Raw genomic sequence first — 246,246 nt, forward strand, 5'->3', positions numbered from 1 at the left:
CTTTTAACTCTTCAGTAGTTTTTTTTTTAAAAGTAAACTAAAATTTTCTCCACAAAAAAATTTGCTTTAACTCTTGACACTATGACTTGTTTATTGATTATTACTTATTTTTACTTGAAATGACCTTTTAAAGGACACATTCTTTGCAATTATGAAAATATGTAATGTAAATATTTATAAAAATTGTAAAAAATCAAAATTTTAATCACCCACAAATCCACCACCCAGATGTAATTGTTATGCCTATACTTTTTCTTATTACTTTCATACATACCCATACACTCATTTTTTTAAAGTTGTTTTTTTTTTTACTATTAAAAACAACGATGATTTTAAAATCTGGTACATAAAATTCCTGATTCACGTGCTTCAGGATGTTAAGAAATTCTCCTCCACATGGTCATTTAGGGTCTCAGATTCTTTCTTTTAAATTTTTTATTTTATATTGTAAGCCAGGCAATTAACAAGGTTGTAATGGTTTCAGGTGGACTGCAAAGGGCCTCAGCCATACATATCCATGTATCCACTCTCCCCAAACTCCCCTCCCATCCGGGCTGCACATAACACTGAACAGAGTTCCCTGTGCTGCACACTATTCCTTGTGGGTTATCCACTTATACACACTCATTTTGAAAAACAACTCAGATCACACTCTATATACAGTCTAGTATCTGGCTTTTTGGCTTCAAATTTTGTTATGAGCATCTTTCTATGTCCTTAAATATCCTTTGGGAAAAAACTTTCAAGGTCATATAGTATTTCATACAGAGTCACACCACATTTTATTTAAAAATTCTATTTATTTTTGATCTCTAATGTTTCTAATGTTCTGTTTCTCTAATCAAAACGTGTCAGGGAAGTCTTGAGTGGACTGTAACTGGGGCTCAGATGCTTCCAGATTGTTGGCAGGCAGAAAGAATCCTGGCCCCATACGGCTCTGTTGCAATTCCTGCAAATACTTTCATAGAAGCTGATGAACCTACTGAATTTACAAAAATTTGAACTGTGCATGGATACTTGCAAAAGTCTGAAGATTAGGGAGCCTGTGATGATTATCAACCTGCCCCACACATGTATTTAACTCCATCTAAAGAGACAGAGGGAAACTTACTATAGATGAAAATAGGATCAAAACGAAAAGTATATCTTAGCATCAGGGCTTGATGTCAAGGGAGCATGGTGGTTCTGGGCCCAACATTCTATTTTAAAACCTTGCCTGTTCAGAGTTAGCACTCCTTCCATGCTGGTCCAGAGGTTCCCCTTTGGTCCCTAGAAAAAGGGCAGAGCTGCCTGCAATCCACAGAGCGCTCGTTCTCTACATCTGGCATAAAGCAAGGCCAAAGGAGACATTGGTATTTGGCATCAACGACTTTATAAAAATCCTGGAAGTGAGGATGCTATTTCTTTGCAGAACTCCAAACGTAGCTCTCACTTGATCCTACTGGGTATCTAGCCTGCTTCGAGCTGAGACTCGGCTTCCATAGAGATGGGTGCCCTCCTCTACTCAGATCCTCATGGACAGCTGGGGCTTATTAGTGCTGAATAGGATTTTCCTGAGTTTGTAATCATTAGCAATACTACCCTCCTGAGGAAAGAGCTCTTGGCTTCACTCCAAATCAGAAGTTTCAGCTGCCTCAGGAGAAATATAAGAATTCCGGAAAACGTCTTTCAAGTGTTTGATATGTCTCCAAATCTCCTCGGGTCGCTGAAGATCACAGCATTTTCGGAAAGTTCCCAGTGAATATCAAGTTTGGATTTAAAAATTCCAATAGTAGTATTATCTGCAACTAGAATATCTGTGTGATAAAAACTTCTTAAGAAGAGGTTCTCCAGGAGAAGTTTGGTAGCACACAATACAGTTGAGGTCTTGGAGAGATTCTATTCTGTGAAGACACAGAGGGGCAACGTTTATCCAAACGGCCTGTGGTTCACCACAAACACACCAGTATCATACTTGAGGAATTAAGTATATGATCCTGAGTTCACTTATTATTTTCCGTATAATTAATATGACAAATGTAGGAAGTGGATCAATCTCCCCTGAGGCTACTTTTGACATTTCCACACGCTCTGTTGCCATCTTATCGGTCTACTTTTCAGCTCCTTGGTGTTATCCATGTCACTGCTGTGGAACTTCATATTTTCCTCCTCTGGGTCTCCCTTGAATTTCCCAGCCTCTGACATGGTACCTTGTGCATGACCATCAGTGGTTCATATCAGTGTTTTTAACTAAAAGAATAGCTGGTTTCACTTTCTGCCCTAGCTCAGATCAACATAGTCAGCTCTTTCAATGATGTCGTCTCTTCTCTCACTCCCCACTGCCCTCCAACTCTTGCTACTTTGTTCAATTTCTTCTGCCCCACCGGCTGGTGGTTCAGAGAATCAGTGAAACATGGGGGTAGGAGGCAGTTTAAGCATCAGAAAGTGCAGTGTGGCTGACTGGTGTCAACACAGCTTGTGATCCAATAAGCCGGATAGCGACTGGGGCTGGGGGACAAATCAAACGGATTCCTCAGGGAACTATTAGATCAAACCCAAATGTTTACTTATTTATTGAGATTTCTTTCCCTATTTTTATTTCTAGCCTATTCTATGCTAACTTATCCTTATAAATGGAATGGAATTTTTGACTCATTTTTCACCTAATGCTGATTTTATAGCGATGATGAATGGAAGCTGTTTTTGTGAGCCAACCTGGAAATTTCTCTTAGCTTGAGGCTATTTATAGTGTTCAGATTTATATCTTTTTACTCACCAATTTGTGTTTTGGGTGCTTTAAAACAACTATGCTAATATGTAAGGTCCAAAAGACTTATATGCAAAAATTTGTCACTATAAGACACAGAAAAACCCTGAAATCACATAATTCCAAGATTATTATCTCTTTCAGAGTGTATCCCCTCAGAATGGATATAGAATTCCTAGCACTAATGGAATTCTGAGATGGAAGCTACCTTTGAGATTATGTAGGCTGGTGACTTTCTCATTTCATAAATGAGGAGCCCAAAGTCAGAGGCTGAATGGAAACCAGAGAGCTCCTGACACTAATCTTGTTGTTTTTGTAATAAGGAAGAAATTATACCCTGGGTCATATGCAAACATCAGTTTACTGAACTTGTTCTAATTGTTTCCCAGAGTGGGAGGAGGATGAAATGATAAAAGGTATGTGAAGGGGACCTGGAAGTTTAAAAACAGGTGCAACACTGTACTGATTAAGTAAACATTTATTTGGAAGGTTGCAATGCAATGTGCCTAGCATGTACTGGACAAAAAGAGATAAACAATCAATGTCTCTAGCTAAAGAATTTACAAGCCAGATAGAAAGGGAGATGAGTATGAGCTAGAAAAAAAATTGGATAGATATTATTCTAAGAACTATGGACAGTTTTGTGAAATATTAGTTATGGTGAAACTTAACACACAAGTTTGCAAGAAAATAAAGGCGGGAGTGGGGCACATTTCTTCTCTTTGTCTTTTCCAAATTCATAAATGGAAAAAACTAATACCTTGTAATGGATGTGGTGTGTGTGTGTGTGCGTGCATGTGCTCAGGCCTGTCAGATTCTTTGAGACCCTAGGGGACTATATATAACCTGCCTGGCGCCCGTGTCCATGGCATTTTCCAGGCAAGAATACTAAAGTAGGTTGCCATTTCCTTCTCCAGGGGATCTTCCTGATGCAGTGATCCAGCCCGTGTCTCCTGCATCGGCAGCGGGATTCTTCACCACTGAGCCACCTGGGAAGCCCTTATATAATGGAAGCTTTGTGTCTTTCTGGTCCTTTAGAGCTAAGTGAGGATGCCAAATGAGAACCCAGTTCAGTGCCAGGGGAGAGCGTCACTTCCAACAGTGAAGTCACAGGTTGATGTGAGATGCCTGACTTAACAGTGCGTTCTAGGGCGCAAACACTGTTGCTACATTTCCAGCCTCGTCCCTAGCGCCTTGCCGGCTGTGCTGAAACAGTCAGAGCCCACCAGGCCACACTGCATCTGGCGTGCTCGTGGCAGCCTTTTTTCCAGGCCCACCCTGAAGTCCCACCTATGCCGGGACGCTCTGGAAGGAAGCCGATGGGCGGTGTGGAGCAGCGCCTGGCCCCTTCTGTCCTCCAAGAGGCCACACCCGACACAAGGCCCCCATTGTGTCTCGGGGAACAGTGACCCCCACAGTCCTGCGCCGGCTGGCCTTCTTCAGGGGAAGCCAGCGGCGCTGGCTCCCGCTACCCCAGCCCGGCCAGGGGCGCGGCGGCGGCTGGGGGCGCAGGTGGCCGAAGCGCAGAGCCGCGCGCTCTAGGGCCGCGCGGGCGCCCGGGGCCCCGCACGCCGGCCTCGCGCGGGCGCCGCCGCACCTGGGGGCGGAGCCAGGCCCGCGGCCCGCCCCCTCCCGGGCGCGAAGCCCCCTCCCCGCGCCCCTCCCGCCGCGCTGTGGACGCGCGCAGGTGCCGGAGGCCGCGCCAGCCCGGGACCTGCGGACTCGGGCCTGCCATGGAGCACATCCGCACGCCCAAGGTGGGTGCCACGGGTGCGGGCGGACTAGGGATGCTGAGCGGGCGGGAGGCCCGGCTTCCCCGCCCCGGCGCAGGCCGAACCCGCACCGCGAGCGAGCGAGCGAGGCAGGAGGCAGCGCCCGAGCATCTCCCGCTTCGCCGGGAGGCTGGGCTTCCTGGAGCTGCCGCCCAGGCCAGGCCCTGGCTGCTGCTGGATCTAACCTCTTGTCCTTGGGGGGTGCGCGGTGGACTGAGGGCTGGATGGAGGGAACCCTAGTTGTCTGTTGAGTAATGGGGCTGCGCTCCCTTCTGGTCTAGCACTAGGTTGCTGCTTTAAAAAAAAACCTTTTATTTTTTCCCCCCCCTGTTGGTTGCTCTGAGCAGTGGAAAGAGAAACAAGCCTTCCTAATGACAGGTGCAGGGAAGCGAGTTAGGTGCAGGTGCGTTGAAGGCACTCGGGAAGCTTGTTGAATCTAAGGCTTGAGACCCGCCCTTCTGCTTCTGCGTCTTCAGGCTATCTATCAACTGCAGTGGACCTTGGGCCGAGTAGATGATCCGTGTTCGCTCTAGTCTAAATGTATTATCTGTCCTTCCGCCTTCTTGCGTTTTCCAGTGGGTTGCAACTTACAGATCGTCTGCTGGTGTGTTTTGAACAACAGCAGCTCTTACCAACTCAACAAAAGCGACTGGTTCCAGGTCATTCCAGTTAAATAACACTGGCAACACTGACTCCTGCACCAAACCTTCCTACCCATAGTTGTACTAGTGATACAATTTAGAGCGGAAAAGGTGATCGACGTTCCCGATAAAAACCCTAAACTAGTGACAAAACCTGTTTCAGCAGCCAACTGCCTACCTGTCTCCTGTTACTGCCTCTACAGCACCTTGCCTTGGCTGGTTGATCTTTTCCAAACCTAGGCCCTTGACCGCGAAGTCAAAGCTGAGTGGGCGGGACGTAAGAGGCCCCAGGGCTCCTATTGATGACACGGGGCCATTGCTTTGCAGTAAGTCCAGGAGGAAAAATTTATTCGTAAATTCTGGAGTGGTTCCTAAGTGCCTCTTTGTAAAAGCAATTTTTACAATTGTCTCATATCAGTGGAAGAATAAAATCTTTTAGTTCACTACGTAATGTCAGTTCCAACAGTAAAATTCAATTGTATTGATTTTGCACTGTGCAATTAAATTGTTGCATCACAGTCAGGAAATTGTAAACTTAAAGGAGAGTGCCATAAACCACAAAATAGATGGCTCAAAGCTTTCAGGGTTTAAGTGGTGCTAAATAATTTATCCTGGAGTGAGGAATTTAGCTCATGCACTCTCTGCCCTTTCCAAGGGCATCCTTTTTTTGTTGTTGTTTTTTCCTGATGAAGGGAGCTCTTGATAAAAATGTCTGATGTGAATGTCAATAGTAATAGGGTGAAATGATATCAGGCGCTTTTTTTTTTTTCCTATGAAATGTGAATTTTGGGAGTCAAGGCCTTTTCTAATCTATTCAAACCCGTTGTTTATAAAACCATGTGTGCAAACCTGAACAGCAAGCGATATTGTCACTTGTTTCTCAAACTAGTTTTCATAAACACGCCGTAAGCAGTGTAGTACTTCAAACCAGAAATCACCTGTCAGGAAACAGAAAGAAATAGCGGTTGGGGAGGGGGTGGTTGGAATGGGAAGTTGTCTGAAATGTCATTGAGTTGAGAGTTATTAACATTTAGGAGAGTGCAGGTGGAAAAAATTAAAAGTTACAGAGGTTGGGTGGATCCAGTCTGTTTATTCATTCAAGTCATTCCACAAGTATTTGACAACCTTTCCTGTGAAAGGTTCTGTGTTATGTCCTGGGAGGCCCTGGTCTGAAGAGTTGCTGTTCATTCACTCAGTCGTATCCTACTCTTGGCGACCCCATGGACTCTAGGACGCCAGGCTCCCCTGTCCTTCACCATCTCCCGGAGATTGCTCAAACTCATGTCCATTGAGTTGGTGATGCCATTCAACCATCTTGTCCTCTGTCGTCCCCTTTTCCTCCTGCCTTCAATTGTTCCTAGCATCAGGGTCATTTCTAATGAACTGGCACATCAGGTGGCCAAAGTATTGGAGTTTCAGCTTCAGGATCAGTCCTTCCAATGAATATTCAGGGCTAATTTCCTTTAGGATTGACTGGTTTGATCTCCTTGCCGTCCAAGGGACTCTCAAGAGTCTTCTCTAATGCCACAGTTTGAAAGCTTCAATTCTTCGGTGCTCAGCTTTCTTTATGGTCCAACTCTCTGGAAAAATCATAGCCTTGATTAGATGGACCTTTGTTGGCAAAGTAATGTCTCTACTTTTTAATATGCTGTCTAGGTTGATCATAGCTCTTCTTCCAAGGAGCAAGCGTCTTTTAATTTCATGGCTGCAGTCACCATCTGCAGTGATTTTGGAGCCCAAGAAAATAAAGTCTGTTGCTACTGCTGCTGCTGAGTCGCTTCAGTCGTGTCTGACTCTGTGCGACCCCATAGACGGCAGCCCACCAGGCTCCCCGGTCCCTTGGATTCTCCAGGCAAGAACACTGGAGTGGGTTGCCATTTCCTTCTCCAATGCATGAAAGTGAAAAGTGAAAGTGAAGACACTCAGTCATGTCCGACTCTTAGTGACCCCATGGACTGCAGCCTACCAGGCTCCTCCGTCCATGGGATTTTCCAGGCAAGAGTACTGGAGTGCGGTGCCATTGCCTTCTCTGAAAGTCTGTTGAGGCACCTGTAAATCTAGAGAGGAATGTGTACACAGGACAGTGGGCAGAGAGGTCAGTGGATAGAGGGTCCACTCTACCATGAAGGGTCAGGGAAGGCTTCTTCAAAGAGCTGAGTCTTATCACGCAAGATGCCAAAGAAGATCAGGAGCATTGGAGATGCTGGCAGGCAGTTGTGTATGTGTGATGTGTTGTAACACGCCATTACAACTTCAAAGATGCCAAAGGTCTTAACAGCGATAAAGATAGAAATGATGACACCATTCCTTGAGGTTAAACAATATCATTTTACTTTATATTTTAAAAACACTTAAAAATTTTTGTCTTTAGTTTTTTTTCTTCTAGTTTTATTGAGATAGAATGTACACATGGTGTTGTATAAGGTGTATGGTGTAATGATTCGACTTGCATACATCATAAAATGATTACCACAATAAGTTAATGACCACCCATCATCTTATAGAACATTAAAGAAATAGAAAAAAACTTTTTCTTGTGATAAGAACTCTTAGAATTTATCATCTCAACTTTCATGTATAACATATAGCAGTATAAATTATATTTATCATGTGATACTTTCCATCCCTAGTAGTTACTTATCTTATAACTGGAAGTTTGTACTTTTTGACCATCTTCCCCCAGCCACCCCCGTTCCCATAGCCACAGATTGGATCTCTTTTTCTATGAGATTGTTTGTTTTGAGGTGCAGGTAACAACATCACTGTGTTAGTTCCTGTTACACAACATAGTGATTGCATATTTTTGAAAATTTCATTTTACATTTAAAAAATATTTATTTATTTTGGCTGTGCTGGGTCTTCAGTGCTGCATGGGCTTTTCTCCAGTTGCAGTGAGCAGGAACTACTCTCTGGTTGCAGTGTGTGGGCTTCTCATTGCGGTGACTTGTTGCAAAGCACGGGCTCTAGGGCACACGGGCATGAGTAGTTACAACTCCCAGACTCTATAGCACAGGCTCAATAGTTATGGGGCATGGGCTTAGTTACTCCGTGGCATGTGGGTTCTCCCAGGACCAGGGATCGAACCCATGACTCCTGCATTGGCAGGCACACTCTTCACCACTGAGCCATCAGGAAAGCCCCGATTTCCCATTTTTAGGTACAAAACTGGTTTTCACAGTATAAATGAAAAAGGGGAGAATACTACTGAAGAGCTTGTGTTGTAGAATGCATAATTACTGATGGTCATATTCATCTTTGGTTTTGGCTTCCATTATATGCTGGGGGTGTTGAATAGGTGTCTTGCCTTATATTGTATGATTTCATGTGTTAGATGAACAGTGAGGCGTATACACGAAGTTTATCTGTAGGTTTGACGTGGGTTTACCATGTGGGTAGCAGGGACTTATTTTAAGAGGAGAGGAAATGCGTGTATAATGTGCAGTTGTTTTCCTATTATAATGAAAGTCATTCATTTACTCTGTAAACTGCATGATATCCATCACACTGTGTGTTCCACTTTAGTCTCTGGAGTGCAGTGTAAAGAGACAGATGCCCATGAATAATCTGGAATGCTTTGCGCATTTTTCTCTCTTGATGTGTGTGTGTTTAACTGAAGCCTTTAATAGAGCATATGCTAAACAGGGTGTTCTTCTCCCAGAATGGTTCCTGTATCAGAAAGAAAAAATGTTCCAAGATTGAGCTAGTTTGCAGTTGGGTTGAAGTGAGGACATCAAGGATTACCTGTATTCATCACAGTGAACTTTTTGTTTCTACTTCACTGTCAGGCTTTCTTTGACACTCTGAAAACTTGCTGGTAAGAAAAAAAAACCTTGCAAGAAGCTTAGGGATAATTTGGGTTCAAGTGTTAGTCCTACAGAAAACCTTCAGGGCTTTCAGAAGCAGCTTGAAGTGTTTTGTAGGGTGTGGGTTTGTATTGGATAGGTGCTAATGAGTCTAGCTGGGATTCTGGCAAAGCAGTCTCTACTTTTTGTGCTTTGGCCTTTCCAGAAGACATTTTTCCCCCACATGTGTACATTTGAGTTGTGAAATAGAATACGCGATGACCTTCAAAGCTCCAAATTGACCTTGAAAATGCCTTCTCTTCCTTTCCACCCCCACCCCCCTGTTCTGAGCTGTTACCCTCACAGCCTCCTAGCTGGCCTCCCAAGTTCCTCTTTGCTCTTCTCCAGTCCCACCTCCATGGAGGGAGTTGGGTGATGCTTTTATGACACAAATTGGTTATGTTACTTCCCTGCTGGAATTCTCAGATGGCTTCGCTTTGTACCCAGGATAGGGAGGGAGAATCCCTGGAAAGGCCTGCCTGGACAGACTGCTGCTTGCTTCCCATCCTGGTCCTGTGACAGTCGTCCTCTTGCTCACCTCCCTCTGATTCCAGCCAGCCTTCGTGGGTTCCTCCTCGCCTGTGACAGGGCTTTTCTGCCTGAGGACTTTCGCACTGCTGTTCCTCCCGGGGGATCTTATCCCCGCTGTTCACCTGCCTAAGTCTCCAATCTTCCTACTTTCAGATTCAGTGTAATTTCCTCAAGGAGGTTGTTACCCCATTCTTCATCTAAATCAGGGCTGCCTGTTATGTTCTATCATGGAACCCAGTTTTCCACCTTATGCCCCAAGTTACATGCAAGTTTTATATTTATGCAAGTGATTATTTGTCTCATCTCAAGCTCTTCTGTTAGACCAGGAGCCCTGTGGAGGCGAGGATCACATCTCATTCACCCCTGTATCCACAGCACCGAATATAGTTTCTGGGACCAAGCAAGTACACAGTAAATAAATTAGTAATTGGATAATAGAAAGAATGAGTAATTCCTTTTTTAAAGATGTTTTCTATTGTGTTAAAAGTCACATAATGTAAAACATATTATTTTAACCATATTTAACTGTACGTTTTAGTGGCTCTAAGCACAGGAATGAGTAATTCTTAATTTCAGCACTTTTGTTTTTAGTTTTTTCTTTAGTAATTCAGGCCTCTTGTACATTGTACCCATGACTAGGTACAATATCGTCAGTCTTCTAATAGTATAAAGTACCTGTGGATGTCAATATAGTTTATAAAATTGATAGCATATATATAACGATATGTATTTTGTCATTAAATACAGTTTTAATGAGACAGAATTAAAATAACGTAAGATTCCCCATTCAGTCTTTTTAAAGTGTAAATTTCAGTGTTTTTAGTGTATTTCCATTGTTGAGCTTCTCTCACCACTATCTAATAGGGAACATTTTCATCAGCCCCTAAAGAAACCCATTACCTATTAGTAGTCAGTCCTCATTCCCTGCAGCTGGAACGATAAAGAATCTGCCTGCCATGCCGGGGACTGGGTTCAATCCTTGGGTCAGTAAGATCCCCTGGAGAAGGAAATGGCAACCCACTCCAGCATGCTTGCCTGAAGAATTCCGTGGACAGAGAAGATTGGCGGGCTTTTAAAGTTCATGGGATGGCAAAGAGTCAGACATGACTGAGTGACCAACACTGTCTAGGTCCATCCAACTCATAGCAGATACTGGTGCTTCATTCCTTTTTATTACAGAATAATATTCCATTCTGTGGACTTACCACACTGCTTATGCTTTCATCAGTGGAAGGTTATTTAGGTTGTTTCTACGTTTTTTATTATTATGAATAGCACTGCTGTGAACACTCTGGGAGAACATAACTTTTTATTGTTTTTACTATTATTGATTTTTATTGTTACACATTTAAACAGTTTCTTAGAGAAACAACATAATGAGATGAAGTTATGTCATTCCAAAATTCACTTCTAATTTGTGATAATATGCCTTTTTATAATCATAGGTAGTATGCTTTTTCTCTTAATGACCTTTGTACCCACCATTATTTTGTATATGCCTATTTTATATTTGAATGTCATCTGCCTACGTATTGTTTTAATAACTGTGTAGTATTCATTTGAGTGTGGTTTGCTGGAACTCTATCCACTCACAGGGATTTGGGTTTTGTGTCCCTAGGAAATTCCCTGGTATGGGTTTCTCAGTGTGTTATTTGCCCAGAGTGGAATGGGGAGGGTAGGAACAGTCTTCCTAAGGATTCTAATGATGTGGTATCTTTCAGTATTGGAGGGCTTCTCATATGGCCCAGGGTTTAGAGAACTTCTTTATAGTCCCAGAGAGCAGCAATGGAGGGACTGCAGAGAAGAAGATCTTGGCTCCATGTAGAGAAGTTCTTTCCCACCATTATCCCTGTTGTGGGGCTTCCCGGATGGCGCCAGTGGTGAAAAACCCGCCTGCCAATGCAGGAGACATAAGAGATGCGGGTTCGATCCCTGGGTCGGGAAGATCCGCTGGAGGAGGGCATGGCCACCCACTCCAGTATTCTTGCCTGGAGAGTCCCATGGACGGAGGAGCCTGGCGGGCTACAGTCCATGGGGCTGCAAAGAATCGGACACGACTGAAGTGACTTAGGGCACACACATCCCTGTTACAGAAATCAGTGGATGACAGGTGTTTTATGCAGAGTCAGGGTGATGCTTGTCAGTGGAGACGTGAAGGTGTTTCAGGCATCTGAGGGGAGAATAGACTAGAATCGTGCTTGGATTTCTTCTGAGCCCGATACCCAGCTACCCCAAGCTTCCTGCTTCTGATGCTGAGAGCTCACTGTGTCCCTTGGCAATCCACGATGACCATGGACAGCTCTAGACATTAGGAAGTTTGCTTTATATTTAGTCAAAATCTGGCTCACTGTAGTTTCTAGAAATTGCATCTAGCTCTGTCCTGTGGGATGTTCTCCACTGCATCAACCCTCCTTCCAGAAAACGGCCCTTCGGCCGCCTCTGTAACCTCTTCCTGCCACCTAAGTGTTTGGCTTATCACTGCCTGTTCTGGCAGCCAATCAGTGGCTTGCTTGGTCTTAAGTTCTTTTATATCCTGGTTACTTTTCTCAATGAGTTAAAACAAACTAACAAACATGTGATTACTCTAGGTTTTGTTGAACTCAAGGGGAGTAAAGTTTGCTAACTGTTTTTAAAATTTAAATATCATCCAGCCACAGCTCAGTGGCCTTCTGGTGAGCTGACTGTGGAAGGGAACCCTGAGGTTGTTTCCACACATTGAGCTGCAAAGTCAGGTCTCCCCCGCCTTTTCCTTGACTGATAGTATCGTACACTTTGCTTTGTTAAGTCTTATCTCATTGGATTTAGGGCTTCCCAGAGACCCTGATGCTGGGAGGGATTGGGGGCAGGAGGAGAAGGGGACGACAGAGGATGAGATGGCTGGATGGCATCATCGACTCAATGGACATGAGTTTGAGTAAACTTCGGGAGTTGGTGATGGACAGGGAGGCCTGGTGTGCTGCGATTCATGGGGTCGCAGAGAGTCAGACGTGACTGAGTGACTGAACTGACGTGGCTCAGTGGTGAAGAATCTGCCTGCCAATGTAGGAGATTCAAGAGATGCGGGTTCCCTGGGTCAGGAAGATCCCTTGGAGAAAAGCATGGCAACCCATTCTAATTTTCTTGCCTGGAGAATCCTATGGACAGAGGAGCCTGGCTGGCTACAGTCCGTGGTTTTAGCTTCTTGCCCACTGCCCCGCCTCCCCCCGAATTTAACTTCTTACACACACTCACCCACCCCTTAGTGGATTTAGCTTCTTGCTTAATCCCTAGCTCTGTTCTTTGGGGTTCTGATGCACGTCTGCTGTTCCTCTCAGCCAGGTACCATCCACAGCCTTGCCTTCTGCTATTACCTCATCCGTGATCTCATCCAAGAAAGAAACTGAATTAGGCAGATTTGACTTCTTCATAGCTTAAGTCACTTTGCCTTCATCTCACAAGCTTTCCATCCTGATAACAGATATACTAGGTCCCTCAGCTTGGTGCCAGCTACCATTTGATAAACTTGCCCTCTGTCATCTCTCCAGCTAGCTCATCAAAGACAAAAATGAAGTAGTCTGTGAGTGATTGAGTGAATCCTCGTGCTGACTGATGATTTCCTTTTCTAAGTTCATACAAAATTCAATTTTAGAATCTTGCCTGGAATGAATGTCAGACCCACTGGCTTATAATTCAAAATTCCACACCCCCATTTGAAAATAGTGACCTCATTTGCGAGATCTGTCATAGAGATTCATAGAATCATGAGAAGCCTGGCTTTGTGTCAGTCACTATCATCATACTGTCAGCACTAAGTGTTATATCTTCTTTCATCTTTATTAAAAAAAAAAAAACATTTTCAGTGATAATAGTGTATTGCCTTTTGATTCCATAATAGGAAAAATATAGAAGTTAGCCACTGTTAATATTTATTTCCTTCTGACTTTTTTTCTTTGCATGAATGTTCAAACTTTTTCTTTGCTTGTTTGGAAATTAAGGATCGATCCTTGCCTGGAGAATCCCATGGACGGAGGAGCCTGGTAGGCTACAGTCCACGGGGTCACAAAGAGTCAGACACGACTGAGCGACTGCACTTTCACTTTCAATTCCATTTCGTACTATGCCTGTTTTCATTTACCCTATTGTGGTCTTTGAAAACATGCTTTTAGAAGACTATGTGATTTTTTTTTTTTTTATCCTATGGTTATGTCATTATCACATTAAGCATTTCCCCATAAGGCTGTTCCAATAATATAATGATGAATATCTTGTTTATTATTTGCATATGTGATTACTCCCTCAGGATAGAGCCCTAGATGAAATTACTGTGTCTCAGAAGATGAACAATTTTATGGCTGATATGTGTTGCCTAATGATTTTCCAAAAACATTATATTAAGTTTCAGAAATGGAGTATAATGTCTTTCTCACTGTACCATTGCTTTATTATTTAAAAAAACATTTGTTAAAGGGGGATAGTGCTTCATTAATTCATTGTATGTAGTTTTTTTTTAATTTCTAGTGAGATTGAAATATTTTTCCAAATTAAGTTTATTGACCATTTTGTTACTTTTCTGAATTGTCTATTTGTATCTTCTACCATTTCAATAATTCTTGTTTTTGTGTGTATGTATAGTCTGTGTGTATAATGTTTATATTTATTTAAAAATAGCTTTACCGAGATGGAATTTACATACTATGAAATTTACTCTTTTGAAGTATGCAGTTCTGTGCCTTTTTGTTTGTATTCACAGTTATATAACCATTACAGTTGTCTAATTCCACAGCACGTCATCACTCTAAGAGGAAACTTCTTACACTGGAGTCACTCTGCATTTCTCTCTTGGCCCTGCTATCCCCGGCAATCATTAATGTACTTTCTGTCTGTATGTATTTCGCTTTTCTGAACATTTCATGTAAATTGAATCATGCAATATGTGGTCCTTTGTGGCTTGCTGTTTTTACTTAGCATAATGTGTTAAGGTTTATTCAAGTTTGTAGCATGAACTGGTACTTCATTTCTTTTTCTCCATTCTGTGGCTATATCACGTTTTATTTTTCAGGTGTTAGACATTTATGCTGTTCCAGTTTTTTGCTATTACAAGTAATGCTGCTATGAACTCCTATGTGGAAATTTTTGTGTGGGCATATGTTTTTATTTCTTTTAGGTGGAATTTCACTCCTTTGAGTGAAATTACTCTCATATGGCAATCCTTTGTTTAACGTCTTGAGGAACTGCCAAACTGTTTTCTGGAAGTGACTGCACCATTTTAAGATCCCAGCAACGATGTGTGAAGATTCCCATTTTTTCACATCTCTGCCAGCACTTGTTATTGTCAGTCTCTTTTATTCATCCCAGGGGATGTGAAGTGGTATTCATCATGGCTTTGGTTTGATTTCCCTAATGACTAATTATGTTGAGCATCTTTTCATGTGTTTAATGACCATTTGTGTATCTTTGAAGAGCTGTCTATTCAAATCCTTTGTTCATTCTTAATTGGGTTATTTGTCTTTTTAATTATTGAGTTGCAAAAGTTCTTTATACATTATGGATATAAATCCGTAATCCATATAATAAGTAATCCGATATAAGTCCGTAAGAGGTATGACTTGCATGTGTCTTTTCCCAGTCTATCGGTTTTTTTTTCATTGTCTTGATGATGTCCTTTGAACACAAGGGCTTTCCTGGTGGTTCAGATGGTAAAGAATCTGCCTGCTAATGCAGGAGACCCAGGTTCAATCCCTGGGTCAGGGAGATCCCCTAGAGAAGGGAATGGCTACCCACTGCAGTATTCTTTCCTGAAGAATTCCATGGGCAGAGGGGCCTGATGGGCTGCAGTCCATGCGGTCACAAAGAGTCGGACAAGACTGAGTGACTTACACACTTTTTTTTAATGCAAAAGTTTTGAATTTTGATGAAGTCAACCTTACCCAGTTTTTCTTTTGTCACTTGTGCTTTTGGTGTCATATCCATGGGTGTTTTTTTAAAAGCTCCCCTTTTTTTCTGATTAAAAACGTAATACAGAAAATTTAGTTCAAAAAAACCTAAAGAAAATGAAAGCCGGGCATCATCTCAACACCCAAGAACCGCTGTTAACTTTGTATCTATTGTAAGCCCTTTTCTCTGATAGCTCAGTTGGTAAAAAAAAAAAAAAAAAAAAAAACCCTCCTGCAATGCAGGAGACCCTGATTCAATTCCTGGGTCAGGAATATCCCCTGGAGAAGGCTACCCACTCCAGTATTCTTGGGATTCCCTTGCAGCTCAGCTGGTAAAGAATCTGCCTGCAAAGTGGGAGACCTGGGTTTGATCCCTGGGTTGGGAAGATCCCCTGGAGAAGGGAAAGACTACCCACTCCAGTGTTCTGGCCTAGAGAATTCCATGGACTGTGTAGTCCATGGGGTTTGCGAAGAGTTGGACATGACTGAACGACTTATCTTTATATTAACTTTATATATATATATATATGTAACTTTTCTTTGTATAAAAATAGGAAAACAACATAAAACAAAATTAGGTCTCTTTTATTTCTGTGTGTGTGTGTAATTTTGGAAAGTGAGAACCTGTGTTTTGTATCTAATAGTATACCATAAATATATTTCTTACTTTATTAAACTTTCTTCTGAAAACTGATCTGTCGTCAGTACACAGTCTCACATTGTGTGGAGGCGTTATAAGTTGTTTAGGGTTGGAAGGCAACCACTTCTCCATGGGTCTTAAACATTTCTGCATTTTTGCTCTGAGGTTATCTTTATCAAGGGTGATTTTGTAGTGAACTGCCTTGGAAGAAAGACACCGTTCCTCCCCTGGGCAAAGGGCAGATTCGTTTGCTATCCGGGATAAGAAAGACGATATTTCCCTCGGGACAGAGGTTGCTCAGGCTTGTTAGCAGCCCTCTCACAAGGTTGGTGTGTGGACTGCTCTGGGCTCCGAGTTCCTCATCCGGGAGCCGCTGTGTGCAGGGCCTGCGCTGGGCACTCTGTTCCCGTAGACTGGGGAGGAGGCGGGGGAGGGGGTAGGTGCTTGGCGCAGGCCTGGGGCCCCGCGTCCTGGGTTGCAGAGTCACGGAGGCCACGTTCCTGACCCCGGAGTCTTGTGTCTTCTGTCAGCATCCTTGATACCACGGATGACACTAATTTTCGAGGTTGCAAGCAGATTAACATTTCAGACATTTTACAGCTTTTAACTAAGTTTATTCCTTAATATCTGATATTTATTTGCTTCTGTTTTGTCACTAGAACAAATAACTGTGATAAGCATCAGTGAATTTAAATTGTTGGGCAGATCTCTCTGTCACCTCAGCTTAAACTTCTGAAGTGTGTTTGCGGGTTCTGTTTTTATATATATCGTAAAGATTTTTTTGCGTTATCTGCTACATCTGCCGTTGGAGTTGTGTCTGCTTTACCACTGTAAGCAGAGGGACTTTTTTTCTTCCTTCTTATGAGAATGATAAATGAAGTGGTGTTGTTCAGTCGCTGAGTCGTGTCCGGCTCTTTGCGACCCCGTGGACTGCGGCATGCCAGACTTCCCTGTCCTTCACCATCTCCAAACTTGTGTCCCTTGAGTCAATGATGCCATCCAACCATCTCATCCTCTGTGACCCCCTTCTCCTCCTGCCTTCAATCTTTCCCAGCATCAGGGTCTTTTCCAAGGAGTCAGCTCTTCACATCAGGTGGCCAAAGTATTGGAGCTTCAGCAAGTGTGGTTTCTCATTAACTTATATAGCTTTGCTTATCGGTGAGATTGAATATACTTTTGGTGGCTGGCTGTAACAGTAGCAATATAGTAACAGTACTGGTGAAAGAAAATCCTTCAGTAGTACTGTCTGTGTGCTAGGCACTTGATTCATTAGTCCTTAAAATAACTGTTAGGTAAGTATTATTATTATCCCCATTTCACAGATGAGGAAACTGAGGTGAAATAAGTTAGCTGCAAGGAGCAGAGTGAGGATTCAGAAGCAGACAGTATATCTACGATTGCATTCTCAACAACTCCGCTGTCTTGCATTTAGATGTTGAGAGCAGGAGAGAAGGTGGTCTGGGTTCCCAGTGCTTCACACTCCCAGCCCTCCTCACATTCTTGCCCTGAGGGAAGGTATCAGACATTCCTCTCCTTTTTTCTTATTATTGCTATTTGGTTTTGTCAAAAGAACCAAGGTCAGCCTTTTGTTTTGATTTGAATCTGTGTAAAGACTGTCAATCCTAAATAAAATCAACCATCAGTATTCACTGGAAGGAGTGATGCTGAAGCTCCAATACTTTGGCCACCTGATGTGAAGAGCCGACTCATTGAAAAAGACCCTGAAGCTGGGATAGATTGAGGGCAGGAGGAGAAGAAGGTGACAGAGGATGAGATGTTTGGATGGCATCATTGACTCAATGGACGTAAGTTTGAGCAAACTCTGGGAGATAATGAAGGACGGGGAGGTCTGGCGTGCTGCAGTTTATGGGGTTGCAAAGAGTCAGATAGGACTTAGTGACTGAACAACGAAGACAGATTATTGCCCAATTGTTAAGGGCTGTTCCATTGTCCAATATTTGACAATATTGAGGAGGTAGCCTGTGTAATCAAGTACATGATCTCACTTCAGAAACAAGGCTGATAAGTTTGTTACAGTGAAACACACCACTTAAGGGATGTGTGTATGGTTATGACTTATTTGTATTGTTGTATGGCAGAAACCAACAGAACATTGTAAAAAATTCAAAAAAATAGGAAAAAAAAAGTATAGCTGTAGCAGTTACATTTTCTTTAGTTTTCTGAGTTGTGGCTCAGTGGGAGTTGTGGTCAAGCATTCCTTGATACCACCTACCTGTGTTGAAATCCTCACTTCTAGTAGGTTTAGCAAAAGTGTAGCTGAAGTCTGGGTTGTCTGGGTGTGGGTACAGAACACATAATGTGTCATAGACCATAAGAATCCCTATTCATATTATACTGTGTAAGAAAGCAGGTGAAAGTTAAAGTCGCTCAGTTGTGTCTGACTTTTTGTGACCCCATAGACTATACAGTCCATGGAATTCTCAGGCCAAAATACTGACGTGGGTAGCCTTTCTCTTCTCCAGGGGATCTTCCCAACCCAGGGATCAAACCCAGGTCTCCCGCATTGCAGGGGGATTCTTTACCAGCTGAGCCACAAGGGAATCCCAAGAATACTGGAGTGGGTAGCCGATCCCTTCTCCAGCAGAATGCAGGCAGACTCTTTACCAACTGAGCTATCAGAGAAGCCCTTTCTAATTAGGGGGATGTACACTGTATGTGTGTGTGATGGTGAAAATTCTGTGACGAGAAATAACACAATATAAGGAGGAGAGGGATGTCGGTGCGAGTGAGTTAGGATGGGTCTGTTTGATATAGGCTGATAATACAGCCTTCCTGATAAAATGACATTTGAGCAGAGGCCTGCAAGTGAGGGAGCCACTCACCCACTCACCTGAGGACAGCAGAGGGTCTGCAAGTGGGCGCGCGCTTGGAGTCTTCAAGCAGGAAGCCCGGTGGGTGAGGGGCAGGGATGGGGAGCAAGCTTTAAGGCGGGGCAGGGACTCTCACTCTGCCTGTGGGGAGATGCACAGAAGGGATTCGAGCTCTGGCTTACCTTTTACAGGATCTTGGGCAAAAATAAACTGGATGCAGGTGGGAGGGTAGGCAAAGATAGAAAAAAGGGAGGAGAGTAGCAGTGGGGATGGAAATACATGGTGTGTGTGTGTGTGTGTGTGTGTGTGTGTGTGTGTGTGTGTGTGTGTGTGTGTGTGTGTGTGTGTGTGTGTGTGTGTGTGTGTGTGTGTGTGTGTGTGTGTGTGTGTGTGTGTGTGTGTGTGTGTGTGTGTGTGTGTGTGTATCTCCTGGGTCAGAAAGATCCACTGGAGAAGGGAAATACATATGTAAACCAAATATATTTAAAAGTAGAGTGGTAAGGATTTACCGATAGAGTAGATAAGAGAGGAGACAAAAAGAGGAGTCAAGGAGAGCACCTAGGTTATTTGCCCCAGCCTGGAAGGGGGCGTTGTTGAGATGGGAGGAGCCACAGGAGGAGATCAGAAGTGAGGGGAGAGGGAGCCTGGGGCTCAGTTTTGGACACGCTGAATTTGAGATGCCTATTAGGCACACAGGTGATTTCCTTAGTAGGATGGAGGCATCCCCTTGAGGAACTGCAGGACAATATGAGAGTGGCATACTTTTTTTTTTTTTTTAAAGAAATAGGGCTATTTCTTCTTTATCACTTTATAAAGATCTCAAATCCTTTAGAAAGTAGTCTGATGTAAATAAAGTCAGTCATTAAATACAAATTCTGGAAAACTTTCTCATAAACCATATATGCTTGTATGTTAGGTCAGAGTTCCCTATAGATTTCATTGCGTCTAAGGACTAATTAATAACATCAAATTATTTTCAGTTGAATATTGAATTATGTGTCTTGCACATAAATAATATATGTAATTTTGTTGTTTAGTTGCTAAGTCATGTCTGACTCTTTTGTAACTCCATGTACTGTAGCCTGTCAGGCTTATTCCCAATAGCTTAATTTTTGTTTTTCCCCACCTTCACCTATCATTTACCAAGATTTACCAAGATGAACTGTAAACAGATACATTTTCCAGCATGAGAGGAGTGTAAGATTTAAAGGTGTGCTACATGATTCCTTTGTAATATAAAAGATTCTGCTATGCTTTCTCTGGTTCAGGTATTTGCATCTGTTTTCAAAAAACAAACAAGTACCTTTCTAATTCAACAATAATAACAAAATCCAAACAGCCCAATTAAAAACTTGGCAGAGACTTGAATAGATATTTCTCCAAAGAAGATATCCAGATGGCCAATGCGCACCTTAAAAGATGTCCAGCATCACTAACTGTTAGGGAAATGCAGATCAAAACCACAGTGGAATACCACTTCATACCCATTAGATGGTTACTGATAACAAACAAACAAAAATGAGTTTTGGCAAGGATGTAAAGAAGTTGGAACTCTTGAGCATGACTGGTGGGAATGTAAAATGGAGCAGCTGCTGTGGATGACAGTTTGGCGGTCCCTCAAAAACTTAAACATAGATCCAGCAATTCTGTTCCTACAAATACTCCCCAAAGAATTAAAAACAGGAATGCAAATAGACACTTGTATGCCTATGTTCATAGCTGTATTAAGTGAAAGTGAAGTCGCTCAGTCGTGTCCAACTCTTTGCGACCCCATGGACTATAGCCCGCCAGGCTCCTCTGTCCATGGGATTCTCCAGGCAAGAATACTGGAGTGGGTTGTCATTTCCTTCTCCAGTCATAGCTGCATTAGTCACAATCAATTATTATAGTATTATACAGAGTAGCTTCACTACCCTGAAAACCCTGTGTTCCACTTACTCATCCCTCCCGTCCCAGCCGTTGGCAATCTCTGTTATCTGTGTGTCTTCACAGTTTTATCTTTCTCAGAATGTCATACAGTTGGAATCATACATTAGGTAGCCTTTTCAGTTTGATTTCTTTCACCTAATAATATGCATCTAAAGTTCCTCCATATCTTTTCATGACTTGATAATTCACTTCTCTTTAGTGCTGAATACTATTTCATTGTGTGGATGTATCACAGTTTACTCACTCACTTAACTGAAGAACATCTTAGTGGCTTCCAAGTTTTGGCAATTATGAATAAAGCTGTTATAGACTTCTGTGTACAGGTTTTTGTGTGAATGTAAGTTTTCATCTCCTTAGAGTAAATCCCAAAGAAGGTAATTGCTTGATTACCTAATAAGAGCATGTTTGGTTTTATAAATAAACCACCAAACTTTCTTCCAAAGTGACTATACCATTTTGCATTTCTATCAGGAATGAATGAGAGTTCTAGTTGCTTCACATCCTTGTCAACATTTGATGTTGTCAGTGTTTGTATTCTAATCAGTGTGTAGTGGTAGCTCATTGTTGTTTTAATTTGCATTTCCCTAATGATGTATGATATAGGAGGTATGCTTATTTGCCATCTGTACGTTTTTGGTGAGATGTCTGTTAAGGTGTTTGACTCATTTTTTAATCAGAAATGCCTTTTGCAAATATTTTCTCCCAATCTATGGCTTGACTTTTCAGGTTTTTAATTTTTTTGGCCATGTCTCTTTTTAAAAAATTTTTAATTGGAGGCTAATTGCTTTACAATATTGTGGTGGTTTTTGCCATACATCCACATGAATCAGCCATGGGTGTACATGTGTTCCCCATCCTGACCCCTCCCTCTCACCTCCTTCCCCATCCCATCCCTTAGGGTCTTTTACAAAGCAGAAGTTTTCAATTTTAATTAGCTCTTGCTTATCAATTCTTTCTTTTGTAGATCATGCCTTTGCTGTTGTGTTTAAAAAGCACTGCCAAACCATCAAGATTTTCTTCTGTGTTATATTCTAGCCAGTTGTTCGTTTTTTATTGTGTCATCTATATTCATATTGTTGAGTTGTAAGTCTTTGTATATTCTTGCAGATATTTTCTTCCATTTTGTGGGTCATTTTTTTCACTTTCTTATTGTTGTCCTTAGAAGCGCAAAGGTTTTTGATTTTGATAAAGTCCAATTTACCTATTTTTTCTTTGGTTGTTCATGTTATATGCCATATCTAAGAAACCATTGCCTACTCCAGGGTCATAAAGATTTACACTGTGTAGTTCCTTGATCCATTTTGAGTTAATTTTTGTATATGATATGAGATAGAGGTCTACATTCACTCTTTTGCACATGGGATTCCAGTTGTTCCAGCATCCTTTACTGACTTTCCTTATTCCCTTTGTCTGCACAACCTGTGAAAAATTGTTTCCCTATAGTTGCTCAGACCACAGATGCTTGGGTTTCTTACTGGACTCTTGGTTCTATTCCTTTGATCTTTATCCTTCACTAGTACCACACAGTCTTGATTACTATAGCAATGTATATGATCTTGAATGAGTCACTTGAGGTCTCCCAAAGCCTTAATTTCTCCATCTGTAACTCATTAGGACACTATACAAGAGGATACATAGGATACATTGAAATACTTAATATGACATGTAGTAAATACTAGCTATTTTTATTATATTCATTATCATCATCATTGCAAAAGGAGGTGGTCACAGGTTAGTATGCTGGAAGAACTTTGACAAAATTTGAGAATAAAATTTTTTTTTCTTAATCCAAACATTTCATTTGACTTACACATTCACTTCATTTCCTCACTGTACGATGTGGTTGAGTACTTTTTCCTCTGAAGGCACTCTGCAAAGAGTCCCTTCCCATCACCCAACTCTAGTTCATACCCATATTGGAGAGCATATTTTTCTTTTATAAAAACATTGATTTCATCAAACACATGGATTTTGGGAAAAGTGTCGAGTTTTGCTCAGGAAGCCCCTGTCGTGGCTTCTGTTCCCTGGAGAAGAAGCGTCCATGACATCATCAAGGACTTCTGAGAGAGAGTTCTCTTTGGAGTGGATGTGTGGTGGGGAAACAGAAATACACTGATTTTCCTTTGTTTTAGTGGGTGAAAATAACATGGTTACATTGACGCCTGCATTAAAGCTTTCAGAAGCTCAATGTCTTACAATGAACACATTATACACCTTGAAATATTTGAATGCTTATGAGAAATGATCAAGACATGAACACATAACTTCCTACGTTTGCCCATTGGACATTCATTTATTTATTCGTGAATTTCAACATTTGTCACTTGACCTCACAGTATTGACTGATTTGCCTTGGTTATCACCTCTGTCACATCTCCACAGGCAAACAGTGTCTGAAGTGCTTGTTTTCACAGAACACATGTATGTATATTTTCTCATCCTTATTTAAAGGTTATTTTTATTGGTTTTTCCATTGTGAATGGGACACGCTGTGAAGTATGCATGAAAGTAAACTTCTTGACTGAACATCCAGGATTTCGTGACTCTGTCCCGTGTGATGGTTCTGTTTTATATTCTTCTATTGCACTCAGAGGGAGGCCAAGAAACTCATTTTGTACCATACTTCTTAGGCCAGGAACAGTCAAACTATTTTTTTCTAGTGGCCTTTCCCCTAGTGGACAGCGAGTTGAAGCCTTTGGGAGTTAAAGTTACTTCCCAGGACACAAGTCCAACCCTTCCTCCCACAGCCATTTAAAATAGGTTAAAAATAACCCCCACTTAACGTTTTGTGGCAGGCTATGACAACTTTATAAAAATTGTATGTTTACTTTTCTCCTCTTTTTCGTGTATTAAAGCACTGCTTATCACAGATTCCCGGAGATAGAAATTTATTGCCAAGCTCTGAAAGAAAGTCTTGTTCCTCAGGGCATGTAGCAAAGCACAGATGATTTTGAACGTTTGCGGCATCATTGACTTCCACATGGGAGTGAGCTGTTCAGCCTGTGGGAGTAGTGGTGGTTTATCAAAGGGATTCTACCTTCTTGAGCTGAGCGAGTCAGTCCAAGGACACTATTCATGTCTTTATTCTTCACTTGGACCTTCAACAGCTATTCGTTGAGTGCTCTCTGTAGGTGAGCTGCTGTTTTAGGCCTTGGGGATCCATCTGGTGGTGAATAAGACAAGCTCCCTAGTTCTATGGTACTTACACTGTAGGAAAGACTTAGGCAAACAAAAAAAAATTGCAATATATATATAAAATCACTGTAAGCCAAGACCTTGGAAAATCTTCCACTTTTAGATTTATTTGCCAAATCCTGTTGCCGTTCTCTTGTAAACCTTAACAGTTCCTTCTCACCCTCCTCAGCATGCAAACCAATGTCCTAGGATCCTCCTGGAACACCCGACAGATGATTGGGTATTTGTGTTCATTGTAAATTCATTACACTAAGTCTAGCTAACATCTGTCTTATTTTTTAACATGAGCTAGTGCTCCCTGGTTGCCTAGTGGTTAGGGTTCAGTGCTCTCATATTTATGCCAGTATTTTATTAAAAGTATTTCGCAAGAAAATAGAAATATGGCTTCCAATAAAAATATTATACCTGGGCTTAATACCAAGTTCACAGATTTTAGTTTTGCAAGGAAAATCAGGCTTTAAAAAGTGAAGCAACGTTGTAACCAAAACTTTAATCCCAGGGATTTTCACAAAACACTGCAAATGACTGCATGAAAACTGGTCTGCCAGAAACTGGCAGGACATGGTGTGTTGAATAGTCTCAACTTTTCAAATAAAGAATTTCATGAAGAGCTATGTAATTACATGTGTGCTTGTGCTCACTCATGTCTATCAGTTTGCGACCCCATAGATAACCTGCCATCTGTTCATGGAATTTTCCAGCAAGAATACCTGTGAGAATACAAGTGAGTTGCTAGTTTCCACTCCAGCAGATCTTCCTGACCCAGGGATTGAACCTGTGTCTTCTGCATTGCAGGCTGAGTCTTTACCACTGAGCCACCTGAGAAGCCTGTAACTACATATAGCAGTTGCATAAAGAGCTTATGACCTAAAGCAAAGTGACCTAAAGTTTCTTGAAACCTGTCAGATTCTATACCACCTGGGTAACGTCTTTTCAGTGTGAAGACTGTTGGATTTAAAAAAGAAAACCTCTAATCAAGTTGTAGAGTGCAGCTTTTATTTTTACCTGCTGACTTGTGTTCACAGCAGCTTTTAAAAACTGCTTGTTTCAACCATAGCTGCATCCTATACCCCAGCTATGGGGAAGACAGTCAAAAGTCTTAGTTCCATGGAGTTTCATTTTAGTCTTCACTTTTGCAGGGAGAGCTCTTTCTTTGTTTTTTTTTTCATTTGTCCTTATTCCTCATTTCTTGTACTTGCAACATCTTCCAACATTGAGAATTCCTTGCCTTCTTGACTGAAAATTCGAATTCAGTAATAGAGCATTCTTGGTTGATCATATCTGATTCTATCCCTCACATACTTTGTCTTTACCATGGTGCTGTTATTTTTTAGTCACTAGACATATTTTAGCACACGTGTGTGCTAAGCATTAGGGTACAAAGATGAAAAAAAAAAATACTACCCGTCCTTAAGGAACCTCATGCTGAAGGCTGCTGTGTTGCTCTGATATCACCGAGATGTGCATTGTTTCAGGAAGCCAGGGACTGTATCTTTATCCTTTCCACATTTCTAGTGCGAGTGTGGGTCTGCATGGTTCATGGTGTTGCAGGGAAGGTTAGAAATAAAAGAACCTCCTTGAGAACACACGTTCTCAGAAACAGAGTTGGTCAGTGATAATAGCATGTAATAAGGCAGTGTAGAATAAATGGGAAATAAATATTTAATAGTAAAGACCAGTGGTGTCACAGCAGTTTGGAGGAAAGTGGGTGATCTCTGTGGTCTGGAATGGCCAAGGAGAGGCAGGATTCAGGAGGCGGGGCACGGGTAGCAGGCTGGAGGGGACAGACCGTGCTGGGTGCGTGGTGTCCTCAAGCTCTTGGAGACCTCAGAGCTCCCTGTCACGGGGAAGTCATGTAGCCTTAGAAGAGGTCTTCGCATCTTTGTGTCTGCACAACATCCTGCTGTATGCTCATTTCCCAGAATGCGAATGAGGGGCTCCCAAGGGCTGACCCGTAAGACGAGAAGGGGGAAAATATGGTGCCGATTATGGAGTCTGTCCCTGGGGGTTGCAGCCCAGGGGTGAGGCATGGGAATGTGTAAATGAGCTGGAACCTGGCCTTGCCCGGCCGACCAAGGGCTCTCTGCCTTGGTCCTCTGGCGCCGAATCTTGCCAGGAGATGGCGGGAGGGGCCGGGGTGTATACGACTTGGTTCTCTCTGCCCGGCTGTCTCTCCGCTCTTTGGACCAGGAGTAAGTTCCATTTGGCCCAAGTTGCCCTTGGAAAAATGTTTTCCCATAGTTCCCAAAGAACTATGTAAGTAGACGGCTTAGACCTTTGCTAGCGCTGCCTTTGTCAAAAACACATCAACTTCAGAAGCATTTTGGAAATCTTTTTTAGAGAAAAATCATGAAAAGAAGCCTTTGCTTTCTATTGCTTCCTGACTAGGTCTTATTCTCCCAAGTACTATCTTAGTTTTCAAAATCACTAATGTGTTAAGGCCAACTATCTTCAATAGGTTACTCCATAAGCTTATTCTTTGAGTCACAGAGGGCCCAGCATCTGTTCTTCATTTATTTTCCTCTTAACTCTTCTTTCTTCCTCTTTTTTTCTTTTCTTTTTTTTATTTCTTATTTAGGCTTGTTGAAAATGGTATTTTTGGTTGAGGTTATTTTAAGGTGGTGTTGAAATAAATCCCGAGTCCATCCTCTTGTTCAACAGTGCATGTTCTTTTAAGCCTACACATCCAGGGTCATCCTACCAAAATAAATTATATGGGCTCTGTGCAGATCTCTCAAGTGCCTGGCTTTATTTATGAGTTTGGCTGCTGGCATAGCATTTATAGTTTCTCTTGAGCAAAAAATGGGCTCACTTTTCTTTTCTCTGTCTTTTCCAAGAATTGCTAGCAGTCTCATTTCTTAAGTAGCTATGGGTCTGTGTCACTAACTATTTTAGTTTTATTATCTCCCCTCAGGGAATTTTTAAAATTTAGTTGCATGTCCATCAAATCAACTGTTGTAACAATCGTATAGGTAGATGGAACCCAACATCCTGCCCATTTATAGGCATTCAGGGCTATCCGAAATTGCCAAGATATTTCCTTCACCTTGACCTAAGCTGGATGAAAACATACTTTTCTTTTTTTAATTAAAATTTTAAAAATTAAAAAAAAATTTTAGGCTGTGCCCCCATGGCTTGCAGGATCTTAGTCCCCTGACTAGGGATTGAATCCAGGCCATGGTAGTGAAACCACTGCATCCTAACCCCTAGACCACCAGAGGAGTTCCCAAAACATCCTTTTCTATATAGGAAATAGACTGACTTTTTTTCTTCTTTTAATAGCAAATTTTGCACAACTTACGTCTTTTCAAAATATAGCCTTATTTATTGGAATTATTTGATGATTTGTAGGTGGCTTAAAAAATCTGCATGTGTGTCAAGTACCCTATTTCTTGTGTGAATAAAGGTCTTACATTTTTCCAGCAAATTGAGGAAATCTGTAGATTCTTCATTTTGAAAGTTGACACATTAAACATCCTTCTAACATGCATATGATTCGGCATCTTTATATTCAGTGTCCTTCTGTGCAGCTAGCATAACAGAATATTCTGGATAAACCCATTCATTCTTTTCACTCTTACTTTTGAAAATGAGATCAAGATTACTGGGATGAACTTCACTACCCATATCTACCCGTGGGCCTGTCTAAAGGCCTTGGATTTTGAGTCTGTTTGAAATTGGGTTTTAGTCTTTCCGAATCTGAACCCTTCTGCTTCAGTAACCTGCCTGAAACTGACTCTGTCCAGGGAGACGTTGGTGCTTGAGGAGGTAAGATTGAAGAGGCGGGCTCCACAGTCTAGGAGATGCTGACGGAGGTAGAAGCATGGGGATTTTGTTCCCAAGTGCGGATTCTGGTAGCTCAGGATCTCTTTGGAGAAGAGTCAGTGGCACCTGTTATATGATACTGGAGGTGGCTTGGGGCATTAAAAAAGGAGCCTGCTGAAAAGATAAGCTGGGGCCAGTCTGTGGAAGGCCCTAATTTGTCACACTGGGAACTGGGGAAGCTTTAAATAGGGAGTGATGCGCAGAGGCGTGAGAAAGATGACAGGCTGGGAGATAGCGTGCGGCAGCCGCGCTCCGGTCTCTGGCTGTTCCCCATGCATTCTCCCAGGCTCACCGAGGGCCCGGCCAGCTCTGCGGACCGTCCCTGTGTTTTGTGACTCAAGTCCAGCCACTCACCTGTCATTCTGGTGACCACTCTGACTGGCTTAAGGAGAAGCCTGGAGACTTGGGCTGCGGGGGAAGCGTGCAGTGAGCTTGGGCTTCTGAGCCCAGAGCCAGCAGAGAGGGAGGGGGCCCTGCTGAGAGATGTGGGGTGGGGGGTGCTGGGGGCTCTGCAGCCCTGGCCAGCCTGATGGGTATGGATCAATGCTTCCGTAAAAATCCCTTTTGGCTGAAGCCATATGAAGTTGAGATTTCTGTCTCTTGCTCTATAGAAAGTCCTGGCAGACAGAGGTGGAATCAGATAATCTGTGGGCAGTGTTGCTAATTAAGAGCCTCTGGATAACTCATTGGTCTGGGTCCCTGGCACAGACTAGATACTCAACAAATTAATAACATGAATTAATAAATTAATGAAATTAACAGGGCTTCAACTGATGGGTGGCAGCCCGTTTCATGGATTTTTAACAAAGGCCTTACTTTGTATTTTATCTTGACTGTATTGATGTTTTAGCAAATAACTTGGCTTCATAGCAGGAGACATTTTTAAGAGACTTAATTTTTCAGACAGCCTGAAAATAAGATTATTTTCACGCATTCTGAATATGTGTCTCCCACCAGCATCTCAGTGTTATGTCAAGGATATTTTATAAGTTTTATGAAGGGCAGAACATCTAAGTATTTCTTCTGGTTACATGCCATGTATTTTCTTGGATTGGACTTTGTGATTTTTGCCTTTCCCTCAGTTCTTCTCCAATATCTGACCTCTGAATAAAATGGTCCTGGGAAAAGACTTTCATTGGTTTTATAGTTTTAAATAGATTAAATCAGACTTTTGGGAGAAGGTTTGGTGTTTCTGATTTTTCTATCAAACAGCTGGATTAGAAAACTCCTGAAGCTTTGTGACTACCCCCTTTTATGTATTCAAGCAACTTTATATAACTTAGGAGAAATGTGTATCTCTTAAGTTTTTCAATTAAAAAATTTTTTGCAAGCAAGTTTATTATGCAACACTTTACCATGTGATTTTTCCAGTTTTATTGAGATATAATTGACACAGAACATTGTATTAGTTTAAGGCCTGTAGTATAATGATTTGATAGATATATATATATTACAGAAGACTTCCTAGGCAGCTCAGTGGTAAAGAATCTGCCTGCCAATGCATGAGACACAAGAGACACGGATGATCCCTGGGTTGCAAAGATCCTTTGCAGAAGGAAATAACAACCCACTCCAATGTTCTTGCCTGGAAAATTCCATGGACAGAGAAGCCTGACTGGCTACAGTCCATGGGGTTGCAAAGAGTCAGACACAACTGAGCACACATACACACACATATATATTACAAAATGATTACCATAGTGTTCATTAACACTCATCATCTCAAAAGAGTTAATTTATTTCTTGTGATGAGAACTTTTAAGATCTGTTCTCTTAGCAACTTTCAAATATACAATATTGAAAGTACTTCTTTTTAAATGAGAGAAATCAAATACTTTCCCCCTCCTTATAAGAGATTATAACAATTCCAAATAGTCTGCAGACTTTTGTGTCTCTTTACTTTTTCTTTTTCTGTGTCAAAATGTTTTGCAACTACCACTGAGTAGCCCATCTTTCTTGCTCTGTTATCACTGCTGTTAAAAGGGAGAATGGGATCACAGACACAAGGTGAGCATTCAGTGGGAGCGAGAATGAAATCTCTAAGTCTCTGTTATGGGTTTGTTTGCCAGTAGTTACTGTTCGTTCCTAACTATAGCGATGGATGCTTCTTCTCTTTCTTTCCCACGCATGCAGTTCCTCACTGGTGGAATCATTCAGGATTGAACCCAGGAGCTCTGGGTTCAAGCTTTAACCATCCTACTTAGCACCACAAGGATACCTACCATCATTGAAACCTTTCTAGAGTTAACACGTGGTTGGTGAGCAGAAGTGCAACTTGACTCCTGACGTGATTCTCCTGCTTTTGCAGGAGGTCTTGACACCTTCTGATGTGAAAGATGCCAGTATTCCTGTCATGACTCTGGCCGGCTGGTTCTGGGACCCCCTGGGAGCCAGGCTCTCCAGGCTGCCTTGATACCATGTGGGATGCATCCCTCCAGGCCAGTGAAATGGACAGACAGGGGGTTAACAGGGCCATTGTAATGTGAAGCTCTACACTGAATGATCATTGCTTTAGCTTTGGTCAGAACTTTTTACTTGTTCGCTGTATCAATGCTCTCATGGCAAATGGAGGCTGGGCCATTGAGCCATTAATTTACAATGTTAGGCCTGGACTGAAACAGTAAAGTGTGGGAGAGACCTAGGGAAGCGGATGTGGGAGTCAGACACTTCTGGTCTGAAATCTGTCTCTCCCACTTTCTAGCTGCAAGGCCTTGGGCAGTGGATTCACAGGCTACACTGGGATCACCACTTCTCCCTTTCAGCCAGGGTTAGGAACACTGTGCGGAGAACACTTAGTACATACCTGACACTCAGCAGCTGTTCACGAAACGGTTGTCAGTGCTTCTGTTCTCATTCTCCTTTCTTCTTCTGCCCCTGCTGCTCAAGGGAGGGGTTGAGGGGGACCTTCCTCAATTGTGCTTCTTTCTTGACCTTCAGCATTTCTGGAAACAGTCCTGGATCATCCGGTTGTGAGTCTCAGCAGTTTGTGAGTGAGGGGTGGTATCTGCCTGAAGCCAGAATAGCCTCCGCACCCAAGACTGTGAATGCCCAGGGCGGGCTCCATCCTTGGGGGCTTCTGTCCCAGCCATGGGACCCTTGCCACCCTCTCCTAATTCCGGTGTAAAAGAGCATACAGTGGGATGGACCTGTAGAGGCTATGGGGCACTTTATTTTAAATTTTTAAAAAATTTTAGTTGGAGGGTAATTGCTTTACAATGTCGTATTCTTTCTGCTGTACAACAGCATGAATCAGCTACATGGATACATATACCCCCTCCGTCTCGAGCCTCCCTCCCACATCCCCCCAGCCCACTCCTCTCAGTCATCAGAGCACCGAGCTGAGCTCCCTGTGTGATCCAGCAGCTCCCGACTGGCTGTCTATGGTGGTGTGTCTATGGTAGTGCTGCCCTGTCAATCCGTCCCACCCTCTCCTTCAGCCATGGGGCACTTTAAACAGCAGTATTGAGGCACATTTTTATGTCACACATCCCCACATTTTGTGGCTCACATGACATGTTGTGCTCCAAAAGAAGAGCGTTTTAGAAAACATGGATTCCATGCGCCCTTCTAGGTTCTCATCATTGCAGTGGTCTTGAGTTTGGTTTCTGCATAAGCACTGAGCCATGTCCTGGCCAGCAGAGTGGGAAGTTGATGGATGGGTTTCAAGAAGCCAGGTTGGTCTATGTGCTGTGTAGCTCGAGTATCACCATGAAAGATTGTTTAAAAAAAAAATTCGATGGCTAGATAGATTGCAAAATATCATGTTTCAAAAATCAGGTTGGCATTCTAATGTAAACATACTTTTTACAGAATTGTTTCATTTTTATCTGAAAGAATTTTATGAGCACTAAGATCATGTATCATACTTAAAATAAAAAAAAAAAAGATGTATTTGTTCACGCAAGGCAACCAGGAGACTTTCTTTTAAACACTGTAGCAAGAGACTTCATGAATTCAAACAACACTTAATTATCAAAGGTAGAAGTCACCCGGGAAGACTTACCAAGTACTCGGGGGTCTCAGGCAGCTGTGTCCAGACTCCAAAGACTTTAGGAGGAAAGAGGAGAAGACATCAGGTCTGATGGGAGCCTGGAGATGAGAACAGCGGGGTGTGGCCGGTGGCCCCACCCCTGGGCTAACGGGGAGGATGCTCATCTCTCTCCTCTGGGCCTCAAACACTCGGCTTCAGTGTAGCCTCTGGTCCAGTTTCAGAGACTATTGTGGCATCTGTCATGGCTGAGGCTGGTGCTTCCCTTCTGGGGCAATCTCAAGAGTTTTATTGGCCAGCCACAGTCCTGAGGGGCTGAATTTCTTGGGATGTAATACTGAGTCATTATCGTGTGAATCCAACCATCTCATCCTCTGTCATCCCCTTCTCCTCCTGCCCTCAGTCTTTTCCAGCATCAGGGTCTCTTCCAATGAGTCAGTTCTTGGTTGGATGGCATCACCGACTCCACGGACATGAGTTTGAGCAAACCCTGGGAGATGGTGAAGGACAGGGAAGCCTGGCGTGCTGCACATGGGGTCACAAAGAGTCAGACACGACTGAGAGACTTAACACCCGCAACCTCGTGTGTGTTTGCACAGCTGCTGTTTCGTGCGCTTTCTAGCATCTCTCTGCAGCACCTCAGACAGAGTTAAGAGAGCAGCCTGAGTGGGGAAAGGCATTAAACAGCCGTAGGTCCTTCGCAGGAGTCAGAACCCAGAGGGAGCCGCTCAGCCGCCTAAGCCCAGCGGAGCCCTTTCAGAACCAAAACCAGAGCCCAGGCCTCCACGACTTCCAAATACTTCACTTTCCACATTGCCGGAGTTAGAAAATGTCATGATACCAAATTTAGCACGACAAAGTATTTCTCTAGTTGCTTTTCTTAGATTAGAACATAAACTTGTCTTCGGTTTTGGCTGCTGCAGACGCGTTGGTTTCTCCCGGGTCGGCAGCGTCTGGATCTCTTCCCCCCAGTGACTGGCAGAGGCCCTCAGCCTGCTTTATACGGTATTGAGCACTGGGGCTTTGGCCCAAGCCAGACCTGCGGCCGGTGCCTTTCGTTTTCCTTGGTTTCAACAAAAGGTAGCCCTGCTCTGCACTTCAGACTCCCTGGCCTCTAGGGAAGTCTTCCTTTCTCAGATAGAGATGATTCTAGAAGCTCAAAATGTTCAGTAGTCGAGTATTTGACCTATAGGTTAGAAAGTAAGGACTTCCATTTAGATTGAAATTATTAGGTGGTGTGATGGAGCTTGGTTGAGGAGAGGCTCTGTCTGCCCGTGATTGATGGGGAAGGACCAGCGGTGCTGTGGTGGGACCTGGTGTTCTCACTGAGGTTTTTCAGCCTTCGCCTAGAAAAGCTGATGAAACCATTCCCCCTGCCCCCATCTAAATCCAACAGGGCAGGGATGGGAATGAAAAGGCTGTTAAACTGGGGCACAGCCTTTTCCGTTGAGGCGGTAAGAGTCTTCAGCACAAAGACTCCATCCTATTCAGTCTCTGTTCTTCTTTCCAGAACCTAACACCATCCCACACAAAGGCATTCTGTTGAGTGGAATCGGATGTTTGCTGTTCTTTCTTTTGGTTGTGAGAACCCTAAACATCTGCCTATGCCAACATTTGGGTTCCCGTATCCCATTTTCAGCCTTCCTTTGGGTTTATCTCGAAGAGGATGAGGTGGTTGGATGGCATCACTGACTCAGTGGACATGCGTTTGAGCAAACTCTAGGAGATAGTGAAGGACAGAGAAGCCTAGTGTACTGCAGTCCATGGAGTCACAAAGGTTCGGACACGACTTAGTGACTGAACCAGCCACACCACAAAGGAGAAGGTTCTGGTGGTGGTTTGTGAATATAGCTTTGCAGTATCATTTTGTCTTAAGGTGTTCTATTTTCAAATACCAATTTCAAGCAGAAAGTTACTTAAAATAATTGTTAGCCGATTATCCTAAACATATTAATATTGAGTGGTCAGGCTCCCCTCTCTGGCTACTGCCCGCACTTCCATAAAGAGTTGAGTCTCCACTTTCTCAGCTCTGGTGCATTCACTCCTGCAGACATTGCGTGATGTCTTCTGATCCCAGGGCTCCCACCACCCCTCCTGCATCTTCTGTGTTGCTGAATCCAGTGGGCAGTTTCCAGTTCTGGCTTTACTTGATCTGGCGGCAGCATTCCACATATACACTCTCTGTCTCAAACCATTCCCTCTGCACACTCCCCCCCAGTGGCATGCCCTCCGATTTTCCTCCTCACTGGCCGTTCCTCCCTGGTTCGCTTCTCCAATTCCCCCTCTTCCATCAGACCTTTCACTCTTGCATGTCCTCACATCTTCTCACTCTACACGCTCTCCTGAGGTAACCTTTCAGTCCCGTGGTTTCAAATATCATTTGTACGCCAGTGACCGAAAACTAAACTGCATTTCAGCAAATCTAAGGCACACGTGATGTCAGAGGCACCGAGATTTTATGTAAAGGAAAAAAAAAATGCTGCCAATGAAATGCCACAGTGTCTTCTTACCATATTAATCTTAAGATGCATTCCGCTTTCAGAAATGTCAGAATGTGAAAAATGTACACCCAATAGTACACCCAATAATGATGTAATGGGATATATCACATTGATATACTGATATAATGTGATATTACATAATGATGTAATATCTTTTGTGTAGATGAACTGCCATTTGCAGAGCACAGCTACCTAGTGTATCTTGAGCATGATGTTCCCAGGAATGTGCAAATGAATGGTGATAACTTTGTCTTAAGGAAAGCTGGTAGTTTCTTAAAGGTCATCATTTCTCCAAGTATGAAAGAGGCCTTTTTACCATACAGTTTACTTATATGCATAGAGGAGGTAGACTTGAGCCACTGGGTCTTCATGATGGCATCAGCACAATTGAGGTATATATTTCACTTGGTCTAGAATTGACCGACTCTAGCATCATGGTCAAGACTCTTCTGGCTGTCTTAGTGTAAACCATGCAGTGATCCCTGAGCAGTGCTGTCCGTCTTCACAGAATTTCTCAGGCAACGGAATTTTAATTTTTATTACTCATTTCTTCTTATTACATCATTGGGAAATCATGCTGATGGTGTTTCCCTCATCTTTTTTTTTTTTTTTTATTTCCTCCCTCTACTTCAGAATTACTTTTGACAGCTGTGAGACCTGTGAGAACGATGGCTATATCTTGAAATGTAATTTTCCTGCAGCAGCATCCAAAATTAACAAAAAGACATGGAAAAATCTCATTGAGTGTTCTAATCTACCACCATCTGTGAACCTTGTTCTGTTCCACTGAGAGTTTTCTAAAAATAATTTAAGTGGTATATCTTTACTTCTATAGGGAGAATAATTCATACTAGATGCTTTGACTTTAAAATATTATCTTATGGTCAGTATGGTTACCCTAATAAAGTTTTGCTTCATGAGTTCTAAGTGCAGAGAAAATTACTTATGTTCCATTTTTTGATATTGTTAATTGGTATAACACCCTCTGATTTGTTGTTTGTTTTAGTTGCTCAGTCCGGTCTTTTGACTCTTTTGAGATCCCATGGACTGTAGCCCACTAGGCTCCTCTGTCCATGAGATTTCCCAGGCAAGAATACTGGAGTGGGTTGCCATTTCCTTCTCCAGGGATCTTCCCAGTCCAGGGATCCAACCCATGTCTCCTGCACTGGCAGGCGGATTCTTTACCTCTGAGCCACCAGGAAAGCTCATGTCACCCCTGGACCTCTGGTTCATTTAGCGAGGCACATATCAGTGAGCAGCTGAGGTTTTTCCCCCATGGATGTGTGCTACTATATCTCCTTGCTCTTCTCCTCCCACTGTCTCTTCCATGATATCTTTCTCATAGGCAGTTCAAAGTAGAATATTTAAGGACAAAAGTTTAAATACCATAATCCAATCACTTGGGAATTGAAAAATATTCTCTTTAAAAACTCTTGGGTCACAATCAAAAAATGGGCCAAAGAACAAAACAGACATTTCTCCAAAGAAGACATACAGATGGCTAACAAACACATGAAAAGATGCTCCACATCACTCATCATCAGAGAAATGCAAATCAAAACCACAATGAGGTACCATTACACGCCTGTCAGGATGGCTGCTATCCAAAAGTCTACAAGCAATAAATGCTGGAGAGGGTGTGGAGAAAAGGGAACCCTCTTACACTGTTGGTGGGAATGCAAACTAGTACAGCCACTATGGAAAACAGTGTGGAGATTTCTTAAAAAACTGGAAATAGAACTGCCATATGACCCAGCAATCCCACTTCTGGGCATACACACTGAGGAATCCAGATCTGAAAGAGACACGTGCACCCCAATGTTCATCGCAGCACTGTTTATAATAGCCAGGACATGGAAGCAACCTAGATGCCCATCAGCAGATGAATGGATAAGGAAGCTGTGGTACATGTACACCATGGAATATTACTCAGCCGTTAAAAAGAATTCATTTGAATCAGTTCTAATGAGATGGATGAAACTGGAGCCCATTATACAGAGTGAAGTAAGCCAGAAAGATAAAGATCATTACAGCATACTAACACATATATATGGGATTTAGAAAGATGGTAGCGATAACCCTATATGCAAAACAGAAAAAGAGACACAGAAGTACAGAACAGACTTTTGAACTCTGGGGGAGAACGTGAGGGTGGCATGTTTTGAAAGAACAGCATGTATATTATCTATGGTGAAACAGACCACCAACCCAGATGGGATGCATGAGTCAAGTGCTCGGGCCTGGTGCACTGGGAGGACCCTGAGGAGTCGGGTGGAGAGGGAGGTGGGAGGGGGGATCGGGATGGGGAATACGTGTAATTCTATGGCTGATTCATGTCAATGTATGACAAAACCCACTGAAATGTTGTGAAGTGATTGGCCTCCAACTAATAAAAAATAATATTTAAAAAAAAATAAAAATAAAAAAATAAAAACTCTTGGGTCAGAGAAGAAATAAAGACTATAGTTATAAACTACCTATTTGATACTATTACAAACAAAACCCATAAGATGCTTGCCAAAGATTTGCTTGAAGGAAAATGACTGGACTTGAGGCTTGTTATTAACCAAAAAGAATGAAAATTAATGAGCTTATCAAATCTGAGGATTTAAAAATGAACAAAGGAGAACCATATAATATACTCAAAAAAGCATGTTAAAACATTTATTAGCAAACACAAGCATAAATGAATGATTGGAAAAGAGAAAACTTAACTTCATAAATCCAAGACCTGTTAACTTCATAAATCCAAGACTTGGAAGAAAAACTTTGCATATCTAATTACAAAAATGTAAGAACCTAGTTTACAATATTAGGAATCGGAAAAAGGTTGAAGAGAGAGGGATTTGCCCATAGACAAGAATGAAAAGATTATAAGAAATTGAAAATTAGCAGTAAGAAGATAATTTGAAAAAAATAGATGTCAAAATGAGATTTAGTAAAAAAAAAAAAAAAATGTAGAAAACATTGAGTGGGTCTATAACTGAATAAAAAATTGGAAGAATTATTAAATAATTCTTTCTGTATAAAGAAGTGCCTGTATTTGTTTCAAATACTAAACAATTTGTATGTTGAAAGCTTCCTAATGTAATCATAATTGATTTCACCTGATAAAAGTGGCACAAATAGGCTAATGTAGACCAATGTTTCTTAAAAGCATAGATGCAAAAAACCAAAAAGGAAATTATAGCAGATAAAATATAAGGAATATTAAAACATTAATACATGAATTCCAAGTTGGCCGTATACCAAGAATCCAAGACTTAAGGGTTAAGAAAATCCATTACTATTATTGATAGCATCAGACTAAACAAAGCAAATATTCCTCCAAGGCATTGATGTTCATTTCTAAATTTTAAAAATCAGCATTCATTAAACTAGGAACAGGTCACTTCCATGATGTGCTATTTTTTTAAAAAAAATCAACATCAAATTCAATGGTGAAATATAGGAAGTGTTTTCATTAAAAACAGGTGTGCACATGAAAAGATGTTAGCATCATTAACCACTAGGGAAATGCAAGTAAAAAATCACAAAATACCATCTTATACCTACTCAGATGGCTATGATCAAAAAAGATTGTAACAAGTGTTGGCAAAGACATGGAGAAGTCAGAACCCTCATGGAGTGGTGGTGGGACTGTAAAGTGTTACAGTCACTTTGTATTTGGAAAATAGTCTGGGAATTCTGCAAAAGGTTAAATAAAGAGTTACCATATGACCTGGCACAATTCCATTCCTAGGTATATATACACCCAAGAAAAATGAAAACTTGTCCTCATAAAAACTTGTATGTGAAAAAAAACTTGTGTAAGAATGTTCATAGCGGCATTATTAATGATAACCAAAACGTAGAAACAACCCTAATGTCCATCAGCTGACAAATAAAATGTGGTATATACATGTAATGGAACATGTGTGGGGCAGTAAAAATAAATGAAGTACTGACATATTCTACAAATGGATGAACTTTGATTGAAACATGGATTGAAAACATGATGCTAAGTGAAATGAACCAGTCACGGAGTACAGCATACTGATTTGAGAGGTGAGGATTGAGCCAGTGTCTGTTTGTAGATGGTTAATCCTTGGCAGTAGTAAGTAGCGTTGCTCAGCCCTGCCGTCATCGCTGGAATGTTCTCCGGGTGTTTGAGGTGGCTGCCTTACTGGGGTTGTCGTTGCCCTGTAGGTTTTCACTTGCCCTGTAGACACTCTCGTCATTTCCTGTATGTTTCATATTGGAATGATCCTGTTGCACGTATTCTTGAAATTGCCCTATCTTTCAGAGGTGTATGCTTGGTAAAAATTGTTTGCAGAAGTCTTATCTGACAGTTTGAACTGTAGTTCAGGGGTAAGAATTCTATTTAGTAGAAAGATTTTATTATAGATACTAGCATCTTCATTTGGTAAATTTTCTTGGGGAGCGTACAGAACATTCCTGTGATACCTCTTGCTACTGTATATATGTTTGTATTCCTGCTGGTTTATATGGGAGCAGACAATCTTGGGGCCACTTCCACAACAGAGAAATGCATGGGAAAATACACTGTTTTCTTTTTAATAGAATGCAATTCATATATAGTTAACATGTAAACAAAGAACTTTCATGTGTTACTTCCTGCCTTAAATGAGAATTATATAATTAAAGTAAAAACATTGATCTCTTTAAAACTCAGGGTATTCTTAAAAAATAGGGTGTGTGAATCTTTTGTGGTATGTTTAAGGTTGCATTTAAGGAGTTGGTGAATGTGTATCTTTTGATATACAGACCTTTGTGAGATCTAATTATCTTAAGGGGGCAAGTTTTTGTCTTTTGTTTTCGGAAGGATCTTATTCAAAGTCATATTTGGATTAAGCACGAGATTACCTGCTGACTATTTTTTGTGACCAGCTCTTTTGCTTTACGATAACCCTGTCAAACTGATCTCCCTAGGTTGAAAACGTCCGCTTGGTAGATCGAATATCTTCTAAAAAAGCAGCCCTCGGTACTTTGTATTTGACTGCCACTCACGTCATATTTGTGGAAACTGCACCTGACGCAAGGAAAGAAACATGGGTATGCAGTCCTTATTTTTGGCTTTTTGTGTTTTCCATTGTTGGAAGTAACAAGTTTTGATTCTGTTTTGTCTGTTCTCAAGGTGAGGAGGGTGGAACTTCTCGGGGTTGGGTGTTCAGAGCACTCTTTTTGGAATGTGAGCACTGCCTTTTTTTGGTAAAGGGTCATGTCCACTTGATCTCTTTACTCACTTTAAATACTGATGATTTGAACATCATGAAAGAGAGACAGAGGAATAGCCAGAGGTGTAAGTGCTTCGTGCATAGCTGACAAGTAGAGATTCAATAATGTCACTGTACCAGATAGAGCGTTTACACAGTGATTTGCAATCTGCTTCCTTCGTAGCATCCTGTGGTGCAGGCCATGTACTCATTATGTAGTCTACAATTTTCTCATAATTTAAAAAAAAGAAAGTCTAGGGAAGAGTCCTATTACCAGGTGTTTCTGCTACATAATAATGAGACCGTTAGAAGGTCCTTATTTTAAGAGAGCTGCCCAACCACGGCATTAGGCCCAGAACCAGAATCTGTGGATGGTAGATTCTGCCTTTTCTGTAGACTTGATCTTTGCAGCAGAAGGTGGCCTGCCCTACTTAGTGGAGAGGAATTTAAAGAATGAAGCGTTGCCACTGAGGACTGAGCAGAGACCCTCCTGAAAGCCAGAGCACTTCAGCATGGTTTCCTTTTAAATAAATCTCTTCTGCAGCCTGCCTGACCACCAACAGCTTAGAAAACAACCATCTCAAGTTGCTGTTGAACTCGAGCATTCCATGTGGAATTAAGGAGCATGGTGGCACCTCCCAGCGGAACCGTCTCTAACTTTTGTTGATTGCAAGGTTTATTTTACTAACTTCTCATGACCTTATTTAATTTTAGCTACCCAGTGCATTTCAACCTTTGACGACCTAAATGTTCCCTTACCTGGAGCTGTGCAGAATTCTAGGCTGAAGGGTTTGCTTCGTATAATGAGCTTGACTATCAGAAAGCTTGGCACTGAAAAATAAAATGATGAATTCAGACAGCTGGTTCTTACCCCCAAACATACCAGTTCTTGTCAACTGAGTGCAAGCCAGCTGAAGGTCAAGGGTGTTTCTACTCTCTATGTGTGGCTGAGAGACTGTTACCAAATCACAAGGCTTTGTGCCCAATGCACAGTGAGTCCCATCAGTAGTAAAACACTAGCTTTTGGAACAGAGAAAGGTTTATTACAGGTTTATACAAGGAGACGGGTGGCTCCTGCCCTAAGAACTCCAAAGTTACTGAAAGCTTTCAGCAAGCCCTTTTAAAAGCAAAAGGTGAGGGTTGGGTGTGGTTAGTTGTTGCAGACTTCTTGGGGTCAGATCCTTTGCTCTTGAGGTCAGGTCATGGTCAGGTAACCATGTTCCTATAAATCTCTACCAAATGAATGTTATTCTCCATCCTGACAAGAAAGGGCAAGGTCCCAGGGCACAACTCTCACCCTCCAAGGTCCCATTCCTGGCTAAGAGAAGGCCAGAGCTCAGCTGGCAGCTCCATCAGGGCCAGGTTCCCACACCCTGCCCAGCTGTCCTCCCTAAGGGAGCCAGGCACCTAATCCAGCTGCCCCTCGGTCTCCTCCAGCCGCCCGAATGGGGGGAGACCAGGTTTCACCGACTATGACCCAGACAGACGGCCACTGGTAGTGGGTCACAGAGACAGGGATGGGGGAGAGGTTCGCCGCTCCTCAAGGCCTGGGCCATGGCTAGTGCAGGGCCTTAGTCAGAGCTCTGGAGCCCCGCAGGACATCGTCCCCAGCCTGTTCCCTGGGCCCCCCGGCTCAGCCACTGGCTCAAGGCTGGGTGAGCTGGAGGGCCTCCAGGAGAAGGCCTGACGCTGCCTCTTAACTCACTCTCCACCTGACGACCACCTCACCACCAACCCTTGAGCTGAGTCCCTTCCTCCTGGGTCCCTCACTGTCAGTTACCAGTGGGCAGGGCCCTCTGCAGCACTGACCAATAGCTGAGCAGGACCACTTGTTGACAACCGACCAATGGCTGAGCCAGACCTGTTGCCTAGTAACAGGATGCGGGAATAATAAGGCCCAGCAATGGCTGCCTGCTAAGAGCTGTGCTGCCTCTGCTCTGTTACAAGACCTGTTGCTTTCTGTCCTCTGTACCTGTTATCTGTGCTTAGTTTACCCACATTAACTTCTGGCGGTAGATTCTCCACAGTCAGATCGCCACCATCGAGAAACAGGCAACGACAGCTACCGGGTGCCCTCTACTGATTCGCTGCAAGAACTTTCAGCTCTTACAGCTCGTCATCCCGCAGGAAAGGGACTGCCACGACGTGTACATCTCTCTCATCCGCCTCGCGAGGCCAGGTAGGGCAGAGCGGCCTGGCATTCAGCGTGGACTCATGCTTAAGAAAGTCACAGGTCGTTTTGAAGAAATGTCGATAATGCTTCTTAATTATAGTGCTTTAGAGATTATACGTTAACCCAGCCTTCAGATGGGGGCTTCCTTGGTGGCTCAGATGGTGAAGAATCCACCTGCCAATGCAGGAGGTGTGGGTTCAATCCCTGGGTCAGGAAGATGTCCTGGAGAAGGAAATGGCAACCCACTTTAGTATTCTTGCTTGGGAAATCCCATGGACAGAGGAGCCTGGCGGGCAACAGTCCGTGTGGTCCCAAAAGAGTTGGACACGACTGTGTGACTAAGCAACATCAAGCCTTCAGATGAGGCCAAGAAATCTGACTGATATAGTTTCTGTCTTTGGGGGCCTCTGTCTGAGTTACTTACTGTGTGAACCTCTTTCATTATTCATAGTATTTATCTTGGAGGGAGGTTATAGTTGCGCTTTACTTTTGGGATGAAATCATCTCGAAGTGTGGTAATTGAGCCACCTTGATTGAAGCCTCCGACAAAACCCACAAATTGTTTTGTGTCGAAAACACATCAATGGTCTAGTGCAGTTTTACCTATGTGGGAGCTTTTAAGTTTTGGTTTCTGTTGCTTTTTGATCCTAATATGTTTTTCCCAAGGTTGGCATCAGTGACTGTTCTAGGCATGTATATGTTGATTCTCCTACACAAAACCTTCTTAGATTTTGTAGGAAGAATGGCTGATTTGAAAGATGTATGCTTTCAGTTACTGTCTGGTAGTGTATCCCTCATCTTAGGGTCTTCAGACTTACAGCTTTTTATGCTATAAACCTAAGACATTTACAGCTTACTATGCTATAAATGTAAGAAACTCTATACAAGTGTTTCTTGTATGTGTGGCTTGTATGAACCCTGGGGTTCTTTTGCTAAGCGTCTTGGAAGTGTACAGTGAAAAGAGATCATTTGTATAAACAGTACCATCCACAGTAGTGTTCACCCAGAAGTCATTAATAAGGGAAATAGGATGTGTGCTTACAGTTATTTTGTTGTTGTTGTTCAATCACTAAGAGTTGTGTCTGATTCTTTGCAACCCTATAAACTACAGCTTGCCATGCTTCCCTGTCCTTCACTGTCTCCTGGAGTTTGCTTGCATTCATGTTCATTGAGTCAGTGATGCCATCCAACCATCTCACCCTCTGTCGCCCTTTCTCCTCCTGCCCTCAGTCTTTCCCAGCATCAGGGCCTTTCCCAATGAATTGGTTCTTTGCATCAGGTGACCAAAGTATTGAAGCTTCAGCATCAGTCCTTCCAATGAATATTCAGTTACTTTACTGAGTAGATACTTTACTAAATGCTTTTTGGTTCGGGGCAAAAAGTTTGATTGTAAACTCTTCAAAGCATTTGGTTGGGTCCTCAGATTCTTATGATACAAAGGGACCACATTGTCTGTTGAGAGCCAGGAGCTGAAGTTATGTGATGGGAGGGTTGCCAGGGAGCTGTCAGAATCTGATCACTTAGACTTGACTTCGCTTCCCTTTCAAGTCAGCCCACTGAGGCTTTTTTATCTCTCTGTGTTGAAAAGAACTGCACAGTTAGCCAGAAAAGCAGTTGAACTTTTTGGAGGGCGCACTATAATTGGAACAGAAGTTCTGGGAAGATGTACGTTAGGCTGTGTGTGGCAGGGAATGCGAGGGGGATTGTGCGCCAGCAGTTTCTGTGTCACTGATTAATGGATGTCCTGGATAATACATGTGCCCTGGCCGGATTAACGGGATTTAGGAATAGCCCAGAGAACTGGGAAAGGCCTGAGTGGAAGAGTCCATCACGGTGGTGATGAGAGCCCTGGCCTCAGATAACAGCGAGCTCCCAGATTTACATTGTGAGGGTCCCCAGGGAGGAAACCCGCTGTGTTTCCCCTCCTTTTAAAAATATACACTTTTTCTTAAAGATGTAGTTTTGGGAGGTCGGTATTAGCCAGAGGCCAAAGAAGGAGACTATAGTAATTAATTGAATTAAAGCCATTAGCTTGGAAGATTTTTTTTAAAAAAGCCACAGCATTGTGAAACATCGGAATTAGAAATGCCAGTTTATGTAAAACATGGTTCTTTAATGTGTGGAAAGAGGAACTAGAACCCAGGCAGCTTCACAGTTTAACGCTAAAGGCAAGGCTAAAATTAGGACATATTATAGCCCGACCTTGGGAGTAGGGATTTGAATCTGGGTGGAGGTGGGGAAAAGTGGAAGTGTTTCCCCTGGAGGTGGGGTGGCTTCTCAGGACACCCCAGTACCTTTCACAAATTACACCTTTGCTCTCCTTGAGGTATGTCAGAAGAGGGCTCTGGGTGTGTGTGGGGGGATGGATGTATGTGAGTGTGTGGATGTGTGTGTGTGGTGGGAAAATGACTTTGAGTTCCAGCAGCACAGTGTTGATCTCCAGGGTTATTGTGGTTAGTCATCAATACAAAGCTCATATTTTCAGCTCTCCTTATGGAAACAGCTAACTCCAAGGTCCTATAGAGGAGACTTTTTCTTTTTTAAACAAAAGAAGAAACGTTTGGGAGTCCATTTAAGTCAAGGCCTATGAAGAGATAGTTTCAAAGCCCTTGCAGTTTCTGGGATAAGAATAAATCAAATGACTAAAAAATTTGTCGAGATTTTATTGCTTTGTCTTTTATGTGAATTCAGCTTGGTAAGGATTTGGTTATGGATTATGAAAGATCCCAGCAAAATATACTGTAGCCAAATCCAGAGAACTCTTTAATTCTTCTTAAAGGAATAAGTAAAAATTGGGCTGTAGCCCAAGTAAGGAAATGAATTGCCTTGGTAGATCTGATGTACTAATAAGGTTATGCATTTTTCTGATTAGAGACCCCTGTTTCTCAGAGGGTTTCATTTCTCCCACATCCTTTCTTTTCTCCTCCCTCTCATTAGCTTCCTGCTGTTTATTTTTGTATCTATCATCTTTCTCTCTTGTAGTATTTGTGGGCCTTTTTAAATATTTAAACCATTTTTGGGGTCTGTTTTCCCATTTTATAATAGCATTTTCTTTCCTGCTCATCTGAGTCTCTAATTCTTCTGCATATTTTCTGTGGTTTTTAGCATCTCAGGATTGACATAGTCTCCTTAGCTTACTTTGACTTTTTGCAGTTCTTATCAGAGTCCGTGCCACTTAAGCAGTTTTTACAGTAACAATTTTCTTTTTATTGATGATATTAATCTCTGGGTCCAGTAGCCCTTTTCTACTAAGTGTCAGTTTCCTGGTGTTTAATTTGAGTACCTGTCTGTTGAAAACAGACAAGAAAGTTCTTGTTATTTTTATTTTAACATGTGCAAAACCCAATAATAACTGTTACCTTCTCACTCTTCTTTAAATTGTTTTTCAATGACATTTATTTTAAGTTGCCTGAATTAAAGTAGAGCATGAAGAGCAATTTAACTTTCATTACTTTGGGTTCTAAAACTCTACATATCAGAGAATGTGTTCATGCTAAGTCTCTTCAGTCATGTCCAACTCATTGTGACCCCATGGACTGTAGCCTACCAGGATCCTCTGTTCATGGGGATTCTCCAGGCAAGAATGCTGGGGTAGTTTTCCATGCCCTCCTCCAGGGGATCTTCCTGACCCAGGGGTCGAACCCATGTCTCCTGCATTGCAGATGGGTGCTTTACCTGAGCCACGGGGGAGGCCCATATAAGAGAATCAGTTCAGTTCAGTTCAGTTCAGTCACTCAGTCGTGTCTGATTCTTTGCAGCCCCATGGACTGCAGCATGCCAGTCCTCCCTGTCCATCACCAACTCTCGGAGTTTACTCAAACTCATGTCCATTGAGTTGGTGATGCCATCCAACCATCTCATCCTCTGTCATCCCCTTCTCTGTCCACCTTCAATCTTTCTCAGCATCAGGGTCTTTTCCAATGAGTCAGCTCTTCGCATCAGGTGGCCAAAGTATTGGAGTTTCAGCTTCAACATCAGTCCTTCCAGTGAATACTCAGGACTGATTTCCTTTAGGATGGACTGGTTGGATCTTCTTGCAGTCCAAGGGACTCTCAAGAGCCTTCTCCAACACCACAGTTCAAAAACATCGCTTTTTCGGTGCTGAGCTTTCTTTATAGTCCAACTCTCACATCCATACATGACCACTGGAAAAACCATAGCCTTGAATGGGTACGTGTATATGTATGGCTGAGTCCCTTTGCTGTCTACCTGAAACTGTTACAATATTGTTACTTGGCTATGCTCCATACAAAATAAAAAATTTTAGTAAAGTAAAACCCCACACACCTGTCCTTCTGATGACTCCTGGTGAATTTTCTGTTTCCTTCCTCATCTTGCCTTACTTAACTGACTTTGTGCTTAGTTGCTCGGTCATATCTGACTCTCTGCAGCCACGTGGACCTTAGCCCGCCACGCTCCTCTGTCCATGGAATTCTCCAGGCAAGAATACTGGAGCCGGTTGCCATTTCCTACTCCAGGCGATCTTCCCAATCCAGGGATTGAACCCATGACTCTTGCATCTTGATTATTAAACATTCTGCTATGTATTTTTCAGGAGATGGAGGTGAGGAGAACAAAACATTGTATTTTAGAAATGTTCAGTAAACCTTGAATCGGTGTTAGTGGTGCATTTTACGTTCTCAGAGTAGGCAGTTTGTAGCTGAAGGCTTCTACTGGGTGGCCTCTGGGTAAGAAGCTTGCCCACATTAACAAAACTGAGCTTTGGCTGACAAAAATGGGGGTTTCTCTGCCCTTGTGAAGAATTTTACATAAATTGGGTCAAAGGTATAGTCGATCACCCTTTTCCTTAAAAATAATTGAAAGAGAAAATTTTGTTATTTTAATGGCAACCCATTCTGATGGCTCCCCATTCAAGAGTAATCTTAATATTGGTTACAAAGTATTCTTGCATGAATTTATATGCGGTTTCCTTGTCTCTTCCTAATGACAGCAGGAATGATCCTGGACACAGAAAATCATCAGTAGTCTTAGAGTGGTTTTTTGCCTCTACCTTTAAACCTATGTGTAGGCATTTAACCAAGGGAACTTAACTTCTGTCATTTCCCCATCTTCCTTAGCACTCCTTTCACTGAGGGAATGGAGGCTTTCTCAAGAGATTCTTTTGGCTTCTTAAACAAATTGCATTTGTGGTTAACATTATGATATCAGAAGCTTGAGTCATGAAAATGGTACTTAGAGATGGAAAACATATGTCGGGGTCAGGCTAACTATTCCCAGAACTGGATGTCAATATTATATGCTGTCTGCTCAATTTGCTAAGATGGCAAGAAACCGTTTTTACTGGAAGTGTCTACATTGTGTATGTGTGTGTGTGTGCATGTATGTGTACATGTGCATCTTCTTCTTTGTTGAAACTGTATGCTCAATTTTCAAATTTGAAATACAATATCAAGAGACACTAAAATACAATATAGCTTATCTCACTGATAAACCCTAGTTCTCTTGCTTCTTTTTTTTTTTTTTGCAAGAAAGCGTACCTGCCTAATGCTAAAGTCTAGTACTTAAAGTATGACCCTTATCTTATCATGCTTGTGTCGTTGCTGTTCAGTCGCTCTGTCACGTCTGATTCTTTGCCACCCCATGGACTGCAGCACACCAGGCCTCCCTGTCCATCACCAACTCCCGGAGTTTACCCAAACTCATGTCATCGAGTCGGTGATGCCATCCAACCATCTCATCCTCTATTGCCCCCTTCCCCTCCTGCCTTCAATCTTTCCCGGCATCAGGGTCTTTTCCAGTGAGTCAGTCTGGTGGTCATACCTACTCACCTACGTGAGTCATTCCAATAGCAATCAAAAGAAGCTGGAGACAGTCTTGACCTTAGGCCGCCTGTGTGTTACTGTGGCCTTTTGCTGGTTCTACTTTGTACTGTTGGACTTACAGACGCATGTTTAGGAGCATTCAGTTGTTCAGGCTGAATTCCACTGACAGATGAAGGACTAAAAATGATCTAAGTACACTGTAAGGAGAAACAGTTCTACTGGAGAAACGAAAAGGAAGTTTAGGGGGATGGTTGGAAAGAAACTATACAAAAGTGGCCCGCGTGGGGGGAAGGGAGAAGGGGCTGCCTCGGAGGGGCAGCAGGCGTGGTGGGGAAGAGCACGCTATATAGCGGACTCCAGCCTGCTCGCTGTGTGACCCTGGGGTCACTGCCGAACCTCCCTGCGTCTCAGGTTTCTCATCTCTGCAAGGAGACCTGTGATGATGCCTACTAGATGCCCGTCGGTATGTTTCATCAGAAGAGAATCTGGAATGAAACAAGGGTTCACTGACTATCAGCCACGGTTTATTATCACCAAAAGTGCTTCGAGTTGCACGGTCTAGAAGGTAACCGCTAGCCACATGGGGCTATCGACGGCTTGAGATGTGGTTGGTCTGAACTCAGATGCGCTGTTCAGTGTGAAACACACACAGAATTTCAAAGACAGTACAACACAATGTGTAAAATATTAATAGGTACTGTATTCCATATATGTTGAATGATGCCTTGGATATACTGGGCTAAATAAAATATATTGCAAAGATTAATTTCACTTTCTTTTTAACAATTTTCGTGTGACTACAAGGACATCTTACATGACAGATGTGGTTTACACTGTATTTCTGTTGGACAGTACTGATTTAGTTGCCTCCCTCGATGTGGCAAGGCCAGAGCAAGAGAACCAAAATCCTCGATCTTGCTGGGAATGGCTGTCAGGCCTGGGCCTTGCAAGCATAAAAGGTGATGCCTAAATTCAGAGATGGTTTGGCAGACCTGAAAGAAGTCTGTCATCACACATCCTTCAACTTACCACTCATGGACAGGGTGCCATGCACTATGAATGGATCTCTTTTAATGAATCCTGGAAATACTGAGAACAGTACAGTTATGACATTTATGTAGTTGTTGAAAGTTCAAGTGTTTTCACTGCAAATATTTAAATATATTCCAGTTTTTTCAACTGTTTTGTCATTTCTTTTTTGACTTTTTTAGGCTGTTTGAGCTTTAGAACATGGCAATGGCCTGGCCTCTCTGTAACCCTGAGAAGCCATCCCAAACTTGAGCTTACCATACATAAACAGATTGAGTTCTGGTTGTCTTAAGGAATATGTATGTCCTTAAAAAAAATTTGATTTACAATATTTGTAATTTGTAATCACTATATTTGATTTACAATATTGTGTTAGTTTCAGATGTATGACAAAGTGATTCAGTTATACCTATATGTTCTTTTTCAGATTCTTTTCCATTGTAGGCTATCATAAGATATTGAATATAGTTCTCTGTGCTATACAGTAACTCCTTTTTTATTTTATATATAGTGGTGCATATCTGTTAATCCCCCATTTCCAATTCCCCCATCCCTTTCCTTTTTGTAACCATAGCTTTGTTTTCTATGTCTGTGATTGTTTCTATTTTGTAAATATGTTAATTTGTACTATTTTTTAGAATCCACGTAAAAGTGATGTCATATAACGTGTGTCTCTCTCTGCTTGACTTAGTGTGATAATCTCTAGGTCCATCTATGTCACTGCAAATGGCAATATTTCATTTTTTATGGCTGAATAATCTATATATATGTGTGGGGGAGTGTATGTATGTGTGTGTGTATGTATATTTTTATATAACATAGTCTATATCCATTCATCTGTTGATGGACACTTAGGTTACTTCCATGTCTTAAATATTGAAAGTACACATATGTTCTTAATTCATTTTTAAGCCATATATTTTATGTGGTCTGAAAATATATTAGTTTTCAAAAGAAACTAAAAAAAAAGAAAACCCCACAAAATGGGGAAGATCACACTCCTGAAAGAAAAGAAGTTCTTTTAAAGTTTCGTTGGGTTGTCCTGAGGTCTTGTCATTGTTGGGAGGAGGTGGGTGGTCCCACCATAGAGATGGGGTCCCGAGGGAGGGTCCCGAGGGTGAGCAGCTGTTGTGGCCTCTCTAGCCCGGACAGAACGTACTTGGCGGGATTTGGTTGTGGCTTTGACTTGGCTTGATTTGATTTGATTCTCCCTTATTTTTTGCAGTGAAATACGAGGAGCTATACTGCTTTTCATTCAACCCCAAGCTGGATAGAGAAGAAAGGGAGCAAGGCTGGATGCTGATCGATCTCAGCGAAGAATACAAGCGAATGGGCCTCCCTAATAATTACTGGCAGCTCAGCGACGTGAATAGAGAGTACAGGGTGAGTGGAGGCGTTTGGTGAAATGAGGGCTTAGTTGCTTAGTCACGTCCAACTCTTTGCGACCCTTTGGACTGTGGCCCGCTAGACTCCCCTGCCCGTGGGGTTTTTCAGGCAAGAATACTGGAGTGGGTTTGCCATTTCCTTTTCCAGGGGATCTTCCCAACCCAGGGATTGAACTCGCATCTCCTGTGTCTCCTGCATTGCAGGCAGATTCTTTTCCCATTGAGCCATGGGGGAAGCCCATTTGGTGAAATGCAGATACTTAATCCAGATGAAGCCCTGATTTCACAGAGCTGAGCATGACTTCTGTTAGCTCTCCTTTCGCTCCGACGGCTCTTTCTGGGTACAGATGTGTGGGTTTCCGAGTCTCCCTTGGGTATTGCCAGCTGTATTCTCCACCTGCATCTGGGATAGGAAAGTTTGCAGAAGCCACCATAGAGACCATCCCCTCCGACGGCTGCAGGAGTGGAACCCCAGAGAGGCCCAGCGGCACCCTCCAGGCAGCGCCTCCCTTCTCCCGCCTGGTCTTTTTATAGCTCAGTGAGGGATGAGTAGGGAGGCGCAGAGGCTCTGATGGCCGTTTGGCACCAGCTCCTTCTGGGCTCCCTGAACTCTCGATTGGTACACAAGGTCACCAAGAGGCTTCCCTGGAGAACCGTGGAGAAACATGTCCGCACTTCCAGAGGGAATGGGAGCTGGAGGGGTGTTGGGGGGAGCAGAGCTGATTCATGTTCTCCCCGAGGGTGGGCTTGCACAGCGGGACTGGTTTCCCTATTAATTTTTAAAGTGTTTCCAGTAATGAAAGTACAGTCAGAACATTGTAGAGAATTTGCAAAAGAGAGAGAAAAAGGAACAAAACAGCCCATATCTCATTGCCCTAATGTTCTTCTCTGCGTATGTGTGCTCAGTCATGTCCAGCTCTTTGCCTGGAGAAAATCGCATGGACTGTAGCCCACCAGGCTCCTCAGTCCATGGGATTTTTCAGGCAAGAAGACTGGAGTGGGTTGCCATTTCCTCCTCCAGGAGATCTTCCCAATCCAGGGATCGTACCCAAGTCTCTTGCATGGGCAGGCAGATTCTTTATACCACTGTGCCACCTGAGAAGCCCATATGCTAGTAGGTTTTAAGCTTTTCACTTTTTTCTCATCTGCGTAGTTTAATATCTTTTTCTTACATGAGTAATGTATTTCATTGTTTACAATTGGAGAATGTGGAGGCAAAGGGATGGTTCAAATACATACAACAAAAATGGAATTATACTAAGTATGTTGCTGTCAGTAAATACGTGGAAGGTCAGGTCCTCCCACATCTTTCTTCTGAATAACTATTATTTTATTTATTTTCGGCTGTGCTGGATCTTTGCGGCTACACAGGCTTTTCTCTCCTTGCGGTGCCAGGGCTTTGCATTCCGGTGGCTTCTCTTGTTGGGAGGCACAGGCTCTAGAGAGCGAGGGCTTCAGGAGTCGCGGCTCCCGGGTTCTAGAGAACAGGCTGGATAGACCTGGCACGCCGGCTTAGATGCTGCGCAGCGTGTGGGATCGTCCCAGATCAAGGATCGAACCTGTGTTTCCTGCACTGGCGGGTGGCTTCTTGACCACTGAGCCACCAGGGAAGCTTTCTTCTGAATATCTTGAATTTATAGATTATGTGGAATAGAATGGCCACTTTCAGGCTACTGACTTCTCTTCCTAATCGCACTTAAATCTAGCAGTCATAATCTTACACCGTGAGCAGACATTTGCGTCCTTTCTGCCTTAACCATCATTATAAACTATCCGGCTAATGTAATGATTTGTTCCGATGCTAAAGCCGACCTTTGCAGTGGATGTTTAGCCTTGAAATGAAGGAAAGGACTTCCCTGGTGGTCCAGTGATTAAGAATCCTCCTGCTAATGCAGGGCACACAGGTCTGATCCCTGGAAGGCGTGGGAGGATTCCACGTGCCTTGGAGCATCTAAGCGCATGCACCACGACTACTGAGCCCCCGAGCCGCAACTGCTGGAGCCGGCGCTAGCAACTGAGAGGAGCTCCAGCTCGCTGCAACTAGAGAAAGCCGGTGAGCAGCCACGGAGACCCAGCTCAGCCAAAAATAAATAAATACATAATTGGTTTAAAAAAAATAAGGCACACAAAGAAATGAAGGAAAATCCAAGTTTAGTATAGAAAATTGGGTAATTAAAAAAAATTTTTTAAAACATGACACATCCTTGGGTGAGGGTGAAAATGAGGCTCAGCTGCATTTGTGGAATAGTATTTCCTTGGAAACACAGGTTCTTCCTATGTCTGATGAGGTTTCCTTCTAGACTTAGCACCACAAACATGACTCACATTTAGTCACTCAAGTCCTACCGTGTAGAGACTGCAAAACATGAGTTACTCAGCTTCTTTTTTCCAAAAGTGATCCATAGCAAAGGCAAACTAACAATCAGCAAATTGTGCTGAAACAGAAAAGGTGAAAACCTAGGGGATTTTTCTGATTTTTACAAATGTTGTTGAAATGAGAGAAAGATGATGAACCCTTATTTGTCACCAGCTTAGAAAATATAATAAAAGTTAATTCTGTCAAACTATTTCTGACTAATAGTCCATTGGGAAGGTTATGTCATCACCCATTACTTTTGCTTTTAACCTCATGGGTGAGAAAAACATCGGCTTTTTCCTTCCTTCTTTTACAAGAGTTACTTCTTTCTTTTCACAAATTCCTTGATGGGGCTAGTGGTGTCATCTGATGGATAAGAAGCTATTGCCTATGGTGGCAACAACTCCATACGTGGAGTACTGAAGCTGAGTTTCCAGAACCAGAACTGCCCTATTCTCTCCAAGCTAATTATCACCAGCATCAGCCCTATCAGCATTGCACTTATCCCTTTTTATAAGACATTTGCTTTGGGTAGTCTCTCTAAGCTAAGATTTCCTTCTATTCCTAACTCGTTTTTTTTAAAGATTTTTTTTTTTAATGTGGACCATCGTTAAAGTCTTTATTGAATTTGTTATAGTATCACTTCTGTTTTACATTTTGTTTTTTTGTCCACAAGGCATGTGGGATCTTAGCGCTATCACCAGGGATCGAACCCTTACCCTCTCCCTGCATTGGAAGGCAAAGTCTTAACCATTGGCCTACCAGGGAAGTCCATGTACCTAACTCTTAAAATGGTCTTTCTTTAAATAAAATAATGGGCATTCATTACCGGGTTAAAATTTTAATCTGCTTCTCTTTGAATAAAGTTGAAAGTATAATCCAAACCAGTAATTTTTAAAATCTTGTTTATGTCAGTTCTCTACAGCTATAGTTTATGTATTATTTTATTTATATATAAATCATTTCATGCTGTTCCTACTTTACATTGTAAATTTCTCCCTATTACATCGTTCCTTGAAGTAAACTTTAAGTCCTAAATGCTTAAGAAGACAGCTCTCTATATAGATACAGCACAGATCCTGACAGCTAACTCATCCCGAAGTGCTCAGCTGTGTGACGGACCCTCAGGAAGTCCAGAGGTCTGATTATTATGCCATGGCTGGCCCCTCAGATGGATACTACCCTGCAGTGGTAAATGCATTTACTGGGAGGTGGTGACCAGGGCAACCAGGATCAGTTTTTCAGGGAATGTGAGCCTTTGGGGCCAGTAACTCTTTTGTTATTCATTATTGCCCTAGCACCTAACCTAATGCCTGGCACATAGTACATCGTGTTCAGTAAAAATTTGTTGATAGACATCAATATTCTGTTATAGTCAGCACACTTTTAAGAGACTGGAACTTAATGATTTCTGCCACTGAAAAGAAAGGATGATCATGTAACATGATAGAGGTGCTAATTGTCACTATGATGGCAATCGTATTATAGCATACAAATTTATCAAATTAATATGTTCTAGACAGGAGATGGCAAGAGTGAACACCAACATTTTAGGAATCAGGGAACTAAAATGGAATGGAATGGGCAAGTTTAATTCAGATGACCGTTATATCTACTTCTGTGGGCAAGAATCCCTTAGAAGAAGTGGAGTAGCCCTTATAGTCAACAAAAAAGTCTGAAATGCAGTACTTGGATGCAATCTCAAAAACGACAGGTTGACCTCTGTTCATTTCCAAGGCAAACCATTCAATATCACAGTAATCCAAGTCTATGCCCCAACCACTAATGCTGAAGAAGCTGAAGTTGAACAGTTCTATGATGACCTACAAGACCTTCTAGAACTAACACCCAAAAAAAGATGTCCTTTTCATCATAGGGGACTGGAATGCAAAAGTAGGAAGTCAAGAAATACCTGGAGTAATAGGCATGTTTGGCCTTGGAGCACAAAATGAAGCAGGGCAAAGGCTAATAGAGTTTTGCCAAGAGAACGCACTGGTCATAGCAAACACCATCTTCCAATAACACAAGAGACACCTCTACACATGGACATCACCAGATGGTCAACACCTAAGTCAGATTGATTATATTATTTGCAGCTGAAGATGGAGAAGCTCTATACAGTCAGCAAACAAGACCAGGAGCTGACTGTGGTTCAGATCATGAACTCCTTATTGCCAAATTCAGACTTAAACTGAAGAAAGTAAGGAAAACCACTACCATTGAGGTATGACCTAAATCAAATCCCTATGATTATACAGTGGAAGTGACAAATAGATTCAAGGGGTTAGATCTGATAGAGTGTTTGAAGAACTATTAATGGAGGTTCACTGTACAAGAGGCGGTGATCAAAACCATCTCCAAGAAAAAGAAGTGCAAAAAGGCAAAATGCTTGTCTGAGGAGGCCTTACAAATAGCTGAGAAAAGAAGCGAAAGGTAAAGGAGAAAAGGAAAGATATACCCATCTGAATGCAGAGTTCCAAAGACTAGCAAGGAGAGATAAGAAAGCCTTCTTAAGTGATCAATGCAAGATCACAAATGGGAAAAGACTAGAGATCTCTTCAAGAAAATTAGAGATACCAAGGGAATATTTCATGAAGAGATGGGTACAATAAAGGAAACAAATGGTATGGACCTAACAGAAGCAGAGATATTAAGAAGAGGTGGCAAGAATACACAGAAGAACTATACAAAAAAGATCTTCATGACCCAGATAACCACAGTGGTATCATCACTCACCTAAAGTCAGACATCTTGGAATGTGAAGTCAAGTGGCCCTTAGGAAACATCACTACGAACAAAGCTAGTAGAGGTGATGAAATTCCAGCTAAGCTATTTCAAATCCTAAAAGATGATACTATTAAAGTGCTGCATTCAGTATGTCAGCAAATCTGGAAAACTCAGCAGTGGCCACAGGACTGGATGTGGTCAGTTTTCATTCCAATCCCAAAGAAAGGCAGTGCCAAAGAATGCTCAGACTACCACACAATTGCACTCATCCCACACGCCAGCAGAGTAATGCTCAAAATTCTCCAAGCCAGGCTTCACCAGAATGTGAACTGTGAACTTCCAGATGTTCAACCTGGATTTTAAAAAAGCAGAGGGACAGAGATAAAATTGCCAACATCCACTGGATCATAGAAAAAGTAAGAGAATTCCAGAAAAACATCTGCTTCATTGACTCGGCTAATGCTTTTGACTGTTTGGATCACAACAAACTGTGGAAAATTATTAAAGAGATGGGAATACCAGACCACCTTACCTGCCTCCTGAGAAATCTGTTTGCAAATCAAGAAACAACAGATAGAACCGGACATGGAACAATGAACTGGTTCAAAATTGGGAAAGGAGTACATCAAGGCTGTATATTGTCACCCTGCTTATTTAACTTATATGCAGAGTATGTCTTGTGAAATGCCAGGCTGGATGAAGCACAAGCTGGAATCCAGATTGCTGGGAGAAACATCAATAGCCTCAGCTATGTAGATGACACCACCCTTATGGCAGAAAGTGAAGAACTAAAGAGCCTCTTAATGAGAGTGAAAAAGCTGGCTGAAAATTCAACATTCATAAAACGAAGATTGTGGTATCTAGTCCCATCACTTCATTGCAAATAGATGGGGAAACAATTGAAACAGTGACAGACTTTATTTTCTTGGGCTTCAAAACCACTGCAGATGGTGAGGTTACTGCAACCATGAAATTAAAAGACACTTGCTCCTTGGAAGAAAAGCTATGACCAACCTAGACAGCATATTAAAAGCAGAGATGTTACTTTGCTGACAAAGGTCCATCTAGTCAAAGCTACGGAGAAGGCAATGGCACCCCACTCCAGTACTCTTGCCTGGAAAATCCCATGGACAGAGGAGCCTGGTGGGCTGCAGTCCATGGGCTCACTAAGAGTCGGACACGACTGAGCGACTTCACTTTCACTTTTCACTTTCATGCATTGGAGAAGGAAATGGCAACCCACTCCAGTGTTCTTGCCTGGAGAATCCCGGGGACGGGGAGCTTGGTGGGCTGCCATCTCTGGGGTCGCACAGAGTCGGACACGACTGAAGTGACTTAGCAGCAGCAGCAGCAGCAGTCAAAGCTAAGACTTTTCCAGAAGTCAGGTGAGTGTGAGAGTTAGACCATAAAGAAAGCTGAGCCCCAAAGAATTGATGCTTTTGAACTGTGATGTTGGAGAAGACTCTTGAGAGTCCCTTGGACTGCAAGAAGATCCAACCAGCCTATCCTAAAGGAAATCAGTCCTGAATGTTCATTGGAAGGACTGATGCTGAAGCTGAAACTCCAACACTTTGGCCGCCTAATGGGAAGAACTGACTCATTGGAAAAGACCCTGATGCTGGAAAGACTGAAGGCGGAGGAGAAAGGGATGACAGAGGATGAGATGGTTGGATGGCATCACTGACTGGATGGACATGAGTTTGAGTAGCTTGAGTAAGCTCTGGGAGTTGGTGATAGACATGGAGGTCTGGTGTGCTGCAGTCTATGAATCACAAAGAGTAGGGCACAAATGAGCTACTTAACCGAACTGAACACCTTAAGTTGTGTTTTCCTGGTGGCTCAGACAGTATAGGACTTCCCTGGTGGCACAGAGGGTAAAGCGTCTGCCTGCAATGTGGGAGACCTGGGTTCGATTCCTGAGCCGGGAAGATTCCCTGGAGATGGAAATGGCAACCCACTCCAGTATTCTTGCCTGGAGAATCCCGTGGACACAGGAGCCTTGGCGGGCTATAGTCCACGGGGTTGCAAAAAGTCAGACACAACTGAGTGACTAAGCATGCACACGCACACCTTGAATTATACAGTGTTATATGTCAAATATATTTCAATTAAAAAAAACTTGTTGAATGAGTGAATGAATTACCCCAAAAGATTCTTCTTGACCAGGCCAAGTAAGACATGTAGGCACCACAGGAGGGTTTATTTAGTGGAAGACAAAGCAAATCACTCCCTTATTAAAATAAAAATATTATGCAAGAATGTTATTAACTTAATCCACTTCAGTTGTCTAAGGCAGAGTAAATATAAAGAAAGTTCAAAAGAGAAGCATTTCCCACTTTTCTGAACTTCTCATTTTCTCTCTGAATTTTCTTACATGATTTTCCAGGCCAGGCAAACTTTCAGGGGGCACATTGAGTAGTCTCACAATCTGGCAGCAGAAGTTGCACTATGCTTTGTCATTCATTGTCATAATTTTAATTTCAGCTGTGTGAGCTTGTTGCAAAAGCGATACCCATCAGCGCTTTCTAGGATTGATGTTTAAATTCTGCTGGAAAGTGCTGTCTGCCTTCATGAGAGCAGGGATGAATTTACTTTTGTCCACCTTGGTGGTGGTGGTTGTTCAGTTGTGAAGTCATGTCCGACTCTTTGTGACCCTATGGACTACAGCATTCCAGGCCTCCCTGTCCTTCACCACCTCGCAGAGCTTGCTCAAACTCATGTCCATTGAGTCGGTGATGCCATCTAAGCTCTCACCCTCTGCTGTCCCCTTCTCCTCCTTCTTTCAGTGTTTCCCAGAATCAGAGTCTTTTCTGGTAAGTCGGTTCTTTGCATCATGTGGCCAAAGTATTGGAGCTTCAGCATCAGTCCTCCCAATGAATATTCAGGGTTGATTTCCCTGGAGGAGGAAGTGGTAACCCACTCCAGTATTCTTGCCTGGCAAATCCAATGGACAGAGGAGCCTGGTGGGCCACCGTCCATGGCATTGCAAGAGTTGAACAAGACTTAGCAACTGAACCACCACCAGCGCCGTTGAAGAAAGTGGGTAATTCCCAACTTCTGAAAACCTACTAGTTTCCTTTTTAAAACTGTTATTTTAAGAAAACGTAGTAAGTCTGATGCAGTGACCACACGTCTCTTGAATTCAGTATAGTCATGTCCTGCTGACTCGAGAGAGGTCCAGACACCAGATTTGCAGGGGAAGCCAGGGCAGTGTCTGGGGGAGTAGTTCCAGTAAACGCTCGGGTTCCAAGTAGGTTGGAAGCATCTGTTCTTGGGACTTTCCTCCCGAGTCTCAGTCCCAGAGCCCACGTTGGTGTCTTTGGTAATCTTTCCTAAAATGCCTTTGGGGAAATGCTTTGGGCCCGAGAGGGTCACTTCAGTGGCCTTTCCGTCTCCTGCTCAGTGTGGTGCCCAGTCTGGTAACAAAGACAAGCGGGGAGGCAGGCGAGGGAGGACCTGAGCACAGGACAGTTGGCGTGAGCTTTGAGGTGCATTTTTGTGCCCTTCTGTCTCGAGGTTCAGAGTGGTCAGGACAGGCGAAATGGACAGAGGACGTGCACATAGCATTTCGCCTGCTGCTACACCTGCCTGAGGACTCGCCTTCAAATGCCCAAGAAGATCCTTGACTTCTAGGAAATAAAGTTTAGGAACTGCCATTCAAATGATCCTCCTGTTGCAAGAAGAGGGATTGTTGTTATTTTAGCCAGTAAATCACATCTAACTCTTTTATGATCCCACAGACTATAGCCCGTCAGACTCCTCTGTCCATGGGATTTCCCAGGCAAGAATACTGGAGTGGGTTGCCATTTCATCCCCCTCCAGGGTGTCTTCCCAGACCAGGGATTGAACCTGTGTCTCCTGCACTAGCAGGCCAATTCTTTACCACGGAGCTATCAGGGAAGCCCCAAAAGATAGGTTGACCAATGTCAAAGCAAATTATGTGTCTAGCAACAAGTCAGCTACCATTACTCTTGCCACCACTTCCACTTTTGTCAGGCCTCATGGGTGAAGAGTCTTGTGGGTGTTACCTGATTTGATCCTTGTATCGGCCCCGGGCAATGTCATTTCTGTTCCCTGTCAGTCTTAAGAGAGTAGGAAGTGCTCAGTAGTTTGATTTCTCGAAAGTCATAAAGTTGGCAAACTGGAACCGGGTTCTAAACACCTGATTTCTTTTTTTTAAGATGGTTTTTAAAAAGTTTAAATCTATTTACTAATTTGGCTGCACTTAGTTGCAGCATGTGAACTCTTAGTTGTGGCCTGTGTGGACCTAGTTTCCTGAGCAGGGATCAAACCCGGGTTCCCCCACCCCGCCGTACTGGAAGGTCGGAGTGGAGTCCTAGCCCCCGGACCACCAGGGCAAGTCCCCTAAACCCCTAAATTCTGATACAATTCCCAAGATCATTCCAAGTCTCCAGAGATTCCACTGGGGGAATCATTGTCAAGGATGCACAGAAAGGGTAACTCATTTCTTACCACTTGTAAAATCGACACATAAAAAGCAGAAGGCGGATATAATGCGTGGTGAGGGGTGGAATGCTAGGAAGTCCAGGGGAGAGGCCCTGAGTTGACCCTGAAGATGAGCTTGGGAGGTTGGAGGGGAGAGGGGTCCAGAGAGCATGCTGGCTCAGCTGTTGCCTCAGATGGGAGTGCACAGGGGACGTGCCGGGGACAGAAGGGGCCCCAAGGAGGACATCGTCTCCCAGGGTGGGGCTCTCTTGAACAGATAGCTGACATTTTCTCTGTTGCCAGGATGCAAAATTGCTTTTCCCTTTTCGATGGACGAAACGCCCATTGGTCCCTGTCTCGCCTCCCACTCCCACGAAGAGCCCTTGGAGATAAGGGGCAGCGCCCAAGGCCGGAGGCCAAAGCGTGTCTGACTCTGGTTCACTGTGGTTTCTTAGCATCAGAGCTTCATTTTCTCTGCAGTGACTCTGCAACTTAAGAAAACTGAAGTATGCCACCCGCAAGCCCGGTGGAAGGGAATTTCTGGTGGCCGTTTGCACAGCACGCCGAGGCCTAAACACCCCCTGTGTTTTCCACGCCAGGTCTGTGACTCCTACCCGACCGAGCTGTACGTTCCCAAGTCGGCCACGGCACACATCATAGTGGGGAGTTCCAAGTTCCGGAGCAGACGGCGATTTCCTGCTCTTTCTTACTACTATAAAGATAACCACGTAAGTCTTAAGGCATGCTTTTGTTTCGGCCTCTGCTTTTCTTCTTTTATCATAAACAGGCCTTTTTCCAGGGGCCTTCTGCCCCTGTGGTGTGTTTGTGTGGGTTTGAATTCCTTTTCAAGTATGTGGATGTTGCTATGTGTGCGGTGCGGCCCAATACAACTTGTGTTAAAGCCTTATCTCCTGTGAACGTTGACCTCCCGTGTTTATTTGACAGTAATGGAACGGGAGTCAGAACACTCCTAAACTTAATCATCTGAGTGAGCACGTCCTCTTCTAACCGGTCACCTTGAAAGGCTCTCTGTGGCTAAGCCATTGCAATGCCTGGTTTAGAAAAGCCCTCAAAGTCATGGCACACTCTTTTTCTTTTTTTAAATGGCATATATATATGTGTGTGTGTGTATATTTATTTCCATCTTCTAGTGCCTTTTATATGTAATATGTGTGAGCTGCTCACATCCTGTTGGTTAGAACTGCTCAGGGCAGGTGAGAAAACCCAGTCTTACAGGTAACCATGGAAACAACCAAAAGCTATGCTTCCATTTCTGTGAAGGACACAGAATCTAATCTGGGAAGACAAGAATGGTGTCCGCTCCCTGCTTTAGACGTCATTTGACTTTAGCCAGGAGACAAAGTCTGGGTGGCACAGTGGTGAAGAACCCGCCTGCCAGTGCAGGAGATGTAAGAGACCGGGTTCGATCCCTGGGTGGGGAAGATCCCCTGGAGGAGGGCATGGCAACCCACTCCAGCATTCTTGCCTGGGGAACCCCATGGACAGAGGAGCCTGGTGGGCCACAGTCCATGGGATCGTAAAGAGTCAGACACGACTGAGCATGCGTGCACACAGGCGCTTGACTTTAACTGGGAACTGTTTGATGGGGACTTCCGAAGTGGCACCCGTGGTAAAGAATCCACTTGTCAGGGCAAGAGGCATGAGAGACAGGAGTTCGATCCCTGGGTTGGGAAGATCTCCTGGAGCAGGAAATGGCAACTGGCTCCCGTATTCGTGCCTGGGAAACACTGTGGACAGAGGAGCCTGACAACTGCAGCAGATGTGTGTAAGCGTGTGTGGCAGGATGGAGGGCAGGGTCTATGTCTGTTCTTTTAACAAAACGATGTTATTTAATTTTTGGCTATGCTGGATCTTTGTCGCTGCATGCAGGGTTTCTGTAGTTGCAGCGAGTGGCGGCTACTCTCTAGTCGCGTTGTGCGGGCTTCTCACTGTGGTGCTTCTCTTGCTGCAAAGCACAGACTCTAGGTGCGTGGACTTCAGTAGTTGTGGTTTGTGGGCTTACTTGTCCCGAGGTATGCGGGATCCTCCTGAACCAACTGCTAGACCGCTCAGGAAGTCCTATGTCTGCTCTTAGAAGGAGGCTTTGAAAAATACTCAGCAATGCCAGCTTGGCCAGAGTAAGCATATGGCCTTCATTGTTGCCCACTTTGAAGGGAAATATTTATTCAGCAGTGTTTTCAGTTGCTCAGTCGTGTCCGACTCTTCGTGACCCCATGGACCACAGGACGGCAGGCCTCCCTCTCCATCACCAACTCCCGGAGTTTACTCAAACTCATCTCCATTGAGCCAGTGATGCCATCCAACCATCTCATCCTCTGTTATCCCCTTCTCCTCCTGCCTTCAATCTTTCCCAGCATCAGGGTCTTTTCAAATGAGTCAGCTCTTCATATCAGGTGGCCAAAGTATTGGAGTTTCAGCTTCAACATCAGTCCATCCCCTGAACACTCAGGACTGATCTCCTTTAGGATGGGCTGGTTGGATCTCCTTGCAGTCCAAGGGACTCTCAAGAGTCTTCTCCAACACCACAGTTCAAAAGCATCAATTCTTTGGCACTCAGCTTTCTTTATAGTCCAACTCTCACATCTATTCAGCAGTGTACATTCTGTTAATTAAAAGGATACAAATGGTGTTATTTTCAGTTACACTCACGGCTCTGAAAGGATCTGAAGAAGGCAAGTAACTTCATTAATGTCCCATATTGAGCTTTGTGCTTTGCTCAGCCATGTCTGACTCTTTGCAACCCCGTGGACTGTAGCCTGCCAGGTTCCTCTGTCCCTGGGATTCTCCAGGGAAGAACACTGGAGTGAGTGCTGGGCCCTCCTCCAAGGGATCTTTCCAATCCAGGGATTGAAGCCACATCTCTTAAGTCTCCTGCATTGGCAGGCGGGCTCTTTACCACTAGCACCACCTGGGAAGCCCAATGTCTTATGTTATTTGATTCCTAATATATTTCAGCCTGCACAGAGCTAGCGCTATTGTGAGAGGGAAAGAAAGATGTGAATCTTTTTTTTTTTAAATGATGGGATGCAAAGGGATGTGGAATTTCATGATATTGTATTCAATATTTGAATTCAGGCTGCCAGTAGCATGTTTCTTTTTTGTAGCATCCACTGGTAAACAAGTAAGAGAGGAGAGGAAGGGAGGATCTTTTACTGTTATTCCAGAGGTGGGGATGTGCTGGGTATTGAAAATGTGAGCATGGTACTCATCCCGCTTCTTTTCCTTCTGTTCGGATTTTCTTGAGAAAAGGGGTTATTTTTTGGTCAGTGTGAGTATCATAAAGGGCAAATATGTCATGTCTGAGAATGGGAGAGAATTTTTAGCAGTTAGACCGCAGAGGCCGGCCTCTCTGCCTGCTGACGTCAGACCCGCATCACCCGGTTCCCGCTCTCCTGTGCTGTCCTCTGCCTGATCTCCAAGCCTGGAAATGAACTCACATAGCTATCAGTTATAGTTCAAGATAATTGATTTCCTGAACTTTAACATTTAAAGCAGACCGTCCTTTAAGTTTTAGCTCCTCTTACAAGATGCAGATTAGAGCTGTTTTCTAAGTGTGGCTAAAGGATCCAGTTGCCCCAGGGAGATACTTCATGTGCAGGTACCCACACGCCAGCTCTCCCAGCTTGGGGACCTAACATCTGTGCTGCAGGTAGAATGCAGTCAAATTTGTGGGTTTATAACAATGCTCAGGGCTTCCCTGGTGGCTCAGACGGTAAAGAATCTGCCTGCAATGCAGGAGACCCGGGTTTGATCCCTGTATCAGGAAGATCCCCTGGAGGAGAGAATGGCAGCCACTCCAGTATTCTTGGCTGGAGAATTCCATGGACAGAGGAGCCTGGCGGGCTGCAGTCAGTGAGGTCACAGAGAGTTAGACATGACTGAGCGACTAAGCACAAGGTCAGTTAAGTAATGCAGGTAAATTAAAACCAACAGCCAAGTTGGGCTAGAGAAACATCCAGTTTTTATAGAATCTGAACTGAGGGGAAATACTTCTGTGCTTTGGGAAGGCTGAGTCCCTGATCTTCCACCCACTCTTAAAACAAACCTGATATAAATACTCCACTGGCTTTTCACTGAGCGACTACCCCATGCTTTAATATCTAGGTTAATTGTGTCATGCTTCCAAGGTGACCAGGGATTTTTATAGCGGGAAGCGTCCTCCTTAATGAAGGTGGATTTCTGTGGTTCTGTGGGAGACACGGGAAGTAACGGTGCAGTTTTTGATGATGGTGCTCAGCCAAAACAAAACCCACATGCCAACCAGGTGGTCTTCGGTGAAAAGTAAAGTTCCTAAGTTTGCTGACCTATGTGTCTTCCTTTTTGTGATTTTATTTTTATTTTTTTAGTAACTTATTTATTTATTTTGGCTGTGCTGAGTCTTCATTGCTGCATGCAGGCTCTCTAGTTGCAGGGAGCAGGGGCTACTGTCTAGTTGGGGTACGCGGGACTTCTGATCGCCGTGGCTTCTCTTGCTGGAGAGTATGGGCTCTAGGAGCACAGGCTTCAGTAGTTGCTGCTTGAGGGTGCTAGAGCTCAGGCTTCAGTAGCTGTGGTGCATGGGCTTAGTTGCCCCCGAGGCACGTGGAATCTTCCAGGATCAGGGGTCAAACCCGTACCCCTGCATTGGCAGATGAATTCTTAACCACTGGACCACCAGGGAGGTCCCTTTTTGTGATTTCAGACATTTTAGACTTGAGTATGTATTCCTACTCCAGTAGAACACCAGTTCAGTTCAGTCGCTCAGTTGTGTCCGACTCTTTTTGACCCCATGGACTGCAGCACGCCAGGCTTCCCTGTCCATCACCAACTCCCAAAGCTTGCTCAAACTCATGTCCATCGAGTCGGTGATGCCAGTAGAACTTAGGCTTGTGAGTAAGTATCACATTTTCTAGTTAAATACCATTCCTCACACAGCACCTTGTTACCAGGGAGTGCCAAAGATTTTATTGGTGAGATGAGTTGGCTAGGGTTGGGAGTGGGAATTGGTGATTAAGAAAAGCTTGCCATGCACCTCGTGTCAGAAACAGGGAATCCTGGTGAGGGTCCTTGGATGTAAATCCCCTTGCTTGTTGTATATAATTCCTTCTGGATCAGCTTTTATCATACATGGTGTTACAATCACTTCCTGTGCACCCATTGGTGAGGTCGGGATTCCTGTTCTAGGATTACTGGGATGTCTAAAACACATGATGCCTGACACTGGGCACATGAGGTTGACAGCAGTTTACTAGTTGCATATGCTCACTGCCCAGGGGAGGAGGGCATTGTCAGGAACAGAGTGAACCAGCAGGGACGGTAGAGCCAGGCTTTGTAGCATCAAGAGGATGAGGGGACCCCTGGTTCTCAGCGGAGGATGTAATTATTTGAGTAATTTCACAGGCCGGCAGGGAATAAAACCCACTACTTGGGAACGAGAAGGAGCTGCACCTGGTCCACTGGGAGAAGGGTTGCTTAGCTGGGGGACTTGTACCCACGGGAGCAGGGTATGGATGGGAACTTGCTGCTGGCCATTCAAGGCCATCCCGATTTACGAGGTGCCGTGGGCAGCCCGTGATGTTACTTTCAGGCCTTGCACCACACTCCAGGAGTTACCTGGAGCCATCCAGAATCATTTTGAATATCAAACGTTAAACAGCTTTGTAGATCACTCTTGGGAGGTTATCTGTGTCACTTGTGTTTGGAACCTGCTGTATCCTTTGTTCTTATTTATTCAGTATCTTAATTATTATTAAGAAAGCAGTTCTGCTTTTAAATTGTTAGTAGCATAGCTCCCCAAATTCACAGTACAGATCTCTCAGAACCCAATTCTGGAACATTTCCAAAGAGGCAGTTTTTTCGTAAGAATAATACAGACCATTTTGCCCTCCTTTTATAAATAATGTTTACTGAAACTAACTGTGTTAGGCATAGTTCTAGGTGCGTTACTACCTTACCCACTCTGTAGTTTTGTTATTATTATGGTATCCATATTAAAGATGGGAAAACCAAGGTTCAGAGATGACAGGTAAATCACCTAAGATTATAAAGGAAGTGAGAACACTGCTTAGTCGCTCAGTCATGTCTGACTCTTTGCGATCCCATGGACTGTATAGCCTGCCAGGCTCCTCTATCCATGGGATTCTCCAGGCAAGAATACTGGAGTGGGTGGCCACACCCTCCTCCAGGGGATCTTCCCAACCCAGGGATCAAACCCAGGTCTCCCACATTGCAGACAGGTTCTTTACTATCTGAGCCACCAGGGAAGCCCAAGAATAGTGGAGTGGGTAGCCTATCCCTTCTCGAGGGGATCTTCGTGACCCAGCAATCGAATCAGGGTCTCCTGCATTGCAGGCAGATTCTTTACCAGCTGAGTTAAAAGCCAGATTTTTTTTGAATCCTGCATCTGAATTCTGTATCATGCTTCCTGACTTATTTACATATATGGATGCTGTATTGTGTTGGTTCAGAATCCAGGATCAGGAAATATTTTGCCTGGATTCAATTCCTGGCTTCCCCAGTTACTAGCTGTGTGACCCTGGGAGAATCACTTCACCTCTCTGTCCCTTAGTTGTCTCATCTATCAAATGGAGCAAATAAATAATAGATCTTAATGTCTGTGGTAGTTGGGAAGATTAAGAATATGCAGACTTCTTGTAATGGTGGCCACCATATAGGAAGCATTCAAAACACATTGGCTGTTGTAATCAGTAGCTCTATGAATGGTGCACACGTGACAGTTTACGATCGAGTTCTATCTCTGCTCTCATGTGGCTGACATCAGTAAGACAGGCCACCAGGCATGGTGAGATTCTGTGAACAGTCTGGCTCTCTGGGGTGTGTGTAGGGTGGACACGGGCACCTTGAGGTTACCGACCACCTTGTACCACGGGTACGACAGCGTGCCAATAGTCACAGAGTCAGTGATGAAGTCTGTTTGAAGCCCATCTGTATATTACTAAGAAAATGTAACTGCAAAATATTAAAATGTAGTCTGTTTAATATATCTGGTTTAACTTATCGACTTGTTCATTTCATAGTAGAACTCTGTTCTGACTTAACCCTTCACTGAAAGCAGCTTTCTCGGCCTGCAGGTAATGAGTAGTGGTTGTTGTCTGACTGGCTTCATTTCACAGTTGGAGACCCAGTAGTTGAGTGAGTTTCGGTGGGCTACGTGCTTGCTTGGACAAACTCTCATTTTAAAGTGTTCTCTTCCCCATCGAGCTCTTCTGATCGGATCTGAGAAGCTGCCTGATGGTAGTGGTCCTTAGTTGGTATTTCTTTAGCCCAGATTAAGCAGCTCAGAACTGCTCTCTGCTCGGTCAGAGGGGGTGGCTGACCCGACCCCTCTAAACATCGGAAGACACGGGAGCCTGTGTGCAGCTCCGTGAAAGCCATCCGTGGCGATTTGCCTTCTGCGCGGGATGCAGCTCGCCTTTTGTCCCCGAGCGCCCCCCACAGCCCCCGCCCCGGTCCCTGCGTCACACGCCTAGCCCCTGGCTCTCCTCTTGCTGGCTGGCTGCCCATCCGTGGTCAGACGCCCCGGGCCCTTCCTCCTCCACCCTGTGGTTGGACATCTGTTGCCAGCAACTCAAGCCCTTTGCCTTGCTTCCCACTCTGCAGGCACCCCCCTCCTGAATTCTGGCTGCAGGCCTAGGGTTCCTGGAGCCCCTCAGTAATTGCCGCTGTGTTACAGAATGTACTGGAACCCTCAGACGGTTGCTGTTAGCAGTTGTTAGAAATGTCTGCAATTCTCCGTCCTGCCAGCAGGTTCTCAGCTGGAGGAGAGTGTGTGTGTGTGTGTGTGTGTGTGTGTGTGTGTGTGTGTGTGTGTGTGTGTGTGTGTGTGTGTGTGTGTGTGTGTGTGTGTGTGTGTGTGTGTGTGTGTGTGTGTGTGTGTGTGTGTGTGTGTACACGTGCACTCACACGCTGAGTTGCCTCTGTCGTATCAGACCCTTTGCAACCCCATGGACTGTAGCACACCAGGCTCCTCTGTCATTGGGATTCTCCAGGCCAGAATACAGAGTGGGCTGCTGTGCCCTTCTCCAGGGGATCTTCCCAACCCAGGGATCAAACCCACGTCTCTTATGTCTCCTGAATTGGCAGGTGGGTTCTTTACCACTAGCGCCACCTGAGGATCATATAGTTAATAAGAAATATCCTGCCTTCTCCAGCGAGGAGTCTCAGAGCTCACCTTTCCCTGGAGAAACCCAAGCCCAGCTGAGTAGCCCTGGGATGAGCCTAAAGGACAGTTAAGCTGCACTTGGACTCAGAGCCGGGGTGCCTTCCAGGAAGGAGTCCGGCATGCGGGCGCCGGAACGGGCTGTGCCGTGGCTCTTTCCAGGGGAGGGTTCCCTCCCAAGCACTGCCCCCTTCCCTGAGCCAGGGGGCACCTCCGCCCTCGTACACGTGGGTACCCAGGCTCAGTGCAGATTCTTCGAAAGAGTCATGCCTAGATTGTATTTGGTGATTTGACTTCAATCTAAGTGTTAAAATAAAATCTAAATTCATAGGAAGTACTTTGCCACAAAAGTGTAAGTTTCACAGCTGTGAGGTTGTGGCTATACTCACCTAACTCAGAGGAATGGTTATGCTATTATATACGTTGTCCCACAGTTCAGGGCAAAAAGTGAAAGTGAAAGTCGCTCAGCTGTGTCCAACTCTTTGCGACCCCATGGACTATACAGTCCATGGAATTCTGTAGGCCAGAATACTGAAGTGGGTAGCCTTTCCCTTCTCCAGGGGATCGTCCCAACCCAGGGATCAAACCCAGGTCTCCCACATTGGAGGCAGATTCTTTACCAGCTGAGCCACAAGGGAAGCCCTGAGCCACAGTTCAGGGTATTCTGTTGGAATCACAGAACAGGGAAATTGCAGAACAGCACACAGGTTGGTTCCCAAGGAAGCCCTTGCTTCTAAGCCACCTGCATCAGCCTAGGTCTGAGCCTCCTGTCCTTAGACACCAGCAGCAGTTCGGGCTCTGTCACCGTGAACACCCCCCTGTTTAGGATGAGAGTCGGTTTGAGGGTTTTGTGATGTTTCTAAGTGAGCTAGTAAATGCTGGAAACACTAAAGAAGCAACTTCTACAATTTTTAGGAGAAGAGTTACTTTATATTTCTACTTTCACAGGAAGATGAAGTGGTGTCAAGCAGAGTAGACTATTTAGATGGTTTTACATTTCATCATTTGTATCCTACCTAAACAACCTTGCATGTGTGCATGCTCAATCATGTCCAACCCTCTGTGACCTCAGGGACTGTAGCCCGCCAGGCTCCTCTGTGGAATTTTCCAGGCAAGAATACTGGAGTGGATTGCCATTTCCTTCTCCAGGGAATCTTCCCGACCCAGGGATCAAACCCAGGTCGCTTATGTCCCCTGCACTGACAGGCAGGTTTTTTTTTTTTTTAAACCACTAGCACCACCTGGGAAGCCCATGGTTATGCATCCTAGTTGTTACTCAGAGAAGCTTTTTGCACTGCTTGCCCATGTAATGGTTTTTTGAGTTAGAAGGATGCCAACTTCAATTTCCTGAAAGCATTGATACTTTCACAAGCCGGTGGCGTAAGTTAACCAGGGGGTGGCGGTGAGTGGCCTTTGTTGCGGTGATGGTCCTGAGAGTCTCGGGGGGGTGCAGTCGACCTGATGCTGCCATGCTGCCGCGGCCTCTCCCCACAGGCCTCCATCTGCCGGAGCAGCCAGCCCCTGTCCGGCTTCAGCGCCCGCTGCCTGGAGGATGAGCAGATGCTGCAGGCCATTAGAAAGGCCAACCCGGGAAGCGACTTCATTTACGTCGTGGACACTCGGCCCAAGGTGAGTGTCGCCACGCCGATGCATGTCTTTGCAGCTCAGACTCATGGAGGAGAGATGAGGCTTCACCTGCCCAGGGAGCGCCGTCTGCAGGGGGCCGTTTCCCTTTGCACAGCGGCTGCCCTCCCTGCCTGCTTCTCGGGCCCCGAGCTTTCCCGGCTCCGAGCCTTGTGCTCGGTACATGGTGCACACGACAAAAGTGTGGTGTGACACTGTAGATCGCTCTCCTAAACATGCCAGATTATTCTTTGGTTTGTTCACAAAAGGACCTTTTCTTCTCTAACAATATGAAATTCACTGTGGAATCCCCGCAGTTCAGTGTTTGTCGGATGGTCACCTCTTCTCTTGCAAATTCAGCTTGTAGTTAATTCCACTATGTCTATGACATGGCAGGATTTCCAAAATGGAATGTTAAGTTTAAAAGAAAAAAGTGACAAATTAATATGTATATTACTGTGTCTATGGAAAAAAGTGAACTATAGGTAGGTAAAAAAATGTCAGTTAAAACTGAAAAAGATTTGGAAGGATAAACACTCACCTAGTAGAATTCCAAGGAGAAGAGGGGCATGGACTATATAGGATAAAATGAGGTGACAGAGCGATATGGCCATTAATTCAACACATTTGGCATTGGAATTTCTTGCCAGTTATGAATAAAATATACCTGGATCTATGAGTGATGAGAGAGAAGGGTCCATGTTCTTTCTCCATGTGGGTGCAGAACAGTGTCTGAGATGTATTGTGAAACAGCAAAAGTGAGCTACAGAAATCTATAACATGATCCCATGTATGTAATAGTAATTATATTATAAAAATTATACATTATTCTATGCACTGAAAAAAGTTTAAGAGTATATATATTAAACTGTTAACAGTGTTTTTTGTTTTTTTTTCCCCTGTGGGGTGAGAGGAGGATTTTAACAAACTTTTATTTTATAAATTATAGTGTGAAAAAAATTTTAATCATGAAAAAGCTGAAAGAACATAAGGGCTTCAAAATGTTACACCTCATTTACCATGGAGTGGGTAATTGCAGACATGAGTCTGTACTCACAGCCGATAAGAGAAATCAAGGAAATTGGATACTATTCATTCTGGGTTGACCCAGACCCCGGCAATTTTGCTGCTTCTCTGAGCCCCATGTCACCAAATACTGTGATGCACGGTCTTGATCACGTAGTTAGATGTCTTCCATCACTGACCTCAGAACAGTCCCGGATGGTCTAACAGGCAGGTGGCCTTGGGGGCCGGGGCGGGGCAGTGAGGAAGAGCTCCTCTTAGATGCCAGTAGGGCAGACCAACCACGCAGATCAAGGACAAACCAGATTCCAGCCGGATCACATTCTAGTAGATGACAGGTAAAGGATTCCCTTCCTTTTAGAAAAATCCTCAAAGCACAACAGGGAAGAGGCTTCGGACTGCGGGAGAAATAGCTTCTCTGCTTGAGGATTTTTTACTCGAAAGATGCTGGAAAGTCTCTTTTACAGCAGCTCTCTTTCAAAGTGTGTTTTTCTCTCTGCTTCATCATCCTTCTCACCTTGACTTTCCCTCGTCTTCATTCTGCCTCTTGTGTCAGGTTAGTGGAGCTGCTCTGAATTTCTGAAGTCAGAGATAACTGCACAAATGCCTGTCTTAGAGACACATGCTAAAGACAAAATCGGAGAAGGATGGGGACTTCCCTGGCAGTCATTGGTTAGGACTCTGCGCTTCCATTGCAGGGAGCATGGGTTTGATCCCTGGTTAGGAAGATTCCCTGGAGAAGGGAACGGCTGCCTTCTCTAGTCTTCTTGCCTGGAGAATTCCATGGACAGAGGAGCCTGGTGTGCTGCAGTCCGTGGGGTTGGCAAAGAGTCAGACACAATTGAGCAACTTTCACTCTGAGGAACTAAGATGCTATATACGGCTTGGCCAAATTATAGCAATAATAATAAAGGGATGGAAAGACAGGGGCTTTAAAGTGAATTAGGTTGCCCTTCTCCGATCCCGTTTTCGCTGGTTTAAATAGAGGCAAACAGATTTGGCTGCTGATTTAAGGGCCAACAATCCAAGTGTGTACTATGTTATGTAAACCTTCTGGGCAATGTGGCAGCTGTTGAGCCAGGCGTAGTCCCGATTTAAAAGAAATTAATCCAAAGGATTTGATTTGAAGGGTATATTTAGCACTCAGTGTGTTTGTTCTCGGCGATAAGAAGTTGGAGGCTGATCCATTAAAGAAAGTTGGTGTCCCATACAAGTCGTGCCGTCTTCCTATTTGCCCAGGCACACACACACCTTCACGGGAGTTTTAAACTGTTTGCTTAGAGCGTTCGCTCTTTTAAAGATCATGTCTGTTGATTTTTGTTTCTCGGTAGCCAGGAGACCTGGTCCATGTTTGCTGTGGGCAGTGGGCATGGCAAATGGGCCCTCGCCAGGTTCGCTTGTAGGTTTAAATGAAATAGAGAAAGGTCAGAAGTCGTTCTTGTCCTTGGAGCAGGGCTCACCTCAGATGCTGCCTGAGTTGCTGGTTGGTATTAGAATCAAGGGAGGCAAAGGCCATGAGGACCTTAGCTCAACTTAGTATCTATTAAGAAAAAGTCATCCCCTAAAGGTCATGTGTTACTGTGAGAATTTAGTGCATTAAGAAGACAGGAGTTCGTGTTGATGCCATAGTTGTTGAATTTTATTTATTGTTATTTTTTAATCTTTTGGCCACACTGCACAGCATGTGGGATTTTAATTCTCCGACCAGGGATTGAACCTGAGTCCCCTGCATCAAAAATGCAGAGTCTTAACCACTGGACCACCAGGGAAGTGTCCCAATAGTTGCTGAATTTTAAAATGAGATCAAACTCCTTTTATCTCAACCTTGCTCATGACTTTACTTTGTTCTGGGATTTTGCCGAGCTTGTAAAAATGCCAGGCACTTTCCCATTTGACTCTTAACAGTACTCCTGCGAATGAGGAGCAGTATTTTTCTTTTTTATGGATAAGGTCTCAGATCTAGAGAGGTTCAGGCATTCGCCCAAGGTCACACCACTCAGGGCAGAGCTCGGGTTCACATCTAGACTTGTCTTGATCTCCAGGGGAGCCTCAGGTCAGGCTCCGTGGGGTGGGGGGAGTCGTCCTGTCTGTACAGGGTTGCAGTGAGGCGGGGAACTCAGAGCTGCAGACCCAGTCGCTGGCTCGTATGCGCTCAGCCGGGGCCAGAGGTGCCCGCAGGCCTGGGAGCTGGGCCCTGACGCGGGCACCTGGGAGGGCAGTAGGGCGAAGAGGCAGGGCAGGCCAGGCACCTGCTCGGCTAACACCCGGCCCGGTCCTGGCTGCTTCTCCAAGGGCAGCGCGGTGGCTCGGTGGCCTGTGATTCACGTGTGAGCGCTTCCTTAGCTGTGTAACAGGAGGGCACGCGGGAAGTCTCTCTGTCCCTCTGGAATCAATGATGAGGTGGTTTCCACCCCGTGAGGGGGGATCTGGGAAGATCTGGGGTAAAGATGGGGGTGCATGACAGAGGGGCCGCGGGGCGGTCACGTCTACGGAGGCTGAGTCCCTGACTTGCCCCACGGCAAGGGCAAGGGGGCAGCCACGGCGTGTGGGGCGGCTATGTGCCTCTGTTTGGCAGGCCAAGGGTGGAGGGCGGGCCGTGGGTCCAGTGGACGCCGAGGAGGGAAGTTGTACACGAGCCAGCCTGCGGGGGTCCAGTACCCCCTCTGCCCTCGGAGGTTCCTGGCTGCGGGGACTGCGGGGTACATGCTAGGGAAGGAAGCCGGGGCCCTGGAATAGGCTCAAGCCAAGGTGGGTCTCCCACGTGAGCGAGCTCTGACGATCCGCACCCCCCAAGAGCCCACAGACCCGCCCTGGGGTTTGGACACTTAACGTCAGAGCAGTTCTGGTCAGGTGTTAACCAGAAAAGCAGGACCAGCAGAGATAAAACAGCCTTCTCCAGCTTTACGAAGAGATGTTTACCCTTTTTATAACCCTCTCCACCACCCCGCGCCCTGGTGGCTCAGATGGTAAAGAATCCGCCCGCAGTGCAGGAGACACAGGTTCAATCCCTGGATCGGGAAGGTCCCCTGGAGGAGGGCATGGCAACCCACTCCAGTCTTCTTGCCTGGGGAATCCTGTGGACAGAGGAGCCTGGTGGGCTACAGTCTGTGGGGCCGCAGAGTCTGACATGACTGAGCGACTGACACTTTGACTTTCTACCTCCCCCATCCCCGATATAAAGACAGAGCCTAGAAGAAAGAGGAAGAGGAGAAAGAACCCCTTACCAGTCCAAATAGCCTTTAAGGAGGGAAAGAGATAATTTTGCATCATATACGGGGTTGGGACTGTAAATTGAGCTGAATGGTGATTGTAATCCGAAAGCTATTAGTTCTTCCCTTGGGGGTAGAGAAGAAGGATTTTGATCAGCAGAGTTGTAGACCGTAGTTGCAAGAAATAAAATCATGTCTTCTTTTCTGGTTGTATCAGCAAGTTCAGATTCTTCATGGCACCGGATACAGATGAAGATAGACGGACCATTAATTGATGCCGCAGGCTAGAGCGTGGCCCGGGCCTCCTGCCGGGGTCACCTTCAGTGCTCATTTCCCATCCATCAGAGCAGGTCCTGTCATTCAGGTACAGCTTGTGCTCGGCTGTAACGTTAGACTTCAAGCCTGAGACGGTGACCGCCAGGCTGACCTTTAATTTGATACGAAGATCATCATCGTTGCCTGAGTTTCCATGGTTTCCATGTGCTTGATTGATGATTTAAGATTGGAGGGAAGGAATCTGATTCTGTTTTTTTTTTTTTTAACATTCTTGGGCTGTTCACCTCTCAGCCTCACTCAGTCATTTCTTTGATCGGTCAGCCCATCAGTAAATCTTCACAGAGTGTCTGCTCTGTGCCAGCCCAAGGTGCAGGGTTCTAGGCCATAAATAGGCATAGGTCGTAAATGAGATGAGCCAGCTCCTTTGTGGAGCTCACGTCCTCTGCCCACTCCAGTGGATCTTCTCTGACATGGATACTAAATCTCTCTAATTTTTTCAATTAAGCCTGCTCAGAGGCTTTCAGTAGCCCTCTGCTGACATGAATGAAGTTCATCTAGAACTAGTTCATCAATTCATCATGAACTTCTTCATCTATTAGCTTGGGGGTGTGTGTGTGAGTAGCTCAGTCATATCCAACTCTTTTTGAACCCAGGGACTGTAGCCCACCAGGCTCCTCCTCTGTCTGTGGAATTCTCCAGGCAAGAATACTGAACGAGTTGCCATTCCCTCCTTCAGGGGCTCTTCCCAACCCAGGAATCGAACATAGGCCTCCTGCATTGCAGGCAGATTCTTTACCAGCTGAGCTGCCAGGGAAGCCCAGCTTGTGTGTCGAGAACCCTAAAACTTCCCAGACTCCTCTCTCACTGCCACCACCAGACTGGAACCTTCCTCTGTGCTCGCAGTGGCTGGCTCACTGACACCCACCTGCTCCCCTCTCTTCTCTTCCTCGGCGCTTCATGTGGGACGCCCTCCCCCTTTCTTTCCATCTTTCCTCATCATTGAAGACCATCTCAAGTCTTCCTTCTATCATGAAACATTACCCCTGATGCCCTAGGCCACATGTGGCTGCACCAGATTCTAATGCCTGCCACCACCTCTACCGGGCTCTCAGCTCCGTCTGGAGTCCTGCCGGCCACCAGCGGTCATCATTTGGTGCTGTGTGCCTGCACGTCTATGCTTGGTATAAGCTGGTGGTGGCTGGAACCACTTCTTACTGACATTTTTATTCCATGCAGTGTCTGGCACACAGTAGGTGTTCATTAAGTGTTTGTTGAAACTTGAGGTTTTTTTGTTTCATGTGTGAGCTTTTCTGCACCCAAAGATGCTAAGATGATCCAATAGCACAGTAGCCCTGGGTTAGAAAACAGGACACTTTTTCCAGTCCCATTTTTCAGTTGTCTGTTATGTTCCTTCAGCACAGATTAGAACTAGAATGCAGTTACTCCGTGGTTTTAGCTCAGAAGTTTTTTTTTAATAGACTTTGTATTTTGAGATAATTGGAGATTCACGTGCAGTTGTAGGAAATAGTAGAGATGCTTGTACATTTTGCCCAGTTTCCCCCAGTGGAAACATCTTGCAAAACTGTGGTACAGTTTTGGTCAATACAGGATATTAACAATGATACATCCACCAATCTTGTTCAGATTTCCTCAGTTTTATGTGTACTTGTGTGTGTGTGTGTTTAGCTCTATAAAATATAATCAAATATGTGTGTTTGTATGTTCAGTAGCATAGTCAAGTACAGAACAATTCAGTTCACTTCAGTTGCTCAGTCTTGACCGACTCTTTGCAACCCCATGAACTGCAGCACGCCAGGCTTCCCTGTCCATCACCAACTCCCAGAGCTTGCTCAAACTCATGTCCAAAGAGTTGGTGATGCCATCCAACCATTTCATCCTCTGTTGTCCCCTTCTCCTCCTGCCTTCAGTCTTTCCCACCATCAGGGTCTTTTCACATGAGTCAGTTATTCCCATCAAGTGGCCAAAGTAATGGAGCTTCAGCTTCAGCATCAGTCCTTCCAATGAATATTCAGGACTGATTTCCTTTAGGATGGACTGGCTTGATCTCCTTGCAGTCCATGGAACTCTCAGGAGTCTTTTCCAACATCACAGTTCAAAAGCATCAATTCTTTGGCACTCAGCTTTCTTTATGTTCCAATTCTCACACTCATGCATGACTACTGGAAAAACCATAGCTTTGACCAGACGGACCTTTGTCAGCAAAGTAATGTCTCTGCTTTTTAATATGCTGTCTAGGTTGACCTTTGTTTTTTTTCTTCCACAGAACAGTTACATCACAAATAACCACGCATCGGTTCTCCACGTCTATACATTTTTTTCAAGAACATTATATAATTAGAAACATAGAGGATGTGACATTTTGAGGGCTTCCCCCACTATTTGAAAAGTTTTAGTAGCTGAAATGAACAGCTGTTTCTTTGGTTGTGAAATGGAATTCTCACCCTAAAGAACAGGGCACCAGATTAGACTTTTTTTTTTCTGTAATATGAGATACTCTCTCTGAATGAATATGCATATAGGTCCAAGATAGTGTCTGACTTTTTATTAATTATACAGCCGTGTTTCCTGCGTTGAGGGGTCAGCTTGTGCCCCATTATCATGAGAGGTTCTGTAAGATGTGTGGAAACCCTGAGCAAGTCCTCTGGATGATAGATTAAATATCGCCACCTTCTGTTCATTGTGAGAAGCACCATTTCAAGGGGCCCTGCTGTGTCTTCCTTTGCTCTTGAAAGAAGACCATCGATAAATTCTCCTGGGTCATAGGCAGTCAGCTATTAAACATGTGAACATAGGGTCCTTATTATAGGTTAAAAATAATAGTATTTTGTTTTTTACTCACTGCACTGTTTAAAAAGTTATCTCTATGGTATGCGATGAGCAGACTGAATTATTCAAGGTGCAGAATAAACATAAGGTTCATGTAGCCTAATAGGATATGCTATTATATATGCTATATGATATTGCCTAGTATCCTATTAACCACTTTATTTATGAAGCTTGTGGTAAAGAATAAGCCAGCAACTTTGGAAAATAATTATACAGAGCAGTGGTATTTTTATAATTGTTCAGTCACTCAGTTGTGTCCGACTCTTTGCGACCCCATGGACTGCCAGACTTCCCTGTCCTTCACCATCTCCTGGAGCTTGTTCAAACTCATGTCTGTTGAGTTGGTGATGCCATCCAACCATCTCAACCTCTGTCATCACCTTCTCCTCCTGTCTTAAACGTTTCCCAGCATCAGGGTCTTTTCTAATGAGTCGGCTCTTCACATCAGGTGGCCAGAGTACCGGAGCTCCAGCTTCAGCATCAGTCCTTCCAATGACTATTCAGACTGATTTCCTTTAGGAATGACTGGTTTGATCTCCTTGCAGTCCATTTATAATAGCACAATTTCAAAAGCAAAACGTCTTTAGGTAATTTTAGAAAAGTTTTCCCCTTAAGATATTTTAAAATATCCTACTATGTTGATGTATGACAGAAAACCACAAAATTCTATAAAGCAATTATCCTTCAATTAAAAAAGTAAAAAATTAAGGCATGAATATAAGTTGTCTTTAAAATAATATTACTTAATATTACTTTTTTTTCCCTTAAGATTAAACCCTTTATTCTCATAGCATGCCTGGGAGAAAAGGGATGCTCTTTTTGTAAATTGGAAACAACACTTCCAGGGAAGTCGTGCCCCAGCCGATGTCACGTGAGCTGAGTCACAGAGCAGCAAAGTGAGGAGCCTGCCAGCCGGAGCCCTTGGTGGCAGGGACTTGCCTCTGCTGTTTTAGTTTTCACTTCTCATACATTTTATTTCTGTTATTTAATTTATAAACTTAGCATGTCTGGTCTGTAACAAAGACCAGAGGAGGGTACACAGTGGTATTGATGGGCGCCCCAGCCACGTGACACCTCTGTCTTTCTGCTGTGATGGTGCTAAATCAGTGTAGCCTTCTATTCATCTGTATCCTGCTTGGTTCAGCATGCATAAACATAACCACACGTCTGTAGCTTGGTTTCTTTTACAAAAAATGGGATACTTGTATGAATGTTATTCCGGAGCTTACTGTTCTCACTTCACGTGTCATGTGACACTTTCAGTCTTCCCTCCTTCACCTCCCCTCTTCTCTCTCTCCTCTCCCTCCCCCCAATACCTCTACATCTCTATGTGTGCCCGCTCAGTCACTTAGCCGTGTCTGACTCCTTGTGACCCCATGGACTGTAGCCCGCCACGTTCCTCTGTCCATGGGATTCTGCAGCCAAGAACACTGGCGCAGGTTTTCATTTCCTCCTCTAGGGGATCTTCAAACCCAGGGATTGAACCTGAGTCTCTTGTGTCTCCTACATCGGTAGGCGGATTCTTTACTGCTAGCGCCACCTGGGATGCCCATACGTCTCTATTTCTGTCTCTATCATTGTTTCTGTATCCCTTGATCCTATTGGTAGTCCAGGGTATGAATATACCATAATTTGTCCAGTGATTGCCCTATGGAGATATTCATAGGCTTTCAGTTTTTTAATATCAATTAATTTTTTAAAAGGTTGCAAACACTTTTGGACATCCATCTTTGTGTGCTGGTATTGTACATAGTGTCAGATTCTCACAAATAGGAGATCTGGGTCAAAGGCTATCTGTGTTTTTAACTTAACTTGGCTTTATAAACTTTGATTTTCGGAAAGTGTTAATATCCTCCCAATACTGCATTGTGGTCCTAAAAACTGATACTTTTCTGGGGCCAAGTTCTCTGCCTGGGCTTTAGCCCTCCTGCCCTTTGTGGGCAGAGGGAGAGAACGGTCAGCGAATATGGATGTCTAGGATGTGATGGCCCGCTTAGTTGACTTGAAAGAATGAAGTGTTAGCAATAATACATTCATTTTAGAAATGTGTCTTTATCAGCTAAGGCAGGACTTGTCCCCTTCTTGACCTTAGTTACACAGGAATACGGCAGATGTTTACATCATGAATTTCTTCAAAGTCCATTACCGTTGAACCCAGTTTGCATTAAGAGCTGCCACTTCTTATGCATGAAGTTGTGGGTAAATGAATGTGATTTTAAAAACCATTCTCAGGAGATTGAAAAAGGGTGGCTGGAGGAAGTGTCTCTGGAGACGTAGCACCCACTGGTCCTCTCTCTCCCTCAAAGGTTGAGTTGGTTGATTCCCCTAGGCAAATTAGAATGACATCGCCCTTCCTCTACACTGATGTGTTCATTGGCATTCTAATACTGGAAGATATAAACATTTCACTTAAGAGCTCTATGTTGCCAACTGTATCTGCTGGTGGTGCTCTTCTGCCAGCCAAGGCTGTCACATTTGGTGTTAAATCGGGACAGCTTGGCTCTACGGATCCCACCCTGGGAGCTGCAGAAGGCATCTCCAGATGGGCTTATCTCTAGGATGCTTCCCAGCTCAGAAAATGTTCCCTCATCGACAAACAGACGTTGTTGAATATAGGCTCAGCCCAGGTATCCGTAGACACCCAGCCCAGCACCGTGGTCCTGGGATCGAACACATGTTTCTGCACGCCGTGTTGAATGTTCTTACGGATAGCCGTGACGTGTTGTGATTGTTCCATGAATATCCTTGGTGACTGTTCTGTTTTGCTGCCCACTGCAGCTTAATGCGATGGCAAATCGTGCTGCAGGGAAAGGCTATGAGAACGAAGACAATTATTCCAATATCAAGTTTCAGTTTATCGGGATAGAGAACATCCATGTCATGAGGAACAGTCTGCAGAAAATGCTGGAAGGTAAACCATTTCCTTATGCACAGCACTGAAAAAAATGCAGTTAAATGTTTTGATGCCAAAGTGGAATAAGAGAGTCTGTTGATGTGAAAATTGTTCTTTACCATGACGTTCGCTGGGGTGGGATCACTTGGGAAGAGTTTAAAAATTCAGGGACTCTTTACACATGTAACAGCCATTCTCTTATTGTTGGTGTCGTGGTGGAGTGGTTTTGTCACGTGGCCATTAGCTGTCAGCCTCTCTCCCGTGGTACACCAGAGAGAAGTGTGCACAGGGATATATTTTCTGTCTCCCTCGTACTAGTTTGGCCCCCATTCAAGACCATGTGGAGATAAAGCAATCCTGCCTTGAAAGCAGTCGTCAACTGTTCGTGTATGGACGTGAGTTTCATAAACAGAATCCCAGTGCTTGAACAGCCATTAGAAGGACGTTGAGGGTGGTGGTTGTCCTTTCCATCAGCAGCAGTCGCTGCAGCGGAGCCCCTCCACCTGCCTCCACCCCCAGCAGCGAGCACCAGGAGACACGTGCAAACGGGCTTCCAGACTCACGGGGAGGCGAAGTCACAGGGCTGGGGGGTGCGATGCAGAGCTGTTATTTGCGTGGCCACACCAGCCATGAGCTCATTGCTAGAAATCATGTATTTCAAGCAAGACCGTCTGCATTGACTGCTTATGCCCTTGTGAGCGTCAAGGCCCAAGGGGGAGTCTGTCGCCATGTCCACCACTTCTAGCTCTTGGGGGAACTGAAGAGAAAGAGGAGGGTGCAGAACCCACAGCTTTGTGCCTGGGGACCAGTGTGTGTGAGTGTTCAGTCGCTTTGTACGTGTCCGACTCTTTGCGACCCCATGGACTGTAGCCCACCAGGCTCCTCTGTCCATGAGATTCTCCAGGCAAGAATACTGGAGTGGGTTGCCTTGCCCTCTTCCAGGGGTTCTTCCCAACCCAGGATCAAGCCCGCGTCTCCTGTGCCTCCTGCATTGCAGGCGGGTTCCTCACCACTGAGCCACCTGAGAAGCCCGCCTGGGGGCCAGGAGGGGCTGTAAATGCTATGCTGCTCCCACGTCTAGGGGGTGATGCCCTGGGGAGCATGATGCCTGTGAGGGAAAGGGGTGGGCAGTCCTCTCTGAAGGGAAATAGGGGGCCTGGAGTGAAAAGGGACAAAGGAAATGCTGAATTACCTTTTTCTCAGAATACCCATGTGCTCTCAGTTCTCTGCTTAATTTCCCTGCTTAGCAAGAGCAGGATGTAGTGAGAACCTAGTGGTGAGGCTGGAGGAACTTGAGTGTCACAGACAAGCCTGATTTCCATTGTCCTTCCTGGGATCCTGAGGTCATCTCGGTCATTATGAAGCTTTTAAATGCATCATGTACGTTCTTTGAGGCTTTGTTACCTGCTATAAAATGAAACTATTGGACTAATAATTTCTGTGGACCCATCTAGCCCTGATGGTTCTGTGAGTCCACAGTTTGATGCCCCTGGTTGCAAATAGTTTAAAATGGAACCTTTGAATGGTTAGGAAAAAACCCTCTTTTTGCATTAGTAAAAAACCAGGGCTTCCCTGGTGGCTTAGCTGGTAATGAATCCTCATGCAATGCAGGGGACCTGGGTTCAATCCCTGGGTTGGGAAGATCCCCTGGAGAAGGGAATGGCTACCCACTCCAGTATTCTGGTCTAGGGAATTCCATGGACTATATAGTCCATGGGGTCACAAAGAGCTGGTCACAGCCGAGTCACCTTCACTTTGCATCTGTAGAATAATCATGGCCCCAGAGCTATCTCCATCTCTTTTCCACGTGAACTTTGTTGTCTTAGGTGACAGGAGGGCTTCCCCGGGGGTTTAGATGGTCTAGAACTGCCTGCAGTGCGGGAGGTGTGGGTTTGATCCCTGGATCAGAAAGATCCCCTGGAGGAGGGCATGGCAACCCACTCCAGTATTCTTGCTTGGGAAGTCCCATGGACAGAGGAGCCTGGTGGGCTACCGTCCATGGAGTCACAAAGAGTCAGACATGACTTAGTGACTAAATAGCAGCAGGTGACGGGAGCATGCTCTGGGCTTCGCGCTTCATCAACTTCTGGAGATTTTTGTGGGTGGTATGCCTGTCCCTGCTTATAAGCTGTGCTTTTTAGAAGTTGGCAAATTGGACCAGCTTGGTACTATTATTGATAGAGTAGCCTGATTTTAGTATGAAGAGTGTTCATGAGCAGAATCTTTAAAAACGTATGCTTTTTAGTAATTTCATAAGCTGACTTTTGAGAATATGTATTTTCTGCTGTATATTCTCAAAAGAAAAAATGTATCTTCTTCAGGGCTTCCTAGGTGGCGCTAGTGGTAAAGAACCCGCCTGCCAGTGCAGGAGACATGAAGAGTTGTGGGGTTGCAGAGTCAGACATGACTGAAACGACTCAGCACGCACGCATTTTCTTACATGTGTAAGGTGACTCCCGAGAGTGCTTGTCACATGGCAGTCTGGCTTTTGTTTTAAAAGGAGCATTTACTTGGTTTCTTATGAGGAACTTGTCTCCTGCCCTCAGACCTGTGGTCTGACTTGCTGTTTCTCGAGGCCCAGTAAACTGATGGAGTTGCAGAGAGAGGGCGGCCTGTGTTCCTCTGGGGACCATGGTTCTTCTGCACCACTTTCCTGGCTCTGCGGTGGCCCCGTAAGCGAGGACAGCTCTCTGGATGCCTTTCAGGGGACTTGACCGATGTCCAGCTATCTGTTTTCGCCAAGTAAATTATAAACCACTCGTGGAGGCTTCAGCTGATGAAGTGATGCAATCAGACCCACCTTTTGAGGCTTTTTCTCCTTCCAATAGTTGTGGCATCAGAGAGACTGGGAGGTTTCTACTGCTGGTCACTTGGTAGAAAGGGGAAGAATGCATTCCCTTGATGATTATTATCTTCTTCTCAGGGTTATTGATATTACCAGAACAGATTCTGAATAACAGAAATGAAACATTGTTTTGCGTTCTGCCCCTGTATAATCCCTGTCTGAGCAAGAGTGGCAGGAGATTTCATCAGAAACTGAACTCCAGGACCAAGTTCACGTCCGGTGTGGGTCCTTTTACAGAGCTCATTGATCGGATGTCCTATTTGTTTGGCTGCGCTGGGGCTTTGCTGCTGTGAGGGCGCTTCTCTAGTTTCAGAGAGCGGAGGCTGCAGTCCAGTTTCACTGCGGTGGCTTCTCTTGCCGTGGAGCGCGGGCCCTAGGACGTGCCGGCTTCGGCGGTCGCGGTTCCCGGGCTCTGGAGCATGGGGTCCTTAGTGGAGGTGCATGGGCTTAGTCCCTGCACAGCATGTGGGAACCGCCCGGATCAGGGATTGAACCTGTGTCCCCTGCACTGGCCGGCAGATTCTCTACCACTGAGTCCCCAGGGAAGCCCTTGAACGTTAACGTTGGTTTCTAAGTTCTTAACACCAAACTGTTTTGTGGCATTCCCACCTCCCAGTGAAAAAACCCCCTCAGTTACGTAGCGGCTATAACTGAGTTAAGTCTGAAGTGCTTTTCACAGAGCCTTTCCTTCCTTCGCTCAGTATGACACTCTGCGGATCCATCCGTGTTGCTGAAAATGGCATGATTTCATTCTTCTTAATGGCTGAGTAATATTCCATTATATATGGAAAATGCTTTTTCACGGAACACACCTGGCCCCAAGATTCCCACTAAATATTTCTCTCTGCCCAGAGTTAATGTTGCAGGTCTCAGCCCCGCTGTCCTTTTCATCTGATACTTTTCCCCCCTCACCTCCTTACTTTATGACATGATGGCTAATTCTTCCTGGAAGTAAAGAAATGTAAGTTAAAACCTCAAAAGACCATTTTGATAGTTTTAAAATTCAAAATTGAAAAGTTAAATTTATTTACATATTTAAATTGGAGAAGGAAATGGCAACCCACTCGCAGGATTCTTGCCTGGAGAATCCCCACCATGGACAGAGGAGCCTGGCGGGCCATAGTCATGAGGTTGCAAAGAGTGGGACACGACTGAAGCGACTTAGCGTGCACGCACTGCTTCCCCGCGGGTGGCTTTTCTTAATTCCTTTATTCAAGAGATGTGAAGTAAGCAGAATTTCAGAGGCAGAGAAGCGCAGGCCCTTGTGGTATGGTCTGTGTCCACTCAGCACAAGTTCATCAAACATAATTTAATAAACTACAGGCCGGGCCGGGTGGGTGTTCTCTCAGCAAGTTGTTTGACAGAGATACAAGCCTCAGCTGATGGCAGTCAGAAGGGAGCCGGGCCAGAGCTCGGGAACAAAGGCCCGATGACCAGTCAGCAGTTGGGACGCTACTGTAGTGAAGGGCTGTTTGTAAGAGTCAGTGGGAACAATGGGGATCTTTATAGCAGGCCCCAAGTGTAACCGCTTTTGTCGTTTGCCCTGGAATTGGGGGCAGTGACGACGGAGAAAATTTTGTGGTGAAATCAGCTGGCCGCAGAGACATCTGATCTGTGCTTCTCTGTGAAGCCCGATTATTCAGAGCCTTTGTTGGGAATGAAGGGACGATTGAAAGCAGGGAACTTGGAGTGCGTCCCAGGGGCACCGCTGCAGTGGGCACTGTGGGCTCATGACCCCTGCTCTGGTGGCCCTGGCCTCAGGGGCTCTGAAATCTAGAAGGGAGCAGCCCCCAACACACCTGGCTCCAAGGTCCCATGAAATATTCCTCTCGGCTCGGGATTAACGTTGCAGCTCTCAGCCCCGCTGTCCTTTTCATCTGGTACTTTCCCCCCTCACCTCCTTACTTTATGAGATGATGGCTAATTCATCCTGGAAGACATGGTAGAGTTTATTCAAATTTTTCATTTTTAAGTATTTTCTGTATTATTGCCTACAAGTTTATGCTATGAAGTTTCTACCATATACGAGCTAATAAAAAACTATAATGGTTGATCTTTTTTTTCAGTTCTCTATCTTCTGACTTTCCCCCAGTATTAATTTCCTGAAATTACCAACGGATTAGATGAGAAGCAGCCAGTAAGACGTGGCTAAAAAACCTGGTCATTGTCCCTCGAGCTTGCCCAGCGAGGTTTGTAGTAAGTGCTCTGTTAGAGCAACCGGGCTCTGTCAGGCTCCACTGGTTACCAACGCATGGTTATTTGGGAGAAAGAAATCCATCAAGAGTGTGACCCTTGCTCTCTGTGTTGTACGAGGATGTATGATGTGGCCGTGAGAGCGCTGGATGGCGGTGCCTGGTGTAGACAGTGAGACCACAAGCACCGAGGCAGAGAGGAAAGAGGACGACCCTCTGGTGGGGTGTGCATGGAGACCAGGATTCTTGCTCAAGGATTCCCTGGCTGAGTGATCAGGGAGGACTTAGTAAACCTCTTTAAGCCACATTTGCCAGTCTGAAAACTGGGAGTGAACATACCCTGTATGGGGGACAGTACCTGTTTATGGTAAACACTTCATCACTAGGAGCTACATTGTTCTCTCAGATACTCATCTGTACATCAGACAGTTACTGAGAATTTTCTTTATGCTGGGTATTGCAGATAAAAATGCTTCATTTAGTGATAAAGTGATTTTTGATGTAGGGCAAAAGTCACAGTGGGAAGAGAAGATAATGCTTGCTTACAAGTGATCTCCCTGAGGGCTATCCTTGGGGGAATCATATGGTGGGATGTTTTAATTGGATGTCAAAGCCAAAGACTTTGCCTCTGGGTGACTTTAGCAAAGGGAAGGACAAGAGAAAACAGACTTAATGAGCGAATGACCATTTTTAATCCTAATTATGCTTTTCCTTGATGTTCCCCAGGACGATTCAGATTAAACATTTTCACCCTCGGAATTATCATTTCTGTTTTGTTCATCTTGACAGCTAGTTGTTTTTGATAACTAAAACATTTACAAAAGGAACACTTGTAGAAGAAAGTGTCTCCCATAAAACTAAAGATAGACATGATTCATGTTAGGGAGTAGGCGAGCAGTTTTTCCATAAGGCTGCAATTGAGATTAGGCAATTCAGTCTCTGCTTGCCAGTGACAATGTGGTTTCAGACTCAGTGAGCGTGTTGGTCCTGGCAGCTTTATGGAAAGATTCTCCACTCGTTATGTCCCCAGCTACACATGCTGCTTTTTTCACCACTTCTGTTATTTGCTGCCAAATCTTAATCTTACGTGATTTGTGGCCATCTCTCCAGCATCTGTCACTAATATCTTATATCCACCCAGCTTCCCTGCTCTCAGGGCCCTTCCTTCTTCCAAACTAGACTTCTCTATTTCCATCTGCCTTACATTTCCTATTTAGTCTTTCTCATTCCTTAAGCCCCACCTGCAGCTGAGTCCCGAATTGAGGCAGCCCATTTACTTTTCAATTCTAGATCTCAGAGACAAGAAAGACCATTCCACAGGGCTGGTCCCCACCCAGCCACTCTGGAGGAAGAAATGAGCTTCATGTAGGAAATAGAAAAGGAAGATCACCAGAGGTTAATTTTATCCCCAATAAATTTCCTATTTCCTCAGGTGCCATAATAATCTATCTTTTCTTTTTAAATGTTGTTTTTATGCTTGTGGGGTATGTATAGTTAACCTGTTCTGTATAAGACCGATTTCACTAGACCTGGACATTAAACTCCCTGTTAGTAAGTCACAGTTCACTGTGATCTGTGGCCGATGCCTGCCTCTGAGGTCAACTGAAATGAACTTTGTTCAGCAAAATGGTTTGTCATTATTGGTTTGGGTTTGGCAACAAAGGTGAACGGGTCAGTATTTCTGCCTATCCTGAGTTTATCCAAACAAACCCACCAGTTTTACATGTGAAAATTCAGGCACTAACTGTTGGGAGTCTCGAGTGTACCCCCATCTGATCTTGTGTATTAATCACCTGCAGACTGACTGCTCTCAACAAGCACCTCTCAGCATCTGAGGGCCAGCACGCTCTCAGTGAAAAAAAAAAAAAACTGCATGAAAGCCGCGGTGGCTGTTTTACTGAACATCCCCAGTTTAGGTGTAACTAAAAGCAGGCGTGTTAAACAGGGAGACGTCCTCAGTGTGGAGGGAAGCAGCAGCCCGTGAGGAGGGCGCCTGGGCATCCTCTCCCGGGGCGTCTTTTAGGGCCTTGTTCTCTGAGCTGGCCGATCCCCTCTTGCCTGTTGGCACAGGCCGCTCCCTTAGCTGGAAAGCCCGGTATGTTTATTTTTAAACTTGTTGTCATTTCCACACCTGGTGGGAAGAGAAGGCGCAAGGGATCATTTGTTCTTGGACTGAGCTTCAGAGTTTGGACACCAGGACATCCCTCCCGCTCCCTGGACTTTTTGAAATGAAAGCGGATGCCAGTTAGCTCTGAGCGCTTTCCTAACACCCCGAAAGTCGAGCTGGTTCAGTGAAACAAATGAACGTTTGCCAGTCAGCGTTATCTGTGGAAGATTTAAAGGCCTCAGTGGGTCCTGAGAATACTTGGTGGAATGTGTGTATTTTAGGATGAAGTTGAACACTCTGGGTCACGGCCAGGGCTGGACAGAAGGACCAAACGGCAGGCACCCGCGGGAGGGGCTGCAGCGCAGAGGGTGTGGGGATGTCTGTGCGCCACGCGGAGGGCGCGCGCGGTACTGCCGCCGGCCCCATCCTCAGCCTCAGGTCAGATTGCTCCCCGCCCGCCTGACTCGATTTCTCACCAGGGCCGCACGCATTTTTCAGTTGCAGCAGTTTCAGTGTCTGTCTTCAAGCTGCGTACATAGTCCCCCAAGGTCACGGGGAAGGTTTTCCCAGGGGTGTGGTGGCTTTATGGCACCAACTTCTGCACGTGTTCCTGTCTTAGAGATGCTCCTCGGCCCAGGTGTGAGCCAGCCGTCCTTTCTCATCTCCCCTAACCGACTGCCCCTTTGCCACCTTGCAAAAGGCCAACACCTTCAGGCTTATTATGGTGCATTATTCCACGGTGCATGAGAAGGTGCCTAAGTCGCTTTAGTCTTATCCAACTCTTTGCGACCCTATGGACTGTATGTAGCCCGCCAGGCTCCTCTGTTCATGAGATTCTCCATGCGGGCATACTGGGGTGGACTGTCATGCCCTCCTCCAGGGGATCTTCCTGACCCAGGGATCAAACCCGTGCCTCTTACATCTCCTGCATCAGAGGGTGGATTCTTTATCACTAGCCCCATCTGGGAGGCTGCTGGTGCATGAGAGAGTACACAGTCTTAAAAATCATTGAAGAAGCATGTGTGCAAAAACTTTTGAAAACTGCAAATCAGGTTAATCTTACTTGAACAACCTGAATCGCTGCTGGTGGAGAAGAGGCAGCACCATGGTGTCAGACAAAGGGACAGTGCCTTGAACCATAGGGAAGCCCATTTCTCCTGCTTGGTGTCTAGCTCAGGGCAGGCTTTTGGAAGGAAGAGTTTGGAATCTTGGCTGAAGATATTCATAATACTGTTTTCTTATGAAGGGTGGTTTTTTTTTTTTTTTTTTGCTGGGAATCTTGGTGTTATTTCATCATTGCTGCCATCTGTGACTAAATTTAACTGTTATACTTGTGCTTTTTGTGTGTGGTTCTTATGAGTGAACCTTCTGTTATCTGGCATATTTGAGGGAAGGACATCTGATAAATGGTTGTTAACAGTTAATATGTATTGCAAATGCACAATACTTTTAAAGACAACAAATTTCAATCTGGGAGTTTAGAGCTGGAAGGGCACTTGGATATAATTTAGTCACTTTCCCTATTTTAAACATGAAGAAACCAAAGCCTAAGAAAATAAACTCAATGCCCATTATTTAATTTTCCTTGATTAACTTATAGGATTCCTCAAAAGAGCTTTATAGCTTTGGAATGTCATATTTATGTTGTAGTCAGAACACCGAGCCCTAAAGTTTTTTCATGCTTCATGTTAACTAAAAGAGCAGCTCTTGAGATGAAACTGCCTGTGATGATATTAGAGTGTTTACATACCCGCCTTAGTTTTGTAAAACACAGGTATCTTTGGAATCCTGGATTATCTTCATTTTCAACCAAAGGTAAAACCCCTAACTTGATGCTTTAGAAGCGTTCAGAAGTCTCATACTTAAGTTTATATCCTTTACTCCCTTTGAGGGAGGGTTGCTAGCAGGAGTTTGATAATTTCCATTTAGGACTTTTAGGACAGTTCTTGGTGATGGACTTCTAGCTGGGAAGGTGCTGGAGTTCACTATTTGAGTCTTTTCCTCCAGAGCACTCCTACTCAAGTGCTCCTTGGTGGTCCACTTTAAATATGTTGGCTGGAAGAATAAATCTCTTACTTTTACAATGGCAACATTCAATGATTTTTATGAATAGTAGAGTTTAAACTTTACAAATATAATACTTCTAAACAGATGCAATGTCCCCTGTGAACAAAGAAGACATAGAAGGCTTACTTGGAACTGGTTCAGTAGAATGACATTTAGCAAGCTTGGGCATTTATCTTGACTCCTCCAGAAAATGGTACAATGAAGGAATCATTAACAAACTACCTGCAAATATGATCACATGTACATTGAAAGACTGCCTGTATTTTGCTTCTATAACACAGTTTATCTTGCAGTGTGTGAACTTAAATCTCCCTCCATGAGTGATTTTCTGTGGGGACTGGAGAACTCTGGCTGGTTGAGGCACATTAAGGCCATCATGGATGCAGGAGTCTTCATCGCAAAGGTATGCGATTGGAGAGAACACAGACTACGCGCAGAGCAGCCAGTGCACTGTGATACCGGATAGAGGTCTGGTTTCCTCCCATGAACTCCCCATTCTAAGCTGGACGATACCTGATTCAGGGAGCTGGCTTTACAGACCTCCGTGAAATCTGCCCTTTGAAGATGGCATTTTATGAAAGATAAGATGATGTTCAGTTGATAGTGTATCATCAAGGCAATCAACTGGTAAAATACTTTCGAGTAATCTGAAAGTAGTCTTCAATTATGCTTGGTTCTAGGTGGAGGAAAGAATTTTTTTTACATTACTAATGATGCTTAATTTCCTTATGATTTTCATTTGAGCAAGAACAATAGTCAATTTGCTTTCAGAAATTAGGAAGTAGAGAAAAGAAAAAGGGAAATAACCATTCATGTTAAAATTAATTACTTACTTCTTGTCCTTTTACATTCTGTAAAAAGAAAAATCAGTATTGGAAAATGAATGAATCATACATTATAAATAATTCAGACACTAAAGAAAACTACAAAAATGAAAGTTTAAGTTATCCCCCCATCAAAAAAAAAGTTATCCCAAAACCTACCACCTAGGGAAAAACCTTAATATGGATTAACATTATTGTAGACATCTTTCTGTATATAGATAAGATAAACATAAATATTTTTATAAAATTGGGACTGTATTAATTTAAAATAACAGCATAAAATTTACTTTGCATTTAACGGAGAAAAAAGAAGCTGACGTAAACTGGGAGGAATTATTGAGTTTTCACTATAAATGTTCTCCACCATAGAAATAATATTTCCTATAAGATTCTTCTAAGGTTAAGAATAGAGATTATTAACAATAAATTAACAGATTAATGTTTTTAAAAACTGGAATATAATTGCTTACAATGTTGTTAGTTTCTGCTGTGCGATGGAGGAAAGAATTTTCTACGAAAGAGTATATCCAGATGTGAGTCACCAGAGTGACCCAGGCTCAAGGCTCGCATTTTAGCAAACAGCTCCCCCTTTTTCAGCAATGGCATAAGCAAACGTCATGTTCCTGAATCTGGCAGGTAGATTCCGTTCTGCCAGAGGAAGATTTTGCTGTAACTTTCATACAAGCTAATTTTGAATGCATTGTCTATTTTGTTTAGTGTTTTGTTTTTTTTTTAATAAATCCCCCTCAGATTTATACCTGAAGACAAGCCTATCTTTTCTGATGACATGGTATGCTTCCCTTTATTAGATAATTCATTATTTAACAAATATTTATTCAGTGCCAGGCATTTTTACTTGGCTCTTATTATCTCTAACTTCACAGTTTCCGTTTACAATTTTTGTCTTTTCCTTTTTGAGAATGATTGTGGCCAGCAGAAGCTCCAGAATTTCAATTGGAAAGGCTTGAGGTGGAAGCCGGGCGGGGCCCCGAAGGGCAGAAAGTAGGCTAGGAGACATTCGTATAGGAAGCCTGCTTGTATGATGTTAAGAAGCTGGGCTCCTGGCTTCTGGATATAAGGGAAGGGAAGTAATGCTTTGGTGACCAGCCCAAACTGCTCCTTGGCTCTGCCCTAACTAGATGGGTATGTGCATACTCAATAAGTGCAGGAACAGGTTTGGGTATTGGGTTTTCTTTTTTGCCTGGAAATCTTTTCTTGATTCTTTGAGTACAAATCTAAACCTAATGCTGATGATTTTTCCTGTTGATTGCCCTCCTTTGTGACTCTGTCGATGCTGTTTTTCAGGCAGTTTCAGAGGAAGGGGCCAGCGTGCTTGTCCACTGTTCCGATGGCTGGGACAGGACCGCTCAGGGGTGCTCGGTGGCCAGCCTCCTCCTGGACCCTCACTACCGGACTCTGAAGGGCTTCATGGTGAGTGCGGCCGCCCGGGCAGGATGGACTTCTGGCAACTATTGGCAACTCTTCTTCCCTCCTCATCAATGTTATTTTTCTGTTAGTAGGTCAGCAGGATTAATTAAAGGGGAAAAGGTGAAATAAGCTTGGAATAAGATGAATTTCTGGGATTTGGGAGCCAATTCAAATCAATGGGCAAATATATACATTCAGCAGTTTGTAAAATAATTTCTCACATCATTTATATTATGTATGTTTCAAGTTTGATATATATTTTCAAGTTTGAGGTAACACAGGACTATAAGGCAGAAAACAGTTTTCAGAAAAAATATCTGGAGGAAAAAAACACTATAGGAAAGTGTTTTCACTTACTGCTTTTGCATTACAAATAATCCTTCCCAACTGTGGATGAGAATATTGAAAATTTCAGTGTTTTGGGGTTCTTTCCTGAAATTGTGGGTACATACTCTCCTAGATCTAGCACCTTTTAGGTGTGCATCAGAACTTGATGTGTTTCTTCAATTGCAAGGTATCTGTGATATTTGTGTAGGTGTCTGGAAGGGTGAAGCTTTGGCTAAGCTGGGACCATTTTCTTAGAATGACCACAAGGACTTATTAGTGGCTGGGAGCTTATCTGGTTCCTGCCTCTTTTTTTTAATTTTCAACTGACATTTAAAATTTTATTTATTTTTGGCCCTTCATTGCTGAGGGGTCGGTCTCCTTTACCCCATCCTTCACCACTGGCTCTTTTTGGTTCCTTCCCATTAAATTTATAGGTTGTCAAGGCAAAACTTCAACCAATTTTTTTTTTTTTTAAGAAAAGAGCTCTGACTGTTTTACAGCATTGGTGACATTGATGGTATTATCCTATATTATTATTTTTTAAATTCCAGGCAATTTGAGTATAAACTTGTGTTACATCTCTGACTCCACAGCAGGGCTGTAACTTTCAATATGCTTCAAACCCTCCTCATTCTAGAATTCTTCTAAAGTATATTAAAGATCACTGGAAAACATTCCTTAGTCTCTTGTAGAGAGGTTGGTGTTTGATATACTGATAGGCAGCATGGAGTGTTGACTGCAAGTTGGACTTGATGGGCTGTGATGGTTTCTGGAGCGAGATCACCAGGTGGCATTGACCCCTTTCTAACAGTGTGATCTTGGATGGGTAACCTCCTTGTTTCCCCTCTGTAAAATGACAGTAACACCTCCCCCCCTCACCCCCATGAATGAGATGGTACATGAAGCAATATGAACAGTGCTCATCAAGAGCACTCTGGGTGATGGATGGCACTACATCTTCCCACATCTACTCCTGCTTATTTCTCCTACAGATGACCTTCAGCTTTGCCCTCTGATGTGCACCTGTATATGGGTAGATAGTGTTCATTCATTTGCAGGTTACCTAGTGAATTATGCTCCAAGAACTTTTGAATCCTTCAGAATTATTGGTCTGGTCTCTTACTTTCCCTCATTTGCTTCTCTCCATGATATTTTATGTTTTCTTATATAGGTATTAATTGAAAAGGACTGGATTTCCTTTGGTCATAAGTTTACTCACAGGTAAGAAGTATTTTTAAAATCCTGTGATTGTAAATTGTGAATTTAAGGTTGAGAATAAAAAAAAAATTGTTTCTGAATTTCTCAATTGAGTGGGGAATAACAGCCTGTTTTCAAAACTGCCTTGGGTATCTTATTCAGAAAGTTAAATTTTTGTTATATATGTTGTATCACAGATAAAGAAGTTCTAACTTGAGAACTCTTGGTATTTACTGAGCAGAACTAACTGATGTTAAATTTTTTCACACTAGACAAAGAGAAGTTGGTTCATTCATTGACCTAGAATAGATGGGCTCTCTCTTCCTTCCACATGTATTTGACTTACTAGATTATTCCATTTTTCCACGTGCAAAATTCCCTGTAAGCTACACACTGAGAAATGCCTGTAGAATGCTTTCTTTGATCTTCTACACTGGGAGTTAAATTAGGCTCATCCTACGGCGTGGGTCACAGGTAGGTCTGTACCAGGCATCTCTGGGGAGCTAGGGTAGGCCAGCAGCCTGGGCTTTTGAGACCAACAGGCCAAGCCTCAAATCCAGGCTGTGGCATTTACTCTGTGGGTGAAGCATCAGTGTTCTCTGAGTGTTGGTCTCCCATCTGTGAAAAGGGGAGCCTTTCCCTATTCCCTGGGGTTATGACAAGGCTTTTATAACCCTGTAAGGGACTAGCCTACTAGCCATCTGAGGGCTTTCAGTAAACAGAAGCTACTGGCCTTCTTTGGTTAGTGTGGACAGTAATGCCTGATGGGTGCTGTGCTGTCTTTAATCCCTAAATGTTAATACAGGTTGTAGCTGGTATGGCCTCATCTTTGGGGCTAAAATTTATATTTTAGGCAGCATGCTGATAATAATTTAGAGGCTTTGATATACACTTTTGATTGGTTGAATGTTTTCTTAAAATTCTAAATTTATGGAGCTGCTCATATTTATTTTTCTTTTTGCATTTAGCATTAGTTTAGAATTTATTGTGGTGGTTTCCTGGATTTCTATTTCTATATTTTTCCAGGAAAGCACAATGATGCCTTAAGATCACATTGTTATTTTCAGTGGGGGGGGGGGGGGTTCTACTGTCTGCTAGGCACCTAAGACCTCTGAGAGAGAGGATCTGGGGCAGGAAGAACAGAGAAGTGGCTAAGTGTGTGTTTTATGAGGAAAGAACCTATTGGGCAGCCCCTTTATAAAGTTAACAAAGGCGAGTAAAACTAAACCCTTTGAAGGTTTCCAGACAGTTTCTAAAGTTTCCACCCCTGGAAAAACTACTAAACCAATCCTTGCTCATTTTTATTCCTCAAGTTGACTATCCATCGCTTGAAAGATGAGGTTCTATATTGTTATTCTGATTTGATGGCACCCAAATCACCCTTCTGGATTCTTTCTAAAATTCATGTTAACAGTGTAGAAGGACTGGGCAGCTGTTTAAAAAATAAACACAAACATAAGGAAGCAGATTCTGATGTACTCTTGAAAACAACAGAAGGGGAGATATAAAGGTATGAGGGAATCTGAGGTCACATGGAAATAAATAATTGACAAGCTTTAACACTGCTTTAAAAATGGAAATACCCCTTAAAACTTGGAGAATCACAGTTTTTTAAAGCTATTTTTCTTCCTTTTAACCATGCAGAAGTGAGAAACTCTAAAGTGGCTTAGGCATTTCTTTCCACTCTCCCATGGGTCACTAATTAAAATAAAGTGGAATAAGTTTTGGATGTTCTTTTAAAATCAGAATGAAAGATTGCTGCTTTTCCCTGTAAAGACTCCTGGAATTTTATCTCCAGCACTAACATTTTTCTTTTGTAATTATAACATAAATATGTCCCTTCTCGGTCCAGACTTTTTAATATAAAGTTTTTCTTGGCATTACAATTTTAAAAAGTTATGTTTTCCCACTTCTTTTGCATTCCAGTTTAAAGATAAGATCTGTTTAGGAATTAGGGTTGCTTTTATGATTGTTTTTGCTCTTATAGCTTTCTAATTAAGGGGGGGGGGGAACCTTGCTGTAAAATCTCTAATACTTTGTTTTACAGATACGGCAACCTAGATGGTGATCCCAGAGAAATCTCTCCAGTTATTGACCAGTTCCTTGAGTGCGTCTGGCAGTTAATGGAACAGTTTCCCTGTGCCTTTGAGTTCAATGAGAGGTTTCTGATTCACATTCAACATCACATCTATTCCTGCCAGTTTGGGAACTTCCTATGTAATAGCCAGAAAGAGAGACAAGAACTCAAGTAAGTGTTTTGGTGTTTAATTTTTATCTAAAGATTTTGTGACTGAGAGTTTCAGATGGTCGTTCACAATTTTGAAGACTGTTTTAGTTACACATCTTCACTGACAGAGTAATGATTTTTTTCCTGACATCACTTTAGAGGTTTAAAGCCATCAGCTGACAAAGACAGGCACAAGTCCATTTTGCCTAGTTCCTGCCTAACGTCCACAGGTAGATAGGTAAACCTCACACACTGATATGGAAAGGAAGCTTCTTGGGAGTCAGGGAAAGTGATTTTTGCATTGAAAAGGAAAAAGTTACACAGCTTTGGTGGATATACTCTCATAATAGTTGCAAATATAGTAGTCCCTCCTTATCCATGGTTCCACTTTCCACAATTTCAGTTATCTGAAGCCAACTGTGGTCCAAGATTAGATGGAAGATTCCAGAAAAAAATGATTCATAAGTTTTAGATTGTGGGCCTTTCTGAGTAGCATGATAAAATCTTGTGCTCTCCCACTCCATCTTGCCTGGGATCACCTGTTACTTAGTCACTGTCTCAGTTATCACAATGCTTGTGTTTCAGTAACCCCTGTTTTACTTAATAATAAAGTTCAAGAGTAGCAATGCTAGCAATTCACATATTTTCTTATTATGCTTAATTTATAAATGAAACTTTATGATAGCCATGTATGTATAGGAAAACACAGTGTATACAGGGTTCACTACTATCCATAATTTCAGGCAACTATTTGGAGTCTTGGAACAAATACCCCATGGATAAGGGTGGACTACTATACTGCTTTAATTGAGAGGGGAAGAAATAGATGAAATGTGGACTTTTGAAAAAGTCAAAAGCTTAACAGCAAAGTGACTTAAAAACTGCAAATGAAAGAACATTTTTGAAATTCTTATAATATTAATATGGGATATATAAATATCAGATTTTTCAAATGATCAGTTCAAATAAAACTGACTCCAGTTTTATCCTGAGTGGAAAGAACATGACTTTTTCTAGTAGATACAATTCCTGATAAATGGTACATCCTGTAAGCTCACCTGTTTTCTTAGGTATTTTGTGATTCGTTGTCATAGATTAGCAAAAGGGACAATGTCATAGGAATACAGTGACGATTAAATGAGAGAAAATATGTGAAGCATTTAAGTAGCACCCAGCAAACAATAACAATCCAGTGACTATTTGGGGGAAAATTTCAACAAAATGCACGTGGTTTTATTTTATACTCAGAGGGATTGGACATCTTAAGGCCAAGATATCCCCAGAGAGCAGGGGAGTTGAGACTCCTACAAATGCTCTTTTGCTGCACCATGAAAACACAAGACTGTTCGTTTCCCTGCTAGAGAACAGGGAACCCTGATATAACAAGTTTTGATTCCTTTCCAGCTTTAACATGTCTATTATTTCTAAGAACCAAAGTAAGGCATTTTCAGGCTTATTTTCTTTATAATAGAATTCAAGAAAGAACATACTCTTTATGGGCTCACCTGTGGAAAAATCGGGCCGACTACTTGAATCCTCTGTTTAGAGCTGATCACAGTCAGACCTGGGGAGTCCTTCATCTCCCCACAGCGCCGTGCAACTTTATGTACAAGTATGTAAACCCCGGGGACCTCACTGGGTGGGGCTGTGCTTTAGATCTGGCACTGTTTACCACATGGGGCTGAGGGGTATGTAACCCTGAGCTCCAGGGCGTTTCTGCCTGTCTCCTGACCCTCTCTTTCCCCTCTGAACATGGTATTCTCTTCAGAAGTTGATGCTTTGTAGTAATGATACCCTAACAATGTAAGTTTCACTTTTATTTAGAAGTGAAAGGAGGAGAGAGGGAAGAAGGACTGAATAAACCAAATGCCTGAGAAGTTAAATGTGGAGTCACAGGTTTAGTTAGCGGTCATAACACAGCTTACCTCTTTTGCTGCTGAATCAAATGGAACTATTGCCCTGTGGAAACAAATTCAAGATTGTCTATACTGGGATGGGAGAGCCTGGTGGTACCCAACAGATGCTACTAGGTCTGTAGGCTCTCTTTTATCCTTGGGTTTTTTCCTCTGGGCTTGTATAATACAGAAGGGTGACTCAGAGGTCAGGAAAAAGACAAAATTACACAGACATCACCAAGAAACCACATTCCTTCTCCCTTCCTATCTCAGTACACCGGTTAGTGGCTTCCTGTCTCTAGAGCTTTCATTCTCACTGGGTTGGCCAAGAGGTTCGTTCTGTATGAATAAACCCAAACGAACTTTTTGGCCAACCCAATAACGACTTCAACCCAGTTATTTCCCCAGAATTCTATAGAATAATATTAATTCCATCACACTGAAAAAAATGCCTCATGATTTGTGTGAACTAGCAGTTTTGAGAGCTGTTGAGATACATAGCCTGCAGTCAACTATATTGCAACTAATTTGTTAGCTCTAGCCACTCAACGGAGAAGGAAAATGGCAACCCACTCCAGTATTCTTGCTTAGAGTATCCCATGGACAGAGGATCCTAGTGGGCTGCTGTCCATAGGGTCGCAGAGTCGGACATGACTGAATCGACTTAGCATGCATGCATGCATTGGAGAAGGAAATGGCAACCCACTCCAGTGTTCTTGCCTGGAGAATCCCAGAGACAGAGGATCCTGGTGGGCTGCCATCTATGGGGTCACACAGAGTCGGACACGACTAAAGTGACTTAGCAGCAGCAGTCACTCAACACATACATTACTGAGGCTCAAGCACTGTTCTAGGCACTGTGGATAAATCAATGAATGACACCAAGTCCCTGCTCTCAAAGTACTTTTCTCAGTAAATCTACAGGTATCCTTATGATACTATTTACAGGCATACTTCTGAAATAATGTGGGTTTGGTTCCTGGCAACCGTGATAGTGAACACTGCAATAAATTGAGTCACAATTTTTTAGTTTCTTAGTGCATACAAAAGTTCTATTCACACTATACTGTAGTCAGTTAAGTGTGCAATAGTATTATGTCTAAAAAACAATCTAACAATATTAGATACCTTAATTTAAAAATACATTGTTTAAAGAAAATACTAACCTAATGCTAGCCTTCAGTGAGTAGTACTAGTAGTAACAAAGATCCCTGATAACCATAAAAAATGAAAAATCTTGACATATTCTGAGAATTAACAAAATGTGACACAGAGACACAAAGTGAGCAAATGCTGTTAGAAAAACTGTGCTGACAGACTTGGTATAGACCTTCACGCTGTAAAAATGCAATCTCTGCAAAGTGCAATAAAACAAGGTACATCTGTATTTTTATTTGCATTCCAGTATGCTTTACTGTATAGTATAAAAAAGGGAGGATTTGTTGCAAATATAACTTATCTTAGTGGCTGTCATTTAAAAAACCACAAATTTAAAAGATTCCTTTGTGGCTGAAAGACTCTAATGGTGATATAAACACTAATTTTCCAAGCTGACTTCCTAAGTCATCTTAAGCCAAAAAAAGAAAGAAAATGGTAACATGTACTACTACAATCTATTTTAGAAAAATATATTTTGTGCCTTTTAATTCAGTCCCATCTATTCAAGTAGATTCTTCATGAATTTACTCTCCCCAAAAGAAGTTGATTGATTCAAGAAAATGAAAACATTAACATGAAATTAATACCTTAGTGGCTTTTTTGACCCTGTACTTCGCATTTGGTTATTACTAGGACTATGGTTTGAAAGATACCTTGGAAGACTCAAGAATGTGATTGTACAGACTGTGACATGGTTTCATGAAGCTCTGCTGTCCTCTGCAGGTTTTGGAATGGAATGTATAATCGCTTTGAGAAGGGACTGCAGCCTCGACAATCAGTCACAGATTACCTCATGGCCGTGAAGGAGGAGACTCAGCAGCTGGAGGAAGAACTCGAGGCCCTGGAAGAAGTAAGACACTTGCTCTTGCTCACCTTATTTGCTGACTGTTGCTGCTCTGGGAAAAGCCTCTCGTGACTCAGGATGTGTGAAATGCAGCAACACAGCCATTTCATATTTTTGTGCTCAGTTGCATCCAACTCTTTGCGACCCCATGGACTGTAGTCTGCCAGGCTCCTCTGTCCATGGGATTTCCCAGGCAAGAATACTGGAGCAGGTTGGCATTTCCTCCAAGGGATCTTCCTGACCTAGGGGTCGAACCTGCATCTTTTTGTGTCTCCTGTATTGGCGGGTGGATTCTTTACCACTGTGCTACCTGGAAAGTTCTTTCATATTTTTAGCCAGAAGGTAACCTGAAACACAATCCTACCAGGTGAGCAGTCAGATCGTCAAAGCCCAGACCTACACCCTTGATGCATTTCAGATATCTGGTTTGGCTCACTTCCATAGTTTGCTTTGGGGATGATGAAGATATTAGGAAACAAGATAGTGGTGAATGGTTGCCTAGCCTTGTGAATATACTTAAAAAAAAAAAAAAACCAACAACAACTGAACTGTATACTTTAAGAGAGTGATCTATTTCTATCTTAATTTTAGAAATTAGATAATAAAAACTTCATTCCTGATTTTTAAAAAAAATGTACTTTCGGTTCACAGGAGGAAAATCATTATGTAAAACCATACAGGTACAGAAAGGAGGATGACTACTCTTTGCCAGGTGCTTTACCTAGGCTGCGTTTTCTGCCATCCTTACAGAGTGCCATCCTTACATTAGGAAGAGAGCCAGCCTCACAGAATCTAATTATTTTGTGCAGAGTCATAAAGTCTAGCTTTGAAACCAAGTCCATCTAAATCCCATTTTCTTAACATTTTACCCAGCCAGGAGATAATGAACACTAAAAGGCAGGCATATACCAAAAAGGATACATTATTTATGACTGTTCTCTGAAACTTTGGTTTCTTTTCTAGAGGCTGGAAAAAATTCAGAAAGTGCAGTTAAGTCGCACTAAGGTGAGGAGTAAGCAGAGTGAGCCCAGCAAACACTCAGGGTTTTCTACCTCGGACAACAGCACAGCCAACACGCCTCAGGATTACAGCGGCAATGTGAAGTCCTTCCCATCCAGGACCCCTTCCCAGGGCGATGAGGATTCTGCTCTGATCCTCACCCAAGACAATCTGAAAAGTTCAGACCCAGACCTGTCCGCCAACAGTGACCAAGAGTCGGGGGTGGAGGATCTGAGCTGCCGCTCCCCTAGTGGTGGGGAGTGTGTGCCGAGCGAGGACAGTGGCAAGGACCGGGATTCCGACGAAGCCGTGTTTCTCACTGCCTGAGGATCCCCCACCATGGAGTTCCCAAGTAAAGGACACACAAGGAACACTTTCCAAAAATAAGGGAACAGTGCAATCTCAAATAAAAACAGCCCAAGAAATGGTACGGGTCGTCGAGAATTATAAAATGTAGCGACGAAAAGGAAAAAAGTCCAACTTTTAGTTCCTTTAGGTGTTGATGAACAGGAAACAGCCATTTCTTTTATCAAGCAAATATAACGAAAATTGTTCTCCATTCTAGACTATGGAGGTTTTATTCACTACAGAGCAATGACCTCTGCCATCACCCGAGGTTATCAGTTCACATCTTCCTTGCCTGCAGCTGCTCAAACTGCCCTGACCACGTTCCTTCACACTTACCATCTTCAATCTTTCATTTCATTTCCAGATGAGTATTTTGTTTCCTCAAATATTTGACACTTCCTTCCTTCTTGACTCTGTTATCCGGATTTTGGTTAATAGATACATTTCTGTAACAGACGAGCTTTGTAATTCTGCTTAAGCTTAGTGTTCAGATTTAATGATCACTTTTAACTTTTCCTTAGAGATAATGTATTTTGAATTGTTAAAATAGTTTTGTTGCTTTTACCTGGAATTTCATATTTCTATTTAAAAAATGCTAAAACTTACACGCACTTTTCTCTAATACCAGTCTAATACCCAATAAAGTAGAAACAACATTTATGCTCTAGTTCTTAAATATGATTTTGGATCACATTAGCTTCTTAAAAACAACCTTTTATTACTGGTTCCGGAGACTACATTACCAAGACAAGGGGGTCGGCGCCAAGCCTGATCCCAGAAGTGTAACTGTATGAAGGTACGGGGTACCACTTCAGTGAAGGAAGCAACTCACCGAAGAACTAGACAACACTGCTGTCAAGTCTGCTTAAGGGGAATATGTTTTGTCATTTGTCACTTCATAAGCTGTGTTAACAGGGTTAACACTGTACCTGTGGAGCCCATGCAGTAGTCTCAACCATCGGCTCTGTTCATCTGCAGGGTCGTGGAGTCTGAGCAGGGAGTCTGAGAGGGAACAGCGCTGCCTCACTGGGGCTCCCACGGGGAAGCTTTGCTGACTCTGGAATCTGGTCTGTCCCCACCCAGGTACAAGAGCTAAGCCTCGGCCTTTCCTGCTGCAGATTGTGGCTTCTGACCCCTCCTGACCAGGGAGGAGAATCCTCCCATTGAGGAGAATTTGGGAGGTGCCTGAAATGGGCCTTCGCAGTCCTTCCCAGGTGGGAGCCAGAGCCCCACTCACTGGGAAGCATGGCCCCCAGCCCCATCAGACAGGAAAGCCTGGCGAGAACACCCAGAAGCTGCGCACCGCAGCAGATCTTGAGTGGAGAACTGGGTGGGCAGAGCTGACTGTCCTGACAGCAAAGCCAACGGCTCTAACTGGCCAGGGAACTTGGGGCGTGGGTCAATGTGAGACCACTGACACAGAATTAGTGACTTTCAAGCTGCTGCTCCTGCTGTGCTTGGGCAGGGAAACCAATCTGTAGCTGCACTTGGTGCTGCAAACAGCCATCAGCCTCTGCCCCGACCAGCGAGCTCTCCCAGAACACGTGGGAAGCAGCACAACCATCCGACAACCCCGCTGACAGCGGCAGCTGAACAGAGAGCACAGCCCACGGCCAAACCTGTCTGCAGAGTGAAACTGGTCGCCAGCACCTTCCGTGGACATTCCTGCCTGACTCAGGTCCCCAAACAATGAGCTGTGCGGGCCCTGCATCCCATCCTGCTGCCCCACTTAATGCTGAGTACAGCATCCAGTCCCAACTGGGACTGGACCCACCATTCCACAGAATCCATCCTACAGCCTCACCTGAGTGGGTGGGAACCAAGCCAGCTGTCCTACCCAGCTGTCTCAGCCAGTGACCCTCCACTCCGCTTCAGGGCTCAAACAGATGCCTCACCCAAAAAGAGACCACCTAGATACACAAAGCAAAATCCAGCAGAGCTAAAAGGAGAAATAATGGGGACTTTAACACTCCATTCTATAGACAATGGATAGATCATCCAAAGAGAATCATAAGGAAACAGGAAATATGAACCAAATGTATACTAATATCTCACTCTGGATGATACATTTTTAAATTGGATTAAAGATAAATAATACCATTAAAAGTGGGCAAAAGACTTAGACATTTTTTCAAAGAAGATATATGAAAAGGTCAACAGGTACATGAAAAGATGCTAAACATCACTATCTTTAGGGAAATGCAAATCGAAACCAAACCTCATGTCTGGCAGGATGGCCAACATCAAAAAGACAAATGATACGAAATGTTGGTGATAATGTGAATTAAAGAGAATGCTTGTGTACTGCTGATGGGATCATAAACAGGTAAAGTCACTACGGAAAACAGTACGGTGGACCCTCAAAAAATTAAAAATAGAACTACTGTATGATCCAGCATACAGATCCACTTCTGGCAATACATACAAAGAAAAGGAAAACATTAACTTGAAAAGATATCTGTACCCCTTCATGTTCACAGCAGCATTGTTTTAAAATAGCCAAGACATGGAAACAGCTGTCTACCAACAGATGAATGAATAAAGAAGCACACACACCACGGAATAGTATCCAGACGTAAAAAAATGAGAAAATGCTGCCTTTTGCAACAATATGAATGGACCTTGAGGGAATTAGACTAAGTGAAATAAATCAGAGAAAAACAAATACTATATGATTTCACTTATATGTGTACTCTTTAAAAAAAAAAAAAAAACAAAACCCAAACCACCAAAGTTACAGAAAAAGATCAGATTTGTGGTTAACCCAGCATGAGGGTTTGGGCAGTGGGTGGCTGGGGAATTGAAAAAAGGTGGTCAAGAGCAACAACTTTCTGCATTAGATAATACCTTATTAATGATTCTTAGGATATAGTCGTAATGGCTTTTATATTTTTATAACTCCATACCACTCTTGCAGTTGAGTATCAACTCTTAGAAACTTCTTTGCCTAGTATTAAGGATGAGAATTTAATTTCTTCCATCTGGCAGTATACATCTACAAAAATAAATAACAAATTTTTACAAAATGACATAGTAACTATACCAAACAGAACTATGCATTTATTTGAAAAGCAAATAATATAAATATTTGATGTTAAAATTTAGTATGTGATATCTTTCATATCAGACACCAACTTTTTTCCAGCCTCCACCATTTTACAAAACAATTTAATTTCAGCATATGTTCATTTAGACTACTTACTAGAAGTTAACCTAACACTGAAATTTATTTTCTTTTTAAAGTTTCTGTTTATTGCTTAATAAGTCGTTACTGTGTGGCATGGAGCCTTAAAAGAGCATGGCCAATCCGACTAGACTAAAATCTCTAACAGTAAATTCTCATTTTAAATCAAACATCAATCAGAAAGTGTTTTCTTTAGAGCAGTTGGTTTAAACCAATGTAAAACTGACTCAAGACAGATTACTTCCCCACTGGTAATATTTAGAGCTCAAGTGATTTATTATATAGTGATTTTCAGGAAAATTTAATGATATGAAGTAGGTAAGCATTTTGATCATGACTCTACAATCAACAAAGGAACTTTTTTAGAATAAAGGAACATAAAAAGAAGGAAAACCCTGGCATGAGGTTTCTATTTAAAAGCACAAGATTAGTTTACTTGCTTTCCCTAAAAATAAATCTGAGCTGTCCTTCAATTTAAACATATATGAATTATGATCAGACTTACCTGTCAGACAATCTCTATTCCAATATAAATTTCCTAGTATAGATTATTCCTAGAAAATCTTTCAACTTTGAAACATTATGTCTGGCATGTATCACATTTGTTTAGAAAACTATTTGAGATATCAGTCTTTAAAGTCCTACCTATGACAAACCCCTAACTCTGCATAATCTAATAACTCCTAAGTTTTTCTCTGCTATTCTGATTTCCATCTAGTCCTCTATTATGTGTTAGAGGAAAATCACTATCTCGGCTTTGACAGGCACTTTTTCTCCTTCTGGCATTACTTCTTCAATATGGCTAATTTTAAGAAAAAAATAATACTAGTACTATAGAAAAGTCACTTGTTTTTATTGTAATAACAAAACCAAAATTCATACATATTCAAATGTAGACTAATTTTCATCCTGGAGGATGTCTATGACCTAATATCTGATCTATTAAAAGCAGAAGATGATGATCAGAGTCCTCTTTTTAATGACTAGGTTGTAAGGAGGTTACCTAATTTTAGAAGCAGCAGCCAAGGTATATTAACTGGTATAGAATGAAACTGGGATAGTTCAAGTTTAAAAAAATAAGATATTGAGATGAATTACTTATGCAATTATGTAGAAGAGATTTACTATGTATGAAAATGACTTTTTTTGGTGGAGAGGAAGGTGGACAAGTACATAAATACCTAGGCCATGTTTGAGTAGTCACTGGATAGTATTTCCACAGTGCTTCACTCTTAGAGGGCTTAATAAAATTAATAAATCAAATGAATTAATGGTTGTGGTCTGCTGGGCTCTTGTTCTGGGTTCTGTCTGGTTCCTAAGAAAGCTCCCTGATTGCTTCCAAAAGACTGGGATAATCATGTCCTCCACTGTGGTGACTGCTGGGAAAACCGAACCTTTGTGGCCAGTGCAATAGGGAAAGGTTTCTCAACACCCAGAAGACTGCAACAAATCTGAAACACTTACCTCAGTTATGTACTATATGTCCGGGATAATAATCATAACTTCCTTGTCAGGTCATTTTGAAGATTAAATGGCATGCTCTTAGCATAGTACCAGAAGACAGGTTAAAAAAGTTAATTTCTTTACTCAAATTATATCTTTATAGTCCATGTGAATACTTGCCCTTCCTTAAACACAGATTAAGTATTAAATATTGTTCAAGTCTCAGAAAATTTTATTTTTCCTAACCTGTGGCCAGAAATATGTATAGAAAGAAGAATGAAGAAAAAAAAACTATACTGTATGCTAGGATTTGGAATGGCAACCATACTGAAGTTTAAATGAAAATAGGCATTAGGAAACTTTACCAAGCCTTGGAAATCTAGTTCAAGATTTTCTACTTAATTGGCTTTCATGGCTCTCCATAAAATATGTTCATTCTGTAACGAACTGTAAAAGCAAACTGTTTAATGTATACAAGTTAAAGTGAAAATCAAATTAAAAACTAGACTGCCTAAAAAGTGAATATTAGTTTTATTTATTATTAAAGCTTTCATAAGAGAAAAGCTAACACAGTAAAGGTCAGAAAATTTCACTGACTTTTTTGTGTTCTTTAGATTTACTATTTATTAACAAAAATATTGTTTTAAATTTCAGAATTCAGACAGCATATCCTCATCTAACCACAAACCCATCAGATGTTTATATTTAAAAAGCCAGCATGAAAGTTTATGTTGGACTAGTTTAAATGAAAGGCAGTTTTTCTATTAGGTAAAATATTTACCTGTATTGCCTTTTAAATGCATCTTTAATTTTAAAAATAAGACAATATATAAAAACTGCTAGCTTATTCTTTTGATTTATTCTGTGTATTAAAAATTACTTGAGACGGCACATTGGCAGGTTTGGCGTTTCCCGACACTGTGAATATTTAAAAACATTATTTTTCAAAGTTTTATCATCCAGAAAGAAAGAGAAAAAATAAGAATCTTTCTACAGTTGAAGTAGTAATTTTTCAAAAAGGGTTGAGAGGAAGAAAAATCTAAGCAAACTATCCTTGATAAAGAAATGAGGCAGTTTCAAATTAAAAATACAAATTTAAATTAAGTAATTTTATAAAATATTGAAAGTAGCTAAAATAACATGCACAGGTATTTAATCAGTAATAAGAGAGGAACAGCAGTGGAACTTAAATATGATAGAATTTATCAACAATAAATAAACATTTTTAGTGCAAATAGTGCAGAAAAAATTTTCAAAGCAAAGATCATAGCAATCATTCTAATCTGTACAAAATCAGTCTCAGTTCTGTATACAACCTATACAATACATCTAGGAATTCAGCCATTGTGATGAAATGCCAATTTGCAAATCATAAATATAAATGTGCTTAGTTTTGTGTCCCATTCCTCTCTTTGCAGTTCATGTTTTCAGGAAAATCTGAAAAGAAAAGAAAATAAAAAACCTAAGATTTACTTTAAGATGATAAATTAAGATTTCATAAGAAGGTAACCTGACAATGAGGGAAAAGAGGTGGGAAAGGATTCTAGCATGCATGTGTCAACAGAGAATAACTCACTGCCCACTTCTCAACCTTGAGATATGTATACTTGATATTAAAAATCAACACTTAACCTCAGGGATTAACAATCTGAGTTATAAAATAAAACAACTCAATGTTGCTACTAATGTTGCTGCTGCTGCTGCTAAGTCGCTTCAGTTGTGTCTGACTCTGTGCGACCCCTTAGACGGCAGCCTACCAGGCTCCGCCGTTCCTGGGATTCTCCAGGCTAGAATACTGAGTGGGCTGCCATTTCCTTCTACTAATGTTAAGGACAGCTAAACTGAGAAAAGGGGCAGATGAGTTTGAGTTGGAGATAAGAAATGCCTGTCACCTCCCTCCCTGTGTAGCCGGCTCCCTTTTAAAGGAAACTCCCACGCGCTCTTCTCAACATCTGCTCCTCCAGTCCAGCAAAGCAGACAGAAGACCACATGGCACCAGTCTCCAGGTAAAACCGTGAGGTCAGGACGGACACCACCTACAGGGGGCCAGTCTCTTTCCTTGATTTGTGGTGAGACCCCAGTCAGTCTCCCCCGGCTGCCTGGACCGTCAGATCAGGCCTGTGGGCAGCAGTGGCTGAACCACGTGCAAGTGCAGCAAAGAAAGGCTCTTTGAAGAGCCAGTGAGAAGGCCCATGAGAGCGAGAGGCAGAAAAGGGGAGGAACGCAGAAATGAGAAGCAGACTGGGGCAGCATCTAAGGAAGAAGAGCTGCTTTGGTTACGGATGGCCTCATGCTTTCACTCCCAGGAGACTAAGGTGTGCTTTCCTACATTTGGGCTGTTTTCCTGCATTAACACAAGCTTTTACTTAAACTTGTTGAGGTGGGGGCTAGTCTTTGCAACCAAATCCAGTCCTAAAACAAGACAGAGAGGAAAATGGAAGAATGTCTTGAGATCAGATGAGAATGTGAACAAAGACATGATGGTAGAAAAAAGAACGTGACGGAGGAGAACACAGGAGAGGAAAATGGAAAATTAGAATGGATGATCTAAAATGTAAGCCAGTTTATAAAAGGCTTAAAACCAGAGAAAGAAACATGGCATTTATCATCCCCAGGGTTCTTTAAAGGTCCTAGAGCAGACATGTTATCACAGAGTGGTATTTTGGGATGATCATTTTGTCAGTGCTCTGCACAAAGGAGAAACCCTGAAGTCAGAGGACTGATCAGAAACTTACTGGAATCAATGGAAAAGAGACAGATTGGAAGTTCATTTTTAGAGAAAAAAAACGACAAAGGAGACTACTGAGAAATACATCAACTTAAGTGTTATGGTATATGCCCCATACCAGCTGAGAGAAAGGAACTTAAACTCTACATGTGTAGCTATCAAATACTGAAAACAAAACTCATTTAAGCAAATATCATACAGAGAAAACATGCAAACAATTTATACTGGTCATATACTTAGGTGTATAACATCATGCTTAATAGATAATGCAAAGTATTCTACATGTTATATAGCATGGTAGCTGTAATGATAGTATTATGCTTAAAGCTGGCTGAACAAGCACTGGTAAGAACACTTCATTAAAAAGAGCCATGCAATAGCTTCAAGACGCAAACCTTCCAGAATACAATTTACCTATAGTGGAGCATGAAACTGGCTGTGCATTGCTATCACTTGTTGAAGTTTCTCTTCCTTGGCTCTTCTACAGTGGCAAATCTAGAAGATAAATTATTTAAATACTAGTCACTTCTCCAATAATCTTCCTACAACTAGCTACATTATGACAGAATTCTAAGTAAGAATCTTTTAACTTGTCGACATTAAATTGTGGATGTCTAAGGTGGCACAGAATTTAAGAATCCAAAAAAAAATTTGTTTGGAAGATAATCTTTGTAAACCACTAAAATGTAAAACACACTCTGATCCATTATACTAGTTCTGATTATATAATTTCAAATATCTGTGTTTTAAAAATACAAAAATAAATCCTACTGTTTTTACCCTGGAAGCTTAACAAATAAAAACCTCAAGATACAGTTATGAAGTACCAAAAAAAAAAAAAAAAGGACTAGAAATGAATGCCTCATTAAAGCTATAGTCATTAATGTCCCTGAACTTCAATTTTCTCTTATGGAAAACAGGAATAATAAAATCTGGCCCACTTTCCTTTACAGTAGCACTTAATTGTATAAAGGTTATAAATAACTGTGATGTTTCAGAGAAATTAGGTAAATACATAGGACTCTCTCAAAGAATAAGATACTGCTAAGCAGACTTCAAAATCTTTTCTTTAAATATAATGGAAATACTAGAACAGAAACTATCCCCAGAATGTTCTCAAGTAATATTAAAACACAAAAATTAAAACAAAAATTCCATAGGGAATTCCCTGCTGATCTAGTGGGAAGGACTTGGCACTTTCATGGCAGTGGCCTGGGTTCAATCCCTGAGTGTGGAATGAAGATCCCACAAGCCATGCAGTGTGGACAATAAATAAATGACAAAAACCTTTTTTTTAAAAGTTATTCTCCTAAATTTTAAACAGCTTATGAAACAGGTTATTCAGGAGTATGTCACAACTACTAAGACTAGACTGGAGATCCACACAAAAGCATTACATAATTAAAAAATAAAATTAAACAAGGAAAAAAATTCTCTAAAGTTCGAAGCAAATGGAAATAAACAAAACCTGTTTTTTTCCCCCTAAGTTATACTGTTATCCAAAAAAGCTTAATTAAAGACTTTCAGAAATATTATTTGACTATTAAGACTAGAGTAGACTTGAGTTATCGTTTCTGAAACAGAACTGTTACATGATTTACATGCTTGTGTACTCACAACAAGCAGGTTTAAAGTGATAGTAGCAAGTTGCTATCATTCTCAGAGGCTCTTCAGTTTCCTCTCATGGCACTCAAAACTCCAGCTCAGTAACATGCTAAGATTTTTTTTTCACTCATGAATATATATAAGTAATTTGATATTACGCTGTCACTTGTCCTCAACCGAAGAATATTACATACTGTTCTCTTTTCCATGAAGCTACTGAGAAAATCATCTATATCCGTTTTTCCCTCCAAGAAATCTTCTGCAATATTATCAGATTCTTCCTCAGCTTCATGTGCAGCTACTTTTAATCTTGCCTGTAGAGCACTTGCACTACAGCTCTGAAAAAGAAAATCAAGAAAGAAAATCATTAATTTCTAATGCTCTGAAAAACTCCTTAGTGGGAAGGGAAAATGGGGTAGAAGTTAAATAGCAGTGATATTGGGGCATCACTGTCTCACTCCTAACATTAAAATGATCCTGGAAATGTTGAGTCATTAACTGTGATGTTTGTTTTTGGTTTTTAGTATTCTTTATTAAATTAAGGAATTAGTTTATTAAGTTTGTCTAAGGAATGACGCTGATTATTGGGAAAAGCCTCTTCATCTAGTAAGCTCTAAAGTGCCTCCAAAAGTATTTCAATTGATTCTCTCAGATCTTCTGGCTAAGAGAGAGGAAGGACTCCTTACGTGCGATTCCTGACTCTGACACTTTCCATTTGTATGACCTCAGGGATGTGATTTAATATCCATGTGCCTCAGTTTCCTCATCTGTAAAATGGAAAAATAGTAACAATACCTACCCTCATAGGTTTTTGTGTGGAATAATGGGCAACATATGCAACGAGCTTAGTGCAATGCAAAAGATATAACAATTGCACAATGTCAGCAACTGGTTGGATCAAGTAATCTTAAAAATCTCTCATATTACCCTCTGATTCCAGTGCTCCTTAAGGCAATGAAATTATACTCCAGGACAAAGATCTAGAGTACCATATGCCTTTTAATAGCCAAACAGGAACATAATAGCCAAAAATACATCAATAAACAGTCAAATCTTCCCTTGGAAAAACTGATAGGCCAGAACGTCCCAAAGACTTTGGTACAAATGGAAGGAGACTACATGGCGAAGAAAGCAAGGAGACAACAGAGCAGACTTAGAGAATGAACTTACAGTTACTAGGCAGGAAGGATGGGGGAAAGGGGCAGGTAGGGAGTTTGAGATCAACATGTGTACACTGCTGCATTTAAAATGGCTAACCAACAAGGACCTGCTGTGTAGCACATGGTAACTCTGCTCAATGTTACACACGGCAGCGGGGATGGGAGGGGAGTTTTCGGGAGAATGGATGTATGTATGTGTAAACCTGAGTCCCTTTGCTGTTCACCAGAAACTATCACAACATTGTTAATTGGCTATACCCCAATACAAAATAAGAAAAAAAGAATAATCATATTATTTGAAATCTTTTATGAATTTATATTCTCTTTTACCATTTTTGTTTTTGCTGTTGTTTTATTTTTATTTTATGTTTTATTACTTTGGCTTCACTTCCTAGAATTCCTGATTTTAAAGGAAACAGAATATTGTTAGTTATGACGTGGGTTGTTGATATATGAAGATTATGTCCTATTTAACTTTTAAAATGATTTCCCCCTTTTAATTAAAAATTTTTTTTTTCAGAAATAAGGGTTGAATTTTAGAAAAAGCTTTCGATTTTTCACATAACTGGATTTCTATTATAAAGTTATTATTTGTGGTGAATTATATTTTATACTATCTGTATGTTATATTTTCCAATTTGCTAACTTCTTGTTTAAGATAGCTGTATACAGGCTTGCAAGTGAGTCTAAAGTTAAAATTTTTCTTTTTAACTTTTATTAGAAGAGTTAAATTGGCTTTATAATAACTCTCCCAGAACAGTTATTTATGGGGCTTTTTATATTTTTCTGTTTTGGAACCAAATGCTCTTACATGAGCACAAATGACTGGTAATGGCTCATAAAACTGAGAGCTGTCCACCTGCATAACTCAAGGCTATTTATCATGCCTTATAAACTCAAATGCCTAATAAATGCTTTCTGATAATAATACATTTAAGAATGTGGCACGTGCATATTAAGAGTAAAAATTGTAGTCCACTTCTGGCTTAGCCATGGCAGCTAACTACCACTAACCCATTGTAGCTGCTTCCTCTAGAGCTTGTGGACAAGTGTATAGGATCAAGAATTCACATTGAGATGAAGAGTGATGAGGAGATTGTTGGTATACTTCTGGGATTTGGTGACTTTGTCAATACGGTACAGGAAGACGTCACTGAATTTGAAATCATACCAGAAGGAAGAATTACGAAATTAGATCAAATTTGCTAAGTGGAAATAACATAACAATGCTGGTTCCTGGAGGACAAGGCCCTGAAATATGAATGGATTTCCTCGACTTATGCTAGATTCTGTTTTGTCTTATAATGACAACAAAAGGTTTTTTTTTAGCCTTTTTTTTTTTTTTAGCCTTTTAATGTTTGTGTTCTGTGAAGTCAAGTTTCCCATTAAAGGGAAATGCTTTGAAGATGCATTGTAAATGCCCATTTTTATAAGTTAAATAAGATTATATTGAGAAAAGAATGGTTTGTTCTTTGAAGACAAAAATAAACATGTTTTTATTAACTATCAAAAGAAAAAAAAAAAGAGTAAAATTCTTATGGTAAAAGAAAACAGCTCAACAATCTTACCTCACTAAGTTCATGCTGCCTTTGCATCTTCTTTTCAAAAGTTGATTTCATTTGTGTAAGTAATTCATACTAAAAGAGAAAATTAAGATGCTGTTTCATACTACTTTAAATTATATGAACTTCTTAAAAATGATAACTAACTCGTACCTTATCTAAAACAGTTTGCCTTTTGGCTTCCAAGCTGGGCTCCAAAAGGAGATTTTTTCCTGTAAGATAAATTCTAGTTTATTTTTAGATAAAGATGACATATTTCTTAGGAAATTTAAAAAGTAAAGACAGACATACTTGCTAGTTCCTCAATACTTTTTACTAGGTCATCCTTGTCAGTAATAATTTGCTTTAGTTGAGGCAAAGTCACAAACTGCTCTAATAATACATCCTCTTGCTCATTCATATCTGTAAGCTGTGACACACTAGAGACACAATGGAAGAAAATATGTTAATGAATAACAGCTATCTAGTTTTTCTCCATGATGATAAATATTCAGTTTTTCAGCTTTTTTCAGCTGACAGAGTTCTACATCATCTTTGACATATATTTTTATATATACACAGAAGAAGGCAAACTGTAACCTTAAAAGCAAATAAAACACCAAACACAATGGAACAAAAAGTAGTCTAAACACAGTATCAAGACGATTTAGCTAATAGGCATGTGGCTATCACAATAAATGATTGAGGTATATGTGTCTAAGTACATGTATTCATAAAAATGTTTTTACAAAACAATGGTGGAAGGGTAATCCCAAAACAAAAATCAATATCCACAGAGTGTAAGAGGGAATTGGAAGGATGGGGTATGGAGCAAGCTAAAGCTTTTGAGTGTCTTTCAGTTTTAACTAGAGATCCACACAAAAGCATTAAATAATTTAAAAATAAAATTAAACGAGGAAAAAAAGTCTCTAAAGTTCAAAGCACGAGGAAATAAATGAACCTGTTTTTTTCCTAAGTTATATTGTCACCCAAAAAAGTTTCATTAAAAAGCCTTTAAAAAATAATATTTGGCTGTACATCTCTGATGAAATATATCCTAAAGACAAATGAAGTGTAAAAAACTAAAGAAATAAAAACTGAATCTGCTTTCAATAACTATTATTGAAACTGCTATCTTATTGGAATTGTTATTTTGAAAAAGAATAAGTTCCCTTCAGAAAAATAGTTGACTTTAGGTCAGGGAAAAATACTGTTCACAATGAACCCATGGCATCTTTGTTTTGCCAAAGTTCCCTACTGACTAAAGATGGAACTGCTTAAATATCAAAAAAGAAAAAAGGAAAGAAAAAAGATAGTAATGGATTGAAATACTTCAAGTATTTTTAAGTTTTATGAGTTTAATTCTGACCTATACCCATACTTTCTGAAAAAAGCTGGAGGAAGGTTAGCAAAGAGGTTTCACCTTTTTGTATTGACATTTTCATAATAATTTTTTTAAAAAGGAAGAAAGGAAAGAGAAAATCCTTTATAACATGGCAACAATAATACCTGTTTTCTGGGGTGGCTGTAAGCATCGCACTCCATGCAACTGCTTTATAACATGTATGTGGTATTTGTAAATTTCATTAATTAACGTTATTAGCACAAAATAATAAGTGACTATTTTGTTAAAATGATTGTAAAACACTGGGTCAAACAAAGTTAAACTTCTTTTAACTACAGGATTTCTCATGAGTATTTGGCTGTACATCCCTGGTGGGATATATACTAAAGACAAGAACAACTGCAAACATTTTAAATAGCATTCAGTAGTCTCATTGGTAACAGCCTCATGACTACTGTAAACCTTCAACAGTGGTATAATGAATGCAACTTCACAAGCTTGAGCGGTCACATTTTTTTCATGGAGCCTCTTAGGGAAACAGTGTCTCATGAAAAATGATACCTTAAACTTGAATATTCAACTTTTCTGCCATAAATCTGAATAAAATATGGCTTTGTAAAAACACTTTTCTATTACTTTATGAGAAGTTTAATCTATTCAGAAATAGTTTTCACAAGAAGGTAAGACACACAAGAGAAAGGACATCGTTATCCTGGTAACTGTTAAAGCATTCCCAGGATCTAAAGAAATTCCTGGATACAGACTAGAAAGTCAGTAAATATGAACTGCAAGACATACCACAGATTCACAAAACTTTCCACTTCCCACTAAGACATAGGAATAGTGACAACATGAAAATGATGTGTGCATTTACAAATTAAATAGACAACAAACACTAATGTTACTGTCCAAGTTTTTTTTACCTTAGTTCTGAGAGTTCTGGAAATGTATCAGGAATATCGGGCATCTTGTAACCAAAACCATTTTGGCTTATCTAAAGAGAGATTTAAATAGTGGTAAGTTTTAGCCATCTTTTTGACTATTCCTATCTGGTTATAAAAGTAACTTTTAATGTACTGCATCCCATAACTATTTTCATTATCACACATCCTCTTGGCACTCCACACTGTCCTTACCCTCCCATTCTTTTTTCACTCTGTCTTTCTCAGTGTATCTTTATACATACAGGGTTACTGGCCTTTTTTTTTTTTTTTATGAGGAAGGATCATGACTACCTGTGGTTATAAAATAAATCTCCAATTGTGAGATATCTGTGACAAATGTGGAGAATTATATGCGTGTTTCATTGGTGTATATGAGTATGTCTGTCTCAAGCCAAAGGCATTACATTTAGAAAAATTACTAACTTGGCGAAAAGTCTAAAGAGTTACCTAAGTAACTTCTTTGAGACAGTAGGGAAGATAAGGAATAGAGTATACATTGTCTGAATAAATAGGTCGCATTTTAAAATCAAGGACCCATGAAAAGTTCTCTTTTACTAAGGGTTAAAAATAAAGGCCTTTAAATCCCCTTAATATGTTTAATGCAGTCTTTCCCTCAGTAATGTCCCTTGTGGCAGCAGTTACCAGCTTAATTTAAGAACACAGTTTTTTAAACCAATGAGACACTGGTTTAAATGTCCTTAGTACCCTAGGGCAGACCTTCCATAACCTGATACGTGCTTCTCCTACATAATCCTTCTTATGTCTCTGCCTGCGTTCTGTATGAAACCTGAGGGTTCTGTAACAGGTGGCTTCACAAATGTGCCAACTGGTTTATGCTTCCACATTTTTGTCAGAGCTGTTGCCTCTTAGAATTACCTTACATGACACCTTATCATCCTGGCAAATTCATTACCATCTATCAAAATGTGGCCTCAAGTATGAGTTCATTCATTCATCCGCCTCATTTTAAATGAGCACCTACTGTATGTATCAGGCATGCTTTGAGGCACCAAAAATAAAGTGATATAAAAAAAAGAATCTCATATAAAGGTTATCTTTCTAGCTCTACAGTGGTCCCTGGGAGCACTGACTATTCCCTCAACTGTGTCTTCATAGTAACTCTAGACTAACATTTCTACTTACAGTTATTTATTTGATGGTTACCTCTTTGACACGGTTCCTTAAGTTGAAAATGTGATTAAATTTTTTAATCTTTTGTGCCATAGTGGTTGGCATGAGGAGGAATATGATGTTTGCTGACTGAGTATTTCAAGGGTGCAAAATACAGATATCTGAAGATACCAACCGGTGTTGAAGTGTCTGTTGTGGGAACGGGCAATGGCAGATTTGAAAGGACACCAAATGAAGGAGCAGCGGGTTTGGCGGTTGTATAACTTGTTGTTGAAGAAGAAACAGTGTCAGCAACAGATAAAGAGCTGATAGTCCTGTTTGCTTCTTGTGGGGGATACGGAGGAAGAAATGGGAAACCCTGAGAAGCATAAGGAGGCATCCCACCTGGGTTACTGTACAGGCTAAAGAGAAAGAGGAAAAACATGCAATTAGATTTTAGAAGTAAATTTGTAAAATTGTTCCTTAACTGTCCTAAATAACAATTGTTATGCAGTATAGATGGAGTTTGTTTATGGCAGGTGCCACTAGTTTTTATAATTATATAAGTAAATTAGATATCATATAAATTGAAACAATAAGAACACCCCTTAAAAAATATTTTGATTTCTTTCAATGAAAAAGAAATATGTTTTAGAAAACGTAAGTTCAACTGATCACAGCTGAAGTGAATAGAAAGGCCATATTTGAGTTTTGAGCATTCTACTGGCATCAATGAATATTTTCAGAGAAGAAAGGCAGAACACTTAATCCATGAAACTTGTTCAAATAGCAATTGTTTAGTAGCTTTCACTATATTTGGCAAAATCTGACTGAAAGTCAAGACTGCTTTTCCAGAAAATTTCAAAGAAAAATTAATTGTATAGATGAGTTGCTAAAAATGCTCAACTATTTAAAAAAGATGCAGAAACACCTCAGATAGGCTGGGACCTCGAATCTGAGACCTTTTATTGGATGGAGTGCCTGCACCTGGACAAATGTCTCCTTGATCAATAGAATACAAACTTTAAGGGACTAAAAACAACCAAATGCATGGCAGTCAGGGTAATTATGAATATTACAAAATTATGAATGTCACAAAAAGGCCACAAACCAACAGCCACTTCTGAGGTACCTGGGGCAAAAACAGAGGACTATGCATGACCCCTGTACACAGCAACACCACGGGGTGGGCAGGCCAGCTGGACCATCCCTTCTGCCCAACCACAAGCCACCCCTACCCTCACTTCATGTGAGGAACCAGTCTGCTCTCCTCAGAGAGCAAGCAAGGGTACCCTGCTTCTTGAGGTCACTCCCTTGTGCTGCAGCACAAGTCCCAGGAAAGCCTTGCCTGAATTTTCTTTTTTTAAAGATGCATGTAAAAACCATGCATATATATTAGAAAAAGTGGCACAGCAGTATGCACTCAAGATAAAATCAGAAAATATATTTTTGCAAGATGATAAATACAGGATTCTGATTTAAGATGGTGACATAGGAAGATCCTGGATTCACCTTCTCCCACAGAAACTTAATCAACAGCAGCTATATATGGAACAATTTCCTCAAAAAAAAAAAAAAACAAAAAACAAAAAACAAAAACCCTCTAAAGTATCTGAGCAGATCAGGCAAACAAGAAGAAAATGACATCTAAGCTGGTAGGAGATACTGAGACACAATCTCACAGTAAACCCCACCCTCAGGAAGAGGACCCACAACCTGGAGAAAACTCAAAACCCAGAGCTTTTCCCTGGAGGGTTAAGGGTTGAGTTTGAACCTGAGAGACAAAAACCCAAAACATCTAGCTCTGAAGACAAAAGAGTTCACATCCCAGAAAGCCACAAGGCACAGCAAACTAAGAACAGCTCTCAAAGGACTCGGAGGCTCAGACTTCCCTGGCTCAGGGCCCAGTGCATTAGAGGACCCCACTTACTGTGACAGAGGCTCATCTGCCCCCTTTTTTTTTTTTCCATTTATTTTTATTAGTTGGAGGCTGATTACTTTACAATATTGTAGTGGTTTTTGCCATACACTGACATGAATCAGCCATGGATTTACATGTGTTCCCCCTCCCGATCCCCCCTCCCGCCTCCCTCCCCATCCCATCCCCCTGGGTCTTCCCAGTGCACCAGCCCTGAGCACTTGTCTCATGCAGCCAACCTGGGCTGGTGATCTGTTTCACCCTTGATAGTATACTTGTTTCAATGCTATTCTCTCAGAACATCCCACCCTCGCCTTCTCCCACAGATCTAAAAGTCTGTTTTGTACATCTGTGTCTCTTTTTCTGTTTTGCATATAGGGTTATCATTACCATCTTTTTAAATTCCACATATATGCATTAGTATACTGTACTGGTGTTTATCTTTCTGGCTTACTTCACTCTGTATAATGGGCTCCAGTTTCATCCATCTCATTAGAACTGATTCAAATGAATTCTTTTTAATGGCCGAGTAATATTCCATTGTGTATATGTACCTCATCTGCCCTCTGCCCATCTTAAAGCATCAACCCGAGGGGGCAGGTGTCTAACTTAACAACATCTAGGCTAATCCCTATACAGTCTGAGGATGGGACTGTTCACCAAAAAGACCAAGTGACAGAAAGTTGGAACTTTTAGCCCCAACCATTGATCTCAGGGAAGAGGGGGGCTGCTGATCAAGCTCTACAAAACCTCTTGAAGAAGACGACTCGACAAGCGCCCTGCTGGTGAATGCATCCGTAGTCTGTGGGGACAGAAGCTGCTGTGCTCAGGGCTCTCCTAGACAGCCCTGCCCTAGGTACCTCTTCATCTGGCTATTCATCTGTATCCTTTATAACCAACCACTACACATATGTAAATTTATTTTTGGAGTTTCATGAGTCATTTGAATTAATCAGAATGGGGGTGGGGAGGGAATCCATGGGAACCTCTGATTTATAGCCAGTCAGTCAGAAGCACAGGAACCATCTATGGATTATCCATTGGTATGTGAAATGGAGCAGTCTGTGAGACTGAGTCCTTCATCTGTGGATATGACCCCATCTCCAGGTGGACAGCATCAGAACTGAGTCCAATTTGTAGGGAACACAGTGTTTGCTGAGAAGTGGAGAATTACTTGGTGGTATTGGAAAAAAATACATATTAGAGTATTGAAATGTTCCAAAATATATCTAGCTTAAACAATTTTTTAAATGGGAGTGCTACTGTTTTTAACATAATTTAATGTCATATTTAATGACAAGTTAACAAAAATTGGAATTGTTTGGAAGAAAACATTTGTCATAAAATTTGAAATTATAATACTGAAGTTTATAAAGAAAAATAAATAAGAATATAAAGAAAAGAACCTGAAAAAAAAAGAGGGTAAAGAGACTTTAACCCTGGCATTTAGCAAAATCCAATAGAAAACCTTAATTTAAAAAAACTCTTTTTTAAAGGAAAACACTGGCAATGGATAGGAAGATCAATGGAACTGAATACAAAATCCAGAAAATTCCCAAGCATATATAGCAATTAGGATATAATAAAACAAGATTTCAAATCAGGTTAAAAAAAAAAGAGAGGTCAATAAATAGCATTTCAACTTCTGGAAAAAATTAAATTGAAGCCAGATCCTCATAATAATAATAAAAGAGAAACCAAATGGAACAAATTAAAATAGAAAACTTTTTTCTTTAAAAAAAAAATCTTAAAGAACTGGAAGATATCACGGAAATTAAAACTTTGGGGGTGGGAAAGGACTTTCTGTGGTCCCAAATTCAAAAGTCATATGAGAAAATGATAAATCCCCTGACATAAAAAAACAAACAAAATAATTCTATATGACAAAGCCTATTATAAATAAAGACAAATAAACTGGGGGAAAACATTTGAAACTCATGTCATAGGAAAATGGTTAATTTTTTTAATATATACATAAAGAACTTCTACACACTGATAAGACTAACAACCCAATAGCAAAATACAGAATCAGATAGAATACACAAGTTCAAAAAAAGAGAAAAAAAAAAATCTGTAAATCATAGGAAAAGATTCAACTTCACTGTAAGATAAAACAAATTAAGTTATATTAACACATCATTTTCCACTTAAAAATTAGCAAAGATCCCTTTTGATAAATTACCATGTCAGCAAAGGGAATAAGTATTGTGTATAGGAGTAGAAACTAGTACAGCTTACTCCTTAGGGCAATTCTGCAGTATTACTCAAACTTACAAACATGTATACCACTTTGAGAATGTATCCAACAAAATACTTACAGCTGGGTAAAATCTTTTTAATGTTATTCATTGCATCACTGAGGGCAAAGAAGGGTTGGCCTTTTATGCAAGATTGGAAACAATAAAAATTCCATTAATAGGAGTCTTAAGTTATGTTGTGTCCATAAAACAAGTACTTTGTGGCCATGAAGAATAATGAGAGAGTGTTTATGTACCAATATGGAAAGCTCTCTGAACCATACCACTACTGAGATGGAAAAAAAAAAAAGGCAAGGGAATAGTATGCTGTCATTTGTGTAAAAAAAGGAGGGAATAAAATACTGCATGTACATATTTCTTTGTATATACATAAAATATCTCAGGAGTTCTACACATATACACTCAAATAACCAACTTTGGATACCAAAGAGAAGAAAAAGTGAATTGCAAGAGAAAAAAATGGAAGGGAACTTTTCACCCCACATCCCTTTATATTTTTAAAATTTTAAGCCAAGTGAATATGATTGAAAAAAATAAGTTACAAAAATTTTCTAATAAGTTTGTTTATTTCAAAGTATGGCTCATCTTAATCTTAGAGCTTTAATTTTATCTAAAGTATATTAATAATATGTATGTAAATATAAAATATTATTTAGAAAGAATATGACCAACATGAGAGTATTTCTACTATTCTTGAAATAAAGTCTTAATAATTCTGAACAAAACTGTATTATAGGTACAACCTATAATGTAATCTAAGAAATGTAGCAAACTTGCTTTTTAAACAACGTGTACTGAATCACAGAACTTATTTGATATGGGAACAAATAAATTTGTTGGCTTATGTTTTCAAATAAGGTGAATGAGATATACTTAGCCCCATCCTGGAAGAAAACAGTAAATTCTGTTTTTAGATAAAGAATATCAGAGAGGCTTCTGACTCAAGGACAAAGACACAGGAGCACAAAGTGACGGCTGAGTCTGATATTCCTATTGAATGGGATAACCTAGCCCAAGATGATTTTCCAGGCAGTGTAAAAATGCGACCCGATTTTTGAACAAGAAGAAGTTCTTGCAAATTAAGTAAAAGAACTGGGCAGATAAGGCAAGAAATATTACAGGAAGAGGAAATGAAGACTGTCAGAAATTACAGCATTATGCAATTTCAGAATATTGAACACAAAAAGTTACAAAGGATCAGAAATCAAAATGGCACTGGACACCTTAGGAATAGAGGAATGCTTTCAAAATTCCCAGTGGAAACCACTTCAACAACTCTACCAACTATGAAGTGTGAAGGTGTATTAAAGATATTTGCAGGTTAAAAAAAAGAAATCTCAAAATTATTCTCCCAGCCATCTTGTGGCATACTGTACTTTCCAAAAATGGTCACAGCACTATTTCTGGTCCCATGTGCTCTCCTGGGGGGGTTCCCAGATGACTCAGTGATAAAAGAATCTGCCTGAAAGGGCAGGAGACACAGGAGACACAGCTTCGACTCCTGGGTCTGGAATATTCCCTGGAGGAGGAAATGGCAACCCCTCCAGTTTTCTTGCCTGGAGAATCCCTTGGACAGAGAAGCTTGGCAGACTACAGTTCATGGGGCCACAGAGCTGGACATGACCGAGTGACTGAGCACGCACACCCACTCTTCTAGAACCTCACCACTCCACCATTAAAAGGAAAAGCCTATTTTCTTCCCCTCAAATTGGATCAGGACTCCATGACTGCCTCAACACACTGAATGAAGCAGAAGTGACACTGGGTGACTTCAGCAGCTAGGCCAGAGGAGATGAATATGACTTTCTCATAACTGTTGCAGGGTATTCACCCCAGAAGCCCAGCCACGGTGGTGTGAGGAAGCCCAGGCTGCATCTAGGTATTCCAACTGACCTCCCCAGGTAAAAGCTTCTGATGAGAGCTTGCTGATGGTGAGTAGAGCAGAGAAGAGCTCTCTGATGAACCCTTCCTAGATTGAAGATTAATGAGCAAATAAATGTGTCTACTGTTTAAAGTTGATGCCAAAGGTGGAGCACAAACAAGCTCTGTTAGTACCTAACCAAACTGCAGATTCACAGGGAAAATAAATTATTTCATTCAAAAATAAATTATTGTCATTATTTCAACCACAAGTTTTAGGATAAACTGTTACTCATCCTTAGTAACTTGAACACACCTTTACTTAGAAAGCCACAGGGATTAAGTAAAGCAAGAAACTAGGAAATAGCCTGAGAAAGAAAAAAACACAGGATGCAGGAAAAGGAGAATCCCATACAGGAGCGTGGGAAAGGGAAATCGCAGGATGGGAGGTGGACAGCAGTAGTACAGTAATTCAGAATGGAGTGGAAAATGGAGCAATGTTTGCAAGGAAAAGATACTGGAACCTCGAGATTAGGTGACAAGCTTCATGATGTGAAAAAATTATTTGAATGATATTTCTCAGAGCTGCTGAAAGAGGTGGGAAATTGAGGTAATTATTAACTCCAGAGACAAGCGAAAAGTTATACCATAAAGGAAATGTAATCATTATAAACTACTTGGCTCAGCAGGAGGGAATATTCTGAGAGTCAATGTAACGAAAGTACTAAACACAAACTTAAGTAAAAGTCATAATTTCACAGAGGATGAGGGGAAAAAAAGCTATATGAAAGATAACTAAAACCTTCATCAATCGTGATAGGAAGTCAACAGACAATATCTAAAATCAAAGAATCAACAGACAGCAGTATCTATAATATTATTCAGAAAGATGAAGGTAAATATTAGACAAGCAGCTAAAAAAGAAAACCCAGTGCCTCTGAAAAGTATGAATGTATCTGCATGTGAAGGTGAGGATGTGGAAAGCAGACTGCCTTTTAACCCTATTTGAATTTTTAAGCTATGTTTTGATTACTTACATCAAAAGTAAATAAATATGTACACAAACTCTTTTGTTACAAACATACTTACTATGGGAATGCTGTTGAAGCAGGAGCTAAAACTGGAGGATTCTTCCAAAACTCATCCAATAGACTCTGAATAATTTTCCCAAGATCTGAATGCATTGTAAACTAAAAGTAACAGTAATACACAGTGATCAAAATCATTTTTGAAAAAAGATTATATTTTCTCATTAGGATAATTTAACTGTAAAACTTAACCTTAAATCCACTTTTGCAAGTCAGGAATTAAATGAGAGGCAAAGGATATTATGTCAATTGAACATATTAGCAATCCACAACTTACTACAGAAGCAATACCATAAATGAGGTTAAAAGTTTATTTAGTCAATAATGAAGCTGAACTATTTCCACACTTCACTACTGACAGTAATCTGAAGGTTCAAAGTAAATACTAAGTACACTGAAGTCATAGTCCTTCATGTTAGTGAATCATACACACATCCTAAAAAATGGAAGGCAAATTTGAATTTTATCCCTTGCTAACTACTATAAAAGATCTACTATGAACCCAAGTTTTAACATCAACAGGTCCTCACCACTGAAAAACAAAAACCCTCCAAATCAGGATTACCCATTAAGTATAGTGAACATTCTGAAATAAATCATACCATATACATACATTGCTTACTAATGGAGAGGTAACATACACTCCTTGTTTATCCACTAAGTGATGCCGTATTGGTGGATAAACACTGATCACTGGTTTTTCCTGAGGAAATTGTGGAGGAAGTAATCTGGCAAAAGTAGAACAGATTCGAAAACAAAAACAAAGACAACAAATGTTATATAATCATAACTCTAAAACAAAGTTACTTAAAAGCAAATTAAATTTTCACACTTTCGTTTAACTATTCAGTAATTAGTGCTCTATTATGGTTATTGAGTTGACTGAACCTATACAGAAAGACACATTTTGTCAACAAGACTATAATTAATTCAATATAGTAAAACCTTCTTAATGTGGAGTAAGGATAATGTGAATTACACACTATTCTTCAAACTGGGCCAATTAATTGCTTTCAAACACATAACATTATACCAAACTATCCAAAATTTCACCTAAAAATTAGACATTTTTATCAGGTGAACCATTTTATGCCAGTCTGGCTTTTTACTGAACCATAGGTCTGGGCATATAATTTTCTGGTGGCTTTCCTTCTTTTGAAATACTGCCAAGAAGTATTTCACTATACACTGAATTCTTAATGAGCAAGTAGATAAAATGAGATGCTCTAGGGCTCAGATACTGGAGCTGACACCATGCCTTGGTGCTATGCTGCTCTCTTCGAAATGTCTCAATTAACACATCTCTCCCAGCTTTGAGGTCAGTCCTATAGTTTCAGGTAACTAAGTTCGATATACCAAAAGGAAAAAGAGTAAAAATCTTAACCCTTTCAGAACTACTGCAAATTTGAAGTTAGGGAGTGAAGTCTTTAACAATGCACTTTTACTGGACAATGGAACCTTCCAACTCTCTAAAATCTAGATGAATATATCCTTTTAAACTGCCACTCTGCTCCCCTCCTGGCTCAGGGAATTATTCGTTGGCAGCATTGTCAAGAGGGAAACTAGGTCTTTGTTGGCTTCTCCTACTTAGCTGTACCAGGGCATATGATGAGAGAAAAAACTACTTCAGGTATATAGTTTACGCTCTTAAACTACTTTGGAAAAGAGGCAATGAACGGCCTTTGGAGTCCAGAAAACCCAGAAACAGTCTGGGTTTCTCTCCTGACTACTGTATTCACTATCTACTTGTGTATATTTTATTTTAGTTTTCAGGGCTGCTGTGACAATTTATAAAGCTCCCATATATCGAGATAACACAGCATAATGGTTGGCACTGCTATATATTCACTCATATATATTCACACTCACTATATATTTCCACTCATTCAACTAAGATTTAATATGGGATCCCACGTGAAGGTACCTCGCTAGGCAATGAGGATCTGACAATGAACAAGCATAGTTTCCATCTTCAAGTTAAGTGCATTTTTACTGTACCTCATTCAAACACTCACTTGAGCAGCCAGCTACCTAATGCAATCTGAGGTAATAATAATTCTTTCATGTTGAAATCTAATAAATGCACTATGGCTAAATGAGTACTAGCAATCACTTTCCCCAAACTTTCCTCTTTATTACTTAATAACATCATGATTATATTTTTTATTTCTAATTCTTTTTTTTTCTTTAAAAATAATCAGTAGATCAAATTCAACTCTGAACTTGCTGGTTGATGTATTATATTGGTTGCTGAAAACTAGAATATTTTAACTTGTTTCTGATGTAAAGGTGATTGTTCCTCTAACGGTTTCTGCACACGATCCCTTCCACTGTTGTTTCATGCTCACTCTTTCAGCCTGCCTCCAGCTAAGAGTTTAGTGCAAATCAATAAAAACAATTACATCTTTGTATTCCATTTCCTCTTTCATAGTTTCTTACCACAATCTCTATTACAATGACATATTTAAACCTTTTTATTCCACAGAATTGTGTAAGTTTAATAAACTTTAGATACTAGAAAATGAAATAAATTCACTTTTAAACAGTTTACTTCTGACAGTAGCTAAGAAACAAAATGATAAAAAGATTTTTCAAAGTCCTATTATATGAAAAAATAGGATACAATTCTACTCACATGTTAATGTTAATTGTCAGGTTATTTACAGTGAAAGGCAACCTGTATTCCACATCTTTCTGTATTTCAGCTATACTGTAGGAAAAAAATTGAGAAAAAAATTTATCCAAAGTTATAAAAACCATTTATGTTAAAAGCAAACATTAAAATTTGTAGAGTCTACTAAAACTACTTCATTTTAATCACAGAATCTAGAGAGAATCTAGAATCACAGAATCTAACTTGTATACTGACAGTAAAATGACCATAGAAAAGATTATCAAATAAGCAGGCAATACTATTCTGAGATATTGTCAGGGGGTTGCTAAGAGATGGAGTTAAGCTGGTGAGGTAAAGAGGCAAAGAAAAACTCCTGTATTAGTGCTGCACTGATTACTATCGCTTTATCTAATTTATCACTGTGCTGTGCGCTGTGCTTAGTAACTCAGTCGTGTCTGACTCTGTGACTCCACGGACTGTAGCCTGCCAGGCTCCTCTGTCCGTGGGGATTCTCCAGGTAAGAGTACTAGAGCAGGTTGTCATGCCCTCTTCCGGGGGATCTTCCCAACGCAAGGATCAAATCCAGTCTCCCGTATTGCAGGTGGATTCTTTACTGTCTGAGCCACCACGGAAGCAATTTATCATTAGTAGAAACAATTGTGGGCATGAGTTTGAGCAAACTCCGGGAGATAGTAAAGAACTGGGAAGCCGGGCATGCTGCAGTCCATGGGGCTGGAAAGAGTTGGACACAACTTGACTTAGCAACTGAACAAGAAGAAGCAATTGCTAAGTCCTCTAGTTAAAACAGGTCAGCAAGAGAAGACCTACAATCCTGCCACTGCCAGCTGTATAGACAGGGCTTTCACAGTTTAAACTGAGAAGTCTGGATGAGATGTCTCCTACAGCCTTATGATAGATAGAGACGGCTAGCTGCCTTTCAAAACCAAATATTCCCCTTCTTCCTAAATAAGAGAAGCCTGGTTTTATTCTGAGCAGCAATGTTGTAGCTTTTCTTGTAGCAAGTTGTTACTACAGGTTTAAGTTCCAGCCAATAAAACGCAGGTAAGTTGTGATGTGGAATTTCCAGAAAAGCATTTTAAAGGGCAACAAAAACTGGTATAGAGTCTATTTGCCCTTCCTGCCTGGCCCTGACAGACAAACTTCGAACAACCATATTGGACCAGGAGTGACCCTGAGAATCAGAGCCAAACACTAGGGAGAGCTCAGCAGACAGAAGTAGCTTGGGTCCTTAATGGCTATGGAATCAACAAACTGAATTTCTTGTATGCAAGAGAAAAAGAAAACTTTTATCATGTTACTTTTATCAGGTTACTATTTGGGGAGTCTTCATTACTAATAGTTGAATATAACTGCCATATAATAAAAGTTTCCTATACTTCAACATTTTACATTCAGAATTTTTATCTTATTAAAAAAAAATTTTTGGCCACGCTCACATAGCTTGTGGCATCTTAAGCTTTCTGACCCAGGACTGAACCCACACCCCTTGTATTGGAAGCCTGGTATCTTAACCACTGGACCACTAGGCAAGTCCCCAGAATTTTATTTTCCATTGCTGGCATGCAATGATTACAAGTATCACCACCAACCAAATCTTTTGGTGACTCACTTGGAATTCCAACCAACATGTATAATCTTTCCAAAGGTAAAAATGCTAAGTAGTATTAATGAGTTATGGTTGAAAGGAAGCCTGATATCCAAATGGACATGAGTCCTTTTTAAGCATGAATACTTTTAAAAGATCTAGCAGTTACATAACTTATTTTTTGTTCTTTTGGTTGCTTAATTAGTATTGGAAGACCTGTCTTATTTTCCTCATTTTTGGGGAGACTCTTGACTTTTTTTGCCTTCTGATAAAAACCTAGCCTCACAAATATGTAAATTTCAGGTTGCCTGAAAGGTTCAAAGTGTTGGGATGGAATTACAGAGAAATCATAGATGTCCCCTCTGACATCCTGTAGACTGAAGTTATGATTGAAGAAATAGTTGAGAAAAGACTCAAGAAGATATTCAACATTAAGACTAACAATTTTTATGAAATTCTCTTTGGGGATCAGGTTCAGACTAGGATACTAAACAGTTTCCCAGTTGTATTGATATAAACACTGTGTAATCAATAAAACGGCTTAAGCTCTTTATTTCTGTTTTCTTAGATGTCAAAGGTGTCAATGCCTCAGGGGAATACTGATCAGGAAAGTATCAAAGCCAAGTAGAGCATTTAAGTGACTAAGAGCATAACCTCTTCAATTAGGCTTCCTGGGGTCAAATCCTTCCTCCACCACTTACTTCTGTGATCACAATCTGCCTAAGCCTTATTTCTCACATGGTAAATGGGGATGTTAAAAATATCCATTGTGCTAAAAGTGTTGTTAGATTAAGTGAGATAATGCAGGTAAAGCCCTTCCCACATAATACCATAATTGTTCAACATATTTTAGCATTATTAAGCAAGCATTTAAAATATATATTCAAGTTGGAGCCTGTCTAAATTTGTAGTACTAAAGTGTTAAGTCATTTTTTTCAGACACTGTCTTTTTACAGAAAACAAAGTGAATTTGATTAAAATAATTTTTGGCTAGAAGTGTTCAAATCATTGTCCCCATAATTATGTTCTTGACATCTATTAAATTTTTTGACAAATTTCCTCCACCAATGAGGTATCAAATAACTAAAGGTGAAAAGTGAAAGTGAAATTCTCTGAGTCGTGTGTCCGACTCTGCAACCCCATGGACTGTAGTCCGCCAGGCTCCTCTGTCCATGGAATTCTCCAGGCAAGAATACTGGAGTGGGGTGCCATGCCCTTCTCCAGGGGTTTTCCTGACCCCGAGCCCAGGTTTCCTACATTGCAGGCAGATTCTTTGCCATTTGAACCACCAGGGAAGTCAAAGGTAGTATTTGTAATATTAATGAGAACTGAATCATCATTAACAAATTCCAAAACAGGTTAGCCATGGCAACTGATGGGTTGAAGACATGCTGCCCCTAAATGTGGCACCTTGGCATCTTGAATATTTTAAACTGAAGGAATATGAGAAAACAGCAGAAACAGGAAGGTTACTCTGACCTTCTCCCTCCTTATCTTTCTTTCTTAAAACAGAAAATAGATCATAAGACCTTATTAAGAGGTGCCCACCCTACACCAAGAGGAAAGGAGCATCTGAATCTCAGAAGACACAGGGACAGTGAAAGAACTTAAGAAGACGGGCTTGCTAAGTCATCATTGTCCCCTGCCCCTCCCACTTACTACAATTATAAGCATGCTTCACTTTATTGTGCTTCATTGATACTACTTTTCTCTTTCTTTTTTCTTTACAAATTGAAGGTCTGTGGCAACTCTGCATAGATAAAGCAAGACTACTGGTATCACTTTTCCAATAGCATTTGCTCACTTCATGTTTCTGTGTTACATACTGATAATTCTCACAATATTTCAAGTCCTCTACCAGCAAAAAGACTGCGACTTACTGAAAGCTCAACTGATGGTTAGTGTTTTTAGCAATAAAGTATTTTTAATTAGAGTACATACACTGGTTTTTAGACATAGTGCTATTGCACACTTAATAAACCACAGTATAATGTAAACCTAACTTTAATATATCCTGGGAAACCCAATAACTCATGTGACATGCTTCACTGCAGCACAGATCTTCCCTGGGGGCTCAGACAGTACAGAATCTGCCTGCATGTGGGAAACCTGGGTTGGATCCCTGGGTCGGGAAGATCCCCTGGAGAAGGGCATGGCAACCCACTCCAGTATTCTTGCCTGGAGAATCCCAAGGACAGAGGAGCCTGGCTGGCTACATCCGTGGGGTCGCAAAGGTCACAAAGATAGGACTGAAGCGAATGAGCAGGCATACATGCTGGCACTCAGCCGGCAATATCACTAAGACACGCTAGTACTTCTTAACCCACCACACTCCTTCACAACTGTCATCACAACTTTCATCAAGCCCAGTGTAAAATACTCAGGTCCATTTCTTTGGATCTTCATTTCCTTTTGAGGATCTCACTGATATGTAAAACTCACATTAAATTTGTGTACTTTTCTCCTATTAATCTTTAGTTGGTTTAATTTTCAGACCCAACCCTAAGAGCAAGAGCATCAAGGAAAGCTTCTTCCTCCTCTACACTAGTTGCATTAGATAAAATGCAGATACTTGTTGTAGTTAATTAAAACAAGAATCATTCCCCGAATCTTTATCACAAATTTGAATTTTTTGCTATTTCAAGTAACTTTTAAAAAACTTATTCCAAAAATAATTCTTTCTCATCAAGAAATTATTTTTCCAAATCAGCAAATGTTATTTTACAAGAGTTTTAAATGTCTACATAATGTTCTAATATATTGTTTAACCTATTCTGTACTATTAGATACTGAAACTAAGCAGGACCCTGGGGGTTCCTGGGCATGGAAGCCTTTCTAAGTCCCCATTTCTTGTTTGTAAGAATAGACTCCAGTCTCCATGACCTTGAAAGGGCAAATTCAAACAGTTGCTAATCAGGGATGGGAGGAGACAAGGGAGGAGACTGCCCCCCACCTCACCCACCCCCAGGCCAGACTAAAGGCAAGGGCATACCCTGCTCCTTATTAGCAACTCTGCCCTTGAACCTGCTGTAAAACTTTTCAACAAATCATCCCAGGTTGGGACACACAGCTTTTCAGGGCACAGGCCGGCTGTGTCTCCCTTTGCCTGGCAAAGTAATAAAGCTATTCTTTTCTATTTCAGCCAAAACTCTGTCTCTGAGATTTTATTCTGATTGATGCACAGAGGCTGAGTTTTCAGCATCAATATTTAGATTGTTTCCAAGTTTACTGCTATAAACATTCTTACAGTCATATCTTTACACTGACAGGTAGTACTCTTTGGATGTAAACACACACATGTGTTCCAAAGTAATACTGTAATCTCACCAGAGAAAATTTAAATAATCTTCCATTAATAATTTTATTCTCTAGGTTCTCTGAGAACAGTGAATTACTATGGTTTTATTTCAGCGACTCTGAGTCTGTTTTGGACTAAAGAAAGCTGAGACAGGTAATTTTGTCAGGATGTGTGGTTAACTGGCATCCACTATACTTTGACAGCCCCTAAAACTATATGCAAACAGACCTTGAAATGCAAGAGACACACTAGTTAAGGTTGAGATCCCTTTCACAGAAGAATCACTTATCTCCTTACTTATATTTTGTGTAAACCTGGATTCTGTAACTAAGACTAGGTTCAACTGAACAGCTACCATACATCCAGCATCTCCCCAGGAACTGGAAACAGTGTGGTCCCATTTGTTTTTTCAGTCATCAGCTGACTGAAAGAGATCTTCCCTCTCCCATCTAAATCTCCAGAAAATACTGAAACTGACTTTTAAGAAGCAAATCTACAACAGTGTTGGAAAGTAAAGGGTTCCATACATAAACTGACAACAAACTCTGAGGAATCTTAGAAAGATAAAAGAAAGATGAGATTAAAGGAAAAGATAAGTGTTTAAAAAAATTAAATATAGGAACTAATGACAACCCCCAAACATAAGACCAATGCAAAGCTGAAGCCCTTGAACCAGGTCAAGGCAAACGTGGGTGTGGAAGGTGGGGAGGAGCCCCTCTCTGAGTAGACAGTGAGAAGAAGCCTGGAGCATCAGGAAGTCAGAGCTCTCTCCCGGTGGTGTTCCAACCTGCAGACGGCAGTCCTGTCGGGTCCCAGGATTCCAAGAGGAGGGAGCCTCTAAGGTGACAGCACCTCAGGAAGCTCCTGACTCCCAGGTCGCCTCCATCTTCTAAAGACAACTACCAGCTTGCCCCACTAGAAAGCAAGTCATTCTTCACCCACCAACCGAGGCTGGCCAGGATACACAGAGCTAAAGACCTACAAAGAAGACCACCAGGAATCTTAAATATAGAGAAGGCTGGAACAAGACAAAAGCATTAGAGGCATGCACCAAACTCAACAAGCCCCAAACACAAAAACTCAAAGAAACAGAATTAGAGAAGCAAACAGAAGACTATAAATTTGCTACAATATCCTCAGGGGAGCAAAAGAAAACAGCATTTGAGTTACCAGTCCAAGCCTGTACCATTCTGCTCAGGACAGGACAATAAATCCAGAGACAGTTGTTAGGGCTAGGAATAGAGACTTATTTGAAAGCCAGCGAATCAAGAAGACTGTAGACTCCTGTACTAAAAGTACCATCTTGCCTGAGGAAGAGTTCAGGCTTCTTTTACATTAAAAAGGGAGGGAGTAAGGTCAAGCATTTCCTGTTTCTGGTCAGCCTCCAGAGGTGCTAATTTTCTCCTTCCCAAGGCTTTCACAGGTGGGCCTCATCAGGTATTTTACCTTAATGCTGATTCTTGGGAGGCAGGGTTCCTAGGGATGGACCGTTATCTGTAGTTGAAGTTTATAGGCAATAACCCTTTAGTAACTAACTTGTAATAGAATACAAAAGCTCTTCCCTATTACACTGCATTCACACACACACAGGCTGATATGAAAGTGAATAATTAAGAAACTTGAAATTTAAAATAAATAGTTGAATAGATGGTTCACTGCTCTGTTTGGAAGACGCTTCATACTGTACCCTACTCTTGGAGAATGCTGATGCATGTTAGCATATTAAAGGCTTTTAGAAATTCTAGAGTACTCAATTTTGTTTTTTGTATCTGTTTGACATAGACCACTTATTTCATAGCTGTTTTTCAAACACTGCTCTGTAGAAGACATTGGATAATGACAGAGATGTGCAAAGAGCTATAGGAACACAAGAGAAAGAACTTAACCTAAACAGGTTGTGGTTAAAAGGGATGGGGGTAATGGGGTCTTTGGGGGAAAAACAGTATCTGAGCTACATTTAAAAGTCAAGTAAGAGTTAACCTTAGGAAACAGAACCAGGGAAATGAAGTATACATTCCAGACAGAGGAAGCACAATTAGAAAAGCTTCAATAGGAAATAATACTGGGTCTCTAAAAGTCTCTGTATCTTTTGCCATTAAAGAAAGTTTACATTGTGTTTGCTGATAACCTTTCCACCAGTCACATCACAATCTTCTGTGACAACCAAGCATTAAGCTAAAGACATCGGCAAGAGTTAGGAAGCCAATGAAAAGAATAACATAATCAAATTCAAATTTTAAAGATTACTCTGACACCCATGTGGAAGAGAAAAGGGAATAAGACTAGAGGCAGAGAGAATAGTATGAAGCAATGGTAACACAGATGACTAAGTGAAAACAGGATGACCAGGTTTCTGGCTTAGGTGAACAGGCAGGAAAGACAGCTTGGAAGAAATTCGGAAGTAGGAGGGGAAGAGTAGATGTAGTCAGATATAACTAGCAATGGAGAAATGATTACCTGTGTGGTAACTTTTTTTTTTTAAAGCAGGTATGGATTGATACTATTATGTGGAAAATTAACTAGAGAGAGCACTTGACTGTTACTATATATTTTGGAAAAGTATTCTTAAATTGTAACATGCTTTATTGTGTCATATACTCTACAATTGTAACTTTTAACCACTGGTTATAGACTATATGACTTAACGTACCAAATTAAAATTCCCTTAATTATGGGACTGTTTGATATACATAATTTTTAAGTTCACTGTTAGGCGTTCGAATTTATAGTCGAAAATATTGACATTTTGTAGGTTTCTGTAGCTTCAATAGGCTGTCATAGCAGATTCTTGTAGGATTTTTTATTGCAGCAAGTTAAGGCGATTTTCTTTCACAAAGAAGTTTTATCCTTACATATCTTTAAGAGTTAGATAATGTACATGAATGAAGGCAGTTGTTGTAACAGGGAGTGACTGCAAACTGGTAAAATGGAGAAGAGCAGCCCAGTAAACAAGACAGCTGCTCTTAAGCTCAAAGCAAATATTGCTATGTGGAAAATGTTGCCAGATCTTTCTATTTTGAAAGAAAAGTTGGAGGGGACAAAGTCTGTATGAGAAATCTTTGTATTTGCTGCTCAACTTTGCTGTGAACCTACAACTACTCTAAATAATAAAATCTATTTTTTAAAAGTTGGAAATTTGGATATTTTAATGAAAAAAATCTCACACTATGTTGACAACAGATCCATTAAAAAATACAGCACTGAACTGGTTAAAACATATACACATATTCTCTTATTACAAACTTTTTGTGTTATAAAGTTTGTATGTGAGTCCTTTTGAACTGACTGTAAAAGCTACAAAAAGAAAGGTTTGGAATCTAGGCTTACTCAGAAACCCATGAGTTTACAGGAGACAGCCTTATACGTGAGAGAAGGGGTTAAACTAAACAGCTACAGAGTACAAAACTATACAGTAGCAGACCCTACAAAGAAGCTACAGACTTTTTAAAGATTTGGGTAATGAGAAAGAATATCAAAGGACTGGTAGCAAAAGAAAATTTCAAAATGATGTTTATAGACTATGGAGATAGTCTATTGTATTTAAGATACAATTATATCTTTAACTGTATCTTAAAAATCTTACCATTATATTTAAGATACAAATATAAAATAGCTGGCATTTATAGACACATTTTAGTGTGAGTTGGATAATATTCTAGTCTCTCTACGTGTATTGTCTGAAACCTTTCGAAATTAAATTTTACATTTCATTTGTGAAGAAAAACTCTCTGGAATGGACTTGCTTTCTGAATGGAAAGTCAGAAGTAGCCCTGCCAGAGACAATTGAACTGGAGATTTGTGAGCGATTCATTAACAATAAGCTGGCTAGATCCACGTAGGCTATGAGGCAAAGGTTGCAGGCACACTGATCCCATGCAGTGGAGAGAAGGAATACAATCTGTTACCTGCTTACTGTGTGTCAGAAACTCTAATAATAATGTTTATATATGTTACTTAAATATCAACAATTCTGCAGGATAAAAATCCCAATTCCTGATTTTACAGATAGGAACTAAGGCTTAGAGTTCACCTAAGTCATGCTGCTTTTCCTGAGGTCATTAATTTTTGCTTGTTTGCATTTATGTTCCTCAAATTCATTTTGTCTAGCACCTCATATCAGAGTGAAAAAGAAGAAAGCAATTCCGATAAATATAATAACTCCCAAATTAGATTTTCTTTTTGAATATAAAAATATCACCAGAATTATCACATAACAGATTATTAAAATGGAGAAGTCCTTTATTTGAGAGAGCTGATCTCCCTAAGTAAAAGGTAACAAAGACACTACTTGTATAACTTTGAATCTTTGCAGTTAATTACAGACAATACCATTCACAGCACAGCTTCAGGCTATTGTTTCAGAGCTAAGGAAGTAAAATAATAAAGAGGCTAAGTAACTAGATATTGTGAGAGAGGAAAAACCCGGATAGTAGGATGGTAACTGTTGATTTACCATCAGATTCTGGTATTTTCTGACTGTCAGATGCAGTGCAGGGAGATACTTAACAGCTTCAATTCTAAAGAATCTTTAAATATTGGGATTAGTGTGTATCAACTGGGATAGTTTGAACTCCAAGTAACTGAAAAATCAGTTCAAACGTGTGCTTTATTTGTATAAGTAATAGCAATGTACATGTATAACCTTATACAGACAGAAGTCTAGAGGCAGGAAGGTTCCAGGTCTGGTTAATTCAGTATCACAATATTATCACAGACTTTCCATCTTTCTACTCTACCACATCCAGTAGTCAGCCTACCTTCCTTCATGATCTAAGCAGCTCTAGGCATCCCATGTAACACAACAATATCCAAAAACAGAAAGAGGCATTTCCTTTTAGACATCTGTATAACCAGAAAATGTTTCAAGTAGTTCCCCAAAAGACTTCTCCAACTCCGCTGACCAAGATTAGGTCAAGTTTCTGACAATAATTAGTGGTGGGAATAAGGCCATCATCACTGGAGTAAACAATCACTATTTACCCATAGAGATTGAAGGGGCTTGGCCTCCATTAAGGAAGTGGCCCTGCAGACCAGGAACCCAAAAAGGCAAGGTTCTTCCAAGAAATCAGAAGAATGGAGTTAGATGGGAAATCAACAGTGTGGCTTAAAGTAAGCTTCTTTAGGAAGTACAAGAAACAACAGAATTAGTTCTACTCTTGCCCCATAAAGTCAGGAAATTTAGTGGCAAACTGAATATTGTGATGACTGTTACTTAGAAAGTGGCATATATTACTTGAGCCTAGTAATCTACATTAACTTCCAGTTTCCACTTTCAGAGCAGACAGAAACATGCTACTATATAACAATTTTTTGGTCATCATTATGACAGTGTTCCCTTTGCCCTGCCTCACCAATAAGACTTAAGAGAATTTCTTAAGGTAACTAAAAAGAAGTTTAAATTAGGGAAAGGGAATTAAAGAGACTCTTTTCTGATATGGCATTTTTTTGGAATTATAAGTAGTTAAAAGAAAACAGAAGTTGGAAGGCAGATGAGAGAATGGGGTGGGGAAAGGTTACTGAGAAGAAAAAAAGTGAGACACTGATGGCAGAGAAAGAGCTACTGACCCTGTAAATGGAGAAGGGACAGAGTATGAAACAGGAGGCAGGTGGGCGGAGTGCAACAATACATTAATATTCATCATGAGGAAGTTTTGTAGTATTCATTAAAATACCATTCGAAACAGTCTTTCAACTTTTACAGAGTGCATTTTCAGAATAACCAATTGCAGTGTCTTTTTGTACAAAAATCTTTAAGTTGTACTATTGAATTTGGTTACTCAAGCAACATACTATCAGATACTGCACAAATGTTTCATTTTTACCTGCTAGTTTTAAAATGTCTGTCATAAGTTGAAAGGGCAAACTTAACAAGAATAGGTGAAATTTTTTTCCGGGACCATACCATTCTTTAAAAACTGCCAAGTACATGACCTACTTGATTGTCACCAGAATTATCCAAGTATAGTTTATAAATGTGAAATATTTCAACAAAAACTTAAAATTTTTTTATAAAAGAAGTTAAAAGAATCAAAGCAATTAAAGGTAGCTGTTCATAAAATATCACAAAATACTGTAGATAATGTCACAAGTCTAATTATCTGTCCATAATTTCTGGCTCAAAAAAATTTACAAATAAAATAGATCCTTTCTGCTTTTGATTCAGGTTATTTACTGATCCTCTTAAGCCAATTACAGAATTTCTTAGATTAGCAATTCCTGCCTTCAACTCTAACTTTGTTTGGGAGACACACACAGAAAAATACACAATACATTTCACATCAATCACCTCCCTTATTTACCACCCTCAGCAGCAAAGGACTTTGGAATATTTGAAAATTCAACTCCAACTTCAAAGAACAAAATTTGCCAGATGTGAGAATATCTAACAGAATATCCCAAAGGCTTAAAAGCAATTAATTCCAAAGGTATGGTTCTAGAAAGTATTTTGGTGATTGTAAACAAACAGCCTTCCAAGGTGAGAACTTTTGTTATGTTTATTAAAAAGGAGTATCCTTATTTTATAAATATATTTTGTAAGAGTAGCTCTTACAGGTTAGTAGAGAAAACCAGAGTCAAATTGACTTTTAAGAACTCTATGAACTTAATTTTCCAAAAAGAAAGCTACCATTAAATCAAACACCATGCTATTCTTTCCTGTTTAATACCACAAATTCTCACCTTTCTAAAGTTCTGAACAGCAGAACAATTGAGGAAAAAGAACTAAGGAACACCTGAAGTTCAATCAGCAACAGGCCTCACTATAGCCAAACCGATTTTGCAATGATTTTTTTTTTTCTTTTAACAATACACCTAATTTAAAACGATTTCATTCTATAACTTGTTTAGAAAAAAATTAGCATAACACATAAAATGGCTCCTAGAACTAATCAATTTTAATATCTCAATATATATTTCAAATATATGAATAGTCTATTAAGATGTTGATCTTTCCATGAAAATACAAGCTGACACTCACGTGAATATAGTTGCATAACTGGCGTGCTGCGATTCATGGGGTCGCAAAGAGTCGGACACGACTGAGCAACTGAACTGAACTGAATTCATATAAAGAGGCTGTTCTAATTTGTTAAAACCACTAGAGGTCACAGATACGTGCAATAAAAACAGCTGAAATAATCTTAATTGCAAAATATTTCTAACCTGACTACGCTGAAAATGAACAAAACGAAACAAAAACAACGACAGGAGAACAATCAAAATGACTTGAAGATAATTCCTGAGTGTAGAAACAAGAATCACAAAGTGAGAAATGAACCGACTGATAGTTACCAGCTGCGGGGAGGTGGGTTAGAATGAACAGGGTAAATCTATTAGAGACTTAAGAGGATTGAGTACGTTACTTCCACAAGAGAACTCACTTATGAAAACTGTTTTCCCCTTCCTTTAGGGTTCAAAGTTTTTTTTTTTTCAAAAATGGCTCACTATTTGTGAAACTTGGCGATTACTCTTCACAGTTCTTTTTAGCCAAGTATAGAATTTTAACAATTCGGCCAACGCGGCAAACAGGTGGGTAAAAGGAAAGGTTGGTGAGGAAGCCGGGCAGCAAGGCATACTGCAGACAAGACAGGAGACGGATTGCAGTCGTCAGCGGTGTGTCAAGGGAGATGAGGGAAGTCGGAATTAGGGGAGCTGAGTAGTGGTGGGGCGGGAGGGTGGGAAGGGGGTCCCGGAAGAAATCCTGAACGTGGGTCAGGGATGGGAGAGCAAGCGTGAGACCCAAGACCAAGGGAGATACGTCCAAAAAAGGGCGGCAGCTGGCGGGAGTCGGCCTGAGGAGCTGCGAGTGTGGTTAGCACCAGCCCGCCCTCCCGCCCTACTTTCTTCCTCCGGTCGGAGAGGCAGAGACTAGTCACCTGGAGTGTGAGTTCCGGAGGGACTCGATCAGGCGCTGCTTCTGCTGCTGGAGGCTGGTGAGACCACCGGGGGACCCAGCTGCGGAGGAGGAGGCGCTCTTGGTCAGGGGAAAGAGCCAGCTCATCCTCCACGGGTCCCCGGGCCGAGGCCCCGGAAGGCTCTGGCCTGCTTCTCCCAGCGGCTCAGCCCGGCCGTTCTCCAGCGACAGAGGAGGAGCGGGCAGGCACGGCCCGGCCCAAGTGCTGGGCAGCCACGTCTTCTCTAAGCCGGCCCGGCGTGGGGTCCTCGGGGCCGGGGAGACATGGTCTTGTCAGCGCAGCAGCCGAAGAGAAGGGAACTCGCCGCTCTAGACCGGCGGTCCTAACCTTCGCGGCCCTGACACCCCAACCAGCCAGTCAGACAGCCGGACCTCTTTAACTCTCCACCGCCTCAGCCTCCGTCACCTGCGTGCCCCGCCCCCTCTACGGATGGCGTCATCATCCGGCGCCCCCGCCCGGACGCGCAAAAAGCGACAGCGCAGCGCGGTGCGGCGAAGCTCCGGCTCCCCTTTACCCCTTGCCGGGCGAGCGGTGTCTATGGGGCACCCGCCGCCGCACCCGCCGCTACCGCCACCGCCGCCGCCGCCGCTGGGTGCTGTCTCTATGGCGAAGAGGAGGAGGAGGAGCGCGAGCTCAGCGACACAAGTAGATCTCGCGTCTACCTCAGACTTGGGGGGGAAGGGCGGGTTGGGGAAGTAGGAAGGGGGCGGGAACGATGAACCTGAGAGGGTGCGCGATGGCGCCAGCTGGAGCGCGGCGGGCGCAGGGACGGGCCTGCGGCGGGTGGCGGGGGGGAGGGTAATTAGGTCTAGGGGGTCTGTCGAGGGGGTGGCGCGGGGTGATGACGCGAAGGCTTTGTACCTGGGGCTTCAGTGGTGCGGGACGGAAATTGGGAGTGGAGGGCGGTGGCCTAGACCGTCAAGCTTTTCGCAGTCCTTCTCGCGGCGGGGCTTGGGAGTCAATCGGGCTCCAGTCAGTGGTTATCAGCAGCCTCCGCGCTGGCTCTCTGCCAGGGAAGAGAGTTGTGACTTGAATGTGTCTGTACTGTCCTCGCGTTTCGTTGGGAACCCGCTGTTCGTAGTTGGCTACCTCCAGTAACGAGAAGGCCTCTGGTGCCTCTTCAGGTCTTCTGGAAGTGTAGTAGAGAGCGAGGTGGAGGAAAGCAATGTTCAACGACAGGGCCTTTCCAAATTGTGTGTGTGTGTGTGTCTGTGTGTGTGTGTAGTCGAGTAAAGAGGGTTGTAAAGGGAGTAGCCCTTCGATCTTTGGTTTCTGTTCTTAGAGCACTCGAGGTTACATTTGTGACTGTAGAGTTATAAGGAGAGGTCACAACTCCCTTTTACGCTTGTCTGTTACGGTTTTTTCAAACTTGTGTGAAAAGCGAAAAAGGATCTGGAATTTCTCCGCTCAAGAACCAACATGTTGGTCTGTACTGTTACCATGAAACCTGTGTTTATAAGGACCAGAAACGTGACATGTGTGTTTGGTAACCAGGGAAAATGCTTGGATTTTTAGGAAATTAGAAAGAGTTTGGAATGCAGAGACTCTATCGCTTCCCTTCTTTCAGACGTTTAAACAGTTTCTGTGGCTATTTTTTATTGCTCAGAAAGAACTTTTTAAAAGAAAATATTTACTTTTGGCCCCTCCCATCTGACCTAAATAAATTCTGGTAAATTTTGTTGTTAAATCAGACTTTGAATATTCAATTAGGAATAAAAGCAAGCCCTAGTAACATCTGATCTTGTCACGTGTATCAGTATGTCACTTTTCATGTTTACCTGAAAAGGGATGTCTTTATAAAGTTTATTCAGAGAGTGAGTTGAATTCAGAGCAATTTTTAATTAATGGGAAGTTTTTAAAAATGATTAGTGTGTATGCAGAAAACACTTTTTACCTAACATTAGAACCAGGAAACCTGTGTTGTCCTTTTACTCCTACTGATTAGCTGCGTGACTTTAGACAAAGTCACGTCCTAAACTTTGATTTTCTCATAAATCAAGGACTTCAAATAAATATCTCTTAGATCTCTATGAACTCAATCATTGTGTGATTCAGATTCTTGGTATAACTGATTCTTATTTTGACAGGTACACAAATAAAGGATAAAGTATTCACGAAACAAATCTTCAATCAAGTATAACATTTTGATGCTTGGCAGCTAGACTCCTTGTGCCCTCACTATGCCAGCAGCAACTGTAGATCATAGCCAAAGAATTTGTGAAGTTTGGGCTTGCAACCTGGATGAAGAGATGAAGAAAATTCGTCAAGTTATCCGAAAATATAATTACGTTGCTATGGTATGCCTATGAGTAAAATCTTTAAAATGCCTTTTATGAAAGAGGATTTTAAAACATCTTGAATTCAACCCTTCTGGTTGATTTTTTTTTTTCTAGGTGTTTAATGAAAATAATTTTGTCAATGACCTCCCAACTAAAGACCACCAAGAACGCACCAGTAATGTGACAAGCTGGGTTTCTTACTCATTGCATTGAGGGGAAAATGCATTCTTAGAACCATGGGGTTATTTGCGTCTGCGAGTGTTAGAAAGGCCTTCTAGGAATTGGGGTCTCTGGCAGTGGTTTTAGGAAGGGAGTGAAGAAGTGGAGTGTTGCTCTGAACTCTTGGGAAGCTCGGGTAACTCCACGATAGGATATCTTAATGAGTCTCAACTAGCATGAGAGAAGATTAGAGTGAGGCTAAAGCCATAAGGAAGCAACAGTCACTCATTATTTAAGATAGAAGGAGGTTTGATCATTTTTATGGTTTGGACAACGTGTGTGTTTCTGCGTATGTTCAGTTATAATTACAGGCTGGCCTTGTGTGATGTTATGGTGTGAAATTGTTTATATTCAGCAGAAGACACATTAGGACCTAGCTGTGAATGCCAGGTCTGCTCCTAGCAACACTAAGGCCTGATACTAATACCATATGAAGCTCCTAGATGTCTTTCTCAAACAAAAAAATTCAGATCTCCTGGTGAAGCATTGTTGATCTGTAGTTTTTTGTTTGTTTTTTAATTACCATTGGAGTTCCGTGAACACACTGTGTTGTTAGTCATTTCTACTTTTGCATCTGCTGTTCACTCTGCCTCACCTGTCTACTCAATTAATTAATTTTTTTGCTTCTTGAGCACTGTCTGTTTTGACTTCTCTACTGTATTCTAGATTATTTATTAGCTTTGAGGAGAAGGAGCTTAGTATCTTAATCATCCTTTCTCCCCCCAACACTTAGCATAATACATAACATCCAATAAGGTGGTTGTTGAGTTTGACTGAATTTAGAAAAGTTTCCATTTCGCTCCTTCTTTATAATGGAAATTTAGGTTTTGTTCTTAGTTTCTTAATTTGAATTTTACTACTGAAGTGATATGTTTATTTTCTTAGCATATTTAATACAAATAAATAAATATGCTTCTTTTGGGAGGGGCAGGTTGGTTGGTTAAAATATGAATATTTGAATGTACACAGATACACAGATAGGACATGTACACAGATAGGACATTAAATGCCCTATTTAATAGATGTATTTTCTTATCCATAATTAGAATGAAGTTATTTTTTCCAGTAGAAATTCATAGTGATCATTTATTTCTCAAGTGAAAGCAGTGACAACTTTAGACATGTGATAGCATTCTACAGGAATGAGTGGTGGCATGCAGTCTTTAATGGTGTGCTTTCTCTGGAGTATAGAGAGTACTGTTTTAAGCCAAGAAAGTAGGAGGGTTTTGGTATTTATCTAAATACTTCAGAAAAGAAATTAAAAACTATGGTACATTTTTTAGTCTTTTTAACCGTCTTCATTGGTTTTAATATTACAAGACTGAGAGCATAGTTTCATATACTTATTGAGAAACATGAATTTGTAATTTTTTTCTTCCTCCTTCCTCGGGAATAGAGTACTTAGTTGCATTTATTATGTGTACATTATACATGGTAATTTTTTACTGATATGATATTTAAAGTAAGATGAAGTCATTAAGTTTGTGGTTTTATGGTTTTAAAAAGTAATACTCTCCCTAATTAAAAGGTACATTGTAATTGAACATGAATTGTGTAGAATATCACCCATAACAGGATTCTTCAATGTGTGCTCAAAATTAATTATTCTAGGAATTTTTGGATTGTGGTTTTGACCATTTAGTAAGTAATGACCCTTGAAACTATTTTACAGGACACCGAGTTTCCAGGCGTGGTTGCAAGACCCATTGGAGAATTCAGGAGCAATGCTGACTATCAGTACCAACTGTTGCGGTGTAATGTAGACTTGTTAAAGATAATTCAGCTAGGACTGACATTTATGAATGAGCAAGGAGAATACCCACCAGGAACTTCAACTTGGCAGTTTAACTTTAAATTTAATTTGACGTAAGTAGGAAATAGATTTAACCCAAACTTGGTTTTTTTAGTTTAATTTTAGAAATTAATTTCCATCAGGTACAACAAATGAAATTTGGTATTGCTACCCTGGAAATATTTAAAACCTAAAATTTCAAAAGTTTCTGTTTCTTCTTTTTACTATGGGACAAAAAAAATCAGAATAAAGAAGACTTAAATTCAGATACTTTGAGTTTTAGAGCTGTTATTTGAAAAGCATAACTGCCACTATTTTGAAATTTGGAAAACTGGGTTTTGAAAATACTTCTTGATAGAAAAAAGATAACTTTACAACATTAATTTTGCTTTCAAACTTTGTGCAATTTGAAATATATCTTTGTTGTAAAAGTTAACCTTCTCATGAAGAGATTCTTATCATGGTCATAGTCCATTGTGTAAATAGGAGGCTCATCAGAGGTGATAATAAGATCATTCCTAGAAACTTGGGTGCATTTTCCTTTCAAATCAGTTATTGGGTCAGCCCACCCACAGAACCTTTCACAGGTTACATATGGGAGAAGTATTAGTATCCTTGAGCCTGGTGTTTCTTTTAGGAAACAATTTGGAATCTGAATTCTAACTCAAGTCCTGAGTCACAACCCAGTTTCTTTACTTACCTGTACTTCTGTATCATGGGTAAGAGTAGTCTTGATAGCTTAGGGAAGTTTCCAGTGTTTTTGGGTGAGGGCAGATGGTTTACAAACTGACTGTAAGATGGGAAAATGCTGAATATATTTTGAGTATGTTAGTATACCGCAGTATCCTTCTGTTGGACAGTCTCTGCTTGTTTCATATGATCTTAACATCCAATTTGCAAAATAGTAAATGAAGCTGTCGGACAATTAATGGTGTAGTGGTGGTGGTGGTCTGTCCCTTCAGTCTTGTTCAACTCATTGTGACCCCATGGACTGTAGCCCACCAGACTCCTCTATCCGTGAGAGTCTCTAGGCAAGAATACTGGAGTGGGTAGCCATTCACTTCTCCAGGGGTGTCTTCCTGATCCAGGGATCAAACCCAGGTTTCCCACATTGCAAGCGATTTCTTTATCATCTGAGCCACTAGAGAAGCCCCAACTGATGGTAGTGCCATTTAAGGACCTCTGTTCTTTGTCGTGTGATACTTAGCATATATAAGATATAGAGAAAAGCAGGGCTGATGAGCTGAGAGGATAGTGTTGTCAGTGGTGTAATAGTATGGCTTCTAATTGCATTATGTTTAGCCTGACTCTGTTTTCACTCTGTTGGATTTAATATATTCTCCAGAACTTTGTCAAGGGTGAAAGTTACTTATCTCTATTCAAACTGATAATAATATTTTATATAAGTCCTTTAATTCTGAAAATTCCCTTTTATGTTTTTCCCAAAAGGTAACCCTTTTTTAAATCAGTTCTCTACCATTTCATTTGCTCTATGTTACTTTTTTCCCAAGCTGATCATCAGAACGTTGTTCTGTACTAAGGTAGTGCTATGATCTCAGTATGTGAGTAGGAGCTGACCTATCAGGGTCTCAGTTTTGGTAAAATAGACATTTTTCCTTTCTAGATACATCTTTGTTCTTCTAACAACTGCTTTGTTACTGCATTTTCTGAAAGACTTTTTTTTCTCATACAGCAAAACTCATGCTGTAGTTTTTCTGCGTTTTATCCTAATGTTAATATCTTGAGAGATCTTTAAGGATGTAGTGAAAAATATTATTTAAATAGAAAGGGTCAATTGGAAAATAAAACCAGCTCTACCTAATGTGGAGAAAGAGCACTATGAATCTTGAATATTTTGAAGAAAGATGAAAATTGACTTTTTTATTGAGTTCCTAGAATGAATATGTCAGCAGCTGTTCTAGGTCCCAGGGACATAATGTTGAGGAAAGTTGGTCATGATCATTATAGCTCTTCTGTCTGCTTTCTATTGCTGAAATCCAAGAATTAGAACTGTTAGGTACTGATCAGTGTTTGGGAATTTGCTCTAAAGTGAATTTGGACTTGATACGTACATGAAAATTAAAGTAGAATATGATATTTGATCATGCAACACCAGAGTTACTCATCCAGGTCTCTCTCCTGGAGATGGTGATCCAGTGTGTCCAGGTGTGGTACTGGTGAATCCATATTGTTGACAAGTTCTTTGAGTGATTATTATCATTGGGCAAGTTTTGGGAAATACTGATTTAAATAGTGCAGTACTCCCTGGTAATATAACATTGAACAAAACAGACAAAAATCATTGCCCTCTTCAAGCTTAAATTGTGATTAAGGGAGAGATCATAGAAGTAAAGTGACCATATGGCCCAGAATAATGTGAGCCTGGAGAAGGAGTCTCTTATGCCTTTGAATGATTATAGTTGCTAGAGCATGTCTTTTAGCATCTGGGCATGATGAGTGAGATTCTACTTGTTTAAGGTACATGTTTTAGTATAAGAAGGACAGCAATATCTGCTGTGTAATTGAAAAAACTTGTATTGGGTTTATTCAGATATCCTTTTGAAAGAGTTTTCTGGCATAATTTTCCAGGGAATTTTGACTTACGATTAATTGTTGCAGTTCCTGTTTTTAAATATTTCATTTGCTAGTTTTGTTACTTTTCAAAGGCAATATTCCTTTTGGCTTAGTTTCATTAAAGCTTTTATAGAACTTTCTTTTGCCAAGTGGTAGAAATCGGTATTCTCACAATTTTCAAAGTAAGTAGAAACATCCAGTGGGCACTGCATGAAATACTTTTCATTCTCAGAAACATACCTTCATTTTGATCACTTTTTTGATTTAGTATAGTATTTTGGATACCTGTGTGTGTATGCTTAGATATTAAAGATGGTGTGCATTCTAGCTTAAGTAAAATCTTGAAAGATTGGTTTATATTTAGATTTCCTGGCTTGATTTTTGAGAGGTAATCTTCTAGGAGTAAGCTGTTAGAAGAAGAAGTTAATGCTGCTCCAGCAGAGTATTTGATTTTAAACAGCTTACTGCTGATCAGAACTGTGTGAGAGGCTCATGGGTAGTGAGAGGAAGCAACTCCTCCTCCTCTCAGATGCAGTATGGTTTAATGCCATTGGCACAGCAGGAGTTTTCCCTTCGGTCTCTTTCCCTTCTCTCTGCTGAGAGCCTGGGAGACAGACACAGGCTTCACCCCTGTGGCTGCAGCTCTGCTTGGCAGCATTAAAATGGCTGCTGAGACTGAAAGCCCGGATAAGACCATGTCTGTTACTCTGTGGTGGGAGCTGTGGTGAGTAGAAGACCCTTTTTTTAAATTTTGAACCCAGTTAAATTTACTTAATTTGTGAAAGGCTAATGAGATAGATAGTAAAGATTAAAATCTCACCATTGGACTGTTTTGAATGATAATTTGCTGTATGAACATTCTTCTAAAATTAAGTTGACCTTTGTGTTTACCTTCCGTATATACGAAATGTTGGAATGAATGGACTCAGGCCCATTTTCTTTGATATTTCTGGCACTGTAGCTGTAGATGTCAGTGGGAGAAACACAGTTTGAAATACGGCACTTTTGAATGTTGTCTTTCTTTTTCTCCTGCCAGGGAGGACATGTATGCTCAAGACTCTATAGAGCTGCTCACAACATCTGGTATCCAGTTTAAAAAACATGAGGAGGAAGGAATTGAGACCCAGTACTTTGCAGAACTTCTTATGACATCAGGAGTAGTCCTCTGTGAAGGGGTCAAATGGTTATCATTTCATAGGTAAAAGATTGCATTGCATGTGATATTTGTGTTACCATTTTCCAGCTGCTTCACACTTTACTTGGGTCATGGTGTCAGCATTTCAGCCTTAGTTCTGCAGAGAATTGGCTGCAGTATAGCTCAACAGGCTAATGTTGGTCTCCTTAAAGGTTCATTTAGTGATGTGGGATCCATTTCAGACTGAGACAGTCTTGCATAGTGGAAAGAGTGTAGGCTGCAAAAACAGACCTTGGTTTAAGTCCAGCAATGCCATTTGGAATCTGCATTATTGCACAGGTTTATTTATTTAATAAATAGAGTTAACATTTCTAAGCCTTAGAATGAAAACATTTATTCATCAAAAAAATAGCTGTTATCTACCATATGTTAAGCACTTTGATAAGATTCTAGGAATTAAGTTACAAAATAGGCTACAATCTCTGATTTTATTATTTATATCTTGATATTCCTTGTGGTTTTCAATGTTACAGCTTTTTCCCCCCTCTTTTTGAAGTAAGAAGTAAAACTAAACACTAAATAGAAATTTTATATGTACTCTCACTTTAAAAGGTATGTTAAATAGCCTTTCTCATCAAATATTTAAGTCCCAACTATGTCTCATAAAGAAAAAAAAAAAAATTCAAGATGTGACACCTGCCCTTTAAAGTGGAGAAAACAGTACATGTGCTTTAAATGGTGGTACAGAAAACAGCTTGTCTGAGAAATCTGTGGGAGCGGGGCTCTTGAGGGAAGGCATCCTGTGAGAGGTCTTAAGGAAAAATTGACAGGGAAGAGAAGGGCTGTGATTGTGCATGGAACGCAGGGAGGTATAAAGCTGTGAAAAGGCCAGACGATAGGGACACGGTCTGGATTTGAGGATGTGGGAGTTGGCTTTTTGGCCTCTAGATAGTTCTCAGCCTTGCTTGCTTCACTTCTTTCATGTACAACATTCCCACTAGTATCTCTGGGGGATTGAGATAGGAACCAAATTTTGAGGGAAGAGAGTATTTCTTTATAAAATTACTTAAGTGAAAATACTTTGGTAGGGAATTACTCTTTGGGTTTTTGAAATGTATGACTGCATTATATAAATGATGGGAAGATATGCATTATTTTTGTCTTCTGATTGCCAGTTTTTCTGCTATCTTTGACATTTTTGCCAAGTCTCCTTTCATATTTATTTTTTGAGACATCTGCTCTGGACAGTTTGATTTTAGAAATTTCTCTATTGAAGGATCTGCTAAATAGTAGTTTAGTGACTACAGCTGTAGGATAGTTGTAGAGATTTGTATATTAATATTCCTGATTGATGATATGGCAGGTTCTTATCACTGTCTATAAATGATGGCATTTCCTTATTATAACTGTAAATGTGTTTATTTTCTCTGTTCTTCTGTGCATTTTTTCTGGTTCATTTCTTTTTTCCTCTCCCGTTTATGGTGTGACTCACTTAAAAGTTGTATTGAAAAAAAATTGTTTTTTCATTTCTTTGGTTTTTATGGTCCTTCTGTATTCTTTAACCTTTTCATAGTGGTTATGACTTTGGCTACTTAATCAAAATCCTGACCAACTCTAACTTGCCTGAAGAAGAACTTGACTTCTTTGAGATTCTTCGATTGTTTTTTCCTGTCATTTATGATGTGAAGTACCTCATGAAGAGCTGCAAAAATCTCAAAGTAAGTCTTTAAATGGTTTTAATTTGTAATCAACATGCTATGCAGAGTGTGTAACTGACTTAAAAGATGCTGGGTTGGATGTTGATTTAAACCTTATTTTTAAGTTTTATATTAAATGCACATTATCTGATTATACATTGTCATCTGATTCCTTTTTTGCATAAAAAATAGTTTATAAGAAATCCTTATTCAAAGCTTCATTATATATTTGCAGAATAAGCTTTAGCAAGATTCAAACCAAAGATCATATTCTTAACATTGTTTTGCCACGTTGAACATGAACTAGCACAGAATCTGAGACTCTGACACAGAAATGAAAGTTCTCCCTCTCTCCCAACACATAATCTTCCCATGTAAGGGGAAGTCTCGGGACCAGCAGTGTGCAGCTAGTCAGTCATGTAGCAAAAAGAGTTTCCCCTTCAGCTTATCTTGGTGAGAGGTTATATTCTCAGGTCTAGTCATAGGGTCATGTTCCTATAAAGGGATTTTTTTTCTTTTTCCTTCTCACTACCAGCCCATGGACATCATCTTGTTGGTAATAAGTGCTAGTAATTGGGTAGATCCTATCTAAACAGCAGCTTACATTCTGATGCTTATTACCATGTGTGTAATGATTTGTTACTTCTGAGCATTAATTCTTTCAAAAAGAAAGTGTCTTTATCAGGAAAAGTGCCCTTAGTTTTAGAGTGAATTCACTGATAGGGGTACAGACTCCAAAAGAATATAGTGGTTTGATTTTTTTCAGGTGTGTTTGTGCTTAAGCTGTAACTCTAGAAAAATATTTACATAAAGTTGTTGCTTCATGGAATCTATATCAAGGCTGATCAAGTTTTCTCTTCCCTTGCTTTTTAGAAGTGCAAGGAGTCATACTTTTAGGAGATGGTGAAAACTTAAAGAGTTTTACTTTTATGTAGGAAGAAATAATTTAGGAATTGACTAAGGAAGCTTTGCTTTTGACAGATGAACTGAAAATCCTAAGGGAAACCGTCTTTGGGCCAAAGTTTGCTTACCTCATTACAGGATATAGCATACAATCTGGGAAGTTTTTAAGAAATACTGCTTCATGTTTTTAGCACCAAAGAAAAGCAGAATTCTGTGCAATTTGAATAGACGTCTACTGTGACTCAGGTGAACTTACAGTAGGCTGTCCTCATATCTCTAGACAGGATATCCGCTGAAAGTATTGCATGCTGAGAATCCAAGGCCTAAGTATTTTTATCTGGCTGTGAAAATACTCTTTTTAAATTTGACGTGTCTGAATAGTGACAGTTTGAGCGAACAAAGAACCAAATTATTATTCATTGTGTGTATGCTGTTGAAAATTTTCTGAGCATATTAGACATTCTGAATATGCCCTGAATAACTGTCAGTGTTAAAATTTAGGTTGATGACAAAGGTACTTTCTGACGTATAGTCAACCATGCTGAATGACGACTATGTTGCTCTCCCGAGCAGCTGCTAGTGATACCTAATCCTTGTGCTGTTTTTAGCCCTGAAGCAACTGCTGTGCAAAGCACTGGTTCAAGCTGTGATGTAGAAAAGGGCTAGTTTGCTGGTAGAGGCCCTAACAGTTTAGAGAGAAATATCTTTGTGTGCATTTTGTCGTTGGTCCTGATGTTTGTTTCTTTGCTTTCTCTTCTCCCATTTCCCCCTCTTTATTCTCTTTCCCTCTTTCCTTCTCTCTTTTATTCTTTCCCTTCCTTTCTTTCAATCTCATCTTTCCTTTCTAATCCTAGCAGTATTTACATAGTTCGGTGTTTAGCAGACCCTTCTAAAGGGTTATATTCTCATGACAACATACTCTTTTTCTTTTTAACTAACAAAAACTATAGTCAAGGATTGATTAGTCATAACAGCTTTGTTTTGTGCAAATTATTTAGATGAAGCTATTTAGAGATATTTAGATGAAACTTTTTAGATGAAGCTTAAGAAAATTTATAATGAAAGTACCTGCCTACAGTCCATTTTATAAGAATTGATGGATGGAGAGATGGCCTGTGAGTGTACTCGGTAAAAGTTAGCCCGTGTTACCTTGTATATGATCTGCTGCCCCCATGTCCTCAGGGAAATTACTTGCCATCACATGCCTTAAAGTGTATAAATTTTCCCAATTAGGATCTCATTTTCTATTGAATTATAAACATCTCCCACAATTCAACAAATGCATCATTGATTCACATTCTCTTATTTTCTGCTGATCTTCATAAGGTCCATCTTTATTGAAACTCATTGCTGTTTTGATCATTGTGCATGTTATGTATTTTTGAATCCAGATGTTGCAATGTTTTTCTTTTGACAAGCAATTTTTCTTTCTTTTAGGGTGGTTTACAGGAAGTTGCTGAACAGTTAGAGCTGGAACGGATAGGACCACAGCATCAGGCAGGATCTGACTCATTGCTCACAGGAATGGCCTTTTTCAAAATGAGAGAAGTATGAAGACATCAGTGCCTTTTTCTCAGTTGGTTGTTAGGTTGAGAACATTAAAATATAATGGCAAAAGTTTCGGGGGCTATAAGTACATATTAAGTGATCTTCACTAATTATATCTATAATTACAGTTGCCATATAAGTCATATCCACCACACTTGAATGAAAGTAATCAAAAATGAGTCATCTTGAAATGCAGTTCAGAAGGAAAAGAAGAAAATAAATTCCTAGTAGAATACAAAACTTAAACTATCTTAGAAATCATGTAGGTCGAACCATATTATTTCTTAGATGAGGAAGCCGAGGCTAGAGGCCAGTATCTTCTATCCAAGGTCATACACATTAATAGGGGAACTCCAGAGTACTTCCTGTTAATCACATAAGTGTTGCTTCTGTCAAGTCAAGGAATCCATATAATTAAGTTTTCCCTGGCATTGCCTTTTCTTAGGTATTAAATTCTTGCCGTACTTCAGTACTTTGAGGATTTACAGAGTCGGACTCATGCTGTTTAGTAGATTCTCACAAAGAGGTTTTGCATTCTAAAGAGGTTAACTAAATCTGAAATAGTAGTTAAGTCAAAAATCATGTTGGGCAGACATTCCTTAAGAGGCAAAAGGCAGAGATAAGTTCTTCAAGTATAAAGAAGTCAGTTACAGAAAAATGAAATTTAATGAGTCCAAGTCTACTCTTAGGTTAAGTGATGGGCATAGGTGTACTTAATAGATAAATGGAAAGAATAGAAAACCAGTTGTGCGAAAAGAAAGCAGTGGACAGTTTTGCTTACAAAAATGTTTTCCTTTTTGCAAAATACTGTAGAATTCTTTAGAGAATATCCTCTTAGACATTAAAGAAATGACTGAGGATACTTCTGGGAATTTAGAACTTTTTGTAGAAATGTATTAATAATATGTGTAATAGGAAGCATATAGCTATTTTGCCAAGTGGTATTGATTCAGAAGTGATTTGGACTGTATTCCTGACAAGTAAATATTTTGTTTTATACATTTTCTTAGTGCTCCATTAGAGAATGAAGAGACAACCTTTTGTGTTCTCATCTTTGCATTTAAAAATATGCCTTGATGGTTTGGTTAATGGTGGATTCTCTGCTATTAATTTGTTATCTTTATTTTTCTTGGCTCTATTAAGGACAATAACCTAATGTGAATGTTCAGGTTTTGCTGTCCAGACATGTTTGGGGTTTCTTTTTAGCCAAAAGTCTTGGCCTTTCACATAGACTTAAGGCTACTTACAAACCTTAGCCCCTTCCTCAACCCATTATTGGCTATTTTTATTCATTCTCATGAGTAAGTATTATTAAATTAATGGACTAAAAATGCCTGCCATTTTTCCATAAGTGAAGTACAGTTGCTTAGTTGTGTCTGACTCTCTGCGACCCCATGGACTGTAGCCTACCACTCTCCTCCATCCATGGGATTTTCCAGGCAAGAGTACTGGAGTGGGGTGCCATTTCCTTCTCCAGAGGATCTTCCTGACCCATAATTACAAATTATCATAAAATGGTCTGAGTGTTAATAGGAAAGGCATTGTGTTTATATAGTTTTTGGTAGTCTTTTTGATTTCTTTTGAACTCTGTACTTCTTAAGAACATCAGTCTTATATGTTTAATTTAAATGTGTGGCTTCAGAGGAGCACCATAGATAAGAGCTGTCATTATAGTTAGGGAACAGTTAGTATTTACATTGCTGAAATATAAATTACCAGTCGTACCTTTTGGTTAAAATTATCTTTTTTTTTTTTCCAAAATTCCTTTTTAGATGTTCTTTGAAGATCATATTGATGATGCCAAATATTGTGGTCATTTGTATGGCCTTGGTTCTGGTTCATCCTATGTACAGAATGGCACAGGGAATGCATATGAAGAGGAAGCCAGCAAGCAGTCATGACATGAAATAGTTCTTTTATTTTTATTTTATTTGAGATACACACATGCTTGTATATAGGTTTTATCTCTGGTTGAATCCCTTGAACAGTAGACATTACTTTTTTTTTCTTCATAGCTTATTTTTCTGCCTTTCAGCACTAAGTATGACCATTCCTATCTCAGATCTTAACAAACAGGAAAGTATTCAGGTTCAATCCGGCCTTAAATACACTTGTTAGTAGGAGTGTGTGAGTGGGGAAAGCTACATGGTATTGAATACTTTGATAAACTTCACCTACTTGAGCTTGTTTTTTTTCCCGTTCCTAAATTAACTAGCACTGACTGTAATTTATTTCCCTGTTTCATGTCTCCCTTCCATTCTGCAGGAGTTTTAGCTATTTGAGATTGTGGACCATCAATTTTGCACTTTAGAGAGTGATTCTGACTCAAATCCTCTGTTTTATCAGCAGTTTTGGTTTTCCTTGCTTGCTCTTAGCTGGGAAAATGACCATCTGCCAACTTTTCCCATATTACTTGTTTTTGACCCATGGAATATAGCACATGTATTGTGCAAATGGTTGAATCAGCAGGACTACGAAAAAGAAAATACAAAAAACTACTGAGGAGCTTAGTAACTGCTGTTTCTGTGCGTAGTAGTTAATTTTCCAAGCACATCTAGTGTCTGTCAGTTTCTAATTGGCATGTGTGTAGGCTGCTCTGTGACTCAAGTGTTTTTCAAACCAGCTTTACACCCTTCAGGAAAAATCCTTTGTAATTGGACATTTAATGTCTGCCGGGAAACTGGTACCCAAGATGTTGAAGCTGCAGTTATTTTATGATAGCACACTTCCCTTATCTGCTTCTTTTTATTCCATCTCTGTTTACCCTTATTTTAAAAAATTTTATAGCCATATTTACGATGCTCTTGATTTGTTGATTCCACAAATCAATTTCATTCAAATCCAAAGATCGCCAAGTCTTTAGGTATATTTTGTACCAAATTAAATTACAAAAAATTTGAGCTTTCATAGTTGCTACAAAGATAAATAAATGGAGAAATTTGGTGCAAAACAACATAATACAAAATTATATATTTATTAGCTATATACAGTATAGCTAATAAAACTACCTGAGGAGTGTAATGCTTGTTTATTTTTTTGTGTATATCTTTGCAATCTATTTTATATATATTGACAAAAGAGACTGTGAAATATTTAGCCATGTGGAATATGTGACCAGACCAGAGCATGCGTAGGAAGGCATTTTGGTAATCATTAACTGCCCTGAAATGACGGACTACAAGTTATGATGTGTGTCATCTGCACTTCAATCAGTAATATTAGCAAATCTCCAATTGTTAGCCACATTAGTTTGTTTCCCTTGTACATTCTTTACTCATGATACTTCAATGCTGTAACTGGGTGGTCCTTTTTAAACAAAACATTTGCGAAACAGAGGGATTATTTGTTTTTAAAGCTTTTGTAAATAAAGGCTTCAGAAATGTTTTCTTATATATGTTGGTGACTGGTAATTTTGTTTTAGAAATATTTGGGGGGATATTGTGGGTTTTTGTTTTTAAATTTGGGCAGCTGAACAGAACTCAGTAATTTCATTTACTACATGATTTTTAATGTCTTAATTGAAAAAAATCAACCTGAGCCTTCTACATGACAACAGTGTTTGGTTTTTTTTTTATTCATACCTCTACCAAATGTTAAGATTTGACTTCTGACTCCCCTTTCCAGGGATGCGTTTATTCTGAAAGACAAAAGTAAATGCATTTGATCTAACTCACTGTGGCTTCCTTTTAAAGTCAATACAGCAGGTATCTAATTGGTTTCTTTTTCTTTTGATCTTCACTTCCTTAAAAAAATAATTACAAAGATTGCCTTTTGAATCGCCACATAGTTTGTTGAATTTCATAGTTTGTATCCGTTTTGGTTTCAAGAATTAATATATTTTATAACTTCTAAAAGAACAATATAACCCTCACTAAATATAGCTTTTGGGTCAAAGATACTTGCTTGATCATTTTCTAATGTTCCTAAGCCATTAATTCTGGACTCAACCATATCCTGTTAAATCTACCAGAGCAAGTCAGCAAATTATGGCCCATCAACCAAAACCAGCCTGCTGCCTGTTTTTGTCTGGCCAGTGACATGAGAATGGATTTTATCATTTTTAACGGTTGGGAAAAAAAAGAATACTTCTTGATGTGTGAAAATTATATGAAATTCAACGTTTAGTGTCCATAAATAAAGGTTATTGGATTGTATCCACATTCATCATTTATGTGCTGTCTATGGCCATCTTTCCACTCCAGAAGGAACGTCGAGTGGCTGCTACAGAAACTGCCTAGGGCATTCTTAACATTTCACATCTTCGCCTGGTGTGCTACAAATCCATGATAGAGATGATGACCCGACAGCAGTTGTTACGCCACGTGAGTCTCTGTACCACACATTTTATTATTTTTTTTAGGTTACCAATTCATACCCACTGTGTCAAAACAAGAAAAGTGCACTTTGAATGCTGTGCTTTTAAGGCACATTGGAGTGTGGATTATATTATCAGATTACAGTCAACTGCGACACTAACTGCTTTAAAAAAAAACACAGCATATGTTGACATAACCAGACTACACATTCATCACGATATTCCCAACTCATGGGAAAGCAACAGAAGTAGAACTGAAACTTTTAAAATGGCGTATCTTATAACAGCACTTTTCTTCACAAAAATAAAGCTGTAACCAAAGTCTGTTGACAAGTGACCCACTTGTTAGCTAAGCAAAGCCGCTTGCTGATGGTGAGTTATAGATCATGTCTGAATGCAGTAGCCCAAAGAAATACATCCAGAGAAAAGACCAACAGCTTTCTGATGAGAAGTTACTTGAAGAGTGGGAGACACTGGCAGCAGTTAACTGTGGCAAACAAGACATGATTCTGAGTGTTTTTCTTAATGAGTCAGATGTTATCAGTATTGCCCAGCTGTTCTTCACTTTTGAGAAGTCTGTGCTGAGTTTCAAGTAACCAAAGAATTGGTTTCTATTAAGAGTCTGGAATAACTACAGGTAAGAATATTTCACACAAGTAGAGTGACCACTAAGTCAGTATAAACTGAAGTGGAATGGTATAACTGATGGTGGTAAAAGTATGCATGGAGCAAGAAAAAGTTTAGTTGATCAAATCGAAAAACTTGTGACAATGTAAGGTGTTTGGTGGGGACCCATTTCACTTGTGTCATACACCTCTTTTTTCTTCTAACAAGAGCAGTGTTTATTAATAGCTGGTGTCTTAAACCACTGCAAAGACCATGTAGCAAAAGCAGAAACAAACCAAAAGACCATACCCGAAGTGTACATATGTATACAGACTGTCCTGTTGATTCTGGCTGTTCCAGGGCTTGCTCATATTCTCTACTTGCATAAGTAATATTTTTAAAGAACTTTAAAACATGTTTGCATGTTACACTAAGATTAGTGTGTAACCAAGGTTACATTTTAAAAATACTCAGCTTTCACACAAATGTTTGGTTAGGTCATTTAAGATACTTTTTAATACTAGGCTTCAGGGGCTATACATACTGACAGAAAAAGACATGAAATCTAAATTCTGAAAATAATCTTAGTTTCAGCTGAATAAATAGAACTGAAGCTTTCCATGGTATATCAGTTCTTTTAATTCAACCTCAGCAGAATTCTATGGCATGTTTTCTTCTTAAATTGATTAAGCACCTTTACCTGCCAAACAAGAACTATTAAGTTCAGGTCAGGCTTGAACTCCTTACACTGTTAAACCTTCCCTGGAAGATACAACACAAATCAGTTTTCATGAACCATAAAATAATACTGTCCTTTTGTGAGCAATGAGGAACTGTTTTAGCATAAACCAGAGCTTAAAGTCACTTATCAAAAGGCCCCCTTTGGTTTAACTGGTACTCAGAAATAAAAAAATTAACACATTCCTCTTCTCCCCCCAGCTGTAAACTACAGAAATACTGAATATTGGCTATGACAAGAATATCAAAGATCTATGTTTTGACATTGTCCCCAGTTTTGTTTTTGCTGTCAACTCTCCTGTGGTGAGAGGGTTACAAGTGATTTAAATTGTTTCTATTGGCATTGGCCAGACTTCCATTTGAACTTTTTGTTGGTAAAGAACAATCAAAGGGTGTCACAGAATGAGCTCTTAGTAACCTAGACTGCATTACAGACAAGAATCCTCTTTACTTACATCCCTTTTTCTTTTTCTTTTTTTTTTTTTTTTGGTGAAGATCCTATTTCAGAGCCTCCTGCTACACTGAAGATCAGGCTGGGAGATACCTGTGTATGATCCACAGGAGTTCCTTTCAAACTTGAGTTCAAACTACTTGAACTCATCCCTTCAGTGCTGCCCACTTGATACCAATCAACACACTAGTGTAAAAGAATAACATCCACTATGGCAAAGACAAGAGGAAAGTGCAGGGTTTGGACCATTAACAAAGTGTAACACAGTTGCCTGTGTTCTGTAGCAAAGTAAGATTTTTTTTGGTAGTAAGTTCTAAATCGAATGGAGGAAAAGACTGCTGGATTTTAAGATCAAGACTTTCTCTAATGTTGGAGTGTAATGCTTTTAATAAGTGACATGATCAAATTGCTAAAGTTTTCATAAAAATTAGAATCTGTGAATTGTTACCAAGACAAAGTAAAAAAAAAAAATTCCAGTGGCATCTCTAAAAGAGGAACACTTAAGCTATGTAACGCAATCTGCTTCCACAAGTAAGAGAAAGTGCTTCTAAACGGGCCGTGCTCTGCTCAGGCGCTTCAGTCGTGTCTACTCTGCAAACCCCATGGACTGTAGCCCGCCGGGCTCCTCTGTCCAGGGGACTCTCCAGGCAAGAATACTGGAGTGGGTTGCCTTTTCCTTCTCCAGGGGATCTTCCCAACCCAGCGATCTGTCCCCTGCATTGGCAGGTGGGTTCTTTACCACTGGCGCCACCTGGGCTAAGGAGGTGGAAAAGGAGTGCAGGCTGGTAAAACATTTGGGGTTACTTGGAGCAGTTTTCCACAGACGGACGGATAGATGTGGAATATCTCTTATCTCCACTAGAGATATATGTTACTAGTGAGAATCCATTGTTGAAATGTTACCACTTCAACTAAAATGTAGGCAGATCAGAATTTGTGGTCTGTGGAGACGGGTGGGATGGCCATACTGGAGGATACCTTCATTTCAGTTTACTGTGTAAGTGGATTTGCGTTTAACTCTTACAAGTTTGTTATATGTGGGTTGTTTTTTTTTCTTAAATTCAGAATTTTACAAGTAAATATGTTACAGTAATTGTGTGCCATAATATATACAGTGTAACTTCAGAGGTGGCCCAGCATGGTTATGTGTACTATTTCAAAATAGGGAAAATTTGCTCGGTGATAACAGAAATGGAGTAACAGCTTTTTCACAGAGTTTCTTGAAGCATGCATCACATGATTTCTAGCTTAATTTTTTATGAACATGGGTTATAAGACCTTTGTGTATGATTTTCCTAGTGAAGACAGCTTTTGTCAAACATGCCGTATTTCCAACAGCTATCTCTAGAGTACAGTGTACTCGAATATCATAGTCTCTGATTGTCCTCAGACTCCTGTAACAACTAATGAGTAATCACCTCATCTTGTTATCCACCTCTTCTCAAAAGACCTATGTTATAACCAGGTTGTTGACATGCATTTTGCCTGCAAGTATCTCTGGTAGACAATTAGGAAAAGTGTATCTTTAAAACAATTTAGATTGTCAGTGCAAAGGCAATTTCATATAGACAGCTATCAAAGGTGATCAACCAGACTTTATTATGATATAACAAGAGGGAATTCATAGATAAGCACTTACTTGAATGTCTCATCATTGTATTTAGATGCAGTTTTTCTTTACCTTTGAAAGAACAAACCTTTCACCGCACAATGGCAAGTAGTTAATGTCTATGAAGCATTTGTACAATATTTTTAAATGAAAAAAATTCTTAAATGTTGATGCCTATATGATATAATCTCTAAAAACAGGAAAAATCAAAATTATCATTTAATGGACTCTCAGGACTTACATTTCAAGTGTCTTCAAATTTGAGCTAAGCAATTAAATTTTTTAAAGTAAAGTGTTGAAAGTGTTTTTAAGGTACATTTTATAAATATATACAAAACGTAGGTTTATTTGATGCTCTGTTCACTCAGGTAAGATTTATACCACATAGCTAATGAGATATGTCGTCATCTCCAAAAATTATAACCCCATAGAATTAAAAACAAAAATAAACAAAAAACCCTTTAAAAATTAGTCATTGTATGAAACCAAAAAGGGAAACTTTACAACTTAATGAGAAAAGCTTTATTTTAAAAAATGTTTTCATATCTGATTCTAATGTGTATTGACTTATGTATTTCAATAGTTAACATGAAAAAGCTAAAGCAGGGATTAAAAGTACTCTAGCAAGGTAAAGAATAAAAATACCACTTTCCCCCCTAGTATCTAGTTTGACAGGAGGGGATACCTAACAGAATCCTGTTTGTAAAAACAGCTCTAGTACTGTGCTTTGAAAAAAATCTGGCTGCATATAATTCTTAATACATTATATGATGCTCTTGCCCTTAAGACTTCTGGCACTTCAGGTAATGGAAAATGATGACCAAATGCTTTAAGATAAAAGTAAGAATGCATCATATCTTCTGAGTTTTAAGTAGATTGTCATCAAAATCTTTCACTTTAAAGAAAAATCTGAAAAAGACCGCCATCCTATTGTTCAAAGAGCTGCACTCAAATGATTTATAAAATGGACTGAGCTGACATTGGTTCTTTCATAAAGTCACTGAATATAAAACTTCATACTTCTAGCAAGGATGAGTGAATTACAAGGATATGTTACTCCATTATCTTCTTATCTTCTAGTCTACTTTGTGTTGAATTTGTCTAATTCAGATTTTGAAAAGTTAATACCACTGTCTCTTTGGTTAAATACCAGTTCCTTAGCTGTGTAGTCTTAAAAGGTAATCTGCTTTAAATCCTCAAAATCAGTACCAAAAAATGTATACAGCGTAATCTAATTGCTAGCATTTACAAAACTTGCACTTCACCAAATTAAAAAAGAATAAAATAAGACTTTTAAATAGTGCATACAAGGCACAAGAGCTTCTTAGTATATTTACTGAAGCCGAACATTTTGGCATCAACAAACACACCACTTTAGTTTCTCTTAAATTCAGTTTCCAAACAGCATACCATTTAGTTCATATTGAACTAAATTACCAAAAGTATATGATTTTTGCTTGATGATTTGCATAATTTAATCTTAATAGGTATTTACGTAGTTTAACTGTCATACTTCTGATGAGAGGACAAAGAAATAATAAAGATATCAATGGAGGATTAATCTATTGGCCCATCAGGAATTCTTAACAAAAGAATTCTTAACAAAAAATCATTATGTTTGCTATGTTCAATAGAAGAAATAACTAAAAAGAGACTTAAAATCCAAACCCCAAAAAGAGTATCATAAACCAATCTTCATAATTGTTATTACAGAGTGTCACCCGTTTTCAGATAATTAAAAGAGATGAAAAATATATTGCTGATGTAATAGAAATGTATTAAATCTGACAGATTTTCTAGTCAGTTGAGTTCAAGCTTCAATGATCATACTTCTTTTCCAGCAGGCAAAAAAGGCTAGAATTAAAGTCTGGCAAGAAAAAAACAAAAAGGATGGTCATCTTCAACTTCAGGCCACTTGAAATTTGTAATGAATTCATAGTTTTTATAGTTCACGCAGTCTGAGGCTGGATTCTTATCAGAGGGAGTAAACAAGTCTCATCTGCTCCCTCCACACTCTCGTAGGTAACTAATAGGTCTTATGAATAAAGCTTATCATTATAATGCGATGTGACATCTTTTAAATCTCAGTATCTTAATAGTCTCAATTTTCTGAATCAGAAAACCAGACGATCAATGGGCTTCTTATGTGATACATTGTGCTACCCAAATATCTGGGTGAAAACTGGCCCATGAATTTATTCCAGGTTTTTATGATAGGTATCTTTGTCCTTGATTCATAAACCATAACTACTTTTAATATTTAAGAAGAATTTGTGTTAGTTGAAACAATCTGTATACTGGAGTAAAAATGTGTTATGTTTTAAGCAAATGCTGAGAGAACTAGTCAATTCACGTTCTGCACACCCAGCCAAAGGGGATAGGAACAGCTCGCTAGAGATGCCTTCCTGGGCAAAGCCTCTTCTATCCATCAACAGCATTCATTACCTTAGGAGGAAACAGAAAACGTCAAACTCTTGTGTTAGCTCTAAAAACACAAACAAAAAATTAACCAACTCACTCACTGTTTGTTGCAATAACATCTCTCATTCAAAACTAAATGTTTTCTATACTAGAAGGCGCATTAGCTGTGTTCTTGAATACAGATAGACCTTTACATGAATTCTCCTTAACCTGTGATATATACACAAGACCAGAGGACCCTCTTATAATGCAGGGAATGCAGATGCTGACTCAGGAAGTCTAGGGTAAGATCCACAACTCTGCATTTCTGTTAAGCTCCAGGTGCTGTCAATACTTCTGGCTTGGGGCCCCAATCTGAGCTACAGGGCTCTATGTTCTTAGTTTTGAGGCCAATAGGAGTTCACGTGAGTTGTTAGAGGATTTAGGAAAATAATTTTAAAATTTCATGTGCATAGGAGCACAGCATTTTAAACTTCCTATTGTATAAGAGGGGAGAAAGGGGCAGGCTGTTTAATCTATACTTTAGCACTATTAGGGATTTAGGCACATTTTGACTATTTGGAAACTATGCTGAAACAAAGAAATATTTTACAAAAAGGCCACAGGTTATTTAATAATATAGTTCAAAAGGGAGAAGAGACTACAAAGATAACATTTAGCAATAAAGTCAAATATCAGATTATCATTCAGTATACATATGTATTAAAAGAACTGCAAGTCTGAGGTGTAAAGCAGGAAAAACTTTAAAAAACTATTTGGATAATCAGCTACCTTAGGAAAGTTCTTTTTTTTTTTTTAAAGACACATTTTACTGGCACTGGTTATGCCAAGAGAATGAAAAACATTACATCAAAAAATCATTTGTTTTCTTTTACATCAATATGGCTGATTGATATTGCAATTGGGTTTTGTGGCCATTACTGTTATATATCCAAATGTAATAAAATCAAGTTTCTGTGAGATTTTAAATTTTAATGATGCTATTTTATCACCCAGTTACCAATTATTTAGAAACCACTATGTCTCTGGTTCTGCAGAGTTGAGAATAATGATGAACAAACCCAACACTGATCTTGTCAAAATACTTGGAAATCTACCTGATTTACACAGAGTGACATTAAACATTTAACATAGTGACATTTAACATTACTATGTTAAAGCTCATAAAATATTTAACCAGATGACCTCACAATCAATGGTAATTATAGCTACTTCGACATACTGAGAAAAAGAATCCCATGAAACTTTGCTTTACAGAACTATGTTCTGTAAAATACTTTGTTTGTGGTATTAGTTAATGATTCATTGTATAATCATAGTTACATCTTAAGAATTATTTCCAGAAATTTCACTGTCCCTTTGCTAATTAACCCAACTAAGAATGTTAAAATTTCACTATCCTACATAGTTACAGGCTTCCCCATTGGTCAGTGGATAAAGAATCCACCTGCAATGCAGCACACACAGGAGACAAGGGTTTGATCCCTGGGTTGGGACGATCCCCTGGAGAAGGAAATGGCAACCCACTCCAGTATTCTTGCCTGGAAAATTTCATGGACAGAGGAGCCTGGTGGGCTACAGTCCATGGGATTGCAAACAGTCAGACATAACTGAGCCGATGACACTAACCACAGTTACAATCAATCAGATCTACAATACCATCATGCAGAATCATCCAAAACCAAAAATGCTGACCAGCTGGCACACAGAATTGCATGGCTATTCATCAAAACCAAAACCAAACAAAGTAAAAACCAGATACCTATGAAGTACTTTGACACAAATGACTTTGATAAGGTGCAACTCTCTTGCTAGGTCACAATTCTGTAAGTAGAGAGTTATCTTGATAATTTCAAAATTCAATTCTTCATATTTTTTAAAATTTGATTTATAAATATTAATTTTATATAATTAATTTATAAATGTATTGATTAATATAAATGTATTAATTTTATAAATGTATTAATTTATAAATATATTAATTATATAATACAAATATATTTGTATATACATATAATGATATAATGTATTAATTATATAAATATAATTAATATTTATAATGTATTAATCACAGCAAAGAGATTCAGTTATATGTGTGTATATATATATATTCTTTTTCATATTTTCAACTATGGTTTATCAAGGATATTGAATATAGTTCTCTGTTCTATACAGTAGGATGTTGTTGTTTATCCATCCTATATATAATAGTGTGCATCTGTTAATCCCAAACTCCCAGTCCTTCCCTACCCCATCTTTGCAACCACAAGTTCAGTCCTTCATACTGTTTATTGCTTGCTTGCTTAGTCACTCAGTCATGTCTGACTCTTTGCAACCCTTTGGACTGTAGCCTGCCAGGATCCTCTGTTCATGGGATTCTCCAGACAAGAATACTGGAGTGGGTTGCCATTTCCTTCTCTAGGAGATCTCCCTGACCCAGAGATTGAACTCACATCTCCTATGTCTCCTGCATTGCAGTCAGATTCTTTACCCACTGAGCCACTGGGAAATCCCGTTGTTTATTGTAGCAGTACATATAGTTGTTTATTTTGTTAAGATATTTATGGCTTGGTTTGAAAGAGGACATTTTTGCAGCTTTTTATTAACTGCAGGCTCATAAATAGATTTTGCTTTAAGGAAACTGATTTGGAATCACAGGTTTAAAAAAAATTATAGGTTAAAGAAAATGGAACACCAATTATTTTAAGGGTGACACATGCTGGGGTCCCACTATGACTAAAAATAAGGATGGGAGAGATCTGCACTAACAAGCTATAAATGTCTTATATTTTTAGACCCAGTGAGATCCAGCTAATGGGTGGTCATGGATAAGACCACTGGATGTCCTGAAGGAAAGGAAAAAACAAAAATAAAAAACTGCAAGATCCTGTAAAATGACAATTGTCATTTTATAGTTCAATAAAAATTGTCATTTTAAAGTTCAACATTTTAGGATCGATTCCTGCTATAAAAATGAATTCTGTTCCTCAACTTATATTTTATTAAGTTAAACAAATAACTAGCTAATATTGAAGCTAGGTCTCAAAGGTCTCTTGCATGACTGACAATCCCAAGGGTCTGCTAAGACATCTTCTATTTGAGTTACTCAAAAATAAATGTTTATGGAAACTATTTGCCCAAAGAGAGCTAGTAAGCAATTAAAAATATAAAACATAACAATAAAGGAAAAACTTTCCTTACTTTCATGAAGTATGAGTACATTTTGTTAGAAGAGTTAAGTCTCATTCTCCATGGTCAGTGCAGGATTGCTCATACCTTTAAGAGAAAACGTAAGTTAGCAATTTTTGTGGGCGCTGCTTTTGAGTGAAAAGGCAGAGACTTGTTTATTTACCCATGAATCCCACCAGTATGTTGCCAAAGCTGTCCTGTACATATTATGAGTGTTTACAAGATGGTTATGTAGAAACGAATACACACATATACACAATACAGCCAGCACTCCCAAAATAGCACTTTTAAAAAGTGTATGTATAGTTACACATATACACCTGAGGAGAGGAGGTGTGAATAAAATGATGTAAAATATGCTGAACCGCACACTTCTCACATTACCTTGAATCACTGTTTTCTAATTCTTCATTCGTGTCAAACTAATCTCTGAGCCCTTTCTCATCTCACCATTCTCATATTTCTCTTCTTTCTTTTACACCATCCTTTAAACAATTTCTAAATTCATCTATCAAAGTAACAGAAAATTAATCTACCATGTCCCCAAATTAACAGCACATAGAAACCAGAAAATCACCTCTACACTAATGTAGAACTATAAGGTGAAATAGGAATCTGTTCTGAAAGAGAGTTCTCTGTCCTTCTACCCTCCAAGTATACATCACTTCTTTGCCTCTAAGGAAACTGAGGGATTCAAAGGGCAAGTAGGAGACATCAATTTTGTTTAGATAAATACCTAATCCCTCCCATATGCTGAAAAATGGAATGATGTGTTTGAAGATGGAAAGATAGACCAAATTATGAATATTCAAATGATGGGGCACTTCAGAGGGAATGTACATTCCTTAAGAACAAGACTAATTGTAATTTATGTGTATTTTTTCATACCATTCAATATGTCAGTATGTGGCATGTCTACTTAAAATTTGAAACATCAATTCTTTCTTTTAAACTCTTTAGTTCCCAAATTAAACATCATAGTTTTTTTCTTTTTTTATTTGTATTTGATTAAGCATCATATTTTTAAGGCCTGATGATAACAGATATTTTCAACATTCCTACAGGATAATGTTTAAATTTGTTGTTTCAGTTTTATAGAGAAAGATAGAGAATTCTTTGCTCAAGGCCAACACAATATTATAGAGCACTTGTCCTCCAAAAATTGTATTTTGTTCTATACATCTCAATATCGTACAATTATAATCTTTGATAATTAAAAAAAAATAGACCTTAGTGCCTTAATTGTGGATGTGTGGTTTACACTTGGAAAACCATAAATACATACACACTCCTGCATGTATCATCACATGTCTTGTTTGATACTTAGCAATCCTGAGAATTAAGTAGTATTTTAAAGATGAAGACGCTGACTCTAAAGGTTAAGTAACTTAACAAATGCCCCACATTGATTAGGTGCCCAAATTGGGATTTGCTATCAGCTCTGTCTGCCTTCAAAGACTTGCTTGTTCTTTGCCAATAAACCATATTGGCCCAAGTAATCAAAATATTAAGATCAACAATAACCAGCAAACTGTGAGTGGGATATGAAGAAATAACAGGTAGCTAAAAGTTATGGCAATTCTGCAATGGCTTTACTTCAATATACATCTGATACATATATACATATATTTAATATATATTCAATATATCCAATATTTTGAAACTGGATAGAAACTTTCAAGTAAAAACCACATTAATTTGAGACCCCTTTTAACAGATACTTTTTAACCTTCTGCCTGCACTTACTGTACACTTCCCCATTTTAAAATAAATTGTATTTTGAGTTTATCATTTTTTTAATATATGGTAATAAAGATTTGGTTCTCTAAACTCGAAAAAAAGTAAAGAAAATCTATCTTTCACAAAATGGTTTTCTACAGCTTCCAGACATTAACCAAAGCATTTCACAAACAGTTCTTTGAAAATAGTTCTATATTTACATTGGCCATCTGACTCCAAAACAAGACATATTCTACAGGTAATAAGAATGAAAATGTTCAACACTTTCGCCTTTAAAAATAACATATTTCAAAACAGCCACACAAGCACATCCTTACCAGCTTTGCCTTTCCCTAGACTTGTGCTGTTCTCCGTCCAAGATTGAGAATCAGTAAGAAGGTGGCTCTGGGACTCTCTCAATGGCTTTGCAGGAAACTGATGGTTTTCAGAACTGAAAAATAATTATCATTATGATCATCAGGTTAACTCTTGACCGTATTTCTTAAAGGAAGTGAGTACTTCTTAAAGGAAGGAACTCAAACCACTCATGGTGCAAGATAATTGTAGGAGCTACCAAGAGAACTTCTGGAAAGCAGGAACAAGGCGTTAAGTCATACTGACTCCCAATGAAAAAGTGTTCTTGCCTCAGCTCTCTTCTTTCCTCTGATTACAATATGATGACAATTCTTGACCTTGGCAAATCTCCATATTAATACACAGAATAAGCCTTGGTATCCAATTTTAGCAGGTAAAGGAATGTAATTAGAACTTAGCAGTATTTTATTATTGACTTTAAGTTATATTCGATGCCAAATTATCTAGTTTCTCACTGATGACAGTGATACAAAGTTTGGTTTAAAATAACATTTCATTTAGATTTTAAAACATTATTGGCACAGAAACTATTAGTATATTTTTTACAACACACCAAAATAGTAATTATAATAATATTAAAAAGAAAAAACTACTTAAAATTTTTCCAAGTGTAATTTCACATATTTTAGTTGACTATAACTATTTTTTTAAAGGATATGCCTTTTCTCCTTAATAATACCTCATATCTAAAATTTGAGATCATTTCAATTTCGTGCTACTCTAATAATCCCTTATTAAAATTCTGGAGGAAAACTTTAAAAAAGAAAATTGTGTCTCGTATTCATATGAAAAATTTCTTTTACACTAATTCTCATTCATCCTCAGGAAAGTGACCATAGACCAGGTACAGCAAAGTAGCTAAGTCCTGGTGTAGGGACTCCGTGGAGAATCATTACTGCAGCAGGACTCTAACAAACAGCAAGGATGCAGTCATCTAACAGTACTCACTGAAGTACCTGTTATATCAACGAGTAAAGTCTTCGATCTAACTGAGGAAGGAGAAGAATAAATATAGAATAAATCAGGTGAGATTAAGAGCTCTGACAACGGTACAAGGCAGTATAAAGGGAACAGAGGGGCAGGCTGCTCTGAAAACAAAAGGTTTTCAAAGACGACCTCTCCTGTAAAGTTACACCCGAGCAGCAAGTGATCTGAGACACAGACCATTCAGATATCTGGAGGAGGAACTTTCAGGAAGATGAACGGACAAGTGCAAAGCCACTAAATAAGCAACATGCTTGGTATATCTGAGGAACAGCAAGATCTGTGTGTCTGAGGATTGTGAGCTAGGGGGAAGAGGTAAGGCATTACACTCAGAGGTGTCAAGGGCCAGGTTAGTCAGGACGAGGGAAGGACATTCATTAGCTTCTGTTCTGAGCAAGACAGAAAATCCGTGGAGGCTTCTGAGCAGAAGAGTGACACAACCTGATTTACATTTTAAAAGGCTCACTCTCTCTCTTTAATGGAGAATGCACTGGAGGAGGGCAAACATGGAGCCAGAATCCTTGTAAGAAGTGATGGCTTGGACCAGGAAAGCAGGCCTGGAGGTGGTAAGACATTATCCAGGTTATGGGTATATTTGGAGGGGACGTCTGACAGGATCTGCAAACACAGTATATACAGGGTCCCCAGAGAGAGGAATCTAGGTGACTCCCAAGTTTCTGGCCTGAGCATCTGGGAGAACGGAAGTCACTACTCATGAATATGAGAGAGCGAAGGAGAATCAGGTTTAGGGTGGGGTGAGGGGACAGATGGCTTGGAATCAAGAGTTCTGCTTTCCACCTGTTCAGCTGGCAATGCCTTTTATGTGGGCACATTATGTAGACAATGACATATACGACTCTGGAGTACACAGGGGAGACATAACTAGGCATAGAAAATGTATGTGGGCCAATCAGGGGAAATCACAGAATTCTGTAGAAGAGACTTCAGCTGTCAAAACCCTCAACATTTAAAGGAAAGGAAAGAGAAGCCCAGAGAGGTTACCTGACCTTGTCAAGACCACCTCGATGGGTAACAGTGCCAGAACTAGGATTTCTCCCCCTGCCCACTTAGTGGGAGGCGGACTGTATCTAAACCCCAACTAGTCTTCACTACCAAAACCACTTAACGTAGTATAAAAAAAAATAGCCTTCAGCTCTGTGGAATTTTCAAGCCCAAACTCACAGGGCATGGCCAAGTAAGACTATGGTGCCTTTGAAAGTCCCATGTTACACACATGTTCACTGGTAGGCACATAACTCACTCTAGGGATGGGGCTGGTAAACAGGTGTCATCTTGTGACAATTTCAGATGGTTCTGTAATGGCCGCCAGGATCACTGCCTTAGAAAGGATTCTGGGGTCACATCAGGTTCCACGGGAGAAAGTGTTGTAAGCAGCAAGAAACTGCTTGGGAGGAGTGTGCTATGAACACGGCATTCCAGTAATGAGGAAGACCTTACGACATGATAGTGTATGTTTTTGCTATTGGCTTTCATTTAAAAATTAGAGATATTGTCATATTTTAAAAAATATGTCTTAAACATTTAAAAAAGTAAGTGGTTCTACTTAAAATTTCACAAAGAACATTTTAAAGAGCATTTTGAAATGTTTAGATCGTTTCGCCTTTTGCGAGTCAGAATTCAATTTCAGGCCTTCCTCAAATGCCTGAACCAAAAGAGACTTAAAACAGTGGTCAAAAGTCCAGAAAATAAATTTCCTAGATTCTTTCCTTTCTCTCGCCACAGAAATGGCTCAGATCAAGCTTAGAGGTCTTTAAAGAGGACCAAGAATATGGCGCCCACTGCTAATGGGGCTGTCAATCCGATGTCTGGGATTCCATTCATCTCCAAGGGCCTGGTCCAGGCAGGGAAGGTCTTTTGCTTGCCAAGAGGCAAGGCCCAGTGGCTCAGAAGCAAAGTAACCCTGTCAGCTCACCTGATCAGAAGTGGGACTAATTTGGACTTATACTGTGCTATTTTTTTTTAAGCACCACATTTTAAAAAATCATAATATATTTCAGTCAACTTACAGAGAATTAACACCTGTTTACTGACTACCCAGATTAATCACAGAATTTTATAATTATGACTGAAGCTCCCTACGTACTCCAACCTCAGTCACACTTTCCTCCTGCCCTCATTCTAACCTGGAAACCAGTGTAGTAAATGATCCTAAATTCGGACACCATAGGATAAACCATATTATTTGAAAGTAAAATAGAAAAAAAAAAATATGGGCTTACTTTTTAGATGATGAATTCAATCCTGCAGGAGTAGATGGTTGTTCAGGATCCTGGTTAACAAGGCAAGTTGGAAAGGAGCAGCCATCACCTAGACTATAATTAAAATAAAAACTTACAATTGTGCAGTAAAAGAAAAATGATCTCTATGAGCAGAACGCAGTTACATTATGGACAAAACATGTATCTCAGACACTGGCTTCAGTACAGTATGTTTATGGAGATGTGAGTCAACTGCTTTCCACTTTGATATAATAGTGGATCATAAAATAATACTTTACAAAATAAGAGTTCTTATGCAGAAGGACAGAGTTCTTCTGTTGGATTACTTTCAGTAGTCTAAACCCTGAAAATTTTCACAACAAAATACCTTGAAAAAATGGGTAGCAACCAGTACCTCTTCTCATCACCAAAAACCTGGCGCATATTTTTACCGAAACCCAAGCTGAATCCATTCTTATCTGTTCCGTGTCGAAATACTGGGCTTCTAAATGCCTCTAGAAAAGATGGCAGAGCAACCACATAAGGAAAGAGCACATCAATTAGCAAGCGCTATAGTTAGAAAGGGGTGGATTAAATGAAGAAACTCTGAAAACCAATGGCTAGCCTCCTGCGACTCTTTATATGTCTGTCTGTCAGCCCCACAGATGAAGACTATCTATTCTTTTAAAGCAAATGTAAAATGTGATTAGATCTATTTTAGTTTTTAAGTAACCCTTTTATTTCTGCAGCAGCACATGTGTATTGTAAAAAATGAGAAAATACAAACAAGCAAATAATTTAAAACACTACATCTTCTAGACGGCTGAATGGACAGAGAGATAACATAGATATAAATATACATTTTTTAAATCAAAATGAGACTAAAGATACATTCTATAACTTTTTTTCAACTAATAAATTCCATTTTCCAATTTCATTAGAATTTTATGTCATCCAATCATAAAGTTTCTTCTAGCTAATCAAAAAGTTACTTTAAAACTCTCAATCTAAATCAGGATCCGATGCAGGGTCACACATCGTGGCTGGTTATGCCCACTAGGTTCAGAGAGGCTGCGTGACTTTGCTCAATACCAAACAAAAAATAAATGACATGAGTGGAATTTGAACAAGGTCATCAAAGTTCTGTCCTTTATGCTACATTTTAATCTTAAATAATCCTGAGATGTAAAACCTAAAATGTTAGTTTTGGGATTTTCTATGTGAATAAACATATTAGTATAATGATTTCTATCCATTATTTGAGAAAGGAAAAATCTAACTGGCAGAGGCATGGTACTATGAAAAATGTGATTTGAAAGATTCTTAACATTTATTACCCTAGTTTATAGCTTTTTATAAAACGCTTTAATAATTATAGGACCATACTGTCCAGAGTACTTTCAGTGTTACAAGTAAAATCTATAAGTTTCTAAACTTGAAACCTTAGTAGAAACACTTACATTTGAAAAATAATTTAATTGCTCTACAATTTGAATTGCTCTATAATTTGAAATATGATACTTCATTTAGAAATTGCTTTATTATACCAATATTTTCACTCTGCTAGTACTTCAGGTGATTAGAGTTCACCTCAATATTGAAAATAAACATTCACAATTATATACAAATAATTTTCACTATTTTAATAACAGAATCTCATAACTTGGGTGTCCTTTGCGATCAAAAGAAATTATAAGTCCTGGTTGCATTCTGAAACTCCTATTCTTAGTCTAGAAGGCTCCATTTAGCTTAGTCCCTGCTTACTTCTCAAACTTCATAGTATATTTTTTTGTTCTTTAGCTTTCTATTAATAGTTTTCTCCAACATGAGTAATTTCTCAAACATATGTAGCTCTTTTAAAAAAAAAATGAGATGAACACAGAGAACATAAAATTGGTCACTTTCAGGTGAACATTTCAGTGGCATTTAGTAGTTCATATTTTTTTGGAACCAATACCTATACCAAATTCCAAAATATTTTACACCTCAAAAGAAATCCTATACTAATTAAAGCAGTCCTTCTTTATTCCATCTTCTTCCCACCCTTTGGAAATCATCAAAATGCTTCTTTCTCCATGGATATTTCTTATAAATGGAATTATACGACATATAACCTTTTATACTTGACTTCTTTCATTTAGCACGTTTCTGACGTTTATACACATTGTAGCACTGCTTTGCTGTATCCCATCTCTGCAGGGCTTTTGAACATACTGTTTTCTCTGCTGAGATGTTCTGGCTCTTTCCACAACTTCTTAAATACTTGCTGTTTTCATGAACTCTTCCCTGACCACTCCTTCTAGATAGGTTCCCTTCTACCATCCCCAGTCCTTGATTCATAACTCAACATCCTGTTTGCTTCTTTCAAAACACTTTGTAATTAGGTTTAAATGTTTGGTTATTGATTTTCTGTGTTGCTCACCACTGTATATATACACAATGCTTTGCACACAATGGACAGTTTAAAAATACATGGAATGAGTGAATCTGTATTTGTCCCACCAGAAAATGTGTGAAGTAAGAGTGGTTTTTTGAACTTCAGGACAGGTTAGCATTTAATCATATGGCAACCTCTGATGAATATTTAGCTTTGTATTGAAAGTTCTGTTAACTACAATAATTATATACTCACCTAATGTAGATTTATTTTTGCTGACTAGCCAACAATGATAGCCAAACAGAGAAGACAAGCTGACAGAGAACATAGCTGCAGCAAAGAATAAAAACATAATATGGAACTTGGCTTGAGTATCAGGTAGGCCATTCTATAAAGAAAGGGAGAAAATAAAATGTTTTGTCAAAGGAATGAGTATTCCCCTAATTTGATAAGTTTTTTTTTGTTTGTTTAAAATTTTTCTTAAATTTAGATATGGAGAAAGATATACATCTTTATGTTAAAACTTCAAGGGAAAAATACATCTTTAAACTAAAATCATTGCTTACTATAACCTGAATATATATATATATGGAAAAGATATTAAAATTTGGGATATTTATTTTGTATAATCAAATTCATAGAAAAATTATAATAATATGTGTGTAAACTATATGAGTAGGAAGCAAGATAAAAGGAGCTATAAAATTTTTATAATTTATAAAATTTGTTTTTAATTTACTTTCTGAAAGTGTTTTGCTAACATACTCTAGATTTACAAATGTTTGAACAGCTTTATCTTATTATCATGCCAGAAAATGAAGGATAATTGGCATGATTTAGCTAGTCTTCTCATTGATGTTTTACATCACTGCAAACAACAGCATCAACTACAAACACATACAACACACCCACAATAATGCTTCAAGCTACTTTAGATAATGTCACTACAGAAAAGTTCAACACCAGGGCATAACACCTGTCTAAAACAAACCTTACAGTACCCATGGGATGAAAAAGGCCATCAAAGCACAACCAGACTGACTCTCCTAGTCTATGCGTCTAAGAATGGAATCCCTCTAGATTGTGGAATTCTAGGAATCCCTCCAGAATGTGGGCTTAGGTACACTCAGTGAAGCACCAGAGATGCTAGGATGTGTCTCCTTCTGATATTCCATTTCAGTATTCTGCAGTTATCCGTCAGATTGACCCAGGTCACAAGACCTCACTGGTACCTTTTGACAGTAGTGTTCTCACACTGAAAACCAGTCGTTCCTCTGCAAATATATTTGTGGTTTGGTAATAAAACCATCCACAAGAATGAGGAACTCTAAGGCCGTGTGCTCTCAGACATTCATGAGAGATCATTCTTCCAGGTGGACACTCCAAGTACCCTCGAATGCTAGGACATGCTCGTTTACCTGTGTATTTCTAGCACTCAGCAATGTAACTGACACATAGTAGGCATCAATAAATCTTTAGCATTGAATGTGGTTCAAATCTCACATCAGTGATCTAATAATTCATAAAGTCTTCCCATAATAAAGAATAATTTAATGAATGTAATAAGGCAACTCTGGCAGGGATAACTGCTTCTTATATTGTATGGTATTCATGAAGAGCATCTTGTGGTACTTAAAATACATAGTACTAACTCTGTTTTGCTTACATTTAAAACATACAGTGCAGAAAACAAATGAGTTGCCTATAGGATACACCTAATATCAATTCAGGACTTGATTGATATTCTAGCTTGATAATCTTTTTAGACATAAAGAAGAACTTCTATTTTTAAATACTAAGAAAAAAAATCCTTATATAGTCACTTCTCGTTATTCACAGTGGTGATGTTCTTTAAAGCTGCCGTGAACACTGAAATTATGATTCCCAAACCATTGCTCCTGGGAAGATACAGGCTTCTGGTCACAACATTTTTGTCAAATGATCAATGACCATGTTCTGTGTGTTTCTGCTTATAAAACCTAATTGATACTTTATTTAATATACATTAAATAAGAGAACTCACAGCCAACAGTACCATAAGGGATGCCTGAAGGAAGCGTATCTAAATACATGCATTTCCTCCATGGGGCACATCACAGTCTTTTCTTTTGCTCAGAAAATGAGACAGCACTTCAGCGCTAGGCTTAAAGACCTTTTAAACAATGAAATCACCAACAAAAAAAGCACAAAAATGCAAAAGACATGGCACTAAATAGACTTAAAAGCACACTCATTTACAGTGTGAGAGTTCAAACGGGAAGGCACTAAGACCTCCGGTTTGATCTCAACTGGAAATGTGCACGTGGGTGACTCAGATTTTTCCTACTCTGTGTATGCTTGCAAAGGACCACGAAAGCTACGCTTAGTATCGACTTTGAGGTTTTAAATAAATGTTGGCAAGTAGGTGAATTCACAAACACAGAATCTGCGAGTAATGAGGAATGACTATATATAAATTAGCTCTATTCTGTAAAATTGGTGTCCGGATTAAGTCACTACTGAAAATCTATATATGTATTTTTGTATACCAAAAAAAGTCACCAAGGTAATAACTTACGGTCCAAAATTTGATAAAATACTGTAAATCTGTAGCAGCAATAAAAAGGCAGTACAGCAGAGAATAAGCCAAGAAAAGGAGGAAAAATTTATAATTTGAAAATCCAACACAATTGTTCACCCTGTTAACGAAACAAAAACATTTTTGGTGAGTTTTATGCTGTTACCCTAGGTACACATATGCTCAACATTAACATAAGTATTTGATTTCCTAACATTAAAATTTATTGGCATTTCTTTAAGCATAACTCAAAAGATTTCTTTTTAAAATTTATTTTTTCAAAGATGTTCTTACACATACAAACATTTAAAAAGCCATTTCACTAAAGGAATTTCTATGTTCAAACTGTAGAAATCTGATATGTAATATTGCTTTAATTACTCATGACCCCTGTATTTCCTGTGCAATTATACAAATAAGCACATGCCTTAAGTATAGATCTTGTGAGAAATCTATTAACACCAAACAGATAAGAGGAATTTTCTAAATTCTTTTCTGTGTTACCTTTGGATTTGATTTCTAACTATGATTAAGTAATTTAAAAACTTTTTAAGTTTTCCAAAATTAGATGAGATGTCTTTACAAACTACTTGCATGCGGACAGTACAGCACTGAAGCAACCAGATTATCAAAACATCTTAAACGGCGGGTTTAAGGAAAGAAACAGGACTGGGAGCCAGACAGTCAGGTCGTCATGTACATTCGATGCTAAATAACTATGTGTCCCTGACAAAGTGCCATAATTTCTAAAGGTTTCCTTTTCCTCATCTGTCAAATCAGCACTCAGATCCTTTCTGAGAACCAGGTCTCTATGCTAGGATTCCAACACTGGAGATGCAGAATTCTCAGCTTTTACTCTGAAATCATTGTATTTGGAGAGGGTGGTTTAAGAACTCAAACTACTGTATCAATAAACATAAATACAAATACAACTCATACTTTATCATCACACTTCTTCTATCAAAGCTTATTTTCCCTCTTTTTATTAAGACAAAGGAATTCCTGTATGATACAGTATAAATGTGATACAACACCTAAGTGGAACTGGTTGCTATCTTCATGGGTAGTGAACCCATGAATTAACAATAAAAATAATAAACTCACTGCACAGAACACACAGATGTTTCTTCTTTCACCTGTGTGTGTGTGTGTGTGTGTGTGTGACTCAGTCATGTCTGAATCTTTGTGACCTCACGGACTGTAGCCCACCAGGCTCCTCTGTCCATGGGATTCTCCAGGCAAGAATACTGGAGTGGGTTGCCATGTCCTTCTCCAGCAAACACCTTTGTTCCTACTCACTACTGGCATAAGATAATCTTCCTCTTTACTGACTTTGCCAATAAACTAATTGTTTCTCTTTCTCTATTGTTGAAGAGAAACAATATTCATATGAAAAATGTTTACTCAATTCCATAAGATGAATATGGACTGAGTCTGCTATATGCCATGTGCCTAGAGTTAGCAATACTGTTACTACATGCTTAAAAATTTGTTAAGAGGACAGAGTTCATGGTAAGTTCTTAAAGTTAAAACTTTTTTAATTAAAAAAATTCAAAAGTTAAACATTGGGCTTATGGATAAACCAAAATTTGGAACAAAAATGGAAAATGTTTATATCTGCCACCTCCAAAAACATAAGATAAAGGGAACAGCATTAGAGTTAGTAATTTTGGAACTTAAGGGTATTGTGTGTGACAGATTCATAAAGAAGCAAAACTGTGGGTGCATAGTGTGTGAAAGAGTTGCTCTGGCAGCTCAAGGGATTTCAGTGTGAGTGCAAACCAGCCACCGAGATTGTCTCTTACAATCTCGGTGTGATGAAATAATGCTAAGAAGTAATATTGCAACAATTCCATACAAGCCGAGTCTAAATGTGTTCTGTCACAAAAGGAGAGAGGATATCCCCATGCTTATCTGTGTTGGTTACAAGAGGAGAGAATGGGAGACAGAGGCTGGGGTGTTAAGATTGGCCACGTGGATGTCCAGACAACGACGCTTCTGTGGACAAGGGGAACACGCGATGCGACAGGAAAGACGGCTGCTCTTCCCGCAGGAATGTAAGAACCAGCTTTTGTACTGGATGACAAATCGCGTTTTTATAGAAAGGAAAATGATCTTGAACGGAGACTTTTACAACATCTAATTTAGCTTACTTTAACTTCTACTTAGGGGCATGGTGTGATTTGCCATGTCAGTCAGAAAACAGAGGAGAAGGTTAGTCAATAAAGACTGAGCTTGGTAGGAGTGTTATACTTGAGATAATAATATTTATTTTTAATAATAACTTACTCTCTTCCTGACAGACAGCTTTTGGTTAGACATTTTAACTGCCTACTACTTTGAAGACTCAATTTGAAAAGTGCATGTACTCTGAATCTGAATGCCTTTATATGGAGAAATAAATACATTCTAGATAAACATCCCTTACACATTCATTTAAACTCAGTTAAACATCTCTTGGTTCTGTTTTAGGGAAACTGCTTTCTGAGTCTAATTGGAAAAAGAACATAATATTAAAAAAAGGTGGAAAGAAAGTGGCCACTGAGGTCCAAACAACTTGATATATGACTTTAAGTTCACTCCGGAACTTTTCTGAGCCTCACTTTCCTCTTGTTTAAAAATGGGACAAATAATTTTTAATAATATCTATCATGGTTATAAGGATTATAGATTTTACAGATATATGGATATATCATCTCTAGACATTACAGGCACTCAATAAACTGAATCTGAAATTATTTAATTAGTGCCACCTAACCATTTGCAGCCTTGTCAAAGAATATTATTAGTATAATTAATAAATTTAAAAATTATATTAAAAAGAAAAAAACACTTATTTGATAGGATAGCCAATAAGGCAAAGACTACAATATCTATTTTAGGTAAAAAAGAGGTGTGAAGTTGGTCCCCCGCACCCCAGAGGGTATTCTGGCCACAGCAGATACGTTGAAGTCATTGCGAACCAGAGGCATGGTTCTCTGATTTTTCAAACACTAAAAGTTGACAGATCCTGAGCTTCAAAATCATATGCAAGACCTGTATAAAAAGCCTGCCTCACTATAAGTCTTAATAAGTGACTGTTACATTTACATAATGACTGTATAAAAGATCTCTTGTATGTTGATATGAAAACATTTCCAGGGCATAAGTGAAGTGGGGGGAAGGCAAAGAGACTCTGGCCATAAAATTGGAAATATCAGTGGAAAAAGAACTTGCTAAGAAAGAGAACAGAATGAATGAAATGAAGGAAAAAATGAGGAAAGAAAAGTCACCACAAATGAAAATCTTTACTTCAAACAGGGGTTATTTACCAACATCTTTCTCTTAAGAGGAGCATTATTTTCATAGGAGTTAGTCAGCCTTAACTTGTTAACAGCAGAAAATCTAGGTGAAGAAAAGTAAGAGGTACCCTGGACAGAGATAAAGAATATCGCAAACCTGACATCCTGCTACTGTTTATGCAGCTAAGATAACTGTTCACTGTGTATGCTTCGCCCACCTCTGGCGTAGGTTTGTGGGTAGGTCTACCTTGCCTGAAAGTCAAAGTCATTCAGTCATGTCCGACTCTTTGGGACCCCATGAACTACAGAGTCCATGGAATTCTCCAGGCCAGAATACTGGAATGGGTAGCCTTTCCCTTCTCCAGGGGATCTTCCCAACCCAGGGATCGAACCCAGGTCTCCTGCATTGCAGGTGGATTCTTTATCAGGTGAGCCATAAGGGAAGCCCTACCTTGCCTGGTGCCAACCATGAAGGAAGACAAGGCTTGGAGAAAGATCATGCTTAATGTCCAAATCCAACCTGACTGGCAACCTTGGTGTGGTGTCACAGGGGTGTGTACACTGAGATGAAAAGTTAAAAGGTAGAAAAGCCAACCTTCATTAGGTAATTAGATCTTTCAAATAATCCTCTAGTCAGTTACCTAATTTCATGACTTAGAAATTTTTTAAAAAATTTTAATAAATTCTAAGTGGAAACCCTTGTTGAAACACATGTGTGTATTTACAGATCTGCTATTCTACTCCTTAGCATTAAGTTCTATTTAAAACAGATTGTTAAATCTTTAGATGAATTCATTCCTTATCAGATACTTCAAGTGAAGTGTTATGTATAATTTATGTGCACATTTTGGTGTAATTTCTGTATTCTAGAAGTATTCTAGAATCTCTCTGTTTATGCATGTGCATACAAAGAAAACCATTTGTTTTGAGCAAACGTAAGAGAATGTTTTACATTGTTAACCTACTGGTGTTAAAATTATTTCATGGAAACTCATGGAATAAAGGCTCTTTTGAGCTAACTAAACAATTTCAGCTAACTAAACAAACACTACAAACTAAACCTGAAGGGACTTCCTAGGTTCGCCAAGGCAACATTTCATTTATAAAAAGATTTAAATAGATCAATGATTCAACTTATTATGCTATAAAGGGCAGAAACTTCTTTAAGTGTAGAACCATACTCACCATGGGCAATGATGATCCATCTTCAAAATACATCTAAAAAAAAACCACATACACAAAATTCAGCATCCCACAAAAGTTTAATCCCAATATGTTATAAAATGAAATACTATTTCAAAAGAGTTGTGGCAGGTAAAATATTGCAAAATTATTTACTTATCTAAAAGCTGAATAATAGCAAAATGCCTCATCTAAAATAAACATTATAGCCAATTCTAGATGATACAAAAACAGAACTTTAAATTCAAAATATACATGTTTTAAGATGTAAATAAATAACTCATTTTCTAAAAACACAATATGTTAATATACAACTATTTTATGCTGAAGAAAGTACAAAATGTCAACAGATTTACAGACAGTCTGGATAAAACTCCATTAATGTCCAACTGTAAGACAAGTATATGGTACTGTTCTTGTGGTATATTAAGTATGTAACATCTGACTGTCATGAAGCCAACTGAATTATCTTTATAAAAAGGAAATGAGTCATAGAAATTTTTCTTAACTAGAACTAGCCAAGAATGAGCTGCTAAAATCATGCACTTCATTCAAGTCACAAAGAATCTGGGGGAACAGAGACAACTGATCATGGCCCTTAGCCACACTCGTATTTATGCAAGTGCTGGGCATATCTCCTAAATAAAGGTCTGATAAGCATGAATAAGGAGAAAAGGAAATAATCTGGAAAGCAACGAGAAAAGAAACACATTAAAAAAAACCCACAGGCGTGTAGACATTTTAGAAGTAAAGGGTTTTTCTTACTTATCACAGACGGAACAGTGGTGGCAGCGATCTGGTTTTATAAGTTGGCATCTGTCACAATAGCGGATTGCTAGGAACAAAAAGCTCCACTTAGCCTTAGATTTAACAGTGAATTGAAGACATAATTAAATAGCTTTTAATCATTTATCCAAATTTAAATTCCATAAGGCATAATGAATCTAAATTTGATAGAAATGACATATTTGACTGCATAAATACAAAAATGAAATGATTTGACTAAAGCCTCAGTTCTCTGCAGAGATCTCCCAAGAATAGATCTTTGGGGGGAATTTTTCTAAGGCATGCTCAACTATAAATATACTATCTAATTACAAAGTAATCACAGACTTACAAAGGGTGCAACCATGTCCATTTTCATCAAAGTAAACAGAATGTCTCCCTTGACTAAATCATTTCACTTCCTGGACTCTGCCAGGATGACTAGGTATAGGATACAACCACATTTTAGAAGTTTTTTGAGAAACACATTTTAGAAATTTGTGAATAAATTCAACTAGCTGTTTGAATTGGGAAAGAGTTCACATCTTCCCTGCTGGGTGAGATGCAAGATGAGGAGTGAGTATTCCAAGAGGTATTTCCACCAGAGAATTTTAATTCTTGTGACTGAAGTCCTGAGGCTTTCTTCTCTAAAACAGACATCAGAGACAGTTATGGATGATTGGAGATGCTCTTTCAGTATACAGGCATCTGACAGGATGCCCTCAGTCTGCCAAAATTATAGGAGATCAGTTAAGTGGGCAGTACAGTAGGGCTGGCAAAACCAAACAAGCAAACTTAAAATCTGGAAAACATACTTGCAGCAAGCAATTATCAAGATAATATTAGCTAATATCATAACCTCTAAAAAAAGGAAAAAACTGTTATAAACTAAGAACAAAATGAGCTTTATTTTTAAGACAACAGGCCTAAAAGGAGTTGTTTTCAATACTGAAATAAGTCCTTAATCATCCCCTTATAAAACTTTTTTTTTCAGGAATTCCAGAGGTGAATGGCATGGCCTGCTCATCTCCTGAATGAAGAAGTCTCACAGGGACATTCCAGGTGAAGCTCTAAAGTATCACTGGCTCATGCCAGGTATCAAAATGGGAGCAGTGTTGTCCAGAAGGAATATAATGTGAGCTACACAAGTGCTGTTAAACTCTCTAGGAGCTATGTTAAAAGAAGTAAAAAAAAGGGGGGGGGGATTAATTTTAATGATATATTTTATTTTAGCTAATACATATTTCAAAATATAATTATTATAATTATAAATACATATAACATTTTATATTATATACAAATGAAGTATATGATTTGAATATACTTGAAGTATATCAACAGTTGAAGTATATATCAACATCAACTGAGTCTTCTGTTGCTTTTAAATAGCCTTTAAAACCTGTTTTGTGTTTTCCACTTATAGTCAAATTTGAAGCTGTCACAATCACAAAAGACTAGTGGTTTCCATAATGGGCAGCATGGGTTTAAAGTCACACAATTTCCATGTGAGTTTTGTTGAGCAATTGTACATGTTCTCTAAGTGGTGATTATTTCTAAAGTACACTGCGGGGGGATGCACCTTGCAAATTAAAGTGGGCAGTGACTCAAAAATATTTTGAAATTTTTCATTTATAATCTTTTTTGTAGAAAATCTTTTTGTTCACGGTCTTTCACAGACGGAAATTTAGTTTTATAATTAAAACACACTCCATGTGCCAGATCAGATTCAACTAAAATCATCCCACTGGAATTTAAAGTGAGCCATCTGATTATCATTTAAAAAGTCCTAACAATGGAGGGGGAGTTTTAACTGTCTTGCTTGAATCTTCTGAGAATTTATTCATGTATTATTTATATAATTTAAAACTTTTTTGGTAAATGTTGAAAAGGAAACATCACCAACATCTATGTACAAAGTGATTAATTAACTATGTCACTTCTAATGCTAATCTTCCTAGTCAAAAGGTCTATAAATATTTTTTTGTAGGAAAGGATCAACAGCAAGGGAGAGCTGGAAAAGCAAATAGCCCTCCTTAATAAAAATAACTAATAATATAATAGAATTTGGAGAGCCCCATAAGAAATCAGGAGATGCGTGGATCAAAAAGACAGCACAGGACAAAAAGAAGTGAGATGAACAGTCTTAACACTTGCCTCACACACCCATGACTGTACATGGTTGAATTTGTTCTCTATGTATAGCAGTCAATGTAACCTAGGCAGTCACTATTTTTCTCTTTCAGGTTTGGAGGAAAGACTGTGGATCTAGAATGAATGGGAAAACCCTCAATTATACTACTATCCATTTTCTTCAGTTCTCTAAGACATATAAAGTGTGTGGACATCAACTGAGCCTTTCAGTGCTTCGGTCCATGGCCTTTCTCAGGGTGAGGAAGGAAGTTATCTGAACAACCCAGGGGTTTTGGCCGAGGGTGGCCTAAGAAAAAGGACCCTCATATTCCTGCCTTGCGGGCGTTGTGTCCCTCCACTGCATGTCCATTCTGCATTCATGATTACCTTTCAGTTCAGTTCAGTTCAGTTCAGCTCAGTCACTCAGTTGTATCCGACTCTTTGCGACCCCATGAATCGCAGCATGCCAGGCCTCCCTGTCCATCACCAACTCCTGGAGTTTACTCAAACTCATGTCCATCGAGTCGGTGATGCCATCCAGCCATCTCATCCTCTGTCGTCCCCTTCTCCTCCTGCCCCCAATCCCTCCCAGCATCAGGGTCATTTCCAACTAAATTCCAGGTAATTTTCCAACTAAAGAGTCAACTCTTCATATGAGGTGGCCAAAGTATTGGAGTTTCAGCTTCAGCGTCGGTTCTTCCAATGAACACCCAGGACTGATCTCCTTTAGGATGGACTGGTTGGATCTCCTTGCAGTCCAAGGGACTCTCAAGAGTCTTCTCTGATTACTTTTACACCCCACATATTCCAGAGAGAGATTAACCACACCAACATTATCATCTCTTTATTATACTTCCTGTAATTTAATTTAGTCTATGACTCTAGTCAGTTAAAATTGATTTCAGCATGCATCCAGAAGTTTTGCACTAAAAATATAAAGACTATATTAGGAAATTCAGATTCTGTTTCAGATTGTCAAAAATACTGAGAATCATAAATTCATCCCAGGAGATAGGCATACAACACAAGAGAAGATAGTCTTCAATTCAGTTCAGTTCAGTTCAATTCAGTTGCTTAGTCGTGTCTAAGTCGTGCCATCCAACCATCTCATCCTCTGTCATCCCCTTCTCCTCCCATCTTCAATCTTCAATCTTTCCCAGCATCAGGGTCTTTTCCAATGAGTTAGTTCTTCGCATCAGGTGGCCAAAGTATTGGAGTTTCAGCTTCAGCATCAGTCCTTCCAATGAATATTCAGGACTGATCTCCTTTAGGATGGACTGGTTGGATCTTCTTGCAGTCCAAGGGTCTCTCAAGAGTCTTCTCCAACACCACAGTTTAAAAGCATCAATTCTTTGGCGCTCAGCTCTCTTTATAAGACCAACTCTCACGTCGATACATGACCACTGGAAAAACCATAGCCTTGACTAGATGGACCTTTGTTAGCAAAGTTATGTCTCTGCTTTTTAATATGCTATCTACGTTGGTCGTAACTTTTCTTCCAAGGAACAAGCGTCACATAATTCACACAAGGAGATGACATAAATCCAAAGTGCAGTTGTTACTAATGAACACTAATACTTCGTTCTGATATGACTTAGTCTTAATTTGGTGCATCAAGGGGTCTAGTAGAAAAGGCACTGCACTAGGAATGTGGAAACTAGATTTTTGCACCTGATACATCACTGCCATTAAATACGTTTGGAAACTTGTGCAATAATTAACTTTTAGGGGGTTTAAATTTCCTCCATATTAGTTTAGGCTCATCTTGGGTACATATACGTACACATATACAGAAACACATTTCTATCTTTGTGGGGTAATATCAGTGGCATAATATCAAATCAGGGATTCACCACTTGCTCACTGACAAGCAGTAAAAACAAACAGGAAAACATCATGCGTGAGACTTAGAGTTATACTGAATTATGATTATAAAGTGAGTCAGAGTTGAATATATACAATATAAAAATATTAATGAGATATTTTACAGTCCTTTTTTCATCCTAGGTCTTTGAAACTAGTTGTGTATTTTATACTTAGAGCATGTCTCAGTTTGGATGAGCCATGTTTTAAGGCTCAAAAGCCACATGGGGCTAGTGGCCACCGAAATGGGCGCACACAGCCAAATCCACAAAGTTTCTGGGTGAGCCTTGGTGGGCAAGCACCAGTCATCCAAGTCTGTCAGCTTTTTTAAAATAACATATATTTTTTAAAAGTCTTTACTGAATGTGTCACAAAATTGCTTCTGTTTTATGTTTTGGTTTTCTGACTTTTGAGGAACGTGGGATTTTAAGTCCCTGACAAGGGATCGAATCCATAACCCCTGCAATGGAAGGTGTGGTCTTAATCACTGGACCACCAGGGAAGTCCCCCTGCGTGTCAGTTTTTAAGACAATTATTTGATTAGATAACTGCTTAAATGACCTAAAAAATCTGACCTAAGTAAAATGAGATTTATTGTGTTGTGTTCATAAAAAAAAATGAATTACTATAAAATCTAAAGATAGAAACTGTATCAATAGCTGAATTAAGTTTTGTGTAATTTATATAATAACTTTTAAATTTATGTAAAATTATCAACAATATGTGCATTACATATAATGCTCTTTTGACTTAAGAATAGGCAGGTGTGTAATTAAAACTTTAAAAATGAACACAACTACAAATCAAGATTTCAGCAGTTCTAACACCTTCACTGAGTCACAACTAGGAAGGCAGAATAGAAGTCAAGTCAGCTCTGACTTGGTTGAGATCTCTGTGTCATAGCCTTATTCAGGTGTCCATGCTATTTTATGGGATTCTATAGAAGACAGTTAATAACAATCTGAGCCATAGCACAGTGGGTTTCAATGCGCGTTTGAGAGTTTCAAGTACAGATATGCTTTCTAACTGTCACCCCAACCCATCCTGCTAAAGCACTCTTTGTCCTCTACCTCCAGACATGGTCCTCGTGTAGATGGGGAGGTCTTTGGCTGCTCGCCGAAGGACTTCCTGATGGGCTTCTCCTCGAGGCTCTCTCTCCAGCAATTCTTTCTCTGCATAAGAGAGATGGAACTGTGGAAGAAACTTAAATATTAATCAGTGCTCACAAAGGAATAACATATTGATCTACTATACCCGCAAAAAGTATTTATAAAATATTAGCAGGACATAGCACATATATTCAAAGAGGCAATGGGGCATGAAATCTGGGCAAGTCTATTCATCCCGTAGTTTATAAATCTAGAAAAGGGGAAAAATGATAATGCTTGCTCCCTCAGATCTTTATGAACCTCAAGAGGAAATGAGAAAGTAAAAGTGTTTTTTACAAACTGTAGAGTTCTATCCAAGTATAAGTTATATTAATAGATGAAATGGCAAAATAAACCAATTAGCTCAATGGATGCAGTTAATAATTGGTTATAATTATAAACAAAAATAGAAAAGATACATCAAGCAAAACTTCTCATGTAGAGGGAGTTTTAACTTAGGGATAATCATTACATGAATTTTTTAGCACTCAAAAGAAGTATCTTTAATTTTACTTCCTATACTGCAAATTTTGTCCCACCAATTTAAAAAAATACTTCTTTGAGAAAAATGAAAATCTGTCTGGGTTCCAACTTGATAATCACACAAAAAATTTTTTTAAAGTCTGTTCAAACTCCTATAAATATGCTCTAGGAGACATGTACAAGGATATTCACGTTTGAAACATAAAAAACTAAACCCAAATGTCCATCAAGGATAATGGATAAATAACTTGGAGTATAGTCCATCCAAATAACTTGAATCCTATATGGCACTTAACATTTAATGAACGACAGCTGTGTACAACCAAGACTGTCAACATACTGATGAACAGATGCATCAAATAAACTATTATAAATGTTATTTTTAGGGATATGACTCTATGACAAAAGTTATTCACAGGACTGTGTACCTTGTTTGGAAATAGTTTTGAGTGATAGAAATTGGATAACATGAAATGAAGCTATAATACTGTAATAGTCATGAAAGAATAGGGTCAATCTAAGAGAAAGTCTCTACTAACTTTCAATTCCTCTGCCTAGAACACTATTCTGCACACTCTCTGGATGGCTCTTTCTCATGCTGCAGGTTTCAGCTTAAATGGCATCTCCTCAAGGGACTTCCATGATTCCCTTACTAGAGTAGGGACCCTGGTAACTCATCCCTTCCCCTTGCCATATTCCCCATCAGGTCCGCGTGTGCTTTCTCTGTGTTGCACACCATAATGTGAAATTATTTTGTTGGTTCATTTACCCTTCGCCTCCCTCTTTCACAAGCATGTAACCCCACAAGGGGATTAAGTCTCGGCACAGAGTAAGACCTCTGTGAGAACTGTGGAATGGACAAAGGAACAAGTACCAGCAGGCCTATGTCAGAGCGCCGAATGTTAAGGCTAAAGGTTTTTTATACTCTGGTCTCTAGCTTTCTGTTGTCAGAACCCTGATTCCCACAGGTCAGGTAGATTTGTCTCCATTGTTCAAGTCTAAAATTAATTTAAAACCTAGCATTGAAAATTAGTAAAAGATCCAACTAATAAAATAATATTTAAAAAAAAAAAAAAAAAAAAAGAAAATTAGTAAAAGACTTAATAATAGTCAAAAGGAATAGAACCACTAACATTTTATTACATTTTCTACAGAGTTCTGGATCCTTTTAACCTTAGAGGTAAGTTCTAGTGAGTGATAGAACTGGATGGCTCCTCAGTATGTTTAATACTTTTATAAATAAACCTAGCACACTGCATCCATCAGGTCCAAAAGACCAAATACTGTTTGGTAGAACTATTACTTATCTAAGATGGATGTCAAAATACCTAACGCTATCTTGGAATGACCGAATATGCACTCCCCCTCCCTAGAACACTTTTATGTACAAATGCATGTCACAGATTTGAGGAAATGTGACAGTTGTAGAGATCTGATGGAATGAAAGATCTCCTGGGGTGTTACCTTTTGATAACACACCCAACCTCCAACCCTCCAGACTGTGGCAGTCCTTTGGCCAGTTAATGCAAGTTGTTTTGCTTTTAAGTAGTTTTATCAATTTTAGAATACTTGGAATTTACCAAAAAATTGAGAAAATGGTATAAGGTTCCCATATATCCTCTCATCAAACTGCTTATATTCCTAATATCAGGTATTAGTATGGTACATTTAGGACAATTAATGAATCAATATGGATACACTGTTATTAACAACAGTTCATAGTTTATTCAGATTTCCTTAGTTCTTACTGAATACCTTATTTTTCTGTTCCAGGGTTCTGTTGAGGATACCATAGTACATTTGTTGGTCACGTTTCCTTAAGTTCCTCTTGGCTATAACAGTTTCTCAGATTTTCCTTGTTTCTGTTGACCTTGATTGAGTTTGCATAGTACTGCTGAGGTGTTTTATAAAGTGCTTCTCTACTGAAATCTTTGTGATATTTTTCACATGATTAGATTGGGGTTACGGGTTTTGTGGAGGAAAACCACAGAAGCAAAGTGCCATTCGTATCACATCATATCAAGAGAACATACAATCAACGTGACTTAGAACTGTTGATGGTGACTTTAATCACCTGGTTGAGGAGGTGTTTTTCAGGTTTCTCCACTGTGAAGTGAATCATTATTTCCCTATCTCATCCTGTACTCTTTGGAAGGAAGTTACTACAGGCAGCCCACATTTTACAAAGCAGGGATTTATTCCGCCCCTCCTTGAGGGCTATGGTCCATAGGGTTGCAAAGTGTCAGACACGACTGAAGCTACGTAGCATGCGTGCACGCATCATTGAAGGCAGGTGGTGGTAGTTTAGTTGCTAAGTCATGTCTGACTCTTGCGACTCCATGGACTGTAGCCCACCAGGCTCCCCTGTCCATGGGATTCTCCAGGCAAGAATACTGGAGTGGGTTGCCATTTCCTTCTCCAGGGGATCTTCCTGACCCAGGGATCAAACCCAGGTCTCCTGCATTGCAGGAGGATTCCTTACAGACTGAGCCAACTGGGAAGCCGTTGAGGACAGAGTATCTACACAAATTATTTGGAATTCTTCTGTAAAAGAAATTTCTTTTTTCCACTTATTTATTCATTCAATCATTTCTGTATACTGAGAAATGCAAGAATATTTATTTTATACTTTGAGTTGTGTGTGTGTGTGTGTGTGTGTGTGTGTGTGTGTTTGTTTGCTTCAGTTGTGTCTGACTCTTTGTGACCCTTTGGACAGTAGCCTGCCAGGCTCTTCTGTCCATGTGGTTTTCCAGGCAAGAATACTGGAGTGGGTTGCCCGTGCCATTTTCCAGGGGATCTTCCCAACCCAGGGATCAAACCAGTGTCTCCAGCATTTCCTGCATAGCAGGCAGATTCTTCACCGCTGAGCCACCCGGTTGTAACTGAACACTGTTTTATTTCTTTTCCTGCTCAAAATGCTCCAGCTTTGGTCACTGGGACATTTTCAACTGGATCCTATGGCCCTCTGACATATCACCATCGATATATTTTATTTTACAGAGTACTTCTTTATTTTTTGGCATGATAAGATGCTTCTGGCTCATCTTCAAAATCTCCTGCCCTAGTTCTAGAATCAGCCATCTCTCTAAGGAGTTCTTCTTCCTTTTACTGGAGAATGATATCAGAAATCAACATTTGGAATCAAATACAGTTTTCCGACAAAAGGAGAGTACGAGTTCAAAAGGATATACAAACTAAGAAAAAGGCTAAATCTAATAACACACAGAAAACTCAGAGAATTGTATTTCCTTTTCTGCTAGTCATTTTTGACTTAAGAAAAAAAGAAACATACCACCTCATCAGTACCTAAAATGTCCAAATTAAATCATAAAACATTTTTCCTATTAAATTGGAAACTTTTCTTAAGAACAGCACATGGTATGCCAAGGCTCTGATGAAACTGGTAGCTTTGGAAATTGCTACAATCCTTTTGGGAAACAATTTGGCAAGTGACTTAAATTTCCTTTGTCTAGTAATTCTACCTCTGATAACTTATATTAAGGAAAATAACCCAAAATATGAGTAAAGCTCTATGAACAAACATGTTAACAACACTATAATATGAAAAGTTGGGATCAGCCTAAAACTCCAAAGTTTCAGTGAGAATATCATGTTTTCATTAAAAATGGTAATTGTACTTAAAAATAAACCAATGAAGAACTATTACATGAAAAAAATAGAGTATGTGCCCTCTAAATACAACTAGGAAAAATAAACTAGAAAGAAATTCAGAATATAAACTGGCTGAATTAGTGTGGTGGGTTGTTTTTTTTTCCTGCCTACTCTTCATTTTCAAAATATTATTCAATATGGTTATATTATTTTTATATTGGGAGAAAATCTTATGAATTGAAAACTTATATTCTCTCAATAGTGATTAGAAGATATTTACATTATTTTCTTCTATTTTCTCTTCTCCTACATTTAAAATCTCATTTCCAAAGGTTTTTTGCAGTTAACAGTATCTTATGGGCAGCTGAAGTCCAGGACCATCATTTTATAAGTGAGGGTTCTCTGGCCGCTGATCAGTTAAAAGCCTGGCCCAAGATCTTGCATTTTATTAGTGGAATAAGATTATTAACCAGCAAACAAGGACTCCTTATTTTATGACAATGGTCTCCAAACTCTTTTGATCATGTAACCCTATCAATAAAAGAATAATTGGAGGCTGTACTGCTAATACATGCATATTTAGTTATACATATTCATTATTAGCTAATATATTATGTACTTTATATATGAAATTTTTTAAAAAGGAGAAACATTAAAAAGTAAAATATGAATAGAGATTTTGCTATTTTTTCCCTCTATGCTCCAACTGATGTCCTGAGCACCCTTCTCCCCGAATATGGTGTCTACTCCTTTTGCTAGAGTGTGGTGTAGGGACAGGAGCGCAGCTGTGAAGGTCAAAAAGACTTTGTTTTGAATGTTAGCTCTGCCACATGCTAGCAGGAGATAATGAGGAACCCGCAAAGGAGACCAAGAAGGAGTTGCCACTATGTGTAAAAATACAATTATTTCGACGAGAAAGGAGGTAAGAAAATTCTGGAAAGAAAATAATGGCATGGCTAACAGGAAATGACGTACAATTAAGAGTTACTAGAGTATAAAGCAAAAGTCCAAAATCTGGACAGGAGTCATCGTTGGCAACCCAGGGAATCCAGCCTTTTCCCTGTGGGGTGGGCAGAGCCCTTGAGCAGCCAGAAGCAGCACAGTGAAAGAGTCAAGCCTCAGCTTCAGAGTGAAGGATGGATTTCTGCAGAATCCTCGGAATCCCGGAGCGTGGGCAAGACTGGCAGGGGTGACGCCACAGGGAAGACTGCGATGTGTCAGACGAGAGGGATGACGGAGCTTCCGAATTAGGGCAATGATGGAAACTAAAAGGAAAGGGGCTGGAGCTGAAACAGAAAAATGAGCAAGTGACACATCTCCAGAATGTGTGTGCTGGGGGAGGGGCGAGGGTGCCAAGCTTCCGGCTTGAATGACGGCGTGGTTGGCAGTGGCATGAACACCCGCAGCAAACAGCTGAGTCACGGTTTGGGGAAGGAGAGGGTGGTGACTTCAGTCCGATGTGCTGTCTGCGGTGTCGGTGCAATGATCAAGGACTTAAGTTAGGCAGGGAGATACAGAAGTCTGAAATTCATGGGAGAGGTCAGGCTAGAAACAGATGTGGAAATTGTCAACTCAGAGGTTATAAGCAAACACCAGAGTGGATGACATTATCTATGATAAAAGTCAGAATTCTCCTTCAAACCTACAATTCAGGCCACGATGAAGGCAAGAAAGATGATTGGAAGGGAAAAAATATGGTAGGAGGGAGGAAAAGAGGTAGGGGGAAAAAGTGAGAAAAGAAGGGAAAAGACTACCTCTTGGCACTCTAGACCAAGCCTGCTATGAATGCTATGCACATATCTGTGGTTTTGTTTTTAATATCCTTTCTCAGTTCACAGAGTGTATTTACTGGCCTTTCTAACCACAGCTGCATTTCAAACAGATTACTTCAGGAAATAATTCACAGTGATGCTTAGACCTCTTTCTTTCTTTCTTTCTCTTTTCAGGTTAGCCTACTAAAACCACACTATTATTATTGGAGCAAGGTTTATTTCTATTCAACATCCATGTACTAGGCTAAGTGTCAAGGATACAAAAATGAGTAAAATATAGCCCTTTGCCTCAAGGACACTTAATCAGGATTAAGAACCCAGAAACAAAAAGTTAGCCAGAATAATCTTTTCAAAATGCATATTTGAACAAATAATTTTATTTAAAACCTTCTGAGCTGAGACTGTTAGTTGTTCCTCAGTATCTACTCTGTCCTTGTAACATGGTTAATGCGAAGTGAAAGTTGCTCAGTCATGTCTGATTCTTTGCAACGCCATGGACTATACAGTCCATGAAATTCTCCAGGCCAGAATACCAGAGTGGGTAGACTTTCCTTTCTCCAGGGGATCTTCCCAACCCAGGAATCAAACCCAGGTCTCCTGCATTGTAGGCAGATTCTTTACGAGCTGAGCCACAAGTGAAGCCCAAGAATACTGGAGTGGGTAGCCTATCCCTTCTCCAGTGGATCTTTCTGACCCAGGAATCGACTGGGTTCTCCTGCATTGCAGGTGGATTCTTTACCAACTAAGCTATCAAGGAAGCCTCATGGTTAACATGGCCACTGAGAATAAAGACCAAATTCCAGTCTTCTGTGCAACCAAATGTGGCCATATAACTAGCTGAATCCTAAATATAATCGGAAACGGCATCAGCAACTTTTAGAAAGTGTCCTTAAGAAAAAGACATTTACTTCCACTCTTCTTTTCTACTTTCTTTGGTCTGCTGCCTGGAATGTAGACATGATGGCTGGAACTGAAGCAGCCATTTCAGGTCAAGAAGTAAAGCTGGGAATAGAGGCTATATATGTCAGAGTAACAGGATAGGAGCCTGGGTGCCCAGCAGCTGCACAGTAGCTACAGACTTTGAAAGTGGGAAAGATTAGGTAAGTTGTTATTTTATTGTTATTGTTTCTGGTAGCTGACAGCCAACTAATGAACCACTAATATGATAATTATAATAGAAACATGTCTACCTTCAGCTCTATCTTTGTATCTATCCACCTATATACCATCCATCCATCCTTGTGTCTGACTCCAAAGTAGAAGTGGAACATATAACAAATTTAATATTGTAAGTATAATACTCACACAATGGAAAAATAATATTTACCAAGTAAAAATTCAACTACTTAACATATTAATATAAAAAAACCACTAGGCTCAATAGATTTGCAATATTAAAAAAAGACATAAAACTCATTCTTCAGACAGCAATATTTCAGATTTCCATCTTTAGGAGATAACTATACTAATATTTTAACTTACTTCTTTTGACGGATTCATTGGTAATGTAAAGATAGTTTTCCAATACGACCAGACAAACATTGCAAAAAGTAGATGATAAGCAATCAGGCACACAACTAAAATGAGAGAAACAAAATTATCACTGTAGTATGCAAATACACTCTAAAATTATGGTATTCACAAAACGTGTGCTTGTTCTAAAATAACCAAATAATTTAATTGTTTAGTTACTATCCCATGATTAGAACCCTCCCATCTGTAGACAGGCCCATCTACTGGCAAAATGGCTACAGGGACTCTCTTAAATTATAAAAATAAGGAAGTTATGCCTGCAACTTTAAGCTATAAACACAGTGTTAAACAAATGTTAAAACATCCTGGTTTTAATAACTTTGCTTTACTAACACGGAATAGCAAAAGCAAAATAAGTTGTTTGCTTATTTTGCTCAACCTGAGTCAAATATGGTGGCCCTGTTTCAGCAACCACAGTTTTAACCAGAGATCATCTGAACAAACAGAGAATTCCTCCAAGAGGAGTTTAAGTTTCTTATTGATCACATGCGATGATTAAGAAAAGTGTTCTGAATATTCTTCTTAGATAATGCACACTGACACACTTCGTGTTGTGTTTTGGTCTTGAAATCCTATGCAAATCTAAAATATTAATTTGGTACCCAGTATATTGGACAATACTTTAACATATAACTTAATTGTGTAGAAAAAAATATGTGAATTTAAAATATAGCATGTTTGGTATTTTTAAACCTTAACAGCAATTTCAGCTTTTGAAAAGAAGATGATATTTCTGTTACAGAATCATTAAAACATCCAATTATCTAATAAGGCACCTAAAATCAGTGTGAGATGATTAAGGAATAGAGCCAATGATCTTTTTCATGAATTATGTAGGTGACTCAGGTACGGGGTCATACTCTGTCTGGAAACAGGAGATTGTTGATATTCCTGTATCTGGAAGCCACAAAAGTCTTTGGCACAATGACTGCCGTTCAGGCTAGAGGTCTCTGCCAAGCGTCTCAGAGAATTCAGCCTGAGATGTCTTTTTACCCCATCTTGACTCCAACATTCTCAAAGTATCATTTATTAACTCCCATAAAATCTAAATGAATGCTATTTAGTTTCTCAAACTATCTTTAAAATTTCAGATCGAAAGGAGTGATGTATCTTACCTTGTTCTCCAATGTTTTCCATGGACACTACGGAAATAGAGAAAAGAGAGGCAATATGTTATATGAAGCTTATAGCAAACACAGGGCCTGAAAGAGACATAAGATCTTGAGTAGGTTAATAATTTAGCTCTTTCCAAGCCAATGTTCTTTAACTATTTGTTAGACTGTTTAGAGGAGAGGTGAGTATTGTGGGAGAGGTGGGGAGGGGAGGCTGGGCCTTCAGCCAGGCCCTGCTAGGCATCCCAGCCTTGGATTGAAAGAAACCCCGTCAAGTGTGGCCCTGGTGAGTCTTCCTCCTTTATTGACTGGTTTCTCAGGTTTCCTTTCAACTACAGAGTTCAGATAAAGGTTCGCTAGCTCATCACACCCCCAGAGACCCTGATTGCTCTTTGCAAGTTGGCAACCACTGAGTTAGCTCTCCAGAAGGGGAAAAAAAAACAAAACATCATGTCCACTACACAGGCTTCTCTTGCTTCTCTTACTTTCTCTGAAAGTATAAATTCTTATGCCTGATGGCTAACTGCTTCCTACCATACAAGGGGCCCAAGAAACTGCCGTCTCGGAGGGGCTGCTGTGAACACTGCAAGGTGGCAGGTAGATGAGGACTGGGACCACAGGGCTCAAACCAGCTGGGACGAGAGACCCGACTCAGTAACCCTAGCTGTTTTCTTTCTTTCTTTTTTTGTTTTTGTCATGTAAACTTTTTATTTTATATTGGAGTATAGCCGATTAACAACGTTGTGATAGTTTCGGGTGGACAATGAAGGGACCCACACATATACAAGTACCCACCCTCTCCCAACTGGAGGAGGAAATGGCAACCTACTCCAGTATTCCTGCCTGGGAAATGCCATAGACAGAGGACAGAGGAGCCTGGCAGGCTACAGTCCCTGAGGTGCAAGAGCTGGACATGACTTAGCGACTAAACCATCAGTCACTATCCTTCTGCCCCAAACTCCCCTCCCATCCAGGCTACCATATAACATTGAGCAGAGTCCCCTGTGCTCTGTTCCCTGTAGGGAACAGTAGGTCCTTGTTGCTTATCCATTGAGAAAATCGCAGTGTGTAAATGTCCATTCCAAACTCCCTAACCATCCCTTCCTCTCATCCCTCCCTCTGGGCAACCACATGTTCTCTAAGTCTTCTCTATTGTCTGCTGGCTTTGTTTCCCACTGTGGTCTCCCTCCATTTGTACTAAAGTCTTCGGGATGTTCTGCCTTATCTCAACAGTAGCAAGTCAAGCTTTGACTTTGCTTCCTAATGCATTTTTGTTCCTTTTCAGCTATTAAAAGGCAGACAGGATTTTCAGCCTTTGTCTTGGAGTACAATTTCATCTGCATTAGGAACATTGGAATCAGAGGGTAATGCTGTGAGAGATTTTTAAGATTACCTGATCAGACCAACCTCCTTCCCAGGCGGGCTACAGTTCAGTCATTCTAGAGCCAGTGGGAACCACAGTTTTGGAGAGCAGCCCATTCTCTTACTGGACAGATTTAAGAACAACTGTAAGATCAGGGTGTGCCGAAATGAGCTTCCTGTGGATCCTACCTATGATATCCAGGCTTCCAATCTGTAGCTATAAACAGAAAATCTAAAAGGCAGATCTCCATATGTTCTTTTTTACCCCCCAGAAGAGACGATTTCCAGATTTCTCACCAATCTTGCTGTGGCTCCTTTAAATATTTCCTGGTCTTTCAATTTCTGCTAACATTCCTGATCCCCAAGATAGGACAGGCAGAATGAGATGATCTTTGACTTACAAATGGCCTGTAACACAAGTGTGCCTGCCCATCAGAGGCGAGAGGGAGTCAGAGGACACTTTCTCACAGAACCCCTAAAGTGGCTGACAGACAAAGAGGAAGGACAGAGCTGTCTTTTCTGTCTGACCCCACCACTCCCATCATGCGTTTCTCTCTGGGCCCTGACTTCCCCTTCTTCAAAATGCTCTAAAATTGACTACAGTTCGTCCTCAGATCAAAATTTCTACCCCTGCAGCTAATCAAAGGAAATGCAAAAGCAATTTGAATCCATTTGTGCATTTATGTATGAATGACCCTTAATGACCATTCCAGAGATTGTGGTGCTTTAAAGAAAATGTATTTGCTAACCCATGACTCTAGTTGTCAGAACTGAAACAGTAAAACAAAATGACATTTAAAAAAAAAAGAAAGAAAAAGTATGATCAGTATGAGGTAATAAGTTTTTTGTCCCGGACTGTTAATATATTGGCTGGATATGCATTCAAAGATATCTTCTGAAAAGCTATTTCTGTCCTTCCCAGCTTGCTTGTCTTTAATGTACTTCAAAATTCAGATTTTTTTTTTTTTTTCCGTTAAATAAGTTACTCGTGGATGCATATTTCTGGTAAATAATTCTGGTAACATTTATAGAGTAAAATGTGGAAGTCCAAAAAGGTCGTATCAATTATATTCCCACAAAAATTCTGAACCTATCAAATTTCCTATGAATGTAAAATGTCTTTAATTTTTGTCAACATTTTGACCAAAATAAAAATCACTGTTTTAGTACTCATTTCCCTGATCACTAGTGAACTTTAAAAAATAGTTTTTACTAAAAAAACAAAATGATTGGTTTTTCCTATCTCTTCTCTTTTACTTTTTGAGAACCTTTAATACACTCTGTGAAGTAATCCCATATTTGTTACATATGTTCTAAATAAAGTTGTGTATAACTACTTTCAAGTGACTTAATAAATACTAGTAAAAATAAACAATCTGTCTGCAATGCAGGAGACCTGGGTTCTATCCCTGGTTTGGGAAGATCCCCTGGAGAAGGAAATGGTGGCCCACTCCGTATTCTTGCCTGGAGAATCCCATGGACAAAGGAGCCTGATGGGCTACAATCCATGGGGTCACAAAGAGTCAGACACGACTGAATGACTAGCACTTTCTTCAAACAGCAGTGCCAAAACTTTGAAACTGACCTATCTCACTAACAGATATATGGACCACACTTGGTTGCGCTTTATTATATTGAGGAAATTGATGTTCTTGCAACCATGTTTACCTCATTACGAGGTCAATGGTTTATCTTGTAATTTTTTTCTTTTTGGCTGCACCAAGCTGCATGACCAGGGATCAAACCCAAGCCCACCCCCAAACCACTCCCCCCCTCTCCCCCACCACCCCCCTCCCCCGGCACTGGGAGCCTGGAATCTTAACCACTGGACCACTAGGAAAGTCCCCGTCTTGTAATTTTCAACTTAGGGAGGAACTCTCATTTTCAATATCCCGTTTTTATGACAAAACCACATAGAATAGAATGTTATTTTCTATTTTGTTCATAAGTAACCATTTAAGGTTATTTACTCACATTTCCAGTACATATATATTAATATATAAAGACAATATATGGAAAATACAGGCTCAATTTTGGAAAAAATAGATACTAAGTTAAACGTATTTTAATTATTTATATAAACGTGAGAATTAAATAGCAATACTGATCATATTTATGACAGATCTTCCAAAAATAATATTGGATTTTAATGTGAATATTGAGTTTTATCCAGTATTACTTAATTATTTCACAGAATTTCAGTTTGGTCTGTTTAAAAATTAGACTGATACTTATTCTCCAACGGCACATGTATAGAAATTCTGAATCTTTTATAAACATCTTTACTATGTTTCTAATAACAGTTTTTGAGGTAAATGAACATAACTATTTATATTTGTATTAAAAGAAAATGGAGGCAAATGAGCTTTACTACAAGTCAAAATGAGCAGCACATTAGTTATTTCTATCTGAGAATTTTATTTTTCAATTTTAAAGTTTTCTGCATGTGACAAAAATATTATGACTTTGGGCTCTGCTGGCTCTTATTAAAATTAGTTCCTCTTTGAAGCAAAACAACTAGCACAGAACATCTGTCTCATAAATGTTTGCTGAATAAAAACATTGACAGACAGAAGTAAACATATGAATCTGAATTACGTAAAAGTGGAATCCCAATGCAGACCTATGAGAAGCAATTCTTTCTGTGAACTCGAAAATTTCAAGAACAGAGTTACTTCTTTTACCTGTCATCTTAGCACACCATAGAAACTCAACTGGTACTCTGCAAAACCAAAAGCAATCTATCTGTAATGCCTGCTAGCTTACACCCCTAGAAGTGAAGACAATACCTCATCACACAAAGGAGGGACAGAAGGCCAAGTGGTTCCTGATCCCCTAAAAAAGGAAAATCTTGAAGAAGACATTGGTTTCAAATGTGCTTCAAGCAATTTTAAAAGAAGACAGAAAGGTTTTATACATTTATAAGGTTTTGCCTCTTAATTTTGACTCTTCCTTAGTATCTTATTTTTTAATAGGTTAGTGTGTCAGAATGAAAAAGAACCTTATTAAGCATAACAAAACTAAAGAGCAAAGAGTCCGGATAAAGACAGGCAAAGCCCCACTCCATCTCTGCCACCTGCTAGTTTACACAGTAATTCTATTTAATAGATATTCCATCACGAAGTGAGTGTAGTGGTAACAAATGCAGTATTACTAGAGCTGCTGTGGAATTAAAAGAGGTAATAAGTGTAAAGTACTTAACAAGGCCTGGCACACAGTAAACCCTCCAAATATACCAGCAATTATAATACATGATAGTTAATTTTGTGAATGCTAACTGTAAAAGATATTATATAGGAAAAGGGACCACAAATGAAGAAAAACTACAAAGAGACAAGTTATATTTGTACAAACCTCTGAAAGACATCTATGCAAAATTCTGACTGCAAATCGACTTTACCAAGTGAAAAAAAAAGGTGAAAAATAACTTAGATTTCATATCTTGCCTTTAATATAGATGTGTCATTCCAGAAACTTGGTAGTAGAAACAAAGATGGTGGGACCCATCCTTACAGAGGGTGATGAGGAGACACAAAAATCCTATTGCTCATATGGCAGTCAGTCCACATGAGACCTTCACTTTAAAGGGACAAGGCCTATTTTGGATGTGACACCATCTGTTCAACATAATGAATAAAAACAATGACTTAAAAAAAATGCCTACATCTTATAATCATTCCAGAGAATTAGATGTGGTTTACAGTTGGCAATACGAGCACCACTGTTCTTACACTAAAATACTTCCCCTGCCCACATCTGGGGGCCACCTAAATACACAGGATAGTCACACTGTGGGACATGATTTTAATTTTCATTTCAGAAGTGTATCTGCCTAATTTTATCTTGGATTAGCCTAATTTCTTTCTGGTTTCTTAGCCTACAATGATAATACTTTGCTTTGGAGATTTCTAATTTTCCAGTCTACCTGCAGGACTTAAAACGCCTCGCTGATTAACTGCAGTACAATGAGGAAACAAGAACTCTGCCTTGTTGAAAGAGCCTGAAAAATTAAAGTACCTTCTTGGCACTGGTGGTATATTGGAAGATAGAGAGAGTAGGAATGATAAATTATTACCAGTGTTAGCAAGAATGTTCCTTCTGGCAAGAGTGAAATAAAGGCCTTTAAGAATTACATCTTGGAACCTGGAACCATCAAGAAACTTCAAGGCTGGTAGACTGGGCGTCCAGTTATGCTTTCTGGCTATGCTTTCTACAGCTTAACCCACTTCCTCCCTCATTAATCATTCCTCTAAGAAACAAAGTGGGATATTAGAGAAAAGGCTGACTGGTCAGCTATCAGTTTAGAACTGACGTGTGATACTTTTGTTATAGTATTGATCCTTAAGAAATTCTTGTCTAAAAATCAAACAGGTAAAACTAAGGATGAAGAGTCAGACTGTCAGCCAAAGTAGTAACCCCTAACATACAAAAGAGTGACAAACTGCTTCTTGTTCCAAACCTGGCTTAAGTAAACACCCTTAAAAAACCACACCAAAAAAAAAAAAAAAGATATACCTCACTTATGTCTTCTGCAAGAATTATCAAGTTACATTTAATCTAAGGGTCAGTAAACTACAGTTCTCAATCCAAATACAGTCAGCCACCTGTTTCTGTAACAGAGTTTTTTGGAACACAGACACACTCCTTCATAGACACAGCTATCTCTCTGCTGCAGTGGAGAGCTGGGTAGTTGTGACAGGCAGAATACAGCCTGCAGAGCCCAGAATATTTACCATCAGGCCCTCTATAGAGGAAGATTTTCAACCCCTGGATGTTAGTTCTCCAGAGATACAGAACCACAACACTAAGAGACTAGATATCAATTACAAGAAAAAAACTGCAAAAAACACAAACACATGGAGATTAAACAATACATTTCTAATTAACAGGTTACTGAAGAAATCAAAAAGGAAATTAAAAAATTACTAAAAACAAATAATAATGAAAACACAACAACCCAAAACCTATGGGATGCAGCAGAAGCACTTTCTAAGAGGGAAGTGAAAGTGAAAGTTTCTCAGTCATGTCTGACTCTTTGCGACCCCATGAACTATACAGTCCATGGAATTCTCCAGGCCAGAACACTGGAGTGGGTGGTCTTTCCCTTCTCCAGCGGATCTTTCCAACCAGGGATGAACTTAGGTCTCCTGCATTGTGGGCAGATTCTTTGCCAGCTGAGCCACAAGGGAGGCCCTCTAAGAGGGAAGTTTATAGCAACTCAAGAAACAAGAAAAATATCGAATAGACAACCTAACTTTACACCTAAAACAACTGGAAAAAGAAGAACAACAAAAAAGCCCAAAATTAGAAGAAGGAAAGAAATCATAAAAAACAGAGGAGAACTAAATGAAAAAGAAATAAAGAAACAATAGTAAAGATTAATAAAACTAAAAGCTGGTTCTTTGAGAAGATAAACAAAATTGACCAACTTTTAGCCAGACTCACCAAGAAAAAAAAAAGAGAGAGAAGAGTCAAAACCAACAAATTTAGAAATGAAAAAGGAGAGGTTACAACAGACAATGCAGAAATACAAAGCATTATAAGAGACTATTATGAGCAACTATATGACAATAAAATGAATAATCTGGAAGAAATGGACAGATTTTTAGAAAAGTTCAATCTTCCAAGACTAAACCAGGAAGAAATAGAAATTATGAACAACCCAACTGCAAGCACTGAAATAGAAATTGTGATTAAAAAATCTCCCCCAAAACAAAAGCCCAGGACCAGATGGCTTCACAGGTGAATTCTATCCAACACTTAGAAAGAGCTAATACCTAGCCTTCTGAAACTCTTTCAAAAAAACTGCAGAGGAAGGAACACTTCCAAACTCATTCTATGAGGCCACCATCACCCTGATACCAAAACCAGACAAAGCAACACAAAAAAAGAAAACTACAGGCCAAAATCACTGATGAACATAGATGCAAAAATCTTCAACAAAATTCTAGCAAACAGAATTCAACAACACATTAAAAAGTTCATACACCATGATCAAGTCGGGTTTATTCCAGGGATGCAAAGATTCTTCAATATATGTAAATCAATCAATGTGACACACCATATTAACAAATTGGAAGATAAAAACCATATGATAATCTCAATAGATGCAGAAAAACCCTCTGACAAAATTCAGCACCCATTTATGATTGAAACTCTTCAAAAAATGGGCACAGAGGGAACCTACCTCAACACAGTAAAGGCCATATATGATAAGCCCACAGCAAACATTATTCTCAATAGTCCCCCTAAGATCAGGAACAAGACAAAGGTGTCAACTCTCACCACTATCATTCAGCATAGTTTTGGAAGTCCTAGCTATGGCAATCAGAGAAGAAAAATAAATAAAAGGAATCCAGATCTGAAAAGAAGTAAAGGTCTCACAGTTTGCAGATGACATGATACTATACATAGAAAACCCTAAAGATACTACCAGAAAATTACTAGAGCTAATCAGTGAATCTAGCAAAGTCACAGGATACAAAATCAATACACAGAAATCACTTGCACTCCCATATACTAACAGTGAAAAATCAGAAAGTGAAATTAAGAAATCCATCCCATTCACCACTGCAACAAAAAGAACTCAATATCTAGTAATAAACTTACCTAAGGAGGTGAAAGAATGGTACATAGAAAATTACAAGACACTGATGAAAGAAATCAAAGACGACCTAAACAGATGGAGAGATATTACATGTTCCTGGGTAGGAAGAATCAATATTGTGAAACTGACTATACTATCAAATGCAATCTACAGATTCAATGAGATCCCTATTACCAATGGCATTTTTCACAGAAGTAGAACAAAAAGTTTCACACTTCATGTGACAATACAAAAGAACCCAAATAGCCAAAGCAGTCTTGAGAAGGAAGAATGGAGTTGGAGGAATAAACCTTCCTGACTTCAGATTATACTACAAAGCTACAGTCATCAAGACAGTATGGTACTGGCACAAAAACAGAAATAGAGACCAATGGAACAAATAGAGAACCCAAAAATAAACCCATGCACCTATGGGTACCTTATTTTTGACAAAGGAGGCAATATACAATGGTACAAAGTTAGCCTCTTCAATAAGTGGTGCTGGGAAAACTGGACAGCTACATTTAAAAGAATGAAATTAAAACACTTCCTAATACGGTACACAATGATAAACTCAAAATGGATTAAAGACCTAAATGTATGTGCAGAAACTATAAAACTCTTAGAGAAAGACACAGGCAGAAGACTTGATGACATAAATCAAAGCAAGATGGTCTATGAGCCACCTCCTAGAGTAACAGAAATACAAACAAAAGCAAACAAGCCAACAAAGGTCCATCTAGTCAAGGCGATGGTTTTTCCAGGGGTCATGTATGGATGTGAGAGTTGGACTGTGAAGAAAGCTGAGCACCGAAGAATTGATGCTTTTGAACTGTGGTGTTGGAAAAGACTTTTGAGAGTCCCTTGGACTGCAAGGAGATCCAACCAGTCCTTCCTAAAGGAAATCAGTTCTGAATATTCATTGTAAGGACTGATGCTGAAGCTGAAACTCCAATACTTTAGTCATCTGATGCAAAGAACTGACTCAATTGAAAAGACCCCAATGCTGGGAAAGATTGAAGGCGAGAGGAGAAGGAGATGACAGAGGATGAGATGGTTGGATGGCATCACTGACTCAATGGACATGAGTTTGAGAAAGGTCCAGGAGTTGGTGACTGACAGGGAAGCCTGGCATGCTGCAGTTCATGGGAAAGAGTTGGACATGACTGAGCAACTGAACTGAACTGAATTGAACAAGTGGGACCTAATTAAACTTAAATGCTTTTGCACAGCAAAGGAAACTAGAAACAAGGTGAAAAGACAACCCTCAGAAGAGGAGAAAATAATAGCAAATGAACAACTGACAAAATATTACTTTCCAAAGTATACAAACAGCTCATACAACTCAACACCAGAAAAACAAACAATACACTCAAAAAGTGGGAAAAAGACCTAAATAGACATTTCTCCAAAGAAGACATACAGATGGCTAACAAACACATGAAAAGATGTTCAACATAGCTCATTATTAGAGAAATGCAAATCAAAACTGCAATGAGATATCACCTCACACTGGCCAGAATGGCCCTCATCAAAAAGTCTACAAACAATAAATGCTGGAAAGGGTGTGGAGAAAAGGGAAGCCTCTTGCACTGTTGGTGGGAATGTAAACTGATACAGCCACTATGGAAGATGGTATGGAGATTCTTTAAAAAAAAACTAGGAATAAAACTAACATATGGCCCAGAAATACCACTCCTAGGCATATACACTGAAGAATCAAAATTGAAAAAGATACATGTTTATTTCAGCACTATTTACAATAGCTAGAACATGGAAGTAACCTAGATGTCTATCAACAGATGAATGGATAAAGAAGTTGTGGTACATATACACAATGAAATATTACTCAGTCATAAAAAGGAATGCATTTGAGTCAGTTTTAATGAGGTGGATGAACCTAGAGCCTATTATACAGAGTGAAGTAAGTCAGAAAGAGAAAGATAAATATTGTATACTAATACATATATATGGAATCCAGAAAGGTGGTACCAATGAATTTATTTGCAAGGCAGCAATGGAGAAACACACATAGAGAGCAGACTTATGGACACAGGGAGAGGGTGAGATGTATGGAGAGAGTAACATGGCAACTTATATTAACATATGTAAAGTAGACAGCCAACGGGAATTTCCAGTATGTCTCAGGGAACTCAAACAGGGGCTCTGTATCAACCGAGAGGGGTGGGATAGGGAGGGAGATGACTTTATGTACATCTATAGCTGATTTATGTTGATGTTTGACAGAAAACAATAAAATTCTGTAAAGCAATTATGCTTCAATTAAAAAATAAATAAATTTTTTTAAAAAGAGAGAAACAGAACCAATAGGGTGTGTATGTGTGTGCGCGTGTGCACATGTATGCAGAGAGAGAGGGAGGGAAGGAGGAGTGAAAGGGAGAAAGAGAAAGAGAGATGGAAAGGGGGTAGAGAATGAATGAATATTAATTTAAATATTGCCTTACATGGTTATGGGGCTGGTGAGTCCAAAATCTACAGAGCAGGCTGGCAAGCAGGAGAGCCAGGGAAGACTACCGTTGCAATCTTGGATCTGAAAGTAGTCTGGAGGCAGAGGTGCCTCTTCTTCAAGGGATCTCGGTTTTTGCTCTTAATGCCTGCAGCTGATTAGATGAGGCCCACCTGCATTCTAACAGGTAACCAGCTTTACCCAAAGTCTATTGACTTAAATGTTAATCACACCTAAAAATGGCTTCACATAGCCAGGACAGAAGGGGAATTTGGGGGAGAATGTATGCATGTATATGCTTGGCTGAGGTTCTTTGCTGTCTACCTGAAGCTACTACACCATTGTTAATCAGCTATACTTCAATATAAAATAAAAAATAAAAAACTAAAACAGCAACAGTTAGACTGGTCTTCAACCAAACAACTGGCCACCATAGCCTAGCCAAGTTGACACATAAAATTAATCATCACACCTTGAACCTATAATCTAATTTTATTTTGGAAATATTCTATTAAGAAGGCATGTGTTGATCTTTTGTATCAGTTCTGAAGTCAAGTTTATTATTTATTATAAATAAATTGGAATTATAGCTAGCAAATGAAACGTATATATCTGCTAGACAGAAAACAACAATAAAATCCTTTGTCATACTCTAAAAACTTGACTGCAAATAATCCAATCCAAATTAACTTCATATATACACCCATATGATTGCCTAGGGATGCTCTCCAATCCTATTCTCTAAGTGGCTCTAAAAATATTAGAGTCGATTCAGTCTAGATTGATTTAAATTCAATCTTGATTAAAAGTGAAGGTTCATCTCAAAGATCCATCCAGTCCTATATTTTAACTGGTTTTTAAAAATTTTTGCTTTGGCGATGACACAATTGATAGTTTGCTGTCAAAAATGTTATCTATTGATAAGTAGTACTCACCCTCTGCCACTGTTAAACTGTCAGTAACTTGAACCTAGTTCAACTGTTAGTCCTAAGTACATCCCAAACCCAAAACTTCAGATACTAAAACCTGCCTTCATAGTAGGTAAAAAAAAAAAAAAAAAAAAAAAAGTACTTTCTCTCTTAAATTAGCAAAGAACAGTTACATAATTTTTTCCAGAACAATTTGGTTTTGGGGTAGTTTCACACAAATGTATACTGCTGTGATCTTTTTATTTCTTTTCTTGATTTGACTTTTCTTTTTCTTGTCTTCAAACTCTCTGTTCTGGAGGACTAACATGATTGTATTGCATAAACACAGTACCTTTTCTCTATAAATCCACTAGGGCAGTACCACACAGATATATCTTGGCCCCATAGATTCTGTCTGATAATGAAGAACACCAAAAGTAAAGAACTGGTTCTAGTGAGGGTAACTTTACAGCCAAGCTCTATTTTTTGGTGCTGATCTTTACCTCATTTATTGGAAAACATTCATTGACTATACCACAGTCACAGCACTGAGGATAAGATGGTAAGTGAGACTACCCACTCTGTTCAAAAAGCTTAGAGTTTATGGGACCATTTTAGTTAGAAGTTGAAACGGATAGAAAAAAAAATAACAAAACAAGGACATTAAAACAGTAAAACAACTTCAATTAACCTAAAAGAAGCAGCTCAGATTCAGAAAATTAAGATGAAAATAGGAATAGCACTACAAATATACTTTAATACCTCCTATACTAACAACATCTCTCCTTTGAGATCTCATGTCTCTAGCTGTCATTCCATTTTGCTTGTCCTTTCCCAGGAAAACTTATTTTAACAATCATCCAAATGCACAGCCTCTACCCTCTAATTTCTTGTTACTTTCTTGATCAACACCAGGTGGTTTTGCACCCCCAACATTCCAATGCTATCAGTCCCATCAAGGTCACCAATATTCTCTCAACTAAATCTCAGTACTCAAGTTACTCTAACAGAATTAATTGCTCTCTTTTTGAAATGCTCTGTTGAACTGACAGTGAATTCTTCCGTGAAACCGGCCAGTGAAAACCCCTTGAAGCAGAATCCTCTGTCCTTTTGGCTATTTTCCAAGAAGCATTAGTTCACTTTGAATGTAATAGAGATCAGAATTGGGGCAGTAGGAGAAATACATCAAATCATTCCCATGAATACTGGTGACACTGCTCCTAGACCATTTTAATGACAGCTTAAAGAAAAATACATTACTCACACTGATATTTCAGTCGAATTTCAACTGCATTCTTTTCTTCCTAAGACATGTTTTTAAATTTATTTTCTTTACAACAAACTTACTTACATTTTAAGTCTTTATCAAACTGCATTTTCCTTTGTGATCCTCACTTGTCATTGAGATTTTACTGACAACTGAAGTCCCCGCCTTCCTGGCTGATAACCTCATCTCACGCCACTCCCCACCTCATGCTCTGCACTTTGGCCTCACTCTGGCCACACAGTTTCTTAGCACAATCTGTAATTGTTTTTAGTTGTTCCTTTTCCATATCCGGCACAGAGGTTTGACTCCTGGCTGTGCCTGGGGTTGATGTTTTATCTCAGCCAAATTATTTACCCTCACCTCAGTCTTACCTTAATATTTACTCATCGGGCTGCTTTGAGAAATCAATTAGGTAACATAAGTACAAGCACCTAGAACAGAACCTGGTACTTATGAGGAGCTCACTAGATGCTAGCTGATTATGGAGCATAAATACAATAAATCGCTAAACAGTGAAACGTTGAGAGGAGAAACTCCCCAAAGTTGAGTGTTAACAGTTTTATAAACAACCTGAAGAAAGAAGCACATGATGCATTTTTAGCTTGCAGTAGCGCTACCATTTTCTGGAGAATGCACTGCCAAGTAGATGGGAATAAATTGCTGGAAAAACAAGTGAATAAGCAAAAAAAGAAGTGCAGGTGAATTACAATGTTGGCAAATTAACATAATGAGAAAACACTAAATCAGTGAATTTAAAAACTACATATTCTTTCTCTATTCCTTCCAGAGCTCTTCTCTCAACTTTGCTCATACCCCCACCCAACCAAGGCCTGTTCATGTTCTGACAGGGCTTGGCAGGCATCAGCATCTCACTGCAAGGACTAGAGGAATTGTGTGATTTGGGGAGAAGTCAGCGGTAAAGAATCTGCCTGCAGCGCAGGAGACACGGGAGATGTGGTTTGATTACTGGGTCAGAAAGATCATCTGGAGAAGGAAATGGCAACCCACTCCGGTATTCTTGCCTGGGAAATTCCATGGAGAGAGGAGTCTGGCGGGCTACAGTCCATGGGGCCACGAAGAGTTGGACACAACTGAGTGACTAACACACACACAATACATAAAATATATAAGACTTGTAAGAAACCTACTGTATGGCACAGGGAACTCTACTCAATAGTCTGTAACGGCCTGTATGGCAGAAAAATCTTAAAAAGGATTGATAAATGTATATGTATAGCTGATCCACTTTGCTATACACCTGAAACTAACATAACATTGTAAATCAACTATACTCTAATGAAAGTTGTAAAAAAAACCAAACATGTTATGATCCAAAAGGTTATTCAAGTCATGTGTTATCTGGGTGGTCAGGCTTCCGTATCAGCCATCAGGAACCTCTGTAATGCTTAATGTACCTGAAACAACATCACAAAATTATCAATGAACAATACCACAAAAATTCACTATTCAGGGTCAAGCGAGCCTTTTTGAGTTTGCAGCATCCACACTCCCCTCCCTTCTACCAGGCAGACAGGAGGCTGCCCGCTTTCTCTTCTCCTACCTGCTAGGCTATGAGAGCAGATGTTCCTCCCACCCCAAGTCTCCAGTGAAGGCTCCTGTATTAGTTTGGTAAAGTACTGCAGACTGGGTGACTTCTACATCAAACAGCTATTTCCTTACAGCCCTGGAAGCATCAAGTTGGAGATCAAAGTGTCAGTAGGACTGATTCCTTCTGGGGCCTCTCTCTTGAGGCTGTAGATGACCATCTTCTCCCCATATCTTCATAGAGTTTTCTTCCTGTCCATCTTTAGATTCAAATTTCCTTTTCTTACAAGGACACCAGTCATACTGAATTAGGGTCCACCCTAATGACCTCATTGTAACATAATTACCTCTTTAAAGGCCGTATCTCTGCATTCTGATGTCCTGCAAGTTAAGACTTCAACTTAGGAATTTGGGGGAGGACACACTTCAGCCCGTAACACTCTCTGAAATAAGACTGTGGCCTGAGGACTTCCCTGGTGGTTCAGTGACTGAGATGCCACCTTGTAATGCAAGGGACATTGGTTTGATCCCTGGTCTGGGAAGATTCCACACTGCCGTGGAGCAGCTACGCCCATGGGCCACAACTACTGAGCCTGTGCTCGAGAGCCCAGGGGCCACAACCACTGAGTCCACATGCCCTGGAGCTTGTGCTCTGCAACCGGAGGCGTCACCGCAGCGAGGAGCCCAGCGCTGCAACGAAGAGGAGCCACCACCTGCCGCAGCCAGAGAAAAGCCAGTGCACCCATGAAGACCCGGCACAGCCTAAATAAAGACCGCAGCTTGAGCGGGGTAAAGACCGAGTGGGGATGACAGGGCATCAGGTAACGGGTGATGGTCAAATGACAAGGGGTGAGAAAAAACTAAAGGAATGCAGTGTTTGGTTAAATGGTTGCTATAGCCCAGGAATGGCACGAAATTTTTATCTCATTGAAACCTTACAACAATCTGTAAGGAAGGTATTAATATCATAATCTTGAAACCTGGGAAGACCATCACACAGAAGTACAGTAACTTTCCTAATGTCATTCAGTCATAACCTATGACGCTAGGATCCAGATGGGGCTTCCCTGGTGGTTCAGATGGAAAAGAATCTGCCTGCAGTGCAGGAGACCTGGGTTCGACCCCTGGGTTGGGAAGATGCCCTGCAGAAGGAAATGGCAACCCAATCCAGTATCCTCGCCTGGAGAATCCCATGGACAGAAGAGGCTGGTGGTCTACAGTCCGTAGGGATGCAAGGAATCAGACATGACTGGGCGACTGACATACACAGGATCTAAACAGCAAGTCTGCCTGCTCCAAAACCCTCTCAAGGATTCCGTCTGGCCCCCCAGGATCTGTGACATCTGGCGAATGCCCTCCAGGCTTCTTCGTCCAGGGCAGCTGTTCTTTTTCCGGTTGCTCCCACACACTGGCACCAGGGCTGCTACCTGCTACTTCTGATGAGGGATGCTCTAGAGATCAGGGTTTAAGATGTCCCCTTTTTGTCACACTCCATCCATCAGTCAACTTAAACATAACCTGGAAACAGGTCATTTTACAAACTTCGGGCACAAAAAAAATGCAAACATTTGGTTATATTTCAGTGCTTAAGAGCTTAGCTTTCCTGAGCTCTCAATTCAAGAGCTGGGGAAGGAAGCGAGCTCCGGGTTTCCAGACCACCGTGAGAGGCTGATGCAGGGAAGACTGGCAGATGGCAGGGGGGCTTCCTGTCCCCCCTTCTCAGCCATAGATGAACGGTCGGTCTTGAGGTCGGCCCTGCCCAGATATACCCCCTGATAGGAACACCCTTCACTTGTAGAAACTTATGATGAAGAAGGATGCAACCATACAGCCATCCTGGAATGGGAATTTGTAATTCTCACTGTTAATCTTTTCTAAGTTAGAAGTTCTATTTCTCTCCACATTTTTTTTTAGCAATTTGACCAAGTCATTCCTCTCAATACCTGAGAAGCTCTATGGAAACATTTGGCATAAACTTTCCCTTGGGGGCTTCCCTTGTGGCTCAGCTGGTAAGGAATCCACTTGCAATGCTGAAAACCTGGGTTCAATCCCTGGGATGGAAAGATCCCCTGGAGAAGGGAATGGCCACCCACTGCAGTATTCTGGCCTAGAGAATTCCATGAACTGTATAGTCCCAGGGGTCACAAAGAGTCGGACACGACTGAGCAACTTTCACTTCACTTCTAACTCTCCCAGAGGAAGGCTGGGGACACAATGAGTGTCTATGCCTAACCACGGAGGACGTGCAGATCTTCTGATGTACCAGTTCTGGCCCTGAAAGAACTCACTACCACTCTTGCCTTCGCAGAGAGAAAGACAATCCCTGGCTCACTAAGCAGGGCTGTTAATGAAATCTGATCCTGGGGCTGGTCCCTGGCTTAGTGTCCTTACCTCGGAATCCTCTAATCCCTCTGTCTCGATTAAAACAGAGGAGACTCCCCGTGCCAGCAAGCTCTGCAGATCTCAGTGCAGATGAGTTTATTTATTCTGTTAGAATGGTATGGGTCCCTCCTCTTCAGCTCAAGTTCCTACAATGCCTGGGTCTTTTCAACTCCAGTCCCCTTCCTTTCCAGTTCCAGATGCCTTTCTTTGGGTTGGCCACGGAGGCATGACCGACCCCTCTGAGCCAGTGGACACTGGTCTTCAGACAAGGTCTGTGATGTGCTGTGCTCAGTCGAGGCCGACTCTTTGCTGACCCAGGGACTGCCGCCCACCAGGCTTCTCTGTCCATGGCTCTCCAGCCAAGAGTTCTGGAGTGAGTTGCCATTTCCTCCTCCAGGGGAGCTTCCTGACCCAGGGACTGAAGCCGAGTCTCCTGCTTTGCAGGCAGATTCTTTACCGTCTGAGCCGTGAGGGAAGTCCCAGACAAGGTCTACCCGGTCCTCAAATAATGGTTGCCCACTACTGGGGGGAAGGTCAAGCAGGGATTTTAGACCCTGTAAACATCCCCGCCATTAGTCAGAACCCACATTTTAGAATCAGAATGGCCTTAATGATTATTTTGCTCAATGTAACCACTCATCTTTCTTATATATGTGTGTATTTATTTATCGGTAATAAGCAAAAATCCCACTTGTATTTTGGATATTTCAGCATTTAAAAATACACATATAAGAGCAGATGGAAACAATTTTTGTAGTTTATTTTTTAATGTCATTAGATCAATCTCTTATTACCTGGTATACTCAGAGGACCAAACAATCACTTTCTGATTAAGTAGAAAAATCAACATTTCTTGTTTGCTTCTCTATGGAAACAGATAACCTTCTAAAACTGTCTCCCAGGGTTCACAGCTATATGTTGAGTAGCAAATCATCAAGGTACTTAGAATAGAGCACATATAACATATTGAAAAATAAACCAATATTTCTAGATTCGTTGTAAGTTATTTGTCACTTCTGTAGTACTCCAGAGAAAGGAAGTGTGCAAAGCTATAATTCCAAACTTGGTTTTTATGATGCTCATCAGAACAGAAATAACAGTGGCACATGTAAAGGGATGAATTAAAAGGTTTAAAACATTAGCCACAGCAATAATGACTACAGTAGAGCACTGCAGAATGGTTCCCTTCAGTCGAGGTCGCCAAGAAGCAGTATTTTTACTTTATAACTTCACTGTCATCTATTCATGAAGTAAACTTCTCACACACACAATCTTTCTTTGATCTCAGCTTGAGTTACAGTATATATTTTTCCTCTTATTTGAAGCAAATCACAGCCCTGTCCTACACTGCATTTATCAACAGCACCAGCTCAATCTGCCTGACAGTAATTGCAGAGATAGAACATATATCCAGTTGCAGCAAAAGCAAATTTAATATAATCACAAACTGGCAGGTCACAGATGAAAGGGCATGTACAACTACTGCTATAAGTCACAGTGTAAGAGAACCGGAGTACACAAACGCCACCTAATTATGGACTAGATGCATTCATTAATGTAAACAGGTAGTGCCACACAATTGTGCACAGAGCTGAGTAAGACAGTCATCAATATTTGGACTGAGTCTCTTCCTCCGGTCAATGTGTGAGCCGCATCTCACGTTTCCTACTTGTATCTCTCCACCGATGATATGTATTGATCTTTGTTTTCTGTTCCTAAAGCCATTGTCAGTTACCCCAGATCTGGAGACAAAACAAAGAGCCTGCTATTCATTCATGAATCGTGTTCCCTTTCTGTGCCCTGTACAAGAATCTAGCTCATAATTAACACGGGAGGTTACTGATGCATCCGCAGACACATGTATGTTTCCCCCAAGGCTCCTCCACCAGTTCATGTTTACCCAGTGTATGCACCCTTTAAATTTGCTAACATGTTGCTTTTTGAAAGGCTAAAATTTCTACCAGTTAACATTAGTGTCCTGGTTACCCAAACACTGCTGTTGAATTTTAGACTATGTACAGTCGGCCAGCAGGTCTCAACACGCACCTGATGGCCAGCATTTTCATGAAGGACACAGCCCCCAGCACTAAAGTCTGTTGCATGGGCAAGATGGCTTTAGTCACAGTCCCCAACCACCAACTTTCCTGCAGCACTGTGAAAGGGCAAGGCAGTTAAAAATTGCTCTGGTGACACTGATATGGACCTCACAGACACTTCCAGGGACCCTTCAATTTAGATATGTTTATAGGCAGCTCTGGAATCACATTTCCAACAAAAATCACCTGCTCCAGGAAAACGGTTGGCAGGCTTCAAAAAATTAGGCACACAATTACCATATAATCCAACAATTTAGGGAAGCCTGGTGTGCTACAGTCCATGGGGGCACAGAGAGTTGGATACAACTTAGCAACTGAACAACAAGAAGGCATATACCCAAAGAACTGAAATCACAGACTTGAACGTGTATGTGCAGACGGATGTTCACAGCAGCATCATACACAACAGCCCAAGGTGGAGACAACCAAAATGTTCACCAGCAAATGAAGAGATTAAAAAAATGTGGTATATAATAAAATGGAATAGATCATTAAGAAATTCTGACACATGCTACAACACGGATAAATCTTAAAGACATATGCTTCAGTGAAATAAACAGACAAAAAAAGACAAACACATGATTCCATATATGCGAGGTCCCTAGAACAGTCAGTCATAGAAACAGAAAGCAGAATGGGAAGGCTGGCGAACAGAGTTACTGCTTGATGGGCAGAGTGTCATTTGGGATGGAACAGGGCTGGGGATGGCTAACGATGATGCTTGCGTGGCAGTGTGAATGTACTTAATGCCACTGAACTGCACACTTAGAACAGTAAAATTTTATGCTATGTATATTTAACCACAATACAAATTTCAAAAATCATCTGCTCCAGAGACTATTCTCAAACCACAAATTAAGGTAATATTCACCTGTAGTTAAAGTCTTCTTTCTCATCTCTGGTTATTTCCACAACGAAGAGTTTTCATTGTTTAATTTTTTTTTAGAAATGTGAGTTCCGAAATGGTAAATAGAGAAAAACAAAGCTTTATTGAGATACAGATGTCTAGCTAGGCATTTCCACTGAAGTGGTTCATTCATGTGTCCCGGCAGATTCTCAGTGTTTGAGATTCAGAAGAATGTCTAGGCAAAATGACAAATTCCACGCCTCCTTGGCCTTTTACAGTCAATAGGAAATAGATAAAACTATGAATGTAAATCCAAGGACTTCAAGGGTCTTGGATACTTTTGGATATACACTTCATACATACATCTGTCTCAGACTGATGGCCTCAAATTAAATTATGTACTGCATAGTCTATTTAAGAAGGCTGAGGCGAGGAAGGGGAAGTTGCAATATTTTAGGAAGTCTTTTTTGTTTAATCAAAAATGGGTAAAACTTTTGGCATTATCAGGGGTGATTTTAGTTTTCTGAAAACTTTAAAAATCAAATATAGCATCTCTGGACAATGTTGGCTGACTTTCAGTGCGTCCTGAAAATGCATGTCACTTATTTTTTTTAGCAATTATTTTATATTGGGGCAAATATTTTGCATAGTCAAAATTATAATTTTTCAAATGGGTTATACAATTAACTTTGTCATCTAAATCCTTATTATAGATGATTACATTTCAATATTCAGAAAGAAAAAAAAGAGGCATTTGATTGTTACATTTGCGTATTAGTTCACTAGGGCTGCCATAACAAAGTACCACAGCCTGGGTGCCTTAAACAATAGAAATTTATCTTCTCACAATTCTGGAGGCCAGAAATCCAAGATCAAGATTTAGCAAGTTTGGTTCCTACTGTGGCCTCTTTCCTTGGCCTGTGGACAGCCATCTTTTCCCTGTGTCTTCACATGGTCACTCTGCACACGCGTGTCCACATTTCCTCCAATCACACAGTATTAGGACTCATTCTAACAACCTAATTTTAACTTAATTACCCCCTTAAAGGCTCAGTCTCCAAATACAGTCATGTTCTGAGGTACTGGGGGTTGGGATTTCACCATATGAGTAGGGTGCAGGGGTGACAGTACAACTTGGCCCATAATAAATTGAAAGTGTAAAAACATTACAAACGTGTTTATGAACATCTGAGTGATCAAATAATAAAAAGCTGAAGCAGATAATTCTCTCATAAAGGATTCATGTTCTCCGAAGCTTGAAATGTCTACTGTGATCACAAAAGGGTAAATTAACAAGCTCAGTGAGCACCCATTCATTTAAGAGAAGTTATGTCTTGAATGTTCCTCTGTGTCAGGCACCAGGCTACAATGGTACCCAGACACGGTTACTGCTCTCATGAAATTTTCTACAGGTTATCTTCAGAATATAAGAAAGTTAAGCTTGCCTAACAGAATAAAGTCTTTGTAATTTGGATAGAACAAACTCAGATATCCCATCAACTCACATATTGGTATATGTTTTTCACTTTGGTAGAATTTCTGAGATTAAATTCAGGGGGTCTTCAGAGCATAGTCAGTAAAGAAACAAGAGTTTAACCTCTCACCGTTAGGTTCTCAGTCCCTATTTTACTCGACATTTGAGCATATTTGTCAACTGTGCTTGCTCCCTCCTCCTTGACACCCTCTCTTCCTAGGCTTCAGACCCCACAGCCTCAGCTTTCCTCTACTTCACTACAATCCCCTCTCAGTCTTCCTCGCTGGCTCCTACACACCTCCCAAACTCTCAATGCTGGTCATCTTTGGTTCTCGTCTCTGCTTAATTTACATTCACTCCCTTGGTGGAACAAATGTATCCAAGGTTAAGACTTGCAATTGATTTATATGCTGAGGACTCCTCAGTTTATTCCTCTGGTCCAGACTCTGCCAAATGCCAAACTCATCTGTGCAACTGCTTACTCAGCGTATCTGTTCCCACGTCTCCATACCATTGCTGATCCACGGTCACCCCATCCCCAACCATCTCTGTTCCACCGTCTCTGATTTGTTCTTTCTATCCTCCAACTAGAATGTAAACTCTAAGAGCCATGAACAAATATTTTTGAATGAATGAATGAAGAGATAGATATGCCCATCAATAAATATGGGCAGTTTGAAATGCATTAAACTCTTGGATTAAAATTGCTTGCTAAAATGCAAGTTTACGGGGGCCTACAAGGATCCCTTCCAACCAACATAAAGCTCTCAGTTCTGCATATTTTAGTTTATAGTGTGTTCTAGCGCTGGAATAAGCTGCATTTCATTAAAAATAGGCTCTAATTAAAACCTTGATTAAGTCCAGCTGGTCTCTGCCCTTCATCCTTTCACATTAATGAATCACCCTGGAGGTGCCCTGGATAATCACCAGTCATAGTTAAGCACCATAAATCCCTTACTGCCTTTCTTCTTAGAACATGTCACATAGAGTTGTCCACTGTGTAAAAAACCTGATCACAAATGAGCCCCTGCAATTCAGAGCTGATTTACAACTTTCCAGTTTGAGGCTCATAAAACTGAAATCTTTTTCTTGGTCCCTAAATGGTACCAGGTGTCTCTCATTTAGGGCTCAGCATCAACTGTTTCCGAGCAGGCTGTCTTTCGCATTTCCAGTGGGAATTATACAGACATCACAGAGACTGTACTTCAAGTTGCACCATCTCTCACATCTCTACAGACTTGGTGAAAAGCCCCACTTCAGATTCAGCCACCTACTACCTCTTCTGAGCTGATCTTTGGGCCCTCCAAAACCATCAGCGACACAATCTAGACTGGGTTTTAAATCACCTCATTCCAAACATACTCAAATACTGTGAAGATCCATTTTTTACATGATGCAATCAACAGAGATAGAAATTTAATTTTATCTATATGTAAGAAAATAGATACACATTACAAAGCATTCTGGTCTGCCAAATTTCATTGAGTTATAATCAAATAAATCTATAAAATTCTTGGAAATACATGAAATGCTTTTTACAAGGACTATACCTATTATAAGATAATCATGAAGATAAACTACCCCTTGAAACTAGTACACTTTGGACATTTGGTTTTAAAGGATGTAGAGAAAAAGATTTTTTCTTTTATTCTTGCTTGGTGTTTAATGTACTGATACACTGATCTGAACTATTCTGTTTCTCCAGGGTAGTAATGCTACTGAATAAACCCAGAGAGGTCAAAATATTTTAAGTATAGCAGGAAAGCTTAATTGACATTCCACATGAGGAGAAATTTCAGGACACCATGGAGAAAAACTGGCAAAGAAATAAAGCTCAGTCATCTATAAAAGCACTTCTCTTTCATTTGCATTTAAAAATGTAATCAACAACATATCTAAAATGAACTGCTGTCAAATGCATTTCAGAGTGCAGAGAAGCACTGAGATGATAAATGCAGCAGATATTTTTGCTCCAGTGTCTCCCAAATAAATATGATTTTTAACATTTCTGGCACTAATATTTATAATTCAATTCACAAATCATAGTCAGATGAAAAGTCAAAGTAGGAAAAATGTTACACAAAGGTTTCAAATGTGATTTCATTTTGAAAGGAAAAATATCAAGCCATCATAGCTGGTGACTTTATTGCTAACATATGCTTCTTAGGAAATCAGGTCATCCACCTCCTCCCTGCTGCCCTGAAAATTCCACCCTTTTCCATTCTCAGCATTTGACTGAGATAACCATTAAGATATAACAAAATCACCCTTTAAAAGAATAAGAGAAAAGATATTACAACAATTTTTAAAGGACCATTAGAGAAATTAATTCAATTATATTATATTTTTATTATTAATTCTCTGTAATATATCTACATGGTAATATAAAATCATAGGTTTCCACATAGTATTAAGACTATCTTTCTAAATGATCTTTGGAAAACCGTTTTTCAAAGATTAAGAACATTAATCTTTGAACATTAAGAATGTTCGGAGAACATTAAGAATCTACGGCGAATCTATCACTTTGCAAGTAAGATGAGACAGTGTTTCTCCAGTCATCACAAACAGTGTTGGAGTCTCAGAGGACCCACAAACTCATCACTTCCTAAGAGGGCTGAGAGCTGCGATACAATAGTCAAAATGCATGAATTCAGCAGTATAAATCACAACACGTAAGCCATGATTCCATAATTTTCCATCAAGATGAAAAAGAAAAACACAGCAGACAAACAAAAAACCACTGAGAATTTTCTCACTGAGAACTCCTCATCCGTGCTAATCTCTGGAATATCTGTCTTGTTTGTTTTTTATCTCCCTGCCAATTCTCCCCACCATGAAGGCCAAAGAGATTCAGCACCTTGCTCCTGCTAAATAAACCCTGTTGCCTGGGACGTGGGCTCAACAGCAGCCCAGGCGGCTGACGCTCCCAGAAGCATCTTTACTGAGTCACAGGAGCAGGGCGGCTCCAGGGCGCGGCATGGCCGGCCAGAAGGGCAGAAGCTCCTTCCAAAGGCATGATGTCCACTCCAGCTCACCCACCTCCTCTTGGTTTCTGCTTTATTTTCTAAGCCGGGATCTTCCCGTCTTCCCATGGACTCAATGAGTTGCACTTGGGAAATTCTCTGCCTGCTCACATTCACTCAGCAAGTGACAGGTCCTGAGCTGGGAGCAGAGTCAAAGATGCCCAGGTATCAGGGAAGAAATGAAGCTGTGGAAACAGCCCCACAGCGCACAACTAAGGCAAAAATCACTGCTCGTAACCTCGCTCTGTGATACTTCCGTGTGCAAGGTGGTGAGTATGAGTGGACAGTCCCGTTGCTAGTGACACGCTCTCGCTTCCCTGGTGGTCCAGGGGGTAAGAACCCACCTGCCAACGCAGGGGTCACCGGTTCAATCCCTGGTCCCGGAAGACCCCACATGCGGTTAGCAACTAAGCCCCTGGGCTGCAACTACCGAGGCCCCTGAGCCCTAGAGCCTGGGAGACGCAACCAGAGAAGCCACTGCGGTGAGAAGCCCATGTCACACAACCAGAGAGGCGCCCCCAATCGCCATGAGAGAAAGCCCGCGCACAGCGACGAAGACCCGGCACAGCCAAAATGAAAGAAATCAAATCTTTAAAAAAAAACTAGTGACAGGCTCTCCATCAGCTCTTTTTACCTACTGTATTGATGACTCTCATTTAACCTCGGTCCAGCAACCAGCTCCCAGGAGAGGGATATTTTGTTTTCCATTTCTGCTTTCCTGCCCCTGAGCTGTGAGAGCGGCATTTTGAAAGTTAACCACCCTTCTCCTTATGCCCAAGCTGGACAGAAGCCTTCAGCTTTGCCTTGTGTTTCCGGAAGCAATTTCCCCCCTTAGCTATTAGGAAAAGATCTCTATTCAGTTCTCTAAACTATCTCTGCGGGGGAAAAGTGCCTGGCACATAACAAGGGTTCAACAGATGCTTTTGAATGAATCCTGCTCCACTGCGTCTCTGAAGATGGCCTCTTTCTAACCTTGTGGAAACACACCTTCTCTAGAGACAATTATCTTGACTTAGGAAACCACCCCTCCAGCTTTTGGCTTAATTACTGGAAACACTTGAGCAAGTATTTAACTTGATGGCATGCACGACATTCTCAGTAAGCAATTGAAAGTAAACTTTTTCCCCAACAAACTTTACATTGTTTTGACTTCTAAACCCTCTTCTCTCATCTATTTACATGAACAATTTCATGTTTTCATAAAATTTACCGACATGAATTCATTCAACTTTTATTGAGTACCTCTGCATTATAAGTGCTATAGTAACTGCTTTACTTTTGTTGTCTCTAACAGGATTTAATAGCAAATAGTAATGCTGCATTGTCTAATATACAAATTAAAAGTAGTTTTCTGATGCACTAAATGGAATCAAGAAAGCATTAAGCAGAGTCTTTTCTTCTCCTTCCCACTGACCATTTATATTAAAGTCAAACGGTACATTGGTTAAGAATCTGCAGTATATTTCATACATTTGAGTTTTAGATTTGAAGAAATGTTGAGTTCTTATCCCTCTATTTAGATAATTTAAAACCTTTAAAATATTTGATAATATCAAGAAGAGTTACAGCACTAATACATTTCACATCATTACTGTCAACAGGAAATAATTTTTAATTAGGCATTAAATATTTTGTACATGTAAGTCTTCTATGGATGTCACTTTCCATGTCACTTAAAACTATTTTGATAATTATAGATAGTAACATTTGTATTCTCAAGATCATTTGTCTGTTGTTTTGTTCTTAAAAAGCTCTAAGGTCCTGCATAATTTTTAAAAATGACAGTTTACCAGTAACAAAAATGCAGTTCTTCCTCTGTGGGGCTCAAATTCATTTCTTGATGGAAAACAACTTAGTTTCCACCCTTGAATGTGTCATGGCCTTAAGTTAATGGTAGCTCACCACAGAATCCATGTATGAGGTTTTATATATCTAATCCTTAAAGATATCCTTAAAAGAAGGAAAACGTAATTTTCTATCTCCCAAAATGACCCCTAAATATTTAGACTAATTCTTTTAATTCTTGAACATTTTCAACAATCACTGTGTAATATGAGGTTGCAATCATTTCTGTTTATTAATAAAGACTGCACAATCATGATGTTCTAATAGTCTAACTTCTAACATACTCTAGGGTCAGTAATAAATTGCCCAAGGGCCCAGTCTGACCTGCTATTTTTATAAATAAAGCTTTATTGGAACACAGTCATCCCCATTTGCTAAATTAGCTAACGCTGCTTTTGTGCTACAACTGCAGTGTTGTAACTATCTAGCCCAAAATATAAACCCTCTTAGAATTCTGAAATCACTGCGTAAAGCTTACTTCTAATGAGTTGCTAACTCATTAAACAACAGCCATAAGGTTTAACAAATTTGCTAAGGGACTTCATTGGGCTAGAGAGATTTGGCAAGAAGTCTGCAAGGAAAGGGAGACATTTTAACATTTGCAGCCCAGCAGCTGAAGTCACACTGGTTAACTTGGAAAAAGGACACAGAACTGGTAGCAGGTCTGAGACATTTAAAGTCTTCATCTACAAATGGTAGGAGTTGGCCTAAACGATCTTTAAGTTTTTCAACCTTCCTGATTCCTTGAAATGAGTTCAGTAAGCCCACAAGCAAACTCAGAACCCTCTGAGCACATAACTCAATAACAAATACTTCATGGCACCCATAGAAGGTCAAGGCAGGGAAGGAATACATTTTAGAAAAGTAGAAACCAAATGATTACAGAAGGTATGTGGAGCTTTACTGTGTGATTCTTGAAACTCTCCTGTAACTTCGAGAAAGTCAAAGCGAAAGTCGCTCAGCCATGTCTGACTCTTTGCAACCCCATGGATAGTCCATGGAATTTTCCAGGCCAGAATACTGGAGTGGGTAGCCTTTCCCTTCTCCAGGGGATCTTCTCAACCCAGGGATCAAACCCAGGTCTCCCACATTGCAGGCAGATTCTTTACCAGCTGAGCCATCAGGGAAGCCCAAGAATAGTGGAGTGGGTAGCCTATTCCCGCTCCAGCAGATCTTCCCGACCCAGGAATCGAACCAGAGTCTCCTGCATTGCAGGCAGATTCTTTACCAACGGAGCTATCAGGGAAGCCCATAACTTTGAGGTTACTATCAAATAAAAAAGTATAAAAATAGTTAAAGCAATTTTACATGTTCTCACTTAAAAGGAAACACTTCAGTTACCACAGTCAACAATGTTAACATAATGACCGTCATTATTGGAAAACACATCAACCATGTTCACTATGTTCCCTAAAGCAAGCATGCCTGCAGACTACCCTCATCCCTCATTAGAGATCCTGCATCCTAAATATCCACCTTATAAATTTAACCCTGAAATTTATTAACATCTTACTATATGGAAAATGAGCTAACTAGTAACTAAAAGGACCAAAGAACAAATAAGACATGGAAGCTGGAGTGAGGAGAGGAGTGGGAGGCAGAAGGAAGGCACAGAAGAAACCAGTTCATCAATAAACTAGATAAACACATTCTGAATGATCACAAATATCAGCAGCCCTGTTTTCTCTCTTCTTTGGTAGAACAGGAAGGAAACTTCCCCCAAGTACTTGACTCTCATACAATATATGTACATCCCTTATACTTTTTATGTACACATATTCCAAAAAGAGATGTGAGTTGATTTTTCTAAAATCCAAACACTAAGCAAACATTATGCTAATTGAAAAGTGCCTAGAGAGCCACACACATCCAGGTTGTTAAATATAGAAACCCACTGTAATGAGAACCATTATCTCTGGTTTCCAAGGATACCAGGGTAAGCACCACTCCTAAATTGCAGTTAATTCAGAAAGGGCACAAAGTCATTTATAGTCAGGGTCATCCCAGCTGCCGGCAGATGCAGAAGGAAGGCTAAACCGCCCTCTTTTTCTATTCTGCTCATCACCAGCTCCAGGTGCCAACCCCCACCCTCTGGTCCCAACCCTAGCCAATGATTTCTGGGTGAAATTTGGAAAATCGGCTTGTAAACAGCTACTTCCGAGAGAAAAAGAATCTCCAGAGGGCAGGGCAGTCAGAGATGTGAACAATGCTGGGGGCGGGGGTGGGTAGGGAAGGCTGGCATTCCTCTTTGTTTGTGAAAAGGAGTGAAGCCTGGTTTTGTGGGCCTGCCACGCCAGAGGCCCTCTGTCCTGGAGCCTATGAGGGATAGGACTTATCGAGGAAACCAGCACCATCATCTTCAGGGAATTGCACAACTAATTTCAGCCCTGCCCACCCCCCCCAACCAAGACTATCCAAGCGTTTAGAGTTGGTCACTCTTAAACTGCCACAGTTTCTAGAATTAAGTTCATTTTCAATTTGCCCTTCTAGACTCTGGGCTTCCCAGATGGCACCAGTGATGAACAACCTGCCTGCCAGTGCAGGAGATGCAAGAGACACGGGTTCGATCCCTGGGTCAGGAAGATCCCCTGGAGAAGGAAATGGCAACCCACTCCAGTATTCTTGCCTGGAGATCCCCATGGACAGAGGAGCCTGGCGGGTTACAGTCCATGGGGCAAAAAGAGTTGGGTACAACTGAGCATACATGCTCTCTAGACTTTAGGATCTAGATTTTTCACAGGGTTACTTACAACCTGTTTCTATGGCTTTAGTATAAAAACTACTTTCTGACAACTTCAGAGGCATTCAGGACTTCCTCAGTGGTCCAGTAGTTAAGACTCTGCCCTTCCAATGCAGGGGGCGTGGGTTCAATCCCTGGTCAGGGAACTAAGATCCCATATGACCCCAGCACAATCAAGAAATAAAAATAAATAAGAATAACAAAATAATTTAAAAAAATAAAAATGGAGGCATTCCTCCCTTAGTCAAATTTACACTTACTAAAATACTGGTGTGGGATTTCAAGGATACTTTAGATTTATCTTAAACTTATAGAAAGTATATACAAATTTTAAAAAGTATATATAAAAAAACTTACAGAAAAAAAAAGTATATATATGTGAATACTGGTGTGGGATTTCAAGGATACTTTAGATTTATCTTAAACTTACAGAAAGTATATACAAATTTTAATAAGTATATATAAAAAAACTTACAGGAAAAAAAAATATATATGTGTGTGTATATATATAGACAGGTTTCCCAGGTGGTGCAGTGGTAAAGAATCCACCTGCCAAAGCAAGAGACACAAGAGATTCAGGTTCAATCCCTGGGTGGGGAAGATCCCCTGAAGTAGGAAATGGCAATCCACTCCAATATTCTTGCCTGGGAAATCCCATGGAGACAGGAGCCTCTTGGGCTGCAGTCCATGAGGTTGCAGAGTCAGACATGACTGAGCATATACATATATATACACATATATAAAAATAATATCCAGATAAAACAGCAATCTTCCATTTACTTCCTCCCCCATCACTTGTCCATTCAACACAGGAAGACCTCCATGCAGAACTCAGCTGGGGCAGAAGTAACCGGAAGGGTCAAAAAGCTCTCTCTGCCTTCATGTGTTTCCTCCTGATGGACATGAGGCTGCATCAGGCTAAGCTTCTTAGCTTAATGTGATAACAGAGGTGAATTAGTTTGCCTGTTTTGATAATGGAGGCCTTTTGAGACTCCCCTCTTTTGTATCAGTTCCATTAACTGGAGATGCTCACTGCATCCAAGAGAGAGAAGGAATGAAATACAACAAAGGTTTCTAATAGTTATGTAACATTACAGCTACCCCTCAACAAGGCAGGTCATTTTAAAACTAACAGTTAACACAAAAAGTACAACATGGTTCTGAAAACTTTCTTGCTACACATTCTAGATAACTTGAATACTAGGTATTTAGTTGAGTTGTCCTGATTTCAGTACACAATCCTTAAAAAAAAAAAAAAAAGCTCACTTTTTTTTGGTACTGAAATATTGTTTCTTAATCCAATAAACAAAGTAATAATACCAAATCTTAAAACTATACAAAATGGGAAATCAGTCTCAATTCTCTTAAAAGTTAGTCATTATTTTGGTGTGTTATTCTGACACCTGCTATTTCTCACAAGGGGCCACATTTTGAGGTAAGACGGCTTCGGAGAAGATTCTCTGTGAATCTGGCAGCTTGCAAAACGCTTAAGTTGAGCAGGCCACTCTCTAACCTTTCTCCTGGTCTCACCAGAAGCTAGTGCTCTGGAGGATGAAAAGACAAAACACAAGTCACTGGCAGAAACGTCATCGTCTGGTTCATCCTTTTCTGACAACACACGAGCTTCCACAAAACCTCTAACGTGAGCCTGCTTACATTACGGAACAGGACTGTATTCCCTAGCTGTGCATAATCAACTTTTTGTTTTCTTCTCATCTTCAGCACTGACAGTACCCTAATCCACCAATTCGGGAGCCTAAAACTTGGACTCGAGCCACTTGGCACTCTGGATGAAAAAGCAAAACAAAACAGCGGAAGGGTCGCCTCTTCTTTTCCTTCTATTATCCTGACACCTAATTTCTGGTCTTGCGTATCGCACACATCTCTGAAAACACTTTCTAGTAGCTCACCTCGTCCCCCGCTCCACCCTCCTCCCTCCACCTCTCCGTAGCTAGAAAGAGTCCAACTGGCAATGTTCAAATCGTAAAGGCAGCGAAAACGGCCCTGCGTGCTGTCACAAATGTCTAAAAAGTGGATTAGGGACCAATAGGGAGGGACAGCTCGGGCACCCGAGGCCCCCGGCCCCCGCGCGGGGCTGGCGCAGCTCGGCTCCCGGCCCAGCCCGGAGCTCTCCGGGGCCCAGCGCAGCCTCCCCGGACCTCCCGGCTCGGCGGGGCGCCGGGGCCCCCCGCTCTCCCGGGTACCGGCCAGACGAGGGAGGGGGTGTGGCTGGGCTGCGAGCGCGCCGGGGTGGAGGTGACACCGTCCCCGGAGAGTTGTCTGGGGAAGGCGACCGTACGCGGAGTGGAAGGAGACTGCCCCGAGGCTGTTTTCGGCCGCGGCGCCGGGAGAGCCGCAGCCAGCTGGTGGCGCCCGGGGCGCTCGGAGGGTCCGGGGCGGGTGGGGAGAGCCGGGGCGCGGCGCCGGGCGCTCGGGGTCCCCGCGTCCCGGGACTGTCAGGCGGGAGGCGGCGGGGGCCAGGGGCGCGCGGGGCGGCGGCGGGCCGGGCCGGGCGCGCACTCACCGATGCACAGCTGGATGGCGTAGGCGTAGTAGGACCAGCCGAGCAGGAGGCTGATGAACACCACGGGGATCCAGTACAGCACCCGCCGGCACCGCCGCCTCACGCTGCCCGGGCCCGAGGGCGCCATCTTCCAGCCGCATCCACCTGCCCAGCTCCGCCGCCGCCGCCGCCGCCCGCGGGCCTGGCTCCGGGGCGGGCTGGCCGCGCCCGGCGGCCCCGGCGGGACGGGCCCCGGGGCGGCGGCCGGGTGCGCCGCGGCCACTGCCGCCGCCGTGGCGCTAAGTCCCCATCCCGCAGCCCCGAGCCGGCGCCGCGGACTCCCCGCTCCTCAGCGCGGCGGCGGCGGTGGCTGCGAGAGGAGGGCGCGGAGGCGGCGGCCGGGGAGGAGCGGGCAGCGAGCGGCGGGAGGAGGAGGAGGAGGCGGCGGCGGCGGTGGGAGCCTCCGCCCCGCCTCCGCGCGGCCCGCCCGCCCCCCGGCGTCCCCCTCCAGGCCGCCGGCCCGGCGCGGCCCGCGGCGCCCTCCGGCGTGCGCTCGGGGCACTGCCTCCGGTGCCTGCCGCGCCCCAGGCCCTCGCGCCCTCGCCGCGGGGCACCTCACGGGCATCCGAGGCCGGAGAGAAGGTTCCCACCTTGGCCCTTCCACCCCCGCCCCGCGCCCCGGGTCCCTGGACCCCGACGAACCGGCCCCGCGCGGGGCGAGGACTCTGGGCGGCGGCGCGGGGCGCGGAGACGCGCCGGGGAGGGGCCGCCCCGGGAGCCGCCGGCGCGGACCCGATCCCCTCGCCCCGGGAGCCGCCGGCACGGAGCCGGCGAGACGCCTCCCCTGGGGGCGCGCCACCGCGAAGTCCTCAGGCGCCCGCTTCTCAGAGAGGGTCGCTTCAACTGCGGGTCCTGGTAAACGGGGGGCAGCGAGGGCCGGGCTGGCGCGTTACGGCCCGGGCGCCTCCGTTCCGCGAGGCTTTTGGGGGGATGTGGGGGTGCACCGTGCGTGAGGAGGAAGCACCTTGGGTTGGGCATCCAGAGACCGCTGGAGTCAGAAACACCAATTAACTGCTCTGAGAATTTGAGCTCTTTCAAGTCACTTTGTGATTGTTAGAGTAACCATTGCCACCGCCCCCTGCCGAAAGTCCGGGGCTTCCCTCCGGGTACTCTTCCCCAGCCGGTTCTTCACTACAGTGTTTTCTTTTGTGATGGCAATTCTAAACATAGCATATAGCTCGTTGTAAAGCCATTGCTAAAAATCCTGAAAGAATCCTGAATGTAGTGAGACCGACGCCCTGGCTTTAAGGTTGATGAGACGGAAAAGATACGAATGCTTCTGAAATTGTTTTCTTTTTCCCTTCATCTGATTATGAACGAACTTGGCTCCAAGTGGAAACCACCCCCCGCCCCCCAGTTAATATAGTGTCTCTGAATTATGTGCATAATCACTATATATAACGTGTGCGATTTTAACAATTAATGAATATATGTGTATACACCACACAGCAACCATATTGGATGAAATTGCCTCGTATTCATCTGTAGAATGAATGAACAATAAAAAGAAGTACCTATTTACATAAAGAAATTTAAGGTCTTCTATCTGCGATTATCTTTCTGTGACTGGATTAAACAGCAAGCTAATCTCTCCTCCTGAAATAGCTATTATGTTAAACACACACACCAACTCTCTTTGCACTTCTATTTTAAAATGCATAGAAAATGCCTTCAAGTTTCTGTCAGACTTTGAATTATTGAAGTGAGATGACGTCTATCCCAGTGAATCATTTTATGTTGGTAGAAGGCCTTATACCGTTATACGGTAATGAATATAAAAACATAACTTTTTGGAATCCTCAACCTGATAACCTACGGATATCAAACTTATGTTCCCAGTCAGAAGACTCTAAAAACAAGGAAGTTCCTTCTAGGGCTGAGATACCTCCTTAAAGGTGAGAACGTCAGCCTTGAAGGTCACTGACGAATTCTAAGGAATGAGAAGGGATCAATTTTCCCATGCTAGAAACAGTGGAAGAAAGTGCCTGCTTTAGGTATTAGATGCTATAGTGTCATCTGCAGCTTCTCTTCAAGCAGTCTTACAGGGTTTTGTGGTCAGAAATGGAGAGTATTCTCCAGGTTTCACACCTTTTACCCTTTCGGAAGAATATACAGGAGAATTGGAAGGAGGCTGTGCTGCTGTGCTCAGTCACTCAGTCGTGTCCGAGTCTTTGGGACCCCATGGACTGTAGCCCGCCAGGCTCCTCTGTCCATGGGATTCTCCAGGCAAGAGTACTGGAGTGGGTTGCCATGCCCTCCTCCAGGGGATCTTCCCGACCCAGGGATCGAACCCAGGTCTCCTGCATTGCGGGCAGGGCAGATTCTTTACCATCTGAGCCATTTGGAGGAGGCTACATTTTCTTAAAGGGAATCAGTCCTGAATATTCATTGGAAGGGCTGATGCTGAAGCTGAAACTCCAGTATTTGGGTCACCTGATGTGAATAGCCAACTCATAGGAAATGTCCCTGATGCTGGGAATGATTGAGGGCAGAAGGAGAAGAGGGTGTCAGAGGATGAGATAGCTGGATGACATCACTGATGCAATGGACATGAACTTGGGCAAACTCTGGGAGATGGTGAGGGACAGGGAGGCCTGGGGCAGGCAGGCTTAGAGTCCATGGGGTTGCAAAGAGTCCGATGTGAATGAGCACACAACATGTAATTTATAATATTTGAGGAATAATTACAACCTGTTTTGAGTCATCACTGAGTTCTCCAAGGGTATCACTTACCTAAAAAAGAAAATCTAGTTCACGAATACTTGTTTCTAAAGCCACACGAAGACAGGATTTACCTCTGCCTGGGCACCCCCAGGTGGCTGAGTGGTTAAGAATCCCCCTGCCAATGCAGGAGACAAGACGCAGGTTCACTCCCTGAGGCGGAAGTTTCTTCTGAGAAGGAAATGGCAACCCACTCCAGTATTCTTGCCTGGAAAATCCCATGGACAGAGGAGCCTGGCAGGCTACATACAGTCCATGGGGTCACAAAAAGTGGGACACAATTCAGCTACTAAACAATAGCCAGGCATTAATTGGACAGGCGCAAGCATGCATGCACAAATGTAAGCTCTTTGGTGAGTGATCAACCTCCAGATAATAGTCTCTGATGAGAATGAGAAGGATAACTTAGTTTTTAGGACTAGGGAGCCCCCCCCCCCACCACCTTTTTTTGCTTTATTTAGAGCTGTGCATCAATGGGAAAACAATCTGAAGGTCATCAACAGTTATGAAGAAACTTCACTGGAGAGTTACTTCTGAGAGAGAAGTACAGAAGATTCAACTCACCAATTTTAGATATTCACTAATTATATCAAATTATGAATCCCATGTAATAATTTTGATAAAACTGCTATTGCCATTTATGAAAAGGCAAGTGAACCATGGCAAAGGAGAGAGAGTAACACAAAAGGAAAGAAGAAGGGGATGGCCTGGCAAGCAGGAGGGCAGGAGAGAGTCCCTAAGAACCTTAACTCTGTCCTTACCAGGCCTCTGCCTTAATGCCCCACCCACTTACTAGTTTTCAAAGTCATTCGCTTTTCAAAACTCCTATTCTGACACCCTGCCCCCACCGAGAAAACGATCTTTTTCGTCTCCTCCAGTCAAGATCTAATTGGAAACAACCCCCAGATTCTTCAATCCCCAAGCTTCAAATTTATCTTGCCATCCGGTTAATACTCCAAATCTTCCTCCTACTTCCTGATGCAGATTAAAATATTTGCTTATTGCCTTTCATAATATGAATAGTATGAATTAAGAACAGCCTGAACCAAGCCCAGGAAGCCCTGGACCCAGCCTGTCTCTAGGGTGCATGAACCTTCGCTCCTGCTGCCTATTGCAGCCTCATCTCATCTTTTCAGCCAAACCACCTTAGAGCTCTGAAAACAATACTGACAGATCCTCTTTCATTGTTTTCTTAAACTAAGCTTATCACTCTTTGGGGGGAAAAAAATCCCTTTAGAAGTCAGAGAACTATGACATCAATGACTCCAGTGATAATTTGCACTTTTGTAATAGTAGCCAAGATATTCTCTCTGGGATGTTAATAGCATGCCCAAACCACGTGTCGTCTCCGGACACAAGTAACATAAAAGCAGTCTTAGAAAGGGAACTTGGTTTAGGGAATGCGGTTCAAAGTGCTGCTCAGATACACTTTGGTTCTCAAGAGATTTATAGTGTACAATTAGCCTGGAGTGGAATAGATTGGAATATAATGGGAGAGAATTGCAAAGGCCTAACGAGTGTCTGGTGGATTGGGTCAAAACATTGGGAAAATTGTAAAGTGGGAAAAACTCTGGCTTGCCTTTCAAGCCCTGTAGGATCTCTGGTGTTAAGTCACTCAGCCATGTCCAACTGTTTGCAGTCCCATGGACTGCAGCAGCTAGGTTTCCCTGTCCTTCACCATCTCCCGGAGTTTGCTCAAACTCATGTTCATTGAGTCGGTGATGCCATCCAGCCATTTCATTCCTCTGTTGTTCCCTTTTCCTCCTGCCTGCAATCTTTCCCAGCATCAGGATCTTTTCCAGTGTGGGACCTCTATGAGAGCGTTAATAGCATCTTGCCACTAGATGGCAGGCGCGCGCCATGCAGTGCGGCTCTACTGACATGTTTTCATAGAGATTTCAAAGGCATCAGCCATTAGTTTAACCATGCCAATTACAAATTAGAATTATAACTTCATGACCAATTATATATACTTGTAACTAATTATAATTATATTATAATTATACAATTTTATGCTATAATTTAGTGGCTAATGATTAATAAAAGCCATATTCAGAAAATTGAAAACAATTATAATGAGAACATTTTTTTCAGTTTAGCAAATCATTCTGTTTCTGCTTCCACTTCTTTTCAGTTGGCTAAGGTTAATCCCTTTAGAAATAAAGTTTGAACTTTTCCTTTAAATGAATGCTTTTGTCTACACCGACCCCCGTCCCTTGCCCCTAAACAGGGAGAAATCTGTATCTATGGACCCAAAAGGTGAGCAGATATTTCCTCTTCATGGATTGGCAGGATCTTAGAGTGGGGACACAATGGCAAAAAAGTTCAATTAGAAGTGATGAGATGTGACCACGGTGGAGTTGAGAGTTCAGTGGCCAGCAGAGAGTGGCCAGGGGAGGCAGTGAGGTGGCAAGTGTCCAGCGGGGTCAAGGCCAGCAGTGGTATCCTCGGAGACTGCCAGTTCAAGTTTGATTCTCCAGGCTTCCAGTTGATTCTGTGGGGTATATATACACCTACAAAAACATTTTTGTGTGTGTGTAAGTCCACTAGCTTTGACTTGTATTTGCAACAAGAACTGCCTGGAACATAGTTTTAATCTCATTCAGCATCCCGTTTCTTAAAGGGTCATGGAGGCTGAGGCACTATGAGAAATAGAGACACAGGAGTTGGGGCACAGAGGTTCCTACCTGATGCCTTCAAATCACAGTCTCCGGACCTGCACTGTCCAGTAAGTAGCCACCAGTCATGTGTGGCTATTCAACGTTAAATTAAAATCAGTTAAAGTAAAATAACATAATTCCATTTCCTTAGTTGGAATAGCCACACATCAAGGGCTCATAGCCACTTGACAACAGTGGCCTCTGTAGTGAACAGTGAAAATCTAGAACATTTCCATCGTCACAGAGGGTTCCATTCAACAGGGCTGCTTAGACATCTACTCGTGTCTGAATATTCATGAGGCAAGCCATATGTTTATAACTGCAAGGGAAAAAAATTATCTCTAATTATAGCTGTACTGTTTTATAGAAACAAGAAACTCAGAGCTAATAGGAAGTTAACAGAGAAATCTGGCGTGCTGCAGTACATGGGATTGCAAAAAGTCAGAAACGACTTAGCAACTGAACAACAGCAGGGAAGTTGAAGACACTTCAGGTTAATAGTATTAGGAGCTTTCTTCTCTTGAAGATGTGAATCTAAAGAGCCAAGAGCTAGCTGTACCACACCAGAGGGACAAAAGGTCACACTCTAGATTCTTCCACTTGAGGTTTATGTACAAATAATCACTACAAACAGCTAGTGGAGGTGATGGAATTCCAGCTGAGCTATTTCAAATCCTAAAAGATGACGCTGTGAAAGTGCTGGACTCAATCAGCAGCAGCCACAGGACTGGAAAAGATCACTTTTCATTCCAGTCACAAACTAGGGCAATGCCAAGGAATGTTCAAACTACTGCACAACTGTACTCGTTTCACATGCTAGCAAAGTAATGCCCAAAACTCTCCAAGCCAGGCTTCAACAGTACCTGAACTGAGAAATTCCAGACGTTAAAGCTGGATTGAGAAAAGGCAGAGGAACCAGATATCAAAGTGCCAACATCTGTTGGATCAGAGAAAAGGCAAGAGGATTCCAGAAAAACATATGCTTCATTGACTATGCCAAAGCCTTTGACTGTGTGGATCACAACAAACTGGAAAATTCTTAAAGAGATGGGAATACCAGACCACCTTACCTGCCTCCTGAGAAACCTGTATGCAGGTCAAGAAGAGACAGTTTGAACTGGACATGGAACAACAAACTGGTTCCAAATTGGGAAGGAGTACATCAAGGCTATATATTGTCACCCTGCTTATTTAACTTTTATGCAGAGTACATCACGCAAAATGCTGGGCTGGATGAAGCACAAGCTGGAATCAAAATTGCCCGGAGAAGTATCAATGACCTCAGACATGCAGATGACACCACCCTAATAGCAGAAAGTGAAGAGGAACTTAAGAGCCTCTTGATGAAAGTGAAAGAGGAGAGTGAAAAAGCTGGCTTAAAACTCAACATTCATAAAACAAAGATTGTGGCATCCGGTCCCATTACTTTATGGCAAATAGATGAAACAATGGAAACAGTGACAGACTTTATTTTCTTGGGCTCCAAAACCACTGCAGGTGGTGACTGCAGCCTTGAAATTAAAAGATGCTTGCTGTTTGGGGGAAAAGCTATGACCAATCTCGACAGCATATTAAAAAGCAGAGACATTACTTTGCCAACACAGGTCTGTCTAGTCATAGCTATGGTTTTTCCAGTAGTCATGCATGGATGTGAGAGTTGTACCATAAGGAAGGCTGAGTGCTGAAGAATTGATGCTTTTTTTTTTTGGTGATTTATTTAGAATTGATGCTTTTGAACTGTGGTGTTGGAGAAGACTCTTGAGAGTCCCTTGGACTGCAAGGAGATCCAACCAGTAAATCCTAAAGCAAATTAATCCTGAATATTCATTAGAAGGACTGATGCTGAAACAAGCTCCAATACTCTGGCCACCTGATGCGAAGAGCTGACTCACTGGAAAAGACCCTGTTCTGGGAAATACTGAAGATAGGAGAAGGGGACAACAGAGGACGAGATGGTTCGATGGTATCACCGATTCAATGGACTTGAGTTAGAGCAAGCTCTGTGAGATGGTGAAGGACAGGGAAGCCTGGTGTGCTGCAGTGCCTGGGGTCACAAAGAGTCAGACACCACTGAGTGACTGAACAACAACTACTTGCAAAGGATGTGCAGGGGAAGATGTATTACAATACTACACTCAAATTCCTACCCATAAAGCTACACCATGGGTTTAGTTTTTCATCCCAAAGTGCTTGACACAGCCTTATTTTGGGATAACTCCAGCCTTCAAGCACAGAATCATGTGTCTTCATCCAGCAGCCATCAATACCCTTTCTGTCCTTTTGGTTGAGTAGATAATAAGCAAGGGGACCCGAAGAACAGTTGGTTATATTCAGCACTATTTCTGTCAAGCTGTAGGCTAGGTTGGTCATGCTGGATTTTCTGTATGGCAGATGTGGGAGGAGGTGGAATTAATACATCTTGCCCAGCAGTCTGTACAAACTCACTCACACTGGCTCTGGCTCAAGACATGCTTTTGTCCTGCTATATATATATATATACACATATATATATGTATATATATATATATACATATATATATTATACACAATGTTTAATATTAATAATATTAATAAGTATTTCAAGTGTTGTCAAAGATTTTAAATGAAACTTAAGAGATCAAGTTCACATTGTAATTTTTTACTGTAGAAGAAAAAATATCTAACCACAGAGTTTTCTCAGGTCTTTAAAAAGAGCAGGAAAAATGGAGAATAAATATTTAATGATGATATTTAACAAAAAAGGCATGTTGGCTTCGAATTTATAGTAGAAAAAATTTTGATTATTGGGAATTCTTCCATCAGCTAGAATTTACGCAGTGTAAGTTATGGTTTATACCTTAGGCTTTTTGTGTGCGTGCTAAGTTGCTTCAGTTTGTCTGACTCTTTGTGACCCTGTGGACTGTAGCCTGGCAGGTGCCTCTGTTCGTGGGATGCTCCAGACAAGAATACTGGAGTGGGTTGCCATGCTTCCCGACCCAGGGATCAAACACTTGTTTGAGCTTTCTGCATTGGCCGGCGGGTTCTTTATCACTGGTGTCACCTGGGAAGGCCTAGACACTTTGAATATACAATGTGATGCTTGGACACTCCAGATTCTGAATTTCTTTGGACTGTTTCACTGCTTGATAAAACCTTTCTCCATTTGCTTATATTTAAGTCTTTTTGATAATGGGTCATGCTATGAAATGCTATAATAGATTGGCAGTGCAATATCAATAACCTTTATATCAGACAACATAGATGTTCGGTTTTTCGAGCACTCTATATAGTGGTTGAAAGTTCAAAATCCAAATGATTAGAGGTTCTAGATTTTATGCTTTAAACCAAGTAATGGGTTTGGGTAATACATTTTCATTCTTTTAAGCTTTCTCTTAAACTCCATAAAATAGTGATGATAATATTTTAAATTCCCAAGTGGAAAAGATTCAACAACTTGGCATGGTCATCTTGTAAACTGTTCAAAAATATTAATTTAATCATAATGTAGAAATTATACAGTTTTAAAATATTTTTGATGGATATAAGGTAAATTGGACTTTATATACAATGTGATAATGAAACTTTCACAGCAGTAAAGATAGTTACCTATAGAAATTTATAATTACTCTTTAATTAGCAGGAATATGAACACACATACGTGAATGCAAATTCCAGTGACTTAAGCTAATGTTAAAAGCATTAGCATTCTATTATTTTGTTAAATATAGAACACTGCAGTGACTTATACTGCCTGCAACACTGGAATAAAATATCTACTTTAACTAAGAGTAGTAATTAACTTTGCTTATAAAAAGATCAGTTGTAACTATAATCATTACAAAAGAGCTGAAATTTCCAACATGTTTATAAACTACAAAAATCATGGTTCTATTGAGGCTACTTTACTGTCAGTAGGGGCTTTAAAAGATAAAAGTCTTAATAAATCCATTCAACAAATTTTGATGGCTTCCTGTTGAGGTATTTGATGGGTGGAGATTACATGGCAAGCAAAAAATCAAAGCAAAGCAAACCAAATCAAAAGAAACTCAACCCAACAAGGAGCTTACCTTGGTGAGATTCATGGTTCAGCTAAAGGATATGTCCACTTCTACATCTCTTATTTCAAAGGAAATAACTTTACCAGGGGGGGTCACTGGTGTGCATATTATTGAAAATATTCTTCTCATTTGTATACATACTGTCTATACTAATATAAAACCTGGTATAAGATATGCATGAACAGATGCAAAAATCAGTATGAATTGCAGTGATCTAAAATGTAGGCAGTGTGTGTGTGTGTCTAAGGGTGAAAATGTCCATAACCAGTGTGATATCTGGACATGTTTATGTGAACAGTTTGATTGCCAAAATATATAGTCCTCAAACATTGTTGATATACATCTTTAGTACAGAGGTATAATTGTAAGATCTTTAGAATCTTCTCATCAGAGCATCTCCCAGCTAATTTAAATAATCCCCATATGTTAGGCATTTCCACTTACTCTTTCAGATCCAATTTCTTCCCTTCTTTGTGTTATGTATCAGATCACCTTTTATCAGACAAGTCTTTCCACTCTGGAGTCTGGATGGTTCCATCAGTGGGAGGTGGACAGGTGATCTAGAGAGTCAGAGAAAAGCATGGGTGGGTTGTCTATTTCACTTCCTGGAGTCTGATCACCGAAGATCACAGCTTCCATGAGCTACAGCTAGTCTCCCTCTGCCTCTTCAAGACAAAGCAGGGTGAGTATCTAACTCCCTGGAGTGTTCAACCAGACTCTGTCTCCGTTAATTACATTCTCAGCTAATTACTTTTCTTGGTGTCACCACTTTCCTACTCTTTGATCACTAACACAATTGCTCTGACTCTTTTGCAGCCCCGTGGACTTAGCCGGCCAGGCTCCTCTGTCCATGGGATTCTCCAGGCAAGAATACTGGAGTGGGTTGCCATTCCTCTCTCCAGGGGATCTTCCTGACCCAGGGACTGAACCCAGGTCTCCTGCATTGCAGGCAGATTCTTTACCGGCTAAGCCACCAGAGACTTAACCCCTTAGAAGTCTATCTAAAATCTGAGCACAGTCTATTTTTTGCTACATAGGAAAAAAAATAGAAAAATGCCCACCGAATCCTTATTTGGAAAGTCAGTATTATCTTGAATTATCTTTTAAAATAAAAAATAATCATAATGAAATCACACATTACAGAACAATACATAACAGAAATCTTGGAAACAGCTACACCACAGAAACTGTGGAAATGGAGAAAGACAAACCTCCCATGATTTCACCATTGTTGTTATTTTGGTATGTTCCCATCTGATCTATTTTTTATGCATATTTTTTCAATGTACAATTTACTGTTCTTTCCTATAAATATTTAATCATAAATGTTTTTCATGTTAATATACAGGCTTCTGAGTGATTTTAAATAGTTGCACAATATTCTCTTCCATGGAAGTACTGTGATTCATTAATCAATTCTTCCATTGCTGGATAGTTAGGTGTGTTTTCTAATTTTTCTGGTAAAACATAAATAGCTTAGCTGGTATTTATATATAATTATATAAATTTGTATAATGTAAATAGCTTAGCTCTTCTATTTTATTGTTTTCTTTGAATAAAATCAAATATTTTGAATAAAATTAAATCAAGGTGTCAAAGTTTAGAAAAAAATTATGCAGTTATACTGATTTTTTTTTCTTTTTTTTTTACTTCATTTCATTTATTTTTTTATTTCTTTTTTTTAAAATTTTTTTTATTAGTTGGAGGCTAATTACTTCACAACATTTCAGTGGGTTTTGTCATACATTGACATGAATCAGTCATAGAGTTACACGTATTCCCCATCCAGATCCCCCCTCCCACCTCCCTCTCCACCTGACTCCTCTGGGTCTTCCCAGTGCACCAGGCCCGAGCACTTGTCTCATGCATCCCACCTGGGCTGGTGATCTGTTTCACCATAGATAATATACATGCTGTTCTTTTGAAACATCCCACCCTCACCTTCTCCCACAGTCTTCAAAAGTGTTCTGTACATCTGTGTCTCTTCTTCTGCCCTGCATATAGGGCCATCGTTACCATCTTTCTAAATTGCATATATATGTGTTAGTATACTGTAATGTTCTTTATCTTTCTGGCTTACTTCACTCTGTATAATGGGCTCCAGTTTCATCCATCTCATTAGAACTGATTCAAATGAATTCTTTTTAACGGCTGAGTAATATTCCATGGTGTATATGTACCACAGCTTCCTTATCCATTCATCTACTGATGGGCATCTAGGTTGCTTCCATGTCCTGGCTATTATAAACAGTGCTGCGATGAACATTGGGGTGCACGTGTCTCTTTCAGATCTGGATTCCTCAGTGTGTATGCCCAGGAGTGGGATTGCTGGGTCATATGGCAGTATATATATACTGATTTTTAAGTATGTCTACAAATTTTTTGATACTCCTACTTTCAAGAAGTGGAAGTTAATTCTCTTCCTCTTGAGTGTGGAAAAGACTGAGTGGCTTGCTTTTAATGAACAGAATAAAGCAGAATTGATGGTGGCTGACTTAAAAAACTAGGTTAAAAAAGACACTGTGACTTCCTCTTCTCTCTTCCAGATCACTTTCTCTGGGAGAAGTTAGCTGCTATGTCAGGCGCAGACCTATGGAAGGGTCATAGCAAGGGACACAAGCCCCCCCGTCAACAGTCATGTGAGTGAGTCTTCCTGGAAGTGGATATTCTAGCTCTGGTCAAGTCCTCAGTGTCTCTACCACAGAATGCAGTAGAAGTGAGAGAGGGAAACTTCAGAAACTAGGTCATAAGACACACTGTGTCTCTCCTCTCTCTTGGATCATTCATTCTGGGAGAAGTGATCTGTCATGTCATGAGCAGCTCTGTGGGTTGGCCTAAGTGACAAGAACAGAGTCCTCCAACCAAGAGCTATGTGGGTGAGCTTGCTCGGAAGTCAGTCCTCCAGTTCCAGCCATATTTTCAGATGATTATAGTCTTAGCCGTCAGCTTGACTGCTCATCATGAGGGACCCTGAGCCAGAATCACCCAGCTAAGCTACTCTTGAATTCTTCTCAGTAACTGTGTGAGATAATACATTTTCCTAGACCACTGCATTTTGGGGTAATTTGTTACACAGAAGTAACTAACAGAGCAGCAAAAGAAATGCTGTTTTGCAGCATTTGTCTAAATAAGTTCAAATATGGGACACTTAGTGAGCATTCCAATTCGTGATAATCATGGCAAATTATTGCCACTAAAGGTATATGGAAAAAGCTGGTGAGAGCCATGGGGAGAACAAATGAGAGAAAAGAAGAGGGAAGAGGGGAAAAAAGAAAGAAGGAATAAAAGAGAAAAACCAAGAGAGGGACGTGGGAAAGGTGACCATATGTCCTAGCTTTCCCAGGACAGTCCCCGTTTGTAGTGTGATCCTGGTGTTGTTATGAATGAGTTCCCTTTCATTTTCAAACGTATCCCGGTTTGGATGATCAATTATATGACTCTAGATACAGGTCAGTTTTCTGTCTTGCTATTCCTTCCCCCCATGCCTCACTGACCACTTCTCTCCCGTCTGCTCAGAAGCCAGTTTCTCACCCAACCACAGCTGCCACTGACACCTCTTCTAGGTGTCCCCCTCCTAGAGGACGTCTCCTCTCTCTGCTTCCCAGTAATCAAGTATCACGGCAAGGAATTTATCACAGCAGGTAAGAGACTGACTCAGGAATTAGGCAAATTGGGGTCTGACTCTTGATTTGATAACTTAATGGCTATTTGACTTTAGGGGAATTACTTAAATTCTTCAAGCCTCAGATATAAGCTGGGAAATATATTAGTATCTGGTACCTCATAGGGTTGTTGAGGATATTAATGAGATTAAGTAAGAAATGCTTGGCCTAGTGCCCAGCCTGTAGAGAGATGTTTATATACACAGAGCATGTGTATATGTGTATACTGTTCTTAAGTATTTTATATGCATAAGATATATGATGAATATATGTCAGCTACTGTCAGCATTTACTGTCACAGAAGGCAAATTCATTTCATTGAGGCAGAAGCAATTTAGTTATGTGTTTTACTAGGAAACTCTCAAGTATGTGAGTAATTGTACTTATTAGTTTTAATATTGGAAAGAAGAGGCACAGCTTAGGAAATGTGTTAAGGAGTAAAGTAAAAGTCAGGCAAAGACTGTGTTCTTCAGGCTTGATATGCCTTACTTTGTTTATTTATTCACTTATTCCATAGGTTTACCCACTTATTCTTTCAACAAGTTTGTATTGATAATTCACCAGATCCCAGGTATTATGCTAAGGGCAGGATTGAGCAATGCTTTTCAACGAGAATAAACTTCATTCCCATTTCTTGAATATTACATTAAAAAGATATAAAAGATGTTTGTGTGGAACTATGAGTGACAAGGGATCTGCAGGCAAATTTTAAATATATACATATTTTATGTTTTTCAGGTTGAGTGGAATTTATTCTAAATTAGCTTTGAGCAATTGAAGCTATTTTCTGCTATAAAAAGCAAGGCATTTTAGTTTTTGACTTCATGTTGTTGTTTTTTAAAAAAACAGAGTCAGAAAAACCAAATTATGTGAATATATAATTTGGAGTCCTGAAATATCAGCAGAAGGAACTGACGAGAGATAGAATTTTCTTTTTAGCTGTAGGCATTCCGCTTTTCTGTTTTTAGAAACAAGAAAAACTAGTAGACAGAAACAGTCCTAGGTACATGGACTATATATTTCACATGTGCAGCATAAAATATTCAATAAAGTTAAGAAGGTGCCTGGAATCCAAGAGAATTCAGTAGACAAAGGTAGTGTCAACAACTAAGACAGGAACTATTTACAGGATAGGTTTAAAGTGCTTGGTCATATTTATCAAAAGAAATTTTAAAAAGATATTTTCTTTTTGCTATTTTTAGTCCACTTTAATAATGAATACCACTTTATATTTTTCAGTAGCTCATGAATTTTTACCTTTGTGTTAATTCTCACACCTAAGTTGATGAACCTGATTACAAATAAGCAAATTTTAAATGAATAGAGATATTATTTTAGGAATAATAATAACTAACATTTACTGTCTGTTTGCTAAAATCAGCTCTCTACGGGCAATTTCTCATTTAATTTTCACAACTACCCTAAGACTCAGCTGCTATTGTCACCTCATCTTACATACAAAAAAATTGAGATTTGGAAAAGGTAGTAAGAGCTTTGCTTAACTACAAAGGTAGAAAGTGACAGTCAGGATCTGAAACACTGAAGCTGACTCAAGACCACACAATTCTGAATGGATGGGCTAACTGTATCTCACCTGTTCATGCATATTTTCCAGTATGTCCTTTTTGAAATAGCTATGTCATCTTGAATTCTGCCTTAAGTCTTTTCTCATTTTCTCAATTCTATTCAAGCATCATTTAACTTTATAATTATGCAGGTCCACACCTGTCTGAATGATACACTGACTCATTCATTTAGTTGAAAGGTTGAAACCAAATTGACTTTTAAAAATACCATAGGAACCTAATTGAAAAATTTCATGAATCATCTTAATGAGAAAATGGTAGCAGGATATCAAGTACAGAGAACCTCAGACAATTGCTTTTTGAAAAGTGCTAATCAGCCACGTATTCATCTTGAATGAAAAATGCCTCTCTAGTAAGACACTCTGTGACAACAATGATTACTGAAGTACTGGGTGTGAGAACCACTGCAATGGCTTTTAAAGAATTGTTCCTTATTCTTTTCTTCTGTTTGAAGATGATGATTTGTCTATTTATTACTGAGGTGGCCAGTATTCTTTCCAGTATTGGGTACGTTAAATACGAAGTTGACTTCGTTATTTGCTAGTTCTTGCTTTTTTTCTTTCTTTCCTTTTCAGCTGTCATTCATTTCCTTCCTTAGTTTGTTCCAAGGTTAGGTTATCTCTTGGGGCTTTCCTGGTAGCTCAGATGGTAAAGAATCTGCCTGCAAGGCAGGAGACCTAGGTTCAATCCCTGGGTTGGGAAGATCCCCTGGAGGAAGAAACGGCAACCCATTCCAGAATTCTTGCCTGGAGAATTCCATGGACAGAGGAGCCTGGCGGGCTATACAGTCCATGGGGTTGCAAAGCGTCAGACATGACTGAACAACTAACACTTACTCACTAGGGTATCTACAGTTGTTTAGGTTGTTGTTTACAGTTGTTGTCTAGGGTATGTTACAGTTGTTTGCCCAGAGCCCACAGCTCAAACCCACAGTTGAAGGTGTGTTCTGTGGGTCTTTTAAGCCCCTTTTTACCGAAATCCCTTCTGCCTTGTGAAATTTAAATGTTATATTGCTATGATTTATTCTTTATAAATTTACATTCTGCTTTAGTTATAAACTTCATACATTTTTTACAAAGTGAACCCACTTGGAAATTTTTGTTAAGTAGGGTCCCTAAGTCACATAGTCAATACTCAAGTGGTTAGTTCAGACAGTTCATCAAAACTGCTCTCTAGACATCAAGTTCTCCTGAGGGCTTAATGCTTGCTGTTGCCATACACCTTGAGTGCCATGAACAGCACACTTACCACCTTAACCTTCTTTTCTCTTGTTTTCTTCTAACACAGAAACCATTTTCTCCATTAGTGTTTTGAGAAACTCAAAGTCTACTCCCAAGTAGCATAAAATATTATTTTTTTCTTCTTTTGTTTTTTTACCATCTGGGATCTCACCAAACCCAAAGACACCCCTGCACAGTGGCCGCAGCATCCACATTTCAGGGAAGGACTGGCTACTTAATTTTTGGAGCCTTGTGCAAAATGAAAATGCAGGGCTGTTTGTTCAACAAAGCAGAAAAAGGTGCTAAGGTATTAAAATATAAAGCTTTTTCTTCCTTCCATAGTCTCTCAGAATCTCATGATGTTTTTGATTGGCTATTTAATGTCATTTTAAGTAAATAAATTTAAAAATTTAAGTTATTCGCATGACACTTACCATTCACCTTTATATTATGCAATGCCTGTTTAAGGTGCAAACATCAGAGCATTTACCTTCTATGTGAAATCACCGAAATAATATAATTCATATTTAATGGCACAGCTTCTAAGAATGCTTCTGAGGCATCACGAGTCAGACTCAGGAAGGCTGGGAGGAGGAAGAGAAGGTTCATCCAGCATGAAGCAAGCCAAGGGCATGCTCCTTCCAGTATGGGGCTGCTTCCAAGGTGAGTGCGCAGCTCACAGGTGTCCTGGGCCCCCATCCCATGACTCAGGGTACACACGCACCTGCTCATGCTGGCTGCTGGAAAGATGCACCAGGCTTCAGCTGGGGGAGCACCTTGGAGAAGTTTAGACAGATACTTCTTCCTATAGGCGTGGTACCCCAACCCATAGTGGATAAACAACTCTCATGGTATTGAGATGTCAAAATTAAAAAGCTCCCAGTCCTCAGGTTAGGGGCAGGTTCATCCAATCAAGCCATGCCCTTTGGCTGGCTGCCTGCTGAGGCACCATGGCATTGCTAGTCCAGCACACGATGGCCTCCACCATACTCGGCCCCAAGGCTCTGACTGCTGTGGGTGCCCTTCCCCATTCCTCCCCATACCTACCCACAGACCCCTGCGAAGGCACTGGACTCTGGAGGCAGTCGCTGCTCAGGGTGGGGAGGGTGAAGCTGGGCAAAGGAGAGGGGGCCAAGAACTCATCCTGCGGAGTGGGAAGGAGGGCTGGGTGTGAGCAGAGGCTCCAAGCCCCTGCACCAGCTCCACTGTCTCACTGACCTCATGTACAAAACAAAAATCCAAAGGTAACATCATTAATTTCAAGATGGTGACTGCAGGGCTAAGCATTTTATATAAATTTACTTTCTATGAATTATCTCATCTCATCCTTATAACATGGGGCAGATACAATTTTTAGCTCTAATTCAAGAGATAAGGAACCTGATATAGGGAAGGCAACTTGTCTAAGACCAGGAAATGAAAGAATGGTCTACTGTGATCAGAGTTTATTACAATAATGTATGATCATTTAATACTAGGAAGCCTATAAAGCAGATACATTGCATGTGGAGATCAAATTGGAAAAATGTTTAATTATCTCAGTTGAAGCTGAAAGATATTTGAGATGATTCAACACTTATTCCTTTTTACAAACTCATCCAAATTAAGGAAATAAAGGATAGTTTAACAAGATAAACTATTTGTCTCAGATTGGCAGGAAAATATGCTTAATTTGAAACATTAGATATAATCCTATTGAAACAGGAAACCAAAAGATTCCTGCTATTGCTATTAGTATTTTACATTTTTCTGAAAGCTATACTCAATGCAATAATAAAGGAAATAGAAATATGAGCAGTAAGATAAGAATGGCAAAGACAGTTACTGTCATTTGCATATAACATGAATGACCAACAGAAAACTCAAGAGAATCAATAGAAAAAAAAAAGTCAGAACTACTAGGAGTTAAGTGGCTGAATAAATCAAATTGCTTTTACATATACCAACAGTAATCAGATGGAGAATTAATAGGAAAAATTCCAACTCTTAAAAGCAACAGTAAGTATGCAGTAATCTAGAAACATTAAGTATGCAGGATCTAGAAAAGACCTTATAAGTATGACTTAGATAGCAAAAGCTATAAATCTTGAGAATAAATAACTGAAATAATTGTTCCTGGATGGGACAAAAGTTTTATAACGGCATAATGTTCCCGAATCTCAGGAAGTTCTAAGAACCAAGAGAGCTGAGGGTTTAGTTCCAGTCCGAAGGCTGGCAGGCTCAAGAGCCAGTGTTTCAGTTCCAAGGGAGGCAAGCAGGAGGAATTCTGTCTTACTTGGGGGAGAATCAGTCTTTTTGATTTATTCAGACCCTTGACTGATTGGATGATGCCCACTCACACGAGAGAAGCAATATGCTTTACTCAGTCTACTGATTTAAATGTTAATCTCAGGCAAAAAGACACCCTCCCAGAAACACCCAGAATACTGTCTGACCAAGTATCTGGGTACTCCATGACCCAGTCAAGATGACACCAAATAAATTAACATTACACCTTTATAAGGTGAGTTTTCTGTTGGTCAGTCATGTTATGTGCAAATGATAGTAACTGTCTTTGCCATTCCTATATTATTGTTCATATTTCTATTTCCTTTATTATTGCATTGACTGTAACTTTCAGAAGAATGTAAAATACTAATAGTGATAGCAGGAACCTTTTGATTGTCTCAGTAACTTTTCCTTTTTGTGCATCAGTTTGGATAGTCTCTATTTCTCTGCCTTCATGTTTACTCATCCTTTCTTTCTCTGTCTCAAATCTTCTATTATCCCCATGTGATGAATTTTTACCGTAAATATTATCTATTTCAATCCTGGAGTTTCCATTTGGTTATTTTTCATAGTATTAACTTTACTGTATGTAATTCCCACTTCTCTCATTATGCTCATCCTTTCCTTTAAATCTTTTAATATACTGGGTTCGCCAAAAAGTTCTTTTGGGCCTTTCTATAACATCTTACAGAAAACCCAATACTTACAAGAGATTTTAAAGTTCATATCTACTAACCCAAACATTTGTTTCTGTTGACTGCTTTTTCCCCTGGTTAAGGGTCACATTTTCTTGCTTAGCATATATGATACTTGTTTACTTTACAGTGGATACTATGGATATTTTTTTCTTTTACTTTTTTTTTTGTTTTTGTGTGTGAGTATATATACTGTCTTTTTTTTTTTTTTTTAAGATTTGTTAAATTGTTTCTGGCTGTGCTGAGTCTTTGTTGCTGTACACAGGATTTCTTGAGTTGTGGCGAGCAGATGCTACTTTTCATTGGGGTGCACGGGCTTCTCACTGCAGTGGTTTCTCTTGTAGCACGGGCTCTAGATATGTGGCCTTTAGCAGATGCACTTGGGTTCAGTAGTTGTGGCTCACAGGCTCTCGAGTGCTGGCTCAGTAGTTACGGCACATGTGCTTAGCTGCTCCGCAGCATGTGGGTCTTCCCAGACCAGGAATCAAATCTATGTTCCCTGCATTGGCAAGCGGACTCTTGGTCACTAGACCATCGGGGAAGTCCTGTTGTGGATGTTACCGAAAATATGGATTTTTGCTATTTTCCTTTAAAGAGTACTGGATTTTGTTTTGGTGGGTAGTTACTATACTGGCAGATCAGTTTGCTCCTATTGAGGATTAATTTTAGGTTTTATTGTGGTCTAGAGTAGTCTTACTCCTAAGGCATGTCCTTAATTTAACTCTTGGGTTGTTCGGTGAGGACTTTACACATTGGATGATTTGAATGCCAGTGTCTCCAAGCCCTGTGTGACCTCCAGGAGCTGTTTTCTCATCTCATTTCTTCCATCTTCTGTTTTCTGTTTGGGCTTCATTTCTCTCTGTTGCAATTTGGAAAGTGCTTCCAGGCAGCAAGCCAGAGTGAATGTAGAGGTCACTGCATGAATGTTCTTCCGCTCAAGGATCAAAGCCTTGAAGTATTTGTTGCACAATGCTGTAGTTTCTGACAGAACACTAACTCTAATACCAGTTAATCACAACTGGACCCACAACTCTTGATTGAGTTTTTGATTTAATGCCTGCAGGTTCCCTATCATTCTAGTTTCAAGCACCTGTGAACTTTGTTGCTCTGGCCTGAGATCCTCACCTATGTTCCTGATTATTTCCAGGGAGTCCAATTTAGGCTACGAGCTACCTTAATCTACCTAGTTAATTGGGGCTTGGCTTGTGGATTATTTAAAATTTTACTTTTACTTTTTGGGGGGAGGGGAGTCTAGCTATTGTGGAGGAGAAGTTAACTTCTGAGTCTTAAACTTCAAATATTAGGGAGCAAAAACACAAGCATCAACATTATAATCAGAAAAATAACAGATAGGGACAATAGGTATCTGTATGAATTAGTAATGTACATATTTATGTGGTAATTAATCACTATGAGAAATTGAGTTATTAGTATAATCTACTCAGCATTTTGTGCTGCTTAATTTATTTCTCAAGTTCAGATACTAGCTAAAGAACACTTTCCATAGACTTGAATCTTTGTAAATTTTAGAAAAACATGTTTAAGTTGACAAATGAAGACTGACATTTGGCCATGCTTTAATAGGCTGAACACCAGGCAAATCCTATTCCTTTATTTGTTCATTTTGCAATAAGTCTTGACATCACCTTCTCCACTTTCTTAAATTTGCTTACTTAGCAGGGTACAATGCAGTTCTGATGTGCAATCTGATTTCAAAAGAATCTTTGAGACAGCTAATCTTCTGTACACTCACTGTAATTAAATATTACAGCACAAATGGTACATAAGATACTCACCTTCTTGAGAACCTCTTAGTACCAAAGAGCAATGACATAAAAAAAAGTATAGATTTTCAGTGTGTTTTTGGGGTAGATTTTTCAGCTTGAACTTTTAACTCTTATAGCACCTAGAGCTTGCAAGGAATAAAGCATTACATACCATAGATTAGAAATATCTTTATTAGTTGTCTTTCCTTCTGTCCTAAACTCTCATTTTACCACATTTTAAAATCTGCTAGAAGATGAATCTCCTTGCCGTCAAGCTGCCTGCTCCATCCTTGAAAATATGCAATAGGAAACGCTGTACTGAATTAGACTAGTGGCCCAGTTCAGTTCTTTGTCTCTTTGGTAAATGTCACCAAAATACATTTTACAAGAGAGTATGGCTGCTATCTTTAACTTTCAAATCCAATAACTGATACCCACTGGCTTTCCTTTATCAATTAATGTCTTTCTCATCCCTACCATCCAAGCTTAAATATGTGCTAGTCCCATAAGTCCACAATCACCATTATACTTTAATTTTTCTTAAAACTATTATTATCTGGTTCAAGAAGAGGTAACTTAACTCTGGATTTGGTAAATAAATCCATCTATCACATGACTTTCATGATTTAGTTTCATTTTTTTTCCAGACTGAGGTCCTAAGTTTTTTAAATGTGCTTTTCTTGAAAAAGTAAACAAAGACATGGTGAATACATTCAAATAGCTCAATAATAGCTCATTAAATATATGAGCTTATGGCTCCCTTCACTGAATATACCTATGGCTCCATCTTCAAAGGGCCTTCTGAAAAAAACAGTAGCTAGGCTGTGACTGCCAGGTAGGAGAAATCTGACCAGACAAAGAGAAAAAGACCTAGCAATACTGATGGTCAAGGTCCCTCACCTGAAATGACACCGCCAAAACAGCAGTGAGCAGAACGCATCAACCAAAAATTCATTCCATGCACACAGAGCTTCCAATCTGTTTTAAAATACAAACATATAGCAAAAGATGACCAGAGATTTGAGAAAAACCTTTAATATGAGACACCCAAAACACAGAATAAGGAATGAGGCAATGAAGAGACAAGAAAACATCAAAGAAACTGAAATTAAATAATCAGAGAGAGAATAAAAGCTATGAATATACAAAACAAAAACAGCAGACAATAAAAAGTAAATTTAGAGAAAAAAAGGTTTTTTCCCCTATACGTACATACTTATGATACAAATGAATTTACAAATTAGGTACAGAAACTAATAATAAAGTAGAACAACTGTAACAACATACTGTGATAACAGTTACATGAATGTGGCCGCTCTCTCTCTCTCAAAATATCTTCTTATACAAATTAAATGACTTTTCCATCCTAATTGGGCACTTACCACGCTCTGTAACTTTTGTAGCTTGAGGTGTGACAGTAAAACTGGCATGAATTTCTTTTTCCCTCTTCACAATTTCAGGAACAGAAGATTTGTTCTTAGAATGGTAGATCTTAGCAACCTCAGCAAATGATTTGTATTCCTTATTAAGGTGAAAGCTTTCACGTCACTTAAAAGAAGCACTGTATAGCTTCTTGGGTTTCCCTGGTGGCTCAGATGGTAAAGAGTCTGCCTGCAATGCAGGAGACCTGAGTTCAATCCCTGGGTCGGAAGATCCCCTAGAGAAGGAAATGGCAACCCACTCCAGTATTCTTGCCTGGAGAATCCTATGGACAGAGGAAGCTGGCGGGCTATAGCCCATAGGGTCACAGAGGGTTGGACGTGGCTGAACGACTAACACATTCACGTTCACTGCTTCTCTTTAACATATTCTCTTCCAAATTGCTTCTCTTTAACAGAATCTCTTCCGAATTGCCAGCATCACTAATCTTGTGCTTTGGGGCCATTAAGTAAAACAACGGTCACTTGAACTTAAGCACTATGACACCATGACAGTGGATCTGATAACCAAGGTGGCCACTAAGTGACTAACAGGCAAGAGATGCTGAGCAAAGGGCTGATTCACAATTCAGGAAGGACATGGTGGGATTTCATCCTGCTACTAAGAAAGGCATACAGTTTAAAATTTATGGATTATTTATTTCTGGAATTTTCCATTTAATATTTTTGGACCCAAGTTGACCACAAGTAACTTAAATCATGGAACGTGAAGCCATGGATAAAGGAGAACTACTGCAGTTTATTTTGGGAACTGGTAGATTTCTAGGAGTGGACTTGGTAAGATGATGCCTACAAGATACCAACACTAGTCAAATGGGCTGCTGTAGTGTTGGTATAATTATTTTAAGCCATTTAAATGGCCCACCTACAAAGCAAAGTTGATATTCCATTCACATGTAAACTTT

General features: G+C 40.4%; 4 protein-coding genes, 1 non-coding gene and 1 pseudogene across 6 annotated transcripts; 3 read left to right on the top strand and 3 right to left on the bottom strand.

The window, feature by feature from the left end:
• Positions 1-4,411: 4,411 nt before the first annotated feature.
• Positions 4,412-103,266, top strand: MTMR7 (myotubularin related protein 7). Of its 2 annotated transcripts, XM_065901554.1 has the most exons (14): positions 4,412-4,503; positions 39,286-39,408; positions 41,586-41,748; positions 49,780-49,937; positions 60,068-60,196; positions 69,142-69,276; positions 79,404-79,536; positions 89,023-89,132; positions 90,859-90,984; positions 92,480-92,529; positions 94,553-94,753; positions 96,204-96,344; positions 98,509-98,635; positions 99,593-103,266. In XM_065901554.1, exons 1-14 carry the CDS (start codon positions 4,480-4,482, stop codon positions 99,953-99,955), a joined length of 1,983 nt encoding a protein of 660 aa, XP_065757626.1. In that variant the 5' UTR covers positions 4,412-4,479; the 3' UTR covers positions 99,956-103,266. The 2 variants fall into 2 exon arrangements, with proteins under 2 accessions (XP_065757626.1, XP_065757627.1); XM_065901555.1 differs by lacking the exon at positions 96,204-96,344.
• Positions 71,990-72,062, bottom strand: TRNAK-UUU (transfer RNA lysine (anticodon UUU)). Its single transcript has one exon. It is a non-coding gene; the product is annotated as a tRNA-Lys (tRNA).
• Positions 103,267-105,117: 1,851 nt separating the features above from the next.
• Positions 105,118-137,989, bottom strand: VPS37A (VPS37A subunit of ESCRT-I). The gene is made up of 12 exons (XM_065901556.1): positions 137,553-137,989; positions 124,796-124,870; positions 122,774-122,888; positions 122,162-122,262; positions 115,233-115,458; positions 113,906-113,976; positions 111,950-112,077; positions 111,812-111,870; positions 111,665-111,733; positions 109,131-109,274; positions 107,746-107,826; positions 105,118-106,040 (listed from the first exon to the last, which is right to left on the bottom strand). Exons 1-11 carry the CDS (start codon positions 137,675-137,677, stop codon positions 107,746-107,748), a joined length of 1,194 nt encoding a protein of 397 aa, XP_065757628.1. The 5' UTR covers positions 137,678-137,989; the 3' UTR covers positions 105,118-106,040.
• LOC136176879 (U6 snRNA-associated Sm-like protein LSm5 pseudogene) lies at positions 111,106-111,468 on the top strand (annotated as a pseudogene).
• A 57-nt stretch (positions 137,990-138,046) lies between the features above and the next one.
• CNOT7 (CCR4-NOT transcription complex subunit 7) lies at positions 138,047-153,130 on the top strand. Its single transcript, XM_065947026.1, has 7 exons — positions 138,047-138,236; positions 139,679-139,888; positions 141,762-141,955; positions 145,492-145,653; positions 147,164-147,308; positions 149,628-149,738; positions 151,511-153,130. Exons 2-7 carry the CDS (start codon positions 139,772-139,774, stop codon positions 151,637-151,639), a joined length of 858 nt encoding a protein of 285 aa, XP_065803098.1. The 5' UTR covers positions 138,047-138,236; positions 139,679-139,771; the 3' UTR covers positions 151,640-153,130.
• Positions 153,131-157,423: 4,293 nt separating this feature from the next.
• On the bottom strand, positions 157,424-223,635 carry ZDHHC2 (zinc finger DHHC-type palmitoyltransferase 2). Its single transcript, XM_065946803.1, has 13 exons — positions 223,249-223,635; positions 192,183-192,209; positions 191,017-191,111; positions 183,590-183,710; positions 178,527-178,596; positions 177,765-177,797; positions 173,299-173,419; positions 170,997-171,129; positions 168,753-168,879; positions 168,386-168,478; positions 165,125-165,237; positions 163,080-163,154; positions 157,424-159,902 (listed from the first exon to the last, which is right to left on the bottom strand). Exons 1-12 carry the CDS (start codon positions 223,373-223,375, stop codon positions 163,114-163,116), a joined length of 1,101 nt encoding a protein of 366 aa, XP_065802875.1. The 5' UTR covers positions 223,376-223,635; the 3' UTR covers positions 157,424-159,902; positions 163,080-163,113.
• Between the last annotated feature and the right edge of the window lie 22,611 nt (positions 223,636-246,246).

The sequence above is a fragment of the Muntiacus reevesi genome, chromosome 10 (assembly GCF_963930625.1).
Source record: "Muntiacus reevesi chromosome 10, mMunRee1.1, whole genome shotgun sequence".
In the NCBI taxonomy this organism is placed as follows: domain Eukaryota; kingdom Metazoa; phylum Chordata; class Mammalia; order Artiodactyla; family Cervidae; genus Muntiacus; species Muntiacus reevesi.

Coding starts and splice junctions, on each gene's coding strand:
- MTMR7 (XM_065901554.1), top strand. CDS start 4,480: ATGGAGCACATCCGCACGCCCAAG. Junction 90,985..92,479: donor GGACTCTGAAGGGCTTCATG/GTGAGTGCGGCC, acceptor TTTCTTATATAG/GTATTAATTGAAAAGGACTG. Junction 92,530..94,552: donor GGTCATAAGTTTACTCACAG/GTAAGAAGTATT, acceptor TTTGTTTTACAG/ATACGGCAACCTAGATGGTG.
- VPS37A (XM_065901556.1), bottom strand. CDS start 137,677: ATGAGCTGGCTCTTTCCCCTGACCAAGAGCGCCTCCTCCTCCGCAGCT. Junction 124,871..137,552: donor CTCCGGAACTCACACTCCAG/GTGACTAGTCTC, acceptor TTTTTCCTACAG/TATAGCTGAAATACAGAAAG. Junction 111,871..111,949: donor AAGTATTGAGGAACTAGCAA/GTATGTCTGTCT, acceptor TTTATCTTACAG/GAAAAAATCTCCTTTTGGAG.
- CNOT7 (XM_065947026.1), top strand. CDS start 139,772: ATGCCAGCAGCAACTGTAGATCATAGCCAAAGAATTTGTGAAGTTTGG. Junction 147,309..149,627: donor AGAGCTGCAAAAATCTCAAA/GTAAGTCTTTAA, acceptor TCTTTCTTTTAG/GGTGGTTTACAGGAAGTTGC. Junction 149,739..151,510: donor CCTTTTTCAAAATGAGAGAA/GTATGAAGACAT, acceptor ATTCCTTTTTAG/ATGTTCTTTGAAGATCATAT.
- ZDHHC2 (XM_065946803.1), bottom strand. CDS start 223,375: ATGGCGCCCTCGGGCCCGGGCAGCGTGAGGCGGCGGTGCCGGCGGGTG. Junction 177,798..178,526: donor CACTGTTCCGTCTGTGATAA/GTAAGAAAAACC, acceptor GTTTTTTTTTAG/ATGTATTTTGAAGATGGATC. Junction 168,479..168,752: donor TTGCTACCCATTTTTTCAAG/GTATTTTGTTGT, acceptor TTTTAATTATAG/TCTAGGTGATGGCTGCTCCT.